Genomic DNA, 288,358 nt, shown 5'->3' on the forward strand with positions numbered 1-288,358 from the left:
AACGTGGTGTTAAAAGTAGGGGAGAAAAAAGCACATTACAAACTAGTATCAGCCCAGTGTGCCACCTGCATTTCACTTCAAACTCTCTACCTCACATTATATCCGTCACAGAAAGTGGAAGGATGCAGCTGCAGGTGGTTTTGTAGCTGTTGTGGGTAGAAATAAACATCTTGACAGCTTGAAAACCACCCTTGTTGTCTTTGTTATGGGGAATCTGGTCTTTAAGAACACTTTGTGACGTTTTGGACTCGTGTCTTGTGCCTGTTTTGACTTGGACCTGTCTGAAATGTCTTCTGTAAGGAGTATAAAAATGGCCGTTTTAAAGATTTCTGCTTTATTTAGTCTTTGTAATATGCACAGTTTAAAGAAATTCTTCTTTTAAACAGCATGTATGCTCCTATACATTCAAAGCCTATTACTACTAGTTCATTATAGTTAAAGATAGGCTTTGTACCTCAATGTTCTTCTTAACTTTCTTCCTCAAATCATTATTTTCACATATTGAAAAGCCTTGTGACTTTCTGGTTCTGGTCTTGACTGCAGCCTTGATATACAGTAAATATGATTTAATTGAACTGTGTTGTTTTAATAGGAGCGTCGACCTTCCCACCACCTTGACAGGCCACAGTCTCTGCCTGGGTCACAAACAGGAGGAGGTGGCGAAGTCCTGGAGAGCATTATTGAGTTTTCAGTGACAGGAATTATGATAAATTATCGGTCAATAATTCAACACGGGTGTCAGATAGAGTATATTTACAGGACCACCTGGCGTTGCCTGAATAGAGGTTACACTATAGGGAGTAAATAAATAATACAGCTTTTTTTTACCCTGCGCTTTAATACCATTAAATATTCAGCTATTTGGATGATCAAATTTGCTGCTAAATTACAGCTTCCCTGTTGATAGGACTGGGAGGAGAGGTGGCCAACGGGTGCTGCAGTGGGAACCCAGCCAGAGAGGGAAACAACACAGTCATACACACACTCACAGACACAGACACACAGACACACACACACACACACAGACACACAAAATCAGACACCCGTGTGCATGTCTGTGTGAGCTAGGGTGACACACAGGGAAGCACACACATACATACGCAGTCTATATATACACACACTCACACAAGCACAGACAACACAAAAATACACAAACACACACAGCCCCAGGTGGCACATGCTGGCATACACTGCCTTACCTGATGATGCTGTATGCATCAATGAGCGCATCCAAAATAATGCAATGTTTACCCCAAAGAGGGCTGGTTGGAGTTCAGACTCTGTCTGAATATTTCACATAGAAAGAGAGGATTATTCGAGAAATAATGTACGTACAAATACATTCCCAGCCATCTTGTGTTTCTCTATTATACAATATAATACAGTGCTGTGCAAGCTTCATTTTCCCAGGATCTGCCCTTTGACAGACTTGTGCAGTTATTAGTATTAACCACTGTTAGAATCATCCGCACAAAAAAAAATTGGCACCCCTAACCATGATATGAGAATTGGTAAGCAAAATGAGAAATGAAGCAATTAGAGAGGTTCACATACATTATTTAGCGCTCATTAGCTTCCTGTGACACTGTAGGCTCCACACCAATGAAAAGTGTTGGCCAGGCTCAGGCAATTAGTAAAATTAGTGGCACAGGATTTGGCGTTGATTCAGGCCACATGGCCCAGAAGATACCAGACTGGTGTCAGTCGTGTAATTTATAACTTTGCACATGAAATAATAGGTTTGAAAAATCACTGGGGCTACGAGTGTGTCAACCTGTATTATCCAGGCGACAAGGGTTGTCCCTTGGACAGAGGGAACAGCAGCAGCTTCCTCCGATTTTTAGGGAGAGTGCACGGTGCAGTCGGCCATTTTGTGTCTCTCAGAGAAAAATAGGGGACAGAGGTCCAAGCGGATGGTAATTAGCAGTCTGGGTTGTGTTTGTTTTCATTTTGCGCATGTTTGTGCTGATAAAGTTTGACTTGCCAAAAAATCCCAGTCCCGTGCTGGATTCCGCTCAAGCTGTTCCCCAGCATCCTTCAGGAACGATGGGAAATCTTGTACACTGCCACTGGTCACAGCACAAACAGACGGTGGTAATCAGTGATTAGTGGACATGTTACAGTATACAGAGATAAGCCCACACCCCAACCCTTCAATCTGAATCAATAACAGCACATGAAATGCATAAAATGTACATGTTTGGTGGTAGATATTCTGTGATTAACCAACAAAATAAGCACTAAGGGTTTGTAGGAATCTATTTATGTAACTTAAATTGTGTCGCAACATTTGTATTAACTTCAAAAGGAATACAAATAAATAAATGTTTTTTTTGCTGGTCAGACTGCTGAAGAAACACAAAGCCAGTTTGTTGAAACAGGCAATTTAACAACACAGTTTTGATCCCTTTAGGTTTTGAGCTTAAGGTCTGCAGCCAGCTTCAAATGACTGTAGGTCTACATCCAACACCGGAGCGTGGCTAAATAACATTTTGCAGCCTCTTTATCATTACAGGGAAAAAAGGAAGGCAGAGAACAAGCAAACCAAATAAACAGGTGTTGTGTGCTTTAGAAAAAGCTAATGCTAACGTGTTCTGGAATAGAGAGGCATAATTATACTGTGCTGGATTATGGAAAACATTGTGCATGTTAATTACACCAGGTATGCTCATTGATTTTCTGTTATAATACTTAAATGTGTCATTAATAATTCATTTTCCTGCCAGCCCATTCCATTTTTCATGCACCTGTGTTGTTGATGTGAATGACGCTGTGTCATTGCTGATGATGGCTATGTAGTTCATCATGGAAAGTAATTTCTGCAGTGACACCTACTTATTTGTCTTTTATGAGCCACTGACAATGTCCGTATTGTAAGGAACAACTCTCCACTCACTGACTGACCGAGAGCCACCTCTTTTTTTCTCTTTGAAAATCTATGAACTGTCTGAAAAGGCTTTTATTTCTTCCTTTTGCTGTGCAGCTGAAGCTTTAATGGGGGCAAGGATATTACCAAGACAGTTAGAGATGGGGGTTAGCTGGTCAAACTTACAATCACTGTCAATACAACTGACAAATTAGACAGGTAATTTTGGTCATTTTTCCAGTTCTTGTAGCTCTCTCGGGCCAAAAGGCATTAATGAAATGCTCGATTCCCCTGCGCTGCTGCTTCAACAGATCAGTCTGTGGACCTGACTTATCTGCTTTCTGATATCCTCCTCTAAGCTCAACATTTGATGAAGACTAATTCCCTTGTTCTCGTCTCTTAAGAGCACCCATCCCTCTCCTGTCATTTTAAAGGACCGCATCCCTCAAGGAGTGAATCTGTCAAACAATAGTAGAGAGACAAGCACGACAAGCAAACAAACCCAGAAACAACAACAGCGACCACGGGCGCAATCAAGTTTGTCCTTGAATTTCCACACCTGTGAGCGCTGAACGTGGCAGGGCCATTTGTGAATTGGAGGGAACGCGACATGTTTGTCCAGCATCAACTCGGCAGCGTGTTTATCCCCTCGTTTTTCCAGCATTGTTTGTCTTTTCTTTGTGGCACTGAAATGCTCAAATTGCATTTCTCAGATGTTGGTTCCCTGGAGGTGTGCGCTTGTCGGCAGGTGTCTGCGGGAAAAGCGAAAAAAGGAAGGGGAGAGGAAGAGGGACTGGAAGAAAGATAAAGAGAAAAAAAAACAGAAAGAGAAGAGAGAGCGCGAGCGAGAGAGATCTCCCACTCATTCTCCGAGCTGAATTTATGCCGAAAAGCTTGATCTGCCATATATGCTCTTTAGCAATGTAAATGCATGCTGACGAACTTGGATCGTGCAACAATATGGCACATGTGTCTTATACCGCAGAAACTTTTTCACAATTAGTTCTTTGGCAATAGATGTTAAACTATTCAGAACTCCTGTGAGCAACATCCAAGTTACGGAAGTTTACAACAAACATGCATTTTATTTATTTACTTTTCCCTGAGGTACCACACTCTGACAAGCAAACTCCTGCTAAAAAGCATGAAACATAATGCTGTTTCCCTGCAATAACAAATCAATTTTCCTTATTTTATTTTCAAATCAATTAACTAACCTTGAGATGAGCTTTACTGCTGATAAGTGCTGTACAGTACAGCTGAATCCCCCCTCTGCTTTGAAAGAGGCTTCCTCTCCAGGCACTGAATAGCGTATAATAGATATTGAACTGTAAATTTGAATTGAAAGCTCGGGTCATTGTGCCTCATTGACTTTCGACCACAAAAACCAAATGATGTCTTAGTTGAGAGAAATATATCAAAGGATATCAACAATTACGAGTCATAAACACGCCTGGAGACGTGCCTGGCGGGCGTATAGCAGCGGGAATTAGCATGTTGAGCTGATAAATATGCATGTAAAGACGCTCCCAGGGGAATAACACGCGTGTGATTGATAGCTTTGGAATTGAAGGATGTGTAAATTCCTTTTATTCTGGGGGTTGTGCTGTTGTACCGCCGAAATACATAGCACTTGTTAAAAGTTTTACCAACTTTATAATCCTTAATGCCACATCTGTTTGCTGTCTTTATAGCGCCTGTAAAACGTCATTAAATTATTACCACCAGCTGGCCTCATTGCACAATAACCTCACTTATCTGTTATTCTCTGGGAATACTTTTGATTTATAGACCCTCTTAGAATAAATGATATTTTATACATATGTATATATAAATAAACAAGGGGAAATGTGTTCTCTTAAATAATTCATGAGTTGTACTTTGAATAAGTAACTTAGTAGAAGTTTATTTTTTTTCCAGCAAGTATAAAAGAGTTTTTCTGTGGCAGATACAGATTGAAAGACGTTTGATTCCAGTCTGGACGGCAGAGCAGGTTTGTCTTCATTGCTTGATCAAATGTAAAGAATTTAATTTTCAAAAAAACCTCAAGGCCTTGTTTGTTTTTTTTGAGAAATAGTGCGCAAACATTCTCACAATCATTGGGCCTCTATCTACAAGACTTTTATTTTTACAGATGATGAGCATGGTTTGCACATTTTAAAATTCTGCATACAATCAATTCTCATTATCACCTGACATTATATTAGTGTAACAAAAAAGTTATATTGAGATTGTCGGAAGTTGTTGAATTTAACTCTTATAAACGTTGGATGTTTTAAAAAATAATATCACATACTGTAGTCAGTTTTCAACACTGCTTCAAATTCAACACCTCATCACTCAACTCTAAAGAATTCCAGCACCCCCTAATGTCAATATGAAGCTATTGAAATGAAATGGCAAATAAAAAATAAAAAAAATTGGACAAACTGACAGGCATCATTTCAGCACACAGCAGAACAATCTGAAATGATATCCAAACAAACAAATGCAACTCAGGTAGAGGAGTGATCTCTGTGGCTATGCTGGTGCTTATAAATAGCACTCGCCCTGGAGTAGCAATAAAGGCTGTTTGCGTAGCTGCTATATGTTTAGTATGTAATGATATATTATTGCTCTAGGTAGTGGGAGCATGTCCTATGTGCTTGGTCCTCTTGGGTATAATTGCTTCAGAGGAGATAAACTGGAGAGAGAGAGAGAGAGAGAGAGAGAGAGAGAGAGAGAGAGAGAGAGAGGTGGAAAGAAGGGGGAGCAAGACAAGATATTAAAGATTAATAAGGTGTGTGTGTAAAGCCGTAACTCTCAAGAGTGATTCTTTTCATTTAGCTATAGTCTTTTATTTCCTATTGTACTTATTTTTTCGCTCACTTTGAAATTCAGAGTATTTGGAGAGACCCTCAAAGGCCTCGTTGGTGCTGCTGTGTAATGCACAACTGTGTATTTTCAAGCTGTTTTAAACCAGTTTTAAGCTATCGCTGTCACTCATCACAGACACAATTCTGGACGCAATAGTGGAAATTAAATTTGTTTTGTTGTGTCCAAGCTTTAGAAATGAGACTATTAATAAATAAGTTGTCATGACTAGGGAAATTCAATATTTATTTATTTTCTTGAAGACACAGAAAGCCTTAACTTTATTTTTATTATCTGAACAGTGTGACTTTTTGTCTTTTTCTACGCACAAAGCTAGAAAAAAGACACAAAATGCTATCAAGGGACAAACCTGTAGCTGTTCCACCGATGACAAATTGTCTTAATGCCGTCTGTGTCTAACGAGGGTGGTTGTCTTGGTTTAGGGGCACATTTTATGATCCGAAATTGCAAACTGGAATAAAATAAATTTATTTAGTGATGTAAAACTCGACATGTCCACAAGGTTCGTCTCTCAGATGCAGTAAATGAGCTACAGTGTTTTTTTTTATAACAGATTTACTGTAAGTCTAGCTTTTTAAAGAAAAGCATTGTGCATATTTACAAATATGACCATTTTAAATGCAAGAAAAGGATGCGTGGCTGTGTATTATGGTAGCTTATTGCTTTAAATTCCAATTAAAAAAGTAAAGCATGTGCACACATACAGTATATTCATGTGCACACACACAGCCACACATACACCGAGAGTATCAGTGTGAAGCTCAGAATAAAGAAGCCTGTGAATTTGGCCAGGTTTCCGTGTCAGAAGCAGCCTGTATGTACGTTTGCGTTTGCAGGCTTTAGAAGGCTCTTTTTTCACACCCTGCTGTTTTCCCCTGATAATTTAATGTCCATATTCTTCTCTTCAGGCATTAAAACCCTCTGAAGTTCATTCTCTGCCTTTGTACTCTATGAGGCTGCACAGTGGGGCTGGGAAACACACACCACACTCCGTAGGTCCTCTGTTGTCTTGCCTACCGAGTGCCCAACCAATTACCAAGTTCAAACACACAGCTATCACTCTGTTTTTGCTGCTATCCTCTGATTTGGCCAGTGTTTGTACCAGACTTCTTTTTCTCCCTTTTCAAACTGAGCTTCTAATAGAGATGGATGTTGATCACGGCATGTTACTCATTCTCACAGATGACGAGGCAAATATTCTAACTTAAAACTCATGCTTGTAGAATAATGTCTACAGTCTGTTATTCTCACATTTATGTTGACAGCATAGTGTCAATAAAGCTGACCAGTTTGTTAACAATACTGTAACAAGAGTGGGTTGTTTTCTGTGTGTTCACTCTAGTTGTCATAAATGCTGTATATATATGCAGGACTGGTTGATTTTCTACCACAGCAGGAGCCTTAACCGAAACAGAAAGTGCAGATATTAAAGTTACAAAAACATTAAAAGAAACTACTAACACACACAATCACAAAAGACACTTTTATCACTAATATTCACTCTTTTTTTCTATTTTATCTAAAACAGCTGTCTATTTAGTTCAAATGAGTCACAGTTGAAGAAACCTCGTGAGCTCTGATGCTTAATAATTAGTAATAACTTGCAGTTTTTACAAATTTGATTTTAACCCGCAGACAATAACTCTTAACTCACATGGCTCATAACTGTGTGTTAATATCAGTTGTACAATATCTCACAAGGAAAAATAAACAAATATGGCTGTTTCCATTGAATCAGTGTTGGACGTTTGAATGTCAGATTAATGTTTGCTAACCTTAGCATCCAAGTTACAGTATATTATGGGTAATGGCTGACAGTATGAAAGGGTGTACTAAAAATATGGATACTGGCAAATCAAGCTACCCTTACTGCCCCTTTGTCTCAGTGGTCAACTATGGTACTGCAACAGAATGATCCCATGTGGTCCAAACCAAGTAGGTAAATTATTAGTTTTTGCATGATGAATTGAATAAACATCATAGATTTAATATTTTTTTTAAATATACACAAAGCCTTAAAAAAGTATTTTAATGTGTGTGATGTCATCCCATAGTCTATGAAAATGCTGGCAGGAGCAGAGCCGCTTAGTAGTGATGGGAATTCCGGCTCTATTTAGAGAACCGGTTCTTTTGGCTCGGCTCACTTAAAAGAGCCGGTTCTTTTGGCTCCCAAGTGGCATTTCAGATTTTTTTGTTGCTTAAATAAATGTATTACCAAATAAAAATATGTGTAAAACAAATTACTAATGTAAAAACATACATTATATCAAATGTTTATTATTTATATGGATATATTAATATACTCAACATGGAACAGAAGGCTACAAAAATTAATTATAAAATACAAAAACAAAGACCCATCTCAATTAGACAAAAAGCTGCTCGATATGAAATGTTTAACTTTGAACTGTCTATCACATTAAAATGTGTCCCAATCAGGAGCCAGCTCCCGACGGTCACTTCAAAGAGCCGGCTCTTAGAGCCGGATCGTTCACGACCAACCCTTTGCCACCACTTAGGATGGAGAAAGGAAAGAGACACTAAAGGTGCAATCAGGCTGGATGCCAAAATGTACTCGTGTGCTGTGTGCAGGCAGGACATGAAATAGCGTGGTTAGGGTTGTAAGCATAAACCCCATAGGTAGCATGGCTAGTAAGCTAACAAAATAAACAAAATACAAAATTATACTGCCTCGTATGATTATGTATATATTATTTTGTTGTACAATTATATAATTTAAACAAACAATCAGTGGTTCTTGAATGAGAGGTCAGTCCCACCATGTCTTTCAAACTGACTGGTCATTGGGGAGCCTCACAATTTTGAAGGTCAGATTTTAATCAGATTGACCTTTGCGCAAAGCAAATGAGGTCGTTGAAACCACGACCAGAAACAAATACGTTTCATCCCCTTCCTCACAGAAGTGAATGGGGAGCAACATTTTATATGTGCACACAGGCTATGCATTTGCAGTGGGCCACACAACACAGACACACCAGGAAGACGGAAAACTTTAGTATGGGTGACCAACCTTCATCAGAATAAATGAACACCATCTTGAAGTCCCTAGAGTAGGGCTGAATCCTGTCAAAGCCTTTCAACTAAAGACAAATCACAGTGACATTACAGACATTATCAATGTCACACGGAAGTAATAAGGAATTTAAATAAAGGTCAGGTTAACACCATTCTCAGTATAGAAAGCTTAAGTTGTTCAACAAGACTGCAGAACCCCTGATAGTCCACTCCATTGTCCCCCATCGACACATTCACTTGCTCCATGACACAAGTCTCCTCTCTGTACAGCAAGGTTTTTTTTATTCTTCTTCCTCTGTGCAGTAAAAACGTTCGTTTTGTGAGAGGAGGGCGGCTCATGATTTCCCCAGCGAGCCCCATATGGCCTGTAGAGATCTACCTGTCAGCACACCTGAGCTCCACAGCACAACCCGGCCTTTCTTGCTGACTCTGCCGCCGCTGTTTACAGAGACGGGACATGAAAAATGCAACAGAGGTCGTCGTCATCCAGTGACTTGGGGGCCGGGGGAAACCACCTGAGCTAGCATGTGTAGCGCCAGCATCTTTGCCGGGTCGATAGAAATAAAAGAACTAGCTTCCTCTGGCAGTGAATGATATGTCTCAGGAACTTAATTTGTGTGTTTTTTTACTGCAGAAAGCGCAAAAGATGGATTACAGGAGAATCAGGCAGCACTGAATAGACCATTAATTTGATAAAGCTGAGTTTGAATGCTTATAAAACTATGTTGACAGCCCCAGGGAGTGTGACAGCTTCTTCAATTAACAATTGATGCTTATATAAGAACATCCGTCTGTAAGTTATTCATGATTCCTTATGCCAGTTGTTGTCATAAATCCATATGTATGCAAGTTAATAGATTTCCACCGCTGTATGACAAGATTTTCCTTCTCCATCTGACCCTGCCATATGCCATAAGACGTCTCTTTTGTCCATATTCACTGGCTAATTATATCCAGCCTGTTTTGTTTTGAGAATACACCTGTGAAGAAGAATGACCAGAAACTGTATGCAAACTATATTAATTATGCTCATGTTTTTACTTGAAGGCTTACATAGTCCTTTATGTGTTGAAAATACAGATATTTTACAAACTTTGGGTTTATGAAACCTTTTGAATATTGTTGTACGTTGAAAAGTTTTTAATTTAAAGGATCAGTCTGTAATTGTATTTTGACCACGTAAAGGGTTTAAATTAACACACGTAGTTTCACCCAGAGATGGCTAATCAGCAGTTCATCTACAAATCAAGATTCAGAGTACAAGACCTTTTTATTACAGTATTTCCAAATAAAACTAATTCTGCCTGCAGATCTGTAGAGGTCAAGTTTTGACCTTTTCAGGTGACTGAGTAGTGCATGACAGAAGATAAAAATGATAAATGATGTGATAAAACAGAGTAAGAAACTTTTTCACCTTTTAAATCAGTTTATGTACACACAGCACTCCCTTTCCTTGAGCTGAGTGCAATATTAGCATACTAAAGTCACCATAATCAATTTAAATCAGTTAATTTGATTTTCGTTTGCAGCTTGGACAACACACAGAAAACAAAATGGACTTCAGAAAATATTCATAAACTTTGATTTAGTTGTTTTTATGTGTTAGTCATTAAAATACCAATTAGTCCATACATTTAGGAGTAACAGCAGTTCCCAGTCTTGTGTTGTATTTTTGGGGGTGAGGGTGACCCTTTTGATTGGATTTAGTTTACGGACTGTACCTTTAATGGTAGTTTTGCCAGTTGCATGAGGAAATTCAACAAACATCCAAATCCATAACAAGAATTTCATCATTCTGGAGAGTAAGCAGTTTAAAAAAAATAAAAAATAAATAAAAATTCTGGAACTTAAAGTATTTGGAGATGCAGTTTTCCCACCACCATGACACTAAGAAGAACATATTTATCTTTCACTGGAACCTGAAGACACAAACGAGCTGTGCCAAGTGAAACGCAGGCATTAACATGCTGTCGTGTTTGCAGGTTCATACGTTGACAGACGGGTGGATGCATTTGATGCCCCCCATCCTTCACTACACCCACCCAGCCGCATATTAACTACATCTCCTGCCACTGCCAGCGTATTGATTTCTCACCCCCCCACCTCTTTTCTCTATTCTTAGGGACATAATGTCACAACATGAGCATTTTACTACTTAGTGTGAAAGAACAAGGAATTTGACACAGTCACCTCACACATTATTAAAGCATCAAGTTCACTAATTGCGGGTTGAAAAGTGGCATTGCACTTTATTAACTTGAGAAATGTGATATGTGGTGGACAGGTGTGAATATTAAAACAAAGGGGAAGCGAGAGAGAAGTAGTCAAATGTGTTGCTTTGTTGCCATATATTGAGCTGTAATATAAATCAACAGGGAGGGGTGGGGGGGAAATTCGTGCTCTTTCAAAAAGTGTTCATAACTTTCTTAACTCATTCTCAAATTGTCTTAGATTTTTGATATATTTACATTCCATTAACATGTAAAGTAAAACGCAGCAGCAGCAACAAAGGTGGTGCTGACTCTTATTGGAGACATGTTCAGAATACGATGCACAATACTGCAATTTTTGTGGTACTAAAACATACTTTTCTGTCCCAAAAGCTCTGGGTAAAATAATATGTGAGGTAAATGCATACTTTGTTGGCAGTGTGGTGAATTTCTGGCTTTGGCACCCCTAGTGGTAGTATCAAAATGCACTGTGGCGTATAGCAACTGTTAACCTCCTCAAGAAACCAGCACGTAGTACCAAATTTGCTCCCTGAGTCCTTACCGCCTAATCTGTGGCACTTTGCTGCATGACATCTCCTCTCTCTCTCCCTCTCTCTCCCTCTCTCTTCCCACTTCCCTGTCTATCTTCAGCTGCTCTTGTCCAGTAAAGGCCTAAAAACCCTTAAAAATAAAACCTTTTTTTATTTTATTTTTTTTACCATTTCTTCACTTAAAACTGATGTGACCACATGTAAAAGCATAGATATAAAAACATTTGACGTGCCCTGTGTAAATGTATTTCACTTTGCATTCACACAGTAACACGGTCTCATGATCCAAAACACAGCAGCCTTGTTGGATGCATTTAGGGTTAAATGATACGTCACATGCTGTAGATTACCCTCATCAGATCACATGTAATAATGTATTTTCGTGGATGCAGACCTGCCCACTGTATGATCAGCTTGTTAGCCATGTCTGTTATGATATTATCCCACGTCAGGTTCACTTATCCTCAACAAATAGTCACATTATTGCTTCAGTGAGGACTCAGCGGTTGTGACAGGCTGAGGTCATGGAAGGGTCCAATGTTTAGAATAAAGTTTTGTAAGTTTTGTTTTCAATGTGACATAATAAAATTTAAAAAGTATTTATATAACTGCCCGTATGAGTAAAAGAGAAGTTTATGGTCTGCAAATTTTCAGCTGACTGAAATATTTCATAATTACATCCCTCTTCAAATTATTTAGTTTGGAAGTTGCCTGGCAGTCAACCAACAAACAGGTTTTATTGCGCCACAAACAGAAGCTTTTTTTTTCTCTCTCTGAAAGAAGCAGCATCACCAACTTTCCAAACCCGGTGTAAAAACTAGAGCGTGACAGCTGCATTTAAATATGAAATAGCTGCAGATTTGGTTTCAGACACCTTGTACTGTGTGCAAACAAAGCCACCGTTTCCACCAGAGAAAAGAGAATGCATTTAAAGCACCTCTTTGTCGTTGTTCAGAACTGTGTTCCCTTTGTTTCCGTTTGTCTCTTTTTTTAGGGGAAAGAATGGGATGAAATATTTTTAAACAGTAATTACCTGGCTGGGATCCGACACGCAGGGATTAATGGGTGACTGCGGAGCACCAGGTTCGGCAGTGTGTTGGAAGGTAAGGGGGGTGTGTGGGAGTGTGTGATGGAGTGGTGGTGGTGGTGGCAGTGAAGGGGGGATGCCGAACACAGAGAACCAAAGACTGGCAGAATTCTGCTGCAAGTGTCTTTTCTTTATCCAAGCTCAAGTCACTGCTTCACGCCAAGTCCGTCACAAATGAACAAGACAGATTTAGCCCTCTCGCCTCATCCCACTCCTTCCAAATCCATTTGCTAAACGTCTGTTTTCATGCCTCCTGAAACAATATTGTTACATGTTTGGGGTTATTTTTACCTTCTTCGCTCTGGCCCACTCCGTCGCACAAGTCGAATTTTTACCGAGGAGTTAAGCAAATCTGTAATCGTGCTTTGTTCTGGAACCCTGTTTTGCATGTAATTGACAATCACAAGCAATTTCTGATCAATTCATATCACCACAAAGCACTCGAAACCGCCTGCTTGGCCAGGCTTACATCACTGGAGTCGAAGAATGCTGCAGTGCACTTTGCGCTCAGAACTCAATTAAGCATGTCCTTGGAGTACAATATCTCTGGATTCTTTAAGTCGTTTGGATAGTGCAGAGAGGCGATGAGGTGCTCTTACAGATGGCGTGCGACTCAGACTGTAATTAAACAGATCAGTGTCTAATACACAGTCTGATATCCAGCAGCAGTGCAGCCAAATCTCTGTGGGAAGAACTTCCTGAGGTTCTCAGGAGCTTCTCAAGGTCGCTGCAGTCACTTCCGATTCTCCAGCAGTTTTTGGCTCTGAGCAGCCATTGGCCACGTAACTTTAAGTTTTTCTGTTTTCATTATTTTTGTTGCAATAGCAGTGAACTGGCAATGGCACGGCAATTGTTGTTTTACTTTGCCACTATGTAGCTTCTCTAAACTCTAAATAAACTCAAATGTAAGTCTATTCTATCATGTTGGATCCAGCGTGTTTTGACATTTTCAGTAGCTTAATTTCTTTCATTTGTCAGGTACAGTAAACGTGTGATAAAGACAGGTTGGACATGAGACTTCCACTTTCGTAGAGACTGATACTGATATATAGTGATATTTTATTTCAGCCCTTTCTTACAGAATTTGAGGTGGACATTACTTGCAGTCATCTTGCGTGCAAGCCTCAACCAGAAAAAAATATCCAGTGATGTGTCCTGCTTTGTAAAGCCTTTAAATAGGTAACAAGCCCTGTCCTTTCACTGAGTGAATGGCTCTTAAGTCCTTGATTAAATGCTCAGACACAAAGTGCCATCTTGTCAGTAATGGAGTCAGAAATTTCAGCAACAAGGTGAAGTCTGGGTAGATGAGTAAGCACCGCCTGCCATGAGTGTGTGTCATAGGGTGAATAATCTGTCAATTAAGCCCCCAAACACAATCCTCTTTAATGTCATCTTTATTGAACAATATTATTTTTGCTGCCATGAGAAACAACATAAAATGTAGCTTCATATACATCATCACAAGTAGCAAATAAATCAGTGTGCTGTCCCACTGCTATTGTATTAGCTAAAGATGACTCTTTATGTTGTTGAAAAGAAGTTGTATTGCCTTTTCAGCTTGCACTATAAAGTAGAGGATGCGGAGACTTTGTAGTGTGAGCAGAGGAAGCGTTAGAAAGACAAGGAGCCCATCCTGAAACAGAGTTTCAGTTGGTGTTAAACACATATACCGTGTATAAGGTGAGCATCTTGTAGGCCTTGTGTCCCCCAGTTAGTGACAGCAGATAGGCAAGGACACATTAAATGATTTATGAACAAGCGTTTTGGAGCTGAAAAGTTGGAATGGTGCCAATAACTGAATTAGACTGGAGTCGTTTTACTACACCAATGAACAAAGGTGTGTGAAACTCTCGAATGTAAATGAATATTCAGAAAGATATTTCATATAATGGATCTTAATACACAGACTGACATTGTATCACACCATAAGATGCTTTTTGAATTATTAATGTCACTTAAAATTGTTTTTTTGAAGGTGAAACAGACCAAGGGGCTTGATTAAGGGTGAGGCAAAAAATGATAAAAGCTTTCTCCAAAATATGCTAAATGCATTTGCAGTATAGCGTTGAATGAAAAAAAAATCAAGGTCGGAACTTAATGTTTTTTTATCTGTAATTCCAAGCTAATGAATCAAATCCATTAATAACTGGGGTCAGGTGAGTTGTCAGGTGTTTTGAAATTTTATTTTCTGAATAGAGAAAGCAAAGCTGCTGATCAGAAGGAAATTAAAAAGCACATCTAGCGGAACTGTTAAGACTTGCGAAAATGTCTCGCCTGTCATTTGAACAGAGCCCAGGAGACGTTTCAAGGTTGCTGAACGCTTTGTGAAATCTCCTAAGTCGCCTTTTGTGTCAGTTGCTGAGATTCTGAGAATTCATTTGATAAAAAGAAATGTCACATGACATTTAGTTTGTTAGTTCTAGCTTAAAGTTCAACAGATTTTCCTTTAGAGTTGTATATTACAAAAAGACACGTTTTAGTGTTTTATAACCATCAGTGGCAGAAAAGCAGGTTTTAGTAATAAAAGTACTTTAGTTCAAAGTTTTTTTTCCTTATTTCAATAAAACAATAAAAGCTAGTGTTGTTCATCACAGGAGTAGGATAAATATTCTGGATTTATATCAGGTGATAAAGCAGCAAGTCTCATAACATGCTCCAATAATCTACCTGCTCTAATTACAACAGCAATCATAAAATGTCAGAATGAAAAGCAATATAAACAAAGCATAACATTCAAGACGACAATATTGCACTGATTGATATAGCAGTGATGTCTGAAGTCATTTCTGTATTTCTGGATTCTGATTTTACTTCTTTTAGCCCTGAAATAAGACACTGTGTTAATGACGACAAACAAAGAGTGACAAAGTGCTTAATTAAGACAATGGAAAAGATAGTGTCTGATCACAAAAGAGGAGACTGATATTTTTATGAGCAGATAGGCTGTTATCTGACAGTCTGGCTGATAAGATCACAGTGAAGCCTTAAGAAATAATACGTTTTAGGTAGGGTGAATCAAGATCAGCATTAATGTGATCAACGCCATATGCCAGTATGAATCTAATAGACTGATAATCTCGTGTCTCACTGCAGGCGGAACCAATCTGTGTGCGATAAGGAGCTCACATTTGGGGCTGATCAGCTGCACCGTCACATCGGACCCGAACATGAAAATAAATCTCCCATTAAGATCTGAAAACAACAAGGAGAAGCCAGCAATGCGAAGAGAACACATGAGATGTGCAGATACACTGATAGCATCTATGTCTGCTTTGAGCTGTTAAGTCACCTTACTCACATCTAACTGTCAACACAATGTTTTTTCAACTTAAATTTAAAAAAACAACCATAAAATTGCGTAGAAGTGGCATGTTTTTTTTTCTCCATAAAATGCATTGTTGTGGTTTAATTTAACTTCTTTAAAAACACATGAATTAAATGCATATATTTAGAAAACAGTAATAATGTTTTCTCGACTCTTTTTACCTTCAGGTTCACTTTGACATTTAGTATGTTTACATTGCTGACCCTTATTTGACATTTTCTTTGATATGATCGAACAGAGCAGTTCCCCCCTCCCATCTCTCCTCCTCCATTATGGAAAAATTATTAACATCTGCTACACAGACATCAGGAGAAGTCATGCATGCCTTAATGGCCCCTTGTTTAGTCATTTATGGGTAAGCATGTCATTATTTCAGGATTTATGATCAACCAGATAGAGAATGCATTCTCCCAGAGTTTCACCTAGCAATTATTTATTTTGATTTTTATGGCAAGAAAGTTTCTTATCCTCCCTCACTATGCAATTAATGCTGATGATCGAGCATGTCTTAGTGCTTTAGCTTTTGTTTTTATCTGCGTTTATGTCCTTTGTTGAAATGCAAAACATTTTGTGATGAGCCTGTTTTGGAAAAAATAAAACTGTGTTAACAAGTTTGGAGTGAAATGTACAGTATATCCAGGACAACCAAAGAATTTAAAGTAAGTCTGTGTATAAATAATCAGGATTTCATTAATTAATATCTGTATTCGTCCAGATAGTTGAGAAAATGCTTTATTTAAGGAATTCCTCATGTACTCTTAGTGAGCTATGATGGTTTTGGTGTCATGTGCTGAGATGTTACAATATCTTCCTTCCTGATTTTTTTATGTATTGTTGATGGACAATATTGTCCCACAATGCAAAGGAGATGGAAGAACTGCTCACAGCTGTAAGGAATAGTATGGGAGGCATTATTTCTGGTTTGTCTAAAGCTGTGAATTATGTTTTTCTTTTAAATACTAACAATATACCATAAATATTATACTGTGTTCAATTAGTATGTAGTATGGAACTGGGATAAACATGTGTTGTGTGCAATTGATGTCACATAGGAGGATTTCTGGGTTTTGTAGTTTATGTAATTCTGTCCTTCTGCCATGTGCAGCCTCTAACATCCAAAGGTGCCACGTGCAGCTTTAAAAGTTACTACAGCATGAAGACAGGCCCACAAGGAGGTGACACAAGCAAGTAAAAGCCATTCAGCACAGGTTATTGATATGTACCTTTCCCCTGACAAAACACACATAACACCCCCCCCCCACACACACACACACACACGCATTCCTGCAGTCACAGCATCTTGCACAAACCTTTCCTGACATTCTGTCCCTCTGCCCTGGAGCAGCCCTGAGGAGGCTGCCTCAGATCAAGGTCATCACATCACACAGTCCCCGAAGCTGCAGATGGAACAGTCAATGAATGTTGTAAAGCCTGAAAACAGCTCTTACATCTACAGATGACAAGTTTCGCTCCAAAACGAGAGATGACATGAAGTGCACCTGCTGCTTCAAAATGATTGATTGCACAAAAGCTAAAACAAATTACTCTCTAGACGATGTCAGTTGACAAAATAAAACAATTTGCACATATTCTGTCTGCGATCCCGGAGGCACTGAACAGTAAGGTGGTGATTTTTGATTCCAAAATTAACCCAGAATTTCAGAGATGAATTCCTCAAATCATCTTTGGCAAGTTGAAGAGCACAGACGAGGCCTCTCTCTCTGACTTGAACCGAAATGAGGATGCACAGAGGGTGTGTGGGGGGTTTCATCGCAAAAGCCACCATCTGGTGTCAGCGCGTGGTGTTGCTCACCATGACCAATTGTGTCATTAGATTATTGAATAATTAGAGGAGGGATCATGTCTACCCAGAGAACATGCCTTTCAAGTGTATTAGTGTGTGTGACTGGGGTCTTGATCACAAAGGGCTACACGATATCCACAGAAATATGTGGAAAGTTATAAACAAAGTTTGGGACAAACTCATGCGGCTTTCATTAACTAGAAATGACAATAAAACACGTCAGAGTAGGTGTCAGGCTTTTTTAAACTCTATTTCCTTTACACTATTTAATTTTGTAGTAAAACTCTTAATATGAGAGTCTAAATCCCAGTTTCCTGTGTAGTCACTATATCTCCCTTTGAGTAGAGTCCCTGTTGAGTTGAAGGAGGACTTTAAATGAGTCCTACGTCGCTCTGGGCAGTGAGGAATATTTTATTAATGAAGACTGCACTTTGTCTCAGGTGAAATCGTCTCTAAAACGTCAAGGGACTGCCTTTGAAGCCACTCACTGCTACAACACCGAGCTAAGTGGGTTTTCTCCCACTTTAGATCATACATTTACTGTTTAACTCAAGGAAACTGTGGATTAGGAACTTTCTTTGTGGCCAGGTGGGACAGCGGAATGAAAGTAAGGATACGTATGAAATCCCAGACTCTTATGAAGGAAATTAGATTAGTGTGGGTAGGCGGCTCTCAGATTTAAGTCTGAGTCAGCCACAAATCTCAGATGGAAGAGAATGATCCCAAAATGAGATATCATGCATTTGAAAAGATTGACACCTACAGTACTCCTACAAAATGGATGTTAGCATGAAAATAAAGCACATTATGGTACTACTATTGAAGTTACAAGTCATTTGGAAACAACTGTTTCCCACATGGCTTGGTTTTTGTGATTTCCAGTCCTTAAAAGAAAATGATGCAAATGTCTTTTTAAAGGAGCAGTGTGTGGGATTTAGTGGCATCTAGCTGTTGTCAACTCGTGATAAACAGGCAAGGAAGGCCTTATCTAGAGCCAGTGTTTGGTTTCTCCATTTTTTGGCTACTGTGGAAACATGGTGGTTCAACATGGCGAAAACAACAATAATTATTATTTTCCAGTGATTATACACGAATGAAAACATACCTATGGATATTATATTCCATTTCTACCAATAGAGCCTCCTACATGTTACACACTGGAGCTTAAATGAAACGACACTGTGTGTAAAAAAAAAAAAAAATGAAAGGAAAGAAAGATCTGCAGGAACGAAGCAATGATTCAGGCCGGGAATGTCAGCACAGGCCAAACTCCACATATCAACATCCATCGTTCACTGTAACCGTATTGTTTTAATATTTTGTCTGCTTCCAGCTTATGTCAGTAACTTATCTTTTAGTTTTATTACACAGATGGCACTTCAACAAACAGCCAAAGTATAAACAGCCAAGTGTCTTCATTTTCAAGAGTTAGTCAAAGGCACTTATAATTACCATAATTCAAGATAAATATTCATATATATGATTTTTGTGCACTTTTAAAAAAAAACACTAACCATGTCCCGTGCTCATGTTCACCATTTAGCTGCACTTCCCCCTCCCGGGGCTTTCCCCCTTTTAAAACCTTTTCTATAGTTCTGTCTTTCAGCTGTGCTCTCCATCTTTTCTCCACATCGGTGAGCTACTCACACTCCACACATGTGATTACAGCCATTTTTCCAGTGCTCCCGATGGACAGTCTGGGCCTGTGCAGGAAATCATCAGATGTCACAAAGTCATGTTACTGTCTTGTTTTACCTGTTCATCATATGAAAAGTAACACTTTTCCAACCAACTCCACCACCAGTGTTGGGCAGTAACTCATTACTAGCACAGTAAAGTAAAAATATTTCCCCAGTAACTAGTAAAGTAATTACTAATACATTTAAGTAATGATATTTTATTTTCTCAGTGTTGTGGGGAGTAGCAGAAAAGTAATATAATTAGTAGTGTAACTAATTACTGTTGGCAGGGAGTAATAAGTAAAGTAATAACATTACTTTTAAAGTGATATAATAAGTTACATTTTTTTGAGTAAGTAGCCCAATGCTGTTCGCCACTTAGGGTTAGTACTCACCTTAAAATCCCCTATGTAATTTAAAATCTAATCATAGTTCATATAACACAGTTAACCCAAAGCTCTGTCACTCTCTGTATTTATCACCACAACTATTATAAAATGCAACCAAAGTGTTATGTGCTCCTTCTAGTGTTGTGATTGTCTTTCATAAATCAATGTAAATAAAAAAATAAATAAATAAATAAATAAATAAATAAATAAAGGTTTTCCAGGGGTCACCATACCGGAAGTGAATATTAATAGCGCAGTTGATTTGACAAACAAACGAGACGGGCGAAGGGAACGCGGGAGATTTCCTGGATGGGATTGTGGCTCGTTAAAGAAAATCAGACGGGTGGATGAAATGTTTGTGCTGGATAAACTTTGCATAACTGCGAGAGAGTTACAGCTGACAGAGAGGTATGTCACCTAAACAGTTCACTGTTCAACGCATCTTCTTGTGTGAGTGGGTGTCAGGATAGCGTGTGTATATTCTTAATGAGGTTAATTAGTTAATTAGATATACCGAGCTACAACTACCCTTGCAGTCTATAGACAATGCAAATGCCCTGCATGTCTCTGTCATCATTTTACTGAAGTACAAGTATAAAAGCATCAAAATATGCATCAACATATGCCATAAGAAATAGTAATTATTTTGATTACTAAGGCATTTGTGTGTGCACCACTCACGCACTAATCTGCAAAGTAACTAGTAGCCTATAACTAAATTTATACAATAAATATAGTGGTGTAAAAGGCACATGGTTCTCTAAATTGTACTTAAGTAAAGTTCTTGGGTAAATATAATGTGTGTTACTTCCCACCACTGTTGGTATGTGTATGTAGTATTTAGTTAAACTGCTGCTATTTGTTTAAAATTGTTTATAATATTAAAGGCAGAGCAGCACATTTATTTAATGGTTATAACATTTTAGATAATAGCTTCTGCATTTAATCATGACTTGTAAAAGTTACTCGAATTAAAAAGAAGAAATATGAGTTGCCACACTGCAGTGTTGATTTCCCCGTCATCCATCCCTGTCCTGATGGTACAAATGTTGATCGCTTACAAGGCTGGTTTGAAACAAAGTGCTTGCATTCTTCGCTCAGGTTTGACAGTTTGTGGTTTATGTTGTGATCACTGATGTTTTGATGCACCTGCAAATGAGGAAATAATGCAGACGATACAGTGACCTTTTCATTTATTTCTGATGTGGTTTTGGCAATAGCAGCGTACGTGACCCTGTTTTATACCTTGCAGCAGTTAAGAATTTCAGCCACCTGCTCATGTCATTGGACAGGAAGTCTCACAGTAGATCTGTCTTGTTCTCCGTTGCACTCAGGTGTATGCATATGTGATTTACCATGTGTGACATTTAAACTGTGGTTGAAAAGTACAACAGTGTTTACTAAGAATTTCCCCTCAAATATTAAAATAAAACAAAAACCATTCAGGCTCTCATTCATGTCTCTAAGGCCTGTGTGGTGACATTCTGGTCATGTGCTGAGCTTATTTTCTCCAACCAGTTTATTTAAAATAGTGAATTAAAGTGGCAGGTCTAGTGTCTGTTATCTTGTCATCCCTGCTGCCCTGAGATGCATGTGACAGGCTCTCTGACTCCTAGTCACACGGGTTTTATGGCATTTCAAGCCTCTCGTTGAAATGATTTATGTGGTTGGCACAGATGTTGCTCAGATCCTGATTTTTCATTCAATTACTGAATCTATCTTGCTGTTTTAATTATGGCTATGAAAAGTCCCATATCCCTCCTCTTCAGCTGCACTCCTCAGCCCATATTAAGGCCCTGAGATAACGTGACCATCCATGCTGCTGTCAGGTACTCCTTCCTGTTCCCTCTTATTTATGTTGAGTTGTTGCTTAGGCAGGTACTAAGAGCTGGAAGGTTGTGCTGTAGTTCAACACAACCATTAAGGAGTTAATGAGTTAGACATGTAATGGCAGTGAGGATCAGAAGGGGATCTATAGTACTGCTGCGTTGGATGTATGTGAGGTCCTGTTGTCTTTGCGTATCAGCTGTTTGGGAAAATTTTGAAAGTTTTCAGTGCCACATGTATTTAATTATGACTCTAATTCACTTTAGTCAGGAAAAGAGGAATGTCCCCTTACTGTTGTGATCCCAGTAAAGTAAAATTGTGACAGTGACACTTGCTGATATTTTTACATGTGAATAAACCCTTTTGTAATTTTTTTGTGCACTATTACTGACAATATAGGTGTAGATCAATGGGGATTCAACAGTAACCATACAACTGAATATACATAGTCATTTGCCAGTTTATTAGGTACAGCTAGCTAAAACTAATGCAGTCTAATCCTAATTTCACGAAGGTTATATGTTCAGCTTTAGTTGATTGAACTGTGTGATTATTTTGCAGACGGAGCCAGCGGAGGTGGCGTCCTGCATGTCGAGCTGCTCTCATTGGCTGTGCAGTTTCGACTTGTCTGTAGCAGGAAACACAGGCTGGACTGGTCACTCCAGATCTTGGAAATACAGCTAAACAATGCACTAAAATATGTTTCTGAAATGATTTTAGGTGAGGAATAGGTTGAGGCTTGATTCATCTTGATCTTTTTTTATTGCAGTTAATGGAGCGCCCCCTGTATGCTGACGGCAGCTACAGCAGCAGCTAGCGGAGTTGAGGCAGATCAGCCAGAGGAAAAACCAGATAATATTTTCACCACTGATAAAGTGACTGTTTATTTGGCAAGATTCAAATATATATTTCTGAAAGGAATTTAGTAAGTGACATTAACTCTCCATTTTCACTAACTAACTATTGGTGTGCATCTGCAGTCGATTCACACAGGACCTGGTCCCAATGCAATGTGTCAGACAAATCCATAAAAAAAGGAATTTGGCCAGCCGTAGCATTAAAACTGCAACTACTACAAGCACAGACAACCTGGTTCAAAATGTTAATCTGGAATTAAACCAAATGTTTACATACCTCAACATGTTTTCTCAGGTTGGACAGCATATGTTTGTAGGCGGTGATAAAGTTTGTGCTCGGTGAACAGAGCAAACATTTTAAACTATATGAATCTTTCTTCATTTGGAAAAAATATCAAACTTGGATTTAAGATATCGCCATGGGTGCTCTGGTGAGGAATGTTCATCTTTATCTGCAGCAGCCATCATGACCACCACCACCACCAAGTTCAAACTCAGCTGTTCAAAAAAATGCAGAAAGCACTTTGAACTTGACTGACAGCGTAGAAGTTTTTCTCCTGTGACGAACTCAGCGTATGACCTATTGCATTTTAGAAAAGAACAGAAAATTCATCCGCTGTTCACAACCAGCCATTTTACTACACCTATAAGCTTTTGACACCGTTAAATATCTGAACAAATATAACAAAAGCATTGTGACAGTCCAGATTTCTGAATCCTGTTTGTAGTGTAGAAGTTTTAGGATTTTTATTCAGCACAAACTTGTCTTTTGTTTTCTCCTCTGAACTTTATAAAATGCAGGAATTTTCTGTCACTCATTTTGTTTCAATTAAGGGTGTCACTTTTTTTTTTTAAATGGGGAGGCCAACTTGTTTAGATGCAAATCGTATTAATTTCTTTCCAGAGTTTGTCACACTGCACCCCGCATCTTTCACTTTGGCTTCATTTAAATTACATTCAAACATCCACAGAGCACAACTCTTGACAGTCAAATGGCAGCTTGTGTGGCATAACAAGCTGACTTATCTTAAGTTGATAAGATAGATAACAAGATGCACATCCTCAGTTCTCGGAAGTGCACAGCAGCAGCCGTAGAGGCGCTGCACTCATCTGAAGCTCTCTCCTCAGTCCTTGGAGTATCAGCTTGGCGACGCACTCTACCTGCTTTTTTTTTTTTTTTTTCTCTTTCTCTCTGAGGTTTTGTTTTTCCTATTTAAGTGGCTGAGCTCTTCTCCACGGTTCCAGCAGACCTCATGCATTTTTATTGCCATCTGGAGAATACCAACAGGTCTTAACAAGGGGGCTCTCGTTGTAAAAACTGCTTACCGCGGAGACGGACTTGGAGTCAACTCGACTCATTTGACTGGTTGTGACCTAGTGTGCATTTTCATGTCACCGTTCATGTGCGTGTGTGCGCGCACATATATTTTAGTTTGAAAGAAATATACAGACAGAGCTTGCTCATGTGCTTCAGTACATTTTGTTTGTGTTGGAATAACACAAGCACAAATAATTCTCATCTCGTGCCTCCTCCCTCCTCCCTCCTCCCCTCCCTTCCCTTTCCCCTTCCCAGGAGCACCAGAGTTTGATGGGCCATCCCAGACGCCGGTTGACATTTTGTCCCCAGTCCGACCGGATGCCACATAAAAAATTCACTCAGGCGAGAAGCCAGGAGGAATACCCAGCTCCCTCCACCCCCGGCGTGTGCCTCTCAGTGGGGAGTGCAAGGTGAGCAGAACTTGAGCTTGTCATGGCTGCACGCCTCTGACAAACATAAGTAGATGCTAATGGCAAAATCGTGACAGAGCAGAGTCCCACCACCATATGGCTAATTGCCACAACAATATCCTCTGTGTTATTAATCACGTTTTCATAGTGTGCCATGATAATTGGAATAATTAGGAGGGGAACAGGCACTGGGATGCCTCTGAAACATCCCTTACTCGGGGAAAAAAAAATACAAACCCTGCAAAAAATGTGTCACTTTCCCTTCCTCGTCCCCCATGTTCTGTCCTCCCTTCTGCCCAACAGCAGTTTCACTCACCTTCTTCCCCTTTCTTATGCCTCATGCTTTCTCTTCTTATTCCTCCTTTCTCACTGTCTCATTCCCTCAGCCTCCTTTACCTCGCTAATCGGTCTCTAGCTCCCCATTTCCCCATTACCCCATCTTGTTTACAGTTTTGCAGTGAAAAATGGAGTTGATAATTAATGAATACAGTGACATGGGGACCTTGGCTGTGAGTAGTTCTGGGGTGTGGTGGGGGGCATTTCAGGTAGCTGAATGAGGCCACATGCCCCACTGAGTCTGAACAATGAGTGTGTGGGGTTAACCCTTTGTGGGCCAGGCTGTTGCTTTATCAGCAGTTTTTGCACAGTAATGGTGGTTGTCACTTTGTGAACAAGAAGTAGAACTATCGATTGTTTCTGTGGATGGGAGCTTTTTTAAAGTGAGGTCAGTTAGGCATGTCTGAGTGCCTGTTGTGGATAAAACGGGTGTGAAATATGTTACTTAATCAACTGGACCTGTTATAAAAAATGTATTAATTTTAAAAATTGTATGAAATCAGAGACCTTCAAAATTTAATGAGTAGTCCTCAAGCACTCCTTTATAGTGTCCTGTGGGTTGTGATTTACTATGCAGCAATCGGCTCTGCTGTTTGGCCCATAAATCTCCCTGTTTATCCAGGAGCAACCTTAACGTCTCAGCGATAGCCCTGGCATTTTGAAAACCCAACTTTTATTGATTCTGACAGCGAGTCAATCAATAGGACATCTGTAGCATTAGTGGGCTATTCTGGTTGTCTGGGCTGCCTCTGCCAAAAACAGTCCGAGAGAGAGAGAGATCCAACTTTTCTGGGCAAGTCTTAATGAAGATGTCTTTCCTTGAGCTGCATGACCTCCATCTGAAAAATAATGAGCAGAAAGGGGAGATACAGGGATGGAGATCGTAAGCGGGATAGGAAGGAGTAATCATAGATAGGCAAAGGGAGTAAATAGGGTATAAGTATGCTGTTATATGATGATGCTTCAGTGATCATGGCAGTGATCTATGAGAAGTACAAGACCCTGTTTCCACCCCCCATTCCCGGTTTAATGGAAGAGCACTGCTCGGGTACATGAGGCAGCATTACCGTCACTATTTTTATTAGAATTCATTTTTTTCCAAAGTATTATCTTGACATGTTGATGAATTGATTAATACAATTAATCAATCAATATTTTCATTGACTAAAACTAGGGAATAATGGGAAAAAATAATTATAAATCCTAAAATATGATGAAAGTTTGTTTAAAATTGGATTCAGTATTTATTTTCCATATGTTGATTTATTTATTTTTCCTTTTGGATGTGTCAGCTCCTTTTTAAAAAAGAGTCATGTATTTGGAAGTCCCATTGTTTTCCAGTGTAAACAATTTTGTGCATTAAAGCTAAAATAAATAAAGTCCCTTGTATACAGTGCGTATGTGAGTGCAGCCACTGTGCCTTTGGTAATTCAGGTGACTCTGGACAGGTTTTTGTATCCCCATACTTGTTTTGAAATACTTGTGGAATTCTTTTTATGGATGCTGTTGAGCAGAGTGTTGAGGTATTTTTGAGAAAGTTTGATGAGGTTTGCAGAATCACTTGTTGTATATTATCATTTCACTGTTTTCTCTAATCACTCTGAGGGTATCCATAATGATTAGATTCTCCATTTAAGCAATTAGCCTCTCTAGGGCACCCTGTTAACACCATTCACACCTCCCTCAGTATCGCTTATCAACACTTCAGATGACACAGCCAAAGACCAAGCTATTTTTTCACTCCCCGCTTCCCACTCATTCAGTTCTCTTTTTCACAGCTCTCTCTCTTTCTCCATCACTCTCTCACTCTTACATAGACATGTAGCCTACATGAATGCTAACACACTTAACACACATGCACATTCAGGCACAGATGCCCACACCTCATCAGTCTTGGAACTGAGCTTAAATTTTGATACAAACATTTGCCTGGAGCGAGAAATGACTCTCCGTCGGGTGAAGCAAGAGGAGAATCCCGTTGTACCAAAGTCCGCAGGATAACTAGCTGGTCTCCCATTTAGCTGGAGGCTAGTAGGCTGAAAAAAGTTTCTAGGGTTTTTTCCATCCATATTCTGAGCTAGATGGCATCTACTGCGTCGCATGGTAAAATTGGAAAACTGTTTCAATAATACTCATGGTGTTTGTTTCTGTTGAATACTAACAAAGCATCATTGTTACCATTTCATATTTTTCTTTTAAATATTTCTTCAGTGTTCCTCAACACAGGAAAAACAAGAGTCTCCTGGGTAATATAAATAATAAGAAATTGTTTTCACTACATGGGACATAAAAAAAAAAAAAGAAGAAGAAATCTTTAGCTTTAGCCCGTCCGTTAGCTCATTAGTTTTATGTTGGTCAGAATTTAAAGCTCTGTGAATCAGAAATACGGCCACCATATTTTCTCCTACACGTTTGGCAGTACAAATGTCCCCTTTCTTACCTGTTGCCTCTTTCTCTGGACTTCAGTCTGCTGTCTGTCGCTCTCAGGCGTTGCCCACTCAGATTAACTCAAACAACCTAATTATTTGGGCCTTTTCAACATCTGCTTGCAAGAAATGTTTACGGCCTGTCTGCAACTCCAATCTGCCAGGCAGACATCAAATACTCTGACGTTATCTGTTTATAGTTGTCTTACAGACGTGTGTGTGATATATGCTGAATAGACAGAAAAGAATTATGGTTCTTGTATAGAATCAGGAGGAAGAGGCCCAGGATGCTCCTCTACCCCCCACGTTGTCATTTCAGACAGTTATGGACCCAGAAATGGCAAAAAGCAGCTGCTCCTCTGACCATAAAGCCCTGAGCCGAGCCCTTAATTGTTCCTCTGTAGAGAGGGAATTATTTCCACCCAGGCCCACCCTGGGGAAGAGCAGATGAGGAAAGAAGAGGAGGCAGGAAGAGGAGGGGCAGGAGGGGATGTGTGGATGGACAAAATGGCAGGATGGATGGCAAGGTGTGGGCAGATTTTGGCACAGCCACCTGAGGGAGTGGGTGGCAGGTTGAGAAGTCTCCCTCATTCACAGCTTCTCTGGAAGCCAAAGACTTGAGACTGAAACTGGGTCATGACTGAAATCAGGGTGATGTGTATGGGATTTAGAATTTATTTGATTGTATGTAGGCTGGTACTTTGCAGGTTTGTCTTTTTATATTTTAAACCACCATAGTTTATTCAGGTTAGTGCTATTTAGACTCAGATTACCCTTGTTAGATAGTTCTATGTATTGGCCATGGAAAATGTTTTTTAATAGTTGGCAGGTTGTATAACAGGACACATTTCTGGTCAACAGTTTCACCAGTTAACTGTCACTGTTGACACTGGCCTCAGCATGGGTTAAAGGATCTTAATAAAATGTTCATGTAAGATGGATCGCTGTTATTATTCCTCCTCTACAGACTGCCTGTGAGATAGGCCTGCACAATATAAGGAAAATCTGTGATAGGATGGCAATATATTGAAGTGTGCATATTAGCTATACAGTTCCTATGTCAGCCTGGTTGTCTTTATATTCAGAACTGAATTAGATTCGATTAGAATTGAATAATTTAAATATAACTAAATGTTGTTTGTATAGCAGCAGCAGTGATGTTTACAACAGCAAAGTCACTATATAAACTCAATATCTCACTGGAAACAAACCTAAAATCTCAATAAAATAAATCATATTCTTGACAACAAAATATTGAGTGTAAAAATAATGAAGAACACAGTCATCAGTCAGTTCATAGTTTGGGTACTGAAGCACAGTTCCATACGACGATGGCCGATCTACGCAACCCAGAAAACAGGCTTTTACAGGTTTGTAATAATTCACAATCAGCCAACTTTTTAAAACATGGCAGTGTGGAAGGGGACAGAGCACCGCTCCATCTCCTGGTTAACATGTTTATTTTTTTTAAAAGGTTTTATTAAAATTTTATATTTAAAGGGTTTTTTTGTCTCTGTGTTCAATAATGAGCTAAGTTGTCCACAACTTCCTAGTTTGCTTCACTGTCTCAACCCTGGACAGTATGTTGTCCAACGTTTTTTTGGAGCCGGAGGCCCGGACAAAGTGTTTAAAAAAAAAATGGGGGTCATATGGCATTTGAGTATTGAGTTAAACCAGCTTGCCTTTGTAGCTGTGCTAATTGCCTATTATATAAATGCAATGATACTCTGAAGCCCCGATCTTGATTTTTTTTTTTTTTTTTCAGGGTCCGCATCTATAAAGTGAAGCCGAAGTGTCTTAAACTTGCATTCTATGTAAAGGCCGGCAGGGGGAGCTCCATTGGCTGCAAGAAAGAAACGATACCAACAAACAAACAGTTTTCTAACGAGTTTATGGTCTCAATCGCTAGTTTCAAGTCTTCTTCCATACATTATGATGTTCATTTAGTAAATTATGGTCCAGTTTAGAGAAAGTATACGTTGAAGCTGCGTATGCTTTTGGGCGTGGTGACCTTGTGATTGACAAGTCACTCTCAGTGAGACTGTCCACCACACGAAGCTCAGACAAAAATGTCAAAGTAGGCAGTGCTAATCTAAATATGAAGCAAGATTGTGTTACGGTGTTGCCTATTTCTCACTCCTCAAACCAATGGGTGACGTCACAATAGTTTCACACTTGGAGGAGTAGGAGTGCAACTAATGATTGTGCTCGATTAGTACTCCTTATTTAGACTAAGGTAACCAACCAAAAGTCCAAAGACAGATATTCAATCTGCAATGACTCAAAACACAGAAAAGCAGCGAATCTTCTCATTTACCAGAGGTTGTTTGGCATTTCTGCTTGAAAGATGATTGAAACAATTGAGCAAATATCAAAATATTTGATGATACATTTTCTCTCAGTCAACTAATCAATTGAGAAATCATGTCAGTGTTAATTAGGATCATCGTGTTTTATCCTTTACTCAGTCTAATCACTCCTTACCTGTCACACTCACACACACAAACACACACACACACACACACACACACACTGATATTTCTACCAATGCACTAGCTAAAGATACCTGACTTTTCACTACTGATGGTGTTACTACTACAGTTGCCACTGTTAAAACTGCTAGTGTGCCGCTACTACATGTTCAAGCTGTAACAACCACTGTTCTCTTATCTCTTACAACTTGGTTCAAGCCGTTTCCATCAAAGGCCTCCTCCAGACACAAAGTCTGAGTGTGTGTATATGTCTGTGTGTTCCTCTTTCTCTCTCTCTCTCTCTCATCTCTAGAGGTGAGCTCTAGGTTGCTCCCCATATTAGTTTGCTTTCCACTTAATGAGGCAGCGGAGCATGAAGGTCCAAGCACTCCTAAACGCCATGTTCATTAAACCAATGGTGCTTAATGATGACGGCAAAGGCACCCGCGACCCGTCGGCTCCTACTGAGGGCGACCATTAACGTTACAGCCAGCCAGCTGGGGGGGAGACAGTAGTGCGAAGCACGGAGGGAGGGAGCTGTCAACTGTCAACAACACTGTCACAAGGACACGTAGCCCCCGGTAAGCGGCCGCAGCAGAGCTACTGAAAGATATCAAAACATGAACACGATTTCCGATACAATATGGGATCAGTGACTACAGCCACGAGGATTAAGTTTGAAAATTCAAAGTGTGTCTTTACAGTGCTGTTGTCCTGTTAACCTAGGTTTATATGACTGAAGTACTCATAAATACCATTGCTATGCAAAGATATCTTTATATATATCTTCTAATTTTTTAAGTTTTCAGTAGATAATGAGTCTCTTGATGGATATATTTAAACAATAATAGTTCTATTAAAATATATTAATTGTAGATCTGCAACTAATGACTATTCTCATTAGTTTTCATTAGTTCATCAGTTAATCTGTCAGTTATTACCTGGATTTATTAATTAATGCTTTAATGTATAAAGAAAGAATACTCCATCACTATTACCCAGAACTCAAGGTACCATCCTTAAATTATGTGTTTTATCTAATTAATGGTGCAAAATAATATTACAGTAATGTAAAACAATGCTGCAAATCCTCACATTTGAGAAGCTGGAACCATCAAATGTTTGATTATTTAACTGATTACAGACTAATTTTGATTGTATCAGTTTTTATTAAAAACTAGTTTCAGCTCTTTAATAAAGAAGGAATTATCTGGGGATGTTTACCTTGATTGACAGGGCTCTTTAGCTCATTATTGAAAACCTACAAAGACTACATAATTCTTACATACCCTTTTAATTTTTACCAACATGAACAGTTTGTTGTGTCCAATATTATGCCTACCTTTGCATCAGGAGCATTATTCCATTACTGTTAGATCAAGTAGTGCTTCTTCCCTTGTTCTTAGACACAGTTAGTCAGAAAGGAATGCATATAGAGTGACTTAGCCATGTTTCCATCCAAATTTTAGCAGAATTTCCATTCACTGCTGTATGCAAAAGTTAGGAGTTGGATGTATTGAGACAAAAAACTGAAGGAATTCTCCGGTCGGTGCCATTAACCTATTGCAGAGGAAAAGGGCGCAAGACCTGGCGTAATTAAAAGAACGGCAGTCAAATCACAAACAGTGTAGAAAATATGATAGAATGATGCATTCCTTTTTTATATTTATATATTTTTGGAGCTTTTTGCTTTTCATTTAATAAGATAGCTCAAGATGGAGGAGGGGGAGAGAGGGGGAATGGCACGCAGCAGGGCCACAGATCAGATTTAAACCCATGGCCGCTGCAGCAAGGACACAGCCGAGGTACATACCTTTACAATATAAAATAAATATGACACTTGTGGGTGTTTCATGTATTAATCGTTCCACACAGATCTGGTATTTCTGTGATGGTTACTCCTACTGCATACTGCATTTATCTCAATGTTATTATTAAGTAAGGAAATTGTAAAAAGTCTCACTATTGGCACCCTGAGTTAATGTATTTATATTTACATGATTTTAGTTTAGAAGTGACATTTAAAGGACTGAAACTACTCATAGAATAATTTACACTAAATAGTTATTGCTGGATGAAAATCCTATAAGGGTCATTTTGTTGTCTTAAGCATTGAGCCTTTTTTATTTATATTTATTCTTTGTAAAAGTGTTGGTAGTATAATGAGCCACGTTTTCTCTGCTTTTGCTTCTTTACATTCTGGATCTGTCTCCCTTATGGCTGCATTTGCCCTTTTTTACTTTTTCAGACAGAGGCTTAATGCTGAAGTACTCCATCAAAGGTACTTCATGAGGTGTTTAACAAAAGCCTTCTGGAAAAGAGAAGTCCACTCTTCAGTCCAATGCTCTGTTCTGTCTTTTGCTTAAAACTGTGTGTGGCCACTTCATTGCATAAATGAAGCATGCATGCACGCACACACAAACGAGTGCTTGTGCTCAAAAGCACACACACTCATACACACACTGACTGCCTGTGATTTCCATGCAGCCCTCAGAGGACACACTAATGTATCCAAATATATTTACAACAGATGTTGCATTTTATTTTTCATGATAAAAACCCATTTCAGAAAATTTACTTCATAATGGGCAGAGCAAGTTTTTCTTCTCCCTCTCTCTTTCTTTTTTGTCTTCTTCTGAGGTCCCTCGCATGTTAAGTGAGAGAAGTGCTCCACCTAATGGTTGCAAATGTTTCCCATGTCAAACTTGTACTTTGCAATATACATTTACAGTAGATAATGAGCATTATCCAACTAAGACTAACATTTGTACCATTCATTTATTTTAATGAAAAGCCTGTCTGCCCACTCAGATCCACAGCACAGCTCTCGACCTGCATACTGCTGCAGGGACTGCATGCTTTGTGCAGTGAATGCCGTTGATTGACAGCTTACTCAAGATACATTACGTTGACTCATGTTGTCATCGCTGTGCAGAGAAGCAAAAAATTACAGTTGCGAGTATCAATTTGTTGTCATTAGCGTTTAACTGTTGACTGTGAAATGTGAAAAAAGTCAAATATTAGTCATGCATTCTTAGCTCAAGGTGACATCCTAAGATGTCCAAAACTCAATATAAATATTTTTTTTTTTCCAATTTAAAATGAACATAAAACAAACCTTATCCAAGAATGACATTTTTCTCGATTAAACAACAAATGAATAACTGATTATTGAAACTGTTGCCTAATAATTTTTGGTCAATCAACTGATTAATCTACTACTTGTTTCAGCCCTACTAAATATAAATAAAACTCATAATAGTGCCTCTATGTGTCCAAACAGCTCAATGTTTACTAATTTTATATTTCTATAAAGTTTAATAAATTACAAAACATGTTAATATAGACTGATGATACTGGAAGTTAAAAAAAAGTAGATTTTTCTGTTTTAATTCTGAAAATAACTAAATTAAGTTTATATTAAATCAATTCAAAGTTTACTTTAGTTTGAGTTCTTGATCTTACATGGAAGATTTTGGGTATTTTTATAATTAAACTGAAATGGAAATTGGTAAAATAGGAATCTTACTCGTGTCAACTCTGCTCCTTTTTATAGTTTCTTACATTTGAGTGGGAGGACGGTGAGAGGACGAGATGAAGAACTAGAGGGAAAGAAATGGATGGAACTGTGGAGGACAAATAGGGGGGGAAAAACCTGAGAGGGCTTGAGCAGAAGAAGAGGAGGAGATGAGGAGGATTAGGTGAGGAGGAGGACAAGAGGCGCTCTCCCTCTCAGCCAGCCGGATGGGGAGAAAAAGAGTGACGAGAGAGAAAGCAAGGGGAGGGCATGGCAAAGAAGCTGGAGAGACTGTGAGTGTGTGTGAGGGCTAAGTGAGGCCTTTATAAATGAAAGCAGATGCCTGGCATTATGAACTTGTCGGGTCGCAGATGGGGATGGCGGTGATGGAGCACTTGACTCCCCGGATGGTTATCATTCACTCTCCTCCTCTTGCCTCTCAACTGCCTTCCCCAGTGCTCGGAGAGGGTGAGAGGAAGAAAGAGGGAGAAACAGAATGGGTTATAGAGAAAAAGAGACAGAGAGAATATCCATAGAGTGCAAGAAATAAGAGGACAAGAAGGTGGACTTTTCAGCGAGTGATTAGTGGGCCTATTTAAATAAAGACCATGAATACAGTATAAAGATAAAAGCTTCAAGTCTTTTTCTTCCTTCTTCCTTTTCCTTCTGTGATTGATCTCAGCGTCGGTGTGCGGTGATTGATTAGATTGCCTGCGGAACATCATCCCGCTAACTAGTCACTCCGAGAAGGGTGTTTGTCACTGCCATTGATCTTCTTGTAAATGAAATGTTCCATTTCCAGTGCATTTTATTGTTAAATGCAGTTCATTAGCTACTCTGAGATTTATGGCCATGTCTCTTCTCTTGGGCTGGAAAAAGACGAGAGAAAGGCTGGAAAGAGACAAGGGGGGGAGAGTGGATGAGAAGGAGTAGAAGGGGAGCAGGGCAGAGACGAGTGTTGATGGTATAGAGCTGCTGCAGACTTGATAAATATGGCCCAAGTTTGCCAAGAGATGAGAGATAATGATAGTGAAGAGGAACTGACACACTGGGCTTCCTGATATACTGTAGTTATACTTCTTGTCATCACCGTGGAAACATCCACACTAGCATTTAGAAATACCGGTAAACCTAACTTATTTGAGTTAGTAGTTTAAGAAATCCTTGAGATATATACTGCACATTTGCTAATGTTTTTTTGACTAGAATAGAGGAGAAAGTAGACATATTTTGAAATACAATTATTCAGTTATGTGGTTGGGTTTTATGGTGGCCAAAAGGTCTGTGCATGAATAAATCCTTTAATCACATTGCTGGCCTGCTAAAAGAGTTTTGGTTTTAATTAATGTAGTGATGTGTTTGCTTAGGAGGAAATTGGGGTGATCTTGCCGACCTCCACTGGAATGTCAAATGTCACCATGATGATCTGAAAATGTTTCCGAAGATCTCATCTACATTAAAAAAAACATTCTGTTTTCACAAAATTCTGCTTGTGATCCATGTTCCCCCCGCTGGAAGACAATGTGGGGCCTCGTGTGTGATGTTGGTTGAGCAGTGCTTTCAGTATTGGCGTGTTCTATTGTACAGTTACTGTAATGAACAAAAAAATAAGTTGCAAGCGTAGGAGGTGTTATTTCTTGAAGTAAAGGAGACTCTTATCAGTCTAATGAAGCTAAAAAAACCACACTTCCAAGTTCAGCAGTAATGAGAATGTATGAATCTATGAAGACGGTCTATATACCCCTCAACACTACTGGGATCCCACTCCTGTAGGCCATTGTTAGAAGTTCAGTGCAGCCCTTTTAACACTTGAATAGCCCTAAAATAAGGGATCAGTAGCCTGCTGGTTCAGATACCTTGACCAGCAGCGAAGATCTGAGCAGGGACAGTAAATGAGCAACTCTCTGCTCTCCCTCAGCAATTATCACACACGTGCCCTTGATCGAGCACTTACACGAAGGCTCAAGGCTCCAATTACTTCAGTGGAGCTACTGAGTGGCCAGCAGCACAGGACTGTGGTTGTACTGGGCAGCTACCAGGTGTGAAGCAGGGCATCTCTGTAAAAGGGCTTGCATACTTAGCTAAACTTTCCAGGTCAGAAAAGGTTAAAGTTGCTTAAGGCAAGAGCACAATGTCATTTTTAACTTCAGGAAATTGTCTTTTCCCAGAAGAAGAAACAAATCAGGACTTAAGTACAAAACATGACTGTGCCTTTTCACTTTTTCTCGTCACCACTAAGACAAAGGCATTTAGGACCAAACCATTGCGACTTTACACAGAGAAGGTTGTTAGAGGAAACTATAGGAACATATGACACACACAAGTCCGGATCTGAGTATCAAGCAAGATTTGAAACCCAGAAGAAAATGTTGCACATACAAGAAACGGCCACTCAATTATGTCCAAAATGACCTCCTAGTGTGTTCGCCACGCATGCATCCCGGGGAAGCATGTTTCAGCTTTGTGCCTGGCTACATGTGTCAGAATAATAGAAAGTGTAGATGATGATGGGACTTAATTCCTCAACCTTTTTCAACCACTAGGTAAACCAGGTGTTAAAGACATTAAACAAAGCCTGATTTCTGAAAGTGTGAGGCTTTTTATATTTTCCCAGAAAGGTGAAAACTGTAAAAGATATCCTGCTTTGACAGGTACCCAGTAAACGCCTGTTGAGCGTTGCCAGACTACAATGAAAGAAGATACATTACTGTCAGGCATTGACCTCGCTCTGTTGCTCAGTTCACATGGTCATTTTCTCAGCCCTACCTATCTTTTATTGTCTCTGACAGGGTAAGAGAAAAGTCGTACTTGTGCTTTGCTCTTGACAATGAATTTGCGGTTTGACTCAGCCTTGCTTCTGGTTAATCACAGCTTGTTAGAGTTTCTGGCACATTGAAGAGCCAGACCACACTGCTGTTTGCCTGTCAAACAGTCTGGAAGAGCAGGGCAATTACATAAGCAAACTTTGCTCACACTCCTTGGCCTTAATGAAAAGGAGGTGAGTGTGTACGTGCGTGTGTGTTTGTTCATATGCACGCACTTGTGCACAAACCGCTGACTGCTATGGGAGGAGGACTGCTTATTGTTCTGACAGTAAAATGTGATCCAGTCTCCAGTAGGTTGCTCTGGTGTTTCTTAAACTCAGTTCTTAAATCTAATATCACACATCTCTGAACCTACTAGAATTAGACCTGCATTTGAGCTCTGTAACTAACTCACCTGACTCTCACTAATGCACTGGTTGAACCTTCTGTCTGTGAAACATTGTGCTGGAAATGTGCTCTCATTAGACAAATAGGTCATTTGAGCTCTGTGCCTAACTTTGGACATTCATTAACCAAAGCTGTGCTATACTGTTGTGTGGTACACTGAGAAGATATGCTCAAATTCACCAACAGATCATTTTGATGCACTCACTCAGGTCTTTTGACAGAAGTTATTTTATCTGTAAATACAACTGACTAGTGGCTATAAGTAGCTTCTTTATATGAAGCTCTATTATAACATTGATAGCATCAAGTTTTCCTGTAAAACACTTTTTGAGTGACTTGTTTATAAAAATTAGTGCCCTTGTGTAGACTTCCATAGTCACAGAAATGCTCAACAGAAATGTCTTACTGTTTTATTGACTCCATAAGGCTCCAGTAAGACTGTGTAAGTATATTATTAAAAATTCACAACAATAACCACATCTGCTAAAAATGCCAGGCTACTTTCAGCAGTGTCACCTTTCCTTTAAACATTAATCGACTGGAAACAAAGGGTTGTTTGTGTCTTTTTAAGAGGTGGTATTAGGCACAGTGGAGCATTTTCTCACAGCAAGCTGACACCACTAAGGTAAGCCTGGCATTTTCACTAGATTTGATGCTTTTCGTGGGTTGTTGAGAAAACCCGGTGGAGCAATACATCAACCAAAATGGCAAAAATATCACAGTAATGGTAAGAAAAGACAATGTCTGAGATAGTAATGTCAGTAAACGGAAGGACAACATAAATCCAAGTAAACTCCATAAAAACAATTTACATACTGTATATGTGATACATGTACAGTATATCTGCAGATTAGTTTTCTAAAGAGTATATATGACTGTCTCTTGGGTAGAAATTTAGCAGAATAAGTCAAAGAAGCCAGTGAAGCTGTGGGGTAAACTGATTTGGACACTGCAATGAAACCCATGGGATGTTATAGAATACATACCTTTCCTGAAGCATAACTGCTAACAGACTCATGAAATAAAACCAATGTTGTTGTTCAAATAGTAACTAAACCCACCACTTTTTTTTTTTTTTTGCTGAAAACCTATGTATATGGGTATTTACTACTTGTTGTTCATTGATGTTAAGTCCAAATCTTGACATTTTACGGGCAAGTATTTTTGCCCCATCCTTTTAATACAAACGTCTCGACTCTGCAATCTGTGGCTACAGTAACTGAGAGCGGACTATTCATTTGACCAAGTTGGCAATGGGTTAGTTATTAACGTCCGAGGCTGAAACTAGCATGCCTTGTCTAGCAACTCACTGGATCGGATACTGAATTAGATACTGAATACTGAATTAGAAGGTGTACGGTTGTATTTTTCTATTTAATGAGGAAAAGGGGTCTTTGTCTTTTCTTATCTTGACATTTGGTCATTTATTTTCTTTATTAAATCTGAGAGTTTGTTGCACATAGCAAAGTTACCACACTTCTCCCAGCTGCAGCTACTGGGGCGGTGATTGTGGGGGTGGGGGCGCTGGTGCAGACGGTGGCCGGTTGGAACATTTTAACATCTTGCTCAGCCCTACGCCTTGGCTAGCTACTAGCACTTGGCTGGTCATTACTTTTCTACACTGACTTCTAGCACGCCCAGGTTGGCAACCAACTGGATCGGCTAATGGCTTGGCTGGTCATGAGCTTTCTGAGATTGGCTACTAGCACACAATGGCTGGTTACTTGCACACCAAGGCTAGCTGGATTAGCTACAGATTACAAATGTGGTGCATTACCTTCATAACTTCATAACCAATGACTGCATGAGTCACTGTAATATTACGATAATCAACTCCTGTCGGGGCTGTGTTCATCATTCACTGCCTCCAGAACATAAAGAGAACAGTGAATATTAGAAAAAGAAATGTTATTAACACCTTTTATTTACTTAAAGTGTTAACTCACAAGATCCATGTTTTGTTTTTAGTTTATACGCCAACAAGTCTGGTGCTAGGTGTTGATTGCTGTGGTGTTTATGCACTGCAGTTCACTTGTCAATCAAACAGTGAAGTATGCTGTTTGATTGACATGTGCTGGCATACTGTGACGTCTTTTTTTTCTTTTTAAAGTGAAGTTAAGGTTAGGAAAAGACAACAGTGTTAAATACTGAGAAGACTTTCATGACCTGGCTATAGCATGAAGCAGTAGAAGGTAACGAAACAGTATGTACAATAATGCATTCAAATACAGATTATTAGTTACAGTAATCAGTTACACACTTATTGGGTTAAGTACAGTGTAAAGCAATAACGCAAAATGGCATAATCATTTAAAGATACGTACGCGTTCTGAAGGTAAGACGTGGTATTTTTCAGCACTCGCAGTCACCAGAGTTACATTACATGAACTGAGCCACACAAACATATGCCACATAAATTGGATTTCACAGCACACAACCTGCAGGCAATGTTTGTATCAGTGCTGCAGTTTGAATAGTTGCCATGATGGTAATTAAATCTTACATCATTCACATGTTTTGTCCCACTAGCAGTCCAAAACCCAAAGAAAAAGCTGAAAATGCTTATTTTTGTGTCGATCAACTAATAGATTAATTGCTTTCAGCTGTACATTTGTGAGAATTTTATTTGGTGAGCCTGTACTGAGTGCTATAATAGCAGAGAACCTAGAAGCTAAGAGACACTGAATCAGTTTTATCTTCATTAAGGGAAATCTTTGTCAGTTTTTGCAGTGCTGGTGTCTACAACTCCACTTCCTCTCTGATAACAAATGAGCGTACACCGTCACAGTCTAAACCTGCTACCAGTGGCGACGCCAGGACCCCGAGTTGTTGCTCATCCATATTCAATCCCTCTGAATTGGGGACGGTGACATATGGTTGGTACTCGCGCTACATCTCCCCCTCCTCTGTACGAGAGATACAAATTCAGAATTGGATTTAACACTTCAATTCCCCACTGACCAACAAGGCTGACACAATTACTATGCTGGATATGCCACACACACACACACAGACACACAAACACACATATTCTGGTGTAATCCAATTAGAAGACAGCCAGTGTTTATGCTGGTGTGTATAAGACAGGGATGTGTGTTAGAGAGACAGTTTATTAGGAATTCATATCTGAATGCAAAAGTTTTCATGATGTCTGTGTCTAAAATAGCATGAAATTTAAATTAGACTTGAGCATGATATAATTGCTAAGCTGAAATATAGAAAGTGGTAGTTTTCAACCTTTTTGCTTGGCCCTGCTGAAGAGTCACTGAGCAAAATACTGAATCCCCAACAGCTCCAGGGTCAGTGATCAGTAGCCAAACCTAACTCCTGACTGTTCTCTCTTGTTATTGCACAATTACAGTCCAAATGGGACAGATCTATGACTTCAGCACTAGCCTCATTGTATTCCCAATTTGCTGAAATCCATTAAAGTTTTTGCAGATTTCTCCACTGCAGCATAAGTAATATCAATATAAATGTCCATGTGGTAAGCTCAAGTCTTGAATGCTAACATGATATATGGGATACTTTAACACATGAAACAACAATGTGCATGTCCTAACTATTAATTATGAACAGATGCTGTGCAGTTTGAGCATTACAGTTCTCTTTATTTCCTAGAGGACGTTACTGAAAACCTGCTCGTGGCTGGAAGCATCCTCAAATGTCCCCTCAGAGATAACGAGTGAGAAATACCAGAAGGTGTGAGGATCAATATTGTCTTTGAATTGATCTTTTGAAGTCCATGTCCATGAAGCATCAGCTAACAGGGATCCAAATAAACACAGAATGTGCTGATTGAGGGAATCTCACTGTCTGTGCTGTTTATATTCACTTCAGTTTATCTTCTGTTAATTCCCACGGCGGCAATTGTTTTACAGAAGAACAGATCCACTCGGAAAGTGCATTTTGACAAACTTTATAGCCCACGCTGTATGATCTATGGGCAGTATGAAGTGCGTCCAGTTCAGTTCCCTGCGGAGTGATAAAAATCACACTTAATTCCTGTCTTTAAAAGTCACCGAGGAGCATCACCGAGGACGCTGTTTAGGAAATCTGCCACCGAGGCATCAGCTTAGGTTTCACAACATTACATCACCTGTCTAATTGATCCACTTGTTTGGGCTTATTTCATACCTGCAAGGAAGTGCTGATGAAGGGGGTCTGGTTTCTCCCTCCGGCTGTGTGTGTGGCTGTGTGCATGGAGGCAGGTATTAGCCCTGACAGATCGCACTGTTAATTGCTAATTGTGTTTCTCATTAGGCGCAGGGGTGACAGGTGTTGTTAGAGTGTTGTGAGTTCTTTCGGCACTCTCCCATGAATTGCGCTTGCTCCCCGCGCGCCACATTGCCGATCCGCTCGCTAATGGTTCCCATGAGAACTCCTATCAGCCCCTGGGCTCGGTGCAGCAAGGGGTCGGCTTTAGATACTGTGTAGCAGCAACAGCCGCATTGGGAGGTCTCTGAACAGAGAGCTTTGTCAACTAGTACGTCCTTTTACCACAGTCAATATAGTATGGTGTAGGTACAGTATGTAGTGTATTTGTTAATAAGGTACTGAATGAAGTAAAAGCACAGGAAGGTACACACATCAGGAAAATGTCACAGATGCTACTGTAAGGTGCTGACATTATCTTTGTTTCATGGTTTTTGGAGTGGTTTTAGATCAAAAAAGATCAAATAAGTGCGTTAAAGACTATTATATTAAGAATTCAAATCACAAAATATCCTGATATATTTGCTAACACTGCTGTGTATGAACCAGGGTTGTCGGGTGTTGACACTAATACATTAAATAGATTGATTGGGATGGAGAACCAAGCCATAAAATATTAACTTAAAGGAGAAAGCTGCAATATCCCAATGGATAAAAGCTTTTTGTGTTTACAGGTTGGGCTGTCATGGTGAAGGAATTACCCCTGCAGTGATTTAGGGTGGCTTAACATCCTAAAGATGATAAAGATAAAGATTTTCGCCAATTGCTTTGTAATGTTTAATCTTAGTACCTTCTTGTGCTGATCACCCGCCCTCCTCCTGCCTCCGGGATCTGTGACTCTGGTAACTGTCAACTTTCAGCCAAATAATGTCGCCAGTTAGTTGCTAACATATTCAGCTGAAAGTCGCTAGTTAACAAGGTCACTCCTTAGACTGAAACAGCTTTGGCAAATTGGGATAATTAGCGAACCAGTTTGTGTTTTGTTTCCAGTCAGAAGTTGTGACTTTCTCCTGTGTGATATTGTAATCCTGGGCTGTGAATTGAGGGGTATTGCGTAGCACCGCGTTTCAGTGGGGCTTCTGCTGTGTTGAGTCTCTTCAGCCTCGCCTCTCTGGGACACTTTCCCCAGAAAAACAAATACTGAACATGACGTGTTTATGTGTTGCATGTGGTTATGGTGGTGGCTCGCCATCCCGTGCCCGATATTTCGTTATCGTGCTTTCTGCAGAAGCCCAAATTACAGGTTTTACTTCAAATTCAAGAAAGAAACTTTTAAGTGTACCTGGTCTCATTCGTGATGAATGTGATGGTGCAAAATCCATCATATTGTGTCATGTTTCATACCAATCAATAGCAATCAGCTGCCTTTCTTTTTTCACTCCTTTCTACCTTCTTAGAAATGTTCCTTGGTGATACAAGGTGTTTGTCTGAATGTGGAGAAATGAGATTAGAAAATTCAAACAGCTTTTGTGGGATTAAAGCGCACTTGAAAAAAAGACTCGGGGTCAGTTCCCCATCCTGTCTAATTTTGTTTGAAACATGTTTGATGTCCTTAAGACCACATTTACTTCCACATTACAAGACAGAGAGGATTCTAATGTAATGCACGGAAGACATGTTGCATTCATATTTAAAACTACACTCAGCCAGTTGAGCATAGCAGGTCAATAATTCCACTGAGTCTGTCTTGTACACACTGGGGACAATGAAATATGAAAATGTGTGCTGTTTTATTGGATGTGGTAATTGCATCTTGGGCCATCAGTGAGGACACAAATTGTGTCTTGTAAAGGCCTGATATGTATTTTGAGGAAGCATAATGGGCTTCTGCCTCATTTTTGTTATATTGCTGTTAAAACATTTGCACTTGCTCATTGCCGGAAAACAACAAACAAGCGAGCCGGTTAGATTCAGGTAGAGTCACAGAACTTTGGTTCCTTTATTCAGTCGAATCTTGTTAAATTATTAAAGTTGGGTTATTATTTCTCAGTTGACACAATTTTTTTTATAAACTTTTTCTTCATATCAAGCATTGTAGGAACAGGAGCAACAGGAGTCAGTGCAACAGTGAATGTAAGCACATACAATAGACAACGCAGAGTGCAAACGATTCCAGTCCAGCTTCAAGATACATCTATTATTAGTACATTAATATCTATTAGTACATCTTAAAGCCAAACACTAGCAGGTAATGTGAGAGGTAAAACAGGTTTAAGTGTCCATCACTGCGTAGTGCCTTTTTAATCCTATTGACCTCTTGTCTGTTTGAGCTCTTATGCAGAGGCAACACCAAATAGCCATATATTTGTTGTGTATATAGGTGCTTATATATCATAATGGCATCCAACAAGACACAACAAGAAGCTATCTTTGTAAAACTGTTTTTTTTATATATAATAATAATAATAATAATAATGATGATTATATATTTTTTTATTGTTATATAATTATTATTATTAATTATTATTATTATTATAATATAAAATATATATATATATATATATATATATTTATATTTATATTTATTTGTGTATTTATAAATGTATTTATACATTTATTTATATTGACAGGGTGGTCCTAACATCAGTCTTGCAGGATTGCACAGGGGTGGGAAGACCCGCCCCTACTGTGCCTCTGATTGGCTATATACTATTTACTTTGTAGCACTAGTTGGGATCATAGCTAAGCTAATGTTAGTGTGTAGGAGGTTTTCCCTGAAAGGATATTGGCAATTTCAGTTCAGTCCTGTTTTACTTGAATAGCGCCTAATCATAACAGAAGTTATCTTTTACTTTTCATACAGAGCAGGTCTAGACCATGCTCCTTTATAAAATTCAGAGGCAGAGCAGGGGCCGGTTTTCCATAGTGTCACTAGTCTCTCCCTGACCAATCCTGCTTCAGACTCATGTTAGGACCACCCACTCAGTTAAAATGCTCACACAGAAATACAGAAATGAATACATGTAGAAATACAGAAATAAACAAAATAATAAGTAAGTATAAATGTATAAATAAAAAATAAATAGATGTAGAAATATGTCCTTCATAATTTTCAGAAATTGATTAACACACATTTGTTACTATAGTTGACATTTATGACAGGAGGACAGTGTATGTGAGATTAACCCAGAATAAACTGCAGCACCTGTGTTCATCTTAATGAAGGAAACCAGTGTCACAACAGTGTGGCTCATTGATGGACAATGGAGGTCTGTGGCACAGAGAAATAAAGATCTATAGATGTATAATATCCAGCTTTGCTAATACAGGCAATACTTGTTTGACATAAGAAAATAAAGAATATACCATACAGTTAAACCAACCTCTCTCTGACACCTTAAAATCAAAGGCCACAGGCTTCACCAAGCACTATTGTCGTTAATATACTAAACTGGATTGCATTTGGTATTTTTTTTTTTACCCTTTAATCATACTTAAACTGAACTTGGCCACCATCAAAAAAAAAAAAAAAACTTGACACAGAGTTTGTAATAGAATATTCAACACTGGGCGTTGATTGTTTTAGTGACTGGTAATTATTATTGTTGCACCGACCCATGTGTACCTGCTTGGCATGCTGCTTCTCCTCTGTTGAGCCCTGTTGTCACTGGCTACTAATTACAGCCTGAGGACGAGGCCTCTGGACAGCCAAGTTTGAGTGAGTCACGTCCCCATGGTAGCACCTGCTTGTCCCTCACCGCTGCTATTAGCTCAGCGTTAGCTCCACTTGGCAGCCACTATTAGCCTGGGTATTAACGTCTAGCTGACTCACTCTGATACCTGGAGTAGATGAGCGACTGTCACAGCACCCTTGTGGATCTTCATTGTTCTGGAGGCCTCGTGGGGACACGCTGCAGCTCGGATTGCTAATAATAATAATTACCCCTCAGAAGACAGTTGGGTCCCCACTTGTGCAGCCATGTTTACAGTCAACTCTGTCTGTCCCTGAGCGCTGATAAGGCTTTGCTCAAGGGATGGTTGACATGTAGAGAGGAGTCGGGATATCTCTGCTGCTGTTATATTACTGTCAACTTAACAGAAACTATGTTAATATGGTTAAATCAAAACTTATACGGACAGTAATATACTTCTCAGCGAGTTAGCTAATCTCATGATGGACGAACAACAGGTATATAAGTCGTTGAGGCGGTGAGTGTCGGTGTAAGTGTTTTACTGCCATATTATACAACTAAAGAAATCAGCACCAACAGTGTCTAGAAGCGTCACTTGACCCAAAGATGTGTTTTACTTGATTTGATCTTTTCCATGTGCCCTGATGTGAATGATGGCTGGACAGACTTCACAGTTCATTGAGTGTCTTCATTCACAGATGGGGTTGTACACAGTGGCGCAGATCTACACCACAGCTCCGTGGATGCAGAAAGTATCAGGTGCACTGTGCAGGAAAAGCTAAGGGAGAGATAAAATGATGTGGGTGCTTGTTGAGGGTTTTGGAATCAGTGTGCAGGTTTTACTCAGTCTGTTTGATGGAAGGTCACTAAAGAAAACAAAAAATACAACTTGATCTATATCTAAAAATTTAAAAACTAAACGTAATTTAATATTCAAACTCAATTCATAATTAATACTAAAGAAAAAGACTAAGATTACACTAAAACTACAATTAAGTAACAAAGCGGTTGGACATTTGTAGAAGAAGATAGTGATAAAGAGACTTGAGCCTCCTCACAGAAACGTTCTAATTCAAATATATTGAATATTGAAACAAAATATGAGCTTCAGTCACTGTAGTCATAAAATACTGATAATGTTATTATTGACTTGTTTTTGACAACCCAGCACCACTTAACGGTGTCAGTCCCAGATGTGCCCTCAGCACCCAGCTTCATGCATCATCATCCTCCTCCTCATCATTATATTTTCCCTCAGTCCTCTCCTTTATTTAACCTTCACCTTCCACTTTGACCTTTTTTACTAATGTGTCTTTTCACATGTCTTCCTATTCTCGTGTTTCTTCCGCTACATTAGCAACTACACCACTGAGAATACACACACACACACACACACACACACACACACACACACACACACACACACACAGCACCATCTCCCAACTGGAGGTGAGTCCAGGTCTCTGGGGATCTTTTTATTTTCCAGCACACACAGCAGATCTGTCCAGTGCCAATTATCTCATTATCTACGCTAACAACTTCACCAACAACCTGTGCACTGACTGACTGAGTGAGTGACGTGCATCCGAGCTCTTGTTTTTTACACCGAAATCTAAAAACCTCTGTAGTGCATGCATTTATGAATCATTACTTTTATAAGAGTTCGTTCTCAAACACCTATATCAGTCAACAAAGTTAGAAGATTAAAGTAGAAATGCAGCCGATGAAGACATGAAAAATAGTGCTTACTTGAAATGAGAAGCCTTAAAATAGCATACCAAGTTATTAATCTATTGGACATTTATTTTCCCTTTTTCAGTAACTCTTCCTCCACTACCATGTGGAATATCAACCTGCTCTAATTCAATCTATAAACTTTAACATAAACCCAAAAATGAACCTCCATGAATGGATATCTGCACTTTGTTTAATGAATTGTAAGACACAACAAAGCATTACAACATTTGTATTAAACATTAAATGCTCAGTGGTTGTAAGCTGCAGGCTAAATGCCAATAAAATATGAGCATCTGGAATGAATACACAAAAAAGTGCAAATATTATATTGATACAGCATCAGTTTTGTTCTTTGTGTACTTTTTTATTCATGTGGGTGCAAGTTCTGCCTTTGTGCAAAACAAACATGATTCTCAGAATTTCTGTCCTCTGTTTCTTGAGCTGTACTCCCCTCTTCCTGCCTGTAAATAAACTGGCAAACCGTGTTGATAATGAACCAGAAACAGTTTTAATGCTTGGGCTTTTTAAATAATACACCGATGCCGAGCCTGCGATGGTGACGCTGACACTGATCCTTACATGAGCACCGCTGTCGGCCCGTGGAAGGTTCGCCACCCCCTTAGTGAGCCGTCCTGGAGCAGCGGCTGGTGTGAATGCACCTCTCTGATGATGGGATGTGACAGATGATCCCTGAGCAAGGCTGAAGTGTCCACACACATCTTTGTTCCTGTCATACACACAAGAGTGCAGTCACACCGCGCAACCAGTCAGCTGCTCTGATTGCTGCTTTTTGTGCATGCTTGTCTATGTGTGTGTGTGAGTGTGTGGGTGTCTGCATGTGCCTTACTAAACGCTTGATGTTTTACGAATTGAATTAACTTGACGTGCATATTATGGACACTAATACCACAATAATCCTGAAACAGTTGACAAGGCAACTTGCCTTGCCAACAGCCTGTTAATGGTTTAGTCGATCAACAGAACATTAATTGGCAACAATTGTGATAAGTGAATAATTGTTTAAGCAAAAAATAAGACAAAATGCCAAACTTTTTCAGGTACCTGCTTCACACATTTGCTAATATGCTGCTGTCAAATACTTCACTGCTGATGATGAACAACAGATGCACTTTAGCTCCATCCTCAAGAGTCCAGAGTCAAGATTGTTCAGAAATATTTGCTTCTTTTTCACATGTTGGAAGCTAAAAGGAAGACTTAAGATATATATTTTTTAATACCCATTTAGGATATGCCATGTGAGTAAAAACTACTCTGGTATTTCAAAAAATGTTAATGTATTTGGTGGCAATTAACATGTGGAACTCTTTCATTTACTGTGGTTGTATGGAGTCATTAATCTGAGCTAGGTTCATGTAGCCAACCAAAATTCTCTAACATGACTTTCAGTAGGTTATGTGTAATTAATCAACAGTAACAAGGGACAGTAAGCAGCTCATGATGTGGACCGAAGGGGGAAAAAAAAAAAAAAAAACATAATTTCAAGTTTGTATGTAAATCATATTCCAGGTATAGTTTAAATAATTTGTACATATAAAGTGAACGTTGCTGTACGTGTTAACCTATGTAATTTAAACAAGACCATGATGGACAACAAATTAGATGAAGTGTTGCACATAGTCTTAATTGTGTTTGAAATATACCCTGTAGAAAACATGGATGTAGCATCTGTGATGTCCCAGATGATCTTGGAGCTTTTGAAGTCTGGATTGGATCATCACTTGCTGCCATTTTGGCAGTTACTGAAGCCAAAAAAATCAACATTTTGGCAAAAAAGGAGGGAGCTGTGATGTAGCTAAGGGGGGATGTGCAAGTGGCAACCACCCACAACTGAGTGTCATAGGCTGAGAGACCTGTCAGTCAGGGTATAAATGGATGAAAAAGGTTTATATTTCAGGTGAGAGGTTTAAGGGTTTATCAGTTGGAGCATCTTGAGGCCATTAGGAGAACTTACATGGCCACATTTATTCTTTCGTTCCAGAAACGAGTAGCAACGCAGCTATGGATGACAACATCAGTCGGTTGGTGTCACTTTCTCCCCACCCTAAAATATTTTAACAACAGTCGGATGGATTGCTCCGAAAAGTTATACAGACGTCCGTGGTCCCCAGAAGATGAATCTTAATGACCTTGGTGATCCCCTCACTTTCCCTCTAGCGCCACCATGAGGTTGACATTTGTGTTTCAGAGTGAAATGTCTGAACAACTATACAGACATTCACATGCCCTTCAGGATGAACTGTAATACGTGGTGATTCCTTAACCCTTCATCTGCCACCATCATCAGTACTAAGATAAGATGTTCCTTTATTGATCCCGTAGGGGAAATTTAAATTGACCAAATACCTGCAATTTAACATCATTCCCATCAGCCTCTGCGGTACTAATTAGTAAAGCTTAGCATGCTTAAACAAAGATAGAGTTTCACTGTGTGACTCAGGCCTAAAATCACTGCCAATGAGACTGGGGCCTCCTCTAAGTGTTTCGAAACATGATGGTTCAGAGTAGATCCACTTTCTTATGTCTGCTCCTTCTTCTTTTTACCTTTCACATACGTTTCATCATATCAGTCCCTCCACTCCACGCCACCAAACAACAGTCCATCTAGATTCCACCCTCTCTCCTCCCAGCAAATACTGTTTAAACAACCTGGTAAACATGTCTGTCTTCATTCATTACCCTGCTTCTCATCATGATCAAGCCTCCCGATTTAATGAGGCAAATAGATATTTCTGCGGTGATTGTCTCGCTCTCCCACAAAGTATTAAGACTATTAAATGGACACATCTGTTTTTAATTAGGAGCTAAAGTCACCTCGACGCTGCCTTCCATGTTAATGGACTCTGATTCCATCAAGGCTCCCTCAGCCTGACAAACAATGCCGCACAGTGTGGTTTGCAGTAAACAAAGGGCCATGGATGTGAGAAGAAAGATACTGTAACTCTCCTCAGTCCAGATCACCGTATTAAGTCCTCACATCATTTGAAATATCTATACGTCGTATTTATCAAGAAGCATTGATGATGATGAGGATGATATTCAGTTTTTTCAAATTTGTTGCAGTAGCCTAAATAAAGAAGGTTGTAGGAGGCCTAAGATTTAGTAGTAGTCCAATATTGTTGCACTTCTACCTTAAGACCTCAGTTCATTCAATAAATATACTTACTGCTGAATTTGTCCGGGCAAGCCAGGTGTGACTGAAAAAATATATAATACGTCTTCAGATCATTCTCTTGAGAATAAAGATTCAAAGAAGACAAAGATCTCTTTTTTTTTTTTTTTTTTTTTTTTGTCAGATTAATTATAATTACACGGAGCTTTAATGAATTGCAGATTGTAGCTATAGAACTTCTCTCTGTGGAGTGATGGTTGAAGAATTTCACTTTTGTTGCCATCACTGTAAAAAGTTTCCAAGTCCCAGTTTATGCATCTTTGCATATGAAAACAAGCTCCACAAATATCCTCAAAGGCAAAGTTTAAAACGTCTGAAGGTGTGTCACCTGACGCCCCAGAGACTTCAGCATCCCTCACTCCCCACAAGCCTCACAGCCTGTCAGCATTTCATAGTAAAGGTTAATTTCAGATTTTTTTTTTATTTTTTTTAAAGAAAGTGCCATATGCTCACAGCGCCACTACAGTGTTTCCTCACAGAGGGGAGCTGCAGTGCATTGTGGGAGCAGGTTACTGCATTCCCCTGGCATGATGGCAAAAAGGAAGTGGGCAGGTGTGATACTCCGGGAAGCAGCTCCCAGCAGAATAAGACATGATTAGATGGAAAACTCATGAGCAGCTTCGGGGGAAAGAGACCGAGGCGGCGGGTCTCTGAGCTCGACCTGCCATCTAGTGGAAATCATATTTATGTGCACATTTAAAAACACATCATAGATTCTATCCCATTCTTATTACAAATATTTTATACATGATCAGGTATTATTTTGGCTCCCAGTGGACCCAATTGCCCAGGAATAATAATATCTTCAAGGACAGTTGTAATAAGGAGAAATTCTAACTCAAAAAACTCTTTGCGTTTGCAAAAAGTATTATTATGATCTCCTATGACAGATTACCTACACTGCAGACATTTGGCTGCATCTGAAATGTGCTGATGCTGGCCCGTGCTTGCCATTAAACCGCAAACATTAAACATTAAAACAGGTCATGGCTTTATTTAGAATAGGAAATGCAGTGTGGACAGGGCGTAGCTGAAGCATTCAGCTGTGCATGAGTGTCTGACTCCCCTGTGACTGTATTGCATTTACATTACTCCCTTTAACCACCAGGTTGCAGTAGAGGATCATTTTAAAGCACATACTTCCTCCAAGTCACATTTTCCTCTCAAGTGTGAAGCCTTTATCTTGGCAGACTTTTCAGGCAATTCTTTATCATACTTCTGTCTTTCTGTTTACAATGAAATGGTTATATGCAGCTGATCTGAGCAATGTTAAACCTCACAAAACTACATTTCCATGAGAAAATGTGTTTTCCACAGTAAGTACCTAAAATCTTATGATCATAACTTAATAAACAAATACATCTGATGTTCTTATTAGGAATTAACTTGATTCACAGTGAACATACTGCCTCTAACTAACAGGGTTGAAACCATACAGTCACAAGACACAATAAAATAATCCTGTGATGCTTCAGCAAAGTGTTAACAAAGATTTATTGTGTTTATTCATATTTATTTTTATTTTTCAGTCCAATAGAAACATTGTCTGAATGAAAGCTTCAGACAAAGCAATAAAAAGCAGAAGAAAATTCAATTAGGAATCTAGTCACTTAGGAGAGACCTTGGCAAGGACGATTGTTAGTGTTTGACTACAAGAGCTCTCAGGTATGATGTGCACTGACAATTTCATTGAAGGGGAGACAGCAATGTTTATCAAAGTATAAAAAGGGCATTTAGTTGTTGAGATAATAGCTGATGGCCTTCAAACTCAGCCACACTGTTTATGTCTGTTGTGCAAACACAGATTGGTGGACTTCCTCTTTTTCTCTCTCTTAACAAATGCTTATTGTACCATATTGTTTCCCCCGTTTCTGATTCCCCCCTCTCTGGTTTTTCCCTTCAAACAATGGATCATAATTCAGACAGGAACCAGCTGCTTCGGCAATTACATTAATATCTGTCCCAGAGTTTATTGGTCCGCCGACCACTCTAATCAAGTCAAAGGAAACGAGGCTATCCCTCTTTGTAACGGATAGCTCACCCTCAATCTGCTTTGATTGAGAATGGATGTCATTCCCCGCCATTAGTGCTGTAGCGTACAATGTTCCTCTTAACCATTACATCCAGGCAAGGCGAGCGTGAGTTATGGTGTCAGACACACAGGCAGCACTGAGCAGTCGACGAGAAATCAGCGGCCCCGTCCCTGCCAGCGTGCCTCTGAGCAAGCCAGGCGAGACGAACGGCCTCGGTGACCGCAGCGTTACATCAGCTGCTGTCACTTTACGTACTTTTAGTGACTGCATTGTGCGAGAAGAAGGCGCCATTATGTGTTAGAGAGAGGCTGAGTATAGTCCGAGTTTGTTTGGGGAGCTGGCGAGGGGAAGCAAAATCCTGACAGCGCAGTTATGGCACCAGTCCAAACAGAGCCACAATGTTCAATGGCAAGAACAAGTCGTTATTGTGTCACACTCTGAGAAATACTCTGGGCTGCAGCAGTGTGTGTGACATTGTCCGAAACAACAGGTCATTCAACACTACTTCCTTTATGAAACCTCTGCCAGCTTAACTTTCTCACTTCTTTAGCAGCAGCACTGATCAGATGCATGGTGATTGTTCCAAAGCAACAATCACACAGGAGTGCAATTTGCAGGATTTATTTTGGGCAAAAGGTAGCATCGGTTAGAGGAATAGTACATTTTTGGGAAATATGCTCAGTCATGTTCTTTCCGAGAGTGAGATTACAAGAGTGTGTGTGTGTGTGTGCGCGCTGTGAGGTGATTCACTTAGTTAAGCATAAATAAACAGCTAGCACGGCTCTCTCCAAAGTTCAAAAATACACCTACCAGCACCGTTAAGGCTCACTACTTAACATGCTCTGTCTCTTTTGTGTAATCCTTAAACAAACAGAAACGTAAAACAACAACCTGTGGTGAGAGCGAGTTATGTGCTCTAACTATTTCTCGGTGTGACGAATCTGAAGCCTCTGGGAAAATGAATTGGACGTTGTTCAGTATTTTCTGACATTTCATAGACTGACAGACTGAGGCTTATTGAATGATAGTCAACATATTCATTTATAATGAAAATAGGAAAATGGGGCTTTAACAAATTATTAATTTCAGTATTCTCAATTGAATGATTGATCATTTGGTATAAGAATGTAAACCACAGATGTGACAGTCCACTGTGATGTATGAAGATTTCTCATGTTTTATATTATTTCATAGAAGACTAGAAAAAACTGTTACATTTTGCCTTAAAAATCACTTTTATTGGTTGTAAAATGATATCAGCTCTAAATGAAAATATCCGTTAGAAACATTTTCTGCATTTAACGCTGTTTGAGATGATTCATTCTTTAAATATCCCAAATCTTGAAAATGTAAACTCACCAAAAACAATTTAAACCATAAAACCATCAAACATCGGCAGATAAATATGAAACTATCCGCTGATTTTAGTGTTCAAAATGTGAAAAATTGGTTGGTCAGACTGAAAGCGGCTCGATGTCCTTTTGACAATGTGAAAAAAAGTACTCTTTGCTTGAGGACATAAAACACTTCATGATTTAACAAGACAACTTGTAAAATAGAGTGCCCTGATGGCTATTGGTGATATAAATTTTCCTTCCATTAGGTATCTCTTGAGATAAGCACGCCAAACAGTATCTCATCCCTTTCAGCTGTTGTTGGCCGCTCTATTATCCACGGCAGCTGCCCAATTTTTAGGACATTCCTTGCTGTCCCTGAAAGAAAAGGCCTGTCTTTCAGCCTGAGGACGAGCACTGTGCTGTGTCCGTCTGCATTCAGTGAAGCTCCTCTGAACACTGCTTGTATATTCCTCTTCAGTCTCTCCTTTAGTGGCGCTGTGGGGCTCATGACTCGGTCATGATCATGGCACCGTTCACTCTGCAGCAGAGGCACTAAGTGCTGCTGAAGAGCAACCACTTGCTTCCCACAAAGGGGAAGGACGACGCTCTGGGACAGGCAGTTTAGTGACTAGCAGAGCATGAAATATTCACAAAGAAAGATATGAAGGGTGAAAAAGGTAACCCTGCCAGAGAGCGTGTATTGTTGATGTACATCAGGCCTGGACTGGAAGAGATTCTTGAGCAGAAGGTACAGAAACAAGTATAGCTGTATGCAATGATTCTCGGGGATGTGTGATGTCCTATAAAAAGGCTCATGTGGAAGGTTTTTGCCCCCACAGCACAGCAGACCTCAGTATATCTGCAGCAAATTGATTGTGTTTGTGTCTTGTTGCTGAGATTATTGGCTTTTGTATCTCAATTTGTGGTTTGTATTCCATTTTAATACCTTCCCACATTATCGGACAAGGTGTCATCATGAAGCCTTTGTTGCAATAGAACAGCTGTATTATTATTGCCATTATTATAAATGTAATTATTATATTCAAAAGGCATTTCAGTAGCCATCTTGGTTGTGAAAAAATGCTTTTGACAGCCAACGGGCGGCTGTCGACCACTGACAGCGGTTGCAGAAACTTCTGTAAGCAGAATCTATTGATGACATTACAAGTGTTTGTGGTTGTCAGTAAAGATTGGTAAAGGTTATTGATTATTTAAATCGCCCTTCAGAAGTAAGCTCCTTTTAAGCGAGCAGTGTGTAAAGATAGACAAACCATTTTCAATATATCGACTTTCCTTTGTGTGTGTGTGTGTGTGTGTGGATTTAAGGTAATCTTCATATTGAAGCTTTAGCTGTTCCGGTATACTGTAGTCTGGTTCTGGGTTCGTTTGTAAAGGTGGTCATGATCTGCGAGACTGTTGTTACACAATAAATGTGAATGTTTTTTTTTTTTTTTATGGGGTGCTCAAAGCATTGAAGAATCACATTTGGAAAAAAAAATACCTCAACATTTGACCTCACAGTGAACAGCTTTTAAAACGTTATCTTTTAGAAAATAGTTCCCAGTGAAGAGTGTGAGCTCTGTGGGTTATTCTTGGTGAGTTGGTCTTTTCCATTCACCCACTATTAGTGCGGTGGTGGTGGTGGTGGTTGTGGCGGTGGTTGTGGCGGCAGCAAAAGTCTATCAAAGTCAAACCTCAGCAAATAAAAAAGGAACTATCTGCATGTCTAGAGACCACCAGGGGTAGCGGTGAGACATCAGTTTGCACTCTGTTCTTTGTGACATGCTTGGCTGTCCAACCATGTCCGCATCTGACTCGTAATACCCATGAAACCCTGCATGTTGTTTTTGTTTTTCCTGTAGTTCTAGAAAATGTAGAAATGGTAAACCACTATAAACCATCGCGCATTGATCCACTATACCATTCGGCAGCTGTGGCCTTGATGCTTGAATGAACCCAAGGATTGTTCCCTTAATTAATTAATCTGTGAATTAGTTTTTTTCATTAATCACTTAGTTTAAAAAATGCCAAATGCCAATCACAATTTCAAAGAGATTCCGTGTACAATAGCGTCAAACAAGAAAAGAAAACCAGCATACATTTTGCATTTTTGCTTGGTAAATGATTAATGATCAAAATAGTTGTCCAGAGTTGTTCCACTAATCAGCACAAGTGACAGTATCTAGTCAATAAGAGGAGGTGCAATCAATCGATAAGAGATGCATCAGTGCATAAAGATAATCTTGGTGACCTTTCAATTAGATATAAATCACTGAGTCCAGTTCAGTATGACACAGTATCAACATCTGAGGAGTGAAGCTTAACCCTAGCATCAAAAAAAGTGTCCTGTGTCTTTTTTAAAGGAAAAACTTTTCATTAAGCAAATTTAACTAGTAACCTATGGACCATCTTCACTGCTGGAAGGCAGAACTTTCACTGTGCTCTGTGATGTTCCCCCTTTCTGCTTTAAAGACAAAATAATGGAGAGATTTCCACCCAGTGAAAGCTTTTTTCAGTCCGTGATAATGAATTAACAACAGATTAGCTATGGTTTCACCGAGAGCAGAGTGGTGTTGGGAGACTCGTGAAGTGCTGTAATATGTGCGCACTGCACGTGTGGATGGTAGTATGTTCTGTATTTAAAAATCCTGCTAATAATCCCCATTTTTACTAAATGTAACTGTAATTCTCTGATTTCAGTTTATCAAATGTGAGGATTTGCTGCTTTTCTGTCATACATGATAGTAAACTGAATATAGTTGGGGTTTTGGACTGGATTAAAAAAAAAGGAATATGAAGAAGCCACCTTGGGTTCTGGGTAATTTGTAATTATGTTTCACTGTTTTCTGACATTTCGTAGAGAAAAACATGAATCCCTTAATAGAGAAAATAATCTCCTGCTGAAAAACTTCGTTATCCCCCAGTGCAGATAATCTTTCTCAATGTGCAGTTTTCCTCCTGTTGAGCAAAGAAATTAAAGACTACAGGACTTTATGAACCTTTTACCAATGGGAAATGTATCCCATGCTATACTTATCCATTATTTTGACCGCATACTCTCACAGGTCACTGACAGCACTGTTCACTTTCACATGGATTCGCTGCTGGGCTTAAATGTCATTTCACTCCCGGCTGATGAGGCCAAATGCGGGCCATCGTATCTGAGATGAGAGCAGTGGAAGGGACGGAGAGTGGATCAATAACCTGAGGGAATTAATGTAGAAGTGGAGAAGCAGAAACTGGGTGTTGGAGAGAAGCAGGGATGGAGGTTAAGTGTGATGCATTCACTGACCTTTACTCCATTTGGGACCTCATTTGTAAAAAGGTATCTGGAGGCTGTCATGGTGTGTCAGCCCCCGTTCGGCTGCAGGGAACTCAACCAACACCAGCGTCACTGTTCTGCCAGCGGCGGAGCTACCGCAGGAGACAGTGACACCTACTTGGATGATCCAAACAGAAAACATCTTCACTGAAAACATGTGCTGCACAGCCATTTGTTTTACACGTCCAAACATTTCCAGCACAGCCCATTTGAGTGCCACCGCTCTGCTGTAAACACGGAGACGATGATTTAGGTTCGGACCCGGCGCACAGGCCCAGGCCCATCCATCCGTCCATCCATTCATCGTCCCCGCGCTGCAGTTGCTTACTTCTGGGAATGTTTGAGTCCTCGCAGCGGCCTTGTCTGCTTTCTGTGACAGCGGCTGATTCATTCCAGACGGTGTTTACTGTTGCAACTCTCCACAATGATTCTCGGAATTGTTTGCGAGCCAGACTCCCCTGCGCTTTTAGAACTCAAACCTTTAAATGGTGATAACGCTGTCTGCTTTCCTACAATCCTGAATATGAGTACCTAAGTTTGACGCATTCAGGCGTATGTTTTGACAGCGGAACAGCCGGTATTATTACAATGTCACATTTCAGGTGATGTAGCTATTGAACAGAGCATACTTCTCACTTAAAGCATGTTAAACTAAATGTGCACTTTTGGCATTTCCCCAAGAAGAAGTGTTTGGATAAGTCAAGTTTTAAGTTACAAGAACGGATCTGTTGACTAGATGGTGTCAGGAAGAGTTCTGATTTAAAATCGTTTTAAAAAACTCAGTAACATTAGAGCCATTACAGAACAATGTTTAATGATTCCCAACAAGAACAATTTATGGCTTGGAAGGTGCAAACAGAAACCTGCAATTCGAACCCTCTTACGGCTAATAAAATCCATTTCACGGAATCAACATTCTGTGGCACACTCATCAAAAAGCTCTATAAAGAGTGCATTAGAGGGCCATTCTGGTCAGTTTACATGTTCTTTACATGCATTAAGCTGATTGCAGACCCGTCTGTTGAGGCAATAGAGCAGCAGTCTTGTGTGTATATATGTTTGCGCGGCTTATCCGGCAGTGATATGACGGGCAGCCTTTTAACTCGATAAGAGGAGAGATCATAAAGGTAAAAAATGTACACTCGCTGCCAGCTGATTTTAAAAACAAAAAAAGTGATTTGAAGACTTCAGTGATTACTTTTTAAAGAAAAAACTGGGTCAGTCGCAGCTTAAATGAAGTTTTTTTTTATTTTTCTGTGTTCAAATTCATAATCTTAGATCCACAGACAAATCTCTCCACTGTTTGCAGGTCTGGATTAAAGTCGAATGATGATTGAGCGTTTGCAGTTGGGGGCTCTAAACGTAATTTACTCTTTGTGACTCGCTATACAAATAAAGTTTATGTGCTCGCCAGTAACCGCACAGCTGGCTTGTTCGTAAATCGGTGCCTACCTTCGCCTGTTACCTCTGCGTGTGAGGGCGTGCACGCTGGAGGCAGAGCCATCTGAAGCTTTATTTCCCCAGGCTCTCTTTGCTCCACTCGACACACATGGAGCTGATCAATACTGATGCATGCACTCCTCGAAGCTTTAGAAAAACAGCTGGGGGAGTCAGGACTAGGTGTATCTGTCCATGAAAATAAAGAATTACATACTCATGTTGGCCGTGCAGCAAACATGACTAATACATGTGTATATATATTTTGGGTTAAACGTGCTGCTAACCTTGGGTGACGTTTAGCATTTTGGGCTCTTGGCTATAATATTTTTGTTGAAAGTGACTCAGAATAAGAGCAGCAGGAGATTGAGCTTTAATTTCTGGATTAGAAACCAATATTGAGGCCTGTAAAGAGTCCAAGCCACAAGGCAGGAAAGTAAAATGGATGAAATATTCGTTTGACCTGAGAGAGTGACATTTCATCCAAGAAGTGATTTTCTCCTTCTTTCAGTAAAGAGCAAGTGGAAAGGGAAACAAAGTGATTCAGAGAGACGCTGGGATGTGAATTACTTTTCATAGATGCCTGCAAGGGGGGACTGGGGAGCAAGAGCAGTGCAGGAAGGTCAGTCCAACGTGGTGCAGCCTGAGGGGAGGAGAGTTCAAGAGTTGAGGCCGGGTGGAGCATCGACCCGATTGCTGCAGGGAGGAGAGAGATAATCGGTGAGCAGTAAGAGAGCAGATGAGGGGATTTCACAGACGTAACAGTTGCTTAGGAATGAACTAGTCGAACTCAAGAGAAAGCTGCTGGTGTGACCTGGGCAAATCTGTTCTGTCAACACAGGACGTAAAAGTGATGAAAAACAGAACATTACTTATTCATGCCATTTTTTTTTTTTTTTTTTTTAGAACAAATCGTTGAATTACACAGCACATCAGACAAATATATCCAACATTGTTTATTCAGAGGTTTTTTTTTTTTTTTTGTGGACTTGACAGATAAAGAGATGAGACTGGAGTACAGTTGAAATGCCTCTTTTTTTTTCATCCCAACAACAATCATAAATACGCCGACTGGCACAGTACTGAAATTCAGAGACAACGTCTTTTTTGTCTTGTCTGCAGGAGGTGTGGACAGTATTTAAAACCAAAGAGCACAACATTGTGAGCACTGAGGGGGGAAATAAAAGAGCTGCAGACGAACATTTAAAGAAAATGCTTGGGCTTCATTCAACAGTCTAAATGCCTTGTGTCAAGAGAGTGAATTACTGCCTGTTTTAGAAATTCATAAGTTAATTCAGAGAATACATTTCTTGCTGGTGATCAATATTTTGACTAAATTAATGAGCAAAAAATCCATGAAAATACTTTAATGCAAGACTTGGCCACAGTTATGCCAACTTTATTTTTTAAGGCTAATGTGTACAGACTTATAGCAGGTCTTTGGATATATTTACTACCGTGTTTTTCCTTTTTAGATTTAACAGCTTTTGTATAGGGCCGAACAACTAATGCAAGAGATGGAGCTTTAAGCACATTATATACATCATCAATTTAAGCTTATCACCTTAATATTATTAGTTTAGGCAGCTACAGTGCACAGCTGTCAACTAAAGCATTAACACAATGCTAACTTAGTTGTCCATTAGTTATAAATACTATGTAGAGCACAAATACAGGTTTGTAGAATTGCAATTTAAATCCCAATCGCAAGTTTGATCAGAAATTATTCGATATCTTCCTCAAACCGTTGAGCCCTACTTTTGTCCACATACAGTAGCTCGTGTAAAGATGGCAACATGTCATGGACTGATCATTTTGAAGCATCCTTTATCCAGCCAGTAGAAAGTTAGTAGAACTTTCCTATATGAGATCTGAAATAAAAGACAAATATAGACTGTTAAATGAATAGCAAGCAAGAGCACTATATAAGCAGCATGTGGGGAAAGGCATTTTCAAAGACTAAAACTCTTTTCTCACTTCCTACTTTATCAACTGATACAGTAGGTTTTAGTCAGCAGTAACGTGGCACAATTAATCACAGGGTAATTGTGGATGAAATACTACTTTGTCACCAGGAATGGTTATGAAGCTATTACTACCGTGAAGTTCACATCCTTCTCGACCATCTCACCAGACCTGAGTTTAAATTCTTACAAAGGGTTATCAAAGTGTTGTGACTCGCTTGATTTGTCTGGCAGACGGGAACCACTTGAGCCGTCCGAAATAAGTCGCACAGCGGTTCCCCAGACCAAATCTCATAACACTGCAAGTAGGTGAACTGCACTTTGCACTGAACAGTGACTGATGAAACATAGCAGAGCTCATGGGTACTGGACAGTGAGACACATCTTTAAACTATCGAACCTTGAACTGCACGATTAAAATGAAACTAGTCTTTGTTTTTGTGCATGTCCTCCCATTCACAGTTCCAGATCCAAACACATCACGTTGGTTTCCTGCGAGACTTATTCACTCATTTCTGCACAGAAAAATAACTGAACCAAATGATTACAAGTAATCAAGGGAATGAGTTTTCACACCAGCCAGAGCTGATTTCTCATTTGGGTGTTTTAAATAACAGAATTGGTTGGGAGCACACCTGGGGAGAAAAAAAACAACACTTTGAGCATAAAGTTGATTTGGATTTCATTCTTACAACATCCTAAAATGGGAGGACCATGCCCCAAAAATAAAGGTCTAACATATTCCCAAATCAAATTCTGAAATATGAAAATGTGTCAACGTCCAAACAGTTTTTTGAGTGAGTCGTAGTTCCTTCTCATGCAGTTGCTGGTTGTGATTTTTGCTGTTGTTTGCACCCCAAACAGTATGAATACATTCTATTATTAGTCTTTCTGTCTCGACACGCAGGAGCTCTCCGCCAGGAAAACACGGAGGTCACTTCTCTAGTGACAACCGTTATCAGATATCTACAGACAAATAAAACTTTTTGTTTTTCCACATACATGTTCATATATCTTTTATAAAATAAATCTTATATTTCCAAGTATACAATAATAAAATGATGCACTCTGCAGAAAAAAAGGTAACAGGAAACTCCATATATACACATAGTATCTCATACTATTTTGGCAGACAAGAACATGGACAAGTTCAGTATTGTAAACAGCTCTTTACTCTCATGACATTATTGTCCAATTTTTTTTCTTTACTTCTTCCATTATTTCCTCGCTCCCTCTGTCCTGTTACATTCATAACTCCAAAAAATTGTGCTTTAAGAAATCTCTTGCAACGATCCGAGGGCTCTTCTCTTTTTATTTGTCTCCTCGGGTAACACCCCGGTCTGCTGAGTAGAAGTGCAGTGTCTCTGAACAGTAGGTCAATGTCTTAAACGGTCACGTGGCTGGTAGTTCCCTCGGCTCTCCCAACTCACCCAGGAAATGAGAGACTGGGTCAGAGGAGTGAAGGGAGGGTGGCAAACTGATGCATTAGGACTGTAGATGGTTTTATGCTAGGGAAAATTAGGATTTATGTCTGTCACTGATAATCATCAGTGTTTCTACATAACATCCATTTCAGCATGTTCCCCAAAACTTCTCTGAAGTTCATGTGGTCTGAACTTTGGGCAGGATATGTGTCCCGGAGTAGTGGTGGAATTTTATTGATGATTACAAGGCAGACGTCTGAGAGGTTACAGCTGTGCTTGGGATACAGGAATGTACACGATGGAATGTGGAAAAATACTGGTGTGTGTGTGTGTAGAGCTGTGATGCCAGGATAAAGACACAAAGAGCTTTGGGTTTTGAGCTCAGTAGGCAGGAACAGAGTAGAGGTCTAAATGTGGGTGCCAGGAGAGCACCAGAGCAGGACTGCAGGTCTTCAGTTTTCCTCATCTGTTAGCTCTTCCTCTGCTGTGGCCTTCTCGGGAATGGCCTCGAGGCTGCGTCTGCTCTTGGACTCGGAGCCGGAAGAGTCGCCTCCCGGTCTGCCTTTACTCAGGTTACAGGTGAGCGCAGCATAGTGGATCTGCTTGAGGTTCTCCTGGACTTCACTCCTGGCGTGCTTCAGTAGGTCTGCCTGACCCTGAGGGGGCAATGACAGATCAAAGTGTTAGAATAATCACAGCAGCGTAGCAGTACATGAGACATGAAGGCAAGCTGTGAAGAAATTGGGTTAAGCCGCTGTCAGACATCAGCACCTTAACATGTAGATGTGATGGCAGTTACAGCTCTGTCCCATGTCTGTATAATCACCTGAATAACTTTTACGTAAAAGTCACGGCAGTCTCATTTGATCAGGGCAAGTAACATTTCCAGCAAGTCTGAATTAAATGGCATCACATTAATGTAAAGGCCACAGCAGCACAAGGTTAAATACACAGAGGAACTAAACACACATCTTAAGCTCTGTAATAAATGATCATTTAAATATCATTATCATCTTCTATGTACAAAGAAAGCAAAATCAATTGATTAAGGAACAAACACCCTAAATAATCCAATTCTAAGTTGACGAAGATATTCTTTTCTTTCTTTTCTTGTCTGAGGGGAAATATCATTTTTATAGAGTCCAGAGCAAAAGTGGTAAAAAGAGAAATAATGTAACTCCCAGTGTCTTTTCATTCTATGTGTGTGCACTGTTCAGCATTAAACAGGCAGCAAAATTTAGCAATTTAAAATTGATGAGAATATATTAGGAGACTGTTGGAGGAGCCTCCCTTGAACTGACAATGGTCATTAATTAAGGCAAAATAAGTTTTAATAATCATCACTGATGCGTCTATATCATTTTTTTTCCAGCTCAGCAGTTCCCCTCCGTCTCTCACACCAGATGCCGTTTATCCACTGTTGTCATTAAAGGTCCTATCGTGTCTGTATAAAGCCCTGAGGAACCTTTACACAATGGACGCCCGTGTCTGAATGGCAAGACGTCATCACTGTCATGGCTCGATAAAGCAGGCGACGTTGGGTACTCCATGTTTGAAAAGAGCTTCAACTGCCAGTTCAAAGCTTTGCTGGATAGTAGCCATTATTCAGTCTTCAAGACCTTGAGTTGATAGCTTGGTGTACTTGTAATTATCAAAAAAACTCTCAAGTCTGTTAAGTGGTAAGACTGCCAACAATAAGATCTTTATACGTAAGAAGAGCCTCAGATTACACATGGACAGACGGCACACGCAGTGAATTACACACACATGCCTGACTCAACCCAACTGCCTGGGGACAAAGTATAAATTATAGCTGAGCTGCTTGTGAGGTAATCTTAATTAACACATGCAAACACAAATAAATATGCAGAAGGTAATTATTAATGAATGACCTTCTTGGCAATGGAGGTTGATAAAATACATGAGGTGCACACTATGTAGACTAGTGACTCCCAAACATTCCTACTAGACATAATATTGCCTCCTAATGTGTGAATTTGATTACTTTATATCAGATTTTTTGCCACATGAGAAATATTAGAACAATATCGTTACTAATATTGTATATAGTATATAATACAATGGATTTGAGCCATAGAAATAGGTTTACAAATGATCAGGGAGGCAGGACACACATTACCACAGTCTGTGGACATTTTCAGTATTGAGGGGAAAAAAAGCAACTTGCTTGAAAAGTACTTTTTACAAGTAAATTTGTACAAGACACTCATCCTCACATTTCTAAATAAACCTAACTAAAACCACACAGTGATAGACACATGAAGTTCCCAGAGAGAAATGGCAACTAGTAGCATTTATCTTGCAGGTATTTGCTTATTATCTGTGTGTCTGTCCCGGAACATCAGTGGATCACAGGAATAGCACAAAAGCCCCTTCATAATAATATTATAATAATATCAGAGACCTGCTAGCTTGTTTCAAAACCTCTGAATCATTGGTCACATCTAAGATTTGTTCAGCGATTCAAATAGGTCTAAAACTGAGCCCGCTCGACCAATCATAGCCTTGTAGGCAGGATTAAGAGTGTCAACATTATCTTTCTGCATAGCTCGCAAGCTGCCATGCTAGATTTATGAAAATGGCAACAAGCATGGATGAGATTTATGGAGCTGCAGAATTTACAGAAAAAAACAACTCTAAAATCAGCATTTCTTTAATCAATGTAAATACACTGAAATAAAACAAACTGCTAGCAACCACCACTGTGACTTCCATATTGACTGACAATGTTGTCAGAAGGACCAATAAGTCACTCAGTATTGATTGGTTGATGCTAAACAACACAGAATAAATCCCTTTCTTAGTAAGGAATCAGCTAACATGAATACACGAATGTCACCCTGGACCAACAGAAAGGCAATTCAGTCAGTCAGATAATCAGGGTGGTTTGCTGGAAATTTATACAGGCGAAACCTCACTCATAGGAAACTGTTTGAAGACATGAAAAAGCAACATTTACCAGCCACAACGGATCACTGAAAGGGACTTCACATCCCATAAGCCCCCTGACTTTGTTTTCATGCCCCTGTGTGTGCACTTCCCATGACAACTGCGCCTGGAAACTGGTCTACTGCTCAGCCCTAACAGTCATATAATTTGATTAATGCAAAGACACATTTCAAATAACAGTGTGCAATGTGGCAACTGCACGCTACTCAAACAGAAAAATACAGAAAACTTGTGTATTACATGTTGGAGTGACACAGTAGTCACTGGCGTACTGCCGGCTGTGGATGAAAATCTCACCTTCAGTATGGTGATGTTCCACGTGAAGCTCTCAACCGCCTTGTGCAGTTTCCTGCCCTTCAACCCTTCCTTCACAGCCAAGTCATGGAGGTTCTCGTGAAATTCCATCGCTGAAAGAGGGGGAGAGAGAGAGAGAGAGAGACAGATGAGAGAGCGTGTCTAGCTGGTCTTTATGGTTGGAATTCATGCTCGTTTGTGAGACAGAAGAGCAGTTGTGAGGTGACTGGAGTCTGGAAGATGTGACTGGGTGCTAAGCCTGTTGTCACTGTGAGGAAGCACATTAGAGCGAAGACACTGGCATGTACTGTCAACATTTCACAGTCTCCTCCTGCAGCAGACGGATTGAGTATGTGGAAGAGATTCTCGGGCTGTGGAGGAGGATTCCTCTCTCCTTACTGTATGTCTGCAGTATGATAACAGCTAGCACTGACAGATTGCTGCTGTTGAAGGTGTACAGCATGTCAGGTCTGAAAAAAGTAGACATCAGGTTCGAATTTCTGTACAAATTAAGGAGACAACCTGAGGACTGGATTTGAGACATGAAGAAGTGAAACTGTACAAGCATCTGTCATCACAATGTTAATATTTCTCACTATTTTCTGAAGAGCAGATCTAACGAAGGAAAAAAAAATCCCATTATGGTAGAGGAAGTGAATGGATTTCTATTCAGCAAGTATCACTTATTTGCAAGCTGACAAAGGAAGATGCATCCTGTTTCTCTTGGGTGTGTATTTGTTTTAACAGTCCACACGCAGTGTTAGCATTAATTTGCAATGTGTTGTCCACATCAACCGGGAGCAGTTTGTGCCATCCCTTCAGCGATGCCTTGCTTCAGAATCTGAAATCTGAAATCTATATCCTGGAGTAAAATGTTAGTAAGTACAGGGTAAAGCACAGTGACACATCCCAATGAGGTGTTGATGGGATGTCGAAGCATGGGAGTAAGCAAAAACTGGTGAATTGGTACAAAAGAGACAGAGAGAGCAAGAGAGAAAGCAAAAAAGGCAAGATAACTTAAAGCCAGAGAAGAAAAGAAAAAGTGGAGTTGAAGGAAGCAGTGAGGCAGGATGGGAGGGAAAAGAAAGAGCCCCGGAAACGGAGAGAAAAGCAGAGGAGAGATGCAGTGTAGGCAGACAGACATGACGTTCTTTCACTGTGGATTAGCATCAACGCATCAAACAGAGGAGGGATTTGTCTCCTGAGGAGCTTTCCCACCTCCTCTCTCCCTCTCTTTTTTTCCCCTTTGCATGACTGAATCTGAGTAAGGACATGTTTAATGTTGAGCTTGCTTTATAGTGTAGCACTGACACTGCAGCAACAGGCAACCGCAGCCTGTGAGGTAAATAAACCAAAAGGGAGCAGAGTTCCCAGTATGCACAAAGCCCAGAACTGCGTAACACACACACACACACACACTGGAAAGTACTACCGAGAATGCACACATTTCCGCTTGAAGCCCCGAGATCAGCTAGAGTCGGTCCTGGCCCCTGTTGGTGCTGTTGCCATGGAAACATGGTGTGCACGCGAGAGAGAGACCCCCTTCGTGTGAAATCGCCATAATAGGTGTGGGGTTGGGCTGTTTTCGAGCCTCTCAGCTGAGGCTACAAGTCTGCCACCAGATCTCAGGCGTGAATATGACCTCAAACAACAGACAGAATTTACTGGCACATCTGACACATTTATCATCTTTGAACCTAACACCACACCACTGCTCCTAAATCACACATTTCCTGTGTTGTAACAGACATGTCAAATTATTTCTTCATTTTCAGGTCACTATGCCTGTAACTACAGAGCTGCTGCTGCTGCTGCTGTGGCACGTGGACCATGACTATGCTGAAGAAGGTGCACAGCTTCTTCTATCTCTCACACATGCACACACATACACACACTGGAGGTTGCCTAGCAACATTTTATGGAGTCTGGCAGGAAAGAAAGGGGGAAGCTCATTCTCAGCAATGCATTTCAGACTCTGATCTCTGTGAGGTAATGCTGCAAGACGGCAACTGTACAACAAAGACGGATGCTTGTGCATCTCACAGCAACAAACAAATACAGTATGGACCAGCATGACCTGAATTATTCATTGGATTGATTACTGATGAATCTTTTAACAAGAGATGATTCCATCTACTTATATCATAGAATGCCTTTATCTATATAATTAACTTTATCAGACAGAATACTGAAGAAATGCTGGGATCCATGACTGATTAATAACAATGACAACACAACAGCTACATTTTATCAGTTGTTTTCATAGTCAATTAATCGGCTGGCTATTTTCTTGATGAAGTAATCATCTAGTCTATGAAATGTCAAACAAATGTTTACGCTCACATTTTTCAGAGGCCAAGGTACATTTTCAGATTACTTGTCTTTGTCAAAAACATTTTCTATCATACATGGCACTGAAAAGCAGGGTATCCTGGCATTTGAGAAGCTGAAACCAGCAAATGTTTGGCATCTTTGGTTGAAAACTCAAACAGTTATTTGGTGATAAATTGTTCTATCATCAAGCTCTAATATTAACTAATGTATGGAACCTTCATGTGGAGATGAAGCATTCTGCAAAATGTCACTGCAGCAGCACTCTGCACACCATCGTTTATCACATGTATGTAGGATGGGTCAAATGCAGAGGACAAATTTTGTTTCTTGTATGTAAAATGCTGCAAATGCTGTGAAATGACAAAGACTGATTATTAAAAGTGTTTAATAAAAACCCAGATCAAATGTTTAATATTAAGAAAATAACCTCAGAACACGACAAACAAAGTATAGTAATGCACTGCCCTATATACTGAATGATCTTGGGGAATCCACATTTTAAAAAGGTTTTTTAACTTGTGTAACACAAACATCAGCTCTTTGCTTTGTGTTCTGCAAAATGTCACTGCAGCGCCACTCTGCGCACCATAATTTTTCACTTGGCATTTAAGAACATCTTCTGCACTGATCTTGTTAGTCTGCAGCAGGTTCAGCCATCCAGATGCCCTGAATGCTAATTGGAACCTAAGTGAGTGTCGGGTGAGGGAAGTGACATCCATGTTTGAGCTGCAAACACCTGACTGTGTTCTTTGACTCTGCCTTTGTGAGGAAAGTGGCCCCTGTCTGAGCTGATGTGATGGATTATTCACAACTTTAATAGCTGTTGCTGCTGGAACGTTCCGCTTGCAGTAAAGGGGGAATTGGGTTTGTACTGACCCAGTTTCTGTACAACAGACGAGTGCTTTAAACCACACCACATGCACACACTGAAATACAAACATGTACATGAGCGCAGACACACACATACACACACATACCGCTGGGATAAAATTATGTTTCGTTCAGGATGGAAAATAAGTCAATGTTCAAGATCATCAGTTTGCCATCTGTTGTGTCCTAGTTTGCAATTGTTAGCTGTTGAGTTTTCTCCAGCTGATTTTAGATAATCATATATAATGGTGCTTTTAGACCAAAAGCCCCACAAAGCTTCTGTGGAAGCCTTTGAAAAAAAGGTTTGGACTACTTGAGCCTTTTCATGGCTGTGTTATTCGTTTGACTATTGTTTCACATAAACGAATGATTCATTCTGACAAGGCGTTTATCAATAAGGGCTTAGAACTCACTGAGCAGCACAAAGGATAGTTACATCAGATCCTGTTGGGTTTCCAAATGCACAACTCATGAAATGGAGTGTCATCTTCCCTCAAACAGAACCCTCCTGATAATGAAACGCCATTTTGTAAAAATGAGTAAGTAATGAAGTAGAACAAGATATAATAATTTCTGGCAGACCTTTCCTTCAGGCTTACCAACTTGAATTATTTTTAAAAAGTAATTTAGTCCCACAGAAGATGAGCAACAGGTCGAACTCAGGGAGCACAACCGTTGATAATGTGCGTGTGTAATATTAATGTGCTGAGCCAACACATTTGCACACTGTACATATCGTAAATAATTTCTAATACTGTAGCTCTGTAAACTGCAAGAAAAACAGCAGGGAGTATAGATAAAGAAAAGTGCTGACAAAGGCTGTGCAGACGAACAGGGCAATTCTGATTAAAGAAGGCAGATGCAACTCACTCATTTAATACAGTAGCCATTTTAAATTGCTCATGCTACAGCCAAATCTGAACCAAATAGAAAATGTCCAAAACAAAATTCCCAGCTGCACAGATGTGAGCAGAGGCTTTAGGGGATCTTTGATACCAATAGGCTCAAGCACATCTTTATCCCAAAGCCACTGGCTGGTAAATGTTAAGGGATGGAAGGTGGTCAAACTGAAAACACCATGGGAAAAAACTGCATGAAGCCTTTGATCTGCTTTCATTAAAAGACACAGTCCTTCTCTCTGATGTGCCAAGACAATAGAAATTTAATATTTTATAAGTCATCCATCTGGAAACCAATAAAGCAGAGCCGTGGTAATGATGGTCCATCTTTCCTCCCTTCCACACTCAGGCTTACTCAGTCATAAATTAGCCTTCTATGCTACTTAGATGGGATTCAGTGCCAGAAAATGCTGCATTATAAAGCACATTAATGTCAATATTGAATTTCTTTCTCATTAACAAGTTTTAGCCATTCGTCTGCATTGAATGCACCATTTGTTACATTAAACAAGAATTGTCGCAGAATAAAGACTGACCTCTGAAAGTAACAGGAGCATAGATAAAACGCACCAGGCGAAGCGAGCTGTCCATCCTTTGACGGCATCCTTCGCCAATATTTTCCCTCGAGACTGCCTGTCCAGTCTGCATATCCCTGAATCTAGCAGAGCCTTCACTGATGAGCTGCCAATCAAACCCTTCTTCCCAGAAATGCTGAATGGAGTTACTTTACCCCTGGCCACATTAAGTCGTGATCTTACAATAGGCTAGAAAGCAATAAACAAAAACATTAAGTGCACATATGAGAGCCTAACTAGTATGGAGTGTCTGGTAGCAAAGACCTATAGATGGACTCCCATCTGTTAGCTTTGATGTTGTCTTGCTCCAGTTCACTCATCTCTCTGAACCTTTAACCGAACCATTCTGATTAGAATACAGCACAGTGGCTGTTACTGGTGTGAATTAAACACCTCATTATGAACCACAGCTTTTCAAAGGGAAATTGTGACTGGATCACATACTTGAACGCGATTCAAATGGTAATTCCACTTAAATAATATAAGCAAAGCAAATCAGTTCTACCGAATTTCAGTGTTGGTTTTTTTCTGTATTGTGTGGTTTCAGGGAGATGGTGGGGCCTCGGGCAACCATTCAGGAGCTGTCTAGTGGAGTTGGGATCGCTGTCATTTTATGGTTATTTCCTTTCACCATCTGACCATTTCTTACCTGATTTTTGGGTTTGTAGAATTCTCTCATACACTCCTTCAGAGTTCTCTAGCAGAGTCTTGCTGGTCTGGATTACCTGAAAGGAGACAAACATATTGCTCATATTTGCCTTTATTTTCCACATCAGCAAAACTGGCATGCCACAATAAAGCAGGGAGCAGTCTCCGTCTGGTGGCCGGGTGTTTCTATCCGGGGAGGGCTCAGAAAAACAAGCTGTTATTACAGGCACGCTGGTGGGTGTGGTCGCTGAATTGCATTTTTGAAAGCCAAAATTAGAGGGAAGGAGACACAAGCAATTAGGGTGTTTATTAAAAGTTACATTTTTTTTCTTCAAATAGGAACAGTGTCTTGTCTTCAGCACAAAAATATAACTGTCAATCCTGATACTTGGTTTTGAAAAGCCTCTCTTTAAAAGAAAAGACAAATAATGAAGGTAATTCGATTATGATGGGAGTAAAACGTAAACATGTGAGTCATTTTGAAGCACACCACTACCGTGTTATCTGTGAAATTGCAGCTGTGAAAGATGCTAAGTTTAGCTCCTGTGGTGTTATGCTCAGCCTTAATTGAGTGCACAAACTCTGCTGACCTGCAGACTGTTAAAACTCTCATGGTGGCCATTAAGGCAGACTCAAAGACTTTGGGAAATCCATTTACATATTAAATGCCAACACTCCTCCTAAAAAAAACCTTTAGGTTCTTTACACAAGGACAACGGCACAGTGGTGTTTCATGAGGTTAATGATGCATATGTAGCCTGTCAAAAAAAGAGGTAAATAAGCACTTCAGTGAACAGAGAGCCTGACAGACCATCTGGATCTTTCTCTCTGATTATCTTAGTAATAGCTTAATTGTTGTAATGTGAAAGAGATGGTATATATAGCCAAATGTTGCTCTGCTTTTGATTTCAATTAGTGCCAGTTGGGTACTGGGACCTTTGTGTATGCAGAATTGTTATAATTGACTTGTACATTTTCTTGTACACTCCCTAAGTGACTTAAGTGCACCGCAAGGTCATGTCACAAAGCCAGGCCACCCTGCTCAGCTGCCAAGACAGAAGGGAAGGGAAGAAAAACACAATTTTATTCAAGCTCAGTGTAACAAAGCCACTCTGTGAAAAAGAGCAGTGACCAACATGAGCCCCTGAGATCGATCTCTGGAGTGTGCCAGCTCTGTGGCCAGCTAGAGGGGGTGGGGGTGGGGGTGGTTGTCAGGAACAGCATGGAGGGAAAATGTGAAAAGTGGAAACTTCTTTCAGGAAAACAGGTGAACCAAGATTTTAATTAGTAATAACCTCATAATTTAGTTATCCTGCTGCTGGAAATCCTCACAAGAGCCACACTAATCGTGTATTAATGCCCAACACATGCACTAGTTCTTCCCATCTGAGTAACTGGACAGTAAAATGTACAGTACACAGAAATTACTGAGCCTTTTTGAAAACTACTGTATTACTACTACTGTAGTGTGACACATTTCATAAGTCACTAATAGGAACTAATAGGCTAATTGGCAGTGGAGCGCCACAGACTGTCAGGAAGTCACAAAGTACTGAGAGTCAGGTTTGAATCCTTTCATTAGATTTGTTGACAGTATGAGAAATATAGAATAACACCACTCTTTTTTTTTTCTTTCTTATTCCACAAGTCCTACTGTATAATCAAGATATTATTAACTGCACAAGTTTCAGACATCTCAGTTGTGAGAGAATTGGTGAGGGCATGCCAAAGTTCGGGGGTTTCTAAAGACATATATAAACATGCAGCCTTCTTTTTTAGCATGATTGTCCATCCCCTAATATTGTGTACCATATGGGGCACAGATACAGTCTCACAAACCCATGCAGTGAATCACCATGTTCTGCTACAAGCAGTCATGACTAAGTGATTGTGGCTGTTTGTCACTCCGCAGCTGCAGTTGCGGCACTTAGAGCTGTCGCACACGCTGTGATTACTTCCCTGATGGGAGGAGAAATTACCGTCTTGGTGGCAGACGCAGCATCTCGAATGTATTTCAAGGCACAATCTAAAGGTAAGTGGGTGGACTTTGCCCCATTTGCACACTGAAGACTACCCCTTGTAAGTGGTATGTTTAGTTGTATTATCATTACCCACATTTAACAAAAGACGCAAATGCTCATTTATTTTTAAGGTGATGTTTGCTTAGCAACCGTGTAACTAGTATAACAGGAATACAATTTTAAAACAGACTTTATTTATAATGACGCTTAATGAGCTACTGGTGATACAGAGATATTATGATTATTAATAATGATACATAAAAATAATATTTACATGATATATTTTAGTGCTAAAGAAATAATACATTTGTGTGACAAACAAAACAATGACTAACATATGAGCTTTGTATTTTCTTGGTTCAATGTTTCAGACACTCTCTATCTCTAACTCATCTCTATTTACAGGCAGTGCCCTTAGTTAATCTGTTGTGTACAAAAACAGAAATGAGACCATATTATCTAAGACCACAAACTGGCATCATGCTGAGTCTCTCCACCTTTTTCTCAGCGCACAAATGGGCAGGGTTTGAGACCCAGATTCTATTTTTGCCAATTAGGAAGCGAAAGCCGGGTTACTCCCAGTGGTGGATTTTGACACAGTGCTGGAATTTCTAATTGTACAGTTTCATACATTATTTACAACTCTTTAGGTTTGGCTCTCCTCGTTTCATTGATGCCTCTGTACTTGTCAGCTCCCCTTCAGCAGTGCACCTTCCTGCTCCCCATCTCCTCTGGCACTCTGCTGATGATCAAGGCCTTCAGCCTCAAACCACTTAAGCCCTTACTCTTAATTTATTCGATTCTGGTCCCCAAACACCCATCAATTTTTTCTTTCTTCCATCCAACACAATTTTCCTGGCACTCTTTCCATCAGGGCCAATTAACTAGCCCTCCACTCCTGAGTTGGAATGGAACAGAGGGGTCACCTTAATCGGTTTGCGTCTTTCCAGCATCATCCCCTTCTTCATCTTTGAGTCCCAAGGGATGAAATGTGCCATAAAAATAACCAAGTTGGATACCGTTAAACACTTAATGGTGTTGTTGTTTCCTGTCACACTGTTTCTCCATGCACTGTCTCCAAAACAAGTTAAATTACATGTGAAAAATGTGTGTCACACAGGTGTGCAAACCCCTCGTCATTGTGTTAAATATAACTCAGAGAGTATATTACAAATGTATCAAACAACATAGTTAATATGCTGCTACCAACACCAAGAGTGCCCTCACCAATTTGTTTTTGCCTAACAGTGTGTTCTTCCTCTATGCATACTTTAAATATGCGACACCAAAAACAGCTGGGCTCAGACACTGATGCTAAACACCAAATCTTACAGGCTTGAATAAATATTCTGGAGACATAATGCTACAGCCAAAAGGACGGAGATAAATCTGATAGAACAAACTCTAATTACTGGATACAAAATTATTCAAAGTAGTTCACTTGTTGCTCTACTTCTGCCAGTAGAGTTTTGCAGGGGATTTCTGCCTCCTGCCAGACATAATGGAAAGTCAACTTGCTCATAATGTGCCAAGAATCAATATAAGAGAACAGGATGTGTTAAGGATAATGGTGTTGTCTGGAAATAGCCTCAATGGCATGTTGCATAACTTGTGAATATTGATTTTATTACTTAACAGAGCTGCAGCCCCCATTACCTAACCATATCTGACCAAATTAAGTCATGTAAAGCCAAGGTATTGATTAGATTGGAGTCAAACCTAGTTTGCTTGGTTTGGTTTTCTTTTTCTTTTTGATGGATGGTTACATAGATGGTTAGATAGCACTAGTGCCAAATCCCCCTAAACTACAGTTTGTATGTTGAGAAAGTGTTTTTGAACCATGACACAATAAAGAAAAGAAAAGCAAATTTACCTCAAATTATCTTGATTAAATCAAGTCTGCTGATTTATATCTCAGTATCTTTTGTATTCATTGAGGTTTGTAGACTTTAATATAAAATCCCCCTTTCATATTTCAGCTGCACACATCAGTAAATTGTGTCCCTTGTGTTTTTAAGTATGGTAATTTATCTGATTCATCTGCGTGTATCCCTTTCACTTCCAGGTGTTATTGCAGTGCAGATAAAGTGAACCACTACTGACTACAACTCACCATGTCATAGGTGGTTACGACTTTCTTCAGGACTTCTGGTAGCAGGCCTTGGGGCTCCAAGTTAGGGTACTGGTCAACAAGGTTGAACAACAGAAGGGGGCTGTTGTCAGTTCCAGTCAGTCGAGGGGAAAGGGCCAAGATGCACTGCTTCAGGTTAGCCACTGCTGAAAGGCCACACAGCTCTTTAAAGGACACAATGGCATTCTGCAGAGAGAGGAGAGAAATTACAGCAGGGCTTTCATGCAGTCATACTGGCATGCCAAGCAAAACATGTGTCTAATGGCATAAAAGTATGAAAAGAAAAGAATGTATTCCATGTTGCTAAACTCTGGCATTGATCCACATTAAATATATGACCACAACCGCACAGAGTGGCACCCTGTAAGAGGAAGTGGCTGGAAGCTTTCTCATTACCTGTGAGAACTTTTTATTTTGGCACTTGTTAGCTACTCATAAACACTCAATTCTTTTGGACTGACACCAGTATCACATGGAAATTAAACAAGCACACACACACACACACACACACACACACACACAGAAATCCCAACCTTCCTGTGAAAGGCCAAATTTAAACCCTACAAAAACAACCGGAGGACAAACTATGACAGGATGGCTAAGACGTGTTATAGTTTCAAGGCCAGTGGCTTGTTATCACACAATGACTGCAATATAAACAGGGCTACCAAAATAAATCCTAATACAATGCCTGAAGAAACACAACATGAGACCAACCACAACGCAGTTCTCAAAATGTCATCTTTCTTTACAGAGACTTCAAATAAGGTTTGAAGACCACAAATATTACATAAATGTGACCATGAAAAAGACAAAATTACGTTGTTTTCATGACCCCTGTGGTGGCAAAGCTTGCTTAATATCAGAAAAGGACTCAGGATGACACTGGTTTTGTCTGGATCGTGAGCCAATAAAAACAGCGAGTGCTTTGGTTAAAACATGTTAACGGCTTGCTAAAGGCTGTGTTCATCATCTGTTGTAGCTGTAGTTATTTTAACCTCATAAAACAATGGAATGATTCCAATGAGATTATTGCCTCTTCCATTCCACTGTGAGCTTTTCTTATTTACACATTAGAATTTATGAATATCTATATAACATGGATCTACCATTTAAACCGGAATCTCATCTTAATGTTTTTCAACTTGTCTCCCTGCATCGGTTTAGACTATTGCACAACACATAAGGATTAGATCAAATCTGATTCAGTCAAGCCTGGTGGTTTTGTGTTTCTCTTTCCAGGGTGGGAGCCTTTTTTGGATGCTCAAGATTCTTCGTAGTAAATCTGGATATAATCTAAACTTGACTTGGGGTTACATTTTCTTTAGTCTATCCTTTCACAGAAAAACATTCCCATGCTAGAAGAAGGATTTCTTCCTTAGGTTATGCAGTTACCACATGTATTCATGATGATATTGTTGACTCAGTAGTGCACATATCAGAGGCAAAGGATACTAGTGAACAGAATAGCCATTTAATGGAGTTTAATTTCAACATCTTACCTGCATGTTTTCTCTGAGGTCGGTGGCCTCCCTCAGTGGCAGCAGGGCTGTTTTGAAGACATCATCCACAGCCTTGATCACTAGCACTCTCATGCTGGCATACTCTCTACTTCTCTTGCCCTTTCGTACAGACAGTCCCCTTTTGTGTGGTTTGCCGCCTCCTCTTCGATTGGTTATGGCCACATGAACAAACAACAAGGTATGTGGCAGAACTTCCCCTGTCAGAGATTGTAGCGGTACATGGCGAAATCCTGGTTGGAGACACTCAAAGGGGATTGTATATTGGCCGATAAATTCATCACCAATATAGTCGTCATCTAGCACCACAAAGCGCACCATTGCGAGCTCGGGGAGATTTATCTGGAACTCAAAGCTCTCATCAAACAGAGGGTTGTCCCCATTCTGGTTGACAGTTTTAGTCCTTTGTTCAGCGCAGTCAGCAGGAATGCCGTGTATTTCCACATACACATAGGGGTCTACTACGTCTCCTTTGGCACCTGAGCCTTTGGGTTTTGGGAAGTTCTGTCCACTGATGATCTTGATGTGTAAGAGCTGTGGGGAAACACCAGGCACTGAATCTTTCGTGTTGGCACTAAAATATGAAACCTGCTCCCTCATGATCGCTGGACGCAGCACATAGCCGCAGTTCCCATTCTGACGGAACCAGCCAATGTTTAGGTCCATCATCAGACCAGGGGTCTGGTAGTTCATTGCCACAATCTGGCAACCACACTTCCAGAAATCTTGTGGATTCATGTTGCTGGAGTCAATCCGCATAGGGCTAGGATAAACCCGTGCTAGGAACTTCTTGTTGTAGTTAACAAAGTCACCTGGGAAGTCGCTGGCGCAGCGACTGGCAAAGACCTCATTGAAAGAGCACAGCTCCCATTGCTTCTGGCTCTGGAAAGATGTTGGGAAGTCTTTGAACTCCACGGACTTACACAAGGTCACCAGATCAGAGAGGTCCTTCGACAGTTGGAATTTCTTGGGTGCGAAAGTCTGTTGTTCCGCAGACTCAATGCTCATCCTTTGAGACATCTCTGCCCCCTCGTCCTCATCCGTCACCTCACCTTCTGAAGCCGTGCAGTTCGTGCTCAGTTTCTTACCCTTCAGTAGGATCTTTCCCTTCAATTCAAATGGAGAGGGGAGGTAGCAGTCCTCTGGTTTTGGAGGATCTAGTTGGATCTTGTCTCCAAGGATCTTCTTTAGGTGCTGAAACATGACTCTCTGCTGCTTTAAGGAACAATGATTTTCTAAACACAGGATCAGTGGAAACTCGGACGCAACAAAGGCATACTTGTTGATGACGTCAATGACACTGCGAAAAACAATCTGAGATGTCATCGTGTGACCAGTGTAAATAACAGGTTCATTATCAGGCCCATCCCACACATCCAGCTCTACACTACGGCAACCCATCTTGAGGGCACGGATGTACCCTGTCACATCAGAGGGACCTCGAAACTGATCTTCTATCAGATATGTGTTGTGGGATGCATTGATGTAATAGTGGGACAAGGGCTGGTTCATGTCTTGGCATGTTGTTTTTTGTTCAGGGTCAAATATATGGCACTCTGGAGACATAAGATAGTTGGTGAACCCATCAAGAGAAAGCCAGCCCTTGAGCTGGCCCTCCTTAGACGGTTCATATTTCTGAATGACCTCTAAGCTGGTGTCTTCACTGACTTGTGCCATACCCTGCTCTGCCTCCAGAAATATCATCAAGTCCTTGGTATCCAGAAATTCTTTGTTACTGGAGAACTGAACAAACAGAAAATAAATTTCTGGTCTGGTGCAAAGATCATGAAAGACCTCAATGAACTCCTCTTTTGTCACATCAGAACCTGTTTTGTCCTTAGCTTTGTGAAGCTCCTTGAACTTTAGTTCTATTTTCACATTTTTAAGTCCTGGGTTCAACTTTTTGACTAGCTGCACAGCAGCACATATTGTTATTTGTTTGTTGTTATTACTGTCTGCCTCATCAAACAGTTCACCTAGCCACGATGAGCGCATGTTGTTCTGACTGCTCTCTATCATATTTAAGGTATGTTTCCCATAGGAGATCAGGTACCTCAGCCCTGTAACCCATATGTTGGCTACATCTGCAGTGTTTGCCACCAAGTCCAGGGACTCATAGTTCTCCCCAAAGATGATTGAGAAAGCACAGTCCTCTGATATCTGATCATAGGTTCCATTAGTTCTAAAAGTGTCCGTATTTTTCCCTGTCCGAACCTCCTTGATGGATTTTACATCAATTTTGGCCTTTTCTGATTCCTTCTTTGAGGGCTCCCATCTCAATGACTGCATGTCAGCATCAAGGAGAAAGTAGCGGTGGTAGATGCGTGAATTGGATCGCACTTTCTTCAGCTCAGATCCATCCACCATTGCACTGATGCAGTCGCTTGCACTGCTGATTTTCTTCTCAGTGGGCATGCTGCTGAATGATACAGTCTTCTTTCTTTCTTTACGCTGTCTTGAGCCATCCTGCAGTGGATCAGAAAATAAGGCATAATTAAAAATTGTTCAAAAGATATCAAGTAATAAAGTCATACGATTTGTAAGACACTTCAAACAATAAAAATAATAATAAAAAGTGAAAACCTTGAAACCCAGTTTAAATGTTTTTAACTTAAAAGGAATATAATGCATTGTTCAGCTAAATGTGGTTCAGCTGTATAAGGGGCTTGGTTTTCTTGCTTCTTGAAAAGTTACCAGTCAGAAGATAGAAGGATTTTGCCCAACAGTGCTTTGCTTCTCATCATTAGTTATCAGTATATGTACATTTACTCAACTTTTATATTTCAGTGCAATTTTGAGGTATTTGTACTTTACTTGAATTTATTTTATACTTTCTACTTACTATACTTATACTTACTACTCTATTACAATTATTTCACAGCTATAGTTACTACTTACTTTTCAGATTTAGATTTTATAATAAAAAAGATGACCAGTTTATGAAATATGCATTGTTATTGATTTAAGTACCCAACAGTATATATACTATATATATCTATCGATCCATTATCCATTCTCCTTTCCAGGGTCAAGAGACGGGGTATACCCTAGACAGATTACAAGTTCATGACAGAGCTGACACACAGTCGAACAATCATTCACGCTCACGCTAACCACTGCACCACCCTCAACAGTATATACTGTTGTTAAAATTACTTGATTTTTCACTGACTTTCACTTGTAATGAAGTATTTTATTGCCGTGGTACTGAAGAGATCAATGCTTCTTCCAGCACTTCCTATAATAACCCTGTGATTACTTTACATTCATACCAGTCAATGTGTTGCTTGTAATTAGGGTGAAAAAGGACAGTTTTGTTTTAATGCAGTTTGCTTTTAACCCAACTTAATCAGACCATCATTCCATTAACTAATCTCCATCTCCAGTTTTATTGCCACAAGAATTATATTTTCTTAACCAAGGAATAAAATCAGAGTTCAGCAAAAGACAAATTTAACTTTAAAAATACTGCCTTCAAGTTTTCAACATAAAGAGTTCAAGTAAACATCTACCTTATAGAACAATACAAAAGAACACCTGTCATGTCCTTCCTTCCTGGTCCCTTTTTGTTCCCTCTGAACATTTGCAGAACAGAATCACAGCAGCAACTTTGTTGGGTGACTTAAGGTAGCTGTCACTGTATATTATGAAGATACAACAGGAAATCTCCCTCAAGAGTGTATCGCCCACACAAATCCAGTCATCTTTAGCAGCCACATTCCTGACATTTCCAGCGAACCCTGCTCTTTCTGCTGCAGCAGGTTCCTTTTAGCACAAGGACATCATTTTATATTTTGGATTATTCAATCTCATTTCACAAATTTACCACCAGCCAAAACCCAAACCCTTGTTAATCACCTTGTGGCAGCTTAATGGTACCACTTTATACAAAAGGAATGCATCATTTTGTCATCTGTGCCAATATTGTTGCCAATGATGTGTGCCAAGTTAAGAATTTCTTAAGCTGCACTCCAGTAGAAACCGTTGATCTTAATTTTCCTTTGGGTTCAACGAAATGCTCAAATCCTTCACAGCCTCTTATGTAATCAAACTGAGATGTGCATACCACACATACCGAATGAACCAGTACTCATAAACATCACAGTCTTAATTTAATAATAGGAATGATGGGTTGTGTGAATGATTTGCATGTGTCTATATCTACACGTATAAATGCATATAGGATATATGTACACACATATAGGATATATGTACACACACCTTCTCTCTGACTGACATTTAAAACTACGTACATTTACAGCACACATTCAGCTGACAATATTCACAATAACAAATTGGACTACACAAAGTATAAGTTTGTCATAAGGTGAAAGTGTAGTGTATTATAATTACTTGTTTTTGACTCGTCTGTCTGCTTACTGTTTCCCTATGGTCTAACCACACTACCATGGCTGAGCAGTTGTTGTTAGAGTTACACAGGGATTAGCTGTGCTACATCATGTATATATTTGTTTGCAATTGGACAGGATGCAGCAAAAGCAATGGACACTGACTCACAGTGCAGCATGATGCTGACAGCACAGTCAAAGTCAAATGTTCATTTGTTACACAATTAAGACATCACAGTAGATGACATACAATTTTATATATATATATATATATATATATATATATATATATATATATATATATGTTAGTGCTGTCAGTTAACGGCGTCATTTTTTTTTATCGCAAGATTAACGTCCTTTTTGGCCTAGCACACTTTGTAGTTTTTTTTCACATGCTGTTGCAACTACTAGTAACTAGGGTGGCCATTCGTCCGGCTTTAGGCCGGACAGTTTGGCCTTTAAATGCCCTGTCCGGCTTTTGAGAAAATAACAAAAAAGGTCCGCCTTGTTAGTTTAATACTTATTGGCTAAAATGTGTGTCAAAATAAGTAATTTCATTGGATACATTTTCGTGTCCTGACCTATCAACACATGGCAAATTTTAATATTCAAATGAGCCATGTGTTGATTCACCACAACACAGCTCAACCCAGTTGCTACCACCAGGCTGTCAATCAAGCTCTCAGCGACAGAGAACATAACGTGAGCTAACGTCGGTTGTTGGACTGAAATTCTGAAAATGCTCATAATCATATGTATAGGCAAAGCCTATACATAAGAAACAGAAGGTGCTGAATTTTTTTTACCCTTTATCTATCCAGATAAAAACATTAAGAACAGTTTCTGTATGATGTTTATGAGACCTATGTAATCTGAATTGGAAGGGCACGTTGTCATGAGCTGTATCTTGTATATTTATTATTAGCTATGTGGTATGTATGCACCTTTATGTAATCTGGTGGAAAAACATTCAAATTTAAAACCGGATCATACCAAACAAATATCTGCTTGCGTGTCCCCGTGTATGCAAAGTGTCCTCCTTTTTTTGATGTGAAGGAAATGGCCACCCTACTAGTAATGTTAGAAAAACTACAACACCACACCGGATCTGGCTAGACCGGAAACAAAACAGGCATGCCGCACACACTTGTTTAAGAGCAGTAGACGTTACGTTTTGAGTGGATGGCGAGCACAAGACGCCAATAATGTTCTGAATGGAAAGTTTACTTTTAAAAAGTTGCCAAATGGTTCCATTGACAAGACCAAAGTGATCTGTGCGTTTTGTCGTTGTGAACTGACCCATCATCGCAGCACGTCCAGTCTGAAATACCACTTGATGGCCAAGCACACAGCTGATGCGAATTCTCCGCCCCCTCGTCAAAGCCAGGTGACAATGGATGAGTTCAGACAGAAGCACATGGATACCACAACTAAGAATAAACTTACTGCAGCCAACGCTAAATGGGTGGCTACTGCATGTAGGCCTGTTAACGTTGTGGAAGGCGAGGGTCTAGTATTTTTTTCACCCTTTTATTGATGGACAGTGTTACATTGTGTGAGAGATTATTTGCTCAAAGTGAGAATGTTAGTGTGAAATTGAACAGTATAGTACAGTATATGCCAATGTAAAGCAAGCCGATCCACTTTTCCATGTTGATAAGACCATTAAAATGAGAAAAAAATAATGGGACAAAAAGAAATCAAGGGACATTTAGAACAGATAAAAATGTGCGATTAATTGCGAGTTAACTATGACATTAATGCGATTAATCGCGATTAAATATTCTAATCGTTTGACAGCACTAATATATATATAAAAAAAGAGGAGGATAGACAGAAGAGGATGGAAGCTAAGTGAAATAATAAACATCTTATCAAACCGATCCAGGGAAGTCTGTCAGTGGGCAATTGTGAAATTACAGAAGGCCAAATAATATTATATAATGATTTTTTCTAAATGAATTAATCATGATAAATCCCATCTGTGTGTTGGAGTACTGCATAACACAGGATGTCACATTTATTCTGACTGGTGGAATCTTACACCTCTGCATGTCAAGTGAAATGTAAACATTATAATCACATTCTTCCACACAGTCTGCTGGTTAAGGAGAGGTCATTATAAAAAAAGGGGAGCTTAAAACCTAAATGCATGACTGCCGATAATCCTTACGATCAAGGCAAGAATGTGGACTTCATGTTAACCTTGACTTACGGACACATCTTACTTAAATGTTTCTGTTTCCTGCTGTATTGCAAGGGCCACCATGCCAGGCATTCCCCTTAGGATTTCCCTCTGCTTCCTACCAAAACTAAAAAACAATGCTGCACACACCCATCTCTGTCTCAGCATGTGTTATTATTTCCTGAGGAGACAAGTTTCTTAAGCAACAGTCCCTTTTGTGGCTCTGGTAGAAGTCAGATGGCCCAGGGTGTTTTCTTCTACAACAAGTTGAGTTTCATTAGTCCTTAAATGGTACTTTAAAAGATGAGCTTAATATCACCATATTGTCTATTTATAGTTTATCAGATAATTGCTTTATGTGGTACACGTTCTTCTAGACACATATCACATATCATCGCTTGTAATCTTGGTTTATTGAATTTCATCTTTCATCTTCAAAGGGAATTAAATTCAAGATTTGCCAGGTCAAAGCACAGCTCCAAAACAAGCTTTAAAATGGGAATACCTGAAATAGCCAAGTAAAGTCAGCAACACATCCTCAACTAAGATCTTGACCTTTCCTGCAAAGATCAAGGCTCCTGTGTTGTAGCAAAAATAGGACTGATTGCTTTTAGGGATTTATGAACCTTTACTGGTGATTATCAAGTCACCTGTATTTTATTTGGGAGTCTATCCAAATTCCACAGGGCAGAATTTTTGTTATTTCTGTGTGAGCTGGAAAGAACATTTCATAAGCCAGAAATTACAGCACCAGTAACTACATGCTGAGTCACTGGTATTGATCAACAACCTTATCCAATCCCCTCTTGATGTGTACTCATCAATGTGTGTTAATCAGTACTGTCACTAAAGAGAACACTGCGTTTCCAGTGGCAAACATCCACAATACACACTGCAACAATGCTGTTGATCATCACTTCTTTAAAGCCTGTAAAACTGTATTTATACACTGTATACAACTACAATTTCCCAGCTTGGGATCAATAAAGTATATCTATCTATCTATCTATCTAGGGGATCAAGAATAAAGTTTATTTTAGTGCAGAAAGAGAAAGAATTGCATAACTGTGGTTCAAGAGTGCTCAGTTTATTTTTTCTGTTAAGTTATGTTCAGAGAAGAAAACCCCTGGTGCACTTTGAAAGCTAGTCAGCAGAACATAAAATGGATATTGGATGTTTTCATGGCTTTTCATAATAAAGAAACAATAAGGTCAATCCCATCAGACTCACCTTGACAAGGGAAATTACTTTTATTCCTTTACATACTATTTCAATATGTATTGGTGTTTGAGAGTGTGTGCTGAGCGAGTGAGTGAAGGAGAGAGAGTAAGACAGAGTATGTCAGAGAGAGGCAAACACAGGAAGAGACGAAGAGAAAGCAAGTAAGACAGAGTATATCCAACTGCTCACAGTTCCCGTAGGAATCTGAATCCCCCTGAGTCCTGCATTTCTTTTTTTCTGGCTCAGTGAGCAGTTTTGAACTGTCTGTACATCTGAGGACATGGCAGGGGACACATTACTTTCTGCTCCACTGTTCTACCTACATCCCCAACAACAAACAATGTGAATCACCTGAATCACATTGCAGCAGGAATCAGCTTTAAGCTCCAGACCAGCATTGGCTTCAATCCACTATAACGTTCATCTGTTCAGTGAGCAGACTTTCATCAGAACACAAATGTAATATGACAACCACACTGGTACAAATGTGGCCTTTTGTTAGCCTAAAATATATACATCTCTAATGTTTTAATTTTTCATGCAGGTTTATTAACATTAATTTATATACATCTATGTTAGAGGACAAGTTACATTTTGACATCCTGCACATAGCTAACAGATTTATCATGTACTGTGTGGAGCAATGTAAACACTCAGCTGTGATATCAAGAGTCGGATGCTGAATAATTTTCTAACTCTGGATTAGACCCCAGACTGCATTTAAGTCTCCTCCACTACCTCCCAAGCAAGCTGAGGCAACAGCATGGTTACCTAACAAGATCATACGTATCCGACAGCTCGAACAGCGGGATACGTACCTTTTTCTGGGACTAACAGTCCAGCCTGAGAGTAAATAACAAAAAGGACTTCAGAAGCAAAGAGCTCCTTATACAGTCATCCTTTAAAACTTACTTTAGAATGAATGAAATGGCAGCATATTTTATTGTAAGTAATGAAACTGTTATATCATGATTTCAATGCCCACAATTAGGTTTCTCTCTGTGGTTACTTATTTAACATAATGACACGTAAAACTATGGCTTTAACTGAGACAATCACTTAGGTGGCTAAAGATTATGGCCAGTTATAAAGGGAGTTTGTATCGTACCCAACACATGGGTATAATGTAATCACCAGTAGACGGTCTGTACTTAACTTAATTTGTCTTGGCTGCCTACCATGCAAGTCTAGACTTTATATGTAACAGAATTATTCTCCACTCCTTTCTGTGACTGGATGGTAATTCAACTTTATCACCTATTCTCCAGTCAGTCTTAATATGACATGGTTCTCATATTGATACAGTATATCATAGTTAACAAATACTTCTACTTGTGTCAAAAGAAGTTGAAAACATACTAAATGCATCACAGCATGTGATCTTAAATTCTTTAAAAAAAAATACACCACAGATTTGGGGTCCTGTTTAGGTTTTTGGTAGAGCAGGAAAAAAAAGCTTGTTCCATCTTGACTATAAAACTATCCATACATGAAGGAACGTTACAATGTGCCTCTAGCACTTTAAGCACATTATACTTACATCCCATCATGGTCTCTATGAGTTAGGCTGAGTATTAGGGATTAATGATAAAAAGTGTTTAAATCACAGTTTTGAGTCGCTATAGCTCCAGGCAATTTCATTTGTTTGTGACAAGTATTCTGCTGCATATTAATTGGCAGGGAGCTCTGTTGCATCAAACCAAGTGCTCCCAATTTCTTCTCAAGTTGCATCATCGAATAACGAGACTGTGTTAAAACCACCTGATATGTTCAACAGGCAGAGGAAGCTGAGAGGAAAACAAATCTATTATGTGTGAAAGTGAGAGTAACACGGTGACAGAACAAGCTTTGGAGGAACAACCAAAACTAGAAAAAAAATGAGTCATAAAGAAACCCTACTGGTGACGGTAAGGAAGAGGAAATACTCGTGTTGAAAGCCAGTTCTGATGTGAACGGTGTAGAGTAAATGTTGAATTTTAATGTAAATATGTATATGTGAAAAAATACTTAAAATCTAAATATTTTAATTAAGACAGAAGAACAATAGGAAGCTATAGTAGTAAACTATACTAAATATGCACTGTATTTATTCAACTTTCAATATTCTAGAGCCTAGCCAATTTTCCAGTAAAAAGCTTGTTTTTAAAAAAAATTAAAAGTAGCATATGGACATTTTTTGTTCTCTAGCTGCACTGCACTTAGATCCCACAGGAGTCTGAACCTGGTAAAAGCCCAGCTGCCTCTGTTCTGTATGATATCAGTCGTTGGTCAAATGAAGTGTGAAGAGGGTGACTACCCTGGGAGTTAACTTTTAAAGCTCTACCATTTCCTCAATAAATATAAATGAGAGAGCTGAATGGCTAATGTTATGTGACTGATAATTAGGCTAATAAATCATTAGGTCTTGGTGGCTTTGGTCATACAGCTGCATCAAAAGAATGTGACTGGATTGTCGGACCTCTTAGGACCACACTGCATAACACAGGTGGGTAGAAAAACACACAAGTGACTAGAACATGGAACAAAATTAGTATAAGCAGTTCAAAAACTACAATTTCAAGTGTAACTTTTTAAGACATCACTGAAAGCGCTGAAACCATAAAATGTTTCACTGAAAATTTAAAATCCAATGAGCTTTACTACGGCAGTATTTCAGTTCTGAAAAAGAAAATATACTGTTAACCAGTGAAAAATTGCCTGAGGTGTTCTGAGTTAATTGTTCGCCACCATTTTCTTCCAAACTGTTCTCTATGGAGCTGTTCCAGGATTTACATCATCAGCTCTTAGTTTTTTGGCTCTAGGCTTTGCGAGAGAGCTTCTCATGTTTTCAAATATTGATTGAGCCATTACCCACAGTTATGATAAATTCATTTGTTAATTCAGTTATATTAATAAGTACTTTCACACTCTGTTGATGCTTTATTAAGTTGCAGACTATGGCCAACAGAAAAGGAAGCATACTGAACACCTTCTCTGACACCAAAGTCAAACTGTTCATGTTATTGTGAGGGCAGGCTGGTCAATCGATGGAATAACAACAACATAACACAGACCCAGACACAAAGGGGTTGCTTCTACTCTTTGTTTTGTTTCTTTTAAATACTAGGGAAAAGGGAAGAGGAAATAAGACAACATATAGTAATTAGTCCATAGCCTAGGGAATGGCTGTTACCAATAAGCTGCTGATGAATATACGCCTGTGAAAGTCATCAGTGACCTGGAGCTTGCAAATAAGCAATGAAAAGAACTTCTCCTCCACCACTGTGTGGCACTTGTTTATTTGTCCTGCAAGCCAGCTTTAACTATGATTATGTAACCCTCTACAACTGGTTCCCTAGTCATTTTTATGACTAGTGCAAATAAAAACTTTAATGGGGCCTTGAGAGACATGTCAACCAGCAAGCCAATGAATCATTACCAGTACTACTTTGAATTTCACGTTGAGCACATAATTTCCCAATCAGTGCCATAAGCCAACTTCAGATGGAATGAGATGAGATAAAGGAACCGGTCTTCTCTGACATTACATTGGCAGCGCTTTATAATTTCTGTAGTAAAACAAACTCCACCTTAAGGGCACGGTCACACAAAGTTAGTTAGTTAGTGAACTTTGACTGGTGAAGCCAGAGCCTTAACAGCATTTGTGTATGTGTGACAATAGCCTAAAGCAGCTACAAGGTACTCTGATTTTGTGTTGATTCTGGCGGCCCCTGTGGACAAAAGCAGTAGTGTTTTTTTATCAACTTGTTTCATCTAATTTTGAGGTTTTTAAAAATGTGGTTGAATGTGGAAAATGAAAAGTCTGCCAAAACAGATAATAGAAGGTTAACAATTCAGTTTGCTGTCTGCCTTTAGCCTGGATGTCAGGCCTTCCCAGCCACTACAAATAAACCTCAACCTGTGACAAATATTGCTGTAGTGTTGTGGGGACCCTTATTAGTGTGTGAGTGAACCACACACTTTCAAAACACAGAATCAAGTTAAGTAACACATTTTTGCGTGCCACAGTCCCACCTATAGACTGTTAGCTACCACCTTAGCATCATGTTGAGCAAGGAAAACCCTGAGATATCAACTGCTGCAAACGCTGGTAACAGTGAGTAATAGGATAGTACTGAATCAAGAGAAATATGCCTGCTCAGTAGCATCTACATTTCACATAACATACAGAGATGTAAGATTACTTCACACTGCTATTTCACCTTCAACTGGTCTTTATAGCAACACCTAACTTGGACGGACAAACATCACTCATTTATTAACAGGTGCAGCACACAGAAAGGAACGATGCCTATTACCACGTTACAGTTAGGCCAGCTTTCATAAGCACTTACACTGTACAGGGTTCAACAGTGTACAAAGTTGAGCTTCAACACAACTAGGAACTGTAAACCATTTATCGATGAGTAGTGCAATGTACCAGTTGTGCACCACTTAACTGTTCAATAAGGTCAAACTTCAAAGTAGGACTGCACAATCGAAATATTAATGGCAATTTGGCCAAGTGCAATATGCAATAAAATGTGTGACAAAACAGCATGATAAAGAAGTACAGTGGCACTGTAGAGGTGTCCTGGTCTACAAATCTTGTTCTCTAGATTTAAGAAAACATGTTTGTTTGATACAGACCCCCCACAATTTCACATTATCATAATTTTATTGGTTTTATTTATTGAAAGTTCAATTTATAATGCAAAAATTACCATTCCCACATAATGGTGAATCGCAATATCTGTCAAAATAATCACAATGTGATGTTTTTACCATATCGGGCAGCCCTACCTCAAAGCATTTTCACATTATTCAAGTCTCTGCAATTGTTGAAAATGATCTTATTCACATTCCATTCAGACCTAAATGATAAAATGATAAAGCAAAACTGTCATGTCACAGCTCAGACTAACAGAAGCGAGAGTGAATGGCGTCGGCACAGCTCAACATCCAATAAGGCATTCATGATGAGACAGTTTCAGAACACTGGCAGGCTTCAAACGCTCCTCCTGCACTGTGAGTACAATTAACATATAAGCTGCCAATTTCATAAGATTTCCACAGCCAACATTGTTATTATTACACAACAACTTAGCTGATTCATCCAAAGCCTTTTAATGTTGAACAGCAATGCAAGACAATGCTGAGGCACTGGGAATATAACCATAACTGGTCGGTTTTCCTTTCAGTTTCCTCTTGGATTTACAGTTAATATAATAGTAACTTAACCTAACAAATTAATGACAATGTTAATATAGTGCTACACTCTCAATATGAGGTTACTGTGATCGTACAGTGATTTTTTTATCATAAACTTTGTTCAGTGTTTAGATCATTTATTGTATGGCCCCCACCATGAATCAAAGCTACTACAAAATAGTTGTTACATGTCAACGTGTTACTTGCAAACACAACTTTGGCAGGACTTCAGTTGAAATTGTGATTTCATCAAACAAAGCTTTCCAGTTTGTTAAGTCAACAAGAACAAGTTTCTAGATCAAATTACATTGAGAGAAGACCCAAGTAAACAGTGTTTTGGATAATATAAACACTATAATTTTCTCATGGTTGACCATTACATGGATAGTCTTATTAAATGCTTAGTGTGTACAGGAAATGACAAATAGTTACCCAAAGAAGCTGTCCAAATTTAAGCTCTAATTAGAAAATTGAGAGCAGATAAATAACATAATAACATTCTGAAAAATTAATAAATTCAGAATTAATCGGCATCATTTGGTCTATAAAACATCATAAAAACTCCTAAAATACAATTTCCTAGAACCCAGGCTATTGTCGTCATAAATTAAACAATTACTCGATTATAAAAAATAGTTGACGATTAATTTCCTGTCAATCGACTAACCAACATACTTAGTCTAGATTATGTTAGTTATGCATCGGCACTTTAAAACAGTTTCACAGGGAAATACTAGGTTTCCAGGGTCTATTCCGTAAAAGTATTTCAATTAATTACCTGTGAGAATAGTATTTTTAAGAAACATACATTGAGTGACAGTCAGCAAAGGAGCTTAATAAATATCTTTCACATCAGAGTCACAGCCTCGATTGTTTGAATTCTAATATATGATAGCAGTGTAGAAACTTGATTATTGATAATAAACTCCATGTTAATCGTTTAAATATGTAATCTGCTTTCTGTGCTTCAACTCATCACAAGGGCATAGAACCGCCTCTCCCATTAATGTGGCAGGACTGTAATCACTGCCAAGTCATTTGAGCTACCCTTGAAATAACTGGGTGAGGCAACACCAGTTGTAAATCGGTGACACCTGAGCTGATGAATGAATAGGCAATTATTCAGGTAAGCGACTGAGTGCTGCTGTGAGTCGCCTTGAACACAGTCAGCCACAGTGAGTGAATGTGAGACAGCAGCAGGACGCTGAATCGAGGATTGGCTGTGAGAATATCTATAAATTACCACAGCAACCGCCAGTGGCATTGGTTTGGGCAACCAGATTAAACGCAAGCATGCAAGCTTCTACATTGCTCAAAGATATATACGGCAAGTTCCTCTCAGAATGTAGGCATAATATAAGTTTGGGTTAAACAACCATCTGTTTAGGTAGATTTAGGTAAATCATGTTGGGGATGTCAGTCATAATACAGTTACTTTAGTGACATTATGAATTAATTATACAATGTTAGGCAACATAGACAACATCAGACTTTTTTTCTCCATATCTTCTACTTTTTTTTTAAACTCGGGGGGAAATTGCTAAACGTGGTTGCTCAGTGTGAATGTTATAAAGTTAGGTTTTTTGCTCAAGGTCATTTCAGGCGAGATTGTGTCACATCGCACCCCGCCTGGTTGATTTACCTTGATTCAATTTTCAACTTGGGTCGTACAAAATAGGACAAGCGATCAGAGCATATGAGCGGGAGGGGAGTGGAGCGGGGAGCGAAAGGATTTTGTGTTGAGTGTTGGCAATTTTTTTAAAAGGTGGAGTGGAGCCTTATCTCCCGCTCCAATTTCGCTCCGGTCGCTCATGGCCCACCCAGAATGCATCTTTGCACTTGCGCGCACACCCACACTATTTTCTTTCAAAACTATGGAGTTTAATGTGTACTTCAGAAAAGAAACTGAGAAGTCGTACAAGTGTACTATTCCTGTAAAAGTAACAGATGGAGATAATGTGGAACAAGAAAAAGAATGCAGCGACATTGTTGCAGTCGGTAAAGAGTCGTTTTAGAATCTAAAAAGACACATTTCTCGGAAACACGGCAGTCTACTACAGGAACTCACTGTTTTTGTCGGCTTAAAAACGAAACATTACCCTTATGTCTTAGTTGAGTTGGGTTGTGGCTTTTTTAAAATAAAATGAAAATACGTAGCCTGGGGAAAAACGGCCAAGCTCATGTTTTATTTGTGAATAGAAGATTGCAGGTGAGGGTTGTACAATGCAGGTTTATGGTGAGAGAGTGGAGCGGGATAAAATTTATGATGGAGTGGAGCGGAGTGGAGCGGAGAATGCGCAGAACCAGGCGGAGCTGACGAGCGGCGCAAATTGACAGGTCTGTGAGTGAGGAGTGGAAATTTTCACCCGGTCCACTCCGCTCACATGCTCTGCAAGCGATGACTACATACCGTTGAAATGAAGGTAATCACATGGACAATGGTACTGTAGCATGTGCAACAGTAATTATTTACCACAATCGATCAGACTGCAGAATGGAAACATCAGTGTTTGGGAGCTATTTATAAACACAATATAACATTTTATCACTACAATAATATTAATATATATTTATTTATACCAAATATTTACAATAAATCTACAACCTAACATTCACTTTCATTCTGTAACGAGTCAAAGCTGTGAGAAACCTGATCTAAAATGATTACTGTCAAACGTAAATGTAAGTATGCACAGTGAGGCGCACCAAGATGGACTGTGGAAACTTTCTGACATCTGAAATAGAAATGACTATAATAACTATATAATCACTCTTTGGCACAAAAAGCAAACGTTGGTAGTACAGGAGTTCACCTCTAAAACGCATTTAAGAGGTGAATTCAAAAGGGAATCTAGGGCCAACTCTCCAACTGTTTTATTTCAACTAAAGAACAACCAGTACCAATTCAGTGTGTACTGTTACTTTTGCTTTTCTTTGCTGTTACCATAACAGGAACAAACATTTTCTTTCACTTTTACAAACACTGAAAATCAAGCTAATCAAATTGGATATACAGTATAAAAATTTCACATCATCACACCTTGGCTGCAATGCACTGGTCTGAGTAATATAGCCAAATCTGCCAGACTGAATGATGTGATACAATATGATTATTCCCATGGAGAACCTTGGAATCAGTGCCAGTCCACCATCATTAATACCATATTGTTTTCCCTTTTAACAGAGTGGTATCACAAACTCAGTTTGTTTTCTTCTTCTACCAGAACTGTGAAATAAGAGTTATTTACCAGGCAATGGAAAGATCCTCTTTGTTCAAGAAGCTCTGAGGTGAGATGTGAGGTGGGAAGCAAAGTGTAGCCATAGCCTCATTATTTCTCCTGCCACTGGCCACCCACATACAATTTACTGGTCAGTTTAAAATGGATGAGTAAACACCTAGGCCATTACTCAAGCTATGCAAAAGCACCTTAGTATAGTATAGTCACTATGTAACCTAAACATACACTCATGCAGAAGTTTTAACTAGCTCATTTGATATTTTAAGTGTATGAAAAGTTACAATTCAAACTACATAGCAGTGTGCTTACGTCTGGCAAGGCTGCACAAATCTCTAACTTTATTTTCACATCAGAATAATGGTGAAATACAGTTATGGAGCAAATGATTTTCCCATTCCTGAAAATGTAAAAAGAAATATATAATTAAATAAAACAGTATCACAACATCTTGGATCCACTCACTTATCACTTGTGTCTTGGCCCATTGCTTGATTTTAAAGTTTTTAAAATATTCTGCTGACAGACAACAGGACTGGAAACACAACCACCTTAACGGAGGGAAAAACTATACTATTATATTTCTGGACAAACAAAGGTTGTCTTATAAAGTGGTACTCCACCCTATTTTGAGTATCAAACATTCACCATTTGAAAGATGGCTGCTAAAAGTAGTTTCATGTTTCATAGTCAGGATGTGGTCGTATATATTGTGGTCAACTTGACATCATTTCAGTTAAAATGGTTTCCAAAGAATCAAAACATCTATAAATAATTCTCTTTTCCATTGTAACCCATATTTTCAGCATGCCCCAAAAATAAATTACTTTGCCAAATGAAAAGATATTCTGCATTTCACTGGGCGCAACACAGACGCAGTGCATTTGGTGATATCTTTCTAAAAGCAACACTTTGAAATATACTAACACCAAACTATGGACATCTAGACTATGGATGTATTATAGTACTTGAAAACTTGCCACCATTGGAAGGTCATTGGGAGGTTGAGTGTAGATTTTGGGTGGAGTATCCCTTGCAGTATTCAGCAAGTGTTCATTTGCCAACCGAGGACTGCAAGCTTCACTTTTTTCAGACTGTGCACATACAATTTTGGAAAGAAAACGGTCTCAACATGCCATTAGTGTGAACCCTGTCACCACACACACACACACACACACACACACACACCGCACAACCATGCATACGACACCATACATGTTCAACAGAAACCTTTATAGATGTCAGGTTATTGTTAAGCACTAAGTATTACAGCTGTTACTATGAGAATGTGGTTGGTGTGTTGTCCCGACCACATCCTCCCATCACTTCAGAGAAGCAGTTTAACAAGAACTGAGGGCTCTGACTGACTATGTGAAACAGGCTGCCTTGTTAACACTGGTCCAACCCTTCACAACCGTCTCAGTGCAATATTCGATCAGTCATAGCTGTCAAGAAAGAAAATAGAAAATATTGGCATGCAGACAAAGGCCCAGCTTGCTGCATACCTGATTTGCCTGATATTGTTCAGATTAGGGTTGGGAGGTTGGGCCAGTCCATTGCAGGTTGTTTTTTCTTTTGTGTGTTTTATTTTTTTGGGTTGTCTAGGCCACAGCGGAGCACAACAACACAACAGTGGAAGGGTTTATTTCAACCAAACTAGAGCTTGTGATTGTTGGAACAGTGGAAAGACTAACAATGGCAGTTTTAGTGAGTTTTATTTTGTTCCTTTCGAGTTTGAATGAAGTGTGTTTTACGAGGAGTTAACGTTAGTCTTTGGTTTGGTGAAAAGAGAGAAACTTGGGATCCATTTCTCTGTTTAATAAGGAAAATGGGTGTAACTGTATTTCCTTTCTTGACATTTTGTCAGTTTATTTTGTTTATTTAAAGCTAAGAGAGCTTGTGGTACGTACAAACTCGACGCTCATCTCCGAGCTGAAAGGGGGCACTGCACACACACACCTGCGCAAATATGATCGGCAAACACCGGTTGTTGGGCTTACAGTGGCTGTTTGAAAAATTTAACATATGGCCCAACCCAAGTTCAGATAGGAAACTCTGAGTTTTGCCTTCACACAAGTACAAGTAGAGTGATTATGACATCATACTGTATTTTCACTTTCTCTGTCCAAAACCACATTTACTTATAATGCTTCTTAAGTTTTTCACATGACTTCAACTTATAATATATGTTCACTCTCTACATTATGAATAAAGTGTGTATGTAATATGGCAGTGTAAGTGCAAATAACTTTCAAGCCAGCCAATTCACAACATCATCTCTTACATGGTTTGTTACTGTATAGTTATAGTTATTATATTATTCAATTCAATTTTATTTGTATAGCGCCAATTCATAACAGAAGTTATCTCGGGACACTTTTCAAATAGAGCAGGTCTAGACCAAACTCCTTATAACTATTCATAATATAATATAGTTATAATTTTTTACTTTATAATGGACGATTTCTTTTGGGTGTCTTGACCTTGATTAAGAATTCCACTTCCTGCAGCAACTCGAACCTTGGGAACATTCCATGTTCTCTTAATGCTAAGTTAACGTGACATTCATTTTTGGCTGCAACTTATCGGAAGCCATCATCTCCACTGTGACTCACTGCATGTTTATCCATCTGTGTGCCATGTTGCTAAGCAAACGACACCAAATCATTTCACACTGACCCGCTGTGCATTTCACTTATTTCTTATGCCTTGTCATGAAGGCTTTCATTGTGTAGTCAGATATGGCACTTAATTGAAATTAGGTCATTGAGCATTTCAAAATGATTTCTTGTCTGCATGGATACCTTGGCACTGGACCACCATGGAGAAACCTCTGGACCAGTTCACTAAATTGGAAAGGGGCATTAATCTTGACAGGAATGTGTTATATAAAAGAAGCCCTCCCCTGTCTCTTCTACAACAATAAGTTTTGAGTTGAATCCAAAACGTCTTCAAAAAAGGAGTCAAAAATCTATTGACATTTCCCTTATTCAAGTAAGTGTGCACATGTTTCGACAGTGTCCATAGATCACAGGAGTTGACATCCCACTGAAATAAATTGCACACAAATGGCCCGGGAAGTGAGAGAGGTCCTTGTGTAGTGAGAGATTACTTGGAACTTTACAAGGCAGAAATGTCAATATTGCCCCCATCAATCTCAAGGCAGAGGGCACGTCAAAGTTCAACACTCACAATGTGCCAAGAATGTGTTGCCTGTAAAACCTGCAGACCAAAAGGTAAGCAGTTGACCCTGTGCACTGTCAGAGAATGTACCCAAAGCAGGGAAATATTGATTGTGGGCATGGTCATAAACGATTAAGCCACCAAATTCACTCAAACACATCAGACACTTGCCATTTGAAAAGTGCTTCTCAACAAAAAACCTTAAACTAGCTCATGCATTTTAAATCTTGCTGGCCCTAGAGGGAATGAAATGTCTGAGTCTGACTACTAATTTACTGACCTCTAAAAGTCAAATGTAAACAACGTCAAAATGAGAGGCATACGTTTCTGACATGTCTTTCAGGACACATTTTTGATCTAATGTTCTGCAGGGGTAGAGTACAGTTAATGTGAAGAATAATGTAATAAAGAATAATGAATCCTTTGTTCAGTATAGCTAAGTAACTCTTCACCATGTTCAAACTTGTTCCTTTACAGTGTTATGGCTGACGTGACAGCTACAGCAGCAGAGGCAACACTTACATTACAGAGTTGCTGACATTAGCTGCAGAGAAGGCTTTCAACATACAGTAGATTGATGCAATGTCAGGAAGTGTAATCGTCTTTGGCCCTGCTTAAGCAATCCTCCAAAACATCCACACCCATGAGATGGAGTTAACTCAAATGCAAAGCTTTAGACTAAAAGTCAGAATCACAATGAGTCTTAGACTAAATCGTTTAGAAACATTAATCTGTTAAAGGTTTGATTGTTCGTTTGCAGATGCCTCAGAAACATGCACATGTATGCATTTCAGCAGCCGTGAGAGCCTCCAGAGTCAGCACCTGGAGCAGGTTAAGACTTGGGTGTCTTGCTCAGGGATTTTCTTGGACTACATGCAGTATATTACTTTTCCAGCACTATGAGATTATTATCGTGTTCCTCGCTACAATTCTTTGGAACAGCGTGCAATACTATAATACCTTAATATTAGTCTGCATGTATGTATTATTAGTCTGCACATACGTGAGGTCAACATTCAGTAGCCCTGCATGCTATTATTGGGAGTCACTGTGACTGTCATTCTACAATATCTGCTTAGGGACTTGATAGTGTTATGAAACCAGCCGAATTGCTTCAATACTATCGAGTATTGAAAAATGCCTCGTCATTACCAGACTTTGATATCTAAAGGGTAAATCTCATCAACGTTAGAGCACCAATAAGCATGCTGCAGGTTAACTGCACTAACACAGAGTTAGTAAGATGTCTCTCACTGCCACTTTTTCCCAGTACTAAAAACGTCACCCTTCCACACAGTCCTTCCCTTTATATTCTTCCTTAGATTAGACGCTACAATGGCATATTACCTCTACTCTTTGTTATTAATGTTCCTTTTGACATTTATATGTTATATATTTATATTTTTGATATATTCCAATACTGTACGGGTATTTGAACAGCTTCTTTTAAGTGAGTAATTTTCTTTTATTAAAATTAATTTTACAAAATGTGTATTGTTCAGTATTTAAATCAAGGTATTGGTACCAGTATCGGACATTTTTGAATGAAACCCAGCCCTATATATACACTGCTGTTCACTTTATGGACACTCTTGCTATTGCTAGTGCAATCATTTATTATTATTATAGTATTATAGTTATATACTGCGTTTGCCACTCTCTTAAAAATCCATGTGCAATCTCTTTTTGTCATTTTCAATATCTATCAAACATATTTGTTTATGCCTCTATATTAGTATGAGCATGGCACCTTCAACCACATGCTTCTTACTGTACGTACGAGTTGTGCATATACTATTTTCACTATTTTACACGTGAAATTTGAATGCTTTATTCCTATTCTTCTCTTATTCTTATTCTGTTGGTGTAGCACCGAACAATGAAGACCATCTTCTATCACCCTGACTCTTCGGGCATACACAGACAGCATAGCTAGATAACTGGCATTCAGGATAAAATAAGGAGAAGCTCTGCTGCACAAATCCTATGCAAAATACTAAGACGAAGTACAGGATGTGCTTCTAGTGATCACCATCACTGGCCTGTGTTGTGAAAACCACCTATGTCACTGGCATGTTATGTGCAACCACGTTACAGGCAAGGTGAATTGAAAAGCAGCCTAAAGATGTATACAAAACCGAGGAACTGGAGCAAGGTGGGGTGGTGGGGGTTTGCATTGTAACTTCACTAACACCATATGTTTCAGAGTAGACGTGCAACCTAGCTCACCGGAATGAATGACATAACACACACGAGAGTCTTAAACTTCCAATGTTTACCTTGATAATGCTGCTCCTGCGTGGTATTTCGGATTTGGCATCCAATCCGACAGAGGTGTTGGCGGTTTCCACTCCGGCTTGGCTGCCAGGTGCGACGACAGATCCCGAACCGACCATATTTTCTGATATCCCACAGTCTCCATTCAAGACCGACACTTCGCAATGCGTCTTGCCAGCTGCTTCGTCGCTGGGCACGGCCGTATCCCCAAGATTCAATGGAGGCAGGCTGCTGTCCTCCCCAAACTCCGCCATAGGCACTTCGAGCACCACACAACACACACACACACACACACACACACACACAAGCTGGCAAGCTGTTTGGTAGCAAAGCCTTATGTTTCAGCTTTACTCCAATTTCCTGCCTGGCCTATTGCCTCGTTGTAACATTTGCACGCAATTCTGCCATATCATCTCTCGGTGCACAGATCTACCAGGTTCCTACAGACAGAGGGGCTTGTTCCGTGCATTGTTCTGTCTCTCTGTAACAGAAAAAAAAAAAAAAAAAAGGACAAGAAAAAACCCACAGCGATTAGCGTAATTAGGCAACCTGGCGTTAAGTAAGAGCAGTTGCGGTAATAGTAGCAGCTATGTAGCGATGTGCAGCCATATGAAAGCGTTCAGCACTCACATTGCGTTTTGCACTGAAAGCGGATGTTAACTTACAATCAGTGAAGGCTGTCATCGTAAATGCAGCATGATACAAAAAAAAAAAAAAAAAACCGCATACGTGCTTCCCTTGTGTGTTCCCCTTTTTTTTATTATTTTTTTTTGTTGGTTTTTTAAAAGCACATTTCCACCGTTTTCCATCCCCTAACAGACCAACCCCTCACTATGTTGCATTGTACCGTAACCCACCCTTCAGTTTTAGCGGTGGTCGGTGCAACGTTAAGTTAAATAAACACTAAAAGCACGTGAGGTTGTCGCTTCAATCCACTCGCCCCGCAAAACTAAACACTTATCTCAATGTGTGTTACTTGCCTTTGTTTTTGTTTTTGTTTTTTTTTTTTTTTTTTTTTTTTTTGGTTGTACTTGCCGTGTCACTCCATTGGGGGAAGGACCGTCTTCCTTTTTTCAAGTTGTTGCCGCAACTGAGCTGCCAGACTACCGTGGGCTGAGCTAGTTAGCCCCAGATAGCTAACACCCCCACCCCCACACCCACCCTCCACCATCCACCCTTCACTCGCTGGCTGGCTGGGTGAAGTTAGTTTCCACAGAAACTAGTCAAAAAAGTCCAGTGAGTGCGACTCGAGTTGTAAAGTCTGGCAGGAGCACAAAGGAAGAAATCCCCCTCTCTCTTCTATCCACCGTCAGTCAACCTCGACAAGTATTTATTCCGTTGTTCCGTGATTTTCTTTGGGTTAGATTGTGTCCCACACACACAGACACAGACACACACACAGTTTACCTTCTTCGTGTCACTCACAAAGTCTCTTCCACAGAACAAAGTTGGGTATGTCCCGTGAACGCGCCACGGGCAAAACAGGCTGTGGTTGTCAATCAGAAGATAATTATTTATTTATTTTACCGGCAGACAAGAAACGCCCCCTTTTTTTTTTTTTTTTTTTTTTTTTACTTTTCTGCAGAGCAAATAATGACACACATAGTTTTGATTTTATTTATATCAAATAGACACACACACACACATATATATACATATATATATATATATATATATATATATATATAAAAGTTATATTCCAAGGATGACAAGGTGGTAAGGGGTTGGGAGGGGTTACTCTAAAAATGTAACCTAATCCAACTATCACATTATTAAAGTAAGGTAACTTGATTACTTTTCCATTACTTTACCTCAACACCAAATAGGCTGTGCAAATAAAGAGGAGAAAAGAAATGTCAATAAGTAGTGTTGGTTAAACTGTATCATATGAGACAACAGAACAATGTAACCCTTTAACCAGCAGCCAAAACCAACAGATATCAGTTCTCCTTTATACCCTCTGCTATTTATCTGCTCAGCTCTTTATAGTACGGGTAACATCAGCATATCTCCAGCCATTCCTGTTCTGTCACTAATGGGTTACCTGTTATTTGTTATGTGGTTATGTATGGGTGGCTGCTCCCTTTTTATCCATATGTCTCTCCCTGTGCTGCTGTCACTGTTGTTGTTGTCGTGTTACATGCTGCTGTAATATTAATTGCCCCTCGGGGACAAATAAATGTCTTGAACTTTAAAAAATGGAAACCAATAAAAACTGAAAGATTTTTAGCATGAAAAGTGTCCTCCTTAAAAGCTGATTTTAAAATTGTAACCCTGCTAAATAATCCCCATGTTTTACTAAATGTAACTCTACAACCTTTCTTCTTGTTCTTCTCTATACTGTAAATATAGCTGCTTGTGGTATTAGCTTTATTCAGAAGTTACATATGTGGTCTCTAAAGGGCAGCATTATCTCCCAGATAGGCTCACATGACAGTTGTTTTTTTTGTTTTAGAGTCACGTTGTGTGTCAGGTCTTCCTCTTTATGAGGACAGATCACAGAGACAATGGACAGATCCCAATGATGAAGTAATACTTAGCCTTTTGTGTGCTGTTGCATCCGGGGTTTTTCTTTTGTGATAATGACACACACAGTAACCTATGTGTGACCAAACAGAGTCATCACAAATCATCAATTCTTGGAGATGACCAAGAGCTTTGAAATATCACTCGCACATTGAAGAGCACATACCTTACATGTAGTTCATATAGCCTCATACTATAGTATCCCGCATAAGAGACGCAGATAGTGAGTGATGAGGCGTGACATTGTTCCACATGATTTAATGCATTTTATTCATAGGCCACTGGTTCAGATGAAGGAAGATATAGTGTGGTATACTACACAGGAGCAGGCAGTACGGTGAATTGTAGGACAGAGCCATCTGCTGGTCTCCAAGAGTTATGCTTTTTTTTGGGTTGTTGTGCAGTGCAGATTTTCTTATTATCCTCTTTAAGTCTTCTTCTAACATTACAGTGCTAGTCAAAGTTCATATTTTTAGGCACATTCTAATATCTATGGCAGTGATTTTCAGCCTTTTTGGCCTGTGACCCCTCAAAACAAGCAATGTCTACTTGTGACCCCTGGCTGCCCGTTGTGCATATTTCTCCATGTTGTGAAAACTTCAACAAAAGAGTGTTTTTTTTCTGTATTTAAATATAGAGGCCTAAAAAGTCTGAAAGAAATATGCTATTTCTGGTTTCTGTCCTGTTAACTTACTTGCAACCGTTCAGATTCATCATACAACCCCTCGTGGGGGGTCATTGTGACACAATTATATAGCACAGTTGTTAATTTATTAAGTGGTGATATTTAAAGAAATACCAATTGCACTGCAGGCTTGACAGCAAATGATTCAAGCTGATGAAGATACCAGTGCTGTGGAGATTTTTACCCTACTTGAATTCATGCATCATTAATGTTTGTTATATCAGCATGAACAAGGGTAGCTGCATAAATTATATGCCTAGATATACTGTAGCATACAGTGGTTTTATTAAAGCCTTTTCACCAAAAACAGCTGTCTGTTGCTGCTGGAAACGTCACTAATGAGAGTGATCCACAACAGCTGAGGGTTGTAAAATCAACCTGCTTTTAGTCTATACACGGTGAAAATAAATTGTTTATTTTCTTTAGTGATGTTAGTGGCACTGTGTCACAGTCAACCTGATCAGCGTATCTTCAAAACAGTATGCTCTCCAACTCCGCTGAATGCTCTGTTTTCCATACGTCACCATACAGATGGATAAAATCATGAAATATAACAATACTGATTCAAGCTTTAATGTCAAAGGCGCAGCCCACAGTTGAAACGTAGGAAAAGTGGATAATAAATTGACCCTCTATATATGTAAAGTCAAACCTTTCTTCAGTTATAATAAAATAGTTATTGAGAATATCGAGAGCTGAATCACATCCAATTGCCAAACTAAAGCATTGAGAGCATTTTTCACTTTCATTTTAATGTAGTTCTTATATGACTATATTGATATTTATATAACACATTATGCAATTCATAATGATTAGAAGAACATATCCCCCTAAACATATGACAAGGCCCTGCAGGTTAAGTGTAATCCAACATGATGTGCATGCAACACTGGGAATATTCCTCAAAACTCACAAAGCCTTTAACTGAAGGCAATCAATACTTAACCAGATCTTTCCAGACACATGTTCTTTGCTTGTGTCGTGGCTATAAGCTAACACAACATCACATCACAGTTAGAATATCATTGCTTCATAGATAGAATGACAGAGAACCAAACAAATATGTCAATAGTGTGGACATTTTAAATCAATTTAAAGAGCTTATCTTTATGCTATTGGAATGATTTCATTGTGGCATTTGCATGAAGCAGGACACCACACATTCACCAGGGCATTGCTGCATCCAGTCGTGTTTTTCAAGGTTGGACAGTTGATGTATTTGTTTATGTAAGGACAGGGGTTGGCTGAAATGAAGAACAGACAAAACAATGAAGAGATCAGCTTCTTTTTTTTCATTTTTACCTTGATAGACAATCCTTGTAATATACATCCTAGCTGCCATACAAAGAACCCACAGTGTGTATATGTTACTTACTGCAGAGTTTGTCATCACAGTTATTGGGACAGGAAGCACACGGGGGTCCAGCCTTATAGGGTGGCCACCTCCTGAAGTTGCCTCTGTTAATCAAATTAGACACATTGACTTCACACTAACTTCTGATTGAATAGATGGACAGTTTCATAATTCATTTTACTGAACGACTGTTAAGCTCTCCCAGACATCACATGTGAAACAAAGTCATGGAGGGTAAATGAGGGTCACATACGCTCGATAGTAATGGCAGCCATAGAAGTAGATGTTGTTAGGGCACAGTGTCACTCCACAGCCAACTTTGTAGGAGCTGTTCCACACCACCTGACGACGAAAACAAAAAGTAATTGTTTTCAGTGCCACTTTAATTAGGAAACTGCTAAATAGTTAGGCATCCTCATTGTTCAAACACTGTAATGACTCATGTTTTGTTTTTTAAATATCTCATTGTTGTCAGCTCTTAAACAGAAAATACATTTGGTTGTATAAGTTTACTTGTAGTGAAAGTGTGAAAATTGATTTCAAAAACTGCCTGTTTGTTTTTGCTAAAAAAACCCATAAATATATCTTCACAAAACACAATACTGTCTAATGAATAATGTTCATGGTGGTACAATTACTGCTTCTTAAAAAACGGTATCTCTCCAATTTGTTTTAAAGAATATGAATCCTTTGGTGAAAGTAGGATTTGTCACACTCATTTTGGCAATTCACCATAAAATGACTATTTAAGAACAGGAAAAAGGCTCCTTAAATGTCATGAAATAAAAAAATATCATGCAGCTAGAGAGAGATAAAATACACCACTGGTAAAGCGCAGAGGGAATATAAGTCCTTAGGACTTGCGATGTCCCTGCCATAACTAACTAGCTTTTGGACACTTGTGGGTAGCAGAAACAAACTGTGAACATTGACCATCATCTTTTAAGTTGATACCTTGAACTTGTTAGCAAACAGTTTCTTACTTACACATCTAGCAGATATGGAGCAACATTAGCATTGATTTGGAGTCGTGTGTCTGGTTGCTGCAAGTCTAATACTCACTCTCCTTTTAGCTAATTTACTCCTGAGAGAAATGGCTTTAGCGGCTGTTGTTTGCTTCGTTGTAGAGCTTTTTCACTGAAAAAAGCGACCTCTTGCAGCTGAAAACATTGCTATGAGATCAGTCCATCAGAGTGTACAAAAAACAGTAAAGTTACGGGCCGAAAAACAAAAAAAATGAGCTGAAAGGCGCTAAATCGATTTTATTTTATTTTTTTTACAAGTCGTCATTTGATCCATTGTTAGTATAAAAATATTGATTATACGTAGCTTTTAATGCTTTTAATTTAAAAAAGTAAAAATCCAATAACAAAGCATCAACACTGCGTGACAATATAGAAACATGCTTTTTGTTTATCTTAAAGATAACACAATAATCTTTGTCAACACATTATTTTTACCCTAGCAACAGGTACATGTTACCTGCGTGTAGTGACCAGTAGCTTGGCTGTTGGTGGAGCCTCTGGGATACTGGTAGTGTGACACCTCACTGTGCCAGGCATTGATGACGTCCGTCCATGAGTAAGGTGAAGATGAATAGAACAGATTCTCACCCAATTCATATCCTGCTCGTTGGTGAGAGAAGAATGGCAGCGCTGATTAATGAGTGTCTGCAAATACACAGTTTTATTTTCATGTCCCAGTAGATTAAGTTATTAAGATAAAACATTGTTTCAATAAAAGGCCTATCGATGATAATCTCTGTTATGATAACATATCCCACTTCCTCGTAATTTGTTATTAAAATAAGGTATTAAGACTGGAGATAAGATAATGTTCACTTTTACTCTGACCATCAATCACAAGGTCAGTCAGTTCACAGGAAACCTTTACACTGACTTGACATCTCTGAGGCATTGTTTTAGGTCCTGGCATATGCAGAGAAAAAGGTAAAAGGGAAACAGAAGAGAGAGAGGAGGAATAAAGGACGAAAAAATATACCATTGAGCATGCGGGTACTGGGTGCTCCATGAGCCAGAACACATTTATCAACCCAGGCCTGAGCACTGGCTGCTACCTCCTCACTATAGCTCTATAAGAGAGGAACAAGACAAAAAAAATCAAATCAAAGAGTTTCATTTCAAACTGGCATCCACAATGTAGACCCATTCTCTCTCAAGATATTGGTTTTGAAAACTGTATCCTTTGTGATTTGAAAGACTGATCAAATTTTTCAAAATATGTTTGACTCTAACTCTTAAAATATGAAAAGGTTGTGGTTGAAATGGTCTTCCTCTTTGAAACTAGTTGGTGTGCTTTTCTTTATACAGCCCAAAACTGGATTCCAAGATAAACATGAGATTTTTCTTTTTACTTTTTTGCAGAAACCTTACACCTCCAGACATCCAGCTCTTTTGGAAAGGACATAAATCATCTTTATTCTCTTGTTGACTGACAGATTTTCATGTGTACAATAGATTTGTAGCGGTTGGGCTTGGCTCCCTACATTAAATAGATTAGAAGTTTGATTAGATGTTGATTAATGAAATGAATTACCATTCTTATTACTTTTCACTCAACTGTAATAAATGTAAAAATGACATTTTAGAGTGATTATATTTGTCTATGACAGACCAAACAGTAGTCAAAACATATTTTCACATTCCAAATGGCATTTATACATCATTTGTAACATCTACAATTTATGGTTTTGACACTTTAACTATTCAAGGGAGTTCAGTGCATCGATTAAGTTTGAGTCACCTCTTAATCACCAAACTATACAACCCCGATTTTGAAAAGCTGCTTATGACTTTTATGATTTTCAGGCGTCCTGCTGAAGACCTCACCCACTTTATTGTTTTATTCCTTCCCACAGATGAGGGAAAATAAATGCTGAGAACTATTAGCAAATATTATCTGACCCACTTTTATTGTGCGACTAGAAAGCAGGACTGACCATTATCAGCATGTCAGAAGCAGTAGGCTGAACCGCTCTCCTGAAGGCATTGTGCTTGTCAACGATCTCAGCCTGTGCCGCTGCGTTTTCTGTGCAAATGTCTGCACGCACACAGACACACACAGACATAGACACACACTTAAAACCAATGGGTAAACAACAGATTAAGGGCATAATAAAGGGTGATATTTACTCTGGTGGCTTAATATCCACGTTATGACTCACAAAACCTATCCTGGTTTAATTACTCTGAAATGGCTTGACATAACAAAAGAACATACAGAATGGATTGTACCAAATCCCATAATCTTATTGAGAGACTTATTGGTATGGTCTCGGAGGTGCTGGAAAATTCCTCTGTAAAGTTAAACATGCCTGATGAATGTAACATTGTGCTTACCTTGCTGTGGAGACACCGTGGCATGCAGAAAATCACATAAAAGATAAAAATGTAAGTTCTCATCAGTAAATCAGGGGAGTGAAAAATAGTAAAATGCTTTACTTTTTTAGAAGTATTTGTACAGCAATGTAAATACACTACATTAAGAGCAAAGTCAGGCATTGAACATGTTACTTAACTTAGATAAAAGGTTACTTTACTTGAAACTAAAGCAAACATACTTTCCAGCCTATATGTACTGTATACCATATCGTATTACCACGTCCTATAATATTCTAAAACTTGTTTACACTTCTACGTACCACAACGCAGGCAGAGTGCACATGATGCAGTGTCAGGATGCAAATCAGGAGTGCAAACATTTTGCTGCACAAAAAGGTAGAGATGCCTATGTACAAAAGCAAAATAAAATTACTGAAAAATACTTACTAAGACATTTTCCCATGATATTTGTTCCAGTTTTTATTACTATTATTATTATTATTAGTAGTAGTTTGTTATATTATTTTTATTTTAATTAATCTTTACATTTTGAAATTGAACATCAATTAAAAAAGTAAAAAAGAAAATATATAAATAAGTAAAATAAATCATTAAATGAAAACATACAGTTTAAAAAAGGAAAGTGTTGCTGTTGGCTGTGTTCCCCCTCTTGAGTGCTAGATATTTTCCTTAGATGAATTAATGCGTATCATCAAAAGATATATAAAAAAAAATTCTTGAATGCCTTTAGGAACCTCTAAACTGAGAGGCATACCTGCTCATTGGTCTTCAGGAGGTAGAGGTGAGTTGGCACTTTCGTCTTCCTCCTTTTATAGACCCAGGTCAGATGCTCACTGTAGTCTGAGATGAAGCACATTCCCCTCCGGCTGCCAATGATGGCGCAGTATCCAGGGCTTTACACAATGAATACTGGACAAAAACAAGTCTATCAAGCAGCACTGAAGAGGCTTTTTCTTCAAAAGAGTACAACTGACAGAGAGTAAACAAGGAATTGTTAAGCCCTAGGGTGTAGTGACTTCTTGATGTGTTGGCTCAGGTTTACACAGCATAGAATAGAAAGGTGCACGAGGCCGAGGTAAATAAAAGAAAAGGAGCATTGGTAGATTACAAGATAGATCCGTATGGTCCTGTATGTAAATGGATTACACTAATACAGCTCATGTGGGCTGAAGACGCACCCATTGCTTGCTTTGGCTCACAGAGCAAATTAATCAGAAAGGCGATTTAACCAACAATAGGTGAAAGGAAAATGTTTTATGCGTTTTCCCATATTTTAGTTTGAGTGATGTGTATCATCATGAACAGCAAGTATAGTAAATCTGTGTGTATGTGGATGTGGCCCGCTTCCTTACATAAAGCAAACACAGAAAGATGCAGAAAGGTTGTCTTTGAAGCAGCAGCACAAGCTCTGAGGTGAAATGTGAGATAACATATCTTAAATGTTATATAACCAAGAAATGAAATGTAGGACTTGTTCCTAACTTGGAAAGGTTATTTTAAAAATAGAGGTCATTAAACAAAAGGGATCATTTGAATGAGGAAGAACATAACTTTCAAATGAATAAATTCAGTTGTGCTACACTGAAAAACCTGGTTATGAAAACTTTTGAACTGTTTCATTGAGTCTTTCCTTAGAAAAATCTTAAAAATGAGGTATTTAAAGCTGCTCTAATCAATATTACTATATCAACAATGGATAAAATGACCACGTGTAATGCAAAACTGTTGCTTATTCTGAAAAACCCAGAGAATTATCACCCATTTGCTCATTTGCAACATTTTAGTGTCTTTCAGCTCATTGCTTTGGGTTTTGGTTCACTCTCAATCAACCTTGTTTCCTGCCTTAGAAAGGAGCTGTTTTAATTGAAAAACATTCTTATAACCCTACTGTACACTACTTCCCAGCACCAAATGGAACATAGAACATTGTAAAGACCAAAGACAGAGCTCAAAGGAGAATTAATATTCTGGCTTACATTTACATCAGGAGGCTTGACCTACAAATCCAAATGCATGTTAATGTTTCTCTGTGTCAGCTGAGCAACCGTTTGCTAACACATTAGGCACAACAATGTTATATGGTGATAATATGTTAATGTAAAATAAATGAATGCTGCTTTAACCATTCTAAAATCCCTAGATAAAAAACTAATTTAAACTACAAGATTGCCAAGATTATCTATATGTGTGAGTATATCATACTCATTTCGCCCATTAGCCTACCTGAAATATTTCATTTGTATTATTTGGACATTCTAAATACAGTACAGTACATGGAGTAGTATTTATATTTTATTTTACTTTTAAAATTATTTCCTGGAAGCAAAAGGAAGGATTATGTAGTTTGTCTAAAGATTAAATAAGAAACCACTTGGATTGCTGATATACTGAAACTACGTGTGAGCAAAGTAGAATTTTATCTTTGGAGCGACATTGTACGTTCAGAACATAACACATTCCTCTCTGTTGATTCTTGATTGTGAGTCTAAATGCACAATAAGCATTATGCTGCTATCGCCTCTTTGCTAAATGCATCATTGTGTAATTTGTTATACAGTACAATGGGTCGTGGGAGTCAAACAGTCTCAGTGGTCAAAGAGTTCTACTTGAGCTTGCGTCATGTTTTTCACGTTTTTAATGTTTTTTTCGTTCTTATGAACTATACAGAGATTAATTTCAGAAACCTTTTCTTCTATTCACCATTGTTTAAAAGTATCCTGAGCAATATGACTGTGAGTATGTACTCCTTATGAGATGGGGCCTTTTTTTTCCACGCTTGGAAGTTTAAGTGGTATTCAGTTAGCTGCAATTTAGTAACTTCACTGCTAGATGGCGCCAAATCCTACAAACTGGTCTTTCAGACGCTGAATTTTCCATTTGTAAAATTTCAGTCTTGGTTCCAGTTTTATTTACCTGTTTAAATGAAAACTGGTGTCCAATTAAAAGTGTTCAGATTTAACCAAAAAGCTGGCGTGTAGATGTTTAGCGTCTTAGTTTACCATGTTTAAATGGCAATATTTGCTAGTTAGTAGCCTAGTAAACATGAGTATAGCTGATGCTGATGGGAATGTTATTAGTTTTGCAAATACTGTATCCATATGTGATCATAACCCAAGCTACTTACAAGTATGACCATCGAGGTAAGAGATCAACTAAGGACACTTCCCTGTCAGTAGTTCTGCTATACACTTCAAAGACGTCAATATTCAGACAGAGTAGTTCAAAGAAGCACTTGCGACGTAGCTGTTTATTGGAACTTCTAATTTTTGATTACATCTTGTCCTTTTTTAGTTTGAATGCACTTATTGTAAATTGCTTTGGACAAAAGCTTCTGCCAAATGGATTAATGAATGTCCATCCAATACCTACTGAGATATTTCCCTCAAAACCACAAATGTAAACCTCATGGTGACACTAAAGGAAAAATAAATGGATCACCAAAACAATTGGGATTCATCCTGTGAACATTTTGTGCCAATGCAGCAGTTAGATGTAGCAATATTTTAATGGATAACTGAAAACACTGACCTTGGGATGGTGCTAGGGATCGGGATGGTAAATTTCTCTACATAACAGTCCATCCAATAGTTGCTGAGATATTTCAGTTTGGAACAAAGTGGTGGACTGACCAACTGATAGACAGATGGACATTGCTAGCATGGCAATAAATCAAGATATCAAGTTTGGTGTAAGTCAGATTGCGAGTTATCTAATAAAGCTACAATGTGTGTGAACCCAGTTCCATATAAAGTGTAAAGTAGCAGTACAATACGAAATGCAAACTGCAGTGAGTTTGCTCTCCACTGTCAACAGTCTATGCGATGATGGATATCTTGGGTGTAGTACTTTATGTACCAATGGCTTTGTATACATTCAGATATGGTTTTCTTGGAACAAAAACTCTTACTATTGTATATGAGTGAAGGCACACCATTTAAAGTAATAGTAGCCATTAAAGAACAGAATGCTAGACAGCCCTTAGTACAGCTACAGGCGGACACCCCGGGCAGGAAACTGACAGCCTAATGCAACATGGTTTGGTGGAAATTATGTGAGAAAAGGTTAAAGTCTGTAGTTGGAATCTTTTCTTGTTCACTCCTGTTGCTTATTTCAGGTATCTAATCATTGGAAAAAAGAAAAATACCACTGAATGCGCACTGCCCAAGAATCATTCAGCTGACAGGTTCTATTTAAAAAGCAAATGAATAATAAAATAGGTGTATTGATACATTTCAAAAAACTTAAATTATAAAGTAGTTTTTCTAGCTTCATACTTTCACCATAATTATGTAAACAAACGCTATGTTGCAAACATTTGACATTGACATTTTGACATAAGAATAGATGAATAGATAGATGAAAATAGAATAGAGGAATCTCTTTTTAAAAGTTCTCTTGTGCTAGTGCTAATACTAGTCTTTAGCCTCTTTGTATTTTACCACAGAATGCTAAATCTAATTTGCTAATCTACTTGAGCTTTGCCCAAAACCACTTTCTCATTCAGTCATTCATTACTGTCAGTGTCACATAACTATAATGTTCACATCTATCAAGGCATTGCAAACATTAAGTAAATTAGTGTATATGCTATGAATTCTGTTTTTCATTTCATTGTGGGAACACTATAGTGCAGACATTTTACACTGAAATGTGCACAGTCAACAAATTGGAGGAGAATTATTACAGTGCACAGGTAGCAAATAAAGATTGATTTAAGCCACGGCCTTACTTCAAGTTTCTGTTTTGTATCTGATGTGTGATTCACCACTTGAGTTTAATAAAAAACAAAACAAAATCACAGTTTATCTGAAAGAGATTTTATTGTTTTCTCTTGGTAATAGTCCCTGATTCAAGTGGTTATTTATTTTTTCAATTATTGGTTCATCACACAGGGACATACATTCCAAACAAAAATAAAATAAATATGACTGTAAATGCACCAGAGTCAACCAAAAGGAACACTAAAAAAAGATACAAAATTAAAGCAGTTATTGCAATAGGATATACACAGAGCAATAATAAAAAGGGGATGTTAATGTTAGTAAAGATAATGTGTACCATGCAGAACATCACAATCCTCCATTGTCAGGTACCTATTGAAATGTGCAACACAAAAGAAAATAACACGGAGCAAGAAACATATACATTAAAAATAAAGACACAATAAAAAACAGGCCACAATAAAAGACAATGTGTGTTCATGTTTGACTAATTTTAAAAAGCTCACTTTCCACACTGAACACTGGGGGGCACTGTCACATCTCTAGTCACAGAGGAGCTATGGTGGCAGCTGAAGTCCAGTGACAAAACACAACTGTGCTCTTTGTATCAAACCATAGACCTTGTGATTGAACAATGTTATTATTTTACAGCAGAATGAAGAGACTCATTAAGGTTCCCTAAATAATATGTTTTGTTCCACTCACACTTCCATCCAATCATCTGTTGTCCTCATTCACTCATGAAAGACGGATGCTTACCAGCTTGCACAAATACTATGCTTGGCTGCCCATCTTTATAACTCGTCTCACATTAGTTGTCCCATTTCAGTTGTCCCACAGTTCTCCAGCGGGAAAATATCAGCCATTCAGCAGCGTGCCCTTTGTCGCTGTTTTAGGAGTAAGGTCAAGTTTCCATAGAACACTAAACACGCACAATTTGGACCTAAACAATAAACCCACTGAAGTGTAAGATTTGAAGATGACATAATGTAAATGTCTTTTTTTTTATCACATATGTATGTTTTAAATTCTTGGCATGTGTTGTAGCTAGCATCCAAAGCTAAAGCATGTTGGCAATTACACTGTGGGTGATCGTTACGGTCATTCAAGCCTCAGCGCCTGTCAAGATGGCTTCAGCATTTTGGCATGTGTTTGATTTCCCTCAGTGTAAAAGGTTGAAAAACCAGTCAAGCGTCCACCCAACGTTAACAATTTCACTTTCTTTTGTTATTTAATTCCAATCTCTGGTCACTCCATGGGTGCTTCAAAGATATGATTTGCCAGACTGACTCTTTCCCTTCCAGCCCTAAACCTTTTTCACTTGAAGGTGGTCTAGTGCTGAAAAATGCCCTTCCAAAACCAGACGCACGTTGATACGTGTTGGCAGTTTCCGCTGGTGCTTTCAGGAAGGGTGATTAAAGTCTAATGGGGCTCCTGGTGTGACAGCAAACAGAGGCAGGAAATCGCCATTTCTAAAAGAGACATATCATTAATTTGCGGCCTCGAGTTAGATTCTCGTAACAATGTCTGAGCGACACAATGAGGGCTCTCTTTGAAAAGGCTGCTACCACCCTGGCAAATGAGCGAGTGAATCCCCTAATAGGCTAAAAATGACTTTGAGAAGAGCTCAATGTCATGATCACACTGTGTAGGGCAAGTAAGTCTAATCACAGAACGTGGAGCTCTTCACCGGTAATTATGGCAACTCATCAAAAACCAACTCATCTTTAGTCTCTGGGTATTCAGCTCTTGGTATTCCTCAGCCTATGAACATCATTTCTATTTGCATTTCATCATTTGACTCAATCTATGCTTTTTAGATATTTACCGCATTTGAGGAGGATATGCTTTCAGTCGCATTTTTTGTTAGATACAATTAGATACAATTATTTTTTTATTATTTTAAGGGTTTCTTGACATTGTAAAATAGAGCTTAAAACATTTTCACAATTGTTTTGCTTATAAAGGAAAGAATATAGGTAAATGTATTAGATAACTGTCTTTGTGTTATGATGTAGATGTTGACTAGAGTCCACGGTCACACAAGCGGCTCTGTTATATTTACTGTAGGTACAGCTGTGCTGTGGGCCAAATGCCAACATGGGCATGCTAACATGCTCACAGTGACAGTGCCAACATGTTTTGCGGGTATAATGTATAGCATGTTCCCCATCTTATGCTAATTAGAACTAATCACAACACAGCTGAGGCTGATAGGAATGTCTTTAGTTCTGCAAGTATTTAGTCATAAACCAAAATATTCAAAATGAAAAAGTTGACTTGATGAACAGATGAAAACTTGTGGATCACCAAACCTGTTAGGATTCATTTGCCGGGGATCACAAATGGCTGCACAAAATTGGCAATCTATCCAACAGACTGGACTAGACCAAAGTTGTAGTCAGGCAGAATATTTTCTGTATAACAGCTGTGAATTGCTGTAAACAGCACTTTTTCTCCATAGCTTTCTCATCATCCTCTAGAAACAGATGCCAAGGTCTGTCAAGATAGTCACCATTGGCAAAGATCCTCATTCAGCACCTATTCTGAATCATAGATCAGGCCACGTCTTGCTGGAATGGAACCTAATGGATTGTGGCAAAATAAATAAATAAGTAAATAATCTGTTTCTTTATTGTCTTTGTCAATATCTATGACAGCAGGCGGCAGAAAGATGAGATTCAAACTGAACATGCTGCAGTCAAGTTCAGATAAAACGTGGTGAATGTCCCTTTTCTTTCATTTGTTTTGTTTAATTCTCTTCAAGCCCAAGTTATTCACTCCTTTGAAAATGTAAACCAGCCCCTTGGTCAACCCACTTCACCCAGCAGGATCCAGTCCAAGCCTCTTTCCACACACAAGGGTCAGTGTGTCACATGTACTCTCTTTGCAACTAAACAGTTGAAATGTTGTTGTCATCATGCTTTTCCAAATTTTTTTAGATTTTTTTTGGCCACTTGGGGGCAGTAAGGTGATATTACCTAACAATTACCTATTTATAGCAGATACGGAGCAACATTAGTATTAATTTAGAGTTGTGTTTCTGGCCATCTGATTAATGTATGTCCAGTAATCACTCTCCTATTAACTTTGTTTCGGTCTCCACGAACTCCTGAGGAAAATCCTGGTTCTTTAGCTGCTAAATGCTCCACTGAGTCTCCAAGCTTGTTCCTTACTTTGTTTGTCCAACATTTGGTGCTGGGCAAGTAGTGTACAATGAATTTCTTCGGATGTTTTTCACTGAAAACAGCTGCCTGGCTGAAAGTGATGCCATGAGAGCAGTGGGAGTGAACCAGAACAGTAAAACAAAACCAAATAAACAGTGAGCAGAAAACACACTAAATGCTTGGTAGAACTCAGGGGAACTGCAGATTTGGGTGATAATTCTCATTGCAAGAGACCACTTTCACATATCATGTGTTAATTCCACTGCAAATTTTAAAATATTGATTGTAGTTGCTGGAAGTTACCTTAAAATCTGAAATGCTGAGAAATACTCAACAATCAGACAGTGGTGTACAAATTCTGTACACCACAGTCAGCACAAAATACCCAAGGGTCAAACCATACAGTCATTTACTGTACCCATCAATAGATTTTAGAGAGTTAATGGTACAGACAGACAGTGATGGAAATTTCTTTCCTAATGTCAGCAGTGATGTAGATTTCTGCTTTGCTTCCGGGCAAAACTCTGTACCAACATGGATCTCTGCTGCTGCTGTTGTTGTTGTTGTTGTTCAGATAGTAGTTGTTGTTGTAGCGGTGGAAATCACAGTTTTTATATCAGAGTGGTATGTCAAGTCTTGTGTTTCTCCAGAGTGGTGGTCCCTCATAAACTGGCTTAAATAATAAATACAGAGCTATAGGGGGGTCTTGACCCGGACATATTAAATATGCATAACCACAACACAGGAGTGAAGTACTGAGAATCACACACACACACACACACACACACACACACACACACACACACACACACACACTCTGTCTGTATTCAACAAAACACGCAGTCAAAGTCAAAGTCAGCAGCTCCCAAAAACACTTCTCACAGCGTGCACGTGTGAATATGTGCATGTGCATTGACTATGTGGCTCATCATTCTGCTGCTTTCTTTCTACTTCTCTCCATCTCTCTTTCTCTCAAACGAACTATTGATTACTATTTCTGTCCACCCATCTTTCTTTAGTCCTTCACCCCCTAAAAAACACCCACCACCCTTCTTCTCCTCTTCCCTCTTCTCCCTCTCTCTAACTCTGGTATTTCCCAGCGAAGCCCCCTTCCCCACCTCCCCTCGGTCACCCACCCACCCACCCCTCCTCCCTCCTTCCCTCTTCCTCTCCCACCCCTCTTTTCTCCCCCTCCTCTCCTCAGATGGATTCTTCAGTCAGCGGAGTGGAACTGGTGCGACTGCTGGAGAGATAGGCAGAGAGAGGCTGTGCTGAACAGACGCTGGGTCAGAACGCTCAGTTGCTTCAGACAATCACGGGGGAGCGAGAGATCAGACACAGGAAAAGAAACAGAGAGACAGAGAACACCACATAGACAGATAGATTGAAAATAGAGAAAAGGGAGTCAGAGACAGGGGAGGGAGGTAAATATGTGACAGGATGTGGTTTCCCTGAGCTTGCAGAACATCGGTATACAGGCATACTTTGAGCATGACCTAAACACACCAAGCTTACAAGTGTGTTTGAGCTCTGTTAGGTGGCGAGGGGGAAGACGAGGCAAACCGCTGGAGCTGCTGCTGCTGCTGTGCCTGTAGAGCCGACAGACGCTCTGGTTTCTCTGTTGCCTGCCAGAGGATTGTGTTTCGTTAAAGCCAGCCAGCTCCACAGCAACCTCAGTCAGCTTGTCGGACAGGATCTGAAGCCGTCCTCCATCCTCTCTTTGTGCTGGTCTGCTTCTAAGTAGAATGTGTTTCTCTGCTGGAATTTTTGGTCCTCTTGCTGCCTTCGAGTCCAAGCAGTGAACTTTTCAACGATATTGTGAAACAGGTAAGTTTGCTTTCTGTTTGCGTGAGAGCTCTTCAGCATGTGTATGAATTTGAACTTCCTAACAGATGTGTTTCTGTACTACCTGGACAGCAGCCACTGTAACCTTGGACTGCATGGTGGCAATTGTTTACCACAGATTCATTAGACAATGCCACAAGCCACAAGTTTGGCTTCTGTGTTCAACAAGAAGTTCTAAATCCACTGCTACCACATACACATGTTCACACATTCACTTGCTCACAAGCACACACACACACACACTCTGGCTGTGCCTCATGCACATCAATCGGTCTGGTTGTTTTGAAGTAACATGTGGGACGTATGGTACAGAATGCCAAAAATGTCTACCTGGATCCAATCACAGACCGAACCCTGACAGTGTTTCAAGATGTGACCGGCGTACAGTATCACACCACTCCCACTAGATACAGGGGAGTGTGTGATTTGTGAGCTACTGTACTGAAGGGTAAACGTGTGGGTTTCCCCTCTGTGTTTTTTTTCTGTTGAGCAGCATGCGTGCTGATATGTCCTTGTCTGTCGGTACAAGTGAATGTTTACATGCTTAGACTATGTGCTCCGGTACATGGGTTCATCCAAGCATGCGTGCGTGTAAGGAGGTTTAAAGGGAAAAACAAGTTGAGCGATGGCAGGAGGTGAAGGAAGGGCGGGGGGATGTCAGGGAGGAGGAAGACGAGGGCATGAGAGAAAGGAAAAGCCAGGGGAAGAGGAGAAAAGAACGTGTGTGTGTGTGTGTGTGTGTGTGTGTGTGTATGGAAGAGAGAGAAAAAGTGAGTGAGAGAGCTTCGTCTGACTGAACTGCGTTTAATTAGTTCCAGCTGGTGAGCTGTGGAGCGTCGGGCTGCGTTAACTCTGCAGTGTTGGTGGGTCAGGAGTTCTCTCTGTCTGAGTCTGTCTGTCTGTTACATTCACACAGGAAAACATACACAGATAAACACACATGCAAAAACATTAAAAAACAAAATCATCTAAAAGGCACACAACATATGGGCAGCATCACAAATGCAAACATTGAAACATGATATACACAATTTCACACACACAAAGACAAGCATAAACACAAACACAAAAAGACACAGACAACACATACATAGGCACACGTGTAGCTTCACAAACATTTAAAACAAAAAGACGACAGATGTAAAACGCATGACGTACAAGAACACATTTACACTCACTTGACTCACTGACAAAAGCGCACTATAAATACAGTGTACACACAAATGCACACATGCAAAGAGAAAAACCCGCCATGTGCCATATGTCAAGTGTGTACATCAAAGGGTAAATGTAGCAAAAACATGTAACATGCAATGAACACATGCAGTGCCACACGTGTGTACATAGGCACACACACACTTCTCCATAGAAAGCCTCCATCACAGAGCAGCTGGGCTATTGGAAATGTGCAAGTGATTGTGGTTTGGGCTTTGCTACGCTACAATGTCACGTTAAATCATTATGCAGGGCAAAAGGTGAAGAAACCATTATGTTAAAGGGTTAATGCGCCCAAATTATAAAAAACATGTTTTCTTACTTATCTCTAATTAATGCAGCCATGCAGATGCAGACTTTTGTGGTTTATTTTATATATATATTTATCTCTGTGATTTCTGCCTCCAATCCCAATACAATGGAGGTGTGTGACATTTAACTTGTGGTTATTTAAAAATGATGTACCACTATCTTACAAGGCATATATTAAAACTGTTTTTTAAGTTGTAACTAATGGCTTTATTAACGGTTAATAAATTGATCGATGAATTATAAGCCATTAATATGGGCAATATATCTGGCTGGTGTTTATCCTGGCTGAGTTCTCGCTTCAATGGATCGTTAGGTTGAAGTTATTAAAGAATAGGTTTTGCAAGTCTATCTTAATGCAATACTCACATGCCCATTTGTAATAATTCTTCCTGTCCATACTGGCTGTGAAGTGATTCTATAGTAATATAGGCGACTGTTCTTGTTCTGTCTAAAACTGCATTCTAAAGTTCAGCTGAAGATAATATGAGACTTCAGTGGTATTAGTTGGCCAAATCAAGTGGTTATCTTCCAAAGTTTCGGCTTTTTAGTGTGAAATTACTTCTTTTTGTTTCCCTATCAGTGTTTCTGTGCTGAACTGTAACAGATATAAGGAATTTTGTTAGATAACCACTTGACTTGGCTAGTACAGACTGCTGCAGTTCCTAAAATCTTCCTCTGTGGTCATGCAAGGAAGGAATCGCCTCATGAACACATGGACAGAAAGAATGATTACAGCAACTCTTTCAATGTACATATGGGACATAAGTACTGGTTGGGTTAGACTTGAAATATCAGGATCTTCAACATACAACTGCAGACTTAATGGATTATTAGAAAGAATCTTTTATCAATAATGTATTCACATTTAGAATTGCAAATGACTTTACTAACCTTTGGTGGCGGCTTATTGTGAAAAACTAACGACGCTTTATTAATGACTTTATTAACATTTGTTCCGCAGGATTGATGGTTTTTTAGAAAGTTAGACCCACTGACCTTTATTGCAGATTTATGACCCTTTATTTATGACTTATTAACATTTAACGAGAATATCTCAACCCCTTTGGCACATAAAAGTAACTGCTTTGCACAATTTGACTGGAGGCAAGTGAGAAAATGTTTACGATTTGGATGAACCAACCAGAGACTATTTTCTTGTAAATTCAACACGGAAACACATAAATCTGTCTGTTACAACACAGTAGCACTCACAGTGTTTTTGAGTTTTTCAGATGTTACTCATTTACTTTCTGAATCCTCACTTTAAGCTGTCAGTTTTTTCATCTGAGTCTGTGTTGATTTTCTTTCGCTCCAGTCTTTTAGCAAACATGTATTTTAATCAACTTATGTTTGCTATCTGATCCGGGCACAGTGAATCCCTCTGTGTGGTGTGAAATTTGATTAAGGTAATTGGCAAGCGTTGGCTTGTGTAAACCATTATGTGTACACCTCTCCACTCAGTATGTATAGACAAACACCAACAGACAGGCACAACAAAATACCAGAAAATTCTATACTCTATATATATACTCTACATAAAAGTTAGATATTTTAAAACAACCTTCACATCTAATTTCATGGTGCGCTTGTTTGATCCTGGAGTACAAGCTTCAGATTTGGGACATGATGAAATATAAACATATGAGGGATTTGATTCCAAAAGTACCTGGAGGGTGACCTCTACTCTTCAAAAATCAAAGAAAAATTAGATAACTACAACATCTACGTCTATGGTTGACATAGATGCATTTTGGATCAAAGCTTTGGTGTCATTTGTTTAACATAAATCAGATTTGTGATCCTTATTGGCTGTAATATTACATTTAGGCAGTAAACATGGCTGAATGGATGAAGCATGAGTTTTGCAGTTCTCATGACATGGTGTCATCTTGATTGCAGCCTCTGCTGCAAGTCTCACATCTTTTCCCTTCTGAAATGTTCAATTACAAGATCTCGGGCAAAGATTATTTTCCCTCACTCCCCTGCTAGGTGACAGTGATCAGGCTTTTGAAGATACTAAGTTATTCAAGCCTTTGGCATTGCCCTAGACCTGAGACAGCATATTAGGATGAATCCTCCAGGCTAGATGGAAAACAAAAGAGCCAATATTCAGCCAGTTGTGTAGTAGCTCAGCCTCGAACGAAAGAAGAAGAAAAAAACGTATCCCCCTTGATATTTCTATAAGGCAAATTGACTCCTGTTGTAATGGGTGGTCAAGAAAATTGCAGCAGTATTGATTGGGTAATGTTCAACACGGACATGTCGATAGGGTGTCTGAAAACCTAAGAACTTGGCTTCGGCTGGCTTTAATAAAAAATGACCTGCCTGGAGCAAGTTCACAGAAAGCAATGAGTCACTCACGGGAAATCTCTTCAAACCCCTCCGCGTTTTAGAGAAAAAATAGTAAAGGGGGCAACCAAAGAATTTTCTATTTTTAACCAAGTATTTTTCTCTCCTGCTTTCTTCAAATGACAAACATCTCTTTTTTAACCTTATGTCTTTGGCTGCAGCTGGAAAACAACCAACATACAGTAGTGTTTGTGCAGGTTGAGTCAAGATAATGTTTTGCTTTTCACTTGTGAGAACTGTACAAATCCCAGCGTGGATAGATTATGCATAACAAATCAAACTCATGACTGTCAAAGACATGCAGAGAGGAGAGGAGGAGAACAGGAGGACACAAGTGTTTGCTCCTGCACTTGGAGGAGAGGAAAGAGGGGGGCGATCCTTGTGATGAAGAGCGGCGAGAGCTTATAGCGACCAGGAAAAGACAAGAAAGAGAGAAACTGACAATGAAAGAGAGAGAGGTTGAGAAAGATTGGTGCCTATTATTCTCCTGAGCAGAGAATAGTCATAGAGGGGTTGGTTCCCATGGCAATAGCTCCCTTGTTGCGTGTATGTGTATTTGTGTGTGCGTGGACGGACTGTAACCGGGCCTTGAGACTGTAGGGAGATGAGGTTGGCCGAGGCTGTGGCGAACCGAGGAGCTACCCGAAATCCTTGAAACGGCGGAGAATCTCAGACAGACACTATTGTTCACTCGCCTGTTCTCTCCACCTCACTCATCACCCCTCATCTTCCATTTTTTTCTCCTGCGTGCTTGCCTTTATATATCGTCCTTGGGCATTCAAACCAAATATTACAAATTCAGTGAGTTGAAAAAGCAATTCCACCTTCGGCATCCATGGCCTCCTTGTGGAGAGTACGGAAGGGTTTAGATGGGGAGATGTCTGTGTTTAAGTTTTTCTGTAGTGTCTTCAATGTAAAAGTGTTTCGGAGGCTTCTCATGTTATAATGCATTCACTCACAATACTTTATAAGCTTTGTGTGCTTCGAGGCCTTTTTACAGTAAATTATGATTTAAAATTTTTTCCCTGTGTGCAATTCCTAGAGGATGTAACAAAACTTTCCTCAGACTGTTTTAAACAATTGCCTATTCTGATTTATAGCATACTGGATACTAGCATGAAATTGTAGTACAAAAAAGAAAGTGATGCTGGTGGTAAACAATGGTGGTACTGTTCTGCATGTGTCTCTCTGTCCACCATAATCTGCAAGCACAGGGAAGCCCAAGTTTGTTTATTACAGAACCCCATCAGATTTGAATTCTTATCCCTGCATGTTAAATGGTGGATCTGGAAAGTTTGCAGTTCTCTCTGGAAGACGGACAGATGTTGTTGCGTGTAAGACATAATGTTTGCCGATAGCTAGCTTTTTATGTCTGACACTCACAAGAAGTGTAAGTCGGTGTAGCGTAGGTAAACAGCTAACTGTACCAGTGACTGTGTATGGGACCAACAAACCTTTCAAGCCCACAGGCAGACAGTATTATATTCAAACCAGTTTATGGTGGATTTTATCTTTAAATCAGTTAGAATAAGGGTCCTGTAAATGGCAGGTACAGTACATGTAGCTACACACTGTAGGTCACTGTCTTAAAAGGACTGTATAATCACTAAAGGTTACAGCATTAACATCCTGCCTGAGTGTCCATTGTTTTTTTCTCTCTCTTGGGTCGCTCTTTTTCCATCCTCTGTGTTCCACTTAGGTGTGGAATCAAGGTGGTAAGGACGAAAGGAAAGAAGAAAGGGGGAGAGTAGGGGATTTCCACATTGAGTGTGTTAACATTTTCAGCTGGTGCTGTGAGCTGAAGTAGCAGTGGATGAGAATCATGCTCAGAGGCTTCAAAGGAAATTATGACCACATATAAGGCTATTGGACACATCCGCTGTGTGTCCTGTGAACATTTCTTTCAGTTAAGGTCAACTGATGCTTTAACACCTAACCTGTTTAGTTCAGTCCAGTCAAGCTCTGGTGTGTTTCCCAGTGTAGTTTGGTTCATTTAAGCTGGTGGGAAAGTTATTTTTCAAACTCTGGCACGGTTTGTTTGTGTTGTGAAAGCAAAGCCAACCACAGGATTTTATGACAGCAGATATATGATTTTAGCAAGAATTCAAATGCAATGCTGTTCTATCTGCTGCTAGTGAACTGTTAAGAAAGCAATCTTATGATCTATAGTCTACAAAAGATATATAGCCTATATTTACGCAAGGTAATTTGGTAACCATGGTAACACCTATGTATGTCAACACATGAGCCGTGGGGATTTTCCCTGAAACACCAGAAAGTAAAAAGGTTTTAAAACAGAATTCTGTTTATTCTACTACTAAGGCTTCTGAAGTTTTAAACAAATTGCCTCTCTCTCTTGTCCCATTTCTGCTCTGTTCTAATACGTTTGTCACTATTTATACGATATATGAGGTCAAGTTACTCACAAGCTCATCAGAGGAGATAAACACATACAGGTTAGAAAAATGCAGCATGAGTTGCTGTGATAGTCTGGAATTTGATTACCACACGTGGGTCCATATAGGTTAGAGAAAGATTGTCTTCATGAATACAAAAGAAAACAACATTATCTGTTGGTAGGAGACAGAATCTGAAACACAGTCTCCTGTGTTTACTTTACAGGCTTTATTGATCTTATGCAACTCACACATTTTTTGTCATTTGTTCCATTTCTGGTTTCGTCTCTTGAACTCAGGTTGCCTCTGCCGGCTATATTAAATAGTCTGATGCTAATTTATTAGTATGAAGATGCCTGTTATTAAGTTATTAATGTTATATTTACATCCTTCAGAAAGGATCAGATTATTTTTACATTGGTAGTCTAGTCTTTTCCGCTGTTATGAAATATATATACATAACAAAGATTTTTTTATAATTTGAGACTATAATAATTAGGAATAATTTGTTGCCAGTAATAATGTCTGCTCTGTACGTCCTTCATGCCGTACATTATGATATAAAATTGGTCAGATGCTTGCTAAAATGCAGGTTCCAGGTGACCACAAACAGTCGACACAACGCAACACATTCCCACTTCTGCTGTAGACGGGAAGTTGTGAGACAAATTAAAGGAGCTGGAGCAATTCCTTAGGTCAACAGACCCATGATCCCCCTGACCCCTTCCTTTTCTTGCAGCAGTATATGTTACTTCAGCCTTTGTTCTTGATTTCCATTTTAATTCCGGTAATTTTTTGGATGACACGACCCATGGAGGTTGCTTGCTTGTAGTAAACATGGGTCATTTGAAGAATTTCAACCCTAAAACCACTGCTGTTGTTTTTCCTGTGAGGTCAGTCTTGTCCTCTTATTTACATGATGGTCTCTAACCACTTTTCCTTGGAGAGCCCTTGAGTCTACTCCTCACAATAAACTACGGATGATATCGGACCAGCAGTAGCCACCACCAAAAGCAGCCCAGCGCTCCACTTTACTTGTCAGATTAAAAAGATCAAAAGTCGGAAAAAGGAAAAGAGGGTGAGGGAGATAAAGCATGAGAGCACAAGAGAGGGAGAGAGCAGGCTTAAAAGGGAGACTACATGGAGAAGAACACAAGAACACAGTGTCCTAATTAATGTCTTCCTCCATTAATCCACTCTGAAGCTTCCCATGCTGCTGGGTTTGATCTCCGCAACGTTGCTATCAAAGCCTTGTAACACGGTCTTGTAATATGGGGAAGATCTAAGTCAGACAGCATGAAGGAAAATAATATCTGTGCAGTTGCTTCTTGTTGCTGTGATGGCTGGAAGTGCAGGTGGGATTTTTGTTCGCCATCTTCTACACTGATGTAAAAGGCATGACTATAAAGTTCAAATTCCTCATTAGAGCAACAGTGCAATTTTAAGCTCCACTACTCAGTGTTTTAAATGAACGTCAAATGGCTACATAATGTGAAGGCTAGGCAGTGACAAATCCACCAAGTCTGCAGCTCTTTTAGATCACTGTTTTGGTTTTATGCCGTGAAAATTCTGCTTTCACCTCAATAATTGTTTGATAATTGTTTACTGCCTGCTAAGCACCAAACTGTGACTAGCTGTAGCACTTAGACCAGTATTTTCCTTAAGTGTTGATTGAGATCAAAACTGTCTCTCACTGTATCACAATGGGGACTCCATAAATAAAGCCACTGTACGCTACCTGCCTGGCACCAAAGACAAAAAAGTTAGCAGCCTCCTAGTGAAGATAGTGGAGCATTAAGTATCTAAACAGCAACTTATATAGACTAAACAGAGAAAAAGGAGAGTGACTATTAAATTTGAATTTAAGAACAGCTCTAAGTGATTGCTAATGTTTCTCCATGTCTTCTGGATGTGTAGATAAGCAACAGGTTCGCAATGACAACTTTCTATACCTGGGCTTTGTGATTCTCAGCTTGTAGCAGAGGTCTTCTGCCCCAGAATCAATGATTTTAGCTTTAATAACGTGCTAAATCCCCAAAGATGCAACAAACAATGACCCAAGTGACCAATATGAGCACAGAAAACCAAGCAAACCTCGGACTGACAAACTGTTTTTGATCTACAGATACAAAACATGACAGTGAAAGACCTCCCTGATGCCTTTCACATTCAGCACAACACAAAGTGCTGTGGGATGTTTTGGTTGTTAAGGCCAAAGCTAAGTGCATCCCAGAGACAACAAAAGCATCTGAACGTCAATCTAGGCTTATGAGAAGGGAATCTTATCGAATAAAACCTCTTATCGAATAAAACCTCAAAATGCCATTAGCAAGAGACAAAAGAACAAAATGGCAAGAGGATCGTTGCTAATTCAGCAAAAGGGAAATCAATGGCCCTCTTCCCGTTTTTCTGTAGCTACCCAGCGTCTGTCTACCCTGTAAAGCATCCCCGACTCCCCGCCTGTCAATCTCCGAAAAAACCAGGGGTGTACAGGAACTGAGGAGGGGCGTGTAGGGGCTGCAACTGCCCAGAGCTCCCGCCTCAGAGGAAAGGTTTGAGGCAAGAAACAGCGACTCAAAAAATCATAAACATCTCACATTTCCTCTGTCAGTTCAGCTCTAAAAATACTCCTGTTCGCCTTCGCCTCACATCGCCTCCTCCCAAGTCTCAAGGAGCTATGCAAATACAAGCCCCTCCATTTTTTTTCTTTTCCACTTTGTTTTCCTTCCACACCCCTCCCTCAAAGCCCCCCATCCCATTGTTCTGAATACCTCTTCTCCATCTCTTGTAGACTACATGACAGAGCCTCGCCTTCTCTCTTGTTGTTCCTACTCTCTCCAGGGTAGGGGGAGAAATGATAAAAGCTATTTACAAGTAACTGTAGGCAACAGCGAAATTTTAGACTTGGAAAAATTCAGGCTTCTTTTTTCATACCCTGTTTTCTTTGATGGCGGAGCCATTTGTGACGCTGCGTGGTGAACTGCAGCGCAGTGCAGTGCAGTCCTGAGTGACAATTTAAGGGGGGACTGAAGCGCTTTTAGGGACTTTGACTACGCCATCTTCTGCAGATTGTGTTTGGCTTTTTTGTTCTTGAAGCAAGACATCAGTCCTTCTGGCATGTGCTGAGAGGCAAAGACACAACTCCTCAGTACATCTCAAGCACGTACAAACCATTTAGAAGGCTTCTGAAGTTTTAAACGCACAAACCGAGAGGCGTGCAGCATGCAGGACTCACTGTGTTCTGGTATTAATCACAAGTCGATCAGCCCGCTGCCCATTTCAGGCAGCTGTACTGAGGCTGGCTGAGATATGATTGTGATGCACGTTGAGGTTCATAAAGCCCAACAAAGACTTTCATGTAAGTGCCAATGGAAACACCGGATTTCATGACAACCGTAATGAATCTCCTGCCTCATCTCTCACTCTTTCTCTCTACCTTCTCCCTCGTTGTGTGTTGATCTCCCCTTTTATATTCAACAGACTCTAATTGCACACTCTTCTTCTCTCCAGACTCTACTTGCCATGCATTACCCACCACCCTCCCCCCACACCCCTTTTCTGACGAACAATCTCCAACCCGGCTACCCCCATTTCCTCTTTCTCCCTTGATTGAGTCTCACCTTTTCCATTCTTGCCGTTCACCTCATTAACGGAGCCCCCGTCTGCTCGTTTCCTTTTTCGCCTCCCACTCCTTCCTACATCCCACACCCCCGCCCCTCCCCACTTCCTGTCCTGTCGTCTCTGAAGCGACGACTGGCTTGAATTTGTAGTCTCCGGCCAAGGCGTTACGTTCTGTAATTAGAAAGGAGCATAATAGAGAGGGTTCCTCATCAGCCAAGGTGGAAGAGGAGGGGAGGGCACCACCGCCATCTATCCATCCATCCATCCATCCATCCATCCTTGAGTTTAATCAGTGGCACACAATAGGATGTCACCTGCTCCCAGACGCAGCCGCTGGAGAGAGGCAGCGATGCTGTCACAAACCATTTGGGGTGAGGCGGCTCTTTAAGGCCTCCTCTTCCTCCACGGTTGTCTCTGTTAATTTGGTCTCCCTGGGAACGAGGGATAGGGAACCCATGAAAAATCAAGCTCATTTAATCGTGTTTATTTATTTATTTACAGACACTTATCCAGCATGTTCCTCTTTATTGGTTTTCCTTCTGAAATCCCTGAGGAATCATGGATATCTGGGTGCACGAATGTTTGCTTTCATATGTGTGTAGTATAAATGTCTGTGTGTGCACAGTATGTCACAGAAAGGTTAATCTGGCCCTTAATCAGTCCTCCTCAGTGGGAGAAAGTACAGTAAATAAGGCTGTTTACTCAAATACTGTACTAAGTACTGTTTTGAAGTACTTGTACTTTATGTGAGGTTTTCCTTTTTGTATGATTTTTTACATGTATACTTGTATTGTACGTTTTACTTTACTATATTTAGTTGACACCTATAATTCCTATTTACCTTGACAGTTATATGATGCTGATTGAATGATGAATTAACCATTAATAAGATTTCATTAATATACATAATAATAAACATTCTGGGGGCATTCTACTTGATGAGTATGTTTCCTTTTGATGCTTAAATAGATTTTTTGCTCATATACCTATACTTAAGTATACTTAATTTATACTTAACGTTAGCTACCCACTTAAGAGTGGTCTGTTCTGTATTTTCCCCTTTAACCACATATTACAGCTGCAAACTGTGTTTTAGAAATGTTAATGCACTTTCCCTACAATTCCAGGCATCTAATGGCTTTCATTTATTTCATTCATCACACACACACTAACTCATGTGCACTTAGTAACTCACTCATTTACTCGCTGGCTACACACAGAGGCACACAAGTGACAATGAAACACTGTCTCAGTCTGTTTTTTCTGGTTGGCAGGGTCCGTGCACAGAGAGACAGACACACTGTGGAGCCATGGGCTGCGGGCTGCGTAAGATGAAGCCAATGTCGGAGGAGAGCAGTCCAGGGAAGATTTACTCCACCTTGAAGAGACCACAGGTGGAAACCAAAGTGGGTGTGGCCTACACCTACCGCTACCTGGATTTCCTCATCGGCAAAGATGGTAAGACATGTTTTTTTTATTGTCAGCCTGCAGGAAATCTACTTTTACATGTTTATATATGTATATAACACGCAATCCTTTTAATTTTGGTAGGAGATTTTATTCCTCACTAAGTTGAGCTATGTTTGCCAGAAATCTTGGCACAGCAATAGTTGTTATTGATCAGCAATGCCCACAGCCGCCTTTCTGTGGATATGTTATAGTCATTTTATGCTGCACGGTCGTAAAAACCTAAATGATTGCCCATTCCACATGCACAGTTGAAATTATATGAATTGCTCAAGGCCTTTGGCATTTTACTGCATCACACCTCTGCATGATAAGACGGAAGTTTTGCAAGTGGCTGATCTGCGCTGCAATCTACAACTCTGTGCTGTGCGCAGTATTTTCCTGAATAATGCCACCCCCAGTGTGATTAATCTGTCTACTCGGCCCCCCCAGAAAATGTGATTATACCTGTATATCCCCAGTAGGAAAACATTGAAGATCCCGATGCAGAAGAAATCTATCACTCATGTATATGGAATAACAGCACACTGGCTGTAATTTTCATCAGGATTGTCTTGTAATGATGGAGTGTTAATTAGTGCCTGCTCCCTGTATAGCAGCCTCTGTTGTAATTTCTTTTCTGACAATTAGTCAGTCATGCTTTCACGTTGTGCTAATGATATAGAATTTTCCAGCCCAATCTACGCCAAACATCCTGCTGGTGGCCATCAATTATGTACAGCAGCGAGTCCAACTCGCTAGCAGGGGATACAAACAAAGTAAAGGGTGGCCTGCTGGGTAGAGGGACTGTTTTGTTCAAGGTCACAGGTTTGAACCTCACAAAACTATGTTTCTGCTAGTTTCAGTATATTTCAGTTGATGAGTTAGTGCATTCTGACCTGTCTGGTGAGCTGTAAACATGTAAACAAGTTAACTATGTAGATCTAACAGTCAGACAGAATCTGAGGCTCCCTGTGCTATTGATGAAAATATGGAAATGAATCAGTTTCCGTTTCAAACACACAAGCACATACACACAAACAGAAAAGGCCGGTAGATCCCCCTCCTCTCCTTCCTCTCCTCAATCTGAGGTGTTTATGAGATGGGAGGTGGGTGTTGCTTCCTGAGATGCCAAGACAAGAAAGAACTGTGCGGGGGATTCTTTGTGTATGTTCATGTGTATGGCCGAGTCTTAATGTGTGTTTGTGTTGTTGTGTTCTTAACTTAAAAGTACCCAATTTTCCAATAAAAGCAGATTATTTGCCCAAAGCAGGCTAGGTTTAAGGTAAACTTTTACATTTAGATCAGTTGTGTAGGGTTTGTTTGGATTAGATTAGATTTAGATATTAGATTAGGTTAAGTCAAGTTATATGAGGTTAGGACAAGTTAAGGGTAGAGTTAAACTATTTACAAACTTTTATAAACTATTTACTGTATACATATTCAATGACAATGTAAAAACTATGTGACAATGTGAAAGGGGTCACTCGTAGTAATGAACCTACAGATATTTTTTACCCAAATCTGTATTACAGAGCTTCATAGGGAGTTTAGCTCATTTTTTTGATGTCCAGTCCACAAATTTACCATTGGGTTCAGTGTTACTCCTTTCATAGCATCATAAAGCTCTAAAAACCCACTGTACACCTGCCCAGCACTGAACGTCTGACAAACACAGTTCAGCATCTAAAGAGATATTTCCCTCAGGAGTTGGTAGAGAACAAAAACAGAGCTGAAAGAAGGTGAATATTGGACTTACATTCACCAGGTGGCCAGAAACATGACTACTCCAAATGAATAATAATACTACTGGATAACAACTGAAATGGTGTCAGTGTTGTGTTGACAACTTGTTTCTGCTGCCCCAAAGTCCCCAAAAAATCAGTTATTGTAGGTTAAAAAATGTCAGAAATGTTTTTTTTTGGGACCTCTTGGTGCAAACTGACATGGCTGCATGCCGTACACATATATGACATGTTACCTGATGAGACACTGTCAGTTTGTTTACTGTAAAACTCCTAATAAAAGCAGCGTCAGAAATAAAGGCAGTTCGGGTGGCTGTGGCTCAGAGGCTGAGCGGGTCGTTCCTTAATTGGAAGCTTGTGGGTTCGATCCCCGGCTCCTGGTGCCACGTCGAAGTATCCTTGAGCAAGATACTGAACCCTGTGTACTGTGTATGAATGTTAGTTTCTGTTCGATGGACTTTGCCATCACTGAGTGAATGTGTGTGAAAGGGTGAATGTGGCACGTAGTGTAAAAGCACTTTGAGTGGTTGGAAGACTAGAAAGCTGCTATACAAGTACAGGTCCATTTACCATTCTCCTTTAATAGCTTGGTGTGGCTCATTTTACGGAAACTATGAGCACCAAAGTGTAATTCATTCAGATTTACCGGCATGGTAAACAAGAGAGACAGAAAAAAGTGCTGACTCCCAACCTTTGAAGTGGTCATAAAGTCCGTACCATATGGTCAAAAGAATCAGAGGGTCTCGTTAATTAAATTAATCTGAGTTGTGAATATTATCATGTGAAGTCCATTGCTCACTGTCTGTATGCTAGATGCTGTAAATCTTCAACTGCTGTAAAACAGCATTCACATTCAAGTGTATTGGCGGCGGCACAGAGAAAAAAGTATGACCTGAATTTAGTTGTCAAATTTTTGCTGAACAAAACTCAGCAATGGTTAGATATTATTTCCCATCTTTGCTGAGCAAGAGTGTTGTGCTAAAGGACACGGCTGTCCCAAATAGACGCCTTTCCCCAATAACGGCAGGGTGATTTAAGCAAATAAACGCCCGGGCTATTATTAAAAGGTTTATGGTAGATGCATACAGTACAAATAGGTTGTTTATTTGGATATCCAGATTAGTTATGACATACTTATGAATTCACAAAGCACCTTAACGCAACCAATATTCCTGAGGCTGTTTGTTGCAACAGGAAAACAATTTTGCCAATTCCCTCCCCCCACACACAAAAAAGTAGACCCCCTTCCTCTTCTCTCACTGTTAAGCATACCACTCATTTTTCAGACACACGTTTGCTTCCACTTCCTTCCCATGACATTTTGTAGTTTGCACACAGCACTAAAACAAAGGAAGAGAGACCAGACAAAGGCAAGGCAAATCGATATCCAGAGTCATTTGAAAGAGTAATCCAGCTCCATTATTAGACTATTAGTAAGATAGCTTGGTTAATGTGTTTAAATGACAGTTTCAGTAATCAAAAGTATTGTGGTTACACTGATTAGAATTACATTATTACACTTCTTGTAAACGCTGAGTTCTGTCCTTCTGCCAGTAGGAGAAAGCTGTCGAATATATTGATTTACAAAGTAGCGTGTAATGTCATCTGCCAACTTCTACAGACTTTTTGAGTAGCCGATAGCTGCTGGGGTTCAGCACTGGAGGTTAAGGTTATTGTAAATTTAAGATTAGGTGTAGAATTAGGATAAGATTAGGGTTAAATGTGTAATGGAGGTCATTAAAGGTTAAGGTGAGCAAAATGGGAAATGAATGTGCTCTGGGGAGATTCTTCGTGTGTATCTGTGTGCACTATAGGCCAGGGAGGAGTCAGACTGCTATATATAGCCATCGCTCTGTTATTTCTGCACATGACAGTTATAGCTGAAATGATGGTGGGAGGGGAGTTTGGTGGGGGAGTGTGTGGGAGGGTGCTGGAGTGGAGGAGGGGGTATGGTACGGGAAGCCGGGAGATGTAGTGTGCGGCGTGTTTGTCCTGACAGTTGATTAGTCTCCATTAGTTTGTCAGGCTGACTAGACTGGATGGATGAAGGAGCCAGGGATCGTGGGCGTCTGGGGGACAGGCCTTGTATGGATTTGACATAAGGGCGGGGCTAGGAGGGGAGGCAGGAGGTGGACGGGTGCCTCCCTTTTGTTGAACTGTGTGTGTGTGTAGTCTTTGGCTCATGGCCACATTATTATCTTCAAGTATCCTCTGTAATGGTGGGGGTTGGTACTTACTGTAATCAGTTTCCTCTTGCTCTGTCACTCTGTCACTGTCAGTACGCCTCTGTCTATTTTTCTATGTTGTTCATCTCTTAAAATATGTGTGTGCATGTGTGTGTTTGTTTGCACGCATTTGTGTGTGTGTGTGCTTGTGTCCCATTGGAACACATTAAGTTTGAGAGATCAGATTCTGCAAGTGCAGTCCCAGTGGCTGAATCATTTCACTGCATCAGCAGATTTTCGGGTTGAAGGGTTAGCGTGTTACTCATGGCTGTAATTACCTTGTACCTGGTATGTAAGTGTAGGTAATGATTCATGTGTCTGGCCTTTTTCTACAGGAAACTTGTAAAATATTTAAGACACAGTCAAAGATTATGAATATGAAAATAGTCTCTGGTAGAGCTGTAGGCAGTGCACATAAATACGGATACTTACACTGAGAGCTGCATCAAAAATCAGTGATCATTTTTTAACATGACAATTGGCTCACTGCTTAAACAGGTACAGACACTTAAATAGTGAAAATGTGTCACTTGAACTACTTACTTACTTCGTTGCTGTGGGGTTTAAAAAAGTTGTGTTTACATTAACTGTTCCTCACAGAAAACACACTGTGTGTATCCTTGAGGCATAACAAACATGTTGAATGTATTTCCTTCCTCATAAAATATCTGCAAAGCTGACTTTAAAAAATAAATTAAACGCTACGCTGTTTAAATCTATATTTAGTGTGGCTTCTTATTCCCTGCTTTTAGCTGGCATATCAACACTGTGCTTGTACATTACCACAACCGGTTGAACAATTAAATAGTGCCAAACCATCAGCATGAATGCGTATTGTGTCACTCGCGTCCTCATGAACAACATATAAATAGCGGTCAAAACCTCCACAATTTATAAACTGTAACTTTTTTTAAAGATTTCTTTTAGACTTTTTATGCCTTTATTTTGGTAGGACAGGTGAAAGAGGGGGGCGGGGAGGGGGCGACATGCAGCAAAGGGCTGCAGGTTGGAATCCCGTAAAGAAACACTATGTAAGATTTTGTATTTCCTGTGATTCGGCCCTCAGTTTCAGAGTGAAAAACCTCTGTGGTAATATGGACAGCTGTACAATTTGTTATCATCATCACTTATGATAAAAAAGTAGCGAGTTGACAATTTTGCTAACGCAGCGAAACATCAAGCAAATGCAATAACAGCAGAAGCTAATATTACTCACTAGTCCAACAGCAAGAAGGCCAGTTCACTGTCTGCATACTTTTATTTCACGAAGCTCTGAGATTGATTCTTGTCCAGTGGCTTCGCTCTCATTTTCTCTTGATAGGGGAAAACTAGAAAAAATGTTCTCCATAAAATATGATCCAGTTTCACCAAAACCAGTGACAAAGTTGGGGATGTGTGACGACTGGAGTAAGTTAGATACTGCTCACCCCATTACAAGTCAACTAACTAACGTACTTATCTTAACCAACACCATGATCTTTTCCTAAACCTAACCAAATAGCTTTGATACCTAAACCTAACCGAACTGCGACTTTTTTACAAGTTTAAACACTTGTTTATTATTGTTACCATGACAATGAAGGTCACCTGACTTCGTCCTTTCCTGCACGCATTAAGGGCAAAGAGCTCCAGGGAGTGTGTATTTTTGGTAAAACTGGCCTTTGGAGCAGTGGGCTTTTGTCTTCAAAATAACAGGCTGTTGGACAAATGGGCTGACATATTTTGGACTATTGGGGTTTTAGAATACAGGGTCTTCGGAAAAATGGGTAGTCCCCACTGTAACTCTACGTTTTAGTATGTCACAGTATTTCAAAGTAAAACAAAAAGTAAACATGACATGATAATTGTTTGGCTGCTTGTTGCTTGCTGACTTATTCTTGTCTGCTTTACGCTCAAGTCGGATATTCTGATCATGTCTTGAGGACCAGATGAGGCAAGAGGAATCATCATTTCACAACTGATCTTATGAAATTGAAACAGTAATGTCATATTTTATTATGTTACACAGACAGGTAATATGATTACCTTACCTACTTATTATTAATTAATTACTTTACATTGTGTGTTGTGACTGTGAACTGTGAAAGGAAATTGTTTTTTTTTTGTTAACTTCTAATTCAGGACCCATTATCACTGTCACTGTCTAATTTTGCATGATAAGAGAAAGCCTTTCTTTAAAAAAATTAATGTACCAGAAGCAGCAGAAGCAGCAGAAACATGTCCTGCATCAGCATTTTTTAAACTGGGGGACAAAATTAAGGCTGACTTTTTGCTTCCCCTTCACCTCTCTCTTCTCAGGAAATATGCTCTCATGATGTTCACTTCACTATGACTACTGCACTGTGAATAATGTTGGGAATAATCTCTTGCCACAGTGTTAGATCACAGCTTTCTGCAACTGCCACCATAATGGCCCTGCAGGCTACTAACCAGCCACCAAATGTACAAAAATAACACCTTCCACTGCAGAAACAGTGATGAAAGGAAGAGGTGGAAAGCTGTAGGTAATAAACCTCCTCTGCACTAAATATCAGCGTCAGCCCACCAATGAGCTGTTGCCTCATGTTGCTGTATCATTTTGGAGCATGCGTTCAGCTTCATGGTCACTCTGCTTCCATTCAATCACCTCTGAAAGAGCAGCAGAAAAACAAAACGAGTCTGTTTGATATTGAGATCATGACCCTACAGGGAGCTGAGAAAGTGCCTCCCTGGAGCTGTGTTAGATGGTGTGGAAAGAAGCCATTTCATCGTAAACACAAGCACAACAAAATCAGGGATGTGTGGCATGAATCTTATTTCCCAAAATGTGATTTGGAAATGTTAAAAATGTCAGGAGAAATGAAAAATTGACAACATGCTCAACACGTTGCATCTTCTCGGCAGGCAGGTTGGTAGTACTGGAAATATAAAGATGTCGCCCTTGACATCAAAGCCGGTGAGCAGACGTGAGGCCTGCACACACACATCTGCACACACAGAGGCCCAGACACACACCGTTTGATATCATCTCAGGAGCTAGACACGTAATTTATATGCAAAACCCCCAGAGCCCCGAGTCCCCTTGTTAATATGAGCTGTAGCAGTGGCAGCAGGTGAGTGACACGCAGGAGCAGCCTCCCCCTCCCGTCACTCCACTCAGATATAAGACCAAGCTGCAGGAGAGGTCAGCGGGAACGCCGCTCGCCAGAGTGGCTTTCCGAGGGGAGATTAGTCCTTGGATGGCGGGGGAGTCAGGATTTATCCCCTGGCTCCTCAGCTTGAGAGGTGGAATTGAATCGCAGTTATTGAAGGGGAGAATGACATTGAAGACTGAATTCACGGTCATCTGGTTTTTACATTATATTTCCATTATATTCCCGCTGCCCAGGGTGTGGCTGCGCAGCTCAAATCAAAACATGATTGTAAATTAGATGCAGGCCGAAGTGAGTTGAATGGGAAATGTGTTTCTGATGGTCTGAGAAATCGAAACGGGCAAGTGGTGATTATGTATTGGAAAACACTGAATTAATAATCCAGACCTCCTTTGGAACAGGCCTGTCATTGCACACTGAGCGCTCCTGATGAAGGTATTCAAAGTGATTACCTGTAAATTGTGGAATCTTTTCTAAATGTGCATGAAATATGCATCAGCTGCCGTCCAGACCGACAGTACAAATTCAGACTTGTGTCACTGCTTCTTGTTTCTGCCTCCATCCATAGTTAGTGGCATACTAAGTGGATGCTACTTGTATTGTTTCGAGCCAGTCAGGCAGCAAAATGCCAAGGCATCGTTTGCTGAGACAAAGATGTCAGAGCAGCATTTTAGGCGTGTGACAGAGCCAGCGCTCAGCAGGTTCCATTCGTTAAGCTTCAAACAGCTGCAACTGCTGACAAAGTTTTCAGCAACAGGAAACTGCTCGGTTCCTTCCTCTTTCTCTCTCTCTCTCTCTCCCTCCCTCCTTCTCTCCCTCCCTCCCTGTCTCTCGCTCAGCAGTATGTTTAAGATTAGCTTTCCTTGTAATGCTCCGTATTCTGTGCTGACTATTTCCTGTGTCTGAAGGCTTTGTTATTGCAGTTAACTGAACTCCGTTACCAGTACGTGGTGTAAGTGTATGGTGTTGCAGCAAATGCAATTTCCCTCGCTCAGAGAAATATTCTCCTCATGATTCGATTCAGGTTGTTTAGGCCTGCACGACGAGTGTGTTCCAGTTGTTGTTGTCTGGGATAGGATGTTAGGAATATAAAATAGAGGGTCAGAGGGTCAGGGAACAGAAGAAAGGCAATACAACAAAGCAGTTGTGTAAACTTAAGTTAGGTTCAGACACATCTTAGAGTTTGGTATCTTCAGGGGCACTTGGATTTTAATCTAAAATCCCTCGAGATTTCTGAGATTCCAGTCGTGATTGCACTTTCTTAACGATCTTGTCATCAACCGTCCTGGTGCCTTAGCAAAGTCACACATCCTGAGGCTCTCTGGGTTTTATTTTTGAGATACGAATTCTGCATGTGGGTGTGGAACCTGCGTGCGTCATTAGATGAGTAAGTGAGTGTGAGTGTCTTGAAGAGAGAGGAAATGAAGGGAGAAAGATAGAAACCAAGATAGAGACTGTGTGTGTATGGCTTGTATGTGTGCACACAGATAGTTGGATGACATGTCTTTTTAGTCTCAGAACCTCTGTGTCTGGGTGTGTGTCGGTGTGTCTGCTGTTTAGGTGTGTTTGTACACTGCTGTGTTTTATCCAGCCTGCCTTCTTATTGCCTCTTCTAACATGGCCTCCGCTGTTTTCCTGCCTGCCTGACAGACAATACGCCCGAGCGCCCCCTCAAAGGTTTATTGGCTCTTATTGCCATCTCACTCAGATCCAATATGCCAGTATTGATTGTGTTGAAATGCAATCAGGGTCTCCACAGCAGAGGAGCAAACAATCTAAATTTAACAAAACACCTCCGCCGGCCTTCAGCCTAGCCCTGATAGCACCTCCCAAAGAGGAACAAATGTATTTATGTGTGTGAAGAGAAATAGAGGATCCTTCACGTGGTCACAGCTATTGTTAGATGCTCGTCTAAGAAGCCACACAAGCAGAATGTGCAGGAAGTGACCTCAGCCTTGACCTCACTTCCTGCCAAGTGGGCAGTTACAGTGTGTTGTCAAAGCAAAAGATGTTTTTGGGTTCAACGTTAGAGCTCAGATGTCAGTTAGCAGACAAACCTTTAGACGCAAAACTATGTAATTCAGTTGTGCAAACTCAGATATTGTCACTGTAGGTTGACCTGTAAATAGGTTTGATTTGAGCTTTAGGAAAATACATACTTGACATTCCTCCAGGGGTTGTGAAATGATTTTATGAACTCAGGAGCTCAGACAATTTTCCCAGCTCATAAAGAAACCATGTGATCTCTTAGCTGAAGTGAAAAAAGAGTTATGAGTTTTCTCCCAACAGCGTGAACACTGTGAATAACTCTGATTTTTCAGCTTGATAATGAAATTCTCAGCTGCCTTTCCACTGTCCAAAGTTATAAATGGCTCCTCCTGTAACACCCTGTGTCCTTTTCAAATCAATTTACACACAGGTAGGAGAGGCTACAATTTTTTAATAAAGTGTAAGATATTTGTCTAAAAATGCCATGAAGTCATGTCGCAACCTGAAATTCAGCAGTTACAAAAAATCCCAGAAATATTTCTGTCCTCAAAACGGAACAGCTTTGTAAGAATTACTTATAACATGAATAGTTACCAGTTTGCTTTTTACTTTTTTTTTTAAATAGCTGCCATCAATCATTTTGTTAGAATAGGTGTCATTTTTCAGTAGCCATTATCTGAATGTCAAATGGAAGTCTTCGGTTTTCTAAAATAATAGACACTGACAACAAAACAAAGGTTTGCTTTGATGAGGTTTAGTGCATGCGCATGAGCTTTTCCATTAAGACTGGAGATAACACAACACTGCTTATGTGTGGTATTGGCTTTGTCCTCAGCAGGGACAACAACATATCTAATAGAGAAGTGGGATAAAACTGTAATTAAGAGGCCTTGTGTTTAGCCTCTACATCTCCAGAAGAGGCACTAAATAATTAATACAACCAATAATTGATTGTTGCATTGATCAAAGATGGAAGAATTCTCATCCGCTTTTACTAAATGATCCTGTTTTTCACTTCAACACTTCGACTTGGTCAGTTTCTGTGAGTGTTGGAGCTCTTGCATAGATGAGAGGCTGTGAAACAGCGATTTAGACATATCCAAAGACAGTTGTGGTCGTTTTTCCCCCGTCTGCCAAATCTATTCCCACTCCCATTAACCAGCTCCAACTGAGATTTCCAGACCTTCTGAAGTTATGTGAGCCCCTCCCACCACTCTGGACGTGTTAGGAGTTGGAAGCCGGGCATTTTTCAAAAGCATGTTTGAAGTTTCCTCTCGTTAGTATGAATTGGCAGAAGTAGTGTGCCTCTTTCTGCTGCACCACCCCCCTGCTAGACCCTCTTTGCTCAGAAATCAGCTCTCCAGTAAGGCCTACCAAAGTTACTCACATCAATAGGTGAAAAAAGTAGCTGTTTTATTTGAGTGTGTTTGACAAATGGGGTGAGAAATTCATGGAAAATGTTTGTTGAGCAAAGCCGAATTGACTCTATCTGAAGTTGCTCTCATGAGAGCAGCATCCTTAGACAGCATTGTGAGTCACACTGCAACAAGCTGTCTATATAGTGGCCTCGCAGACCTTTAATGTGATTTCATTCTTGAAAACATGGACTAACAATTTGCCTGAAGCCATTGTCAAATGGGAATGGAGACGCTTCAAACCTGCTTGTGTTTTCAACCCATCACATCAAGGGGTGGCATTCAAAAATAGGATGCTGATTGGGGTCAATTTGCGTGCATGTTACAGTTTGATTGCACTTACACCCACGTGGGCTGCAGAGAGAGATTTGTCTGTGTGACAAATTTGCAGTCATGGAAGAGAGGCGAGGGAAAAGAAATCAGAGTTCACCGACCCCAGCAGCAACATGGACGTGTATCTCTCTATTCTTCTGTGACGTCAGGCGATATCACTCTCATAAGTATAGTTTATTCTTAATGATGATGTATTAAGACAGTGCAGAAGCGATCCCCTGCTGTGGACATGCACTGGTGACCTACATGAAGTTGTACCAGCAGTATGTTTCAGACATTTTTAGAGACTGTCACCATAAAATACCTGCATTCTAAAGGACAAAACCTGTAAAAAAAAGACAACGACAACAAATAATCATCTGGGTTTTATGTTTACAAGTTGCTGCTGAGCAATTTGCAATAAGCAGAAGTGAGAAAATGTTCTCATAGGAAATTAAAACAAGCTTCTAATTATGCTCCTCAAATTCCCAGAATTTTAAAGAAAATAACGATTTTGAAGTAAAGCGGTGTTCACTCATTTGCAGGTGCAGATTTTGCCTTGTTTCACTCCTGAAAACAGTACGCGTTGACCTGATCTTTCTGAAATAAGAAAATGTGAGGCAGCCATTCGTGTGCAATAACTCTGTGCATCTCTTTTTCAGTCTATTGTTCTAATCGTTGACAAAAGACAGAGACAGGTGTCAAAGAGGCACAGTAGGTGGTTAATTATGAAATAGATACCGCACGCATATACTCACGGCGTCATAATTACATATCCGTCTCATATTTCGCTCGGGGGTCTGGCTCTTTGGGTCCACCATTGTTTCTAAGGATTCAAATAACAGTGGTGGGATGCCAGTTTTGTATGAAGAGAGGCCACCTGTTGCTCAGCAGGGTCCCCATCTGGAGGGAGATTAAGGTGCCGGAGCGGGGGCCGTCTATAATTTGACTTAATTACTTCTGAAGAGACTGGGTGATGGATTAGCACTGTGTTTCTATTAGCATACGCTCGGTCTCTAGTTCCCCATGGCCCTCCAGTGCAGCCCAGTGAAACTCTTAATTGTCTAAAACCACCCATCCATATTCCTCCACCTCCAAGTCTGAATTGGGATTAGATGATATATTGTTTGGCTAGAGTGTGAGGCTGAAATGAAGTTTTTGTTTTTATCCGCACTAACAGTGTGGCTCTAAGGATGGCAATGTTGGTCTGCCAGTCAACCACATCAGTCCAGACTGAAATAACAATTATTGGATGGATAAACATTCTACCTCTCTAACATTAACGTGTGAGCATGTTAGCATGCTGACATTAGCATTTGGCTGTGCCAACGTCACAGAGCTGCTAGAATAGCTATAAACGCTTGTTAAGCACTAGATATTGACGTAATCCACATCCAATGTTTGACATTAAAACATTCCACTTGACAGGACCTTTAATTTAATTTCTTCAAAACATATTCTAGGCTATATGTTCAGTCTAAATCTTTAAACGCCTAATGCATCTCAAGTTTACCATTGGACATGTGTCCCTGTTTTTAAAGAGATTCTAACCCTAAATGAATTTTATCAGCTTGAGTTTCGAAGAGTTTTAGTGTCTTTTTGAAGGTTAAAGTGAAATATTTAATATTTGAAAGAACACATAACACAATCTTCCTCTTGCAGAAGTTGTTCAGTCCAATAGGGACTTTGTGCTTTCTTGGTCAACTAGATTATGGTACTGACTTTACAAGGACTTTACTTATTCTAAGGCTGCATTAACACCTGATCTCAGTCCGTACAATGAAAGTTATTTGGTTTCAACAGGAAGGACCCCAAACCACTTCATCTTTTGTGTGTCATTTGCAATTTCAGTGTGATATGTGGCAGGTGTTTTATTTATTTTTGCAATAAACTAGATAATGTGTCATTTGACAAAACAGGATTTTGTAATTGATATAACTCATTATAAAAAAAACTCAATTTACATTAGGACCACATGCTTTAGCAGTGAATACTTTAAAGTAATGAGCAACAGCTATCTTATTTGCTGGTGTATCAACACATTTTCTATGTCTCTGTTGAGCTCTACCTCACACACTCTCCTCCACTGCTACACACAACAGGAGCATCTGGCTTATATTATTGCAACACAAAAACTACAATGATAGATTAGGGATGAAGGTATAGCCTGAATAACGAGGAAACCATCAATATTTCACAGTCAAACACAATTCTTAAAAGCTTGAAGATGTGGAATAGAAGAAGGAGGCAATCCCGAGCTTGGTCTTGGGATGGTGTTTAGAGACTCTAGGCAGAACAAGCCCAGATACCAACTTTAAACTGCTCTGCTCTGCAACAAACAGGTCACCAGAGCCCTTGTACAGTTTCACAGTCGAGAGCAATTTGCAAGCCTGAAACCATTTCACACTTTGTTGTTATTTTTAGGCTGACTCCTCATCTTGTAAGTGTGGAACAGGCTGGCTAACAGTTGGTTGGTGGAGTCTTTAAAGGAGAAACATATTTAGTGTTACACTGAGGGTTATTCCTTTGATCTGATTTTCAGTGGCACGTTTTGTCCTTTCAGGTTCAGGGTCCACCTATGCACACTGACTAATAAACATCCTTCTCTCAGTCCCCAGGTAGTCCATCTTCTTCACTCTGATTGCTGAGATTTTTACTATATTGGTTGTTTTACTTTTTGTTGATAGCAGCAAACACAAAATAATCTCATCAAAATATTATCACAATTTTGTGCAACTCAGGTGTCTTTTAATCAAGAAACACTTGACATTTCAGGACAGTAGTCACATTCCCACTTGAAAATCTGAGAACAGGTACACACCCACTCTTGTCTAATTTTTCATACACCTTTTTAGATTTAAAAAGTCATTCATATTCTAACAATAACTCTTTTTTTCAGTTGTCATTGCACACACACTCAACAGTAAAGCATCACCAGTAGAAAGAATCTGAGGTATAACTACTATCCCATTTGGTAAATGTCTGGCTCAGATGTCAGAGGAAAGAAGGGAATGTAACAAGTGAACTCCTACATGTACAAGTTCCCAGATGTATCCTTGAATCTAGATCACAACACATCCAGTTGTAAATTTTGATGTCCCAAAGCTACATTTGACACTCAGGATCACACCCACACTCGCCCTCACTCCACAGTACGCTGGCATTGAACTTCTCCCAGCCTGGTAGTTTGGACAAGCTTTCTTCTAGGAGAGTATCTGACATGTCGGGTTCTTCTCCCATCAGCGCTCCCGTAGCAATTGAAGAGGCAAGCACAGCTCTCATTGCAGACATTTCAATGGGTGAACTGGAGGAATGTCAAGGGCTCGGGGCTTGGTGTAAGAGTGTTTATAAGTAAGTGTGTGTGTGTGTGTGTGTGTGTGTGTGTGTGTGTGTGTGTGTGTGTGTGTGTGTGTGTGTGTGTGTGTGTGTGTCTAAGTCTGCATTGCTTCGTGTTTTTCCGTGCCTGACTCTTTCCCTGTGTTTACTTTAACTATACATGCAAACCTTGATATGCACACGATTACACGACTTCCCTGCACATTTAGCATTTAGTCCACACATTTAACTGTCAGCTGTAGATACCTACTACTTACTTTGCAGATTAGGTAAAATATAATGCATTATATAGTACATTAAACTATCCAATGGTGTATAAAATAGTTAGCAACAGCATGAAAATGCTGTATACACATAATTCCTCAATAATAATAAACTATTCATATATTATAGATTTTAGGTTTGATATGGAGTGGTAAATGGACTGCATTTTATTATTTTATCCAAAAGCTTAAGGCAGTGTCCTAACCATAGGGCTAACCATAGACGGGGAATCTTTGATTAGTAAACAACCTGCTTTACTGGTTGAAAACATATATGTTACCTACATCTGTGACAGAAAGGTCATCTGCCACTATCATGAATATTGTCACTGTTTGTGGGTTGATGATGGTTGAACTTGTTTTTAACTTTCACCATGAAGAAAAACAATTCCCCCATTAGCTGTATCTGCTTATCCCAGTCACGGTGGGGCTATAGCCACAGCTGAGAATGGGCGAGAGGCGGGGTACACCCTGGACAGGAGGCAGTCAATCACAGGGCTGATGCAGAGAGATGGACAACCATTTATGCCCACATTCACACCTTGGGCCACTTAGAGTCACCAATTAATCTAAGCTGCATGTCTTGCGACTGTGTGACGGAGCCGGAGCACTCAGAAAGGTAGAACGTGCAAACCCCACACAGGCCCCAGCCGGCCGGCAGGTTTGAATTTCCCCTACTTTAAGCTCTGACCTGCTATATTAGGCTATGTGATTAGATTAGATAGGTTAGATCAGTATAGCAGCAGCCTGTGGTGTATCGTCCATGTCGTTAGTAGGACTGAATGTAGCCAGTGTGGCGTATAACTGCCCTTTTGTCGCCATTCAAAATGTACAACGCAGACATTGCTGTGCGGCAGACACGGTTGAAAGCAAGAGTTCTACATGTGGCCTTGTTCCTAAAGTACCTGAATACTTAACACTTCCACTCCTGCCACTACTGCTACTGCCAACACGCACACCTGCCATAATAGCCACTACTTTAAATAATAATTTGTAGCCGTCTCCAGTAGAAAAGTAAAAAAAAAGTAAGGAAAATATTTCTGAATTTATAAAACACCCATAAACTAAGACACTGATGTCAGTTTTTTGCCTGAACAATAATAACACTGGTTGTTTGCCTTGGTTGCAGTCTTCAGAGTATAGAGGAAATTATGCACCACAATCAACAGCACAAAGCATCTAATGGCAGACCCACCGTGCCACTAAAACATCCCAAGCCTGTCAGAGAACTTAATCATCGCAGAACCCCATGTTTTAAAATTCAAATGTGCACTCTTTTGCAATGCTAATGGAAGAAAACCCCCCAATCAAGCTGGCACGTCTCAGCAGAAAACGCTTCAAATGTGATTTTCGACAGGAGGCTAATGTCAGGGTGTACTGTATGGAAAAAGCTCGCAACTTGTAGTTAGCAGAGAACAGGAAGTCAGAGTGGTGTGCGGCTCCTGAGCGGCACGCTGTTGAAAGCGCAGCAGTGCAGCCGTCGTGGGCTTTGATCAACAACCTGCTCATTTACCACAGCTTGTCTCTCAAGCGGCGTCTCCAGGCAACTGAGGGCTGTCAGCAGAGGAGGTGGCGTTGAGCGGACAAAACGCACTCTGGAGGCCTCCTGTCAGCCTGAAGACTGGTGATGGAGGCAATTCCTGAGAGAAAGGGCGAGAGAGAATGAAACAGAGGGAAAAGATACAGACCTTTATTTCTTACTATATATAAACCTTTTTACTGGCTGAACAAATTACAGGTAGTTTTCCCCCATCAAGACTTGCGGTGCCTGTTCATTTAGCTGTGCGCCTTCAAAATACAGTGTTCCAGTCATTTAGCAAGGGGAACAGTAGATAAATTTGGCTTGCTTTTCTCCCTATCTCCAGTAAAAGCTTCCGCCGGAGGTCTGGACGCTTTGAGAGATGCATATGTATTTAGAAATTTGCCCAGGCAGCCTTAAATGTTCTGTCTAGACAAAGAGAAAGCAATTGCATTAGCATTTAGCCGGCCATCCAGTCTATTTGTTTTTATCTTTATTTACCCAGAAAGCTCTGCTGTGTGCTCTCATTCAGCAACGCCCTTCACACTCACTCAGTTACAGACATTAAGACCTGGTAGCTGCCCAGTACAACCACAGTCTGGTGCCAGTCAGCAGCTCCATCTGAGCAGTGGGCCGTTAAGCACCTTGCTCAAGGGCATCTTAACAGGAGTTGTTGACGGAGCAAAAAAGCGTGTCTCGTTCGCTTCCCGTGTCCAGATTTTCCTCGCTCCTCCGGTCGCGAGTTTGCTTTTTGAATTTTTGCCTCGGGGCAGATGCTCGACCAGTTTTCCTGTTACCATTTTCCTCATGTTTTTTTCCACTCTAAACCCATCCTTTGGTGCCCATTACCCTATTTCCTAAGCTGCCAATGCTAATGTGTGAGTTTTCAACATCACAAACAGCAGAAGTAGGCATCTGTAGGAGAAAAACAAACTTTAATTTATGTCACATTTTACACCACAGTAAAGCTTTAAAAAGTATGGTAGAAATTAGGTTCTCAAACAAGTGTGTTCCTTTAAAAGCAAAGGTCACAAGAAAGCAGCTAAACTCCTACACACAACTTAACTTTCATGCTGGCAATGCTTTTGTTAAAGCAGCTGTCCAATTCTTAAATAATGTCAGACTGATATAAGTGTTGTGAAAATCAATACCACCCGGAAATTTTTGTTTGTTTTCAGTGTAACATTTATGGTTGAACCTGTTTAATAAAGCACTTTGTGGCTGTGGGACTCGAACCCTGGCAGCAGTTCAGCCACATTATTAGCGCAGCAAGTGTCATCATGTCCACTCGCAGCATCTGGGAAGTGAACAGGAGCAGACTGTTCTGCTCTACATGCAGGTGTGATCCCATCAGTCTGACTGTTACTGTGAGAATGTGAGGCGCAGGAGGTGTGAAGGCACAGGGAGAGTGTGTGTCTCGAGTCTGTGTGTGTGTGTGTGTGTGTGTGTGTGTGTGTGTGTGCAAAAAATTTTGCTCAATATAATATAATTTCATTTGAATAACTGCTCTCAAATGTACAGTATATATTCATGTGGATTTGGTGCAAATGATTTCTTCTCTACATGTGAGCTGCAGTGAGTGATTAGACAAGATGGAACAAATCAAAGACAGTAAGAGAAACTGAGTGAATACATTTTGACAGTAACTGGATGTTAAACCAAAAACAGCACCGCATTTAAAAAAGAAACAAACAGCTGCATTGGTGGAAGGGGTGTTGTTTCTGGTACCTGTGAGACAATGAAAAAGGATCCAGGAGTTTGAAGCTGCAGTGTTTTCTAATATTAAGAGGAATGATTTTACAACTCTGGAAAGTTATTACAGTTTTGTCCTCTGTTGCAATGATTGTGAGGTAAATAAACTACAAGCAACAAAGTAATCTACCAGGAATGAGCACTTTCTATTTGCTTGGCAATGCAGTGTTTTGTTGGATGACATTGTATTGGAGCAACAGTTGAGCAAACTTTTTTGGTGTGATGTCCCTGCATTTTTCTCAGTTTCAGCACCAGCACTGGTGCCAATGCAACGGCTCCATTGAAATTAATGATGGGGCTGTGTTTTCTCACGCAGTGTGTCTGTTTAAACATGGCCTGAGTGAGTGAGTGTAACCGTGTCTACACAGGACGTTGGGTTTTTCAGCTGCTGTCTGGTGGCACAGATTCGCTTCATTTTAATCAATGCAGCTGTCTAGTGCTGTATCATGGCTGGTGTTCCACTGGCGTTATACGTTTGTACACGCAATCTGAAGTATGTTTTTACGCTTCAAGTCAACTGTGCGTTGGGCTCAAAGTGCTGGCAGAACCTGGGTGTCGGACGCTCATTACAGTGCCTGGAGGCTGATGAAGGACTGAAGCTGCTGCTCTGCTAACATGCTCCTTTCGCTACGCAGCCTGTGTAGACATTATGCAAGCAAGCTCAACCTTCTCCCAGTTTTTGGCACTAGATCAACACTAAGACAGGGATTTTCTCACACAAAAATGTTGCGCATGGCCTGCAGAAAGGATAAATCTGAAATCGGCTGACTAGCATTTTAGGTCCAGTGTGTTGGATTTAGTGGCATCTAGCAGTGACGTTGCATGTAGGAGGAATTACGATGGCCTTTCTAGAGCCAGTGTTGGTTTGTCCATTCTGGGCTACTGTAGAAACATGGGGTTTCAACATGGTGGTCTCTGTGAAAGAAGACCCACTCCCTCTGTAGATAAAAACGGCATAGGTAAAGAAACCACAAGGATTCTTATTTTCAGGCAATTATACACAAATGAAAACTTACCTATGAATATTATTTTCAATTTCTGCTAATAGATCCTCTTAAATGTCACACACTTGACCATTAACTAAAAAATTGTGATTTGATTGGCGTATCAGTAGCAGCAGTACAGGTATTACTGTTTGCCTGGTGAATAGGTATCATATAAATAACTATTTTTGTGAAATTCTGAAAAATATGTACATGAGAACTGGCTGAATCAAAACACTGTAGGTGATCACAGAGAGAGCAAGAGGTGATAGAACAGAAGTTCATCCAGCTGTGTCTGTCCAGCTTCTTACCATATGTTGGCTGTGATGTGCAGTTTTGTTCTTTGCCAAATTAAAGGGGAGGAGAAAGAAGAAAAGAGTTTGGCTAAAGTAAGTGTCTAAGCATTTCAGTGTGGACAGAGATCTTTATAAAATATCATTTTCACACCTAACCAGCTTTGTCAGATTTATGCGGCTTAGTGTGGATGAAGTCTGAGGGACCAAACAAGTAACAGAGTGACTGAATATATGTGTGTGTAAATCAGGGAGACAGTGAGCAGGCGAGCGAATAAGTGAGTGAGTACAACTGCAGTCATTAGATGGATGTAGCAAGTGCAAGTGTTTGAATCTGTGTGTACGCCAATGAGTGATTAAGCATAGAAGTCAAAAGGAATGACGTGAATACAGTAAGTGTGTGTGTGTGTGTGTGTGTGTGTGTGTGTGTGTGTGTGTGTGTGTGTGTGTGTGTGTGCGTGTGTGAGAGAGAAGGAGAGAAAAGGGAGGGAGGCACAAGCAGACCCAGTGACTTTCCCAGTGACTCATTAGGTGGGTAATTAAGGCACAAAGCTTTGGCCCCAGGGCTCCACCGAGCTGCACTCTGAGCCCCGACTGCTAATGACGCCGTCCTGGACCTCAGAGAGATGGAGAGAGAAAGAGAGACAGACCGAGATATAGGCAGAGAGACATAGATTAGTCCACACAGTGGGTGCCCTGACTGCTCCTCACACAGAGAGGTGAAAAGACGGAGGCGTCGATACTGCTCACACCCTGCAGGGATGTAATGGACAGTAAACCTACCTAAACTCTGTTTTTATGTGCAGAATAATGCAGAGTCCACTCACCTTTGTAACCTAAACAATTAAATGTAACATAAATCTTTATGACATGTAATTTACCCCAAAGTAGCATGTATGTTGCACGACAGTAAGGTGCTTTTAGAAGTGAGACTTGTTGCATGTTCATACCACACTAAATCGGTGAAGTTACAATGATTGTCATTAAATAACATGCCGTCACCATAAGAGAATTTTATCCTAAACCTAAAGTCTGTCTGCCTCTTATTGCTTTTCAACAGCTCTACTCTTGATTTTTAGGTGGCATTTAATCTTGCAGGACACATTTGATGAGAAAATAACTAGGCCAATGCTGTTGTACTTGCTGCGCAATAAATCCTATCACGATTTATGATTCAATATTTTATTTGGTTATGGTCTCTGAGGTTATTTGAGTGTTTTAGCTCAATGTTATGAACATTGAATCATTCCACTAGTTTTTGGTCAACATAATTACATTACATAATGTTTCCTGCAACAGCAATCATGGTCCCCAAATTATATTGTTATATATTGAGATCAGATATCACAATATCTGAATTTGTCAGTATCGCCCAAGTGCTACTTCAGTTATTTTCCCTATAAATGGTTACTTGATAGAGTTTCCATACAATGTGCTATATCACAATGCATATCGTTATAATGATAGAAAATAACATAGACCATAATGACAGATTTGATCAATTTTTCCATAAAATGTTAGTTTCATTGCTACCACACTGTGGATTTTAGTCATGCTAGCAGCTGTTGATCCACACTTTGGTCCAGACTTACAAATATCAGCAAATATTGGATGGATTGCATTGAAATTAGGATGTATCCTAACTTGATCTCCTGACTTTTCCCTCTAGCTCCATTCACCTTGCCAATACTTTGGTTTATGACCAAATACCTATAAAACTTACATTCCCATTAGCCTCAGCTGTACTTTGTGTTTAGTGCTAATTGGCAACTGTTATCAAGGTAACATGCTAAACATTATACCTTTCAAACTACACCATGTTAGCATTGTCATTGTGAGCATGGTGACATTTACACAGTACAGCCTCACAGAGCCGCTAGCATGACTGTAGAGTCTTGTTGCACTGTGTACAGGTTGGGATGTATTTTGCAGGCAAAATGCATGATTGCTTTGTGGCACAAGGGACTCTTGTACAATAATAACAGCAAGAACGGAATCAACACAAAAATACTGTAAATGTTAGTTTTATTTATACTAGCCAATGTTTGACCAACTGTAAATCACATTTTTTTTCATGTCACCATCACACCACTGATACCTTGTCCTGGCTTGCTCTGCTGTCTTGACACTGAGGGGAAGAGATGACAGAAAAATATAGAAAATAGACACTCATGCAGAGGCAGAGAAAGAGGTTAAAGATTTTGCTCGTCTCTACACAGTGTAGGGAATAGATGGAGGGCTATTTGGGAGGGGGAGGCAGAAAAACAGTAGTGGTAAAAGCAAGACAGAGACAGAAGGAGAGTTGAAGAGAGGGGTAGATTCCCTGCAGAGAGCAGAGGCAGAAAAATAGGCTAAATGCAAAGAAGCCAAGCAGAGAAACTTCCCCCTCCTGTGGCAAAGGGGTGAGAGAAATCTGAGCTGAGGGAGAGGAGAGAAAAAAAAAAGGAGGTGGCAGTGGGGAGGACAGAGGAGTTACTGGCATTTCCATTTTGAGCCTGTATGAAGGCTAATGACTCAAGGCGGACTGCTGAGACCGAGCGAGGGTACGGCAGGTGGTCCTCACAGGAGTGGAGGGCTCCTGAGGAGACTAAGGCCATTTTAATTGGACACTGAATAACGATATGACTACTTCACAGAGAGAATAGTGGGGTGGTGCTTTCAGTTCCAAAAGGCCAATTACAGTATTTTCATGTTACACTGCTTTTATCAAGATTTTATGAAGGTGCACAGGTTTTTATTAGATTTATTCCTGATGGGTTGTAGTAATTCTGCTCAGGGGATATACATTGTGGCATTGCAGAAAAGAAAACAATTAGTAGGAGATCAAGACGATGAATATCCATCACTAAATGGTGGTTTTTGACTTGTGGGTCTTTGGTGTTTTCATTAGCGAGTCACTGTATTGTTTGGATTGGTGCATTAGGATGCACATGTAAGTGCACACGTACACAGGAGACAAATATTCATTGCTGCTGCAGTAGTGACAATAATGTAATTGTATATATCAAAAGTTTATTGTGACAAACAGAGACAGGGAATTATCACTGCACTCAGCAGTTCCCCATAGCTCTTTTTTTTTAGCATCTTTCAGCTCATTGTTTAATGGCATCAACTTTACTGTGTTGGTTCACTCTCATCAAACCCACTCTGCCCTACCGGCTGATAGACAAAGTTAGCGACTAGCTGGTGAATATTAGAGACAAAGTTGAAAGAAGAGTGAATATTGGACTTTTGTCAGGTGGACAGAAACTGTAAGACTAAATAATAATGTTTCTCTGTGTAAATAGGCAACCTTTTTCTGCGTCATATCAACTTTATAAGGTGTTGATATGACAATATGACTGACACCTTTTAAGTTTTGCCAAACGTTTTTAACAGTTGACTGCATATTAGCAGTCAAGCAGCAGCAAATAAATATTTACTCTCTTTTAACTCTGTTTTGGTCTCCACCAACTCCTGAGGGAAATAGCTCTTTGCTAAATGATTGACTATTTTCCCCAAGTAGTTCTAAATGTGTCTGCTGTTTGGTACTGAGCAGGTAGTTGCCGTCCGTGGTCAAAAGTGATGTTATGAGAGTGAACGAAAACACTAAAGTTGTGGACAGAATACCAAAACAATGTGCAGAAAGACGCTAAAACGTTGCGTAGAGCTGAAGGAGACTGCACAGTCGTGATAGAATTCTCTGTGGGTTTATCCCTACAAGTGGCCCCTTCCACATACAAGTAGTGCTGTGATCAATAGCTAATATGGAAATACTGATTATAGCCAATTTAAGTAAAGCAAAGCCCTGATGCATCTCAAAATTATTCTTAGTAACTGGACTTGACTGAATCTACTTGTTTAATTTGTGGGTTGTCAGTACTGAGAGTCACGTTGTATCGCACCAGAGAAAAATTCCTACGTTTTTTTCACAAGTGGCACAGCAGCTTTTTCTTCAACTTCTTTTCATCTGAAGGAAATTAAAAACACTCTGTCCTCTAAGATGCTTTGCACCAGTATGAACACGTCAGCTGCTAATTGAGCCATTACTATTAGCAGAAACAAACAATTCTCTAATCAGGATGAGGCGAGGCAATATCACCGAATAAGAGATGTGGTGGATAGGAGCAGCAGGATCAGAAATCAGTTGCAGCGGGTGGATAATATATGCCGGGCTATTTTCTCCCCCATGCAAATGCGGTCGAACCATTTCTCCCAGAGGCGGAGCATGGCACGTGTGTGTGCAGAGCCTCGGCGCTCCAATCTTTCAGCTTATTAATTTCATATTTACTCATTTATTTTTAAATGTGTTGAGTGATGGAAATGCGGCAGGCTGCAGCTCAGAGGTGCTTACATGGCAGATGGGTTGAAAAGGGGAAGTGAGTCAGTGTCAGAGGCAGGATTTCAATTCAAAGTTGGGGGATCTTTTTTCTTTTATTATTCATGGGAAAGTGAGAATTATCTATGGAAAGTTCACTGAGCATACATGGTGTCTTACTGTGCTGTTTTTTTTAATACAAAAGCTTCACTTGATCAGTTTGGGGTTGTGATGCCCTGCTTAAAGGCAAACTGAAATGTTTGCTTTTTCCAAGCTTGTTGCAGGATTCAAACCAGCAGCTTTACAGTAGTACAGCCTTTATCTTGCCTCTTTACTTTATGCATCTTAGACCAGTTAGCTATCGACCAGAGACATATTATAGCCAGATGAAATGGTCTTTCTAAGCCGTATCCATGATCTTTACATTGCACAGAAGTGTGTCAGTGTGTGTAAAGTAGCAACTTGCTGTCATGATCATACAATAAAGTCACAAGACCTACCCAGATTTTCATCTAAGCTGGGTAAACTAATTTATACCAAATCACAAGTAAATAGCTATCTGATATTTAAAAAACGCCATTCATTTGAATTTGCAGGGGTGCCAATGCAGAGGGCTACGGCAAAAATGTTGAACCTGGTTCATCTTTGTCCTGCAATGCCATACTATCTAGCAAGGTGCTGTGGTAGCCACTCAAACAAGTGCAAGGACTTCCTGGTATGCTGTATTTCTACCATTTACACAATCACAATGATCGCCACGTAAGGTAGTGGTAGTGGTAAGGAGTAGTAAAACAATTTATTTTAAAACGCTGTGTATTGTTAAGCCTTCAGACTAATCGATCTGTTTCTAACTGGACTTCCTTTATTGCGCCATCGTATCTCACTAACACCTGAAGCAACATTTCCCCCACCAACGCAACCTCTTTCATCTGTTTTTGATCTGAATGCTGGCTGAAGAAGATATGTTATTTAAACCACCTTAGGAACAAGCATTTCCTAGGTTCCAGAGGTGGTTTAAATTAATAAGCACACCAGGTAGTTGTTGAAAACGTTTAAATGCAGTCAGTCAGTAAGTGGGTTACAGAGTTAGTCACTTCCAGGGTCTTGCCATTGTGATAATGGCACTAAAATCATCAAAACACTAAAACGATACCATGTTATTAGGTACACCTATACAATCTAATGCAATTCCATGCAACCACTCTGCTATAAATAGTTTATTGTATTTGATTGTACATAAAAAAGTTTGTAAATAAGATTGTATAGACCAAGTTTTTCATTATTTTTGTGGTCGTAATCAAAGCTTTTGTCTCACTCATCAATACGAGTCATCCATGTGTTTGTGTCAGTTGCTGGTTAGTTAGATGTTCAATTGTTTCAGCACAAATCATCCAGACAGGTTAAGCCTCCTCTTCTCCAACTTTTTCTCCCATTTCTTTTCCTAATCATCCTCCTTCCACTGTGTCTCCTTGTACCCCTCCTTCGGCTCTTCCCCTTGTTCATCTCCTCCCCTGCCGGCTTCTTCTTCTACATGTATTAGTTTCTTCATCTCCTGCGTTCTATGTGTATTAAATCATATTTGGATTTTGTCCAGATATGAGACATGTGAAATGAGGCCAGCTGCTAATTCCAAGTGATGAGTCAGTTAAATATGTGTGACCATGTGCGGAAGGTCAGCATCAGAAAAAATACATTGAACGGGTGTTTATTATTTATTCTGCTCCTTAGATGAACTCTCTCATGCATGCATATTCAAACTGCATGTTTACATCTTCACTCTGAACTGAATGCAGCGCCAGGCGAGGCTTGTTCATACACACACACACACACACACACACACACACACACACACACACACACACTTCCTCCCTCATTCTCTTTGAACGCACACACAACCACAACCTGTCTCTCAAACCTTCCTCACAGCATACATATGAAGAAGAAAAATAATTCCCCTCTTAATTTATTGTGTTATGTGTCATTTTTCAAATTAATGACGTTATCATTCTTTGTCATCCTCTTTTTCTTTTGTCATCAAATGCTGAACGTCGCTAAGAAAACAAGCTCCATCTAGTATGTTCTCATCATATCTCATGATCATCTTTAGCAGATGGAGTTTGCTCAGTTATCATGCAATTGTAAATGTTCACATTTGTATTCCTTTCTGAGCCCTTCAAGAGCTTCTTGTCCATGTTGGCTTAAAGGCTGAGATTCAAAGTTTACTCTTGACCCTGGAAACATCCCCATGTGCTGATGAAGGTTATCAGATGCCTCAGAACAGCTATTAAAAAGGACCTTGTGGGGAGATTGTTTTCTGTTTCCAAGGGCAAGAATGAGAGTTAAACCTCAATCTAAATAAGTAATAAATAAATCCACAAAGAAACACATTATGTGTGTATGTAAAATAAAAAAGACAGTAAACAATCATCAATAGAGAATCAAGTGGACAAAAAAAGTCATCTTCGCCATTTCTGGATGTTGTGTTGTTCACCTTAAATGGCACTTGTGTTTGTCAATACCTGTAATGTTTGGGTTGATCACTTGATATAAAACTCTCTTGATACTCATACAGCACTGACCATTGATCTGTCATCCAACATGCACAGTGAGTTACTGATTGTGCATCTTTCCATTAGCCTGAAGACACAGCTATCACTCCCTCTTCATACATTCATACATACATTTCTCTGTGTTTAATGGCAGTGTCTGTTTGACGGCTGCACGCTAACACAATTTTCCAGAAAACCAATTTGTTGGTTGTCAGCCAGAAGCCCCTTTTTTCTCATTATTTGTCACAAAGCGATTTGTTCCTCTGAGTTTAGGGCTCTTCTCTGTTGATATGTGCGAGAATTTACTTCCAGGGTAAACAAAACGACGGGATGAAGTAATTGGCTGCCAGTTTTCCATGTAAGGTTTACCCGATTGCCTGTCTGATCAACCACAGACTCCTTCAAAGGCCTAACTATTCGCAGTATGAAACATCAACACTGACACTTACATACAGCAGTTATACGGCCGATAATTTGCTCTCATCTACGCAAACAAAGAGATTCTCCTTGGATAACACGATTTTAGGGCATAGTAAGCATAGTAAACATCCTAACAACAGCATGAGATTTAGCACTGGGCAACACTTTGCTCTGGGGACAGCATGATAAATAAAATTTGGCCTGATAAATAAATGTAGAGCCTGTGTATTTAAAGGCCTCTGGATGAGATTATTAGCAGCTCACACAGCGATTAAAGCCAACTTAAGAAGTCGCCAGCGGCTGTGTTCCCACTGCCTAATTGAAACCATTCCTTATTTACTCATCTCAACTAAGGGGATCAGAGAGCAAGCAAAGACGGTTTCATTTTCTACTTAATATCTACTGCCTCGTGAATCATGTGCACACGCTACAGCATCCCTCTGGGGAAAGGACAGGGTGTTCATGTCGCACCGAAATGAAGAGGGGAGGAAAGGAAAAAAACAAAATCACAGATCACAGAAGGATTAATTCCATTTCTAAAGGCAGCCAGCGGTGGAGGACGGGGAATAAGGGAGGGAGGAGGAGCAGAGGGGGGGAAAGACAAATACGTTTCACCCGTTTGCGATGGCGGCCTATTTCTTTGTGTTAATTCCTCCACGCCTTTTAACTTCTAAAGCTCCTGCATTGTGGCGCAGTAGGACAGAGTGTGATTGAGAAATTTGGAGTATTTTTAGCCAAAGCACTCACATGCCCCGGGGGGACAGCATATGATTTTTTTCTCCCCTTCTTCCTCTTCTGCTTCTTTCGTGGTTTCACAATGAACCTCTGGATTTGTGCCCAGAAGGAAGAGTTGGGATCCGAACTGAATCAGCTCTCTAGCTACATCACAGGAGCAGCCTCCTGATTGGCGCTAGCAGGCCTGTTCCAGAAATTCCTTTTTCCTCTGTTGCCTTCCTGATGATGTTGTGTGGCACGCTAAACGCACACCACATCATTGTGTTACAGCCTGCACTAAATTGATGAAAAATGTCACACATATGAGCTACAGTTAAATGTGTCTGCCTGGTTTGTTGAGGTGTAATGTGTGGGGAGTGACAGATTGAGTGCAAAAGGATTATAATAATCTCATTCCTAAAGAATTACAGTTGTAATCAATTACAGATATTGGAAAGACATAAAACAGATTAGAGATACAACCTGGTTCCTTTTTAAACAGCTCAAAGGCATTTGAAGGAAAGTCTGGAAACTGCCCAAAACTAGTGTAAAACTAGTACAATATGTATGTAGTATGCCTGAAGTTGTTATAGTGCTTTTAGATTGAATACAAACATTCTTCACCTCTCTTTATTCACACAAATTTGACTGCTGTCAGAGTTCAAACGTGGGATGAATGACTGACATGAATTTGACCTCTGATGCCCTCGTGTTGCATCGTGGGAAAAACATCTACACTGACTGTGTATCACATGAGCACAGACCATTTTATACAACTCAAAATTATATTTATGTCTGTTGATACAGAACAATTATAGTCATATTTGCAATGAGAGACTAAGAGTTGGAGTACCAGTTACATTCAGGTTTTGCAGATTTCAAAGAAACATTCAGAAACAATCATATATAGCAGACACAGAGTGCATTATATCGAGTTTTGGGGTTTTAAATATTGAGTAATCTGGATCCAAATGCACCTTAAACGTGCTTTTTCCTGCCTTGCCATGGACTATACTGTTATTATTTGACCAAACACACAAAAACCACTTCTGGCATGGTCTCGCCCGTCAGCTCCACCCACACTCGCCCTCCCTGTGACCTCCCATTGTACTTCTGTACTTTGACTTTTCCCATGGATCTGAACCTTTCGTTCTGTCTTATTGACTCTAATTAGCCGGAGCGGCATTTCCCACATCTTGTGACAGCTCGTACAGACAACCAGACCTCCTCTCTATCTCTCTCTCTCTCGCTCTGGTCTCTCGTTTTTGCATCCAGCTCTTTGTCTTGGCACCCACCCACGCGCCCCAGCTGTTTGGCCTACAGTAAATGTCGCCTCATACAGCGTACTGCTGGGATCCCAGTCGTCATGCATCTGGGGCCAAGCACCATCTCAATCATGGTTTCTCTAACTTTCCCTCCCTTTTTTGACCTCTCTGCCATTTCTTCCTCCCTTTTTCTTGTCCATCCTCCTTACCACTATCAAGCCCTCCGTCTAATTGCTCCCATTCCTGAACCTGAACCACTCTCCCTTCCCCCACTTATTACCATACATCCTGATTGGCTGCTGTTGCCTGACAGAAGCTGTGTGTGGCTTGTAACACAGCTGGTTGCTCCCTGAATCAGGTCGTCACCAGCGGCTGCATGCTGCAGGTTTTCATCCCTCTGGGGGGGAGAAAATAATGCAGAGGAACAGCTCTGCACAGCAACTCCATCCCTAACTTTATTTTTCAAACAACCAGCCACTCACTGATTGCTGCTCATTAATGTCAGGCCCCTGTCCGCTCTCCTTGGACAGTCAAGTTGAGTTGAGAGGGAATCAAAGGAAGTGTCAGAATATAGAGAGCTGCTGTGATACAGAGCCTAAGCAATCAGCTCTGATTGGATTTTGATCCACTCTTATTAACTCCCAGATTGAGGGGATGGAGCGAAAAGCGTGATGCTAATTGCCAAAACAAACCGAGAATGACTCTAAAATCAGTGTTGGTATCTGAATTGCAAATCTTTACGTGGTTTCTTTTTTTTTTTTTAAGCAATTTTCCTTCTTGTCTACCCTATTGGTGCCTCTTCATCTCAGCTGTGCTGTTGGGTACATTATTACAGAATGTGTAAAGTCAGGTAGGTCTGGCTGTACCAGAACTGTTCTACAATAACAAAGACCACGCACTTATTAAATGGAGGAAATCAAAAGGAGGCTAACTGCTGTGAAAAAGGATATACATTTCCATCATTTGCATAATGTGACAGAAATAGTTCAGATACTAAGAGCTGCAGTGGAAAATATTTCTTGTGGTTTTCTTTCATAAGTTTACTTTAGTGTCATCTGAAACTGAATGCAGTAGATGTTTCCTGCTGTTAAACCCCGTACGACTAAATCTGTGCAAAACTGTTCTCACTAACATTTCTTATACTGTAAATGTCACATTTAAGGTGCAGCAGGGAACACAACAGAACACTGGTAGAACAGAATTAACTGTCAATAGAGGCTACATTCAGCAATAAGGCAGGAGCCTGTATCATATATGTTGGGGCTACATTGTTAAACAAGGGACAAATGTGGGTCAGCGAGGCAATGGGGGTCAGGTGCACACAGAGGAGCAGGATCAGGTGATTGGCAAATGGTGGGAAAGTCTGTGGGCATCTGGTGGACAGGTGGTGAATGAGAAGGCCTGGAAAGGTCCATGAAGAGGCAGGTGTTAGAGAAAGGTTGTGAACAGCCGGTGGAAGTGATATCATGACAGTAAATGTCAATTTCACTATTGCCAGTTGAAAGTGATTCATACGGCAGGAAATTGTGTTTACCTTTGTTATTCTAAATGTAGCTTTTTCTCTGAGAGAAATCTTCTGTTTTAACAGAAGTGATTGCTTTGGCTACTCAGCAGTGATTTGTTTAGAATAAAGGGAAGAATGAGGGCATTACAGACACAAGCAGTGACTTCCACCATGGCTGACAGGACTACAGACAAATTACATTTCATAAACAGAAATCCAGACTCATTCAAATTCAACAGCACAGCCATTAGCACTTATAGAAGTGTCCAAATAAAAGATGACCTTTACAGTCATTCCACATACAAATTGTTTTGTCTCACACATTCTCTCCCTGTTTGGTGTCTCTCAGGTGGGACGTCCACGCTGCGTCTCTCGTCGGTGCGGGAGCTGCCAGGCCAGCTGCAGGAGCTTTACCAGCAGGGCTTTGTCCTGGCAGCAGTTCACCCATTCATCCACCCCTGTGGTCCAGAGTCCAACAGCCCTCAGCACCAGCTTTACCGGGCCATACTGGTCCGACTCAACGACGGGTAAGAACCACATGAGTGATTTTTGACTATTAAATGTATAATTACCTGACCCTGAGAATACATAGAGGAGAAAAGGGTCAAAACATTAGTTTCTACCCAGACAAAGCTAATGGAAACATCCACCTACAGTTTCTGCAGACAGTTTAGTCATTAAAGGTTAGCGACGATGGCAAGTTCTCTGCTGAAGGAAGATGCACAGTATAATTGTGTATACTGGTACTTAAGGATAACTGTTTATGTCTTCTTCAGAAATGTACGAAAACATTACCCTGATCAGATTCAATCATTTTTAGGCCCAAAACATTTTTATATTTCCTCCTGCAAGAGGACACTGAACACTGCAGTTTTTTTAATACTAAAAACACATTTTTCAGAAGGAAAAAGTGAAAAATAATAATAACGCATATATTTATATATATATATATTTATTTATATTATATCAAGAAATTATCCTTGAGGCCCCTCAGACATCTTAGCTACATCCATGAGAATAAGACCTTTGTTATCACAAAAAAGTGTAGCCATTATGGTCACTTAAGAAAATATGTTGATTACTAATGAACCTTAATTGGTGTCATTATACAGAAAAACACTTGATGGGAATCAGGTTTTACTTTATCTTCATGTGTTGTGTGTACAAAAATGGTATGCTGGCTAGTTGCTAAGTGACATTAGGGTTTATATCATAATTATGCAAATTTACAGCTACTGGTTTATGCTTCAGAAATCATTTTTATGTCAGTAATGTGGGATAAATATGAGCAAAGAGATTTCCAAAATGGCTAAAAAACACTGAAGGTTCATGTTGCATTTCATATCAGTTGCACAACCTTTCAGTGTTGCTTCTGTATCTAAACCAGAGCATCACAACATCTGTTTGTGGCTCAGCAAGCTGTCATGTGGGCAGCTGTATTTGGAAGTGAGTCAGCAATAATCTCAATTCTCTATCTCCAGCTCTTTCAATGCTTTGGCCAAAACTGGCTGCATAGCCCAAAGTCACCGCCGCCCCCTACATCTGCCCTCCAGCCCTGTGCCCGATCCCCTCTGTCCTGGGAACTGTGGGGGGCTGGGGGGGTTCGGTCAGGGAAAGATGCCATGGAGCGGCTCCGAGGGTGGTTGAAGGGCATGTAGGGGGATTGAATCCTTCTAAAAAATCACTTTTGCTGAAACTGCTAGCTTTGGGGAAAATTCATCCTCAGTTTTGAATGGGTCTGACAGCACAGGGGTCATGAAACATGATGAGAAGTTCTTTTGTTTTTCACTCTGGCAGCAGTGACATGCAGACAGGCGGAGTCAAGCAGCTGAAGCCCCAGTGGTTGCTCTGTCTGGCTCTGAAGTCCAGCGAACATCCAGGCCTGTTTACCAAAACACTGTTCCCTGGCCGCAGGGCATGGATGTATGTGAGGGTGTGTGTCTGCAGTACGTGAGTGTGTGTACGTGTCCGAAGAGGTTATAGATCCAGCTCCTTTCACTTCTTCTATGGAGTGTTTTATTTTTAGTTTCACATACTAACTCTGGTTGCGTTTTTTCGCATATTGTAGCTTTATGTGAATGTGTGCGTGACATTGTACAGGATAAATCTTACTCTCTGCTGTTCTTGAGCAGAATCCACCATCTCTGCCTCACAGCTTAAAACACATTTCTAAACACAGACTAACCATTTTTGTAATTTCTTCACTGTTAAGGATAAACACAACACCACTACTACTAATCTACGTTGACATCTCAGTCATTTAGCTAATGTTCTCACCCACAGCGACAGTACAATAACTGCACAAAACCAATACCCGATATTACAAGCAACCAAGAGTAAGGAGTGTAATAATCAGAGCTGCTGTGCGCTGACATTTTTGCTGCAACCATAGACTGATCATGTAACAACGACACGGAAGACATAAAATAAATACTAAAGAGAGACTGTGAAAGGATTTTGTTGTTGTTGTTTTCAGAAAAATTAATGAATAGAGGATCAGAGATGAGATTCAGGAGGGAGAAGGAGGATGACCAGAGGGAATTTGGTGAAAAGATTAATTTAAGATAAGATTAAATAAGATGAAACTTTGTTGATCCTCATGGGAGAGCTAAGTTGGAGCAGAAAATGTAAGGATTCTACATAGAACGCAAAAATAATATGAGCAAGAACATAACAAAAGAGAAGAGCAGTGAAAATAATGCAGTCTAAAAGTAATAAATTAGAAGCAAAGCAATTAATTGGTTTGTGCAAATGTTTGCTGATGATAATTTAAATTCTTAGGTGCAGTGAGAGTGTGCAGAAATTGTGTCCTGAGGAAAAACTGTTTTCAAGTTATTGCCAACAGTCTAACATGCCTGTTTGCTGGTGTTTGTTGGAGATATCAGGGTTTGTTTTCCTCCCTTCAGAAGAAACCACAGCTTTTTCTTGTCGTACAGTGTGAGAAACAACCTCCACAGCGTGAGATAATTCATCACAGCAAACATGACAACTTAATTTGGGTTTGTCAAACTTTCTGTTTTATCATTATTCACTGTAATTTTCCCAGAGTGGTGCAGTGCAAGGTGTTAAGATATGCCTTGCTTAGTGTCAATCACCTGACAACCACAGGAAGAAACTGAATTCTCTGACAGAAAAAAAAAATCTTTTAAAAACTTGTTGCCGTATGTTCCTCACATCCAGGTCTTGTTATCAGAGGCATCTTCATCCATCAGGATTGCATTCAGTTCAAGAAGTTTTTAATTCAAAAGATAAATGTTAAAAGAGTATCCCTCATTAGTTGTGTTTCCATTACATCAAGTCCTCATACCTAAACAAAAAAAAAGGCTATAGAGTCAGAGGTTACAGAAACGTAGGGCGACATGCAGGAAGGTTCCCTGACTAGATTTGTACCAGGACATTGCAGAAATGTACACCCCCAATCTTTTTGTTCTAAATTCTTTTGTGTGTGGAGTGGAAAACACTTAACTGTGAGTGGTAGGTTAACTTGAATACTCAGTATAAGTTCTGTCAGTCCGCTTTTCCACCTCAGTGGCACATTAAAAAGGTATTAAACAGTATCTTGGATTGTTTTGCTTACCATTCACGTTTTTTTTACGGACAGAATTCCTATTTCCCTTTTAATGATATCTTCTATGTTTCTCAGCATCTCTCCTGAATGTATCAATGCCATATGTTGCTGTTATGTCCGTCTGTTTTAATTATTTCATCAAATTTATCAAAAATCATGTTTTTGTCCCTCATCAGTTTGGTTTAGCAGATGGCATTCAATGGTACCACTGAGTCTCAGCAGCCACTGCTTTTGAGAAGAAGCCATTCAGAGGTGTGAATCAGAGCAGTAGTACATTCAGAACTGTTGGTCATTACTGTTGGGAAAAAAACACAGTGCAACATTTGCTGAATTAATCCAAAATTGACTCAGAATCCTCAAGTGAAGTGATTTAAACTGCTAAATGTTTGATCAGGTTTCTACTGTACATAGTGTAATCTTTTAGCTCAGCATTAGTGGCGCACGCAACTGAGGTTTAACCTCAATGATTGGATTCTCTTACTGAAACACGTTGTCTTCGACTTGTCTCCTTACATTTTAATGAACACAATTGTACCTTTGACGTTTTATCCAAGATCCAGAAATTTTCTAACTCAGTTGTTCATCTTTTATACTGTACTTTTATACTTTTTACAACCAAGCCTTGGATCCGCCAGTTACAAATCACTGTACAGGAAAAAGAACGTGACTTTTACTTTTGGAACCCTGTAATAACTAATAATAACTCCTATTACTTTGCACCTATTTTGTAAATTCATAAAGGTGACTATAACGCATCTATTGTGTGATGAAAACAAGGCAGTCTGCCACATTTAAGAAGGTCATATAGTTGAAATTCATGGCACCTCATCTGCCTTTTCCTGTCCATTAGTAATCACCTCCCATGCTGTTGTGTAGAACACCTCAGGTTCACTTTTGGCATGCCCAGACCAAGCACTGCTCAGCCATCCGCTGCTGCAAAACTGGACAACAGAAATATTGATCCTGTATGAAAAGGCTACAGCTGAATGAACTGCATCTCTGCTTTTTTGAAAAGACATGCTTGCCTTGCTCTGGAGAAAAAGACACCATGAGGGGGAAGAGAAGAAGAAAAGAAAATCACAGTTGCAGTGTGAAGAAGTAGAGAGAGGAAGACAGAAGAAGGCTGAATGGGATAAAAAAAAAAAAGTACAGAGAAAGAGAGAGATTGAGTGAAAAGGGCAGAGGAGTCTACCATCCTTTGATGGCCCCGGCCGAAAGCGGGGCCCAGGCTTTATCTCCAGCGTCTGTCACCGTGGAGACAGCTGCTCACATCAGCACCAGCCCAGGGGAATCCAAATCTCCACCAGAGAAAAATGAAGGAAAAGAAACCAAAAATCAGAGCATCTCCTCTCCAGTTCCCTTTCACTGTCAGAAATCAAAAGAAGAAGAAGACTGGGAGGGGGTTGGTGGGGGTTACAGTGAATGGGACTGAGAGGCATAACATTGAGCAGCCATTCATCTGTCGCTCCAAAGCATACAGCTTTTTGCAACTGCGCTGAAGACAAAGCCAAAGTCAAGGTAGAGGAGCTCATTGGTGTATAGGCGTCTTTATTTAGCATGCACAGTATGTCGAAACAATCACAGTCAAGTCTCTACAGTATTAGCCTCAGTGTAAAAAGCTCAGCCAACGAGGCACTTTCCATGGAGAGGGTGACGCTGCAGGAATCCATGCACAGTCAAGAACTACACAGAGGTTGTGTACATACAGCGCTGTGTCATCTGTAAATGTTAAGACACTGTCACCTGACTGACATATCTCGTTAAGTGGGTTATAACTTTAGAAACCTTAGATGGTAATTTGTCATTGACAGTGACCACCCCCCAGTTACGACCCGCTGCGGGAAAGAAGAAGAAAAAAAGAAAACTGCAATGCAGACTGAATGGATTGGACCGTTTGAAAATTTTAAATGTCAACTGTCAAATTTCTCACTGTTCAATTTGATTGCGATGGAACAGGGTTACAGTTCAGCAGGCAATGTCTGATGGGATATATTCATCATTATTGGGTAATTGCAAGGAGCTCCCGTGTGCTCAGGCAGAGAAAGCGAGGGACTGAAAGAGAGAGATGGGTTGAGCGGTAGGAGAAGGGTGGAGAGCGTAAGATGGAGATGGAGACAGAGCAAAATAAAGAGGTACAGACTAAAAACCATTAGAGGGGATTTGTGAAAATGTGACATTAGGAGAGGTGTGCTATGTTATTAAAGCTTCACAGTAACAGAGTGCTAAACATGGGTTCAGATGTTCCCTTACTGTGTAGTCATACCAATATATGAGCGGTGCGTGATGGAGGTATGTGCGATTCCTGATGCAAAAGAAAAAGGAATTCATTCACATATTAACTACAATGGGAAAATGGTTTTATTCAGCCTTGACTTTTTTTCTGTAGCGTGCGAAAAGCTTTTACTGTAGTGAAATGCAATTCAGCTCCTCTCAAGCAATTTCCTGAAACAGGAAACTAACTAATTAAGTAATAATTTAAAACACTAAACGCATACTTTGTTGCTTTACTTTATAAGTTCAATCAAAGTCACAAGTATTTATATGCAATTTGCAAGTCCATTGCAAGATACTCATTTTTCACAATGCTGACCATTTAAATGAATTTGAACATTGAACATCTGAATTAACCTTTAAAAGCTGTGTCAATTGCTTTTTAGTCAAAATGTCACTTTATGGATGATACTGACCAATAGTTGGTCCACAACTCTGGTCCAGACTGAAATATGTCGACAATTGGATGGATGGCCATGATCTGCATGGTCTCCAAAGGATGCAGCCTACTGGTTTTTCCTCTTGCAACACTATGAGATTGACATTTTTGGTTTTTACTAGAATATCTTGGTGACTATTGGATGGATTGCTGTAAAATTGCTGTAGATATTCAAGGTCCCTAGAGGATCATTTCAAATTACTTTTGTGATCCTATGACTTTTTCTCTGAAGCCACCAGCAGGTCCGAGTCTTATTCAGGGAAACAACATCTATTTGACGGGATTGGCACACAATTATGTTATTATAGCTTAAGACTGGAGTCCTTCTTTCAGCAGTGATAGTGACTATTGCTGATCATACAAAGAAAAGAGCATCATCTCAATTAACAGAAATACCAAAGGAATTAACATTTGTTGCCACAAATGGTGCCAAGTATATAATAAAAGAAGAAGGTGACGCTAAATGAACATTTCTTCAACAAATCCAGTTCAAATTAGCTTGGAGGTTTGTTCTGAGAAAATTTCAGGTTTAAACAAACAAAGACTGAACTAGTGGTAGACTTTTTTTTATAGATTGACTTCCAGTGAAAAACAATAATATGTCAACACAATCTCTTTCATACCTCAGTAAACACAGTGTAATTGGAAACCGCACATTTACAAATGATGTAGCCACTACACTGCTAAAACAAATCCCAAAGCAAGCCATTAACAGGTAATAAGCAATTAGTTACCATGTGAACGTTGAGCTCCAGTGGGAGTGATTAGTCCAACACAAGATGTTCTATGGCGATACAAAGCATGTGACCCATCTGTGGGCAGACAAGAGGGGAGGGGAAGGGGGGGTTAGCAGGTGTATTAACCCAGGAGGGAGCTCCAGGTAGGCAGGCAGGCATTTGACACCCGTCTAACCACACGAGACCTCGGATGCTGACAGTCGGTGTTGCACGCTGCATGAAAAGTCACCGTTTCACACAGAGAAGATGGACTGCAGGTGATGCAGCTGCTATTTTTAACCCGAGGCCTCCCTCCAGGACTGAGCGCACTGTTTGAATTGTTGTTCTCACCCTCCTCTCTGACTCCTCCCTGACACTCTGCAGGCAAAAGTCTCCTTCCATCCAGAGTTTTATTCCAAAATGAGGTATTCACCATTTAAAAAGAGCTGACACCTGCTCTATGCAAAATGTTTGACAGCACAAAAAGAAATCACAGTCTAGTGCTTATGTGCCCTTGGTTTTGAAAATCTCCCAGAATGACTGAATAATTTTTATTTTATTGATAGGTTGTCTGGTTTTTAATTTTTTCTCCAAAAGGATTTATGTTGTCGTGACAAAAGGTGTTGAACTTACACCTGCAGACTGACTTCTCAGTACAGTATTGCCAAAACACGTTGTAGGTGGTTTATAGTCTAAGTATAATACAAAATGCAAAAATGTCTGTATCTCTCTCTCTTTCTCTTTGTTTTGTTCCCTGAAGATGTGCCTTGAGCAAAACCAGGCTGGTTGGTTGTGCTTTATGTCGCAACCAACAGGGGATACATCCACCTTTTTTGACAGTGTTACCAGGCTTCTGCCATCATGCCTTTAAATGTTATGACGCTGCGAAAAACGAGAGCCTGCTCTCAGCTCGTTGTAATGAATGTTTCACAGAGCGTGTGAAGTTTGTACTTAACGAGTCAGTCGGCCCAGTTTCTGCTCTGCTGTGTGCTGCGACAGCGATACACGCATAGCGACGGGTGTCAGTGACAATAGAGTAGAACTGTGGTGACTATGTTTTGAGGTTTTCTTTGTCGTTGTTTTTTCGGGGGGTTGGAATGATATAAATGAGGGGCATCTGATATGCTGTGAAGTCTAACAGAAAGTCTTAGGCCAGGATGTAAAGTGATTTTCAAACTGCATGATTCTGATTCATGTGGGAAAATCCAAGAATGCTTCAACTCAGTTAAAACAGTCTGTTCAAACATTAAAATGACATTCAAAGTAAAATATAGGCACATTTTTGATAGGGAAGAAAAAAAACAGGTGAGTCTCATCAGGCAACAGAAAATATAAAGAAGCTTATCGTACTCTCAGGTTCCCTGTTAATACAGCAGGACAGGCTTGTGTCTTTTGTCTACAGAATCTCTGGCAGCTTGAGCAAACTTTAAGGGGGTACTACTCCAACTTTACATGTCAAAGTGAATTTACTAGTCACAGGTAGTAGTAGCCTGTGAAAACAGCTGTTTAATGTCTTCTATAGCTCTGGAAGGAGCTTTGTCGAGTCTGAGAAAATTACTGGAGCTATCTCAGCTTGGGCTTGGAGACTACAAATTTAGAGCCTGTGTGACAAGCTGAGGGCCAGGGAGGGTGAAAAAGGCTATTGAATGGGAAGTGTAGAATCCAGTGTTTTTAGATGTAGACCCATCTGGACTAAAAGTCTCGGCCTCTGCTGCCTAGATTTTTTCCATTTCTTTTACTTATGCGCTTGTGAAGGTCAGATAGAGCGCAAGCTTGCTAAATAAAGATATATTGACGAATCTGAGTGTATGTAAATCTGCACTTTCAGTCTGGATAGTTACTTTTTAACATCTTTTAAACATTTTTTTCAGTTTTTTAAACATTAAAGGAATTGTGTGTTATTTTTTATTCACTGTCTTGCCAAGTGTTAGATGCTAAGATTGACTTTATATGCTACATATGAAGCTCGAGCCAGCAGCTGGTTATCTTAGCTTAACTAAGCATTAAGAGTGGAAAGCGGAGCTCTGTCTAGAGGTTACAAAAAATCAGAGTTATGCTCTCAAATATTTATTGGTCAGTTGCAAGAGAGTGAATAAGCATTTTCCCCCAAAAAATATTCTGTTAAATTGTTGTTTTTGCTGCTGATTTACTAAATTTTCTTCACAGGCGATACATGCAATTGCTCAATTTGCCCTCCAATGGGGGGCATGGCAAAAAAATCACTGTGATAAAGCATTAGGAACACTCACACACACACACACAGGCAGGCACATGTAAGTGTGGTCAGAGTGAGTCTTTACTTGAACTGGGAAGCTGAAAGCACAGCCTTTAATACACACACCAGCATGCACACATGCATCTTTTATCCTCCCACACATCAGGTGTCCGTGTAAAGCCAAAGCTCTTGCAGAGTGCACACACACAGCCATCTCACACAAACACACACACCTACTGTATATACACGCAGACTCTGTAGCACACTGAGGAAAAGGGTGTGCAGGGCATCTTCCCCTTGTCAACAGGATGAGAAGCAGGGAGATGGAAGCTGGGGCATTAGTCTCCTCAGGGCTAGCTCTGGGATTTCCTCCAGAGGACAGAATAGGAAAAATACAACACCATATAAATAGATTCTCCTAGCTCAAAATACTGATATGGCCTCAGCGGGGAGAGCTGAGGGGGGATGTGATTCGGGGGGCAAGACGAGATTTGCATTAAATTTCCTTCTTTCTTTGCTACCCATGTGTTTTCTTTCATCCATGTGGATCTTTGTCTCACTTAAGTGTTTTATTGTATTTTTTTCCCGCCTCCCACAGGGCAACAATAACATTAACAAAGCTTCTTGATACAGTGTAATTTGTTGATAGGGGGTTCTTTCTGTATTATAGATTTGATGCCTGGGTCTATGAATAGCACCTTATTTGTGGATGTTTTATGACTGTAATTTTAGAAATTTAGGCTTTGTGTGAATGTGTGTTTGCATGTGAGTGAACGCATGGGTACCCTCGTGTATCGCAAGCATTTGTCCAGCAGGCTGGCTGACTGAAAGGCTGAAACTCATTGTCCTCTCTCCCCGACTGTGGTGCCTGCAGGGCGGAATGGAGCCAGTCAGTCTGCCCACCGTACAAACTACAGCTGGAAGAGTGTCTGTCTGCTGAGCAGGTGCCCACCGCAGAGCTCATCCAGGGCTACGTCAAGAAGGTAGGGTTGCTTTACAAATGCCAAGTCGAAGGTTTTGTCAGTTTGTGACCAGCTGGAAGGAGGGATGCAGGGAGGAAGAGATAGGGAGGGGAGAATGCAGAGAAATAGCGGTGGTCTTTAGATACTGAGTCAGAGATCCAAAGCAGATGTAGAAGACCACGTGAAGATACTTTCCTAATACAACAATATAAACTCAGTCTGCTACCAAATTCTTACTTTGTTCAGCATGTCACGGAGCACAATGTTTGTATGTTTTCAACTGTATTTTAGTGAATCAGCCACATGGCTTAACCTGCTTGCAAGCACACTGCTGTCAGGCTGAAAGCTTTCAACTTCAACTTGTCACTGAATGCTTGGAGCACAGGTGCCAATGAAGCACACCGTGTTTGTGGAGTAATTGCCACTTTAAAAAATAACAAAGAAAGCATGGGATGGTGCTGAAGTGTGTGTATTTCAGGCGCTGTCAGGTATGAATTAGTGGTTACTTTACAACTCTTTCTTACCACTGCTCTTATGTGAGCAATGTTAAAAGGCTTCTACTACTACACACAAGAAATGTGCTTGTTGTAGAACATTATTAACTGCAGCATCTGACAGTTTTCCGCTTGAGCCAAAGCCAGAGTGTCAACATAGATGTCTAAAAACTTTGATAGATAGTTTTGTCATGAATTACATGGAGCCAAATTTAGGCAGGGCAGCAGGAAGTGAGATGCTGTAATCCTCTTGGTTATTGGGATCAATAATCAATAACAGTAGTTATAATATAAAAGAAGTATCAACATGTCTTGACAGGCCTCCACCCCATCTGAAAAAAACTTACTTATGGGCACAACCTACCCGAAACCGAAGAAAAGACCTGATCAAAAGGAGACCCACGGACTGCGGAGAAAGAAGTAGAAAAGTATTAAAAGAAAAACACAAGACCTTAAGATCCAACTAGAAGGAGAACAGTAACACTGACAACAGGGTGATGCACCACCAATTAACGAGCAGCAGTGGTCAAAAAGAGCAGCATACATATCATTTTTACCGGCATTACAGAATATACTCTCTCCATCTCACCTCAAAAGAACACATTTCTCCTGCTATAATTATAACGCACTGTAAGCTGATAGCAGGTCTGTTCAGATGCAAGTTTTATACAAATTTACACACAGACTCTCTGCAATACAATAGGATCCTAACAGATACAATTTGAGCAAATGTATTTTAGACCTGGGCCGACCCAGGTATGGTGTCGAACCTGTGAAGACCTGTGATTTCTGATGAAAATGAAAATAGCAATTCAGCAGTATAAAAAAATACTCCAAAACAAGAAAAAGTAAAAACATATATAGTAGCAAAAAATTATAATAGTAAAATACTCATTACAGAGAATAGCCCATTTCAGAGTGTTATTAACATAGCATTAAACGGTATTTTTATGTTGTAACTAGTCCAGGCAGAACTAAACTCCATACCTATAACTATAGGAAAAGAAGTATAATGTTGCACAAAATAAAGAATACCTGAACATTTTACTTAAATCTACTAAAAGGAGTTTTTAACTGGTTATGAAACAGTCTCAATTTAGTACTGATGCCTCTACATGAACTACATAAACAAACACGACCATCAGCGAGAAGATGGGCTATTTTTACAGTTTTTTTCAATGCCTGTCACTGGTTTGGATGCGCTCAGATTTCCCATGTAATCAGAGCAAGAGGAGCCAGAATCAACACAACATGAAAATTCCTTATAGCTGCTTTAAGCAACCATGTGTAGGATTTGGTGGCATATACCAGTGTAGTTGCAGGTTCCAACTCCGTCACCTCACCCTCCCCTTCGAAGCGCGAAGGAGAAACTACAGTAGCTGTATAACACATCAAAAATGCTAGAGTTAGTGTTTGGTTTGTCTATTCTGGGCTACTGTAGAAACATGGCAGTTTGTAGCTTCTGTCAATTTGAACAGCTCATTCTAAGTTAACAAAAACGTATTGATTTTTATTTTCAGGTGATTATACATTAATGAAAACATAGTTATGAATATCATATTCCATTTCTGCCAATAAATCCTCTTAAATGTTACACACCGGACCCTTTTTGTGCACTACTTTTTCCACTTCTGACTGGGACCTATAACATTTGTATCACTGTGAAGTTTGAACAGTTATTCTTTTTTTTAAATTTTGTCATTTTTAAAACCAAAATCCATGAGTCTCTGTCTTTTTAAATCCATAGTTTTCTATGTCTGTCTCGCGGACATCACAGGATGAAAGGATTTATTTCTGGGTTCATAGAGAGTTAAAGATTTGTATGATTTGGCATTGTAAAATACAGCATATTGTTGAATTGCAGTGCTTCCCAGTGCCTGATTGAAATACTAAAAGCTGTGTTTCCTCAATAATTCAAGGCTAAAGTTAATTAGCAAACCAGCTGAACATTTCTGTATTTTCCATAGAGGAGATGAAAGCAGCTGACAGGAGCCAGAAAGCTGAAATCACATTCGCTGATCTGATAATGAATTGGCTCTGTAGTATGTCACTGTTAAGAATGCACTGCCGTAGAAAGCCTGTTTGAAATGGCATTTCAGATGATATATATGAACACGCCCTCCCCTCTTGTGAGCTGGTTATGCTGCGTCATCATGATTCAACCCCCCTGCCTATATCTGTATATTACCGTCCGTTATGTCGGCCTTTGAAGCATCGCTCCTGAACTTTTCTGTACATTTTGCCCTTCGATTAGTCATGCAACCGCAGTCCTGTAGGACCTCATTACTGTTGGTTATCATTTTAATCTACTGAGCTGCTACAGGACTGCTGGAAGAGGAGGAGGAGGAGGAGGAGGAGGAGGAGGAGGCCATGCTAGAAATCTATTAAAAGGGAAGTGGACATGGATGAGTGGTAGAGGAGTCAGTGCAGAAGTCCATTCCCTTCAGTCTCTCTCTTCGATTCAGTTTCTTTCTGTTTCTCTCTCTTTTCATCTTCTTTCTTTCTCTAATTTTCTTTCCTTTCTCTTCCTCTCTTTCTGTCTCAATATCTGTCCTTATCCCCCTGCCTTTCTTTCTGTCATCTCTCTCCTCACTCTCTCTGCCCTCCTCAATCTCTCTCTCCGGGGTTTTCATCTTGACCTTCAGACACCTCCTCCTGGTGCCACTTTAATAACTTACGGGGGAAATAGGAAATGTGGTCTCAAGTCAAAATTGAAATGGGTTTTTCACTTCAGGCTGTTGATATTCCGGTGGCAGAATAAGGGAAGCTGCTTCCAGAATATTTTTCATCAAGTTTGTGCTTGGCATCATTTCAGTTAATGAAGAGAAATTATGTGATGCAAAGTTTGCTTTTTGACCTCGAAACCTAATTTTCTTGACCTGAGGTGGTTCCTTCTGAGCCAGAGCAACTTGTCTGTTCATTTACAATAAGAAGTTTAGAAGAATGCTAATTTTTGTCCTCAATTTATTCTGTTTTGATACTGTAGAACGTGTATTGCAGTTTATCCCAAGTGTCTGTGGGACATGACTCTTGAAGGGCTGTAACTAACAATTATTCTCATATTCAATTTGCCCCTTAGACTCCAGTTTTATGCTTTTGTTTCCCTGTAGCCCGTAACCTCTTCTGTATCATCTTGTTCCAACTTTTAATTGAAGCTGTATGATGTTTATACTGAGGGAAATACTCGTACCCAAGACCATGTGTTTTTTATGGCTCCATCATTACATCAAATGGACATATTCTGTTTGTCTTGAGTATCTTTCACCACCCTAACAGCATACAGCTCTAGAAATGCAATTATAGGTCAGATGGTTGTTTTTGCTCCAGACCAGTGTAAACCTACTGTAATGTCACCCATTGGTTTGAGGTGTACGGTTTTGAAGCCTCTGGTTGGGTATTTTGGTCCTCGTAATGCATTTTTTTTGGAGCCAGCCACTACTGCGACATACTGCGAGTTGAACTGGTCTCATTGGCTGCGCAGTTTTGACTCATCCATAGCAGGAAACAATGGTGGCTAGCCCAGTGACACACATTTTCATATTACAGATAAACAGTACACTACAATATGTTTCTGAAAAGATTTTAAGCAAGCAATGAGCAATGCAGTAACAGAATCTTGATTCATATTTGATCAGCACAGCCTGGTTTGATGAGTTTTGTGCATTGTGCACTGCTTTATTGTCTATTTTACATACATGCATGGAAGAAGTCTTGAAACTAGTAATTTAGACCATAAACTCTCTTTAGGAAACTGTTTACTGAGCTAATAAATCCACACAATCAAGGTGAAAGTAGGGTCATTTCTCCATAATACTCCATACTATCTGCCTTTTTTGCCCCCTGTCTTAAATATACATTCTATATACACAGATTGTATATTTAAGACACTAATGCGTTGGCTTTAGTTCACAGACCTGGAAGCTCTGTCCACAATATTTACTGACTATGGTCCAGACTGAAATTCCCTCAAATTTAAGAAGCTGGAACCAGAATTTTTGCTAATTTAATTACGACTAATCAATTATAAAAATTGCAGTCCATTAATTTTCTTTTGTTCATCTACTAAATGAATCAACTAATAATTTCAGCGCTAGACTCTTTTATTTGTCCCGCTAGTTACTGACATTGAATTCTTCCGAAAGAATCATCAATACATTCGACTTTGCACATATTTATTCCCATTTTGTCTCTCTCTCACTCAAATACACTTATTACACAGTATATTTGTGTTTTATCTGCGTTCTTTGTTACAATGCTGGACCGTTGGCAAGATGTTTCTGGAAAAAGAAATCAAATCTGAATGGTTCACTTTGTCAAACAAGGGATTTGATCAAATTATAATGATAATAATAATGGTACTAAAAATAAATTTGATTATTACAGCCCACTATTCGAATGTACTTTTCTATCAACTGCACCAACATTAGACAGTCAAAGCCATTCATCTCTCTCTCTCTCTTTCTCTCTCTCTCTCTCTCTCTCTCTCTCTCTGACTGCCTGCATTACCATTAAATGAGATACAACAGTTTCTCCCTTTTATCTCAGCAATTCCATTTCAACATATTGGTATGAGGAATATGATGTGGAAGCACCCAGAGAGCGTTCACTGATATTAAACAATATGGCTGGAAACAATGTGACTGTTTTCCAATTTAATTTCATAGTGAATAACCTGCACATTTGATTTGATTTTTATTCTCTTCCCTCACTCTGGCCCGAGATAGACAGGCACCGCCTTGGCTTGGGGGGTGGGGGTGGTTGGTGGAGGAAGGCAGAAATGGAGAACGGCATCATTAACATTCTCTGACAGTTAACGTTTCAATCTCGCTCTGTGGCAGAAACCCAATATTGACATAAAATGCCAGATGACAATAAGACAGAGAAAAAAAGTGGAGCGCTGGATTTGGGATGCGGCCTGGGCCTGACTGGGGTTGTGGCCGCTCCAATCTAATCAACAGCTGTGTGATTGGAGAAGCTGCTGGGAAGGAACGAAATAAAACAGAGGGGGTAGAAAAAACCAAAGATCCAACAGATGCAGGGGACTCCATGAAGAGGATTGTGGGAAAAACAATTCCATTTCAAGATAATTGATGTCTGAAAGTTTGGTTTCGGTTTGAGATCTCTTGGGAAATAACTTTGTGTATATGTTCTGCTTCATAGGTTGTTCTTATTTTGCATCCTGAATTTGCATTTTTTGGCATTTTGCTGATGCTTTAAACCCAAAAAATAACGAGTGCAACAGGAGCTCCACATCCACGACCTCCAACAATATAATCCAGTCTAAGGCTGCAACTAAGGATTATTTAATCAATTAATCCTTTAGTCTGTAAATTGTAGAAAAGATAGTGAAAAATGCCCATCACTAGTTCTCAGAGCACAAGTTGACTTCGGTAAATAGCTTGTTTTGATACAGTCCATACCCAAAGATAATCAATTTACTATCATATATGACAAAGAAAAGCAGCAAATTCTCACATTTATGAAGTTTTGGCATCTTTGCTTAAAAAATGAATGACTGAAACAATTAATTGATTATCAAAATAGTTGACCATTCTGTCACTCAACATATCAGATTTTAGCTCTAATCAGTGAATGCAAAGTAGTATTAGTGGCATCACCTGTATGTGTAGCATCATTATCATTCTAACTTCTAATTCTTGTTCATGCTCCCTAACAGCAGATCCAGGATGCTGCTGACCAAGGGGTGATGTTTGTGGGATTTGTCCAGGAACCCTATGGGGCCCCATGCACCAGGATCAGAGAACCAGACACCCCCTCAATTTCCCTGCACTCCAGCCCCAGCTCTGTGCTCGGTTCCCTGGGCAGCTGCAGCCCCTCGAACCCCTCAAGCCCCAGAAACCATGCAGAACCTGGAGCTCAAGCTGAAGCAGTGGACAAAGAGGGGAATGAGGAAGCCTCCTGTAAGTCTGGGGAAGGAGCACCGAGTGGGGAGAAGAGTCAAAGTGAGAACACTGGGAACCATTCAGGGGGCGGGGTGGAGGGCAGTCTGGATGAGGTCTCGCCTGCGGCGTCTCCAGTATCAGAGGGAGATCTGGAGCACACGGAGGAACTGACGGTGGAGGACTCGCCGTGTCACAATAACAACAAAGACAGTGGCAGAGACACAAAGGAGAGGCCGAGATACCGCCTGCGGAGGGGTGATGGTGAGTGGTTTCTATGATTGCCGTAATAAACTAAAAGGAAAATGATGTGTTAAGCAAATAACATGTAAATTAGAACTGTAAAGCACTCTCATGCTGTGAAAAATGAATGAATCTGGGGGGAAAAGAGGGGGGACAAAGTCATCACAACAATAGGTTAAATGTTGACTAATTTTTTTGTGATCAGGTTTTGATTGGACAATTCCTCTTCTGGCTAATAGACAAAACACACAACAGAGGATCTAGAGGGGTAAAAAACTGCCTGGCCACCCCAGCAATGGGCTTTTCCAAGTAAATATTGATATATGTGATTGTTTGCGATTAAATCAGCATATATTTCTGCCACCCAATGAATATATCTCTAGATTCGCCCCTGAAAACATGGAGACATTTTACGTTACACAGAATACAATTAAAGAAATAAAGGTACGAAATATGAAAAGTCAGACACACTGTATCTCAAAACACGGGTGTGTAAAACAAGTATTTGCAAGGCTGCATATCACTGGAGGTGAGAGAGAAAATACGTTATTTTGTTATTTGGCTGAACAGACCCTTTAAAGGAAAATACACTAATTGGCCAAATGGGGGCCCTATAATTAAAGGTCAAAATTTCAAAACTTTACCAAGCTTTAAAACTAAAAGACTCTTAAGTCCAAATGATACGGGACCTGCCACACAGCTATCTTTACAAATTGCACAGAAAGGCCTAATGAGGGATGATAATTAAGATAATTAAAGGTCAAAACTTCAAACTGAAAGGCCGCAACTGATGCACTGCCACAGGCCCAATGCCGATGAAACTCAGGCTAGTTTCTGCATCATTTACGGACATTGGATGAATGTTGTCCTCCCATTTATCAACTCAAAAATTATTTGTTTTTTGAGCTACATGTTTATGCACATTCACACCTGTGAGCTCCCTGATCAAACCACAGTCGACTGCTGGTCCCAGAGCAGCACAAACAGTCGGGGTTTAATTGATGCACCGAAGGGCATCCGCTGTCTTCAGTAGCTTTTTGTCTCACATATTCACAGAGATAGATTTAAAATGACAGCTTCTAATCTTTAGCCAATATCGTTCTGCATATCTGTGTAACTTGTGTTTTGGTTTTATTTGAAGCCATACCTTTTGGCTGTTTAACTAAAGAACAGCGTGGTGCCGTAGATCCCTCTTGAAACACTTGGCAGCTGCGGAGGTGTCATTTCCTGCTATTGCCTCAATGTTACACAACAATGTGCTGCCTTGGGATATAATCCTCTCTATCCGTTACACAAAAAGAATCGTCTTATAGCTGTGGTGCATTCAAATTCACACTCACACTTAGGCGATGACGCAGGAGTCTGTGAAATTCGCAGTTTAGTTGGGTTTTTGGGAAAATGCACATTTCATAGCTCACTTTCTGTCTTTCCAGAAAGTGAGCCATACCTACACCACTTTTACTTATTCATGGTACCCCCCTTTTCTGTGGGAATGGTGTTGAAATTAGCACAGACATTTATAGTTTCGGCTTTATTTGAGCATTTTGAATTGACAGATGGAGACACCCACCACTCTCACCCCCCGCCCACACGCTCTCCTCCTCTCACAGAACCTATTTGTGATATGTGTCAGTGCAATGTGCTAACTGTGCATTAGATACACTCCCAGTGGGAGTGTTAACGTGTGTGTGTTTGTGCGTATACTGTATATCTGTATCTACAGTGTGCAATACGAATTAGGTTCAAAGCACCTTATACCAGGTGTTGCATAATGAATGTACTCTTTGGTATGCACATACTTTATGCTTTTGTTTGTGTGTGTCTTTGTCTTCATATGTGTGCGATAACACACTCTTGGCATCACGGTAGACCACAGCCCACTGGTCCATCTGGGCCTCCCTACAGTGCATTTTGCAGCGAGATAATCCCCCACTGCCTTGTCCTCTACCTCCCTCAGCTTCACAGCTCTCTCTCTATACCCCCACCTTCATCCCCCTGAATCTCTGCGACAACGCCAGCAGAGCCGGTGTAGCAGCCAGCCGGGGTGGTAGAGGAGCCTGCCAAGCTCCCATGTCCCTCTCTACTAATGCCCAGTCTGCCGAGGAGGCCCAAGAGTCTCGGGTACTGCCGGCTTGTCCTCGCTAATCCTCAGATCTTGAGGTGAACGCCGTGCAAGTGTTGGCAGTGGAGCTGGCGAAAGTCTGTGGCTTACGGTCGAAAAGAGGATCTCCATCCCTGAGACTGGAGCTCTGGATAGAAACTGAGCCCATAAGTTTGGAGATTCAAAGGCTTGGATGGTTTGAAGGAAAGGGATTCTGGGGGAAGACCAAATGGAAAGTATAACATGGTAGTGACAGCTGTACGCTTATGTATGGATAAGACAACACAGTGTCCTAAGGATTAATTTCAGATGCAACTGATTTACATGAGCAAAAATGTTTTGTAGGAAATTAAATGGATCATTTATTTATGAACATACTGAGGAAACATTTATACCATATTTTTCCTCTTTTCCTACACTACATCTGTGGCACCTACATGTTTATATCTAGGCAACTCAAAGTACTTGGCTGATAAAATATTGATAAAGTCAATGCTGATTCAAGGCAAATGACGGGACATGTTTACTTTTTCAATATTTGTCTTTCTATAACCTTGAGCAAATCACCCAACAACACATTCCTGTGTTTTGCACAACCGACAACGTTACCTCTTCCCAAAAACTTGTATGTTTGTATTTTGTAGAAGATAGAGTTGGAATAAAAAGGTGTTCAGGGGACATCATGAACCTGAAGTGAAACTGCGACAATATTGAGTTTCATGTCAGGATATAAGTTTATCAAAGCTACAGACATATATAATGAGCTTCGAACAAACAACTTAAAATTGTAAAGAGCTTTAGCACAGGTGTAATCCTGAGGAATACCAGTCTAAAATCTTAAGCATCTTAGTCAATGTGCAGAAGGAGTATTTTCAGCTGCTTGGTTTTATCCTTGAGATCAGTGTTATCTCTGCTCTGATGGGATCAGTGTCCATCTTCTCAGATTATAGAAACAGACATTGAAATGATGACATGTCATGTTGGAAAGCTACGCTGCTAAGATCATGGCAGGGTTGATGCCACCGACCTCGTCATTTGGACCGCCGGGCTGCCTTGAGATAAGCCTTTGAAGCAACATGTTTTTAATATCCTAACGACACTCATGCACTTATTTTCTTGTTAGCCAGGTCTGCCGGCGACAACAAGAGTCAGGTTAGCTACACAGACTTTATTCTGAAAGACTTAGGGGTCGTCTGCTGATGTAATGAATTTGTGCGATTAGGCTTAAAGGACTTAGTCATACTCTTCAGTGTGTGTGTATGTGTGTGTGTGTGTGTGTGTGTGTGTGTGTGTCTGACACAAGGATACGCAAGTACATCCATAAATATCAAATTACTGGGGCATTAAGTAAGATTTTTACCGCCCTATAGCTCAAAAATGACCATAATAATTCTCTGAAACATTAATAAAGTTATTGATCACGACCAATTACTTTGCCATAAGATGACATCTCTGGCTTTCAAACCTTGTTCTTGTTATACAGCCAAAAAGCAAATGACTGCAGTGTTATTACCACTGTTTCTTGGCTCTCCAGCAGATCTCTGATCGGAAAAGTTTCTGTTACACAGTAATGTTTGTGTCATCTACTAGCCACTGTAGCACAAGGGGAGTGGTGAGCTTGGCAAGAGATTTGTTTTGTTGGTCACTAATTAGAGTTTCAAAAGATCAAAGGTCACTTAACCTTGTGTTCTTCCAAACAATAAAGTATCTGTTCTTCTGCAGTTTCTCACAGGAACTATAAAATGTTATAAAGTGAACATGTGAACTGGTGGGACACTGGTTTGGGTCCTGGCTTGTGAAATCCCGCAGGGGGAAAGTGATGCAATGTGTTTATCATCTGTCACTATAATCATGTCATTTTTAATATCCGTTCATGTTTTTATTTTTTAGTTTTTTCAGATAAGTAACGTTGAGATGTTTGTAATCATTTACAGCCTGCCATGCTGTCTCAATTGCTCTGTATACAATAATGTAGCTAACATTTTAAAAAAATGTAAAAGGCTGTAATCTGACAGAAAAAATGTCGGGTGACTGATTATTTAAATCATTGACATTTCAGGGGCAGCCCTACAGATTTCTATCAAAATGACTTTCTAAAGTGCTCATGAATGCCATTGTCCTGCAGTCCAGAGTGACGGACAGATGCGAGACAGATGTTTTATGCCTACATATAAATATCAGCAGATAGTCCTCTTATCTGTCGGTGGCCACCAACTCCCCCTTTGCCGGAGGGAAATGTCCCTTAGGCAAGCCACTTAATCCCTCTGATGCTCCAGTATATCTCCTGTGAACAGAGCACTGCTGAAAAGATGTTTACAACCCAGAAAGTCTTTCCTGACCACATAAAGGTTAGAAAATGAGCTACCTACTCCTCCGCTTCAATTAGAGGCGTCTTAGTGCCATAATCATAGTGTAATTAGAATGTAAGGACGTATAATGCATGGAAAACTCTCAGCTATTATACATAAAAGATTTAATATTGTGAGAAAGAGGCCTGACAGCATGTTTCTTACTAGTGGCTTTTTATTTTGTGGCAAGCTATTTTAAATGGAACAAATAACAGTCCCATCAGTAGCAAAGGAATCACGGTTTAATGGCGTTACTTATCTAATTACAGTGTGATTACAGAAAATAAGAGCTGTGACCTAAAGCCTTACCGCATTTCTAAATTAGTTAGTATACATGACACAATTTTTCAAAAGCAGTCTTCTTCACGACCTGCTCGAAGCTCACTGACATAGAGAAAGCATTCATGGGACAAACTGTAGTGATACATTATCTCAGGCTTGTGCACATAAACTGTAAATCAGTTTTTTATGATACAGATCTCCACAAAGTCATTCGCAGTGAGGAAACGTGTTGTTTTGGCAAGTCGGAGACATGTTGAATGGGAAGTCATTTTGTTGCTGCGTGTTGTCCAAGATTTGTTTGCCATATTGTCCTTGTTGTAACATGGGTAACATGGGGAGGATGAGGGGAGGGTGTGTGAATATTCTGCTGTGATTCAACTATTCTCAAGAGTGACAAATGACAAGATTTAGGGAATTTGGTGGCCAGCTGTCACATGAGTCAGACGAGCCAGACAAGAAATGGTTATAAATGATTCATTCTTCCTGGGTGCCTGCTGGACGGATGGACGGACGGAGGAACCAAAGCGACTGAGCCATGACTCCCCCACCACTACCAGCACCGCCGGCGCCGCCACCACCACCACCACCACCACCACCCCGTGTCCTACTGCATGTGTGTGTGTGGGTTGGGGTGGGTGGGTGGCAGTGCCGCACATTCTGCTCATCCATCTGGTTCACTTGGGGAATGACAGTCCGACATTTGCATTGGAAAGAAAGGGTAAAATGTTACCAAACCCGATTTGAATAGCTTCCTGCCTGATTCGAACCCTGCTCACATCTCACGTTTTTGTGTTTTTTCAGAGCTAAGCGGAGCAAACATTTCACTCACTCACATCACAACAAATAAAACTCTTTCCACTTTGATTTAGTATGATATGAGCGAGGAGTAGTGACATACGTACTGTGGGCACATTTCCAAGCCTGTTTCTCCCTCCTGAGGCCCACTGCATTATGTATATTTGTGCTTGATATAAACAACAGCTAGCTGGAGAGCTTTTAATGCATTATTCAAGGTTATACCATGAATTAACTCGGTTACAATGAAATGGTCCCTTTTAAGTTCTGCATCAGCAGAGTAACATCACTTCTAGAAAACATTAAAAGGAATATGAGGACGACTTGTAGCATGAATATGATCAAATTGCTTTTGATTCACTTCACGTTTGTTGTTGAAAAAGAACCAACTGGAAAAAGAAGCAGCACCCTTGGAAATTATTTTCAGCGTATTTGTGAGTCCAGCTTGGGGCGACACAAATCTCATCTTGTATTACTCTTTCATTTCTCGTTTATTTTGAACCTGCCAGGTGGGACTTTTGTTCATGATATGATAATGATATTGAAGTTTTTATTATACTGTCTTGCATACAGATTTGTTCTGCCCACTTACAAGACACCAGAAATTAATGTAAAACAGATTCAGAATGCAGCGCATAGGCAAAAGGTCCTAAAATAGCATAAAAACAAAATCAAAATTGAACCACATAATTAGACAACTGGCAAGACAAGGTCAAATTTGTTAGAAGTTCTCAGCTACTTTTTTGTATTTTTGCTTTGAATGTGTCCAATTTTACTGCATTAATTTCCATGTCAATGCCAAATTTTTAATATGGCAAATTTCTTTAGCGCAGTGTTTGGAATTATTTCCAAAGATTCATGCAAACCATCCACTTTACTGAGCTGGTTTTTAATCTCATCCATCCTTTTTGGAGAAATTCTATCTCATACAGTACCAAATTTGTCAGGGAGAGAAAAATCAAACTGGTTGGAAAACAAGAAAGCATAAAAATTGTTATTTGCTATTGACAGGAACACTGTGGCCAACATTTCTTGGCCAAGAATCTTGTGACTGTCCGCAAACTGGCTGAGTTTCCTTGTTGCTTATCTCGTAGGAAATAAATGTACTTCCAATTGATTATCACAACGTTGCTCACAGTTTGATTGAGTGGTTAGTGTTGAAGTCCTGAAAGGTAGCGAGGAAGGGGTCATTTCCTCCATCCTATCACAATACTGCAGATAGTTGTTTGTATGGCAAACATATTTTAAACCAAAACTCTGCTGTCTCAGCCAACCGTTTACTGGGCAATTTCTAATAAGTTTTGACATCTGAAGGGAGGAAAAATGCTCCAACAGACGGAGCCAAATTACATTTTGGATTGTAGCCAATGTACAGCAGCAGTTCAATAATCATGCTGTAAAACGTGGAACGTCCACAAAAGCTACATCTGTATTGCCACAACCCTTACTGAGTTAAATCAATGACCTAGTTTGGTTTTGTGTCGTGTCTCAACAGGGGCGGAACTGCTCGCTTTGTACAACCACCCGCCAGTCCGAGAGGGCCAGGTGAAGTACTACACTGTTAAGGTGCCACTGCGAGTTCAAAACTGTGATGAAGGGGTCAAAGGTGTTGAGGCCAACTGGCTGGATCACATGACCCAGCACTTCAACAATGGAGCCTCACTGGTCGATGGATACTTCCACCTGGGCAACGTGAACGGTAAGCAGGCATGATTTTCTGTTATCGCAGAACACTTCGGTTTCCATGGTAATGGATGTAGGACGAAATGTCTCATAAGGATAATTAATATCCTTATTAATTATAATTAATAATAATTAATAAAATTCACATGTTAAACACCCTGTTTTAGGTTACATCTCACACACAATAATTTTCTTCCCTTAAATAGTAAAACAGCCTTCACCTTAGTCTTGGTCTACATGTACTCTGAAAGCTCCGACTCTTACAGTTATTAAAACTCAAAAAGATTCCTGAATAGCTTTTTTTTTTTTTTTAATCCCTCGGCAGTATTATCACAAAAAATGCCAACATCAATCAGATGCCAAATTCACGTCAACCTCTCTAAAATAAAAAGCCTGCAGCAGGTAATGAAGAACCTTGGCCTGCGTGTCATTAATTATGCATTAGCTGGCATTCATTTTCCACCAGAAAACAATCAGAACATATTTGAATAACAATTGACTCCTCTGTGTCAAGAAGTGGTGTAATACTGCAGGATTTGATACTGCAAACATACGCTGGATGACTGCAGAAGCTGCAGCAATCAGGGCTCAAAAACTATTGGAGAGAATAGATTTGGTAGAGAAATTCATACTTGATGACATTGGGCTCTATCTTGCACTCAGCGCAATTGACTTTGTACACTGGCGCTTGTATAATTCCTATTTTGCACTCAACGCACATTGGAATTTTCCCTCCATCGACGCACGTCCTTAAATTAGGGAATGAACTTGCGCTCCGGGGGGCGGTTCAGCGAAAAGAGGAGGCGTGTTCCGGCGCAAACGTTCCCTGGTGCTATTTTGCTGTTTCAGAAAACAATTCTGCCACAGACCAGGAAAAACCTAGTCTAAAGTCAGTGGCGCTTATTCAGATGCTATTTTAAGGGCGCAGACTTGAGGGGATGCGCCTGAGAGGCAGCAGCAACATCGCCACCAGTCAAGAGCATTAATACTGTGCCGCATCCCGGACAGCTCCTGCTCCAGCATGTCAAACCCGGTTTGCTGCAGGAACGGGTGGTCTTCCGGCGTGTAGTGGGTCTGGATCCTCTGCACCTTGGTGTTTGCGCCGTTCCCTCCTCAGTTGGCCCTTGCGCACTGCTCGGCCCGTGCGCACTGCACCCGAGGCCAGGGTCTTCTTCCTGCAAAGCTGCGTTACATTGTTTTGATTTATTGTATGGCTGTGTTACATTTATTTCATGTCAATAATGACACTTCTCGGACACGTCGGTCTCCTCGGCTATGAACCGCTCCTGGCGTGCGCCTGGCCAATCCGCCGTTATAATAGCAATCCGCCATGGAACAAGCGCGCCTGCTTTTAAAGGGAATGTGAGATGACGCTCTGATTGGTTTATTGCAGGTTACGCCCAAACCACACCTATGACTAATGTAGCTACTTCAGACCAACCCATTTTAGATTTGCGCCGGGCGCAAGAGTCATTTATCCCGCCCGCATAATAGCAACAGCGCCCGAGATCCGCCCACAAAGCTACTTTTTTGCGTTTGATACTTGCGTTTCAGATCGCCAAAGATAGGGCCCCAAATGTCTTTATGTTTAGTGCTAACAATCAAATGTTGGCATGCTAACACACAGAAGTAAGATGATGACCATAACAAACACTGTTCTTCCTTAACATCAGCAAGTCATTGTGAGCATGTTAACATGCAGTTGCTATAAGGTTGAACAACTAGTTTGTAGCTGACATCAGAAGTTGGTGGCTAAATTGCAAGAGGTTTTAAATGAAACTATCTGAGACACTGCAATGATGTTTAACAAATTACAGAGTCACTGGTTTTCACCAGTGTGTGTGGCCAACATAATGATTCCTTCTTTGTGGAGAATTCTTTAGAAGACATAGAGCTGTTTGGTATCCTCTTTTAAACTATTTCCTGTTTGGGTTTTCCTCTTCCATCAGACCCCGGCGGCTCTGTGCTTCGCTCTGACACTGGAGAAATAAGCCAGCCAGAGTAAATAAGAGTCATAATTCATTAATCTGGGAAAGTGAACGCCTCAGCAACTCTGAAACATAGATAATTAACCTGATAACAAATTAGTGCCTCCTTGCATATTTTATGTCCTGAGAATGGAGTAATGAAGTGTATTATTATGATTCAGTTTTTTTTCTGCCTATTATGGTCCTCTAACATATTTTGCATTTTTCATGCACTGCTAAGATATGCGTCTCTTGGAACAGTTAAATTACTGGGTAGGATAGAAAGCAGATCAGCTGCATTATGAATCTCTGCCTACACTGACTTATAGGGCTGAATTCAGCTCACAGCTTAAGCTCAACCTCTTTAGAAAACCGACAACTTTACAGAGGTGAATGCTGTTACTTTGTGGATTTTGGTCTCTTGAGAGCAGCTGGCAGTATGACATCAAAGCGGCATCCCGTTTGTTGTTAGCAGCTAATTACATCAAACAGCCGTGCGGCTCGGGTTTAGAATCAGTATCCATTCCTGCCGTTGCCATATTTAGCAACTTCTTTGAGACAAGTTTCTGAATTCAAAATGAGACACTCGACACAATGCGGGAGACCATCTCAACCTCATAAACATCAAGGACATGTTTGACAGCAAAACAGCATGTTAAAGGACATGGACTGACAGAGACAGAAGCATGCAGTTGGATGGGAGATGGTAGTGACAGTGACAGCCTTGTTTTTAGATACAGAGCAACCAGCTTTCATGTCCTGACAGATACACGTGCCGTCTAATGAGTGTAATTGTGTTTTTTTCTAAGACTGACCTTCTTATGCCCAATTTTTTTTACACTTATCCTGTTGTACTAATATTGTTTTACAGTATTTATTCCTCAGAGGAAGTGTTGCTGAGCCTGGTTTTTATTATGGATGGTCTGTCAGTTCCTGCAGGCTGAAATATCTCAACAACTGCTGGATAGATTACCATGAAATTTGGTGTAGATATAAATGATGCCAAGAGGGTGACGGACGTTGGTGGTCCCCTGACTTTTACTCTAGTACGACAATGAGGTTCACATTTGCGGTTTTGATTGAAATGTCTCCACATCCATTGGATGGAAAGCCATGAAATTTAGTATAGATATCCACGTTGCCCTCAAGAGAAATTGTAATCCCTTCACTTTTTGTCTTGCACCGTCATCAGGTTTTGACATTTTAATTAGTCCAATACTTTGGTTTAGGACCAAATGTTTGCAAAACTCATTGATGTCATTCCTGTCACCAGATCAACTTTGTGTTTAGTGCGAATTAGCAATTAAGATTGTTAGGCTTATTCTTGTTTAGCAATGTGTTGCTTTAAATTTTTTATATCTGGAAGTTGGCAGGTATAGTTTCTGAGCACTGTATGCAGTACAGAAGAAGACGAGTACGATGAGAGTAAAATGTGTCAATATCCACTCTTAAATATAGAAACTTTCAATTTAAAAATATATATCGTTTTCTTACTCTTGATCAGGAAAATTGCACTGAAGCTCAAGTTTAAGTCCCACCCATTTAGAATACGATACATATACAGTACATTAAGTTTGTGGAACAGATAGACAGGCTACAGATACAATTAATGATGTACTTGCTCATCCCTAAAAGCTTTAACCTTCTACTACTAAAAGCCTCTGAAACTCATAGACTAAATAGCCTAAAGGATGGGAGAGGATGCTGGTCCTTGTTTGAACCAGACACTCAGATTAAAATCCTGCAAAACAGTTGTAATGCTATGTAATCTGAAACAGATTATTAAATCCAATTTGGCATCTTTGAAAATACAACAGATTTCCATAATTCATTCACCCAATATGGATATATTTCAGTGCCAATACTCTTGTGCTGTAAGTTAATAGTAACCACTAAAAGTAAACCGTACATTAACAATCATTCATAATTGTTATGCAAAGCCCACAATTCATTAACTGATTGAAATTAATCATCCATGCAGCCCTAACCTTCTGATGCCTAAAAACATAATTTATAATCAACTCGAAAGCACTCAAGGCGCTGCATACCTTAGTCATGGAGGGGTGAAGGGGTAATGGACAATATTGGTGTATCAGCATTATGATATGTCTATATGACCTTCATATAAAGTGGCTTATTGTCTTTAATTGTTTACTTTGTTGTTTAATTGTTTTATTGTTTACTAATGTATGATTTTATTTCACTGATATGTATGCTCTCAACCTGCTTATATTCATACATTTATACAAAGTTAAATCCTTAATTAGCGCAATTACAGTTATAGGATTTATTTACCCTTTGAAATCTTTTAAAGACTTTTTGAACCTAAAATACATTTTTATTTATTGCACTTGCATTAAGTTACATGACAATTAGATCTTCTTGAGAAAATATGTTACTCTGAAAACAGTTTGTTGTTTATATTGATTGTTGACCTAAAGATCATAGATTGTCTGCATCACTGTTCATGTTCCTGCAATCTCTCTGCAACTCTGGCCTTTTCCTAATTACTGTTCTACCTTTCTATTGTCTCTGACAGTCGGTTGTTTGTCATGGTCCAGAGGGACACACACTTGCACACAAAAACACACAAAAACACACCGTGTCCCCATGCTTCTTCTAAAGATGGGTTTCCATGGTGAAGCTGGATGAGAAAGCATTAGGGCACATTGTTTGCATATGCACGTGTATTTGTATATTTGTGTGTGTGTGACAGTGAAAGTCCTGTCTGGTGTGGCAGCACTGTTTGCAGCGAGTGGGGACCTTGCCTGAGCCACAGAATAGAATATTACTATATATTGAATTGAATTTACAGGTCCTAGGCTGCACGCAGGCCCCACTGTCATAAGACACACATTAAAGATTCATACAAACTGTGGCACTGTCTGCTAACATAAATAGGACTATATGCATCCACATATACCTACAAAGACACGCACATACACCCATTTACACTCACATACATACACACAAAATACATATGAGTTCACACTACCTCCCTGGATTCAGGAGTAGGATGTGGGGTTGAGTTTGTTTACTGAAGAACTGACAGTAATGGTGTTGACGGGGAGTTTGGCTTTGTTACTTGTATAGCTTAAGCTATCTCCAGAGCCACAATGAGGATTTGTAGCTCGGTTGTGAGACATTGAGCTATTCATATGCATGACAGTCAGCCCTCACTGGTTTCTAAATTTGGGCAAAGCCAATGGTGGAAGAGACAGAGGGAGAAAGGAAGAGAGATTCGGGGAATATGAAATTCCAATAAGGTTTTCTTTTTTTCTTTACTGTGAAAAGAAATTCAGGGAAGGGAAATGATGTGCAAGCGTTTCTCTGAGACAAAAGTTGACGAGAGGTGGAATTGGAACTGCCGTGTTTGTGCATGTGTGTGCATAGTTTTGCACATAAACTGCATGCACACGTGTATTTTCTACGTGGTTGCCGTTATGTGTATATAGGTTTTGACAGCACAGCATGTGTACTTTCCACCTCTGAGTGGTAGTCACAAGACAGGAGTGTTTTACTGCTGTGTTCACTTAATGCAGTTAGTTAGTTGGTTTGCCTTCTCTGTTCAGTGATTTTGGGCATATGACTATACAACAGATGCACTCAGGTGGTCGAAACCTCTCAAAGCTTATTTTATTTAAAGTGAAACGCAAGCCAAATCAGCTGCAGGAATCACCGTGATTTAGGTCGGCTAAACAGTCACACAAACTTGTTAAAACAGAAAAATAGATCATGTTCACAGTCAAGGGGCTCAAATGAATTTCAGCAGAATACCTTAACTTAACTGTAAAAACAAAAAGTGAAAAAGGTGACATTTATTTGTTGAGATTCTCATGAGCACTGGGATAATCCCTTTGTTATACATCACTGTGGGCAAAAGTTCAACCAAGGGTGTGACAACATTAGAGATTATCCACAAATAACACAGAGGCCATATTTCTGAGGGCGTTCTGTGACCCATGCAGTTTGATCCATGGCTCTTCATGTCCACATGTCAAAGCGAGAAAGTCACAGAACTCCAAATTGCTCTCAATGGTTGAACTAGCTACTCATGGTCAGGCCAGCACCGTGTTAGCTCACTGCCATTAGTGTGTGTTAGATATGCAGTTCATTAACTATTTAACATGTTTTACATGAAAGACTTTTGGAGAGGATTTCTCCCATACTAGCTTTAATTAATATATTTATCTTGAAATTTTCTCATGTTAAAAATGTATAACTGTATAATTCCCACATTGGATGCAGGATAAATCCCAGCTGTGAGAAAGCAAATTTCTCTTCCTCAATATTTCTGTGTTAACCAAAGTGCTAAAGCCCATTGAATGCATCAAAGCACACCCCGTGGTTCACTCTGGCCTGCGCACATGGATGGGCTCATGCAGTGTGAGAACATATCAGCTGTAACTTAGTGGAAAATGGAAATTAATGAATTGTAGTAAAGATTTAAAATTCACATTTTGGAAATGTGTGAATTAATAAAGCAGAGCTACTGTCGCACTTGTAGTTTTACTATATCGTCTGTATTCAGGCCAAAACAAAAGCACTATACATTTGCAAACAACCCCTGATATCCAATCATCATGCTGTCCATCCTCTGTTCCTTTTCTACCAGCTAAAGTCTGCCCGGTAACCCACAGGTACCAGCCTGCCAGCTGCCAAACCTTTGGCTCCGCAGGGAAGAGCCACATCCAATCCACACACCCTCGTCTCTTTCTCTCTTTCTCTCTCTGTCCCTCTTTCTGGATGTCCACTCGTCCTGTTTGAAATATAGATAAGCTGTCAGCAGCCTGTCTCCAGCTCTCTGAGGCAGTGCCTGGCACACATGTTTAAATCATGTCAGCAGACATGACCTGGGGCAGGGTCACCTTCCGGCTCGTCAGTGGTCTGCTGGACTTGAACACATACAGTATATACTGATCTGTGCAAGCAGAAAAACACATATGTAATTCCACTAGATTAAATTATAGTAAAAGTGTATTTAACTAGATATATAAATCATAATCCCGATAAACATCTAGTTCACAGTTCTAACTTAATGATTCAGTACAGTTTTACATTGCATGAAAACGCCACTGAATATCTGCCTGTTAAGCACTCCGTTGTAACCCACTGCAAGCTGTTACAGTAAATTGCAATGGTGAACACACCAAAAAACCTAAAAATGTCCATGGAGACCTTTCAAACTACACCTGCAGCATAATATACTTCTCCACTGTTAATCCATATGCTCAACAAGCTCCAAACAATTGCTTCTTTCTCCAATATATTGCTAAATACACTAAATGTTTGACACTCAAAACATATTTTCTTCCAGTCGGTCCTCAGGGCTAAGAGAACATAACGGTAGACAGATTGCCAAAATAAAACACGAAAAATAATGCCGCTTTAACAACACTACGGAGGCTTAGAAGAGCTTGAGGGCATTTCAGGACAGAGAAAGAATCACCTCTGCTACTCACTCCAGCTGTCTGTTGGACATCTGAGTCTGCAAACTGTCCTGATTTCTGCTCATAGTTTTGGCACACAGTTTGGTTGGACCTGCCTGTTCACTGACCACCTACATCTTTACACAGACATCTTTAAAACACGCTGTGAGACATCAGTTCAACTTTTAGTGTGGCAATAAATTCATGCCCTTCCTTTTTTCCAGTCAAAAATGTGTCTTTGTTACTGTATTGTGACACAAGCTAATGCTCTTAATAGTTATTTAAAGGACCATACCAGTGTTTTAGCTACTTGAAACAGAACTGAATAGTTTGAAACTTTAAATGTTAGTTGGAAGTAGAGCTGCAACCATTAGTCAGTCTGCAGAAGAAAAAAAAATATAGCTATATAATAAAGCTACTGTTTTGATAATGAATTAATCATTTAAGTCATTTTTCAAGTAAAGGATCCATGCATTTAATGGTTCTAGCTTATCAGATGGGTCAATTTCTTGACAGAACATCATGAGAAGTTTTCTATTTTCAAATTTTTGTAGACTAAATTATTAACCGAGAAAATATTAGTTAATTGATTATGAAAATAACTATTAGTTGCAGCCCTAGAGAAAAAGTGTTCTGGAGCCAGGCTGACTTTGTAGCAGTAGGTGATGCACAGTTGCACATGGCTTCATGGGAACAACTTCCTGTGTCTGCTGTTTGCTTGTTCAAAACACTGTGTGCTAGAAATCAATGTACAACAGCAGGTTTGCAAACATGTCCATGAATATTAGGAACAAACAGCTTCCAAACTGATTTGATATGTGCAGCCAGAGACCTCACGTCTACATTCAAACACCCACACACCAAAAACTACTACAAACTCAAAGGACTTTAAGTTTCAGTCTCTTTTGTGTCAGCACTGTCTACGCACGCACGGGTGCCTGTTGTTGATCCTGTGTCATGTGGGTGCTGATTTCAGCTGCTGCGTGTCACCGGGTGTCACTAGTCGTCACCCTGCCTCTCAAGCTATCTGAATCTCGCCCTCCATTTGCTTCTGTGTCTCTCAGTCCCAATGCTGTCACTCCCTATTTTAAGTGTGACTGTATTTGCATGCCTCGCCCTGCGACCTTGAGTATGTGAGTCACGGGGGGATGGAGAACAATTTTACTGAGGGCGCACAGTGGTTTTTGCAAGTGTAAACAACTTATTCTCAGTCGGCCCGCCGGCTGCTCAGCTCAGCTCTCAGTCAACAGGCGCAAGATAATGTTTATTCGTGCACGCAACCGGTGCATTCCCCTGATGGACTCAACGCCCCCAGCAACCAACTCCTTCTCATCCACTTCCCTCGTTCTCCCTCTTCCTCTCTCCTATGCTCAGCCTCTGTTTGCATTATCACCAGAGACAGGCTGCTCCCTCTAGAGCAACGAGACAGAAACCCTGTGTCGATCTCACCTGAGTGATCCCTGTCATGCTGGCAGGGAACCGATGGTGGGCCTCGGTGCCACACATTTTCCAAAAAGCCTTCTTTCCAATTGTATGCCAAGGCCCGCTGAATGAGATAGGGAAACGTTGGACTGGGGGAGGAAGGGGGAGAAGGAGGGAGCTGAGGAAGAGAAAGCACGAATGGATGGATGGGGTGAACAACGGCAATGTCTGTATTTGAGAGAGCCAGTAGATGTCTGAGAGATGTCTTCAATTGAGCGTGCATGGGTCCTAAATGGGTTTTCAGGGAGGGGGAAATAAAAGAGCCTGTCATCCCTTCATGCTATCTCTCCCTCTGTCTTGCATACTCCCTCCTTCTCTTTCTATCTTCCTCTCCCTCCCTCTCTCCACGGGCTCTCCAGCCGCCTCTCATCCCCCTATTATTAGGGCCCAGTAATGAAATGTGGAGTGTCTCGTATTGGTGCCTGGGCCCCGGCAAACTGTATTAGTGTGTAAATGGTGTGGGAGTAATGAGAAAGCACTCAGGCCAGCCGGGAAGACTGGACCATGGGGCGTGTATTGTGTCTGTGTCTGTGCGTGCGTGTGTATATGTGTGTGTGTGTGTGTTTGTGTGTGTGTGTGTGTGTGTGTGTGTGTGTGTGTGTGTGTGTGTGTGTGTGTGTGTGTGTGTGTGTGTGTGTGTGTGTGTTTGTGTGTGTGTCTGCATGTAATGTGCATGTGCATCAAATGAATAACAAGAGACGTTGGGTGGAGAGGGGTCCCGGCTCACGGGAGCCGGAGTGGTGTTTCTGTCTCGGATGCCAATCCTGTGATTGTTAGCCTCCAACAGAAGAGAGGCTTAGAAAATCTATTTGGTCAGCAGCACACAATCTCACTAGTGGCCTAAAGCATCAACGTCAGTGTCTTTATGTGGCTCACTTAATTCAACTCTTTTTAAGGTGAATTATGCAGGCTTAGCAAAAGGATTTATGCTTTAATGCCTTATGGACTGACTTCATTAAATCAGTGGCTACATTTTGCCATCACTAAAATCTGTCCATCCTTTCTAAAGGGGTGGTTCTCAGTCCTGATCCTCTGAATCCTATCAGCTATTGCATTCACCTTGCTTCCCAGCTGTAATTAGCCTCTGTTTAGCCGTCTAGCATGAAAACCAGCAGGGCTCTGGGCTCTCTGAAAACCACTGATGTAGCGCATAATGTCTTCTCTTCTTTTTTAACATCCCAGAAGGGGAATACCTGCTCCTTTCTTTTACACTGTCTCCCTGCATAATGTATAAGTGCACATTGCTCATACAAATGGCCCACACCACTGGCTATGTAATAAAGGGTTGTGTGTGAATGTGGCTGAGTGATATCATTCCATTTCCTCTGGCCTGGAGGGCCTAAAGCAGCGGCAGCAGAGACAAGACAGACACGCTCCATCCAGTAAATACGCTTTTCACGGCTGGATTTTTTTTCCTTTCTCCTCTTCAGATATGCTGCCTAAGTCGGTGGAAAGTGTCTTCATCTTCCAGGAAGGGAGCGAGAGCGAGCCGAACGTATCCACCCCGACATATGACGCCATCGTAGTGGAGCAGTGGAGCGTCATTGATGTAAGTTGAGAGATTTAACTTTTCCTTTAATATATTTTTTTTTCGGGGGGGCTTTTGCCTTAAATCAATAGTGACAGGAAAGGGAGGAACACACAGTAAAAGTGCCACAGGTGAAATGGAACCCATGGCCGCTGCAGCGGGAACTCAGCCTGGGTACATGGGGCGTCAGCTATATCAGGTGAGCTATGAGGGTGTCCTGAGACTTTTCTTTTTCTCACAGTTTCCCAGGTTTTGTGTTCTGTGTCACTGGTCAAAGCTCTTTTCTAAAAAGTTGCATAATTATTTAATAATACATACATGCCCTTGCTTCAAGGACACTTTTACTTAACATAATTTATGTCTTGAAAAAAGGCACACAGAGGCGTATTTAAAGCTAGGACTGGGCAATAATCAATATTCGTTTCTCAACTTCAAATGAAATAGTTTTTTTAAATTTCTGCTGTACAAATTCCAAGCTATTTGTAATTAAAACAGCTTAGTATCCAAGCAATTGATTTATTCAGGAAACATTCATACAAGACAATTTTACACCTTGTGACTTACGTCCACTGCCAGCATTCGGTGCCATTGCAGGAAGTAGAGTTCCCTTAATGGATGAGAGAGGCAAAATAACCACGGCTGGAATAGTGAATAGGTGAGCAGCACCTTAGAACACCAGAGTCTGGTGTTCAGTACGATTACTTTACATGTGATTTTCCAAACCTTTGCTATATTGTGATACATCTATTGCTAATTAAACATAAAACCTGAATAAATGAGTGGATAAGCATAAGTATTGCAGATGTTTTCATACATGGTACAGGCTCACTGAATAGTTTGGTGAGTAAGAAAAGGATGTGACTCATAAGCTATGGCCTTCAAAGACACCACATCTCTGCCCAAATGAACATGACTGGGAGAAATTACATATTAGATAGCTCTGTCTCTCTCTACCACCATCATCACAGTACCAAATAAGGGAATATCTAGAATAGTGTTTATCCCTCCAGGAGAGGTTCAGAGACTTGGAATCTATGCCAAGGGCCATTGGAGCTGTGTTGAAGGCTTGTAGCAGCCCAACACCTGACTGTAAATTTTTTTTTAGTTTGTCACCAATCAATCAAGTATTATTAATATTATGGTATTCAAAAATATATTTAACCCACATTGCCAAGCTCTATTTAGAGCACAAATCTTCTTTAGGACTATGGTCCTCTGGCATTGAAATCAGTCGACTGTCGGATACTGTGCCCTTCCAACCCCTCCTCATTCTACAGCCTATCTTTTCCCCAACAACCCCAAAGGCAAATCTGGCAAATCTCAATTTATGGGACATGTGTCGCAGTCGCTTGTCTTATCAGGAGCAAACAAGCCCTTATCTGCCCGCCGATTAGTGTCTCTCCTCAGCACAAGTTCCAAGTTGGAAATTGATTTCTGTCAAGAGTTGAAGGGTTTGTGGCCATTTTGTTGCCTTTCATCTGTATGTATGTATGTGTGTATGTGTGTGTGTGTGTGTGTCTGTGTGTATACATGTTTGTGCATGCAGCCGTATGTGCATGTGTTTGTGGTCTCTAAGTGTGTGTGGATGAGTTTGGTTTTGTGTGTCTGTACGTGTTTGCCGATGCTATCTCTGTAATTGAATTTAGACTTTTTTGCGGCCCATGGCTGTCCAAGTGTGAAAGGAGACTTTTGTCCCCGAAATGTGGCTCTGTGATTGTCCAGCTCAGTGCTGATGGCCACATGTGCCAATAAAAAAGACTCCTGTAGTCGTCTGGCTGCAGCAGGAGAGCCTCCCCTCCTCTGAGATGAATGGTAATACTGTTACAGCTTAATGGATTTCAAGGCTTCCTCAGAAACATCAACAGTGAGCGACGCCGAACCGACACCCAGTGTTCCAGGAGATCCAATCAACTCTTCCACTGGGACTTTATCAAAAACTGTTTCACCCGAGCAATCTGCGCCATGCCAAATCAGATTGACAACGCACTCTTTCACAAAGAGCGATCAGGGCCTCACATCATCCCTATTCATTGTGATAACTGCCTAAAATTGGTATGCAAAGTATCCTCACAGCTCATTATTGTTTCAGTGCAGAGATAATTACAATGAAAAATAAGGCAGAATATTGATTGCGAGTGGAGTTTTTTTCTTCTTCTTTATATACGTCATCTTCTTTCCCCCCCTCTAATGCTTTACAGTTTTATTTATCCAAAAGTCTGACAGGTGGTTGGATGTATGAAGCTCAGAGAAGAAGAGGAAAACAAGCTGTTTCATTTAAGCAATCATTTATATTGTCGTCAAGTGGGAGTGTATCATCTCAGGGATGGTGTCTGTTCATCAGTGGAGGGAGAAAAAAAAGTGTTTTTAATTGTTCCATTTATAAATGAGTTACAACTAATCAGACGATTTGCATGTGAAAAGTGCTGATCTACAGGTGTTCGCAAAGCAGCAGAGTGGTGATGGGCTGCAGAATTTAACTCTCTTTTTCAGTGAGTAACATTTAATGTGTAACTGATTAAACATCTTGCCCAACACTGGTGAACAAAGACTACATACACCCCAGTCTATACTAAAACATAATTTCAACCATTATTAATAGCTTCATAATAGAGTTAAAATAAGTATAAACTTTGGATAAAAATACCCATAACCCCCCTTGATGTGACAATGACACGTTTACCATACAAAATTACAAGAATACATTCAATTTATTGGGTCATTTATTACCAATAGTATGTTACCAAATAAGCTAAATGAGTTTATTTTACTTTAGTTGTACTGTGATAGAATACTGGTAAAGGTAATGGTTAAAAAAATTGTTGCATTTGAGACAAACAAAAACAAATGGGTCATCAGATTCTGACTTCAAAACAAATCATAGATAAAAATCAAAGAAGAAAAACAAGTAACAAAAATAAATGTCAAACCGACAAACTAAGATGCAAGTGCTATGGAAACTAAATGACAGCAGAACACAGCCTGGAGGAAAACAGAACCAAAACAATATACATATACGGTGCTCAGCATTTAGATGCCTGCGTATATTCTGCATAAAAATGCCATCAGTGCTAAAGAGCTCATCCAGACATTTCTTGTAGCTTTTTCACAAAAAGCAAAACAACACAGATTTTGGGCAGATGTCCTAAATACGTTTGAAGATGCAGCAGTTGCCTGAACAGTTTTTTTTCCCTTAGCAAAATGACCTGAATAGGAACCATATGGATGGTGATGAAGTGCTCCAAATGAATAACTCATCAAGGGTCTCTGCTATGAAACTCCAATTAGGACCAGCTTCGCATTTTCCTTTGGGAAAATCAATACAGGAGCTGCCTTGGAACTAATGTACTGAAAGCCCTCTTTGCTATCACTGAGTTTCACAGGAGCAATAACTAAACAAAACATGGTCTCCTTTAAACCTCAGCTAGGGTTGGTCTTAATATGTTTGCCCGCCATGAGCTGCTGCAGTAGAATTTATTTATCAGGAGAGACAAAGTGCATTAGCAGGAGGGTGTTGTGTTTCAGTCTTTCTGTATCCAGATAAAACAGGGAAGGAGCCCCGGAGTCACATAAACATCCATGTATGTGTGTTTTATTAAAAGATGAACTGATATTCACCTTAGCACAGCTAACGTCTATGAGGAGTCTGATGTTTCTTAGAAGCCTCTCATCCTCGCTTTCATACCTTCCTGAAATGTTGTTTAGAGCACCATTATCCACTTTAAGTCTGCCAGGCCCAGCAGAAGGCCCATTATGTATGTTGTGCAACAAGCTGTATTCTAAATTCTCAAGATAATACAAAGATTTTACAAATATATCTAGCATGTCCTGTTAGTGGGGAAATGTTTATTAGATTGTGCAGATCATATTTTCATTTCATCTAATGGTGCAGCCCTAAAAAACATCACATCTCTGGTCTGAATATTTCACTTAATGTCGTATAAGTTTACCATATAGAATTTGGAACAAGGAAGGATTCAAAGGATTCAAGGATTTAATGGGAAAGAATGTGTGGAATAAAAATAAGGATATCTCTGGTTTTGCTGCATTATTTCTTAAACTTTTTTTGAGTCAGCAGTGAAACGTTGGTGAACTACGCTTTTAAATGGGCACTCCAGAGATTTAGTATTGCACATCCATATACTATATCTAGCCAGAAAGGTCAATTTTCATCTCTAATAGTTGAAAGTATTGGACAATACAGTCAACAATAAAAACAGATACAAACAGAGCCTGAATTACACAGACAAGAGAGACAGCACTTATGACACACATTACCAACAGTATCATGACAGCAATCAACAAATAGCATGACAGCACAATGTTAGGCCTGGTGAAGTGTGGATATTATGTACAGACTGTAATAAGCAGGAGCAGCTTTTGGACTGTAATGACAAGACAAGCAATACAAAAACAATCACTGTTCTTGTGTTAACAAGTTTGATTTCTAATAAACCAGGCTCTTAATGTTGTGGAAAAGGAATGGTTGTTGGCACAGTTTCTTATGTGTTGCAGTAAATTGTTCCAGTCCGGGGAAGCTCTGACAGAAAAGGCAGACAGGCCAAAACTACTTTCTTCTGGGAGTTGTGAGAGACAGATTCATGTTAGATATTCTGACTTAAAGTCCCTTGTATTGGTCAAGCTTCAAATTCTTCATTTCTCTTGATACAACTGTGTCTTTTCTTAGATCCTACCTACATCATAAACGCCCATGTATTTCATGCCGTGTAGTTTTGTAATGGAGCTCTATTAAAGACTGATTGAGACTGATTAAACCTAGATTACTCAAGTTTTCTCAGAGGAACATTTTTTACAGACTGTGTATTAGTTCCTACATCTAGATTATAACTAAAGACAACTAAACTGATTTTGACATATAATCTTGGTGAAATGCCCCTTTAAGAGGGAAAACCAGAGATAAAGAGGTCAAAAAACATTGTACATCTACTGTGTTTGATTCTGTAAACAATCAATCCTTAAAGAGTCAACTTACCCAAATCCCAAAAGAGTATCTTTTCACACTTACCCCTAGTGCTGTCCAGCCATGCACATAATCTTAGTTTAATGTGCAATGTGTGTAAATGCCATCACCCCAATACAAAGAAGTGGAGTGGAATTTGAGCAGCACAAACAAAAGTCCATTCACCTTCATTTCAGGCTGTCAGCACGAATCTCCATATCCCCAAACCTCCGCACATAAAACTGAAATTATCCTGCAAGGCCACATACCACTGGTGGTAAATGAGAAAATGCTTTTTTTAATTTTTTTCTCTTACTGACCCTTTAAAATATTCCTTACCAGAGCAATAATACTGGCATGGGCGTTTGTTACTCTAATTAGGTGCAGCAGAGATGCAGCTAGGATCTTGTACATAATCACAGTAACAAATTCACAAGAAAATGATTACTTCTGTGCAGTGGTTACCAGATACATAACTTAGAAAAATGGTAAGAGCAGAAAGCAAGACAGATTGCTCCCTGGTTACCACAAGAAAAGTTTTTTAAGGGCATTATTAAAGTGTCTAGAACATAAGAAATAACTGTTGTTTCATGAGTTTGGTGTTTGTAAAATGATTTAAAGCTAAATAACTTTTTTTCTCTCTGGCTTCAGATAGATAGATGATCTAAAGGCAGATATAATAGAGCTGTGTGTGTTTGTTTTCCTAAAGATTTACAGTTTTTTGAGCATATACTGTCTGTGCATAGTTTTTGATATACTGAGAACTATGAATATCCAAGCATGATTGTCAGTAAGTAAAATGTTCTCTCAGCCACTTCAAGCACTGCAGCTGGATGATGTCACAGGCTTGCTCACTCCTTGATCTTGACAACTCATAAACCAAAAGACAAACCAGAAAGACTGCAGAGAGAGTTTAGAGAAAGTGTCTACTCCTGCAGAAAGGCACCTTAAAGGTAATATCAGTGCAGTTCAAATTTAAGAAATGGCAGTCCAAAGTCAAAGCAAGTGAAAGGAGCTTAACATCACTGACATTGTTGTCACTCATTCCTAGAATTTACTTGCATGCCCGCCTTTGAAGAGCAGCACTTCACAGTCTCGAGAAATAAAAAAAAAAAAAATGGGATTAGGGCCCCACATCATAGCATCGGTATGGCAGAGAGGAATCTTTGAAGAAATAGTTTTAAGACATAGGAAAGGGAACCGTAGTCACACACACATGAACATATCGCATGTGTGTGTTCCCTCTTCACACAAAAGGCACCTGGTACAAAGTGTCTTCCTCTGGGTTCACTAAAATCAGTGGTCGATGCAAAGAACACAGGATGCAGATTTGTAGGGCTTTTTTTTAACATCAAGCCTGGTGCATTATTTATAACGTACAGTGTATGATTTCTTATGTGTTCTGTGTCGGTGTGTGCATGTTGTGGCCTGCATGTTCTGCAGAGAGGTGATCATTAACATGTAACGCCTGTCCATGATGTCTCTATCTTTTCTGACTTAGGTGAGAGAAGAGGTGACCTAGATAGAGGGAGTGTAATTTGCACTGTCCCTGCAAGTGAGAGATCGCACCCGTTCTGTCAGACAGCGTGACGATGATGCTGATAGATCCGAGATTGAGGGAGAGGTTTTGGTTTATAAGGTGCAGTTGTTTATCAGGTGTAGTAAAATATTAGAAACAAGTAATAACATGCACATACAAATGTAGAAATTATATCACGAATGCCCTAGCAACAGTGGTAGAAAGTAACTATTTCTCAAATATTGCAGTTAAAGGACCAGTGTGTAGGATTTAGTGGCATCTAACAGTGCAGTTGCACCGGCCGTGAAACTTGCGCGATAAAAACGTCTGGTTTGTCCATTCTGGGCTACTGTAGTAACAATACCATTCAATGTGGCCGACCGAATATGAAAACATACCAATGGATATTATATTCCACTTCTGCCAAGAGATCCTCCTAAATGTTTCAAACTGGAGCTACTTGAGTATTCCCAATATATGCTACTTCATATTTCTTCTCCATTACATTTCAGATTTAATACTGTACAATTGAATTGTCAAGGATTAAACCAACCTTTTTGGCTTGTGATGCCTGTCACATTAAAGATGTCTGTGAGTTGTTAACAGTCCCACCAGAGAGACATTTACCCTCTAAGAGTCTTAGATGTTTTCATTTAAATAACTGAGGCCCAAAAAGGTCAAATTATCTAATAAAAACAAAAAAGGCAGGCTGAAGGGATGTCAGAGAAGAACCAGTGTGGTGTGGCTGAAAGTCACGAGCTAAAGCGAACTATTTAAGGAGGCAGATCTGAGTCCAAATTGAGGTTAACGTGACAGAAACTGGCTTGTCGTCATCTGTTGTTCCTCTCTTCTCCAAAGTAGGTTGTGGTTAAAAGAGTCAGCTCAGTTAACCTAAAAAAAACATCTGTTTTTTAGCTAACTGTAGCCGGCAGGCTAATTTAACAAAGCAATGAACAGAGTAAGAAACTCTGAGCTCTCCTGTCAGAATTTGGCTCAGGGCCCTCTCTTTCTTTCATATAAAATAATTAGGGCTGCTGCTTTTAAGATGATGATTTGTCTGATGACCTGTCTCACAACCCCCATTTGAATCATCAGTTTCAATCATCAAATACTAATATTTTTATACTCCCTGCAAAAGTACACGATAAAAGCTTTCACCGACAGCACAGTAACAACTCCTGGCTGACTGATCCTTTGTTTTCCAAACTACCTTGTCACGTGCTACCAGGCTGCATAGTTTAGTCTTGACTCAAAGGTGGGCTAATGCCTCATAAAAGTCTAAAGTTTGGATGCACTTTGGATGTCTTACTGTTGATACTATTGTTTCAGCAATGCAATTTTAGGCAGGGAAAATGTCCTTAGATGGTGCGTTTGTGCGCTTGGGGAGGGCCTAGTTGAATACCCTATGCAGCTAATGGTATTTTTAAATCCTGTGGAACAATCAAAAGCTCCTGAAAAGCTATGAAATGCACCAACAACTACTGTTTCCAAGATCAGGAATGAACCTTTAAAGTGAATATGGACAATAAGTCTATTGTAAATTTGAACATCTACATACAATTGGATAAAACTCATCTGCTGAAAGCTAAGCTACTAAATATACCTTGTGGTGAGCTTGTTTTGTCAGTGATATGTTTTGGAACAGCCACCCAGCTTCTTAATCAGCAAGGGTCCAACAATAAAGCTGAACCACCATATTAGCTCGAGCACAAATCAGATGTGTTCACAGAGGCATTGATAACTTCTGCCCAATAAGCCAATTTATTATCTAAACAAAGAACTGATGTAAAATGTGAAAACAGATATCACAGAATGCCTTTGAATGGGCCAATCACACTTAGAGAAGGTTATTGCAGTGCTTTAAAACATAGTGGATGCTGAATTTCCTGTTGCTGTGACAACGCTCCAGGCTGAGCGAGCCAATCAGGGACAGTACCTGAATGCCCTTTTTTAAAGGTATTTGCTTCATCATTACAGGACTGTGTCTGCAAACCTGTTGACCCTAGTAGTTTGCAAAATTACAGCTATATTCAGGGCTGCTGAAAAACAGAATTATGGTTTGTTTTGTCTATCTTGCAGAGTCGGTAGAGGGGGTTTAAAGAAAAACAATATACTGGTGTTTCTGTTGAGTTGACTATCAGAGTGCCCTTTGAACTTCAAGTTGACCTGCAGCCACACCCCTCTCTGCCCTTGGCCTGAAAAGAAACTTTGTTCTAGGACCACGTTCCCCAAACTGGATAATCTCCACGGTTTCTCTGAAAATGAGGGGAGGTTTAGCATCAACAACTTTAAGATTAGAAGTGGGTTATTGCCATGGAAGTTATTGTCTTAGCTACCGTCATCAGCTGGGAAAACTGTGACAGTGAAAGTGTCTGACATATTCTCCTCTTTTTTTTTTTTTTTTTCCTTCCCTCTCTTTTTTCTTTTTTCTTCTTTTTTTTTTTTTTATTATATAATAAGAAAAAAAAAGGGTGTTTTTTTTTTTTTTTTTTTTTTTACATTTTTTTTTTTTGTTGTTTTTTTTGGGGGGGGGGGCCCTAAAAAAAAAATGAAGAAAAGAGAGGGGTTAACCTCAGGGGCTTGGATTAACTCTCACCTATTCCAAAGAACAGCAAGCCATTACAGAAAAATTATTTCTCAATTTACTTTCCGGGCAAGCTCTAAAAGTAAGCCTGTTTCTGGGAGTGGTTCCAACATAAACCCCCGAAAAATGTTGATGTGCCGCTCCCTGTAGGAACTTAGAAAGTAAAGCTTGTGTAAATAATGTCTGGAGCGGTGTGTCTTGTATTCTAACGATTAGCTCTTTGCAACCTACAACTTGATATGTGACTGCTTTAGGTTTGTTTGTGCATGTCCTGTCATCCTGGTCAATAAGAATCTGTAGAAGAGAAATGAGGCGTTGTGCGGTGGAGTGGGTTTAAGTGTTTTGACTTAAAGTCACATGGCAGAAAATGAGCATTGCATGCTGATCAGTCTCTCTCTTTTTCTCAGAAATGCTCTTACTCTTTATTCTCTCTCTATGTATGACTAACTACCCACTAGACCCTGTTGTGCAAGAGGAGAGGTAATAGTCGTAGGAAAGCATTGTAGTAGTAGTCACACTTGTGACGGCAATAAAACAAGTAGTTACAGTTGGAGGGATAGCAGTAGATGCTGCAGTACCACTTTAGTTGCTGTAATAGTCTGGTAGTAGTGGTCGTGGTCGTTATTGTAATGATACTACTGCTGCCTAGATGTAGAATTATAATGAATTAGTAGTCACTGTGAATGGAGATTGTTTTGATAGAGTTGTACCAATAGTAGTAGCTTGTGTAGTTGTATTTGTCGTTGCTGTTCTAGTATTACTAGTATGTCAGTTGATAACATGTAACTATGACAGTAGTTTACCCCACAATAATTCACCTCCCTCCTCCAAAATGTGTCATTAATCACATGAGCCTCTGATTTAATCAAACTGTCCCCTTTTTGTGTTATTTCCAAGCATATCGATACTGTAAAAATATGATTAATATAGGAAAAAAATATGTTTTACAGTGAAGAAATTTGTGTTTAAAGAGCAGAAAACCAGAAAATATTGCCAACTAACAGCGTGGCTACCACAATAAAGGTTTAACCGTAACTAACATTGTCACTAGTGCAATGCTGGCAGCTCCAAAACAGTAGCAAAGGGTATCTGTTTCAAAAATGTGAACGACAATGTCATCAGTAACCTGCACACAACATGCTCATGTGTGTTAATCTGGCTCTCTGTGACAGAAGCAGTACATCCACGTGAAAACCTTGCAGGGAGCAGCTTTAATTAGAGAAGACTTTCACACTTCACAGTACAGTGAAGGCTAATGTGGCATGTGTAGGTGTGATGTATTCTCAAGTCTCTGTTCTTATACAGTTGATCAGTGCGCTATGAATAGACTCTGCGAAGTTCTGAGGTGTACTTCGTTCATGTTCACTGCCTTCTTCACTCATATCAGTACTCATACTGCACCCCCGAGTGTAACGGTCTGGAATTTATGTAAAAAAGTTAACGGCCTGAATCCTGAGACTTTTATTTTACTCTTCAAATGATTTTTATTTTGCATAGTCCATAACTTTAGGCCTCCTTTTGGAGAATATGGAGCAGTTCCTTGAGGTCAGTTAATAACTGGCAGCTCTGTGGCTGTGGGTGTGTCTGTGTCTGTGTGCGTGTGTGCAAATGCATAAATTGTTGTAGAAATTAGCAATCTGATTGACACGCGTTGTGGTTTTTCATTTTCGGCAGGTGTCTAACATGGCAAGAATGGCAAACCACACACACTTCCTTTCCTAACAGCATGTGTGTGTGTTCTGAAAGTACATTAGGTAATCTGTGTGTATTTCAGTTTGAATAACAGAGAAGCGTTTTTTCCCCTCAAGACGAAATAAGCATTTACATTTTTGTGTTTCGTCCACTCTTGATTTAAATCTGCCATTCGGAGAAAGCAACTATGGCTCATTTGATGGTACTTTAAAAGCACAAACAACATTAAAATGTTTACCACAAGTGAGCAGTTTCACATGAGCAGCCTATTTGCTCAAAGACTTACTGTGCTGACACACACTTGTCACGAATAGAGATGGTTGCCACGTTGACTCCTGGCAACCAGGGAGTTTCTGTAGCACTTGATTTATGTCTCCATTTTCATTCTTCCCTGTGTACATTGCTTTTGACAAACAACCTCTAAGACAGCACACATATTGTATTAAAGCCATTGTTTCTGAGAGAGAAGGTTTTAACTGAGGTTTGAGTTTCTCTGTGATGCTGACAGCACTTGATTGCATCTCATACCTGGGTGCTTTGCAGCTGTAATCACAGTAGCAAATGCGCTTTGCTACATAATATGCATGCACACTGTTCATTGTGCTGTGCACGTGGTGTTTAAGGGGAGAAGGATGGGAATTATGCACGAGTTTAGGGATGTTTGGCTTGTAATGGACATCTTGTTCTTTCCACAGGGTTTGCAAGTGAAGGCAGATTATGTTCCCCTGCTTCAGTCCCTGGCCACATATGGATGGAGGCTCACCTGTGTTCTGCCAACTCCCGTAATCAAAACTAACAGGTAATGATCCTCATCTAACTATTAAAGGGACATTAAGTAACCAATGACCTCTAACGACCCCTGTTGGCAACAAGCAGGAATTGCATTAGCAGCAACTCCATGCCTTTGTGTAACTTTTTACCAATTAAAAACAGCTCCTTTACAACAAAAAAAATAAGTCATAGCCCAATATAGAATTACTCTATTACAAAATTCTAAATTTTACTTAATTGAAAGTACAGAAGTGTTATCAGCAAAAAATGCACCTATATTATCAAAAGTAAAAGTACTCATTAGGCAGAACGGCCTTTTTTTGAGCATTACATTATCATATGTATTATGTGAGCAGCATTTTAATGGTGTAGCTGGTCAAGGTGGAGCTGAGTTTTGTAGGAAGGAAGGAAGGAGAAACATTAACTACCAGAAAATGGAAATACTGAAGGCAAGACAAGTTAATGTGTATAGCACTTTTCATTAGCAAAGCAATTAGGGCTTTATGATAACAAAAAAAAAACAAAAGATGATACATGGAAATTTTAAAAGAATGAAAATAAAATAGAAGATAGAAATAAGCTGAAATGGAATAAAAAATATGGAATTCATGCAATATGAACAAAGAACCGTCAAGTAAAGTACAAACCTTTACTTACTGTAAGTACAGTACCTGGGTAAATGTATTTAATTATGTTTCAGCACTGCTCCTAAATCATTTAAAACTCGCTGGATTATTCCGAAAATACATTGTCACTCAGTTGAAACAAGAGTCTACTTCAGAAAGTTGACCTTTGGGAGAAACATCCTCTTTTGTTAAAAGTTCTGTGAATAAATTGTACATCAATTGAAAATGTCATCACTGCTGACTTTTAGCTTTGCTGTGTGGAGGCCACTCTTAAGTTCAAACAAGACCTACAAAGTTTTTCTTAAGAAATGTGAAGCTGAAAACTGAGCTTCGTGTGAAAAGTTACTTTAACTTAAAATCCAAAGATATTATACACCAGAAGTATAACCTACTGTATATACTACAGTATCCCTGTGAAAACTGGAACACAGTATAAATCATAACTCACACACACCTTGTCTGTTCAGTTCAAGTTATTGTTCAAAGAAATACGACAGCTTTTAGAAAATATTGACCTAATTCTGTTCCAATTTAGGCTTTGAGTCAAGCAGCAGCTCTCACTGTTGGTGGAAAATCTCTTCACAGAAATGTAACGGTCCCTCAGCTAAGCCTGCGCTGAGTCATCACTCGTGGCTGCTATATGAGTGTACATCCGCTTATGGTCAAAGGCCTTGCATGTTTTTCAGGCACCCTGAAGAGCTTCAATTCATAGCAGAATTTGTTCTTCAACATGCTGATAATGTAGTGTATGAATCAAATATTTCAATCCGGTACGGTTGAGATGTGAAGTAGGTAGAAAATAGAAAATAAAATGAAAAAAATATGTAGTTTGGTATGGTGCACTGCCATTCCTACCCCATATTTTGCATTAAACGATTGGTTCACTTTTTTTATTTTTTTACTCTCAAACCCAAAATCGAAAAACTGAAAGAGCAATTGGCCGCTGTAATTGTCCCTGCTGTCCATACTGGCCTCAAAGAGATCCCTTCTATGTTAAAAGCAATTTCAGTGTAAGTTGATAAGAAAACAAACTCCACCTGAGTCCACGATCTGTGCAAAAATAATTTCTAAATTCAGCTGCATCTGTCATTTTGGTTTCAAATTTCCACTTCCTGCCCTTCTGCTACAGCTCAGCAAGGCTTGTCCTAACAGTACAAAGAAGGAATTTTTTACCAAATAGACTGTAACTCTCGAGAATCCTCATCTGATTCATCATTTTTGCTAAACTTTATATGCATTTTTGCACAGACGAGGTCCACTTACAATAACACCACAATCTCTTTTTGCCCAATGTGGACAAGAGGAATGATTACACTGACTATTAACAATTTGAATGCACATACAGGCATTTAAGTATTTGTTTAAAAATGAAAAATGTGAAACTATTCTTTAATATAATGTTGTCATGTGTCATACTAATGAAGTGTGCATGTAGTATTTCCATCAGTGCACTGACCAATTGTTTGCTCTGCCCCCACCTCAGCTGGTCATGTTTGTTGCTCTTTCACAGCATAGCTGATTAATTACCTCTCTATTTTCATCCTTTGTTTTTTTTCTACCTTCCCTCTCCCTCTCTCTCAAAATGCCACAACACAACAGCACAACATGGCTAATTAATCAGAGTCGGCCTAGATACAGTACAAGACGGAGCTCATTTCTCTCCCTGCCTTGAGAACATTTTGCGCGCAGAAATAATGGTTGATGATCTATTTCAGATTAGCAATACTCATTACACTTGTTTTTGTGGTGTTGACTCCTCCATTTTTAAATAGCAAATTTGCAAATGCACGCTTTTTGTAGTCTGAGGGTTTGCAGACTGCACTTCATCTGGAGGGGTCGGATAAGTGTCAGTGATCTCAGCAACGTCTGAAATTAATGCTAACTGGTGCTCAGCGGCTTCTCCACACAACATTAATTCATGTAGTTGTCTTAGAGCATGCATTCATGTTCGCCACATTCAATTAATGCAGATGGTAATTACATTTTAGAGCCATTAACTACAGTAAATGGGAATTTTTCGACATTAAGAATGGAACAAGTGAACAAGGAAAGAAGAAGGTTCAGACAAATTAGTTAATTATTGAAGGTATCTAAATTTGTTGGAAACTAAATAGTGATCACAATATACATTATAGAGTCATTATCTATAGTTGTTTTGTGTTTACATTTTTTAGCATCTGAGCATTTGATCTGTCAGGGTTTTTTTATTTCAAGTGTGCAGTAGACTTCTCCCCTAAAGATGAAGCCACCAACAGGTACATTCACCCATAAATTGACACAGGCTATTGCTGTTCTGTATGGCTTCAAGTTATAATAGTGCGGCGGACACTGACAGCCAAGAGTAGGTTCAGTAAAGGCCTGTAATTTTCTAAGCCATCCACTCCTCTCTAGCTTAATGGGCTGGGGCTTTTGCTGGGAACTCCGGGTTGGTTTTCAGCTTTGATTCGCCAGGAAGCCATCCAGCATTCTTGACAGCACGAAAATAGCGTATGGATAAATGGTGGAAGGAATAAGGTAATGGAAAAAAGAAGTTGTGGTGGGCTTTGGATGGTTTAGATAGTAAGCCTTCTGCTGGAGGAGTCTCAAACCCATTTGATGTTGAAAAAGGGAAGATTTGTTGCAGGCTTTTAGGGTTCTACCACGATCATAAACCTGCCATCTTCCCTCATGTGCAGGGCTGAGCGGGCAGCTTAACTTTAGACAGCATCTAACCTTTGTGTGTATGTGTGTGCATGTGTTATTGAACTGGTGTCAGATAGCTGCATAGGACAACATATCTTATTTTAAGCTATATCCAATAACAGCAAAAGATAAATAGAAGGAATAAAGCAGAAACAAACAATAAAACTGTCACATATGTGGCTGTCACAGGAGATAAAACCAGAGGGGTAAAACTGAGTGGAGAGCTAGTAGTGAGAACACTGTGGACTATAAAAGGGGCTGTGCATGACAAAGATGAGCAGACGAAGGACTGAGAGTGAGCGTGAGAGACGGGAAGCCCACTCAGAAATGAATCTACATTTCCTGCCACGATTAATCTGTCAGCATGAGCAGATTATCCTTCTCAGAACACAGGAGTGTGACATGTGCATGGGATGGAGGATTATATTTGGGGAATTGAGGAAGAGAGAAGATATACATGTTCTGAAAAGCTGAAGATGTTCACAAGTTACACAGACATTAAGGAATTTGTCAAAATCTGCCCCATTGCGTGTGAAATATCAGTTTCCTTGCAAGACTCAAGGGAAATTGAGGAGAAACGACACTGACAGATGACAGCAGTAAAGAGGTTGGGCCACAAATGTGAGCCTATATCTTTAAACTGTCAGATAAGGGTGTGAAGCATGAGCAGTGGCCGGCCATCATTTGACTATCTTTGATGGAAGGTCAGAAAGCATCGGTCTGTGTTATCCCAGAATTGAACTCAAACGAATTATATTTATCTCGGAGTTCTAAAGCAATTTTTCAAGCAAAGAAAACAATAAATTATGAAGAATCTGTCAGTGTTTGTAACATTGTTTCTAAATGTTTAAATGTTAGAAAGCAAGTGGGAAAAGCTTATTTCCATCTCCTATTCATTCTCATTTTATTTTTAATCATTTCTAAATAAATTAGTGCCAAAAAAAGGATTAAAGAGTAAAATGATCTCAGAGTCTTGTTGAAATGTAACATCATTCATGTAATTTCCTCTTTCCCTTTCTCTCTCTGTCCTCATCCTTTAGTGATGGAAGTCTGTCCACCAAACAGGTTGTTTTCCTACAGAGACCCGTCTTGGGCCGAAAGAGGAGGGAATCAAAGGTACACGACCTCACATTCCTCTCTGTATTTCTTGGCTAATGTGGGGTCTCCCACCAGCAGTTCTGTAACCGGGTCACCATATATCCAAGGCCAACCATCACCTTCTGCCACCCCCAATTTAACAGCTGTTTTTGTTTTAAGTAGCCAAACACAGACAGCGCTGGACAAATGTGAACAAACTCCTCTCTGTTTGAGATATCAGGAATTCTTCAGCACAGACAAATGTGTTGTTTGGGGAAGCAGGGTTGGTAATGCTTTCTTGGCGACCCTGAAAAGTGGTGATAACCTCTAAAGCTAACCTTTGTCTGCAACGGAATGAATCCATGTTGATGCTTACTGTGACCTGAATTTAAACTGCCATCACAACAACAAATTTAATAGGCCCTAAGACTCAGGGAATTGCTAGCGTTAACAAGATTTTCTTGTCTGTTTCTTTGCAGTTTATCTCGGTTCTCGCTATATCCCCATAGTGTGTATAACCGTGCAGAAGTTGCTCAAGTAATTGAGGACATATTGCATTAAAATTTTGCCTGTTTGTTTGGTCAGACTGCAGGCCTTGAGGCCACCAATAACTCCCCTCAAAATGGCCTCAATTTCCTTCTCGGCATCAGTGAGACTCATTTGAATTAGCTCGTTATCCCAGCCCAATATTAGATCCACTGTGATCCATTCTTAATTAAGTCTGTGTGTACTGCCTTGTGCCCAAAAGCATATTTAAAGAGTTATAATGCATTCCACTAACATGCTAATGTGAACTTTGAATGTTTCAGAAATTGATCTTCAAGCCCCGGAGCAAGTCCAACAAGAACTGCATCAAAGACACAGCAAAGAACAAGAAGAAGAAAAAAACTAAAATGGAGAGGGACACAGAGGATCCCAAGATTCTTGATGACAAAGAAAAGGTTGAGAAAGAGGAAGAGAAAAGTAGGGATGAAAGGGTGAATGCCACCGATGTAGAGTCAGCAAGAGAAAGTGAGACATCGAAAGAAAGGGAGGTGGGGTGTGAGGAAGATAGAAAGGTTGGTGACGGGATTGAAATCAGCATTGAGACAGCGACAAAAGAGAAACGAGCAGAAAATAGCAAAGAAGAAGAGGGAGAAGAAAAAATAGCACTGGATGGAGTGGGGTCAAAAGAGAATGGAGAGCCTTTCGAAAATGGCGAGGTCCAAGAGGTGACGGAAATCGTTGCGACTGTCGAAACACAGAGCAAGACCAAAGAAACGGAGGATGAGGGCGTAGCAGAAGTTGAAGCTGTGATCGAAAACGGGGTTGCGACGGATGAGGAAAAAGACGAGGACGAAGAGGACGTGATCAAACGCAAGACAGAAGAGCCAGCAGGCGTAGAGATCAATGCCAAGGAGATAGTGGCGGATTCACTGGCCACACCGACTAATCAAAACCCAGAGGAGACTCAAGAGTAGCCCCGAGTAGTCTAAGTCAAGGTTTTTCCCTGCCCTACCTCTCAAATTCCCCATCTTAAGAACTGATTCACAGTGTTGTCCCTGATCCAAATTAAAGGGGCTTCAATCCCCATCGCTGCAACATTCTCCAAACCTACCATCATTCATAGACAAGTCCCCCGCAACCTGCCACAGTATAGACACAGAACAATTTCATGTAACTGCAGACATCAGCCCTACTGTGTAACCACACATACTGAATGTATATATCCAAAACAGGAGATTTTGGTGCAGGATAGTCAATGTGGAGACACTGGAATAATTGGATGAGGGGGTTTGAATACTGAATGAAAATTAGCTGCATTCTTCTTTTACTTATGAAGAATGACAAACAGTTTAGAGGCCTGGTCACACCAGCATGTAAAACAACAGCATTTAAAAAAAGATCAAAGGAAGCATAATCAATTTCTTTCTTTATCTTTTGCACAAGTTTGATACACAAATTTGCACCATTAACCAATCAATTAATAGAAACTAATCTTGACAGTGTTAAACTTTGAGGCAATGGTGACTCTGACAGTCAAAATGGAGGAAGCTATCGTATCTTGTTAGCTGTGTTGCACCAACCACTTTTACCTCCTCCTATTAACCTCCTCTGTCAGAGTATTAACTGCTCCACAAAAGAGGCAGCCTCTGAAACAAGGGTCAATGCTACAAATACCTCTTTTGAATAAACTGTGTGAACTTATTGTCCCGTTGGCGACTGAGATAACTAGCCAACGCTCAGACTCTTTATTGAATGAAATGGTGTATAAACCAGAATTTAAGAGGGGAGTGAACAGGACAGTACTGAAAAAATAAAAGCTAGGAAACTGTTGAGACTGACTAACACTTTGTGTTAGCAGTTAGCTTACAAGATACAGTAGTCTACCAAATATCCCTGCAAATAGTCCCTCCCTCATCAAGCCTCTAGAATTACAAATTTCTCAAAGGTACGGAAATAAATTGCGCTGCCACTTTCTGGTGTGACCGGGCCTTTTCTTTCTTTTTTTGACGTCAACTTTCAACGTGTCTAAGTAGGGTTCATTAGATACTGAAAGAATAACAGTTTTTTTTTTTTTACAATAATGGATAGAAGAAAGTTTTCTGCTTGCTTTTGAAAAATGATTTGAGAAACGTATCAAAACATGAGTCCTAATAGATCTACCCAGTTATAGCACCTGTTACAAGGTGTACTTTCACCTGAGAGTTGAGCTCTTTTCAGTTTGTGAAGTGAGCTCCAAAATCCAAAAGGCAGGCTTGACAGGACAAAGGCCTTCTTCATCCACACGACTGACAATATAAAGGCAGGTATGCTCAAAAAAGCATATTACGTGATCACAGACTGTATCACCATTTCTTGTTCCTTCGTTCTGTGCATAGAAAGTTCTGATGTGGAGGGAACTTGGAGGAGAACGCTGGTAGAGGTGAAGGGAAAGACGTTTGTTGCGACAGGCAATCCAAAGTAGGGTGAAGAGATAATTGTTTACGCTGAGCTCTAAGCCGTCAAGTGCTTCAAAGAGAGCCGATAATCACTCTTTGGTGTGGTGTGCTAAGCTCACCTTGCATACAGAATGTTCCATATTCAAAACCAAGTCAGATAAGGATGTGAAATTCAGCTGAATGTTTGCAGCTTGAGGGCAGAACTCATATTTAGATGCACCTAGTTAGCTTTTACATACAGGAGTGAGGATTTATTTCCACGCAAAGCTGCATTTTTAATTAAATTTCAAGTCAATGGCCACAAACAAAAGCTCTTGTCAGTGTGGAAACAAGGTTAAGCTGTGTGGTCAGGACCGAGCATTGTTGTTTACTGAGACCAAGACTGCAGATTGAGAAGGAGAAATTGAGACAAAGAAAACGGTTGAGAGCGAAAGAGAAAGACCACAGAGCATAGAGAGTCAAATAAAAGAAATGAATTGGCTCATTTAAAGTAACGACCGTTTGCGTCCCACATTCCCCACTGAGATTTCCTTCATTATTTTACCTCCAGCTCTTTAAGCACCTCTTACCAGACATCATTTCTGACAATAAGCAAGTCATAATGTGCTGTTTCACGGCATCAAGTAGCTTTCCATTTTAAAAGGGGGGTGGGTGGGAGGAGGTGGGAAGGGAGGAAGGTGGGTACATTCACGGTGTAGAGCTCTCATTAGCTCACTAATGGATTTTGTCAGTGGGGTATCTGTCAGGAATCATGCATTTATAATGGGGGTCACTTATTGAGGGGGGGTATTGACAGCAAAACACCTCAACATGTCAAGCAAATAGCCTTCAGATTTACTGGTGATGTCATAGGGAATCATTTGCACTGAGGAGGAAGAGTTTGTATTAAAAATTTTAAATTTAGCAAGGAAATTACACACACTTCATCATAAAATATGTCAGAAAACGTATTTATTAAAATGTTCACATTTGGTTAATCAAGAACTTAAACTACCTGCTGTCCTGCTTTATACAGACTATAATTTGTCATAATTTGGATCTTTTGTTTTAAGAGAATAGATGATACCTTGGTCAAGAGAAATGTCTCCTTTTTGGAGATGAAACTCTTCAATTACACACAAGTAAGATCGATTATGCTGAATAAGTGCTCTCCTTAATGAATCCACCCGCCGCTGAGATTTTTTAAAATGTAAAATGGCAAGTGTTTTTGTGTAGAGTAGAATATAAAAACTGTGACCAGCTTAGCCTTATTACTATACTGTAAATGGCCCACAATCTGCTTTTAGAAACGTCTTTTAGAGGCACAATGGTGATTTAAGTGTTATATGTTTGTTATAGTCAAACAAGAAAGTTTTGCTACAGTCAGTGTTGGTATTTTGAAGCTGTTGTTCCCTGTTTTATTACTGGAATTCAGAGTGAGGGGATAAAAGATTTGAAGTGTTTGTCTATATGAAGGTAATATGTTTTGGATTTATTTTTAAAATGTTTCGATTTTTTATTATTGTGAATGTTCTGTTTTTGAGTCAAGAGATTTCATGGTGACTTTGCGTTGCCTCTGCTGTTCCGCTAAAGCTTGCTAAAATGTATTTCTGACTGACGCTTTGAGCTACCTCCCGAGGGCTGTTGTTGGTTTTAAACCGAGGGGTCACAGCGTATGTGACCCCTTGAAACATATGCTCCTTGTCCTCTCGCCCTCCACTATGACAGAGCCCAGACCTGTGAGCGTGAGGTCATCGCTAATGGCAGACAAGGTCAAGGATCATATTTGGGCCGGAATGGATTTTCCACAGCTGTACACAGGAGTTTGCACGAGCACATGACTAATAACCACTATATTGAATTAAGATATGAAGTCATATCATAATATTCTCTGTGGTATTTTCTTCTTCTTTTCTTTTTTTTTTTTTTTTCTACTTCATACAGCTGCTTTTAGCTTTCGGCTGTTTGAGCTTTAATAAGCACTTATTGTATTCAAGAGATATTTTGTGCTGCCTCTTGCATCAGAGCTGCTGAGGAGCAAATGAGACTCAGCTGTCACTTTCACACGTTTGTCAGAATGTGACGAATATAAAGTATGAAAGGCAATACCAAAAGAAGCCTTTTGATAGCTGACGAGATCATTATGAATATATGAAATTTCCCTACTGAATCCTGGTCAGCTTAGTTTTCATCAGATTTAATCAATTTCTTCATTTTCTCCAGCATCAAGATAAATGTTTTAACTGTCATCTATCTGTTTATGAATATGAATTTATTTTAGTACTCCTGCCTTTCTCCTTTTTTCCCCCTTTTTTTTTAAATTTGAAACTGTGACATTCATTCCCCTCTGGCATCCTGTGAAAACAGTCAGGTCATATTCCACTTTATCTAGAAGAGCAGAGTTTGGAAAATCAGTTAAGCGTCGAGATGATCTCATGTGACTGTTTTTTGACTCCCACTACATTCCGGTTGGACATCCACAAACATGGATGATCGTAACCTTGACACAAGTTACAACCGGTAACCCTGTGTCCGCCCGTCCTACCTGAGGCCATGGCCTTCAGGGCCCCATCTCTCCCTGATAAGGGCTGATTGGTTGCAGTGCAGTCTAACCTCTGACATGAGCACACTCCAGGGGACTGTGGGTAATTGTGATATTTTTTTTTCTTGGTATTACGAAAAAGAAAAACACATAGAGGGAGAAAAAAAGCGAGGCAGGATTTGACACTTCATCAGTTAAATGATGCTGAACCATGTTAACTTAGCCGTCCGTGAAAAGAAGGAGACCTTTGACTAATGTTAGACTTAAATATACATTTGCAGCCTTCTACCCATTTGTGTAAAAAAAAGGGTAATATACAGTTTCCTGTCTTATATCAGCATAATTGTCTCTGAGCCTCAATAGTGGCGCTGGTGCAATCGTTCTTGGTAATGCTGTAAAAAATAAATAAAAATGTAATGGTTCATTTCCTGTGTGCTACTATGATGTGAAATGGGCAGAGTAGTAATGACAGAACATGATACAATAGGATGCCGTCATTTTTTTTTTCCTGTGTTGTCACTTTAGCTTGCTCACAGCCTCTGGAAAATGTATTCTTAGGTTTTTGTCTCTGATGTTAGTTTTTTATCACCTCGGCTGCCATCTTGAATGTTGAATATCTTTGATCATGTGCTGATGTCACTTGCATAGCAGTGTTTGCTATCGAGGAAGAAAAAGTATTCTTTATCTTTGCTATCCTGAGTATGTCCACATTCCTATTGTTCATGACATCTGTACAATTTGTATATTATAAAATGATTTATATTTAATGTGTACATGTATCCTTGCTTCTTTTGTGTCGAAGGAAATAAGGCGTCTGTTGTTTGTTAAGGCAGCTGCTATTAAAAGTAACTTAGATGCTGAAGCGCAAAAAGCTTTTTCAGGAATTACGCTGCAGCTCTGCAAAACGTATAAATGCTGTTTAACTTTTCCAGTTGATTTATACATCCTGCAATCCAGGGCATAGACAACTCAAAGGACCAGTGTGTAGAATTTAGTGGCATCTAGCAGTGCAGTTGCAAATTGCAACTTCCTTACTTCACCCTCCGTTTCAAAGCATGAAGGAGAGACTGTGAAAAATGTGAAAAGCCCTATTTAGAGCCAATGTTTGCTCTGACCGTTCTGGGCTATAACATGTTGGTTCAACATGTTGGCCTCCATGGAAAGCAACCTGCAGAGTCTATAGACAAAAACAGCTGATTCTAAGGTAACAAAAAATAACAATTCTTATTTTTAAGTGCTTAAACACTAATGAAAACGTAGTTATGAATATTATATTCCATTTCTGCAAATAGAGCTTCCTAAATGTTACACACTGGACCTTTATGTTGAGTCCAAGTGTAAGACTGAGTCAAGATCAAGTCCAAAACAAAAGGAGTGTCCATTTGAATTTATTCATACTGTCACATACATTGTCTTACTATTGTTCACAATGATAGACAACTGTGATATACATTTAATCACTGAGTAGTACAATGCTTTGGATGTATACAAATTTGAAACGTTGGTTTGAACATAAATTAGCTTAAACTTTTAATTATTGGGTAAAACTATGACAAAAAATCAAAGAACAAATAATAGTTATATTTGAAACAAAATACTGCAGTCTAGCAGAGAACATAACTCCTCACATTTGTGCATATAACCTTTAAAATGAGGATGCTTGGTTACTACATAGCAAAGTCACACTATGTAAAATAGGCATTACCTGCAGTTGTAAAAGACATTCAATATTTTATATTTATTTACCGTCTATTTTGCAGCCTTTCCAGTTTTGTGACATACACACAAGACAGAGACAACTCTAAGACAGAAAAAAAAACCCTCTGAAGATCAGATTTGTGTTCAACAGCTTTACCTGCAACCTTGAGAATGAGCAGACACAATGGTTAGTGCTCATGTTATCTCTGTGTCATTAACCAGCAGAAACGAGTTCATACTGCTCTGCACAAGGACACCCCATGCTGCCCTTGGAGAAATAGAGAAAGTAACTGAAAGATGAAATTACAACTTCAGTCCACTGAACACAGTGAAAATACAAAAAGAAGCAGAATGCAGCAGGGATATAAGACTTATAGACTCAAATCACTTATTTTCTCTAAGAGAGGAGAAGTTGTTTTTTAAAATCTGCTCCATCTGGTTATTACCGTCATTACTGTGGAAACCTTGGAATAGATCAGCTTTATAGTTATTACACTCTAACACCACAACAAGATCATTCATTTCGCCCTTACATCAAAACAATGCCATTCAGCCCCAAAACTGTCCCTCATGCATCAATATTTCACATAAAAACCCAAGGCCGGCACCCATCATAATAACCCTACGGTGCTTATGAAGAGAACTATATTTACAGTTGAGAAAACACAGCCGGTGTGATCTATCATGAGCGAGGAGCCCAGGGGAGCGTATGAGGTCATTAAGAGGAGGGCTTTGCCTTCAACCAAACCCACAAACACCATATCCATTCTGTACACTGCAGGAAGCGTTAATGGTCTTGAGGCAGATTGGGGACTGCTGGCAAGCCACTAAGCTGGTCAGAAACACATTGAGCCTGTGGTTTGGATATTAAACTTATGACCCGGGGCGTTACATCCTTGAGGTTCCACCGTAGGACCCAGAGGTAATGCTACACAACAAATTGCTGAGGGCAGCATGTTTTGAATAATGAAGTTTCTTTTTGTGAGTCAAAAAAAATTTTTTTTCATGATTGAAAATAGCGTTCAGGGCGGGGTTAACGTTTATTCAGTGCAGGTTTGTGGCCTTTGTGCCCAGAGGGCTTCTGAGGTTCACTAAGAGGTGCAGGTGCGTGGCTGTGCCAGGTGTTCAATGTTGAATTCATTGATCCAGAATTCATTACACCCACATAATCAGTGTAAAATGTTTATATTGGAGGTGTTGTGTCATAAAAGTCATTGTTTCTGGTGAGATTAAAGTTCCACTTGACGCATCACTGCCATCTAGTGGCTTCCCAAGGCCTCATGTGATGCAAAATAGACCTCAAAATAAACAAGACCCCTGTTATTTCTGGAATCATTTAGAGTATTTCATCAACAGAATATGAATTGCAAACAACTGTAATACCTAATCTCTAAAACAAAAGGCAAACATTAGTATGTTTGAGCTTCTCCACTGTGACAATTTGCAGCTTTTTTTCAATTTCATGTCATCATAAAATAATCCAGGTATAAAATAATATCCACCTTATATTGTCTTTTATACTCCTTAAAGGCCTCCACCTATTTTACACATACAGTAATGGTCAGTTTACATGTGACATGGAGTATAAAACCAGCTGTATAATGTTTTCAGTGGCTCTCACAAAATAACTCTGATGATGTCTTAAAGGTTTTCGACTGAGATTAAACAAACTGTGTTAAGTGGGGGCATACAGTTTGAAAGATGGAGCATTAAACAGGCAGGTAAGAGTTGGATCATCGGATATGTAGGATCCAGCATTTCTGGATGAAGCTAAACAAATATAAAAGTAAGGATATCTCACCTCTTTTTCTATCACATGTCCCCAATTTAATGGAACTGGAATACATCTTTAAGTGGAATAAGGTCATTAAAAATCATCTCTTTCCACTCTGACAGCATCACATATTTAATGTATCAGCTTGTTCCAACTCTTCATTGACGCAAAATGTTGTTTACACTGAGTTAAATATTTAAACCCAAGACTCGTGTTTATTATGTGTGCATGACTGAATCAATTGAAGATACTCTAGCGGTGTAGCATCATTTTAAATACATTTCCCTTAAATTCTGCCTGATATGTCTAGTATATTTGGAAACTTCCAGATTTAAAGTTGAGTTTTGTGGGTTTCATTTAAGTTTGGCTGTAACAAAAAGAATCTATTTAAAGATGACACCTCTGGCTCCCAGATCTTCAATAAGCATGTATCCGTACTTTTTAGACAAAAACTAATGATGGATGGTTGTGTTTTACATCATTAACTTGAAATGAGCTCACTCCTCACGCTGATATTATATCTGTTTTTCCAAGCAGACCAACAAGTGCACTTGAGCATCTAACACCAACTTTGAACTTAGATATGAGGTCAGCATGAGTGTATTAATTTACCATAACAGAGAGGCACTCTATAGCTGTGTGTTAAGGACTATAATCACTTTGCCTTGACTTGCAAAATCTTCTGAAAACCATTACCGCAGTGTTTGATAACGTCCTCAAGTTCCCTCCCCAGTCCTCCACACACACTCTGTGTTAGCAGATTAACTACTCACCGATTAATTAACACAATTACCTCTGTGTGTGCCAATCGTTGTCTTATCAACCTTTGTCAGGCCTTAAACTGTAAATTAATTAATATCCCCTCTCTTGTCATTTCTTAATTACCTCAGTTCCAGGAGGAATTCTGGGAAATTCCTGTGTCAGCAGCAGCTCTGTTTTGTGCTCACGCTTATTTTGACTTTGCTGGGAGCTTATTGGTTCACTAGACAGGATATGAAACCACGCTGCTCTCATGCTGATGAGAGGTGATGAGGGGATGACATGATGTAAAAAGTGGCTCTTCAGACGAGGACTTGATTTGAAGCGGTGCTCCTTAATCTTTCTGTTTTTCCTGCTGAAGGTGACACTCGACTTTGTTTAGGGAGCTGGAGGTTTTGACAAATAACCGTCAGTTTATTGTAGACTGCTCTAAACTCTGATCTCAAAAAACGAAGCAACTGACACTATACACATCAAGACCTTCAGGTTCTGGAAAATCATTATCAAGAGACAGCAGCAATTCAAATGAGATTTTTTTATTATTTGTCATCCTTGAGTTCAGGTCGTTGGAGACGAACTGGATCAGGTCGGCTTTATGTTCACCTCACCTCACCTTTTACTGTCAATAAAAACGACAAGCACAATATCATAAACAACAATGAATGGTTGCCACAGAACTGTATACAGAATATATTACATTTGGCATTAGAAATATTTCATACGGTCTTCCTGCAAACCTTCAAATGTTAAAAAATAGATCCAAACCGTGCATCCAAAATGAAAAAACAATCTCACCTCAAGGTCCACTTAGTAACCATCCTCTGCTTTTGAAGCCAAAATGGACAAGATATGATTGAAAGCCAAAGCTAAATGGACCTTGGGGTGACATTTTTGTGTCAACTGTTGTTTCCAAGGTCAAAACTGGATTTTAAAGCTTCCCAAGATTATCAGGTGCAGTTTTCTCTGTCCAGCTTCCACCTCTGGGGATAGAGGTAGCACACAGTAATATACAGAAAAACAAACACACTACCACACTCATTTATTAGTATTTTCGTTCTATATTCAGAGAGTGGGAGGATAAGTAAAACTGTTGCAATATGATTTCTGTGTTCATAAGGACTCATTGTGGCTCAAAAGAACAGCAGATTTATAGGCTGCAGTCAAACCTGTAGTACCTTTTCTTTGATCTGAACCAGATTAAAATAAAAATCTTTCCTTTGTTGTTGTTTTTAATTTGGTTCATTTAGATTCAAACACCCCAATAACAAAAGCTTGAAACCAAAAATCAAAAAAAGTACTTTGGTTATTGGACAGTGATTTATGAATCTGTCATCCCCTAGAGGTTAAAGATGTAGTGCACAAACAAATCAAATTCCCGTCTATGTAACTGTGATTACACATTGCAGACTTGTCTGCGCTCCCTAACATAATTTACCCTGTAGTGTTTATCAGTTGTGAGCATACAGTATGGCATGGTTTAAGATTAAGTGTCAAGACAAGACCAGAACATTTCCAAACCCGAGGAACAGCTGGTGGTTAAGTTCCTCAAGGAGTCAGACCTCCATCTTCATCATCTGGGAACATCTCATGTCATCATCAAAAGCTCTCAAGTTAATGAGATATCTTCAGGCACAGCCACTCAATTGGCTCTGAAAACACTAAAAACACCACTTCTGATTTGTTTTTAGCTACAAACACATTCTCCATTGCCTCATGTTACTCACTTAAGATAGCTACACTCCCAGGGGGCATTTGTCTGCAGAACAAGTACTTTTATTTACACTTGAGATCATTTTGTTGATAATTATTCTGTATTTTTACTTAAGTTTGATTTTGAATGTAGGACTCTTATATGTAGTTGAGTGTTTTTGTACTGATGCGCTTACGTTCACTGTAAAACCTGATGTGTTAGTTCAACTAAAACCGATTGCCTTAAACCTTTTAACTCAAACAATTTGAGCATGAAAGATATTTGAGTAGAAGTAACTCAGATATTTATTGTTATAGTAAATTAAGTATATTTGTACCCATTCCATTCAGTTAATTTAAGTTGCCCTCATATGCAGCATTTCTCCAAACTTATTTAAAATGTGTTAACAGAATTTATCTGAATAAAGTAACTTAAATGCTTCTTCTTTATAGAAATGTTACTACCGGGGTTTCTTCCACTAAAGCAAATGATTACATTACCTGTCAAAACAGTTTATGTACGATAAAAAATTTTTATAATTAATTGATTATCAAAATGGTAGCCAGTTCTTTTTCATTTGTTTTTTTTATGTGATTAATATGAAATCTTTACGCTTCGATGGATCATTAAGAATTATTTGGATGCATAATTGGGCATATAATGATCAATAAACTGAAATAAAAACAAAGCCTTACTGATGTGGTCAGTGAGGCTCAGATTTTTGTAATAACATAAAGTCAACTTCAAGAAAATGAGTCAATGGAACAAGCTAGAAATAAATCGCCAAATACTCAAAATACTGCAAAACTTGAATTGCAGTCAAAATAGGATTTTTGGAGAATTGCCGTGTTATTTCATGTGAACTTACTTAATTTATTAAGATGTGTTTTCAGGTTTCACAGTATTTCTTCCACTATTATCTGTAACCATACCACACTTTTATTCAAGAAAGGACAAATGGTTAGTTTTTCTTGCATCTTGCTGCATGTTAAGGTTTGGGTAAAAGTTACTATTTTTAGTGGCAGTATACCTCTAACAATCTGTGTTCACATATTCCTGTCTGGAATAAGATTGTTCTCATTAACCAAAATAAAGCCATCCAGAGAAAACGGTCTGTACTTTCTGTGGATGTATCATTAACCACTCAGCTATTTCTGGGCTTTGGTTTCCATTATATAACCATCTATCTTACCTGCTGAGGCTTGGCACAGCAATGGAAGCGTACATCATTGAGGCTGGAGTCATCAAGGCCATACTGGTATTCCTCCATCTTGGTCTCAATGCCGCAGATTCCTCCATCAAGACACTCCTGGCTCCAGTGGCCGTACTCTCCCCAGTCCATGCCGGGGCCCTCCAGCGTCGGGTTGCTGCTGCAGCGGAACTTGATGTTGTTCATGGCCGTGTCGTCACCAAACAAACCCTGATGGGGCTCCACACGAATCTGGAAAGAGGTGAGCACACCACTGGGGCAGTACTGGGGGTTGGACCAGTCACCGAAGCTGGACAGGAGAGAAGGAAATACACAAGAGTGTGAAAGAAAAAAAAAATAATCAGGAAAAGATCCAAGATGGGGGCTGGAAACACTGGAGGGACGTCAAGACATTTCAACATCTGAACACCTAATTTGCAATCCTGGCAGAAGCAGTGCTTTCATTTCCCCTCTGAACATGATGGGAAACTGCCAGTCTCCAGCTTCCTGCTGCTTTCAAAGTACCTACTTTATTTATCTAATTCTTATTTAACCTTTATAGTACAGCCAGGTTAGTCCCACTGAGAGAAAAGATCTCTTTCACAAGATCGATCTGGCCACAGCAACAAACAGCTGCATATTTAAAGATATCAATTAAACCGTTTCAGCTTAAGTGGCAGACATGCTCAAAAAGGTTACAAGGAAAGTATTTTTACTGATATGCTGATATTACTGTCCAACATTAGAACACATCAGGGCGGATCATTGGCCACTGCTAAAAAACGCCTCAGTTCTGTGTCAAATGCTATACATTAATTAAAATGTTTTAAAATGTTTAAAAAGTAACACTTATAATTTACTGAGTGTTATGGCCACAGTGATAGTCTTAATGGCACCTCTTAAAGTCTCCATGCCCCTGTCCCTAACAGTTTGTGCACTTTAAAATAAAACTTTCTTGTAGAAGAAACAAACCACAAGGCAGAACAGCTGACCTAATGTTCAAGCAGTAATATTGGATATCATACATTATGGGCTGTAGACAATCTGGACCAAAATTTGTTAACAACACAACAGCAGATTTGATGATTAAAAATGAAGTGAATACATCGCAGCCTTTCAAACAAGTAGGAGAAACTATGGTGGCCGCGAAACTTGCAAAATCGCACAGACCCTATCTACAGCCAGTGTTAGGTTTGTCTGTTCTGGGCTACTGTAGAAACATGGCAGTTCAACATGGTGGACTCTGTGGAAGAGGACCGGCTCCCTCTGTAGATAAAGATAAAGCTGCTCATTCTGACATAACAAAAACACAACAATTTTTATTTTCAGGTGATTACACACTAATAATAACAAACGTATTAATATAATACTCCAGTTCTGCCGATAACTCCTCCTAAATGTTACACACTGGACCTTTAATTGTTGATTAGAAAGTGACCACAAGCATTTATTAAGGGGTTCCCAACATCCATAACTTCTTTTTTACCAAAACGAAAAGACAACCTGTCAATTGGGGATCCATTAAATGCATATAGATTATCTATAAGTTAAAAATAAATGATTTCCTAACCAATAAATAGAGCCATTGATTACGACTTCTAATCCCTTTTAAAAGTGTGCCTTATTGAACAGTGGTACCATTGCGGGCTACTTACTAGCCGGTGTGGGATTCGATGGAGTACAGGAAGCTTCGGTTCCCGTCTTTGGCACAAATGAGGCGGATCCCGTTCAGGGCAGTGTCATCCGCCCCATACTGGTTAGACTCCACCTGAGGAAAACAGAAAAACAGATTTCAGTTCCCACACACAGTTCCCAGAAGCAGCTCTGGTCAAACGAGCTTCTTATCTTCATGTTATCTTATTTGGATGAAGCAACCAAATTAATGGCTGTTTCACCAGAAAATGTATAGCAAATTCATATCAGGTTAAAGAATAGATTGTTATGTTATGGTTTGTGGTCTATGCAGAGAAGTGAGGGTTATATCTGAAACAAAAAGAGGCATTTTAGCTGTGACCAGCAGCTCTATAGCTCATTCTGTCTTTTCATTCTAGGAGGCTGAAATCTGGCATATAGGTCAAGTGTTGAGTGTGTATGAATGCATGGATGCATGCACATACGTGGTCACAGCTGTTGCGAATTCGCGCTTGGTCCATTTCATCTATTGACTGAGAATGGTTAGGGATTATTATTCAAATGCTGTTTTCTCAAGTCTTCTGTTTTTTGTGACTGGAGCTGCTTTGAATCAGATATTTGCACTCTGTAAACCACCTTAGAAGAATAGGTTTGCATTTTTTCAAGAGTATCTTGAAACTATACTCATATGCCCATTTTATTTGTACATTGTTACAGTTTTTGGTTACTGTAATTGTTCCTCCTTTCCATATTGGCTGTGAATTGAACTGAATTGTGTCTCCCATCCCACTGACATCTCTTTAGCAAAGGATCACTTATGGGCCAGTATGGAGAGAAGAGGAACAACTACAGCAACCAAAAACGGTTTCATGCACATATAGAGAAACATGTTGGCTTGAAATTAGATTTAATTTTCATATCCTCTTTAACTAAACTGAAAAAGGAAAGGCGAAATCTCATAAATTCAATGCATTTATTTCTACTTGAGAACAACAGTTCTTATTGTCTGTATCTTGACTGACTGGTATTTATACTGACATGGACAGGTGTTACAAATCAAGGCAATCAACTTGAGGCCAGCGGAAGGCACATCACATGTCCACACAAGCACAAATCAGACACAAAAAGAAAAATGATAAAAGTCAAAAAACAAACCACCATACATTCAAGCCAGATAAATTATTTACAAATAACGCTTAAAAGCTTACAAGTCACTATTGTGACAGATGTTTACAGTATCAAAAATGATGAGGCAAAGTTTCAGTTAACCTCAAGTTGATTGGCTTGGTTTGCAACATCTACCTTTGTTATTATGCTGGTCAGATGATGAGTGTTGTTCTCATCCTGAAGAAGGCTGTTTGCTCAGATGGTGACCTTAACAAGTAGTATTGGACTTTTTTTGTTTGGTTTTTGGATGTCTGCCTGTTGTGTGTGTTTTCTCTCAGTTTTTTATAACTAAATGTAGATTGTGATTAATCTCATCACCAACTATTTAATAAAAAGCTAATCTTTTTATATATATATATATATAATAATAATAATAATTAGAGTATCTGTAATTAATGGAGTCAGTGTATTTACCCTGATACTGAAGCCAACAGCAAAGAACTGGTCAGGACACATCTCAGGCCAGGTCCAGTTCCCAAACTGCTCTCCGTTCTTCACAGAAAGCATAGATTTGTAGTGTCTGCCGCTAAAGGCGGCACCAGCTCGCTGCAAAAAGGTTTTCTCCTCACATAACCCACCGGACAACACAGCCAGCAGGGCCACAACGGTGAACAGACTTGCCATATTGACAGCAGTGAGTCAGTGTTTCACTCTGTAATGCCAACTAACAAGTACCGGGGGTTCAGGCTCAAAGCTCTTATAGCTTCACAGTCAATTCCAAAATAGACCACTCGTATCAGGATGGATCATTTACAGAGTCACAGAGCGGTGTGGGAATGAACAGCTGGTGTTGGAAAAAGAAATGTTTTTTTCTCCATGACGTTCAGAGACAAAGAGTCTCTGCTATGCTTCTAATAATTCATTCATCTTAGACATTACAACATGCTGTGAATCAAATTCTTCTGAATTTAACATTTCAGCAGCCAATAGAAAATCCACGGGTCTGTGCTACCTTTACAAATGTAATCCACAGGATATGGTTCAGCAGCAGCACCTTAGTTATGAAGTCTTGTAATCGATTGTTGCAAGGATTGCTGTTGTCCAAGATTAATAACATTCAGACGTGCGGTGCCAGTAAATAAGAGATTAGAAGAAAAGTGTTTATTTTGTCTCGCCTGGATATGCTCAGACATCACACCATATCACAGTTGTCTGATAAAACTTAAAAAGCCCAGTTTTACTGAAATAAGAAAAACAGCCTCATACTCAGATAAAGGTGAAAATAATACAAATTCTCTGACGATATTTACACATTTAGGACAATAACTAGCTAGGATGGTAGCATTTCTAGACACAGCTCTAAGCTAACACACTGGATACATCTGAATGTAAATTTTTGCATCTTCCAGTATACATAACTGTACATGTATAATTTATTTATTCTCAATACATCAACATACAGTGTTACGTAGACTAGTATACTATACAAGACTTAGACTATCTTTAAACCTGTAATGACAAAATTTTTGACTCAAAAGCTGTAAAAATTAACATATTATCATCTTTTAAGTTGATCACTGACTTACTAATGAATGTTAGTCCAATATTCACTTTCATTTTAGCTCTGTTTTGGTCTCCACTAAATTCTATGGGAAAAATCTGCCTGTAAAATGCTTCATTTTCTTCACCAGATTGTCACTAATTCTGTCTGTTTATGCCATGAGTTGCTGAGCAGTTATGTACTGTACATTACCAAATTTGTCTTCCATAGTTTAGGGGATACATTCTTATTAGAGGTCCAGTGTGTAACATGAGGATCCCCATCTATAATATTCATAGGTATGTTTTCATGAGTGTATAATCACCTGAAAATAAGAATCCTTGTGTTTTTGTTACCTTAGAATGAGCTGTTTATATCTACAGACGCCGTGGGTTGCCTTCCATGGAGTCTGCCATGTTGAACCGCCATGTTTCTACAGTAGCCCAGAAGGGACAAACACTGGCTCTAGATGGGGGCGTTCGTGTAATGCCACTAAATCTCTAACATTAGCGTTACACTATACTTAAGTTTAAGTTGAGTTTCTTATTAAAGATTCTATTTTTATTCTATTTAACAGGATTAATAAAGCACGCTTATCCTTTTCAAAACACATAGACAAATAGAGCATACACAGATGTGACACGTCATGTAAAGATGATGAGTCTAATTTCAAGGGGAGACACTTGTGTTAAGTGGCGAGTCTGACACCTTAATCCTACAAAAAGATCATAACAAAGTGGGAACAATTTATGGCACTTTTTTGAAGGATAATACGTCAGTTGAGTCCTTGGTTGACAAAAATGATAAAAGAGGAATTCTGCCATGTCAGGGAGCCAGTTGTCATCTTCTCCTCCCACTGTAGGTCACTCACGGAAGCCAGCCTATAGCGAGGGACTATTTTCTTATTACCAGCTTTAATACTTTATATTTTAAGCTAATCCAAGCATTCAGCTGAGCTTTATTATGTTTTATTCATCTTAACACCTAGAGTACCTTCTATTAAAACCTCTATAAATCTGAAAGATGACATGGGGATGTTTGTCCTCGTCTGCCTATGGGCTGCAGTCAAACCTGAAACATGAAAAGAAAGTGTTATAAAACCTGATTACCTGTTATATTCTGTAACGTAACTACACCAATTTTCACAGTCTGGTCTCTTTCACCATCTCTGACTAAACAATGAACATGGCACAAAAGAAAAGTGAGTGGTTTTATAATACGCACACTGACGTCAACAAACCTCTGTTTCTACCAATAGTAAACTGCTTTAACAGCTGCTGCTGTAAAGCTGATGAAGAAGGAGATGATCCCCATTGCTTTCTTCAGGTATTTAGCATCCCACAGGTGTTTGAGTGAGGGAAACAATGACAGTGACATCTTAATTTGCTCACAGATCCTATAGTAGATCAGAGTCCTTACTTATTCAATACCCTTCTAGGCCAGGAATTAAATATTATAAGGTGACATGAAGATAAAGTTAGCACCATCTGAAATCAAGCCTTGGGGAAAAACACTTTTAGCCTATTAATACCATAATAATGCCTAATTTACCTATACACACACACACACAATAGACATTAATGGTCATCAAGCTGCTGGAGTAATGTTTATATTCATGGAATTACTTTTAATTAAGATATAAAGCAAATGTTTATTATCATGGACACTGGCTCACTTTATAATTATTTTCTAGGAGACACAAAGTTTTCTTTCCCTTCTTGAACATTAAAATTGTGCATTACACAACTGTGGGAAGGAAGAAGATAAGGTGTCCTTCGAATGTACCAGGAAATTCCTCTATAATTGTATTTTACATCAGATGAAGCTTTTGGGAAAACTCAGACTGAGTATGTAACGATTCTGGTTGCAGATATTTGGCTCATGCAGCAGATAAGGTAAACTGAGCTTGTATCTTGGCAACAAGCAGTCAATCAACAACAGGTAAAGAATTCAGAAAAGCAAGCAGGCAGGAAAATAAAATGTAGGAAACAGGCAGGCAGCTGCAGCAGCTGGAACTCTATGGCTATAGGGGCACAGCAGACGACCTGGTAGGAAGTAGATGCTGAATGGCTAGTATAGGGAGTAATGAGGGAATGAGGAGCAGGTGAGCAGGTGGGTGTGGAGGTCAGGCGATGTAGGAATATGGGAACATGCCAGGGACAAGTGCCGGACCGGAAAGTCATGGGCCTCTGAGAAGTGAGAATGTCTGAGGCTAAGGCTGAGGGGAGGAACAGAGAGATCTACTTTGCCATCCACCACCTCCTCATCACAGCCATTATGCTGCATTCATGTCATATCAGAGCAATCATAATTACAAGTTACCAACTTCAACTTCATGTCAAAAGTGAACTTTTTTGAAAGCTCTGATATATCCGACTGGGAGCTTAATGATACAGAAGAACCTGAAAACAAAGCAAACGTGGATGCCTAACGTCAGCCAAAGTCCATCATTCAGTATAATTAAACCCTAATTTATTGGATATATATTGTAATTTTGTCAATGCACAGTATTTTTAACCCTCACACAACCAACTCTGTAATCATACAACCTGCTTGAGTTGTCAGATGACGTGAATGCTCGTTAACATGGCAATCATTTCCATCTCTGCCATCCATCCCATAAGGCATGAACGCGGCTTTATCTTCAGACTGTTTCAGGAGATTTAATCAATGCAGTTTGATCTTCCACTGGCTCCTCTACACCCCCAGAGTCTAGAGGGTGGTCCATGTTTTAACTTGTCATAGGCCTGCGAAGTGTTATTCATTTACTATTAAGTAAAAAAAGACACATATGTTAACTAACATGTGTAAATGTCTAAATATCAACACTATTTGATTGTTTATTCGTTTATGGACTAATCCCTACCCCAGTCCACCTGCAGGCCCTCTTTCATGCTGCTGTGGTCCACCCTGCAGCTCACCCTCTCCCCTTTGCTGGGTGTGAACAGCTAAAAGTGAAGCTGGAAGCTCCAGTCCCCGCCGGCCAGGATATGTGTTGACGACACCCCGTCTCTCAACCTGCTCACCCTCATATCCTGAGGAAACAAACCCAGAACACTGCACTCAAGCATGGACTGTTTCCTGTAGTCAGCAAGCTTAGTCTGATGGACTCTTGATAGTCAGAGGCACTGGAGTGTCGACATGATTAGACCACAGACGTAGCTAAATGAACGGTTGGACGTAGAGCCTGCTTCCAGGCAGAGTGCAGAGGAGAGAGTCATGGGCTAAACGGTTTTCTTCAAGCCCTTTAATTAAAGAATAGGGAGAGAACAATTGTTTTCCTTTTCCAATGACGTAAGTTAAACCAATGAAATGGCACAGGCTTTTAATATCTTGATTCAAAATCTACCTTTTCAAAGGTACAAGTAATAAAATAACATAGCTTTCCTATCCAAAGTGCTCCTTCTGAATAAACTTGCAAAGAGTCTCCACTTGACCTTTTCTTTCTTTTATTCTCCAAGTCTGACTGTTATAATGGGCTCCATACTTCATGCCAGTTTCTCAAAAGCCAACACACATGTTGGAAAGCTTCCGGTTAAATATGTTTTTCACAAAGACATCCACGTCCATGATGTTGTCACCATACACACGGTCATATATCATCTGATATACATAGCCACCTGTAACAGACAGCACATCAGGTAGTACTGACAGCTATGACAATATAATCCCTCATTTGATTTACTGCTCATTTGCTGAGCAAAATCAGCCCATTTGTTCTATTTCATGGCTTTATTGATGGCAATGTATGTCTACCACTTGGGCAAGATTGCAGCAATAGGTTAAGTCAGAATAATTCCTAATGACTTGCAGTTAAACAAAAGATGTGTAAACTATTATATAGAATGAAATAGTACATATAAATAAAAACTGGAATACAATAGGAATATATGAAGACACCTACCTGCTGGTGTAGTGCAAAGTAAAACAGCAGAGACTGAGTTTGTATGGAATATAAAGTCCCATCATCTCTTAAACACTGAAAACTGCAACACAAAGTTCATCACTCGCTGCATGCAAAAGCCTACAGACTCATTCAAGCACCTTAAAACCTCTCAAGCTCAAAAACTAAACTGCATCCTGCTTTCTCGTAAAGAAAATGACAATACAAATGTTTATGCAAGGGCAGTGCTGAGATGAACAAGTCTTTCAAGTTTTGTCATAGCTGGGGTTTTGTTATCATGCTCAAAATTATTTAATAGGAGAAAATTCTGTACACCACAATTACTTGTAAATGAGCAAAACAGAAATGTGGTTAGTCCAGCTCTGTTCTTCCATTGCAATGCCATGCTTATTATTAGGCTGCCACTTGTACACTAATTGGTCATTCAGCATTTGTTCTCTCTGCTCTATCATTTGAGCACAATTGCAGTCTTAATCTTACTTACAGTCCAAGGTATGAATTATTTCTTCAACGCTGATTATATACTTTTATACAAAATCAAAGCTGCAGTATTTTCAGTATTTGAGATCTCAGATTCATCCCTCAGAGGCTCCACACGCTTCCATATTAAAATGTGGCAGCTATCTTATCAATCACTGTGAAAATAATTAGATTCAGGCCCAAGCCAAATAAACCCAGCAGAGAACAGAGGCAGTTTGGAGCGCCACCATTCTGTGCCAGTATTAAAACACAAGCAAGCAGACATGACAAACATTTACTGATCATGTGTGTCAGGCAGTCACTGCAGGACCAGCAATCTGCCCAAAAGCTGAGCCGATGCTGGGATAATTGATGGTGACTTTGTGAGTGTGCCAGTGATCACACGGCTGCTGTGATTAAGGGTTAATAAACACACGAGCATGAATGGGAGTTGCTCTCTTTAATTTTAATGTGTTTTTGCATGTACTTTGACATGCAGTACAACAAACAGGAACAGACATTTTCAATTTCCCTCCATGAGCTTTGCATGACAAACACAATAAGCTACAAACCTGATGCTGTGCTGCAATATGGCATAAACACAGTTTAAAGCCTAAAGTCTTATATTAGAAAAATAAATACATTCTGGAACAAAATGTGTTAAACTATCTGTGTCATGAGTCAACAATATCAACACTTTTGAAGGCCACTGCATACATTTCAGGATAATCTAGAAATAGTAATTGGAGGCTAAACTAAGGATCTCGCTGTCTCTCAAAGGAATAGTTTCACATTTTGGGAAATGTTCTCTCTGGCAGAGAATTAGATGGCAAGAATTGATACCACTCTCATATTTGTGAGTAAAATATAAGGCTACAGCTTGCAGACTTAAACTAAATCTGTACATTTAAAGCCCACAAATCAACTTGTTATATCTATTTTGTTTAATCCAAACAAAAACTGAAGCATAAAAACAATACACAGAATATTTATTTCTAATTAGTGAGCTTTAGAGGTGCTGGTAGGTGGATTTTGGTACTGTTGGACAGAGCAAGGCTAGCATTTCCCCCCCAGTTTTCAGTCTTTATGCTAAGCTAAAATAACAATTTCCTGACTATTCACAGTACAGACAAGAGAGTGTTATTAATCTTCTCATCTAACTCTCTGCCAAAAAAGCAAAACATGTATTTGCCAAAACATCAAACTATTTCTTTTACATGCTTTTTAGCCGAGGTTTAGATGCAGCGTTGTTGCAGAAATGGAAAAAACACAGACAACATAAAACATTGCAGGTGTAGAAAAGAAATAAAATAAAACTATGATGGGGACAAAAAGAAATCGCACTCTATCTCCCTCCCAGAGGAAAAGCACAAGAGAAAAAAAGGTAAAGAAGATCACACATCTGACATAGAAATTCAGGTGTTTGTCTTGGTGCCTGATACGCCTGGCAGGACTTGTTGGCTTTCATGATGAACCAGAGTCCTGTGACAACTCCAATCAGCCCCAGGATCACACCACAAACACACACTGCTGTCTCTACAACCTGCTGGTCTGTATGTACCTCCACCTCTGTGGTAAAATACACACACACACACACACACACACACACACACACACACACACACACACACACACACACACACACATAGTTTCCCTGATGTGAACTTTTGAAAGCTGATACCACTTTTAACTAAAGTTACCTGTTTTGTGCCAATAATATTTGTCCTACATTACTTATTACATTACTGTTCTACTACATATGCACAATTCATCAGTTAACTTATAAAAAGTGGGCTGAAAATATATTTAACATACCTGATGAACTGCATTTATCTGATATACGTATTGTTAGTAAGTGCCAAACTGTGGCTTTAGTTTGTTATTAGCCATAATGGATATGTCTATTGTGTTATCTTGCAATATAATTTCAATATCCTACATCCCTTTTCCATTTTCTACATATTTTGTGTATATTTTACAAGTGCAAAACATCCCCCCCTGTTCTTTTACACCAACTGTCTCACTGATCATATTGTGATCTGCAGGCTGATGTGGCCCAGACTGCAAGAGTAGATGTTGTTCTCCTTTGGAATGAAGGTTGTTTTCCAAGTCCAAGTAGGATGAGATGCAGAAGCTGAAGCTGCGGTTAGAGTAGTACCGAGTCTGGCTGACCCCTACTCTGGCCCACCAGCTGATGATGTGTTGGGGACCCTGAGTTTCAGCTCCTGTTTGGGGTAGATCATGGAGGTGGGACTGACTGACAAAGACATTTGCAACAATACACCCAAATATGTTTTTTGAACATCTTAATCTATAAACAGAGGCATTAATATGCAGCTTTTACTGCCTCCACACTACACACTCAAAACATTTCTTTATGGTCCTCACGCAAAATTGTCCGAAACAACATTGTATGCTTGTGCATTAAGATTTTCTCATTTGACATTAACCAAATCAAAAAAAAAAACAGCTTCAGACATAGGTATGTGAACAGGGGACAAAAACCACATTTACTAGTATCTTAAACCTTTAATAACTTGAACCACTTTGGTGCAGCTGAAAGAATGTGTGACCATATCATTACCTTTGTTGATAGTGAACTTAACAAACAGGTGCTTATTTGCGTATTAGCTGTTATGGAGCAGTAGCATTCATTTGACAAATGTAAGTCCAATATTTACTCTCTTTTAGCACCGTGTTTGGTCTCTACCAAGTCCTGAGGGTAATATCTGGCTCTTTAGCTGCTAAATGCTCCACTACCTTCACCAGCCAGCTGCTATCTGCTGCTGTCTGGTGAAGGGCAGGCAGTGAACAGTGGGTTTTTAAAGCTTTATTGTTAAAAACAGCTGCATGCTGTGGCCGAAAACAATGCTATGAGAGTCAAAACAGTTAAGTTGCAGCCAGACAGCTAAATAATGAGCTTCAACTCACTATAAAGCTTCATAAAGCCAAGGGGAACTGCAGGGAAGGTTCATTACTAAGAGCAACCTCTTTCACATTGTCACATTATTTTCACATTGTCAGTTGATACGTTGTTATTATTAAACTATATTAGCCACTAAGTGTTTCTGAAAGAGGTCCAACCTATCAAATAACAGATTACTTTAATCCGCCAAGAACAAAAACATTTTTTAGATTTCTGTGGCATGGCAAGTTTTAAATAAATTAAAATGAGAGATGCAAAATGATACAAGATTGAAAGATAAGTTTACTGTAATTGATTCCTAAACCAGGGGAAGATAGATACACATATCAGTACTATGGAACGCACATTAATTAATGGAAACTCCCCAGCGCAGGGCTGCACAATAAATAGTGATAGACGCTTTAACCTGCACTGACAATGAATGCGTGATTATACACCCAGAGAGGTTAATTGCAGCTCATAGGGACAGTCCCTGCTGGTACCTGTTCTTCTCCAAAGAATACACACCAGAGCACTCCTCTCATTAACTTGTGTTAAACAACACAGCTTACCGTTCCTCTCATTACACCATAGTAGTTTAACTGCCACGTTCTTGGGATTTGGCTATAAGCAGGACTCTTTGCTTTTTACTGGTGTTAAATTGTGTTCATTTAACAGCTTTTGCCAACTTCTCACATGGTTTCATTTAAATAACGGTTTTAGGCCTAAAGAGCCAAATTATCCCTTCTTTTTTTTGGACCAAGTCCAAAATATGAATATAAATTTGTGAGCCTCAGAGGGGACATAATTCTGCAGAAAGAGTACTTTTACTTCTGACACTTTTTTCCAAAGTAGGATTTCTCCCTTTATGGCACGTGGGATGGCAGGTACCCTGGGACACATATGCAAACTCTGGCAGACGCATGACTGCCTGATAGGTGACAGGGTCAACATACAGAGGAGCTGATTATCATCAAATTCAATAGCATACTGGCAAGTGTTTGCCTGCAAAAATTAAAACCATATTACATCAATAGTTCCTAACCTGATCTACTATGTGTTGCCAAAGCTTTATGGGGGGATCACAAGACCATTTTAAGGCATGCTAGAAAACGTACACACAGTAGGCCTATATTTCAGCATTTGGTTCACTTCTGTTTTGAAAAGAAAATGTAAAGTAAATCGTCTAAAAGAAAAATGGCCAAGCACCAGGAAGAAGAAAACCCTGAATTTGTCCAAGAAGAAGCCTATTAGATCTGTATGATTGTTAAAAATTATTATTTTTTTAAATACATAATACAGACAGAGGGAAATAATCTTCTCAAAATCCATCCAAATCATTCATTTTACACAAAGTTCTTGCAGTTCACTATTTGGGTTAATGTACAGTTTTGAAGATAATATGAAATATCCATAAAATATGTCACTCAGGGGTCGTCAGTTTACTAAACGATAGAAAAGGACAAGGGTTGGGAACCACTGTAGTACATGACATAATGGTGTTTGCAATTGGCAGTCAAGTTGTTCAAAGTTGTTTTTGTAAAAAAAATCTGGTGTCCATGCTGTGGAGAATTAACACTGGACATCATCCAAGCTGCTACTAAAATGTGGCTGTTCTTGGCTCCATCAACCACCCTGGCAGGTAACCAGACACAATGATTTGTATTGTAAAAAATGTAGCTGTGCTGCAAAATGCAGTCGGTGACAGAAAGTGTCTTTTATAATCTGGTTATAGTACTGATCAAAATGTGATGGTGTGTCCTGAATGACCAAAGCATTTATCCATTTTTTTTCATGATATATTGCATCCTCAGTGTAGTAATAACTTACTTTTCTTCTATTTCTTTATTCTAATCTGCTTTTTCCATACCTGCAAACTAAAAATTGTAATGCCTCCTAACAATCATTAATAATGTAATTTTACATAACTTACCTTAACTGAACGTTGGAAGACCCTTGTCCCCCTCCCAAACATCAGACTGACACTGTTGCATTCATATGCTGAGATGACTTCCTTACAACATGAACGAGTCAGTGCTTGTAACTCAGTGACAACAATGTTTCCACCTTGAAAAACACTGAAGGAAGATGTAACTCAAATTCTAACATGAGTAGCTGCTGCCACCTGGTGGACCATAAACACAATATGCACGCCTGTGACACATCTTGGTTTAAATACCAAGTTTAAAGCGATTATCTTTTGTTTTTAAAAGGTATGGGATGTCTTATTAATCACTGTCCAATCATACTTCAGTATATTGCAATTTTATATTAATTTGTACAGTAATCAAGTACTTATAAGAACAAAAAATAGGTAATCCCTTTATTATTCCATTAATTAACATCAGCTTTAAAGCAATGTTTGGTTTCATCTTGATTAATCTACGGATTATTTTCTCAATTAACCAGTTGTTTAGTCCACTGGTTTATAAGCTGGGGTTCAGGGACCAACATGGGTCCTTGAGTGGGTTGTATGGGGTCCCCAGCAAAAAGGAGGAATAGAATATTTTAACTTTTTTGGATGTCGGGACAAGTAAAGAAATAGGGTTGAACATTTTGATTGACTGTGATTTATAGTGATCTTTTAATCACTGTTTGACTACAAAGACTTTATTATCTTGAAAGCAAAAAAAAAAAGAATAAATACTCAGGGATTCCTTAAGACAATATCTTTTAAAATTAAGGGTTTGGGGTCTTATGTTCATCTATTATGTATCCTTGATATGAAACAGTTTGGGAACCCCTGGTTTAGTCTATAAAAGCTATGATAATTTCCTAAAGAGAGGGGTAATATCTTCAAATTGCTTGTTTTGCCAAACCAAGTTAAAACTATCTATAAAAAAATTTTAGATTCTGTACCCACAGAATGTTTTTGCTTGATAAATTTGATTATCAAAACTGTGAAATTGCTAGTCAATGGAGTTCAGCACTACATCTTACATTTTTAAATATGTAAATTTGAAATGTCACACTCCCGCTGATCTCAGACAACCAGACAAAACTCAAAACTCGTTCTACAGAAGAGAATATTTTAATTATTACACTCGTCAAATGAAAGGTATGCTTCTGAGAGGCAACAACCTGCTTGACCAGAGGTGGCAATGCTCATGTGAACGCTCTTCAGGAAACAACTAAGACAGTTAACTGGAATGAGAAATAACAGCAGGTAAAAAACAGGAAACAAGGTAACTGAAAAAATAAAAGACTGAACAGCAGAAATACAATAGTTTGTGCAACAGCAAATACAGTTTAAGTATATACAAGCATATAGTCTTTCACTGAACATTCAACAACAGCTTCAACTATGCATGGACTATTTCTAAATAAAGATTACCTTTAATCTTTATTTACTTGTAGCGTTATTCTGCTTCAGTTTATTCAGTCAACACCATTTGTTCCAGTAAGTGCCGAGCAGCCAGAAGATTTCTTTAAGAAACCTTCACGGAGTTTTTCAAGTGCTACAGATGTCTTCAAGAAACAAACGCAATACTTCACATTAAAAGAGATTAATGTGAAAATAAGAAACCTGCACTATATCAGATAACATTCAGCAGCCTGTGTTCAGCTCTTGAGAAATATATGAACACTTCAGTTACAGTTTGATGTAATGAAGAAAAATGTCGAGAAGAAATACCAAAGCTGAACAGTAAGAACGGATTTCAAATTACTGAAGACATTACTTCAATTAGTGTTGTATTTAGAAGACTAGTCCGTCTTAAAGTGGCTGGTGGGCTTTTAGGAAAACAGTGCAGCCTTCAAAATCCATACAAACTGAATGAGAATGTTACTGAATTGCAAACTTTGTGATTACAGTATGTTGAGCCATTTTTATACTGTACTAATGTCTAAACCCACTTTGTTTTCAAAGAACAATGTGCGTAAACATAAAAAGGGGAAATGATCCAGAACTCAAACTGTGACTGAACTAAAAATGTTGACCTGAAAATGGCAGATACCAGAGCCGTGTTTTTATTCACTGCTCAGTAGCTTCAGCAGTGAACATGAGAAGGAATCTTTAGAGCGCTTTAACAATATTGTTGTTTTTCCGTTATTAACAATCTGGTTGATTAAGGCTGAATCTAGGGGTTGATCTAAAAATGGAGCGTGGTAGAAGGCCAGATGTTAGAAAAGCAAGGCTTGTGACCAAAAGGTTGCTGGTTCAAATTCCAGTAACGTCTGAGGAAATGTGAGTGAAGAAAACAAATAAATAAACACTTCCATTCCCTCACCACAGCGGACACAGCGTAAGGCCAGCCAAAGCAGATCTGGAGTAAGGCCCATCTTTCCACATCCTTTTTTTTCTTTTTTTATTACTCCGCTTCCCTCTTTGGGGGATCACCATAAAATTCTTCTTTATAAAAGAAACATAAATTTGTACAAGTATTTACAAAGGGGAGGAAGGGGAAACCAAGGCATTTAGTGTTTGGGTTCTACAATTATCCACAGAGATGTTTCACATCCCTCAGTCCCACATTCAAAACATTCTAGGAGTCCACTTGGAGTGTTTTTTTTTTTGCCATGGTATCTAATATCTCAGCCTACTACTGTTTCAGGGTGTGTTGTGTCCTGGGCCAGCCCAAGTCCCTGAGTTATTAGTGTTTTCTCTCTTAGCCAGTGCTAAGGATCTCAACCAGAGTCTGAATCACTGGTGTCTGAGGACGAGGACGAGGAAGAGGAGGATGATGAGTCGGAGCTGGAGCTGCTGCCGCTGAGGCGTGCGGGCTGGGTGTGCGTCTCTACAGTGCTGGGCTTCTCCACTGCGGAGAGATCGACAAGTAAATAAATAAGAGTTTAAAGGATACACCAGGTAACAGGCGAAAGGGAGAACTATTAATGTATTAAAGACCAACCATAATGAGGAAATAGTTTACATCTAAATAGCAACGCTGAAGGTGCATTTGATGCAAAATGGGCATGTGTGAGCTCACCTTTAGGTTTCGTAGGTTTCTTCACAGAATTGAGTTGCCCACTGACATCTTGCAGCCTCCTCTCCAGCTCCCTCCTCTTCTCGAGAGTTAGCTCCTCTTTGGACTTGCCAATGCTGCCTTTCTTTGCTGCTGTATATGAAAAAAATGACAGAAGTTGTTATAGTCCTGGGGTCCACGTGGTAATGCAGTGACGTGTGTGGTTGTGTATCCGTGGATCTGTGTAAATGAGCTGCAGTTAAGTGTTTTTAGGTGTAGTGGTCTTGGAACATGAGGGCTTTCTCACAGGGATTCTGCTGGTAGTGTGGGCCAAATTCAATCAAACATAAGTAATGGGCTGTAACCATGTGATACCCCAATGACCAACTCCTCACTCTCCACATCAGTTTTATTTAGCGGACGAAAAAAGCTGTATCTTCATTCTGCAGTTTGGCTTCCTGGGTAGAAGACGTGGCTCTCGCTACAAGCTGTTACAAAAATGTGGTTCATCATATTTACCATTGGTTAAGTGTTATTTAGTTTAAGCGTAGCTTGTACAATCATTAATGTGGGAAACTTAAAGTAGCTTCATGACAGGACCCAACAAACTTCCATGACTCGTCATTGATTAAATGCTTAAAGTATCAAGCACTGCGTTGCCGTACTGTACATTCTAACTTCGCAAATTCATCATCAACTTTCCACGCCACTGCATTGACCCTAAGGAGCATATCCAGCAATGTTTACTCAGGAGGAAAACTAGCCCATCACTCACTAGGGGAGAGATGAATAAAAGATGTGGGTACAGTACCAAAGTCAAGTGCATTAAGTGGCTGGGAACACAACGTTACATGCCTGTCAATTTGGTGTAATGCTATGGTTACATTTTTTTTTTCTGAGTAAATCAGAGGAAAATCTAAATTTGATATTCAAGAATCAAGTTCAACTGCTCCTTTGCATATACCAATGTTAGATTGCCCTGTCCTTCATTTCACTGTCTTGTTGGTTCTACCCATGTCTCCTGTTGTGTAACGTGATTACATGTTGTCATGTTTTAATGATGATTAGATTGTCTGCTTAACATGGTTTTGCTTTGTATTATTGTTTGAATTGCACATTTCCTACTATGTATATCTGTTCCTTACTCCTTTCACCTTTTCATCCTCTGTTCAGCTGCTTCATGTTCATATCTACCTTCCTCTGTTGGAATTGTTTTATTGTTGTTTTATTGGCTAACTCAACATCTGGCCAGGGGACAAAAGTTATAAATTACCCCTTTAGCTAACACTGGCTTTTTAACAGTGATGTGATCAATGTACACTGTACCTATGAAATATATAATTTATCTCTAATATGAAAAAAATATATCGTGCGTCAATCATTATTGACTCATTTGAAATTTAAAAAAAAAAAAAAAAAAAGGTAAAACAGCTGGCTGAACACTGGCTTACTGCTATGCTTTCCAGGGCTGCATTGTTATTTGAGGGTGGGAAATGTGTTTCCAAACCAATATTGATTAAATGTCCCTGTAAAATGCAAAAATCTAAACCAATTATAGTATTTGTTTGACAGACATATATTTACCTATTTCACCATAAGGCTTACGGGGCTTCTTCCTCAGACAGGTCATGACATAGCGCTCCAGCTCTTTCAGCGTCGATGGCTTGAGTGTTTCAAAGTCAATCTCAATCTCCTCGGGGTTGGTGTCCCTCAGTGAAGGCTCCCTTGACTGAATGATGTGAACCACGCGACCCAGCTTCTCCCCTGGTAGCTTGTTGATGTCAAGGCTCAGCTGGCGCTTCTCATCATAAGACATGGGCACGATCTCCTCCTCTTCCTCTGAGTCGTAGTGCGGCAGCATTGAAGGGGCCACTGGGGGGTAGAACGGCTTCTTTGCGGCTCTGCAGAATCAAAAGGAGGTGAAACAGTCGGGACAAAACCCATTATTGTATAGACATTATCTTTATTTTACTGTATATTGTGAAGCTTAAAAAGCTCCACACTGATGTGAAGATGAGATAATTGGATCATTATTTTACTACTAACTTGCTGTTCTTGTTACTCTTCTTCCCCTGGCTTTTCTTGGGCTGTGAACCACCTGCTCTGGCAGACTTGCTTTTCAGTATCTTGCCGGGCATTTTCCATTCCTCAGAGCCAGCTCTACTTCTGCCACCCCGACTTCGCTTCTCCAGCTTCTTCTTTTTCTTCTTCTCCTTTTTCTCCTTCTTCTCTTTCTTCTTCTTCGGCTTGACGATGGGGCCTTGAGAGAGGGCAGCCAGCTGCTCATGCACGGCCCGGAGCTGTTAAGAAAATTAAATTGGAAAGAAATGATCATTGTGTTGCAAACATTCAGTCATAATAAAAGAGACCTGGATAAATAAATAGTAGTAACCGGTCTTACCTGTGTGCACACCTGGTCCTGTAACTCGGCCAAGCGGTGTGCTCGCTCTTCCTCGCTGTCCGAGTTGGGGCTGCTCTCGCTCTCTTCACTCTCACTGCTGGGCTCACTCTCAGAAGTGGAGGATGAAGAGGACGAGGAGGAGGAAGAAGAGGAGGACGAGGATGTCGGGTGGCCACTCATTGACATGGCTGTGTGATCCATGTGTGGTTCATCGGGCATCTTGGCAAAACGAAACTCAAACACATCCTGAGGGCGCAGAGAAAGGAAAATGGGCATGCGTGAGCTCACCTTTAGGTCCTGTAGGTTTCATAGGCACTTTCATCTCAGTGGGATTATTTGAAAAGACGGCCAAGCTCACCTGCAGCTTCCGTGCCATGCCCACGACATCGTGGTCGGGTGGGTTGTACTTGTAGCAATTGGAGAACATGAGTCTGACATCACTAGCAAACTGCTGAGCGTCCCTGTATTCACGACAGTCCATCTTCCTCTGATGAAGAGTTAGGGAAGGACAAATTTAGTGCTTGACCAATAATTATGAAAACAATTTGCAATTTACAATATTTTCAATGCTTGTCAACACAGCATGTTAAATGTAATTTTTTAAATGACATTCTAACATTAAGAGATCTGAAACAACTTAAATTTATTATGTAATTAGTCACACAGTAGGAGCTATACTGATAGCTATTACTCTTTCCACAAGTTAAAAGCATACGAGACGTCACCTTGATGGTGCTGAGGTCCATGGGACACTTAATGATATCATGATAGTCATGAAGTCCCAGTGCAGCTGCGTCCACAGGTGTGTAGAAAGGCCAGGCGTACGCAGCATGTTTCTTTGACAACATTTCCTTCAGCAGCCCGCTGCAGTACCTCAGCTGAGGGCTCAGTTTGCCCTTCCTCGAGGGCTGGGGCTGGACAGAATCAGGCAAGTCCTTCTTGGGGGGTTTAATTGGGCGCCCGCTACCCACTCTGCGTCCAGTGGCTGACATCATTGGCTGGAGCAGGACTGGACCTCCGGGGCCCCTGACCAGGCCCATCCCAGGAGGGGTCTCCAAGCTCATGCCCCCCATGGACGAGATGCTGTGCATGGAGGTGTCGTGGACCTGGCCCCCGTGGCCTCCTTTCCCCAAGCCCACCATGTGCGTTGGTCCCGACATACCCACACTCAAACCCATGGTGGAGGGGGTGGTTGTGTCGGCCTTACGTTTCACACCTTTTTTCTAGAAATAAAGAGGTTGGAGGTCAGAAGATCAGCATGTGTTTTCCTTGCATAGGACACTAATACACCATCAACATGCTTCCAGACATTTGTGTTTGGTAGACATTAATTGAATAGGCTAAATCTTCACATACTTGTCATTCATTTTTATTCAGTGAGAAATTTCTGCACAATTTATGCTAATTGTCTCGATCAATATTGTGTTTTTTTGTGTATACCTTGGTTGTGGGCTGTGTAGGGGGCAGGCCCATGATGTTGGCCGGAGGAAGGCTTTTGGTCAGCACAGTCTGTGGAGAGTTGGCCAGCATGGACTCCCCAGTGTCCGAGGAAGAAGGGGAGTAGGCTGACTGGGACACTGCTGGCACCTGCTGAGCCCTCGATGCTGAGAGATGCAGTATATTTAACTTTAGTGACAGAACTCAGCTACAGAATTACAGCTGATAAAAGACTGAATAGTTTGGAGGAAGCCTATTATCACTGGAAACATGCAAGCCTTTTTATGTGGCTTCCATCATGAATGCAACTTTTACATGATTCATTTCTGCAACAGGAAGACATTTTGTAATTGCTGTATAAATGTAAAGAAAATGCCAAAAAAGAAAATGTGACCAATTTGTAAAGTTATAACAAAAAGTTTACAGTGATTCTAGTAGAAAACTAAAACAACAACTATATAAACAATTTCATTCCAATTCTGCAAGACTTATCACACACACACACACACACACACACACACACACACACTCACAAGATTTGCGACCTCTTCCCCTGCTGTTCTTGCTTCGAGGAGCTGGAGGAGGCAGCTCAATTTCATCCTGGGGCATCTGGGCCACCTTTTGGAGGAAGATCTTCTCTAAGGACTGGGCCATCAGCACAATGTCGTCTGTCGGCTAGACAAAAACATAATTCATAATCACATTAGCACACTGGAAAGAAGCCAGTATAAATACAATACATTTTAATTTCAACAGATCAATTTTATTAGTTTTAGAGATTAGCTGATTAATTCATGTATTGACTGATGACAACATCAATACACTGAATACCAAACATTTGCTAGACAACTTCAGAAATGCTTGCAACTTGCTCTGGGGTTCTCGTATTTCTTAAACGAAATGAATAACCAAAAGTAAAAATAATGAAAAATGGATGGAACTGATGGTGAAAAGGATTTTTGTGTCAGCACTCGATGGCGACAGAATCAATGTTTTTGGGATTCTCTACAACTACCACTTACACAAACTTGGCAAAGACACTTTATTTAAAAAGCCCACTGGAATATGTAGTTGTTGAATGCTAAAAAATAAATCACATAATCCTGTTGAAGAAAGCACAAAAGTTTTCTTACACTTGAGAACAAGATTTGTAGGCCAGGGCATCTCTGCAGCACTACAGTATTTCATTATAATGCTGTTTTGTTACATATTTTACCTTTATCAAAAAAACTGCAGCTTCTGCAATTTGGATATTGCACTTTCCCTTCTGCGATTTCGGCTCTACACTAAGTTTTCCAGAGGCAGCACCATGTTTCTCAACAGTTGGATGCTGAAGTCATTTGTTTCCTTGTCAACTTGACATTTTCATTTTCCCTCTTGTCTCACAAGTTGTGATGTTACACACGTACAGTATATGCAGGTCAGCACATGTTCTGTTATTACATAGGATAGGGTGTTAGATGACCCTTTTTTCATGGGAAATTAAGAAAAGGTTTTAAATTGCCTGTCTACACCTGGGCCTTAATCATCAATAAAAACAAAAAATGTGTTAGGTCAGTAAAAGAAAAGAAATTGTGAGTAAGGTCCATCCTAATATCAAATGAAATTAGAGTGGGACCATCCTACAAAAGGAAAGACTAAGAGAGAAATTAAAAAGGGAAAAAACACATGATGGATAAAGATCTGTTTTTTTACCTTTTAACCTACCTTGTTGTAGATGTAGCAGTTGGTGAACATTGTGTTGAAGTCCTGTATGCACTCACTCGCACTGCGGTAGAAGTTGTTCTCCAGGCGCTTTTTTATGGTTCCCATATCCATGGGTTGTTTGATAATTTTATGGTAATCCTGAAAAAAAAGATAGAATGATAGATGGGGGAATGGCAGAAGAGTGAGAAACACATAATCTTTGTGAAAAATGAAACTATAACTCGTGGAGCATGCTCAACATTGCAAACCAACAAAACAGAGGGAGCATCAAGTAGGGGATTTTTACCATGATAACATAAATAAAACTCAACAGAATTAAAGTGAAAGTAGAAAGTGAAAGTCACCGGTAAGTTAAGCCTGTAGGCATCCACAGGCTCGTGGAAAGGCCAGGCAAAGTGATGCCTCCACAGAGACTTCATCAGGGTCCTCTGGAGAAACTGCAGCTGGTTGGTCATGCGGCCAGGCCGGCTGGGATCCTTCACTGGGGGTTGTGGTGGGACAGGAGGCCCCTGTGGCATCGTGTGTGGCAGAGACGGGCTCTCAAAATCCTCGTACAGCAAGGAGGGTTTGCGAATGCGTTTGCCAGAACTGGTGTGTTGGTCCATCCCGCCACTTGACAACCCGACCAGAGAGCTGGAGGTGAGGATGAGAAAGAGAACGAAATTACAAACAACATATTCCTTTTTTTAAACTATATGATAAAAGATCAATAAAAGACCAGTGAACCCATTTTTTGTGTGGGAATACAAAGATACAAAAAAGGTCCACTGCGAGAGAGAGATGCTTGCTCATGAAGAAAATGGCACTTTTAAGTTGAATGTGCTGCATGACCTTTGCCACTCTTATTGATGCAGCCATCGATTCACAGATCCGCTATCCACTCCCATGAAACCATGCACTCATGGAAAATCTCAATCTCTGCATCCGATACAGGCTTCAATCATGTAACCCATGACCAGTAAAACTATTGCTTTCAGTCAGCTAACTGTCATCCAGGGAACTAGGACTCTACCAATAGGCTGCTGCTTTTAGCACAGTCATGAGAACCGCCATCGCATGGGTCCTCACCAGCCGAAAAATGAACATTCACTTATAGTAAGGTTGAGTAATAAGACGCCAAATTATGTGATATATTAATCACATTCAGCTCTGCATAAATATAGGAAACAGCCAGACATTGGCTGATTAATATATTATGCTTATTGGAACTGAATGTCTCACACTCTCACTGTCATCTTACAGTCACCATGCGCAGTGAGATTGTTTAATTCTAAAAACAGTGAATTTTACAGCCACTTCATTTTTATAAACTGTCGCTGCACAACCACAAAATATTAATATTGCACAGCCGCGGGCAAATACATTAACTATGCCTGATTTTTTTTGTGTGTGCTTTCAAATTAAATATTTATTGGAAAGAAATGTCAGAAAAACATTAATAAACACTGCTATTTTCTGCGTGACATTTGTGACCTCTGGTTTCCTCTCATTTACAGAAGGAAAGGATGTCAGGAAATGCTCCTGTCAATGTCCTGAGACATTGTGGTCTCAAAATCTGAGTTTGTCCCTGCTGGGCACTACAGCTGCCCACTACTCCAACAGATGACGAATGGGTTAAATGCAGAGGACCAATTTCCCACAAGGAATTAATAATTCAGCGTTAAGTCAAAGAAAAGAGAGACTTCCGTGCTCTCCTCGGAAGGAATCTTCAATCTTGGCTGTGGTTCAACACAATTACATATACTATGTCCTATATAGACCTGAGGCATTTTCTCAGTCCATGTAGTCGGATGAGGCCACTCTGTAAACCCGATCACCTCGGTTTCACCTCCCTCTAAGCAGAGCACATAAACCATTTAGATTTAAGTTAAATCTTACCCCACAGTTAAGGACACACACCTGCCCCACTGACACACAAACTGTGGCAAAGCCAGTGAGCTGATTTTCTACATCAGTCAGAATCCCAGCAACACAAAGAACAGTTAAACCGCATTAGTGCTGAGAAAAACATGAGCCACTGTGTACTGAATCCACAACAACATAAACAGTCACACATATTTGAACATTTATTTCAGCTTTTTGGAATATTTGTCAACAGGTCCAAGTGACTCCAGATGTTTTGTGATCTTCTACTGGATCACTGTATACACCTGTAGCACAGAAAAACACATTTGTCATTTTTTGTTTTTATTATGGGCCTTACTGGTTATAATTTCCTGATGCACCGGTGTCCAACAGGGGAATTATGTCAATTCGTCACAGAGAAATAGCATGGTTTGCGTACTTTTCAGATGTAGACTTTTACTGCCAAAATAATTGTTTTGTTTGGTTTTTTTTTAAAAGCGACAGAGCTCACTAAACATGCTTAGCTTTAAACCCAACATAAAAGTAAGCTCTGGCAAACATTTGACAGTATTAAAAAACACACCATGCATGCTTTACAACACTTCTGAGGAAAATAAAACAGCATGTTGCCACTCTATGGAGTTATGAATACCTTGATTATGTCCAATAAAACATAAAAAAAACCTTAACTATAGCCAAAAATGCAGTCTAGTGCCTCATAACATATAAGCACAGTCTGCTACTTAGAGGCAAAAACAATCTTTTTCTTTCTTAAACCTCTGATCTACTGTTGTTATCATTAACAAGTAAACAGCTCCATGTGACCAATGTGGCTTGTTTTAATCTGCATTGAATCATCTTCTGTTTCTACTAAAGGCAGTCGCACAGTGAAGCCTACAAACCCTCTTTTTTTTAAATTATTTTATTTCTTTAAAACCTTTTAATCAAAAACAATGAAAGTAAAAGTAAAGACTGTATCTCCATGCCAACAGCTGGTGATCGCGTGGTGTGGAGGCCCCGCCCTCCCTGTTTGTAAACACTGGCTCACAATGACAGAAAACGAATCACGGACAGCGATTTTTTTTACTTTTTTAAAAAAGGAGCAAAATACACGAAATCATTACTTAAAACATGTTGCTTTAGAAAGTGGTCAAACGATAAACCTGCCAGTCAATCCCCAGTCGTTTGTTTACCAGCACAGGAGCTGTAAAGCTAAGCTAAAAAGCTACCAACCAGCGTCCGCAGCGGACTGCACAACAAAACCCCGACAAAATCTAAAAGCTTTATTAAAAAGCGACTACGACAATGTCTGGATTAGCAAACGCTGTGTTTCTGGAGCATTTACTGCCAGTCACATACAGGCTGTGAGATTGGTGGAGCGATGAATGACCCGACTGACAGAAAGCCGGTGGGGCTGCAGCTGTCAGCTCGCCTTCTTTGTGCCAGCTCGCTGGTGAAGCTAAAAGCTAAACCACCAAAAAAAAAAAAAAAAAAAAAGGGGGGGCGAGTCTACAAACGTAGCTCCAGTTTTAGCTCGTAGTTAAGCAAGTCATGATGAGATGGTGTGCTGTGAAAAATTAATAAAATCAAAACAAAAATAAAAAAATAGCAAGTCTTACTACAAGGCAACCAGTTCGCGGACAGGCTAGCGTTGTTGCTAACGGTAACAGTTACCGTTAGCTAACCGTTAAAGGCTGACATTTGAACGTTGCTAGGGAACGTTAGTCCATCTTTTATCGGCCACAGCGGGGGATCGATTAACTCTCCGCAGCTCAAGTAAGAACCGAAAACGAGAGGCGGGCTTTACCTGTCGTGAGGCGGGTTGACGGCCGCTTCCATCGGGCTGCGGGCGGAGTGTTATTACAATCCCAATTTTTTTTTTCCCCACCGCTGTTGACGCTGCACTTCCACCGATGCGCCACTGTGCAGCTCCGCAGCGAAATGGCGCCTAAACGCTTCCGCTTGACCCTATATAAACCCACCACGTGGCAGCGACGCGTATTTCCTGTCACGTTCGGGGCGACTCTGCCCTCCTATTGGCTGCAGCCAGACGTCTGTCACAGGGAGCGCACACGCCCAACGCCCCCTCGGCCCTGCTCTCTGTACATCTTGTTCTCCGTCATGTATGAACACAATGGTTGCAGGAGCCGCACTGCGTTGAACTGCCTCGTTTTTTTTTTTAGCATTTGCCTTCAAAGTATTCACAGTTACGGCTTTATGTGGTCCATCTGTCTGCAGCGATTGTGTTTTATGTGCAGCTGGTTGCGGATGCAGGTCTTCTTTGCCATATAAAACCCCTTCGGATTATCAAGGTGGTAACTGTTAGTATTTTTTAATGTGCATTACTTATATATACTGTCAATGGTACATTATTTTAAAGACGCACAGTTATTCTGGCCTGGAGTATATCTGTGTGTGGGTTGAACATGCTTTTTATGGGATATATATGCTTTTCAACCCAGAAACTACTGAGATTCTGTATTTGAAGCAACATACTTTCCACAAGCTGCCAACATGAGCCTCCCCACACCCTCTTCAGCCATGCCTTAAAATGTTAGAACCCAAATAGCTTAGACGGGAATCATTCATTTTCTTAAAGTCAGGGACTAATTCTGGGATTGGATATCAAGAAGACCCTTTGATAAAGTATAAGAAAGTGTAGTCCCTGTAGGTCAGGCTCCAAAAACACTGGAGTCTACAATTCCCATAACTCAGTAGGATCTTTAATTAGACTCTTGCCTTCCAGTAAATGCCAACATCTATCAAACCCCATACTTTCAGTTTATAACTCAAGCTCTATGTTAGAAGTCTTAAGGGGTCTCCAGATAGCTCGCCTGGTAGAGCTGGCACCTCATGTACCGAGGCTGAGTCCTCACTACAGCGGCCGTGGGCTCGACTCTGACCTTTGGCCCTTTGCAGTGTGTCATTCTCTCTTGTTCTCCCCCTTTCTTCTTTATCTTCAGCTGTCACTATCAGTTAAAGGCAATAAAAGCCCCAAAAAGATATATTTAAAAAAATAAGTAAGTCTCAAGCCCGAGCTGAGCCACAGTCAATATTTTAGGACTTTTTATTGGCTGAGTAGTGCTCCTCATGGTGAATTGATTTTCACATAAAATTGGTATAGTGCCCCTTTAAGTGCAAACTAAATCAAAAATAAGTTTATAGTGATATGACAAAGCCCCGTGTTGCTTCTTCCAATATTTAAATTCCTAATTTCCAATATTAAAAAATCTACTTTTAAACTACCCACAATCACCTGCAAAAACTTACATTAATTGCAAAAAAAGTGTTAGTAGGAGAAACAAGTAGCCCCGACTAAAAGCTTTGCCAAAAGTAAAACAAAGTAGACAAAAAAAGATGAATTAATGAATTTACTTTAGAAACTGTGAGGAGACACAGATTACAAACAGGTTTGAACATAAGCAAGGAATCATCATTACAGAGAAAAGTGCAATAAAAAGACAAATATGAAAAATATATATCCCCAGAAAATTTAGACACACTCAATCTTAAATATTGCAATATGAAATACCTAAAATCCTTCTACATCTACATCTACAAAGTGTATGAAGCTATTGTATGTGTGATCATCAGAAACTTTCCATTCACAGATATTTGGCATATGGGAGCTGCCTAATGCAAAGCAGGGTTGGGTGATATGATAATAAATACCAGAAGATGATTTATTGTAGAATTTGTATCATTATAAGCAATGTTGCAACGTCACCTACTACCAATGTGCATAGAGAAAGGGAATATTCTTAATGGGCATAAACCTTAGCAACACTTGTACGGAGTGTGGTCTCACGATGAAGTTATTATGTATAGTACAAGTATTGCTGGAGTTTTGAGCCTTTAAGTGTCCATATAGCGTTTTTCTTTCGGAGCCCCAGTGTCTTTTTTTAATTGTTCCTAATCAGGCATAAGCATGTGGCCGTCTAGAGAAAACTTGCAGCACTCAGCATCCTGTTTGCAGAGCGCTCTGACTTTTATGTGTCACCAATACAAGCGCTTTTCACTCAGCGCACAAGCTCTTTATCCCAGCACTCCCCAGTGCCCTGCAAACACTTTTCTGCCACAAAAAACACAATATGGACAAAAACACTAAGTCTGAAGTTAATCAGCAACCTTCCAATAATGCGAGTGCTTCTCTGACTTGAGGGCAGCAACAGCCCGCACATATCAACGTACATCATTTTGCTTCCTCTTCTTTACGGTGAAAGCCCATGTTCTGCTTTCTCACCAGTTCAGCATAAAGACCGCCTTTCTCCAGCAGCTCGTCATGACTGCCCTCCTCCTTCACCGTCCCGTCGCTGAGGACAACTATATGATTGGCCTTCTCTATAACACTCATGTTGTTGGATATCAACAGCACGGAGCAGTTGTTGGTTTGGTTTAACAAAGCTTGGTGGACCTGTTGGGTACAATCATGAATTTATGTTACATGTGGAAAACACGAGTAAATAATGAGCAAAAAATAGAGACACTCAACGATGATGTACCTGGTATTCGTTCTCTGTGTCCAAGTCACTGGTGGCGTTGTCCAGTATCAGGATTTTGGGACGTCTGATTAAAGCTCTGGCAATGGCAATACGCTGCTTCTGGCCTCCAGACACTTGGCCTCCCTTCTCTCCGGCATCTGTCACACAGAAGGACATACTGTTATTGTGTTTATGTACATCTTTGGGAAATGGAAAGTGTATTTTGCATTAGGCAAGAGCACAAGGCCAAAGTGCTGTTAGTGAGAAGAGCACTTAATTAAAGTCATCTGCACTTGCACTACTGTCAGCAGGGTTTCTGCCGGGTTCAAAAAGTTAAATAAAAGTGTAGTACACAAGTATGATGAAAAACCACAGTGTTTTTCAATACTTCCAAACAGTATGTAACAATAAATAATCATATTATCAATTAAATTAAAGTAACTTGGCAGAAAATTAATGGATAGATTATTGAAAATGATTATTGCATTTAAATTAAGTTTTTGCTAAAAGGTGCTTATGAAGACAGTGAACTTCATAGCTACTGTAGCTAACAGTAATAATATTTAAGACTTTTAATACCTTTAATGTCATTTTTTTTTTTCAGGAAACCAAATGTTATGTTTTTCCAGATCTGCAGATACCTTGGTCAGACAGCCTGAATGTGTTACTTAATTAAGTAGTAAAGCAGTTTTCCCATTACTAAGAAATGTACCATTGTAGACATTCATTCTATAATTGGGCAAACATCTAAGAATTAAAATGAATTTTAAAAAGTAACAGTGTAACAACAACCCTTGCGAAGAACTGCATTTTAAGATTCACTCTAATAGAAGCTGAGTTTGTGGTTCGGACCTGTGTCGTATTGATTTGACAGGTCCTTGATGAACTCATGGGCACTCGCCAGCTTGGCAGCCCTGTACATCTCGTCATCAGAGGCATCCTCGTAGCCGTACTTGATGTTCTCCCGGACAGAGCGAGCAAACAGCACACAATCTTGGCTCACCACAGCAATCTATAAACAGACAGGATGAATAGTAAACGTCAGTGACTGCGTAACTGTCACAGCTAACTCTGAGAGTGGTTTACACAATGCAGTAAGCAAGTGTCCTCACAAAATTCCTGTGATCAGTGTGTAAGTATTAGGTGAAAGATAAAACAGGAGCAAAGGAGTGAAATTGGAGAGACATTTGGAAAAATCTCAGTGGAAACTTTCAGTGAACTGTGATTCACCTAGCTTATATCATGATGGTTGTACAGCTCAGGGACTTTCATTTCATCTAAATTTTATGGTCTCTGCTGCAGAATTCACTCATGTATTTGCTATTTTGAATTTTAGTCCATTTTTGCGGTACAATGACTTAATTGAAATAAAGAGTACAGTAATTAAGCTTCTTCATTCCCAGAAAGGTCCTGAAAGGCTAAAAATCTCCTTGCAGTCGACTTTTACTTAAGTGATATAGGAATTTAAAGTTAACATTTGCTGTTCTTCATGATGAATAATAGATCTCTCTGCAACATAAATAAAAAAATCTGATATTAACGTGATCAAGTGAGGTCAAGGAGCACAGAATTTGCGTCACATTTAATTGTGTTAGGACAACTTCTGAACGGTTTAAGTGGACCTTTGTCCATGTTGTGCCACAAGTCACTTAGTGCAGCTTTAAAGGTCCCCTGTGGAGTCCTGTTGTAAACACACAAAATGTATAGCATTGCCTGTGTCCTCAAAATGGGGACACACATCGTTCTGTAGCACTACTAGTGGTTAAAACTCATCAGGTTCACCTTAGGCTTCCTATTATCGCACTCACTGCAAGTCTTATTAGCTGACAATATCAGTTTAATGTTTTAAAGATTCCAATACCAAATAGAAAAAATGTCTTGTGGCACCCACCTTGTCATGTAGGTACTGGTCTTTGTAGCTTAGCAGTGGTTTCCCATCCAGTAGGATCTCCCCTGACTGGGGCTGGTAAAATCTCTCCAGCAGTTTGACACAGGTGGACTTCCCTGATCTGTTAAGCCCCACAAGGCCGGTGATTTTGCCTGGCTTTATCTCCAGAGACAGGTCCTGGTAGAAGAAAGGAATATGGTGTATTGTTAAAGAATTGTATGCAATAAAATCATTAACTGTAAATACATGCATAGGCGATAAACACACACACATACCTTGAGCACAAGCTTGTCTTCGTCTGTCTGGCCAGTATATGAAAATGTAACTTTTTTGAATTGAATGTGTCCCTTAAGATTTTCAGGTGCCAAACTGCCCTCTGGGGGAGTTTGTGGTTTGCGATCCAAGTATTCAAAGATCTTCTCAGAGGCACCGATTGCCTTCTTCACCTCTGGGTAGTAACGCATGACGGCCTGGAAGAGAGGTGGTAGAATGAGGCACTTGTAATTCTGCTGTCGGGGGAAACATACTTGCTTCATTCAAGCTAATTCCCTTTATTTTGGCCGGTGGCTCACCTCAACAGCAGAGGCGAACTGCAGCTCATAGAGGACAAATGACACCAGGTCTCCACTGCTAACGGCCCCCCTGGTCACGAGAGTCCCTCCATAGTACAGAATACACACCTTCAGGGCCAAAGTGGTCATCTGGGAGAACATAAACAATGGTTTACACATTAAAGGAACTGTTAAATAATATTAAAACTGAATCCCAGCTACTTAAATGAACACGCAGTTTTGGTTCTCCTAATATAATTCAGGTGTTTGATTTGAGGTCTGCTAGCATTCAGCTGTAGTAGCTCTGTTAGGCACCACCCTGTTGCCCAAATTCAAACTAATTCACATTTCTGGCTGTATTTCATTTTCTGAATGTATTTTATTACATTTTCTGGAAGTAAATAACTGAGATGGCAGGGAGTGACAAACACATCTTCAGGCTTTAAAATGTCCTGCCAGCACCCGTTCAGGTCACATTGCAGACACAAGCACATTTTGCAAGATTCTCTTAGTTAACCCCCCCTTGTCTCCTGCTCACAGACATATGCCAAGAAATCATTACATGCTTTATAACCCAGATCAGTATTCAACTCACGCTGTTAGCCCAAGTAGAGGCTGCATAGGCTGCTGCTTCCTTTTTATTAAGGGCGTAAGTATCGTCCAGCCGCTGTCTGTACCTCTCTGTCTCACCATCCTCATTGGCAAAACTCCTCACTGTCTTCATGCAGGAGAAGGTCTCTGTGGCCACCTGGTTGGCCTTAGCCAGTGACTCCTGAACCTTTGCAGCAATAGTCTGAAACATGAATAAAAAATGTGGGTCACTTGTCACTTTGAGCAACCCCTTTCACATTACATATATGTCTTTTCGTCCATTGTTAATATACAAATATTGATTAGAGCAGCTTTGGAGAATGTGAGACATTTAAGGAACCCCTCTTTACCTGGTGGAAGTGTCCAGTGAGCTCAGGTATGACCCAGATGATGGGCAGTCCCATGCAAGTGAGCAGGGACATTTTCCATGACTGGCTCACCATGAAAAATATGAGGAACGCAAAACGTGCCGTGTACCACATCAGAAGGCTTAGTTTCTCACTCAGCGCCTCACTCATATCATTGGTGTCTGTGGTCATGCGGGACACCAGTTCACCTGAGAAAAGAATTTGAATTACAGTGTAAGTATGTATTTGACATGTTGATAAAATGCTGTATATTCTGGGTTTTTACATTCATAACAATCAGGTCACCAAGCTTGGCCTTGATAAAAAATATAAGTGTGTCCCATAAGTGCAAGAAAAAACAGGCTTAGGATTTATTCATGATGACGTCCTGTATACAGTATTCTTTCCTTTATTTTCTGTTGAGTCAGTTGTATGTACATTATACTGTACATGTGATTTACCTGTCGTAATGGCATCAAAGAAAGCAATCTCCTGTTTCACCACAGCCTGGAAGACGGATCCCTGCACTGCAGTGTGTATGCGGCTCATGGTGACGTTGTACATGAGGTCACATATAAACTCAAGCACAGCACTGAAATATACAAAAGAGGACACATTACAGGATAAACTAGCACTATGAGGATATTATTACATTATCACTTCTACTTTAAAATTTAAAATGGAAAAAAATATTCTTTTCATTATAAGTACTTTTATTAAATTGAACATTTTCATTTGTGTACAAAAGTTTAAAATATATTAAAGCAAAATTAATTTTAGCTTCAATAAAATTATGACCTGAAACATTTCTCTCTCCTAATAAAGAAGTGATGATTTGAGATGAGAGTTTTGAAGAATCTGAGCCAAACAGATTCAGGTATTATACAAACGTAGAAGCGGTACTGCTTTAACTACTTTGTTACTTGCCTGGCAGCAGTCAGTAGCGTCATAACTGTGATGGCCTCTGTAAATGCATCAGGTGCTTCCTCATTTATGATCCAGTCAGCCACACGGCCAGTGTACTGAGGAATAGCCATCTCACCTGAGGTAAGAAGTTCACATTATCACAATACTGATCTTTGGGGAGGCAAAACTGTCTAACAGCTGTTAGATAGCCCTAAACAGTCAGTAGAGTGGAGGCATAACTGACTGTTGATGGGAAGCCATTTAGTCTTTTACAGATGCTCATTTGCCTACGAGTCTTTCCGAGCTTCAGAGAGCTTCACAATCTTACTTAACACAGCAGGAACAGCAGGATATCTCCAAAGCTTTGTGATTAGGTCTAAAGTATTGTCTCACTCACCATAAGAGGAGAGAACCACGAGACACAGCACAGCAACAAAGCGGCAGGAATAGGGCCGCATGTATTCGATCAGTCTCTTTAGAGGGGTAATAGAGTCCTCTTTGGACTTCTTGGACGGCGCCCTTGTCAACAGAGATGAGATGTATCGACCCCAGGAGAGCAAAAGAGATGACACATATCGGCTCCAGTAGAGCCACGCCACCACTGTCACAACATAACCCTGAAACACCTGCAAAACAAATGACAGGTTTTAATACACAAATCCAGAAAAAATATCACATGAAATAAATAATTTAAGGCTTCTGGTGATTCTGACTAATTTTAAAATGGTGGCTTTCTTGTTCTCTTCATACTGGTTTGGTTTTGGTTTCAGTCTTGTTCTTGTTCTTGGCTCAATAGCTTTATTTCAAAATAAAACCTTTACCTTTTTATCTCAATCCTTGTGACAGGTTATAATTTTGCCCTTTTTTGCCTACTTTAGCCACATTATTATTTTTATGACATCCATGTTTGTTTATCATTTCTTATCCAAGTTTAGTTTTTGGGCAGATAACATTTGGGTACTGAACTTCTTAGCAGCTGAACTGGGATTCAAGCCTCTCACACAACAGTGCAACAATGCATCAATGCATCATGGGCACTGCTCTAGATCTGTCACCCCCAGTAACACACTAACATACCTAAAAAGGTGTTAAGAAAAGTGTGTGCTACCGTATCAATGTGATCCATCCTGCAACTAACCATGGTTTCAAACACAACAGCATAACAGCGAGCAAAACACAGCCACCCACCCTTTCCCAGGAGTGCCACCCCCACAGTTCCTCCATGATGGACTTCCCTAGCGCCCAGAGAAAAGTGATGTACACCGGGAAGTGGAAGCACAGGACCCCTAAGCTCTGTAGCCCCTTGAAGCTGCTCATCCACGGCAGGCTTCCAGGGTAGGTGAGGGTGAAGATGGCTAGGAGGCAAGTCCTGGTCAACCCTCCTCCCCACAGTGTGACGAACGGATGGGAGATGAGGAGAGGTGACAGCTGGGCCAAGCGGATGGCGTGCACCACGCACACATCCAGACAGACGAAGGACAGAGGGAAGAAGTAGCTCATTTTCTGCATAATGCACAGGTTCTGCAAAAACAAATGACAATTTAAGAATTTAAGGCGACACACAGTCAGGTTTCATTGGTGGGCAGTGATGGAGTATAAGTACATTAATTCAAGTACTGTACTTAAGTATAATATTTGACATACTTCACTTGTAGCTATTTTACTTCAATATTTACATTTTATTTCTATTTTATACTTCTACTCCACTAGATTTTAGAGGTAAATGCTGTAACGTTACTCCACTACATTTAACTGACACATTTCTTACACTTTTTGCATTTAAACACATTAAATAGATATGATTCAGTGCAATATTACTAATCTACACAGTATACAAAGCACTTAAAATTGTCTCAACATCAGCAATAAGTCAGCAATAAATAATCTATACTAGCTTAACACTGTGAAAGGAACTATTTAGTACTTTGACTTCCTCCACCACTGCTGGTGGGACTAACAGAAGACTACAAAACAGAAAACACGGACATTATCTACTTGTGGGCAGAAACATGTAGAATACATAGCTGAATATTTAGCCAATATATGCCTGTTGTAGCTGTATAATCCAGATTTATATAATCTGCGTTTACATGCCCTTCTTCGTTGACAAAGGTGAGTTTACTTTCAGTTTGCTGCAGATGGTTTTCTGCATTACTTTCGTTTTCATCTACATCTGCTGATTTCTTTTAAACAGACACCCACCCAAGATAAACCCACCCACGGAAACACGAACATGAATGAGCAACACACTCAAAAATGCAATATTACTACGAGCATTAGGTCAGAATATTATGTTACAGTACAGTAAAACTAGCCCAGTTTAGCTGCACAACAGTTCACAATCCAACTTACTTTCCCTTTGGACGAGTCGAGTTTGATGTGGCAGATGTTTGATATTCGTCTGAGAACTTAAAACGAAAACAATGTTTTACCTTTTAACAAACTAAAGAGTGTTAATTTAACGATGCCCCACCGGCAACCTCCTGTTTAGTCGTCGACCGAGCTGCGAGTGTCGAACCGAAACCGAAACTATTGAAATTGTTTTGGTTTTTTTTTATGACAACGGAAAGTCCCTTCAAACGTAATTGTCTGCCACGATGGCGGACGAGGACTAGCGAGCAATAAAAACAAACTTTGCTTTAAGGAGCATCGTATTTATTTTAATTAACTTCTGTAAAACGCTAATGTATGAAGCATGTTCACACAGTACAGTGGTTATATAATACGTCTGGTGTGTTTGACTGAACCACCTCCAAACAGTCCAACAGCGACACCGTGTGACAAAACGCTGGAAGTGCCTCAGCTGTATTACCTCTGTCAGCCCTGGACGATGTGAATGAATCTAATTCAGTTTAAAACAGTATTTGAGTCATTTTTAACCCACAAAATGTAGATTTTCATTAATTTGGCAATAATGTTTAAATTTTTAACTCCAGCATTGATGTGTTTCGTTATATTATATAATTCAGTTGCGTTTATGAATTACTATTTTCTTTATGGATGTCACATACACACCACCCAGTGGCATTTTTATTGTATTGAGTTGTCTTTTTGTTTTATTATATTTAAGTTTTTATGATCTTTATGCTGCATTGCTGCAAAAAAAGATGACATTTTTATCTTTTAGACCAAGATTTGTTTATTTATTTATTGCAATCCTCAATTTTTTTCTTACTTTGTGTTTATTTCTATGTAAATGTAAATTGTAAAATAAATAATTTACCCTTATTTTGTCTTAAATAAAACAGGTTTATTGAATTATATATACAGATCGCTAGTTTTATTTCTATTGCCTTGTATTGTATTGATTGTTGCTGTTAGACTTGCTTGTTTTCCTTCGGCATTTGTTTTGTTAAAGGTTTTATAAAGTTGTATTTGTCTGTCTGTGTATGTAAAAAGAACATTGTTCAAGGTTTTTGGGCCAAACCACAATTCATCGAGATGTAAAATCAGTAATAAGTTATTGAAGGCTATACAGTGTAGCTTAGTAAAGTAAGTATTTTATTTTTACTTTTGTACCCAGAACAGGGCCCTGTAGACCTTTTGACATGTCACAGTGGGAAAAGGTTTATTTTTTGCTTACCGTTGTTGCCCTTGACAGTGTTTGGCACCAGGACAGTGGCCTGCTTTGCCTGGTTCGTCTTGTGTTGCGACCGGGTAAGACAACTGAGCTGAAACTTTGAACTCCCCAATAGCTTCCTTCCTTCCCCCTGCTTTCATGTTAGAAGGATGTGATGAGAAGCTATAAATGTTCTTACCATTTTAAGCAGCCTGTTTCCAAGCCACTATAAATCAGTCACACTTAATATATGTTTCCTTTGATGTATATTTATGTAAATACAATCCAATTTTTGACAGATTCATTGTCAAAGGGATGCCTATTTTAGTTATATAGCATTTTTTTAGTGCCCAGTACTTTATTAATAGTAGTGTTGTAGTTGGATGACATGGAGCTAATTTAACTATTTTGAATGTAAAATCTTAATCTACAAAACAGTAATTCCATCATTAATTGCAGTACAGTAAAAAAAAAAGAACAGTATTGCTCTCTGGGATGTGGTGGTGTAGAAGTATAAAGTAGCATACTCAAAAATACACAAGCAAAGTATTAGTACTGCAGATTTGTACTGAGTAAATACTGAGTTGTCTGGTATATGATAGGTTTACAATGCAACCTTTTTGGTTTGATACCTTTAAGAAAGGGGTCACAAGGGTGTCTGAGTTGTTAGATGTTCCACAAAAAATGAAAATGAGTTTCCCTGTGTAGTTCTCAGATGGCTGAATTTAAATAGCTGTTTGAGGCCAAAAGAAGACAAATGACCTTTGAGAAATCAATGGTTATAGAAAAAGATGAATAACTTTGTTATAAAAACTCTTTTTTGCTTCTTTCCTGCTCCATTATTCACGTCACAACTACCCAGATTTCTAATGTGAGGGGGCCTGACCCCTATGTTTGAAACCACTGGACTAAAGTAGTTCAAACTAGCTCCAGCTAAAACAGTAAAATACTGCAATATGAATGCATCAGTATTAACAATCTTATCATATAATATATTATAATGTGTTTTCTGCATAACAAGTACTTTTCCTTTAAACATTTTGAGAATATTTTGCTGATTATATTTATGTACTTTTACTTATGTAGGAATTTGAAGGCAGGACTTTTACTTATTCTTACTTATGACTCTTACTTATTAATTAATATGTTTACTTAAGTAAATCTACAGACTGTTGAGGTGGATCTCTGCCACCACTGCTGTTAACAATATAACACTGACAGCAGCCACACAAAGTACTTTTACTTTTGATGCTTTTTTTGAGAACACTTTCATATCTTTACTCAAGTACTGTACTTTTGTATAAATTTGAGGTGCTTGTACTTTGTAGTGCAACTTTATAAGCTACTTCTGCTCCACTTCACCTCAGAGACTAATATTGTACTTTATACTCCACTTTATTATTTTTTATGAAAAACATGTATTTCCAAATTTGGTGCTTTTGAATGGTTCTGATAGACTGAAGGATTAAGAGCAAATTCTCCTGCTTCTTAGGCTAAATAAACTTTTTTTTTTTTTAATCCCTCTTGGATTAGCTGGACAATGCATTACCACAAAGCTAAAAACAGGTCTGTTTTTTTCTGAGCTCATGAAAAGTTATACATATATCTAGAATATGATGCATTAAACTACCCAACAGTGTATAAAGTAGTTCAAATCAGCTCAACCTTAGACATCTACAGCAGTAAAATACAACATGCACATTAATGCACCAGTAATATTAATCCAAAAACCATCATAGATAATAGTAAAACACTGACAGGGACCATTTTCCTGCACAATGTAGGCTTACTCTGCTGATACTTTTAGACTAAGTCAGGGACTTTTACATGTAGTGGAGTATTATCACAATGTTATTTAGCTACTTTTACTTAAGTAAGGTATTTGACTACTTATTCCACCACTGTGTGACAGCGATTTCTTTCCCATCTTCTATCTATTTACCCTCTAATGAACGAGAGAACCTGAACTTGTTAAATCTCCACCACGAGGGCCAGTGCGCATGCTCAGAAATGGCAGCTGCCAGTGGGAAGCTCCTCACATCAGCCAGTTAAGATTTTTACCGTCATCTGAATAAAAAAAAAAAAAAACCCGAGCTAACTGAGCTGGCAGATGTTGTGTTCCGGTGTCAGAGCCGTGATGGAGTAAACAACCGGCACCGGGGGGGGGGGACAAACTTGAGATCTGATCTGGATGGAACCGACGGGTCTACGAGACGTTTTCAAATGTATAACACTATGTAAGCAAAGCCGACAATACGTGTCCTTTTTAATGGGGTTGTGTGGTGGTTTAGCCTGCTAGGAGAGCTGCTAGGAATTAGCTGCACATAAAGTTAGCGATGTACCTGATGTGAGAAGAGTTACAGCCGTTTTCACTCACCTTTTCGATGAATGTCAGGCCGTGCAACGCCTACTGCTTACGTAATCTGCAAAAACATCTGGATTTAGACACATGGCTTTGTTGTCTACAGTCGAAATGTGGTTGGAGGGTGTTTTTATTTTGGTTTAGAGGTCTGAATGGACAAACAGGCTGAATGATGATCACAGAATGTGTATTATTGGTTTTGTTTTTGTTTTTTTCTTGATGCAACAACAATCTTTGTGTCTTGTGTTTTAGCCATTGCAGCAATGGAGGATATTGGTCTCCATCCCAAACCCACCAATGACCCCCCTGTTCACAGACCCACAGTCACTGAGACTTTTGGGCTGCACCACATCCCACCAGGTGTGTGTGAGCTCAGTGTTTGACTGTGATGCTCTATTAGAAGAAGCACAGCAGTCACTGACTTATCGAGATGTGTGTGTGTGTGTGTGTGTGTGTGTGTGTGTGTGTGATGTTTTATCCAGACCATCTGCACGTCACTGATGCAAATAGGAAGTCTGATGGACCGTCCAAAAAAAGGTCCCACTCGGTGATGACTGCCCAGCCGCAGATGATCGCCCAGTTTCCCTCACAGAACGCTGGTCCTCTGGGTGTCGACGGTGGTAAGTAACAGTGTGGATTTAACAGCTGCACCCACATTTTGACAGGGTTTTATAGTCTGTAAAAGAATGCTAATTTGATGCCGTTTTAGCTGTCAGGTGGCGTTTATCTGTTGTGAACAGATGCAGAATTTTATGCACATTATCCACATAAATGAATTTACATAATACGATCTTTGTATGTTCAGATATCTGTTATTAATCGGAATGTGGATACTCAAGGATGCCCATTTTGATTTGACTTTTTAAGAAAAAGGTAAACTACACAGATTGTGATAAACATGTACCAATGACACAATAACTGGGATACAAATTGTATATGTATAATAACTATACATTTTTATTAGATATATTACGTGTGATTTATAAACAGGGCTAGTAAGTGGAGCTTTATTGCAATGACTAGGTTTGAAGATGTGTAGATTCAAATTCTCCACATGTGTACAACACATTTTTTTATTCAAACCAGAAAAGAAAACAAAAGATTGACCAAAAAAATAGTCATTCATAATTTTTAGTCTGTATGTTTTGTTGACCTTTAGGCAAAATCGGTGTCATTCCTGCAGGCTGTTGCAATTCTTCACCACAACTAGGAATAACACATCAATCTTGTGTTTGATAAATCAAGCCTGTGTATTTCAGACAGGACTGCTTCCGATAATTAATCAAATGTTTTTTTTACAGCGTTCCTTAATACAGCTGCTAAAAATGGAAACACTAATCTGGATAAGGCCGGGGCAGGCAGAAAAAAACCCAAAGCCAAACTCGGAGATCCATCAAAGTGGAAGCAAAACAAACAGAAACAGCTGAGGATGGAGGGTAAAGCGTACCAAAGCAAACGCAAAAGAGACGGCGAGATTGTGACAAAACAGCCAAGAGCAGTGGGACCGAGGTGCACCTCCAATGCCTGCAAAAAGGCATCAAACAGGCTTTGTAATGAAATCAACGAAGATACCAGGAAGAAGGTTTTTGACGATTTCTGGCAGCACATGAACTGGGCTCAGAGAAAACAGTACGTAGCAGGACAGGTTGACTGCGACCCCGTGGAGAGATCTCGGGCGGTGGGGTCACAGTCGAGGAGATCGGTTTCACTCCGTTATCACTTGATGGTGGATGGCAAAAGGAAACAAGTGTGTAAAAACATGTTCCTGTCCACTCTGGGGATAGGAGAGTGGTCTGTGCTCAACTGGGCACAGAAACCAGCAACACAGAAGCCTGAATCAAATGAGAACAAATTAGAAAAGAGGCAGGTTGTCCCTCAGTGCCCACAGCAGAACGCTACTTCTTCTGCAGTCAATAATATCGCGGAGGTTAACCAGGGTGAGTGGTCTTTTTGTTTTGTCTTTACTCTTTTTCATCTACTTACTTAACATAGTTGTAGTGCTGAAACAATTGGTTTATGTATCGATTGGTCAACTGACACATGGTAAGTGATAGTCGACTAATTGTTTATCATTCAAAACTGCCAAACATTCGTTGGTTCAAGCTGCTTAAATATGAGGACATAGGTCATGAGGTCATATATCATTGTTAATTGATTGCCTTTAGATCAAAATCTGCTGGTTGTATTCTGTAAATTAATCATTTAATTGGAATTAATCAACAAATTAACTGAGAATGGAAATGAATGTTAGTTGCAGCCCTAAATGCACTAATGTAATAATATTAACATTAAATCAATTACCATTATTTTCCATTTTCTAGCAAAAGCCCATAGTTTTACACTTAAATGTATCACAGCAATACCTCATACATGTAAGTGACATCTCCCTGTTTTTCGCAGAACAAGTGAATGCCACTGACAAAGACAAGAACAGGGCACCAGAACCAGAGGGGCCGCCCAGAAAGAAATCCAGAGTTGCCAAGCCGCTAACATGGAAGCAAAATCGACAAAAGCAACTTAGGATGGAGGGCAAACCATACATCAGCAAACGGAAGAAAGACGGCACAACCATAACAAAAGCTCCGAGGGCAATCGGACCGAGGTGCACATCCAGTGCTTGCAAAAGAGCATCCAACCGTTTCTGTGCTGACTTCAGTGAAGAAACGAGGAACGAGCTGTTTACTAGTTTCTGGCAGTGTATGAACTGGCCTCAGAGAAAGATCTATGTGGCGGAATTAGTCGACTGCGACCCGGTGGAAAGAACACGAGCACCATGGACTCAGTCGAGGAGATCAGTTTCGATGCGGTATCATTTGATAGCTGGCGGTGACAAAAAACAAGTGTGCAAAAAAATGTTCCTCTCCACTTTGGGGATCGGAGAGTGGTCAGTGCTTAACTGGGCACAAAATGTATCCGAGCAGGACAATTCAGAGGAAAACACCAAGAAGAAAACGCAGAGGAAGTCCCGTAAAGCTTCAGAGCATGTAGTCCTGAAGGAGTTCCTCGAGAGTTTACCCAAAGTGCCCTCATACTGCTGCGGGACGTCCATCTCCAAGCTGTATCTGGAGCCAGTCTTCTCAAACATGTCCGAGGTGTACAGGCACTACTACAACCACTGCTTAGAGAAGATGACGACGCCGCTCTCTCGGCAGGTTTTCTGTGCTGTATTTAAAAAGATGGATTTGGGATTGTGCGACCCCAAAAAGGATCAGGGGTGTTCTTTTGGTGCGACAGGAAATTTATTTAATGAGCTTTGGGAGGAATACTGCATGGAACGGGGAGCTCCGGGGCCACAGCAAGAGAAAGCGGGTAACCAGTAGAAAGGGATTAAGGACAGAAAAAGGACAAGCTGTGTGTTACTCCATTACAACGTGATCATATACATGTTGAGTTTAACTATAAGACTTTGCCACCCTGACTGTACTTAATGATCTCATGTTTCAATAAATCCTGTAGACTGCTTCTTCCAGGCTCACACTATCTGAAGCAATCCAGTGGTCTTCATGCAGATGCACAGTTGCACATAAGAATTATTTAAGCACTACAATCATTTTGTTTTTGTAATGCAGAAGACTGTGCTTAAAATGTAAGGTCTTTGGAGATTTTTTGTCAACAGTGAGTTCAAGACTAAAGCAAAAGATTTGTCTTAATATGTGTGTAAAAAAAAACATATTTATCTGTTCATCTACTGCTTGGAATTTGTGAAAGGTCAAAGTCAGATGCCCGTAAAGGATTCACAACACTGCAGACTGCTCAAGTTCTTATTTATTTCACTCTGTGCTTGGGAACAAGCCATTTGGGCCAAAAATGTTTTTTTTTTTTTTTTTGTGAATTAAATAAGAACAAATAACAGAAACAGTTTCCAGACTACTCTCAGCAGAGCACTCACAGTCAAGTGTTTTTGGACCTGGTCGCTGGACAAAGCCAATGTTTGTGTGTGTGTGTGTGTGTGCTACTACACTTCTTTGTAAAGGTCAAATTCAAACCACGCCATCCCCTCGCACCCTGTAGATTTTACACATTGAAATAACGGCTCTTCTAACAGCTCACTTACCCCATACTGCGTGCCTTTTTTTTTTTTTTTTTTCAAGTTTAGACGCAAGAGCTACAAATATGCACGCACACACACACACACACACATATGCATGCACATACGGTCATCACCCTCCTATTCTTCTCCACACAGTGGCAGGAAGTTGTCCAGATATCCGCAGGGCCTCTAAAAAAAAGAGCGAGTGAACAAAGTGGGCTGGGTGGTGGTATTGGAAGGTGTTGGAGGCGGCGGCGGTGATGGAATTGAGCTACTTCACTCAGAGTTAACTGTTCGTTGTGAACAGCAGGACTAAAACGACTCCGCAGAGCTACAGATTTACAGCGGTGTATAACGCTGTGAGTCACAGCTGAGCTTCTGGAGATCAGAGGCCACTGGACTGGGCTGCTGATCCTTCTGAGCAGAGAAGAAAAGGCCCCGCAGCTGGTGGCCTAAACAACCTGAAGATGTTGGCTCTGAGGACGTTTGTTCTGCTGGGAATGAGCTGGACATGTCATGGTGAGTTAGCCATCCTACTCTCTCTTTTTATCTTTCTTTTGTACATACATGAAACATGGTATGTCCAGCTGTAGGTTGTAGAAATTAAAGTTTAATCTGAAAACAAGTTGGAAAAAATGGTATCTATCTTATTATCACTATTTTTAAGGAGGGTTTTGTAGCCCATGTGATTTAGAATTAGATTTGTCCAGACTATATTTGTCGGATAACGATAAAGAACTTTAGGTAAAAACTCTTCTCCAAGTGCATCATGTTGAAATAGTAATATTGAAATAATATTTTTGTTGGGTTTTTTTGTCAGTATAATATTCTGTTTTGGAAAAAGTTAGTAAAATAAAAGTATTTTTTCGCAGTGTCATTTACGTTAACAGCCTTGTTCCTCATTCACACTGTTTTAATATTTATATTCCTTACATTTATATTTTTACGGGAATATAAGGGCTTATATTTTTATTCCTCCTGTGCCGGGAAGGCTCTTTTTGCTGATCAAGTGATACAAAAGTGTTTAACACTTAACATGTCTAATTTCAGCTCTATTGTTCATGCTTTTTTTCTGCTATGATTTTATGGTCCCGCACACACCTGCCAAGCCCATTGTCCAACTCCATCACATTCCTCATTGCCACAGTGATGACCTTCGACCTTTATCAAGGACCGGCCCACTCCATTTCCTGTTGCTATTCGCTTCTCGTGGAAACTTCCTGTTTATGTCGGGCCCGTTTCCTGTTCCCTTTAACGGTCCGTATCAGGGCCAACCTTTCATGGCTTGACCTGCATTGTTATGAATAGTTGCTAATGCTCTGAAACAATGAGTGGTTTGAATATGTGGGTGAGTTGGTCCTGCGATAGAACACTTAGTGAAAACAGACCTAATAATTTAATACATGAGTGAATAAGATTACATTTATTTTCCAAGTGTGCAATTTCATGAATGTGGAAGTGATCGCAGTGCTGATAAAATTCACCTGCAGTTCAAATGCATACATCTGTATCCCTTCTACAAATACACCATTATTACATTTTAACCACAAAAACTGTTACAGGAAGATTTATGTGCAACACTGTGCACAATTTCCACTTGTTTTGCACTAATCTGTGTTTTTCTCCACAGCTGCATCTGGTGATCCGTGGGGCCAGTGTCCAGTCATCAGAAAGTGTAAGGACAAGTTTGGAGACGGATCATGTGACAAAGAGTGTATGGAGCCAGAGTGCCTCAGAGACGGCTTCGACTGCCTGAAGAACAGGGGCCAGTGCAAGTAAAACACTTTTGTTGTCATTTTCATCATCATAGAACCCTAAAAATGTTTTCAGCTTAATAGTGAAAGTTGTGAAATACAACATTTCATGTTTCCATTGGTTTATTTGTGCTCGTAAATTGTTATATGCTGGTTTATGAGTTGTTTCTATGTATTATATTCTTTCCTCTCTTGTATTAATATTTGAAACTCAGCCAAGAAACCCCCAAAACAGGCAACATGTGGACATGTGTTTTGATTGTTATCATTGATAAGATTAATTCAATATTTTTCATTGTCATTAATAAGTACACTTGTGTAAAGAAGAATTAGATAATGAAATACTACAAGTTATCTTTGGTACCAAGGACTCAGCAACATAATAATATGCAATAAACAATTAAAACAATTCAAAACAATATGAAACACAATATTAAAATCACATTGTTGATTGGAAACTGTGTGAGAAAAGAGTACTAGTGAACTGTCCATAAAGTGAACTAATGGCAGTATGAAAGAAACAACAGTAAAAATAATGATGGAGTTTGACAACTAAATACCGCATCCCGTTGTCTTTGTTGAAAGCTCTGGGGCAAAAAAAGCTAGTAAATTGACCTTAAATTGAGATTATTTTGTCAAATATCGTATTCTGTCTCTTTATTTACACCCCATCATCCCTTCCCATTATGGCTCTCAGTCCAGGCCACATCCAGTACTGCCGTGATCACTACGCCAACTCACACTGCGAGCAGGGATGCGACAGCGCCTCTTGTGGATGGGACGGCAGCGACTGCTTCACACACCAGAGCCGCCTGTGGGCCAAAGGCACACTGGTCCTTCACACCAGAAATCCACTACAGCGTGGCACGTTCTCCAACAGCTCCCTGCTCTGGGCGCTCAGCGTCCTCCTCCAGTCACCGCTCAAACTAAGAGACTCCGCCCCCCTCTCCACCAACAGTAACCTGTTTGACTTTGATCCACAACAGCTTGCCAACCTGCTGACACAGACATCACCAGCTGACTCAGATGGGTAGGTGCTGTGTGAAATGTCAAAAAAGTGAGTGAAGTTATGTTTTCTTTAACCAGTCCCCTGGAGGTTGGAAACTTCTTTTGCGAGGCAAACCTGGCCAGGACAGCAGCATAAAAGTTGCAAACAATGCAATACAAAATCAGACAATGGATAAAGCAATACTAAAGACAGATAATAATACAGAAATATGTTTACACTTAGAAGAGACAATTAACAATGAAGTCATTTAACACTGGTTTTACAATAGTCTTGAATTCTGCATTAGGGAGAGACAGCAGATACTGCACGTGTCTTGTGATCTGAGATAATCATTCCGAATTAACTATGAGGGAAGTTTAGCAAGAATGGATTTATGAATAAGAAGACTCAGTTAAAGTGAGATGGCCAGCCAACCCTGAAATTCACACTGCACAATAATACACAATGTTACACAATGATGAGTGGGTAGTTTTACACATCTGTCATTAGAAAATTACCACTACTACTAATTTTTCTAGTAGACAGTAGTGTATCAAGGGAATCTATGAAAAAAGATTCAAGGCGAGGCAAAACACTATCATCTGCATATCAATAAGTGTTAATACCTAAATTATTTATGTAAGACAAAATAAAAGTGGGCCAAGGATAGAACCTTGGGGAACTCCATTATGTACAGTAAGACAGTCTGAACGGAACGATATTGACCAGCAGGGATATTGATATTAATTGTAATACCCATTCATATCCATTTTTTCAGTACATAATCTCAAAGGTATGCTTTGTTGATTTTATGTTTTGTAAGAAGGTGCAACCTTTTACAAATGATTGAGAGGGTTCCAGATTTTATTGAGTAAACTTATCCTGACAAATCTACACATTGGAACAGGACTCAGTAATTACATACATGCTCTTTCCTAATGTTTCCTTCTCTCTCCACTCTTTCCTAGCTCCCTCCTTTTCCTCCAAGTGGACAACAGGCCATGCTCCCGTCTGCCCTCTACCTGTTTCCCTTATGCCACAGAGGCAGCCAGTTTCCTGCGTGCCGTAATGTTGCGGAGGCCCTCCTCATTCCCCACCCTTAATGAGCTAAAAAACGTCATCAGTATTAGAGGAGTCCGAGAGGAAATAGGAAGCAGAGAGGAGGAAACTGAGATAAAGGAAGTCAAAGGTAAGCTCACATGTCCTGTCACACACGCACATATACACATCCAGCTTTGAATTTCATCCAAACAAAACACTATAAAACACATTTCCGTTTCCAGTGTGTGTGATCACTACAGGTTTGAGTTTTGGTTGTTCAAACATTTTAACTCAGAGAGGGAAAGCATGAACCAAAATGACAAAGCAGGATATCTGGTGAAAATATAACAAGTACTATAAATTAAAATTACTTTACACTTGTTTTTTATGACCTTTGTGATGTTCGCTGGTCAGAAGGCCAGCTAAATGCATGCAAATAGGGATTCCACTAGGGCAGTAGTGCTGTACTAGGCTCACCAAACCAGCAGTTTAGGTGTAAGCATACCATTTAAAAATAAAATATAAATTAAATTCAGATTATAGATGATTGGGTTTAGTACTGGGTTTAAAATACTGGGCTTCATCGCACCAAACCAGTGAACTTTTTTAAGAAAGTTTAGGATTTTAAAACACAATCATCATTTCACTCATTGTGAGGAACATTTATTGGATGAAATTGAGCACTTAATTTAACAGGACCACATACTGATATTGACTGTTGATTGATAGTGTGGAAAGTATCTTGATATGTTTTTCATGTAGCCCTAACAAAAATTGTTCTTCCTCGCAGTTGTAAAAATTAATTTTGTAATCTTCCTCTCAAAGAGCCGACGCCTGCGTGGTTATGGGCCGTGATTGCCATAGCGATCGGCCTGCTGCTGGTGCTGGTCCTGGTGGTGTTCTTGGTGGTGAGGAGGGTGAGGCAGCAGCGGGCAGAGAGGGAAGGCGGCCACAGGGTGAGACACCGGTCCACAGTCACAGACAATGACCCCAAATCCAAGGCCTTGACCCCACACGCAGCCCACCAAGAGCAGAGGGTCAGATCCAGCAGAGAGAAAGAGAAGATCAGTTTGAGGAAAAAGAAGAAAGCAAAGGAAGCAGAGAAAAAGAGAAGGAGGGAACCACTGGGGGAGGATGCCATTCGGATGCGGTGAGAGGAGTTGCTTTGAAAGACATGAGAGGATGTTTGGTCTGCTGGAGGAATGATGTCATGTAACAAATAGGGTGTATTCTAAAACAAGTGAGAGTTCATCCAGTTATTAAAAAAGGCTGAATCTGTTGGATATTACTTTTATCCTGTTATACAGTATGTATGGTACATTCACATAGTATTCATAACGATTTAACAGTTACTGAAAGGAGGAGGCAATCTACTCATTAACTCTTCCTATCACTCCCAGTGATTTGAATCTCCCGTTACCTTTTTTCTATTACTGCTATGAATCAAACAAAAATACCAGACATTTCCTGGTTCCCACAGTTTAAAGATTAGATGCTTGTCTCAGTTTTATGTAATTGTAAACAAATTAAAGAACTTTGGGTTTGTGACTGTTGGCCTAACAAAACAAGTAACTTTAAGATGTCCCCTTGGGTTCTGAGAAATTGTTATAGGCCTGTTTTGTAACATTTGATACTATAGATGCTTAATTGATTCATCTGGAGAGAAAAAAATTAACAGACTAATTGATAATGAATATAATTGATAGTCACAGCCCTCATGAATGTGTATTGAAAATATTGTAAGAGCAGGGGCACTGTCTGTGTCCTGGTGGTCAAGTGGGTAAGGGCGCATGTAATTTCCCCAGTTTAGTTGCAACCAGGAGCCTTTGTTGCATGTCATTGGCCCCTCGCTCTCTATTTCTTACCTGTCTTTCTATCCTGTAACATACTGTCAACTGACAACAGCTTACTCCGGGCTGTGAAACAATAACTATCTGTAATCCCTGACACGTTCAAGGGTCCAGGTCCATTTCCTCAAAGTCTACATTTAAAGAAAACAAACGCTTGTATTCTTGGGTTTGGGTGTGTCGCAGAGCTCTTGAGTGTTTTATAAATCAAATCAACTGTGCTTTTCGGTTTTCAGACCTCTCAAAAGGGACCAGGATATAGGAAGTGACACAGACTTTACCCAGAGTTCAATGGAAGACATCAGTGCGAGATGCTCCAGGCGACAGGAGGCCGCCTCCATCTGTGACCACAGGACCCAGGAGCAGAAACACTACCGGGCCGGAACCTCACAGCCCCGCAGACCTGTACAACGTGAGGTTTATTCACTCATTTACTACTCACTTACTCAGTTGCTCATAGCTCCCAAAACTTTTATTCATCTGGGAATCTGGCATATATTTTTACCACGTCCAGCATTATGGTCACAAAAATAACTGTTTCTGATTGGCTGGCCGGCATCTTAAGACAGCTCAAATATTTCTAAACAACAGACTGATCACTGTTATAATTCATAAATGAAACAGAAATAATGCACTCTGAGGTTTACTAATGTAGAAAATAATGGGACTCCCTTTGCACTACATCTCATTCTTCACATCCACCTTTTATTGTTATTTCTATACTGGACTAGAGCCGCAACAATTAGTCGATGAACAGAAAATTAATTATCAACTATATATGATATGTTTTCTGTTTGATATAATTGTAAACTGAGTATCTTTGAGAGTGATGAACACCTCATAAACAAGACACTATACAAAGACACTATATTCATACACGATGTAGGATGCTGTGAGTAAAACAGGACTCATACTGATGTACTACACAGTACAAAGTTACAGTCTGAGAGAGATTACATGTATAACTGTATAAATCCTTCTATTTATAGTATTTGTATGTGTATTCAAATCCTAACACAAATAATTCTGGTTCTCCCTCAGCTCCACCTAGAGGATGGGAGAGAAACGCCATGCCTCCTCCTTTGCTCAGTCCTCCTCAGCAGGTCTGTTTAGTGTAGTTATGTTGATTTACATTTGTTTAGAGCTTGATTTTAATGCTTTGTTGTTTGTTTGTTTTTGTTTAAATTTACTATAACTATAGACAACATTGTATAATGCCAAACTTAAAGTGCTGAATATGTAAGTATATGTGAAATATGTATTATATATTCATCATGGCTTGCTTGTGTTGTCAGTCCGCAGAGTGGTGTGGCCCGGATGGGTCTGTGGTTCTGATCCGAGCAGTGCGTAGTGGGCTGGACAGAGTGGTTTTGGAGCTGCTGAGAGCAGGAGTGCCCGTCAACAACACTGATCATACTGGTAATGCATCAATCACTAATATTAGTTACTAATATGACTTTGGCACTCGGAAATATTTGCATGTAATTCTTGGTGTCTGTTTTAACCTTCTTGAAGTAAGAGCAATGTGAATACCAGGAATTGTAGCTAATTTGATTTAAATTACAGTTCAAGATAAAATAAATAATCCATCGCATAAGGAAAGCAGGTTAAAACATTAATGAGGAATTATGTGCAAATTCAGTTTTCATGATATCCAACCACTTTCCTGCATATGTTATGTCAGCACTGATGTCAGAAGCAGAGATTGTGTAATTCTGCTTTAACCCCTTCATGCATGAATTGGTTTAAGTGTTTTTATTGTAAGTGCTTTTTAACAATTATTTGGGGTTTCACAAACATTATTTAATAATCCACACTTTTTGTGTCACAATCATTCAAGATAGTCGAGGGATCACCAAAGGTAGTCTGCTTCAACATTTTTAAATTTCATATCAAAATATGTTGAGCTATTTCAGTCTGAAAGACAGACTGAGCAACATTGCACAAAAAGCCTTAAACTTACCTGCCCACATGCCATATTTGGTCTCACCTTGGAGAAAAATAACATGTTGAGCTCTTGATCCATTATTTCCTGTACACTGAGGGGCTGAGTAACTGGTGTAACTTACCCCGTCTCTCTCACATCCTTCTTTTGTGTCCCTCCTCTCCCGACCTGTGCTCATTTCTTCGTGGCCTCCATCTCCTCCTCCTCCTCCTCCTCCTCCTCCTCCTCCAGCTCCCCTGCTGCCCTCCTCTGACTCAGAACAAAGTTAATGTGTTCTAGTGCTCAAACTCGGTTTGATAGACGTATTAACTTTGTTGCTCATCTTACTCCTTGCTTTTGCTGTCTCTTTGTCTCTCTGCCCTTCTGTCTGCCTCTTTTTACATCTCTTATTTTTGCCTGTCTTCCTGTCCCCTTTCTCACTTCGGCTGAAAAAAATTCATCTCTGCATCCCATCACTCCATTCTCCCTCTCTTCACCATCTGGGCTCAACTCTGTTGTGTAATGGTTGTTCATTGGCTGACTTACTCCCTCCCTTCTTCCCCCATACCTCCCCTCCACTCACACTGTCTCTCTCAGGGAGATCAGCCCTGCACTGGGCATGCTCAGTAAACCACCTCTCCCTAACAAGGACCCTCATTCGCTATGGGGCCGCTGTGGACCTGCAGGACAATAAGGTAAGTTCTTGTTTCTTTACCAATGGTTCATTAATTATATATCATATTAAAAATATAAATTTGATTATCCATGTTTTAAGTTGTACAGGTGACTGTCTGGAGTATTATTATGTGATAGTCACTCTGAATGGTTGGGCAGATCACCACAACACTTGGAATAAATATCCTCCACACATCACATAAGTTATATTTACGATTATTTCCTTGATAGGGCGAAACAGCACTCTTCCTCTCCGCCCTCCATGGTTGCTATGATACGACCAGACTTCTCCTCCTTCATGGTGCCAACCTTGAGCTGCATGATCGGAGGGGACGTCGTCCGATTGACGTGGCAAGAGAGGGCATGCATCACCAGGTGCTAGAGCTCCTGTTGGCTCACCAAATTCAGAGAGGGCCTGTTCCCGTCGATTCAGCCAATGACATGCTGTGGGAGGAGCGTGCTCTGATGTACTCACCATGGGTCGGATCACAAGGCCTGCCTGGAAGAAGTGCCTCCTTCTCTGGGATCATAGGAAATCGAGATATGACCCCACCTCCACAAAAGTAAGGTTTCAGTAATACACTGCACACACAGACAACAGTATGTTGTTGTCTGCCTTTTGATGATGTGCCACCAGATGAGTAAAAGAGAGATGAGTGAGAAATGTACAATTAGAGCTGAAATGATAAGTCAATTAATCAATCAGTCCAAGAGTAAAATAATATGCAACTACTTGATGGTTAATAATAAATAACTGTCACTTTTCAAGCAAACTGTTAATTGTGAGAATTCCTTAGTTGCAAGTGAAAGTAAACTGATAATAGACTGAATGTAGTGTTGGCTGAACTAAACTGATGACATTTTTCAGTATTTTCTGACATTTTATTGACCAAAAGTTTCACAATTAACACTGTGAGCAGAGTGGATCAAAGGATGATGAGCCTTTGCTCATTTTAGCCAGTTAGCCAAACATCACATAAAACTTTTCATTTGCTGTTGGCATCAAACATATTTTACACATTAACTCAATGAGAGGAGTGGCTACTGGGTGAAATAACAAAATGACTGTTAAGACACTGTTAAGCACAAGAGTACAAAAGTGATTTGCAGCCTGCAAATTCCTCTTAAGAGGTAACAATCCATATTCACACATTGCAGTAAATCAGTATTCGCACAGTTTAAAAAAAGTATTTTTAATTGATAGATGTATTTCACACAACATTGAAACCACTGCAATGAGTTTAAAAAAATAAGCAAAACCTGAATTTTTGGGTAGTATAACCATCAGCTTAACTTCCTTGAGATGGGTAATCAATCACAGTGCAAATTTAGTTTTTTTTTTTCAGTAAAAAATTGAAAAGCTGTCTTGTGCTAAGGCAGTTACTGTCCTGAAAAATTATTCCTTGATGGTGCATTCAAAGACACTCTAAAGTTGATGTTAGAGTTGGCTTTCTAACTCTAAATTTGTATTTTATGGGACAAACAACACTTTTCTGCAAAACCTCTCTGTTACTGTTACAGTCTAATATAGGGATGATTTTCTTGTCTTGCCAGTGATTGGTCGATGAGCCGAGTGCAGTACCCTTCTCCTCAGAACTGGCGACCACAGCTCAACCAATCAGCAACAGCACTGGTCCCTCCAAGAATCATGGGCCGCTCGCCTCGGCCAATCAGCACCTTACAGGAGGTTACTTCAGAAGACGAGGATCGGGACAGGCACCAGGAAGTCCCCAGAGCTGCAACACCTCACTTCCTGTCGCCCCAGCCTGCCCCTCGTCAGCGTTCCTTCTCATGCACCCAGCATGCATTGCAGCGTCGCTCCAGTGGCCACCAGCCAGAGCCCAATTATGTTATTGTGACAGACAGAACAGCCAATGAGCCCATAGAAAGAGTGGTTGTTTCACCTCCCACAGATGTTATCGCCCAATCAGATCGCCAGCCAGTTGTAAATGGTGACAATCCCAGTAGAGTAGAACAAGCAGTGGTGAGTTCAGCAAATTCAGAGCAGAAATCCAGAGGTGAAAAGTCAAACAACACTGCTGACTCCACACAAACAGCCTTGTAGAGAACAGACAGAAGAAGCCACAGCTGCTTTTCCATTCAGCCTATGTGAATAAGATAATGACTTACAATATTGACAGAGAGGCACTGAGATTAAGTTTGGCATAAGGTATATTTAGTTGTTAAGCTCAGTGCAAAGCAGAGGGCTTAGAAGGAGGCCCAAAGCTGGAGGGAGACCAACATTGATTTATTGGGACCTTAATTATTATCCAAAATGCATCTGTTGGGTGTCGCCTGACGGATTTGCTTGGTTACTTATTTGTTACATTCTTGTCAAATTAATACACAGCAGCACTTCCCAAATCACCTCCCCAGTTTGCCTAAATTATTATTATGATTATATTTTTTACTAGGGAGTGGGACACTGTTCCTTGTAAATGATCTGTCAGATGACAGAATCTAATAGGTAATATAATGACATGTCTGAGATGCCAGTCAAACGTGATGAATATCACAACTGAAATCTTTATAAATACTGTAATATATTCATATTTTCTTGACATTCAACAGGTCATATTCTGATTATTGCGGACACGATCAAGGAGAAATTATTTTTGAAAATGTGTGGATGGTTGGCACATCCTGCTGATGCAATAAAGTGACTGTAAATAATATGGATTTTGTATTTTATTTTCAAATTACGTTACCTGGTTGCCACGGTGGAGTGGGTGGAATTCAACAAACCCTGAAACCCAACAAAGCCTGACCAATTTGATATGTCTGGAAGCTATTTTTTGTTGGACCACTTTATTATATTGTTATTATTTATTATAACATATATTATTATTAGAAATGATAATGTTACATAAGATTTTATTTAGACACAGGAGAGGCAAACAGGACCTAAACACAGGCCTATCGTCAGCGCCAGCCACTTTTATTGAGCAGTAATTCACACCAATAAACAGAGCTGGCGTGTGCCCGGAACACACGTTATATATACAGTTCTTAGCTACAACTTTTCTTCAAAGACACAGGAATGTTATCATCATTGTCACTGTCTTATTATAAAAACTGTTGTAATAAAAGGTGTTTTAATAATATTTAGTATTTTCCGGCTGTCATATCCATTTTCTAGCCTGGCTGAAATCCAGTCCCGTTTCTATTCTTCCGTTAAATTACACAGACCATGTTGCTTCAGATAACAGGTCCTCGGTGGGTTCAGACTCTTTCTCATGGGAAAGAAGGAAATGGCGCTGCATTTACAGCTTTACTACCTGTTAAAACTGATACATTGGAGAGGGTGGCACAGAGAGGAGACACTTCCCACGTTCCCACGCGCATTTGCCTACTATTGAGATGTAAATGAATCACAGACTGGAAGTTCTGCCCCGTGCTATGAACAACTCTTTCAACTGTCGCAATTAAATGATCGGACAGCGTTACGCAAAACATTTTTACGCACGCTTAAGATACCACATTCTCTTTATACCGTCAATAGTGACTCTCAGGCCTAACAGCGATTCCCATTCTCTATTAAATATCAAATTAAACGCACAAAACATTTTGTCCTTAATATTGACGTCAATGCCGGAAGATATGACATTGGGCACGCAGTGGCAACTTTTACGCATGGCTTTATCTCCTTATCAGCTTTATTTAGTTTGCTCAAATTGAACTATAATAGTTACATATAGCCTGCCTATACTCTTACAGACACAATACTCATAATATATTATTCTAATTATACGTAAATCGACATTAGGTGTCAAAATTAATGGTTAATTAAGATGAATTAGGCATAAATGTAAGGCTGTGTGTTCCTGAATACTTTGACCGCCTGTATGTTGTAGTTTTTCAGAGTGAGGATTAAAGCTTGTTCCATGTGTGATATTGCGTGAAACGTCACCGCATGGTGCCTTTATCCCCCTGTGTGGCAGCTCTACTCCACACTTATGCTCCTCAAGACACGTGCCCGAAAACAATCAATGAACACATACGCATCGTTTACTGATTTTTCCTTTTGTTTATTTACAAATGACAAATAGAATAAATTAAGGTGCAAAAATACATCATAAATGACACAATTAACACGAGTTGGCCCGTAAAGGCTGTAGCAGCATGTGTGATCATAATACATTTACAATATCTACAAATTTATCAGACTTTACAAAAAGCAAGAGGCCCGTGTTCAATACATTGCACTGAGAATGTCCTTGTAGAAAGTCAAATGAACGACACATGCTGTTGTAGGAATATTAGTCAGCATGTTAGAGTCAATAAAAGTTCAGTTTCTGCAGTCACTGCGTGGTGATCAGGGCCAGGGCCTCCACAGTGACTGGCTGACCGGCTGCCTCTGAGACGGGCTCTGTTTACTCGCTCGACTCGCCACTTTGTGGGTCTGCTGGGGAGTCGTGGGGGGAGAGCGAGGTGATTCTACGCGGGTCTGAACACAACTGGCCGCGGTGAGGGCAGGCGTGCACAGTTTGTGTGCCGACCTGTTTAACAGCAACTGAAGAATGGACCTGGAGGACTTTCTGAGAGAGCTGGAGGAGGAATGGGCTTCAGTTCTTCTTTGGACGCCTGCGGAATCAGAGTCTGAACGGGAGAAGCGAGCTGCAAAAGACGCATCCAGTGCTGCTCCAAGCCACAGGCGCTTCCCTTCGGGTCCCAGGAACTGAGTAGCTCTCTGCAGGCAAGTTGAGAAACCGTCTTGGAAGGAGTGTATCTGGCCTCCTCCTCCTCCTCCTCCACCACCACCTACTTCAGCTCTCGTCTGGTCTCCTGTGGCGGTGTTCTGTAGGAAGAGGACTGTGTGCTCAAGTATCTCAGCTTTCTCCACTCTGCGCTGAGTCGCTTCCTAGGACAGAAAAAAAGATTTAATAAACGGTTTCTCAGACTCAATAAAAGACCTTTCATCTTGGAGGATGACCTGACCACCAGAGCTATGTGGCTTTTACCTGTCGCTGTAGTAAAAGCGTCTTTAGGCTCTCCAGACTGCGGTTCATTCTCTCTCTTCGACGTCTCTCCACCTGAGGTTTGAGGCTCTACGAGAAACGAAACGAGAAAATAAAAATAAAATTAATGATTGAAATTAGAAATGTTTATACACGGAGTAATGTGCATCTCGTGTATAACAGATCCTGTGATTTACTACAAAATTATCTGTGATATTCAATGAAAGCATAAATGATACAAGTACCTTCCTTTGTGCCTTTGCGTCCTCTGAATTCTGCAGCAATTTCATGGTTGTATTCCAAGAACTATCCAAGAGTAACAGCAGATCTATCGGTCTTTCCGTCACAGCTGAATGTGCTCTCTCAGTCTTCAGTGAGGGCTTTTAAGCCATAGGTGGGCGTAACTTTAGGCTCCACCCACCACAGACTTGTTTTTACTCTGGGTTTTACTCCATGCTGAAACTACTAAACTCAGTTTTACCAATTCGTTAATGTCTGTGAAATATGCAACTCCTAATTGGTTTCCTGCAGTTTAAGTCTCCTCCAGTTAAAAAGTGAAGAGTTGGCCATATCAGTGGAAATTAATCAGTGGAACTATGAATGTTTAAACGTTAAAATAAGTTAGAAATGTAATATATATTCTAATATATATATATATACTATTAATTTTCTACTTCACTTTGTTCTTAATTATCTCTTTTTAACACATCTTGACCAGAAAATGAATGCAGAGTGAACGATGCGCCTAAAGAGCCTTCACTAGTCTGGAGGCACGTGCAGCTGCCCACAGGGCGGCACGCGCCTGTGAAAGGTGTTACCCGCTCGTGTGAGAATTATTTACACATGTAAGGGAAAAGCAACAAACATCCGCCAAAACAGCGTGACACTCAGACAAATGACCGTGGGTGACTTCTCACGCCGTTATTACTGACGGCGAAACTAGACTCCCTCAGGCCGACACTCACACAGTGAGTGTGGAGCCGAAACAATCAGACAAAATCGAGAACATTTTGAATAAGCGCTCTTTTAGTGACTCACTGATGATTGAGATAGTCATAAATTATGTAAAATCTGCTAAAAGGTCAACTGTTTGGCCGTGCGTAAAATCCACTCTTTTACGCGCAGCTCTGTAATGTGTTGTCTCTTTGATGTAAAACAAAGCTAACGAGTCAAAAACTACAGGTTAAAGCTGAACATATTTTATTGCATTAAACATATGCTTCTGAATCTACAAACAATCTGCAAAGTCTGCCTGAGAGTTCATCTATGTGTCGCGCGTAAAATTACAAATACCTGTGAAATAATGAGACGGCACATTTAATGATGGCATTCTGAAAAGCAGCGCGTGGGAACCCGAAAGCCACGTCTCCCCCAAACACTCTTTGTAATGATGTATCGATTCTAACAGGTAATAAAGTGTGACTAGAGCACACTGCCCAATTTTCCCATGAGAGAAAGTTGAGGGAGCGACTCCCACCTTTTGCCAAGATTACTGAAAGTTTGAAGATGTTGACAGTCTCCCACACTCAGTAGACACAACTAAATCAAGTCTGTTGTGGGATCAGTTACCAAGGGCAATATTTTACTGTCGGTCTTTAGGTAGTACATTAGATTTTCATACTGTAGTTCTCAAGGGACAACCGCGGCACGCGTAAAAAGACTTTACGCGTAAAGTAGAACCTTTTACGCGCGGCTATTCCAATAATTGTGTTAAGTTACAGTACTACAACAAAACGACAAAACATTGTTTGACTCTTGTCACACCCTGTAGACTATTTTGAGTTCCACGTGTGCGAGTGGGAACCAGAGAGGCACCTCTCCTCCGAGCACACTTCATAAATGAAGTATCGGTTTTAACAGGTAATAAAGTGAGGATGCAGCCTCCTGCTCCACGTTCCCATGATGAGAAAGAGCTGGGGGACATTCTCCCACTGTCACACTTATTCGGCATTTGTCTGCATGTTGTTGTGTCAGAGGCCAAATGTGCATTGACGAAAGGAGATTTATTTATGTATATTTGTTGTTATTAGGTTTGGAGAACACGTGGCCATTTGCCTCATCCTCCCCGCAGCATCATAACAGTTTATCTTCAGGCACATTGTTTATGTAACCAGTCCGTTTTGCAGTGGTGGAAGAAGTACTTTACTGAGGTAAAACTACCACTAAAAAAACCCGTAAAAATACTGCATTAAAAGTTTTGGATGTTTCTCTAACCTTTGCTCTTTTTTTGAAGTTTCAGTCAGTTATTATTTAATGAGTTCAGATAAGTTTAGAGGTAAAATCTCTCTTTTGTGGAAATGCTATAAGAACAACGAGGCAAAGGGTCCCAACCAGGCACTATTTTAATTAAGAGGTCACAAGTTGAAGGTTTCTATATAAACGTATCATATGTGGGTTTTGTTTACAATGTAGAACCTCAGTCTGTAAAGGAAGTGTCTCTAAATGTCAAACAGTATAGAAATAACGATTTCCCTCTGAAATGTAAAGTATAATATTAGTATTCAGTGACATAAAATGGATATTCAAGTAAAGTACAAGTACCCTTAAAAGGTTCTGAAGCAAATCTACTCAGTTACTCTCCACCACTGTCGTGTTCTCAATGTTTCTTAATAGTTATTAGCGTTATTAGTTCATTTTTTAGAGGGAAAACAATATTTTTAGACCTCTGAGGTCAGTTTTGATCAGCTGTTGATTTTAGAGATTAATTCTTATTTTCAGTCAATAAATACTTCCTTAGATTTATTTTACTCATTGCCCGCAGAAACAAACAGTGTCTTTGTTATTTGACCCTTTAAACTCTGAAACTAACTCAACCCAGTGAGACAGACACGCGCAGCAGCTCCAGCACCACGCGACCACTTCACACCTACACACACGCGCCATTTGGAAAACGCTTAACACTTGACTCAACACAATATGTGACAGACTTCAAGACTTCATTCATTCATTCATATATATATATATATATATTAGAGGAACGCTTACTCGTCAGTTCCGTCGAGATATATTGTATTTTATTGTTATTGTTCTATCTTTGTATGTTTTGCCGGAGAGTTTATCGTCTATGATATTGTTTGGCACGTGCCTAGGACTTCATTTAGAAAGACATGATATAAATGTCCCAAATATCACTGAGATAAGTCCCAGATATAATAGAATAATACAATAAGACGACCATAAAGCCAGTAGAGTGGTGGTACCTTCACTGACAGTCCAGCTGGGCTTCAATTCAATTATTTACTCAACTCAACAACAACATATTTAAGTGCATTAAAATGAACTCTATGAAGGAATAATAACAGAGATCTGTGTTCACAAGAACCCACGACACAGTTTTCTACAGGGGAACATGGCCGTGTTTTTATAAAGTTAATATCAACCACAAATGCGGAATAGGCTTATGAATTTTGCCGTGAAACATTTTACTGAGTCAGTTCTCTTCAGTGAATTTGAGGGAAACCTACAATTAGTTCAACGAATAGGTGTAAAATAATTAAAAGCCTGGTGCCTAATTTGCATTTGAGTGACCAGTGTGTGTGTGTGTGTGTGTGTGTGTGTGTGTGTGTGTGTGTGTGTGTGTGTGTGTGTGTGGGAACCTGTAAGCTCTCAACCCTCCACACACTTCATTTAATGGCGTACTAATTCTAACAGATAATAAAAGTGCAAATGGGCGCTTCGTTCTCTTTTTCCCATGAGAAAGAGACAGAAAAGTGTCTCCCATGCAGTCTCACATTAGATCAGATTCACCCAAACAATGGTTGACTAAAGTAACTGCAACTGCTGGTCAATAAGTTCGAATGGGTAAAAATAACCAAGCATAATACATAATACAACATTTTACTGAAGTTTCCATCACTATAGTTTAGATTTATGTCAATATTTATCCAAGTAAACAAACTCTTCCATAAATAAAGGTGACTGCGTTCTTGATTTTTCATAATTAACTGATTCCACTACAGAGCCTAATGATAGGCCAACACATCATTTAACATACAGCAGCAGTTGAAATATAATTTCTTAATAAAATTTGTTTTTATGTCGGTTTAAAACTGTTTAAATATGACCTTTTCTTGATAAAAAATAACTAATAATTTAAAATACAACAATCAGACAGGAGGACAAATGTCCTCTGAGTGTGACTGAACTTCAAAGGGCTGCAGGAGGTGTTAAGACACGTTTTGTTTCCTGCGAAGTGACACCGGACACGCGCAGAAAACGACTGGCCTGTATGCAGGAGACCATGTGGGTGAGAGAATGAATACTAATTACACTGAAAACAAACGGGGACATGAGCTGGGCGGGGGTGGGGGGTGAGATCAGTCAGCTTCATCCTGTGAGGTACAGAGTTTTTTGACGTTTGTATTTACACTTTAAAGTACTCCATATTGGAAAAGCAGAGCAATTTAGTGCTGTGATACTATGGAAAAGTTTGACATGGACAGGAGTACAGTAATTATATAAGAAATTATATTTTGAACCAGACATAAGACTTCTTTTAGAACAGAATAGATGGGTGGAAACACACTCTGGTGGAAACTAAATCTGGATTGTTATATGATTCAATTTAATTATTTTAGATTTTTTTTAATGGTAGATCTTTGCAAATACTGCTCCAGGCTATATTATCTTTTTTATTCTTGGTTTAATCCAAAAAGGCTTTCAAACAGAGTGAATAATGTGTGAGCAGGGCTGTCTTTGATGTCTTTGAAGTGAGAACTGCTACTGAACTGTGTCACCTCATGGCCAGACTTCACACCTAGAGGATGTAGCTCTGCAGGACACCATGCTTCACACTAGTCCGACACAAAACTAAAAAGAGCTGTCAATGCAAACAAAAGGCCTGTAGCTTGCATCTGATTCTGTTAAAAAAAAATAATTTGACACCATGCTTCATTTTCATTTTTTTTTAAATGTTTTTATTTTTGTATAAAAAAAGAGTACTGCTCACCATAGGGAGACATTCATAATAAATTAGTGTGCAAAATAGACAAAATATATAAAATATAAAGACAATACACGTTATATTGTACATAGAGCCACAGATGTCATTAATGCTGGCAGAAATCATGGCCCACAGGTGAATGTGAGGGGCTCCATGGGGCTCTCCTGGCCTCGAACCCTGAGGTCCCACACCTGGAAATGTGATGAATGGACACTCAATCATTATCCACTTCAGTACCACACTCTTGAACAATGACAGCAGACGCAGAGGAGAGTTTTGAGCAGTATGTGAAGGTGGACAGAAACTCTTTGGCTCCATGATACTCACCTCTAAACTTGCTCTTGAGCACAGCAGCAGTTCCAGCCGGACGGCTCAGCCTCAGCCACATGATCCGGCTCACGTCTGTCCCAGTCTGGGTGAGTCCCTGTGCCTGTCAGCAGAATATATGGCTGCCCAACTGACTGCGCTCATTCGAAACCATTAAACAATAGTAGTGAGTCAACCCTATCACACACACAGCACATGTACAAATGACATTTTTACATTATTTACAGGCTTTGAGGTGAATAGCAAACACTTTCATGCGTTATCAGAAGACTGGAGGCCGTTGCTTGCAAGACCATGTTCTTTCAGGAAGAGTACAGATGGCACCGGTGAATATGAATCAGTTGTTAGAGTCATTACAAATTCACTTTCAGAGTTGACTGATCAAGGCCAGGGCCTCCACACTGTCTGGTTAACTGGATGGCTCTGGGACGGGCTCTGTTTGCCTACTTGTCTCTCCACCCTGATCTCAAGCTGTCTCTGAGGCTGTTGAGGAATTCTGGGAAACCCATGCTGGACCGGAAGTGGGTACGGATGAGCAAAACTGTTCACGCTGAAGGCTTGTGAATGCAGTCTGTGCTTGGACTTTTGCCTCAGCATCCGAAGAATGGACTTTGTGTGCGGCAGGGAGCTGGAGGAGGACTGAGCATCAGGTCTCCTCTGGACGCCAAAAGATGCATCCAGCGCTGCTCCGAGCCACAGGCCTTTACCCTCGGGGCCCAGGAAGTGAGCAGCTCTCTGCAGGCAGGTGGAGATGCCGTCTTGGAAGGAGTGCTTCTGGCCTCCTCCACCACCACCACCACCTCCAGCTCTTGTGTTGTCTCCTTTGGCAGTGTTCTGGAGGAAGAGGACCGTGTGCTCGAGTATCTCAGCTTTCTCCACTCTGTGCTGAGTCCCGCCCTGCATGAAAACATCAGTATGAGTTAATGGAGCCAAATGGATGATGATGACATTCCCTTATAAATATAGCTTGTTCAAATAACACTGTTTTTCTTTGATATTGTATATTTATATAGTTATTGTATATCACATATTTCTATAAAGCAAGTGTTTGAGATGAGGCTATTATTTTTAGTGTTGTCTAAAAATAATGATAAATACATTTTTGAAGTACTAAAACAAAGATGGAAAGTCTGCAAGTGCATTCAGATGTGTTTTTTTACCAGTTGTTGTGGTTCCTGCAGCAACATGGTCCTCAGACACTCCAGACTGCGGTTCATTCTTTCCCTTCTACGTTTCTCCACCTGAGATTTTATGAACTAGAGGAGAAAAAAAAACAAAACGTTTTCCTCTTTGCTTGACTGGGACAACGCTATCATTTCAACCACCTAACAATCCAAGAGTAATCATCAAAATAGCAGTAGTTGTAAAAAACAATATGTAACACATGGATTAAGATTTAATTTACCTTTCTTTCGTTTGGTGCATCCTCCATGTCCTGTAACAGTTTCATTGTAGCCATTGGTCTATCCTTATCCAGTGTTCCTTCACAGTCTGTAACTGATCAGGTACTGAAGATCGTGTCCCACGGCTGCCCCTTTTACCTCCTCCCAGCCAGACTCCTCCTCCCACCCGACCAAATTTTACAATCCCAACCACCTCCCCCCCGCACCCACACCACCTCCCCACGGTCCCTCGTTGCAATGTAGGTACTTTACATTTGATTAAACTGAATTATCTTATTATCCAACAACAAACCGGTTTGAGGTTAAGCTACAACAAGACACGTGTGTATGAAAACTTATTACGGGAAAAACCGGTGCGTAAAAAGCCATTCCTAAAAAGAAATGCGTAATGAACATTCAGAATTTGGTATTTGACCTTAAAATATAGATAATTTCAGTTCAGATTTGCTATTCTGAAAATAAGAAAATCAAAAATCTTAACAAAGACAGTAAATTAGGACGATTTAAAAACTTTTATAATCATAACAACTTTAGTTTTCACTGATATTCACTAGATGGTGAGTATGTGTGATGTTTTTGCACTTTCATTGTATTATTTGAATATTCCCTATTACATTCCAGTAGGATTTGTTGTTTTCTTGTGATATCAGTCGCCTAATATGTTGTAGGATTGGACAACGGAGAGACTTGGGTGCACTAAAGTCAGTACAGTTGCGCCATGCACCCTTTGAGGTTGAAGGTTGATTTGAGGTTGCATGATGGAACTTCTGGTGCCAAAGTGAGAAATTGAAGCCTATTATTTTGTCCAAATCGCTCAACATCACTTTTGACTGGTTATTTTTTAGCTTTTGTCTTTTTTCGTCCTTGTTCCCTGCCATCAACTGTGCGCTCACTTTCGGGCGAGTGCCGACACTTTGCCCTCACACTTGACGCCTTTGCATTTGTTAGTCAATCCGCAGGGTGAGGTGTAACAATGGTTAACATTTTGCATTCACACCTACTTGTCACAATAGACCACGCGTGCCATTTGGGCGACTGTCTCGTGCTGGCGCGCCGTTTAGCGCCACAGTTGTTCGACATTTGGGTGCGGAAACCCTTTGATGCTCCCAGGCGAGCGTGGGAAAGCCGAGTGGCAGCGACCACGCACACGTGTCAGCCTTTTGATTTAACATTATAGTTGGTGAACTGGAGCCCGATGGCCCTCAGGGGTCCTTTGCTGATGTAGATTAATTAACAGGCTTGATTGCATTATAGCTGGGGCGCATGAGTATCCTACAGTATTTAACGCCACACGCAACACCCTATCTCAGCTTAACGTTTTGGTTAATTTAAAGAAAGGTGTAGCCTCCTTATTTGTCTGTGTGAAAAGTTACATTATTAAAGGTTTCCAGCTCCAATGCTTAAAAAATTACATTTGCAGGATAGAAACATACAAACAATTTATTTGTTTTCTAACCCAGCGTCATAAAGTTGGTGTTCATTTATATCTGATGAATTGCAGTATAGTGTAATATTCATACATCTTTTTGGCATTAAAATCTATATTAGGTTAAGTTAAGTGATGCAAACCCACCAAAAAGTCTTCTGACCTCTAAAGTCTAGAGAATGAAATTACAATCCAACTTTGATAAGGGTAATAAGGTCCATTATTTGTCCAAACTGTGAGAGGTTAGGGTTTGTGGTTGGTTGTTATAGTGGGGAAGATGGTAGCCATGTAGATATTTATTTGTTTTCCCAGGTTGAGAGAAATTATCTTTAAGATTTTTGACTCTATCCCAGTACAATTGAGTTCAATTTTGTTTGTGGTGCTCACACTTCTTTCAAAAATGAAATACAACATATCTTTCCAGGAGCAATGTCCACATTACACTGGGAATAACCTGTTAGGGTGGCTCCTATATACTTTATTATTTCATTAAACATAACTTTTTTTTTGTTTGAATTGTAGCCCGCTGTATGAGTTGTATATATAATGCTTTATTCTATTTTAGGGAGCCATTAACATCCAGCCACAGGCAACAAATGGAAAATGTACCTTTTCAATAAACTAATGAAATAAAAAGTAAATTAATTACAGAATTATGCATCACATCAGTACAATATAAATTAAATGTTGAAACTAGAATTTGGCACAGAACTGAAAAAACTAGCCCATTATTACTGGAAAGATGCACTGCTATATTTCTTAATTTTCAATGCAGTGAGCACCATAAATTAAGCTCTGGAAAGAGAGGCAATACCTCCAGTTTTTTCACCACGACCTCTCGACTTGACATAAATCTGCACGATCACCATCTGGTTGTGAATACAGAGAGTCTTTATTGTAAAAGAGGTAGAGAGAATACAGGTGTTTCACTGTACAGAAAAAAGACAGCACTGTTGATATACTCATTCAAACCGTTAATGTGGACTCAGTCACTCTCCATTCATTGTACAGGGACACATAAGCCCGGTAGAAAAACAAACAAACAAACAAACAAACAAACAAACAAAACAGAGAAACAAACACACAAAATCTTTGGATTTTTCTCTATTGCCCTCTCATCCACTAAATGCATTCTCTCTTTCTGAGCAGTTAAAACGAAAATAGTTGTAGCACTAATAATAAAACAGCAATAATATTAATAATGATATAGTGTGCTAAAAACAATGATACTGCAGCCCCTCCCCCCTCCCATACCCAACCACAAACACACACCTCAGTAACATGTCAAAAGTAGTGGAAAACAAACCCTACAACCCCGATAATAAAACCACACCTGCATGCACACAACACACACACACACACACACACACACACACACACACACACACACACACACACACACACACACACACACACACACACACACACACACACACACACACACACACACACTTTCACTCTACCATCCGTGCACTCAGCTAATCATAGAAACATAATAATTACCAACGCTGAGCGGTAAGAAAAGAAAACAGTGTACATTTAAAATAATCAAACCAAACAAACAACGTACAAAAAGAACTGCAGCCAAGTGGGAAGTGTGAAATCATTCTTTCTGTCTTTTTCCGTCATCAAACTTTCCGTTGCTGTCGTTCTGTGCCGGCGGGCAGGGCCCTCAGTCAGAGTTTTCCGAGTGGTCGCTGTGGGGTGAGGCGCCAGACGGGGGAGAGTTTCGACCATGCCAGTTCCCATTAGGCTGAGAAATTGGAAGAAAAACAACACAGGAACAAACAAGAGGTGTTAGAGGACAACAAGTGACTTGTGTCTGCATTGTGTCATTCTTCATTGTGGGTTTAGCCCCTTAAACTACAAAGGTGTATACTTACCATTCCTACCAACTCTTCTGCGCCATCTTAAGATGTTTTGTATAGATTTTCTATTTTATAGGTAGCTACTGTTGAGATAATCTATCCCAGCTAACACCACAATTGGTTAGGTTTTGTGAAAGTTATGTTACATTTGGAGGTAATGCAGCTGTCAACTGTTCTTTGCTGGTGTGTTCGGGTGCTTATTGGAAACATTGAGGGTACTGATTCACAAGTCAGTTGTTCAGCAGTCACCTGTTCGGTCTTTGATGTTAGACTTATCCCAAAAACTTTAATACATTACATTATAATACCTTGATCATCAAAAACTATAGAGCTCCATGGTTTAGTCAATTAATCAATTAGTCGATCCATAGAAAATTAAATCTTTAACTATTCTGATAATCAGTCAAGCGTTAAAATATTTTTTTCACTCAAAAATGCCACGTTTGAGGGTTCAGATTCTCAAATATGAGAAGCTTTTCCTTCTCTTGACGTCACCTTGAGCTCCAGAAGATTTTGACAAGCATTATTTACTGTTTTCTCATGTTTTATAGTCCAAATGACTAATCCATAATGAAAATAATTATCAGGTGCAGCCCTGGTTGATAGTGATGTAAAATATCCATCATAGGAGTTACTGATAAAAAAAAAGCTGAATTGCAAATGACATAAAACAGTTGGTATTTCTTTTAAGAAAGAGGCTCGAGTTATTCTATATTACAAATCCCATGAAAAGACCAAAACCAACAATGTGTTAGTTTGCCTCTCTTCTACTGAGGATATTTCTTTTAAAGGAAAAGGAATTACCATTAACAGCTGGGTGCCATTTTTTTTGTGCAAATGTTGCTCAAACAAGAGTAAATAGTGCATTTGTTAGGGATTATACACATCTGGTGTTGTAGTGAGTATTCACAGCACCATGTCGGTGTATGTGGGATCAACTCCAATTATACTATAGTGTGTGTGTGTGGTGTGTGTGTTTGTGTGTGTGTGTGTGTTCCCCTCCCAGTGAAACAGTGTGGTTCACTGGTGTGTTTTTAATATTTACTGGAGAACAACAGAGCTCTATGACACAGAGGAATAAGATATATATAACCCTTTTTAGTGTATACATTTACTTGGTTTTGATGTTTTATGTAATTTGTGGACAGTATCACCGGCCATATCATTTAAATATGTGTGCAACTATGCCCGAAGTGGTATAAAGTACCTGCATGCCCATTTGATAAGTAGACTGCTCGCCGTTCACAGGTGGAACCCCGAGGAACAGGTCAGCTGACCCAGACAAAGAGAAGGACCCAGACCCTAAAGAAAGAGGAGAGAGAATCTTAGTAATCACAAGAAGTAAACCTAGTTACATACAGACATGATTATGCTATTAATGGCATAATGGAATTCTACATTGTGTTATATTGCCTTTAAAATGTGAAGACAAAGGATGTGTTTCTGTCTAAAACTTAAGATAAAAGCCATTCCAAACAAGGCTGTGGCAGGAAACGCAGTTTACTGAAAAAACACAAATGTTGGAATTACTATTGTGACTATAAATTATCCTTGTTTGCTATGTGCTTCTCCAATGCCTGACAACGCCAAACATGTTTACTTTCCTCAGCCTCAGGTTGTACATTGTGTTCAGGTACACAGCTCAGACATTTGATTGACAAGTTCAGGGACGGACATACTGAGGCAGAAAAACATGGAGCTAACAATATGTTTCACTGCCTCAAGATGAGTAGTCGCATACTGTAGCTTTCAACGTCTTTTGGTACCTGTGGAGTTTGGAGTATGTGGGGAATCGTCGCCCTGTCTGGCCCCCAAAGCTGTCTTCATAGCATAAAGGTTGGCCTCTTCTTGGAACTTGCCAATGTTTTTCTTGTAGCGGATTCTCTTGTTGCCAAACCAGTTGGAGACCTGGCAGATTCAAACACACAGAAATGCTTAATCGTGCTATTGAGGAATTATAAATGCTATCTTTAAGATTAAGTACAGAAGACCTCCTACTTTTTTTTTGCTCACTGACATTAAAACTCAATAACACACAGCTTTAGAAACAAAGAATTTCCTTCTTAGATCAAGTCAGAACTGTTTTATTGTTGCTTGTTCCTGAAAGTACAGTCAGTGGTTTACCTGAGAGACGGTGATTCCACACTGTTTGGCGAGTTCCTCTTTGGCTTCTTCACTGGGGTAAGGATTGGACAGGTGGGAGTAGAAATACTCATTCAGGACCTCTGTGGCCTGTTTGCTGAAGTTACGTCTTTTGCGCCTGAGAAGATACAAACAGGTGATAAGTATTTGAAAACATACTATAATGTTTCTCCCCCCACCCCCACCCCACCACAGTTACTATTTATGCCCATGCTTTTTCTATACACTCCCACATGCTGGCCACTATGTCAGTAGAAAATGCTCCACAAAAGTTAGTATACATTCGACCTAGAATTGTGTCTAAAAATAGGTGCAACTTGAAAAGTCTGAATATGAATTCTGAACAAGAGGCATCGATATATATCTGCATATTACTGCCTTTTTTCTCTTTGCAATTATTTTCACTCTCAATTTTTGTTTGAAACAAACACATCTGTCGGATTAGGAAATGTATGTATATAAAATGAACCTAAGTGCATTAGGATTGTCACTTTTATTGTATTTTATTTTTTACAGCGACTCTCATTTGTCATTTGAAACCAAAGAATCCAAGCTGACTACAGTAACTGTTCTCTAAAAATAAAAAGGGACAAAGTGCACGTTTTTGCCACCAGGAGTGAGAATTTGATACTCATAGACAGATTTCATTGCAGTATGCCTTAAAAAAAACAAAACAACAACCACAAATTCCTACCTGGCATCGAGAAAACGGGACCTCAGGATCATGACGGCCTCGCAGGTGCTCTGCTTCAGCTGGGTCTGGATCGAGCTGAACTTGCGGTGGATGATGGCCACCATGCGCTCTATCTCCCGCGGAGTCACGGGCCGTGTGCGCGACTGCTCCCTCAACAGATTCATAACATGGGTGGTGAACTCAGTGCATGCCTGGGTAGGGGAGGCATAAGACGACGGACAGTGAAGGAAAGAAACGCGCAAAGCAATGATGCTGCGGTTTTGTTATTACTTATCAAAGCCTATTCTATATTTAATGACATGAGAGGAGTCAGAGGAGAAAATGTCACATTAAAACATTCTGAAAATTGTCAGCTTAATGGGACTGTTGACAGTAAGCATGTATAATCATGTATAAGCATAATTACTAACGGTCTTTGCATAGCTGGTATGTTCCACTGTTAAAGCAGCATTTGGATGCCCAATAAAACAGCTTAGCTCAATACAAGCTTATTGTAGAAGGTTTTTTTTTTATGTATTACATGTGCAGAAAGTTGAACAGGCAACTCAAACATTTTGAAGGTTTTAATTCACGTTGCAGGAAAAATGTATTGTATGTTGCTGATAAGTATCATTACAATGGTTTGAATGATGTTCTTCAGTGTAGGTTGGAATATGTGTTGCTCTAATAATCTTAAGATGTCTCTTCTCATACAGAGATACGGAGCGTATACCTGGTGTGTTCTGATCAGCAACATAAGGACAGAAGTGTATTCCCCGGCAGAGATAAGTTATGTGAGTGAACTCTAGGCCTAACATGCCAATGGATTACGCTTCTGGCGAGCAGCTTTAGTACAGGCAAGCGTGTACGGGCAATGTCAGCGCTCGTCTCCTGTTGCGACACGGTACCTGCTCATACTTCTCCAGCTCAGTGTGGTAGATACTGCGAATCTGGCTCAACTTGCTTTTGTAGTCGGAGTGCTCGAGCGAGCTGTCAGGTGACATCCCTCCCGAGCTGGTGGCAGCAGACACAGCAGCAGCAGCCCCACCACCTTTCTCCGGCCCCGCCACACCCTCCGCCAGCAGCATGTTGTCCAATCGCACCAGCTGAGGATCCTGAGGCTCATCCTCCTGAGCGTTCCTCATTGACAGGCCTAATAAGACACATGTCACTGTTGTTTAGTTTTGTGGGGTACTGGTACAGTCACATTACACTTTTTTTGAATGTGAATATTCCCTCCATCACCCATTAAACACAACTGATGAACCCATGAATGCATTTCCTGTTTTGGTGCAACTCCTGGCTCAGGCTTTTTGCAGGATCAGCCAACAGAAACACTGATGCACTCTGTTTGAAAGGGGTCATTACTCTATATGCCACTATCACATACTGTTTACAGTTTTCTAATCACGCTACTAAACATTTACTTACTACCCACATCAGAACATCCTCCTCCTGTGCAGAGCAGTTTCACTAGACTGAAAGACAGACGACCGTAACTTCTCAGTGTCTTTGAGGGAATCTGTTTTTAAATATATGACTTTAAAGAGTGGCTTGCTTGTTACAACAAAGGAAAACATCAAATGTAATCTACAAAAATCTAGCAGCACTGTCCACCACCGCACATTTACTGTACCGTAAAGGAGTTGAACTCTTGCAGTACAGTTACATGTATTGCATTGCCCTGTAGGCACTGTTCAGCTGTTGTCCCTATTTTTATACCCAATAACAGTTTACATAATAGCTGTCTAATTACATGTATCTTCTTGTATGTTTGTTTCTGACATTGCAAGTAAACACACACAGTTACTGACAAAGTCAAATTCCTTTTTCTGTGTGTGTTTTTAATAT

General features: G+C 39.9%; 11 protein-coding genes across 18 annotated transcripts in view; 3 read left to right on the plus strand and 8 right to left on the minus strand.

Annotated features, from left to right (window-relative positions):
* Positions 1 to 58,039: 58,039 nt before the first annotated feature.
* On the minus strand, positions 58,040 to 97,048 carry LOC127367636 (inactive phospholipase C-like protein 2). 2 transcript variants are annotated; one of them, XM_051407661.1, is made up of 6 exons: positions 96,392 to 97,048; positions 74,731 to 77,214; positions 73,211 to 73,414; positions 69,078 to 69,153; positions 63,754 to 63,863; positions 58,040 to 61,142 (listed from the first exon to the last, which is right to left on the minus strand). In XM_051407661.1, exons 1-6 carry the CDS (start codon positions 96,641 to 96,643, stop codon positions 60,939 to 60,941), a joined length of 3,330 nt encoding a protein of 1,109 aa, XP_051263621.1. In that variant the 5' UTR covers positions 96,644 to 97,048; the 3' UTR covers positions 58,040 to 60,938. The 2 variants fall into 2 exon arrangements, with proteins under 2 accessions (XP_051263621.1, XP_051263622.1); XM_051407662.1 differs by lacking the exons at positions 58,040 to 61,142; positions 63,754 to 63,863 and adding an exon at positions 63,872 to 64,220.
* Positions 97,049 to 100,157: 3,109 nt separating this feature from the next.
* Positions 100,158 to 105,061, minus strand: LOC127367643 (cysteine-rich venom protein). Of its 2 annotated transcripts, XM_051407673.1 has the most exons (8): positions 104,923 to 105,061; positions 104,612 to 104,701; positions 103,914 to 104,014; positions 102,956 to 103,046; positions 102,437 to 102,579; positions 101,208 to 101,296; positions 100,976 to 101,058; positions 100,158 to 100,844 (listed from the first exon to the last, which is right to left on the minus strand). In XM_051407673.1, the coding sequence occupies exons 2-8, from the start codon at positions 104,673 to 104,675 to the stop codon at positions 100,708 to 100,710; spliced, it is 708 nt and encodes a 235-aa protein (XP_051263633.1). In that variant the 5' UTR covers positions 104,676 to 104,701; positions 104,923 to 105,061; the 3' UTR covers positions 100,158 to 100,707. The 2 variants fall into 2 exon arrangements, with proteins under 2 accessions (XP_051263633.1, XP_051263632.1); XM_051407672.1 differs by lacking the exons at positions 104,612 to 104,701; positions 104,923 to 105,061 and having other exon boundaries at positions 103,914 to 104,284.
* An 8,372-nt stretch (positions 105,062 to 113,433) lies between these two features.
* LOC127367641 (raftlin) lies at positions 113,434 to 211,644 on the plus strand. The gene is made up of 10 exons (XM_051407669.1): positions 113,434 to 114,031; positions 125,217 to 125,400; positions 155,450 to 155,627; positions 165,184 to 165,292; positions 171,443 to 171,929; positions 178,930 to 179,133; positions 189,426 to 189,544; positions 200,971 to 201,074; positions 205,395 to 205,470; positions 206,241 to 211,644. Exons 2-10 carry the CDS (start codon positions 125,253 to 125,255, stop codon positions 206,889 to 206,891), a joined length of 2,076 nt encoding a protein of 691 aa, XP_051263629.1. The 5' UTR covers positions 113,434 to 114,031; positions 125,217 to 125,252; the 3' UTR covers positions 206,892 to 211,644.
* Positions 211,645 to 215,624: 3,980 nt separating this feature from the next.
* Positions 215,625 to 221,465, minus strand: LOC127367646 (vitelline membrane outer layer protein 1 homolog). Of its 2 annotated transcripts, XM_051407676.1 has the most exons (4): positions 221,197 to 221,464; positions 219,639 to 219,751; positions 217,987 to 218,293; positions 215,625 to 215,723 (listed from the first exon to the last, which is right to left on the minus strand). In XM_051407676.1, the coding sequence occupies exons 1-4, from the start codon at positions 221,404 to 221,406 to the stop codon at positions 215,721 to 215,723; spliced, it is 633 nt and encodes a 210-aa protein (XP_051263636.1). In that variant the 5' UTR covers positions 221,407 to 221,464; the 3' UTR covers positions 215,625 to 215,720. The 2 variants fall into 2 exon arrangements, with proteins under 2 accessions (XP_051263636.1, XP_051263635.1); XM_051407675.1 differs by lacking the exon at positions 215,625 to 215,723 and having other exon boundaries at positions 217,978 to 218,293; positions 221,197 to 221,465.
* An 11,074-nt stretch (positions 221,466 to 232,539) lies between these two features.
* Positions 232,540 to 243,759, minus strand: brd2b (bromodomain containing 2b). Of its 2 annotated transcripts, XM_051407665.1 has the most exons (12): positions 243,632 to 243,759; positions 240,324 to 240,612; positions 239,980 to 240,117; positions 238,806 to 238,947; positions 238,276 to 238,439; positions 237,561 to 238,058; positions 237,194 to 237,322; positions 236,836 to 237,081; positions 236,481 to 236,734; positions 236,019 to 236,335; positions 234,459 to 234,587; positions 232,540 to 234,287 (listed from the first exon to the last, which is right to left on the minus strand). In XM_051407665.1, exons 1-12 carry the CDS (start codon positions 243,661 to 243,663, stop codon positions 234,157 to 234,159), a joined length of 2,469 nt encoding a protein of 822 aa, XP_051263625.1. In that variant the 5' UTR covers positions 243,664 to 243,759; the 3' UTR covers positions 232,540 to 234,156. The 2 variants fall into 2 exon arrangements, with proteins under 2 accessions (XP_051263625.1, XP_051263627.1); XM_051407667.1 differs by lacking the exons at positions 240,324 to 240,612; positions 243,632 to 243,759 and having other exon boundaries at positions 239,968 to 240,108.
* Positions 243,760 to 245,181: 1,422 nt separating this feature from the next.
* tap1 (transporter 1, ATP-binding cassette, sub-family B (MDR/TAP)) lies at positions 245,182 to 253,267 on the minus strand. The gene is made up of 13 exons (XM_051407668.1): positions 252,941 to 253,267; positions 251,777 to 252,109; positions 250,986 to 251,214; positions 250,610 to 250,724; positions 250,144 to 250,274; positions 249,686 to 249,891; positions 249,340 to 249,537; positions 248,766 to 248,894; positions 248,469 to 248,663; positions 248,197 to 248,370; positions 247,158 to 247,317; positions 246,327 to 246,463; positions 245,182 to 246,238 (listed from the first exon to the last, which is right to left on the minus strand). The coding sequence occupies exons 2-13, from the start codon at positions 252,095 to 252,097 to the stop codon at positions 246,017 to 246,019; spliced, it is 2,217 nt and encodes a 738-aa protein (XP_051263628.1). The 5' UTR covers positions 252,098 to 252,109; positions 252,941 to 253,267; the 3' UTR covers positions 245,182 to 246,016.
* LOC127367642 (uncharacterized) lies at positions 252,556 to 260,365 on the plus strand. 2 transcript variants are annotated; one of them, XM_051407671.1, is made up of 5 exons: positions 252,556 to 252,700; positions 256,762 to 256,869; positions 256,992 to 257,129; positions 257,811 to 258,446; positions 258,910 to 260,365. In XM_051407671.1, exons 1-5 carry the CDS (start codon positions 252,679 to 252,681, stop codon positions 259,827 to 259,829), a joined length of 1,824 nt encoding a protein of 607 aa, XP_051263631.1. In that variant the 5' UTR covers positions 252,556 to 252,678; the 3' UTR covers positions 259,830 to 260,365. The 2 variants fall into 2 exon arrangements, with proteins under 2 accessions (XP_051263631.1, XP_051263630.1); XM_051407670.1 differs by lacking the exon at positions 252,556 to 252,700 and adding an exon at positions 256,148 to 256,384.
* Positions 260,366 to 260,499: 134 nt separating this feature from the next.
* Positions 260,500 to 271,441, plus strand: notchl (notch receptor, like). 2 transcript variants are annotated; one of them, XM_051407664.1, is made up of 11 exons: positions 260,500 to 261,058; positions 262,170 to 262,314; positions 262,991 to 263,323; positions 264,250 to 264,470; positions 265,148 to 265,472; positions 266,406 to 266,581; positions 267,211 to 267,272; positions 267,465 to 267,588; positions 268,691 to 268,788; positions 269,000 to 269,331; positions 270,323 to 271,441. In XM_051407664.1, the coding sequence occupies exons 1-11, from the start codon at positions 261,007 to 261,009 to the stop codon at positions 270,831 to 270,833; spliced, it is 2,379 nt and encodes a 792-aa protein (XP_051263624.1). In that variant the 5' UTR covers positions 260,500 to 261,006; the 3' UTR covers positions 270,834 to 271,441. The 2 variants fall into 2 exon arrangements, with proteins under 2 accessions (XP_051263624.1, XP_051263623.1); XM_051407663.1 differs by lacking the exon at positions 260,500 to 261,058 and adding an exon at positions 261,081 to 261,796.
* A 1,334-nt stretch (positions 271,442 to 272,775) lies between these two features.
* LOC127367644 (transcription factor HES-5-like) lies at positions 272,776 to 274,080 on the minus strand. Its single transcript, XM_051407674.1, has 3 exons — positions 273,972 to 274,080; positions 273,730 to 273,816; positions 272,776 to 273,629 (listed from the first exon to the last, which is right to left on the minus strand). The coding sequence occupies exons 1-3, from the start codon at positions 274,014 to 274,016 to the stop codon at positions 273,084 to 273,086; spliced, it is 678 nt and encodes a 225-aa protein (XP_051263634.1). The 5' UTR covers positions 274,017 to 274,080; the 3' UTR covers positions 272,776 to 273,083.
* Positions 274,081 to 278,634: 4,554 nt separating this feature from the next.
* Positions 278,635 to 280,559, minus strand: LOC127366958 (transcription factor HES-7.1-A-like). Of its 2 annotated transcripts, XR_007885411.1 has the most exons (4): positions 280,401 to 280,559; positions 280,156 to 280,251; positions 278,996 to 279,892; positions 278,635 to 278,859 (listed from the first exon to the last, which is right to left on the minus strand). XR_007885411.1 is itself a non-coding variant. In XM_051406433.1 (3 exons), exons 1-3 carry the CDS (start codon positions 280,452 to 280,454, stop codon positions 279,377 to 279,379), a joined length of 666 nt encoding a protein of 221 aa, XP_051262393.1. In that variant the 5' UTR covers positions 280,455 to 280,559; the 3' UTR covers positions 278,635 to 279,376. The 2 variants fall into 2 exon arrangements, 1 of the variants encoding a protein (XP_051262393.1); XM_051406433.1 differs by having other exon boundaries at positions 278,635 to 279,892.
* Positions 280,560 to 282,697: 2,138 nt separating this feature from the next.
* Positions 282,698 to 288,358, minus strand: part of pbx2 (pre-B-cell leukemia homeobox 2) — a 6,885-nt gene continuing 1,224 nt past the window's right edge. The window contains exons 3-8 of the mRNA XM_051407729.1: positions 287,416 to 287,660; positions 286,529 to 286,719; positions 285,817 to 285,952; positions 285,459 to 285,600; positions 284,900 to 284,994; positions 282,698 to 283,577 (exon numbers count right to left, since the gene is read on the minus strand). Coding sequence (XP_051263689.1) covers positions 283,497 to 283,577; positions 284,900 to 284,994; positions 285,459 to 285,600; positions 285,817 to 285,952; positions 286,529 to 286,719; positions 287,416 to 287,660 — 890 coding nt within the window. The 3' untranslated portion in view covers positions 282,698 to 283,496. The remainder of the gene's footprint in view (positions 283,578 to 284,899; positions 284,995 to 285,458; positions 285,601 to 285,816; positions 285,953 to 286,528; positions 286,720 to 287,415; positions 287,661 to 288,358) is intronic.

Source organism: Dicentrarchus labrax, unplaced genomic scaffold (assembly GCF_905237075.1).
Source record: "Dicentrarchus labrax unplaced genomic scaffold, dlabrax2021, whole genome shotgun sequence".
In the NCBI taxonomy this organism is placed as follows: Eukaryota; Metazoa; Chordata; class Actinopteri; family Moronidae; genus Dicentrarchus; species Dicentrarchus labrax.

Bases quoted from the DNA above. Each gene is read 5' to 3' on its own strand.
- LOC127367636 (XM_051407661.1), bottom strand. From the start codon at position 96,643: ATGGCGGAGTTTGGGGAGGACAGCAGCCTGCCTCCATTGAATCTTGGG. The intron at 69,154-73,210 runs GTGAGTTGTAGT...GTCTCCTTTCAG, and splicing joins TCGTAACCACCTATGACATG to GTAATCCAGACCAGCAAGAC. The intron at 61,143-63,753 runs GTGAGATTTTCA...TTGCCCCCTCAG, and splicing joins GGAACATCACCATACTGAAG to GGTCAGGCAGACCTACTGAA.
- LOC127367643 (XM_051407672.1), bottom strand. From the start codon at position 104,087: ATGCCCTTAATCTGTTGTTTACCCATTGGTTTTAAGTGTGTGTCTATG. The intron at 101,297-102,436 runs GTAACATGTACC...TTTCGTCGTCAG, and splicing joins CTACTGGTCACTACACGCAG to GTGGTGTGGAACAGCTCCTA. The intron at 100,845-100,975 runs GTAAGTAACATA...TCTTCATTTCAG, and splicing joins CTGTGATGACAAACTCTGCA to CCAACCCCTGTCCTTACATA.
- LOC127367641 (XM_051407669.1), top strand. From the start codon at position 125,253: ATGGGCTGCGGGCTGCGTAAGATGAAGCCAATGTCGGAGGAGAGCAGT. The intron at 125,401-155,449 runs GTAAGACATGTT...GGTGTCTCTCAG, and splicing joins TTTCCTCATCGGCAAAGATG to GTGGGACGTCCACGCTGCGT. The intron at 189,545-200,970 runs GTAAGTTGAGAG...TTCTTTCCACAG, and splicing joins AGCAGTGGAGCGTCATTGAT to GGTTTGCAAGTGAAGGCAGA.
- LOC127367646 (XM_051407675.1), bottom strand. From the start codon at position 221,406: ATGGCAAGTCTGTTCACCGTTGTGGCCCTGCTGGCTGTGTTGTCCGGT. The intron at 219,752-221,196 runs GTAAATACACTG...TGTTTTCCTCAG, and splicing joins CTGTTGGCTTCAGTATCAGG to GTGGAGTCTAACCAGTATGG. The intron at 218,294-219,638 runs GTAAGTAGCCCG...TCTCCTGTCCAG, and splicing joins ATCGAATCCCACACCGGCTA to CTTCGGTGACTGGTCCAACC.
- brd2b (XM_051407665.1), bottom strand. From the start codon at position 243,663: ATGGAAGCGGCCGTCAACCCGCCTCACGACAG. The intron at 236,735-236,835 runs GTAAGACCGGTT...TTTTCTTAACAG, and splicing joins AGGACCAGGTGTGCACACAG to CTCCGGGCCGTGCATGAGCA. The intron at 234,288-234,458 runs GTGAGCTCACAC...ATCTCTCCGCAG, and splicing joins GAAACCTACGAAACCTAAAG to TGGAGAAGCCCAGCACTGTA.
- tap1 (XM_051407668.1), bottom strand. From the start codon at position 252,097: ATGCAGAAAATGAGCTACTTCTTCCCTCTGTCCTTCGTCTGTCTGGAT. The intron at 246,464-247,157 runs GTCCGAACCACA...TCTGTGTGACAG, and splicing joins GTCAAATCAATACGACACAG to ATGCCGGAGAGAAGGGAGGC. The intron at 246,239-246,326 runs GTACATCATCGT...TGTACCCAACAG, and splicing joins ACACAGAGAACGAATACCAG to GTCCACCAAGCTTTGTTAAA.
- LOC127367642 (XM_051407670.1), top strand. From the start codon at position 256,339: ATGGAACCGACGGGTCTACGAGACGTTTTCAAATGTATAACACTAT. The intron at 256,870-256,991 runs GTGTGTGTGAGC...TGTTTTATCCAG, and splicing joins GCTGCACCACATCCCACCAG to ACCATCTGCACGTCACTGAT. The intron at 257,130-257,810 runs GTAAGTAACAGT...TTTTTTTTACAG, and splicing joins TCCTCTGGGTGTCGACGGTG to CGTTCCTTAATACAGCTGCT.
- notchl (XM_051407663.1), top strand. From the start codon at position 261,601: ATGCTTTTTTTCTGCTATGATTTTATGGTCCCGCACACACCTGCCAAG. The intron at 265,473-266,405 runs GTGAGAGGAGTT...TTCGGTTTTCAG, and splicing joins GAGGATGCCATTCGGATGCG to ACCTCTCAAAAGGGACCAGG. The intron at 268,789-268,999 runs GTAAGTTCTTGT...TTTCCTTGATAG, and splicing joins TGGACCTGCAGGACAATAAG to GGCGAAACAGCACTCTTCCT.
- LOC127367644 (XM_051407674.1), bottom strand. From the start codon at position 274,016: ATGAAATTGCTGCAGAATTCAGAGGACGCAAAGGCACAAAGGAAG. The intron at 273,817-273,971 runs GTACTTGTATCA...CGTTTCTCGTAG, and splicing joins ACGCAAAGGCACAAAGGAAG to AGCCTCAAACCTCAGGTGGA. The intron at 273,630-273,729 runs GTAAAAGCCACA...TTTCTGTCCTAG, and splicing joins CGCTTTTACTACAGCGACAG to GAAGCGACTCAGCGCAGAGT.
- LOC127366958 (XM_051406433.1), bottom strand. From the start codon at position 280,454: ATGGCTACAATGAAACTGTTACAGGACATGGAGGATGCACCAAACGAA. The intron at 280,252-280,400 runs GTAAATTAAATC...TTTCTCCTCTAG, and splicing joins ATGCACCAAACGAAAGAAAG to TTCATAAAATCTCAGGTGGA. The intron at 279,893-280,155 runs GTAAAAAAACAC...GTTTTCATGCAG, and splicing joins TGCAGGAACCACAACAACTG to GGCGGGACTCAGCACAGAGT.